Here is a 238,551-nt window from a genome sequence, read left to right as displayed (position 1 = left end):
AAATAACAATTATTATTATTATTATTATTATTATTATTATTATTATTATTATTATTATTAATGCTTAGAAGAGGCATCCCCTTCTGAGAGCAAGCTCATGTTGGATCCCTCCCGTTATTGGACTCGAACCCCTATCAGCTATGGAGCTGAATTCCAGCAAGATTTGGCAACCATATATGTTCCTCTCCCCTGTTCCAAGAGGCGGCAAGGAAGAGATGAGAGGATGCATCTGTTTTTAAGAGGCATTCCACTCTTCTCCAATTTGGGATGGGGGGGGAACCTGTATCCCTCCAGATACAGTGGATGCTCTGCTTGCGAACGTGATCTGGGCGGGATGCACGTTCGCAACCCGCAGTATTTGCAACCCGCAGCGGCGCGTCTGCGCATGCGTGGTTTGCCATTTGGCACGCCTACACATGCACAAAGCGTGATTTAGCACTTCTGCGCATGTGCGATTGCTGATACCTGGAAATAACCCGTTCCAGTACTTCCGTGTTTCGGCTGTCCACCACCCGAAAAAACACAACATGAAGTGTCTGTAACCCGAGGTATGACTATACTGGATTCCTCTATTTCAGGCATGTCCAAAGTCCGGCCCAGGGGCCAAATCTGGCCCACTGGTCAGTTTAATCCAGCCCCACCGGCAATTTCTTTCCTGGGCATGGAACTTCCACTGGGCGGTTATGTCTCTCCCTCTGTACTGCCTGTGATCTGAGCCAAAAGGTATATGAAAAGTATTCTGTGACTAATCCTTAAAAAAGGTCCGGAACTCTGGGGGGAATTCAATACTCCATCCCTAGAAAAAGGTTGGCCCTCATGCATGTTCATTTCATCAAATCTGGCCCTCTTTGAAAAAAGATTGGACACCGCTGCTCTATTTGGAAGAGGCATCTCTGTCCTGGTGGCAGGAAATGCCTCTTCTGAATAGAGCAGTATTGGGAAAATCTGTGCCCCTTCAGGTGCCCTTAAGTTCCACCTCCCAGCAGCCCCAGAAGGCAGAATTTCCCAATGGTCAGGGATCCTCAGGGGATCGTCGCTGCGTGGAAGAAAAAGAAGAGTATCCTACATGTCTGAAACTTTTATTTAACAGATGTATTATAAACAGATTTAAGCCAAAAGGGTGGGGAGAAAAGAGAAGAGTTCTTTTAAGGGGAAAAAATAGAGAAAATTGGCTGGAGAATAAAAGGTGGGGAGCTGAATTTAAGACTGCAGACACGATGAATGGAGAGGAATCAGGATCTGCACCACCTCTGAAAACTGCTTTGTGACAGAGGAGGAATGGATGGTTCAATCTGTCTTTTTTTTTTCAGGCACTGATGTATGGGGTGTGGATGTGTGAGCCAACCCCACTGCTTATGGGGTGAGATCTCAAGGTTTTTTTTGGGGGGGGGGTCTTCCATCTACCAAAGCAGCAGAGTCTAGCACAAAGGCCTCATTGTCCATCACAAGCTGGTTTAGCAAACACTGCAACTTCTCCTTGCCGTTGCGGGGCGCCTCCCCCTGCCCCGTTATTTGGGGGGGGGGGAGGTGTGAACACCCAAAAAAAGAGAGAAGAAAATGGGGGGTGGGAGAGGCTTTCTTGAGGTCAGAGGTCAGAGGGATCTCCTGGGCTGGGCAGACAAGTCCTTGGCCGTGGCCCAAGATCCCTCTGCAGGTGGCAGGGCCTCGGTATTACGTGTCTGGGAAGTGGGACCAAGGGGTAGTTTGTGAGACGCAAACAAGCGGGTCTCGAACTGCTCAAGAGTCGCCTGGGCCCGCTTGTTTGAGGGCACAGGGGGCGTTTTGGAGATCTGCTTCCCACGGCGGAGGGGTCTCAGTCGTGCCGCCTGGCAGGCTTCTGCAGGGGGAAGAGCGGGCGCTGCACCCGCAAGGGCTTCCGGCCTCTCTGCTCGTGGGAGTGGGCCTTGTGGTCCCTCTCTTTCCCGCGGTCGCGCCCGTCCTTGGGGCGCCCCTTCCCTTCCTCATGCTTGTGAGCCTTGGCCTCGAGTTTGGGTTGCCGACTCCTCCTCTCCTCACGCTGCTCTTTCCGCTTCCCTTCCCGCCGAGGCCGCTTGCTGCGAACAGGCTCCTCCTCCTCTTCCTCCTCTTCCTCTAGGTCCTTGCGACCTTTCTGGGACTTCTCCTTGGAGACCCTCTCTCTCCGGGTAGCTTTCTCCGGCCTTTTCTTCTGCTTGACTTTAGCTCCTCCCCCTCCCTCCTCTGGCTCCTCCTCCTCTTCTTCTAGCTCCTCCTCCTCCTCTGGCTCCTCCTCTTCTTCAGTGGGCTCCTCCTCTTCGACTTCGAGGCTTTCCTCTTCTTCTTCTTCCTCCTCCTCGATGTCAGGCGGTTCGTCCATGTCCGACCAGTTCAGCCACCTCTCATAAAACCAGAGTTCTTCCTGGAATGGGAAGAAAACACACAAACACACACAGCGGGTGTCACCAAAAACAGCCTCCGGACGTTGTGGGCCCACAACTCCCATCACTGCTGGGCGTCCAGCAATATTTGGAGGGAGACAAGTCTAAGAAAAAGCTATTATTCTGCCTCGAATACTGCTTTAGCAGCTTGAGGCCACAAAGTAGTCTATACATTTGTTAAATAAATGCATTTGTTAAATAAAGAAATGCATGAATGCCTTGTGGTGTCTTTGGCAGAGGAAAGGGCTCAGGATTGAACCCTACACAAATCTTGAGGGGAGTCCCTAAGGCAGTTGGGTGACGCCTTGTGTGTCTCCTTCTGGCAACTCCTGCAAGCCAAGCTGGTGCCAAAGGTCTTCCACTGTGTTCCTTTGGACCCCATCAGTGAGGCTGAGGGGGGGGGGGTCTTGTCGTCTGAGCAGCCCAGGAACCCCAGACACACTGCCCAGGATTGTGCCCCAGGGAGGGCTCTTCAGTGCTGCTGTCACAGCAGTTTGACCACCCCCTGATGCCAGCAGTTGTTGTTATTATTATTATTATTATTATTATTATTATTATTATTATTACCCCACTCATCTGGCTGGGTTTCCCCAGCCACTCTGGGCAGCTCCCAACAGAATTAAAAGCACAATAAAACATCAGAACAACAGCAGCAACAACAAAATAAACTTAAATCTGGAGGGCATCAGCTTTTCCCACCCCCCGCTCCAGGATGAAGCGTTCTCCCTAGATGGGTGCTGGCCGAGGGCCAATTGCAGTGGGTGGGGCCCCAATTCAGCATCCTCCACCGTGGATGGGCACAACTTGCTTTGCTGGAATTGGGCATACAGTGGTGCCTCGCAAGACGAAATTAATTCGTTCCGCGAGTTGCTTTGTCTTGCGATTTTTTCGTCTTGCGGAGCGCGGATTCCCCGGGTATTAACGGTTTTACGAAAAAGGAAGCAAACCCGCAAGACGTTTTCGTCTTGCGAAGCAAGCCCATAGGGAAATTCGTCTTGCGAAGCACCTCGAAAAACAGAAAACCCTTTCGTCTAGCGAGTTTTTCGTCTTGCGAGGCATTCGTCTTGCGGGGCACCACTGTATTTTCCTGCTTTCCATCCACCCGTTCGTCATCTCAACTCACCGCTTCCCCAACGCTGCCGTCTTGAGATGTCCAAGCGCTCAGCTCGGCCTCGAGGATTTCCCCGCCATAGTCAACAATGTCTGTGGGAAAGGAGAGGCGACCTTCGATGTGCTCCAATACCAAAAAGTAGATGCACTTTTTTTGGCGGATGTTGCAAATCTAGGAATCGGCCGCATCCTCCATCTCTGAGAACCTAGTCCGAGCTGCTTCATAGCTGAAGCAACATCTCCCTTTTAGCCACAGAAACCAGTCTTCCTGAATTAGGGGGAAATGGGGATTGATCCTAGTTGGTGCACTTTGGGACTGGTTGGAGGGAAGGCAGGGAGCCTGACAGCAGGTGGCGCCAGAGACAACAGCAGGCAGAACTCACTGATTCTGGTTGGCACTGATTCTGGTGGAGCTGGATGAGAGTTTGAGAGCTGCCACCTATGTGCCCATGGGAAGCTACTCAGAGAAGGGTGTCGATCAGGCCTGCTTGGATCAGGGCCAGGCTGAGAGGCAGGAAGGAGTGGAGCTTGCAGATCCTACTCTGAGTTGCTTCCTTGCTGAAGCAACATCTCCCACTGAGCTCCATGCTTCAGCCTTCCTGGACCCAGAGCCAGTGTTAGAAACACAGATATAACCTAGGTGCCAAATGGCTCCTTGAACCAGGGTTACAGTCGCCAAATTGGAATGTCTACTTTGGGGGCAAAGTCTTATTTTTCAAATGATGGACTAACTGTGATTGGTTCTCAGTTCAGAGGACAACTTTGAGCTCAGTTAAGAGCTTTGAGAACTTAAAAAAGAAAAGTCACTTTACCTAGTTCACATATCTATTGGCCTATTCTGACCCCTTTTTCTTAATGGAGACACAGACCATTCATAACGCAGGAATATTCTTCCCAACTCTGAGCAGGGCAGTGGGGGAAGCCAAGACAAGTGACAACAATTCACTATAACGATGTTCACTGCTACTGCTCAGGTGGCACTGAAAAAGCATTTTGGTTCCAGAAATTCGTTCTGATTGTGCGGATAAAATATAATGGATAAAATTCTACAGGATGGGACCTTAGTGTGTGAAAACAGGATCCCCAGATGGTGGAGACGTCAGGCACCATCCTGGCACCCAGGTCGCAAGTGGCCGATATCCAGGTGCAAAAAGCGCCTGGTGCCTGGCTAATTTCGAACACTGCCTGGAGGAATCCTCTGGAGAAGAGGAGCCTTCTGTTCTTGACTGGCCAACAAGGCAGACACCTGGAACAAGTTCTACTCAGAGTAGCACCCCCTCCTCACTCCCAAAATAGATCTGAGACAGTGATTCCCAAACCACTTCCTTGCCTCAAAAAAAATTAATCCCCAGAGCCTGCTACCTTATACAGTGGACGTTCAGGTTGCGTATGTGATCCGTGCGGGATGCATGTTTGCAACCCGCGTCTGCACATGCGCGGGTTGCGATTCGACGCTTCTGTGCATGTGCAACCGCCGAAACCCGGAAGTAACCCGTTCCAGTACTTCTGGGTTTCAGCGGTCCGTAACCCAAAAAAACGCAACCTGAAGCGGCTGTAACCCAAGATATGACTGTAAAAGTGTTATTCAGAATGGATTTGTGTCCAGATTTTCACTTTCTGAAATATGGCAACACTATCCAGTGCCCCTTTGATGCCCCCTCGCTTCTTAGCTCCCCCCTAGGTAATCCCAACGTCTCCCACCCAGGGGGCAGTAGCACCCGCTCTGGGAACCACTGATCTGAGGTAGAATAGAATCTTAGAGTTGGAAGGGACCCCCGAGGGTCATCCAGTCCAACCCCCTGCAGTCCAGGAATATGCAGCTGTCCCTTGCAGGGATCAAACCTGCAACCTTGACATTACCAGCACCACACTCTAATCATACTCTGAATATGACTAACAAGGCAGAATTTGTGCAGCGCTTATTTTTTTTGAACCATGAAGACTAGAAACTTGTGGTTTGGCTGCAACTTGGATAGGACCCCAAGCCCTTTTACTCCTGCGTCCCACTCAATAAATGTGGGGTTTTCCTAATTGCAAAAGGGGGTCCCTGAACAGAAGGAGCCCACTACCCAAGGGGACAGCTCAGCTGGTTGGAGCGTGGTGCCAATAACGCCAAGGCTGCAGGTTCGATCCCTGCCTGGGGCAGCTGCCTATTCCTGCCTAGAATAATTCAAGGGTCAGCAAACTTTTTCAGCAGGGGGCCGGTCCACTGTCCCTCAGACCTTGTGGGGGGCCGGACTACATTTTTTTTGGGGGGGGATGAACAAATTCCTATGCCCCACAAATAACCCAGAGATGCATTTTGAATAAAAGCACACATTCTAATGTAAAAACACGCTGATTCCTGGACCATCCGCAGGCCAGATTTAGAAGGCGATTGGGCCAGATCCGGCCCCCGGGCCTTAGTTTGCCCACCCATGGACTAAACGATCTTCACAGTGCCTTCCAACTCTACAATTCTATGATTCTCTGTTCCAGTAAGCAGCTGGTCATATCCTGAAACCGCTCTTCTCCCTTACCTTGAACCACCTGGCAGCTGACGCTGAGGAGGGCGAGGCAGGAGGCGACGACGAGGCATTTGTTCAGGGTCAGGCCCTCCCAAGGGAGCGTGTCCTTTGTTGGCCCTGCAGTGTGGGCCTCTGCTTTCCTCTTAGCCGGGACGGTCTTTGTGGCTTCCAGGAGAGAACAGAGAGAGGGAGAGAGTTGGGCACACTTGACCAGCCTGCTGGGACCCAAAGGCCGTTTCTGGTGGGTCCATCATGGGGGGGACACATTCTGAGGGTCACATGGTGGCGGTGGGAGGGGCCAGAGGCCTCCAAAGTGTGTGGGAGAGGGTCACTAGGATGTTCAGAAGAGCAATGCTGGACCAGGTGAAAGGTATCCTGTCATCTTGGTGGTCACTCGGACTCCTCCGGGGGAATCCACAGGAGAGCAAGAGCACCAGGGCTGGACGGTATCTGGTTTTCAACACCGCGATACATCACCAGCTAAACATCGCAATACGCCAATATATCACAATGTCTGGAATAAGGGTGGAACTGTGTAGAGGCAAACAGGAGGGCTGGGCAATATCTGGCATCACCAGCTAAACATTGTGAAATATAATATCACGATGTCTGAAATGAAGAAGGAACTGTGTAGAGACATTGGCCGCCTTCACGGTTTCTCCTACATCATGATTTTTGCATCACACACACGACATGATTCGTGATATATTGCCAGGTCACAAATTATGCAACCAATATCATGACCCAGAAACTCCAGCGGGTGCAGAATGCCGCGGCGAGGCTCCTTATGGGGTCCTCGCCGTGGGATCACATTCACCCAGTGCTATACCAGCTGCACTGGCTCCCAGGGGAGTACAGGATCAGGTTCAAGGTGCTGGTTTTGACCTTTAAAGTCCTCCCCTTTCCCCCCTATTATGTTTTTACTGTGATTTTATTTTATTGTTAACCGCCCTGAGCCCGGCTCTGGCCGGGGAGGGAGGGGTATAAATAAAAATTATTATTATTATTATTATTATTATTATTATTATTATTATTATTATTGTCAGGGGCTCAGGAGCAGAAGCACAGGGAAGAGGGGAGATAGAGAGCGAAGGGGAAGAATCTGAGGGCAGCGTAGGAGAAGATGACAGTGGCCCGAGAGATTCCATGAGCCTCTCCAGCGAATCGGAAGATTCACAGAAGGGGGCGCCGGTGGCCAGGGCAAGGGGGGTTCCAAGGGGGACACTCCAGAAGCAAGGGGCCAGCGGGGACTCCCAGAGCAGCAGTTGGAGATCAGGACCAGCTTCCCCACCTGAGCATAGTGGGGGGGAAGAGTCCCAGGTATCGGGGGTAGCGTCTCCCCCAGCAGGGAGAGAAGAGGAGTCAGGGCTGACCACGCCTCCATCGGAGAGTCAGGCAACGGAGGGGAGGTCAGGTCCGGCTAGCATCCCGGAAGAGGGAAGCAGTGACAGAAGCAGTGTAACGGTCAGGAGGAAGGTCACTGGGTTGGCGCGAGAGCCAAGTTCAAAAGTACAGGTGCGCGGGGCAGCAGAGAACGAGGATTGGGAGCTGGGTCCTAAAGCCCGCCGGAGACAGGGGGAGGAGTCAGGGGACTCAGCGTCAGAAGAGTCCAGAAAGGGGAATGCCCCAGCGGACAGGAGGACCCAGAGGAGAAGAGAGCAGAGGAAGAGGTGGAGCAGGGCGAGAATCTTAAACTGGTGTCAGGGGGGAGGAGATTCAGACGGAACTTCGGCGGTCTAGGGTTTAAGACGTAGAGCTGCGCGCTACGGCTTTGGAATGGAAACTGAACTTCAATAAAGACTTTTGTATATAACCACGACCTGGCGTTGGTCCTCTGTGAGCTGGGACCTTGGGCAGCTCTGACAATTATTATTATTATTATTATTATTATTATTATTATTATTATTATTATTATTTGAAACCAATTTCGGACAATCTATTGCCCAGCCTTAACACACATCATGATTTGTGATATTTTGCCAGGCCAAAAAATTATGAAACCAATATCATGCTATGGACTTTGAACCAGTTTTGGATGATATATTGATATATTACCCAGCCCTAATGAGCACAAGTGCCGCCTTGTTTGTGTTCCCTGTTGCTCATCTCCCTTGTTCCCCATCCCTCTTAGTTGTTCCCCGCCCTCCAAACCAAGAAAGCTGTCTGGACAGGCACACACACATGCTACAAGGAGGAAATGACCTTGAGGACTAGCCTCTTCCTGTAGTTTTAAGGGAAAGGCCACAACGCAGAACAGCTGCTCTGTATGCAGTATGTCCTGGGTTCAATCCTCAGTGTCTCCCAGTAAGGCTGGGAATGCCCCCTGTCTGATATCCTGGAGAGAGGTTTCCTAGTTTAAATCGGCTCAGAACCATGAAGGAAAGGACCATAAACTCATGCAGAAAGTCCCAAAATCTCCAGGTTGGGCTCAGAAAGATTCCATTATCTGAAACCAGGGAGAGCTGCTGCCAGTCGGTGTAGGAATAATGGTCCGACTCGGTCTAAGGAAGCTGCTAAAGTGAAGGTTGGAAACCCACCTTCCTGCCCCCTGGCCTTGATCCAAATCCAGCCCCCAAGTCCTTGCAATTTCTGCCTTTACAAGTAGGAAGCAATGCTGTCGTCACGCGTGCATCCGGCCCCAGGGAAACCGCATACCTGCTGGAGCTGCAGGCCGCACTTTCTCTGCCGGCTTCTCTGCCCGCGCCGCCTTCTCAACTCGGGGTGCCTTTTCCACTCGGGGAACCTTCTCAGCCACCTTGTCCATCCCGGAGGTTTTTTCTGCTCGGGGCGTCCTCTCGACCACCCTTTCAGCCCGCAGGACTTTTTCCGCCACTTGCTCGGCTCTGGGCTGTTTTGCGGGGACCTTCCTGGGAGCCAGGGGCTCCTCCGCTTCCAGCGATGGCTCGGGAAGCGTGGAGGAAGCTGCTTCTCCGATGCTGTCCACGAACTCATCGAGGTCTTGCTCGACCACGTGAAGCCTGTCTACATCTTTCCTCTCTATACCCTGAAGTGGGAGGAATTCCAGTGGCTTATTTCATCTGAACACTGAAGACGTCCTCTAAGCAGTTTTCTAAAATAATACATACTATGGGCTCATAAATCATAGAATTGTAGAGTTGGAAGGGACCCCAAAGGTCATCCAGCCCAACCCCCTGCAAGGCAGGAATCTCAGCTAAACCATCCAGGACAGATGGTCACCCAGCTTCTGTTTAAAAACCTCCAAGGAAAGATAGTCTACCACCTCTTTTTCACTGCCAAACAGCTCTTACCATGAGAAATTTTTGTTTAGTCGGAATCTCCTTTCTTGTAACTTGAAGCCATGGGTTCGAGTCCTACCCTCCGGAGCAGGAGAAAACAAGCTTCCTCCATCTCCCATGTTACAGCCCTTGAGATATTGGAAGATGGCTATCCTATCTCCTCTCTGTCTCCTCTTTTTCAGGCTGAACACACCCAGCTCCTTCAATCGCTCCTCACAAGGCTTGCTTTCATTAATCATCTTGGTCTCACTCTTCTGCACACCTTTTGGCTTTGTCAACATCTTTTTAAAATTGTGGTGCCCAGAATTGGACACAGTAGTAAGCTGATTTCTTCCCCAGAAATCCATGTGAATGACTCTTCATTATTTTCAATATTTGCATCCCATGTTAGACAACGGGGGGGGGGGGGGACACAGGAGCCCCCCATTCCTCATCTAAGTAAAGGTAAAGGGACCCCTGACCATTAGGTCCAGTCGCGGACGACTCTGGGGTTGCGGCGCTCATCTTGCTTTATTGGCCGAGGGAGCCGGCGTTCAGCTTCCGGGTCATGTGGCCAGCAGGACTAAGCCGCTTCTGGCGAACCAGAGCAGCGCACGGAAACGCCGTTTACCTTCCCGCTGGAGCAGTACCCTATTGATCTACTTGCACTCTGATGTGCTTTCGAACTGCTAGGTTGGCAGGAGCAGGGACCGAGCAACGGGAGCTCACCCCGTCGTGGGGATTCGAACCGCTGACCTTCTGATCGGCAAGTCCTAGGCTCCATGGTTTAACCCACAGCGCCACCCGCGTCCCATCCATTCCTGATCTAGGAAGTAGCATTTCTCTGCTGCATGGAGGAAATGGAACAATGCCTCTATTCCGAAGAGGCCTTCTCTAAAGAGAGGGGAATGCATCTTCTTCTTCCATCAGGGATGGGGAAACCTGTCTCCCTCCAGGTGTTGCTGTTTTCTGACTCCCACATGGTTCTCCCCCCCCCATTTTATCCTCACAACGCCCCTGCAAGGTAGGTTAAGGTGAGTGGCCCAAGGCCCACAAGCAAATGGATGAGCATGGGGGTGGTGGGATTCAAATCCTGGTCTCCCCATCTCTAAACCAACCACTGCATCTCAACACAGGGATAACAATTTCTGGCACGATACCTCGTGCTGCTAAAAGTCAGAGAGAGATTTCCAGGCGGGACTTGGAGAAGAGATCAAGAGCAATCTCCTTTCAATTTCAAGGATGCTGTCGTGAAGGTTCACGGCTCTGTAGAACAAATTGCACAATAGCAGCCTTTGTGTGCGTGTGTCCGTTTGATTGGAATTTCAGGGTCCTTGGCTGCTGTTTTCAGCCTGCCTCAGATAAGATGTTCGGCATTGTGGGTTGTGCAACTTGGGGAGCGGGAATTTGGTTGTCTTAACACACACACACACGGGAGAATGCTCTTCTGTTTGATTCTTGCTTTTGTTTTGTTTTTCCCCAGTAATTTTTATTAATTTTTTCCAAATATCTTAAACACAGTACAGCCTAACAATATTATTCTCCTTTCAACCTATATCTTATCCAAACTAACTTCCCTCCTACCTTCCTCTGGCTTCTCTACATTGCTCTTACTTAAGTGTGATTACTCTATATACATTCTATAAATGTCTCTAATTCCTTAATAATTTTTTGTATTATACATTCCTTATTACATTACAGCATTACACTGATGGGAAGTTTTGCTTCTGCACATGACTCTGGCAAACCGCTCGAAGCTGAAGCGTTCCTTCCTCACCCACCCTAGAATGTTTAGTTCACATTGAGTTCATGAAACATTGTACCCTGACCTGTTCTCAATGCATGGTTAACCACATCTACGGAATGCGATAGTTATGTTCTTTTAAGTCTTGCTATATCAATCACTAGTAATAGTTTAATAAGGAGGTTTTCATACCTGTCCAATTCTGTGTTCCCTTTCCCAACCTTTAATCTATTGATGATTAATGCCTATATACAACCCTTGCATTGTATTCGTGGTAACCAATCAGCAACAAGCACATATGTGGCAATGCTGTAATATTCAATAAAAGGGACTCCCCGAGACATGCTCGAGAGATGCCTCCCATATGACACTCGTCATTCGTCTGTCGTTTATTTCAACCCAACATCTTGTGGTCTAGCCAAATGTTTGCAATAAACGTTATGAGTTTTATTTCAGTCCTGTGAGTGTATTTATTTATGTACAGTTTTCTCTAAGCATACCATAAATTTGGACCATTCTTTCTGGAAATTCTCCATCGTCCTGCTGTCGGATTCTTGCAGTTAGCCTTGCTATTTCTGCATACTCTTGGTTCTTGCTTTTGGGCTTCCCAGGATGCTAGACTAGAGGGATCAGAGGCCTGAACCAGCAGGCTTCTGTGTGCGTTATACAGGGTTGACTAATGACATCACAGACTCATTGAGTGGGAAGGGACCCTGAGGATCATCTAGCCCAACCCCTTGCAATGCAGCAATCTTTTGCCTCATATGGGACTTGAACCCACCACCCTAAGATTAAGAGTTTCATGCTCTTATCAGCTGAGCTACCGAGAGTTTGGGGAAAGGGCTATAGCTAATTGGGAATGCACATCATTTGCATTCAGAGCTGGCACAAGACAGCTTTCTTGGTTTTGAAATAAAAAAATTAAGGTCATATATATATATATATATATATATATATATATATATATATAAAATAAATGTTCATAAATGTACCAAGCAAACACGCACATAAACATGTCTGAAGCAGCACAGGAAAACAGCCCTGAAAGCAATTTCTCTGCAAGGTCAAGGAAAATGGAAAAGCCTCCCCATTGTCTTTTCCTTCACAAATCCTGTCTTAAGGGTATGTCTGGGTATGAATAGAGTGAGCCTGTGACCTGGCTCAGGAACTAAGTGTCATTACAAAAGACTGGCCAGGCTCTCCAGGGTATCCAATCAAGCGAGCATTAACAGGTAACCTGCCAGACAGGAGGTAAACAACGCACTCAGATTTCTGTTGTAGACCACCCTTTCTGTGATGTAGGTATGATGTGTCAGGGGGTGGTCTTGGACTCCAGGGCAGGGAATTTAAAATGTCTATATAAGGGCAGACCCACATTGGTTCAGGATCCTCCTCCTCCTCTTGCGTGTGAGGAGAGCACCCTGTTGCAACAGATCAATAAAGATCAGGCTTACTAGCTGCTTTGCTTCTCAGTATTCTCTGACTGGCCTCTGTTATTTCCTCCGGCCGATGGAGAACCTGCAAAGGACTCTAGAAGGGCTCTTGTGGCCCCCATAAGGGAATAAGGGCAGATTTTCATTTATTACAGTTTCCTACTTCAAGCCAGTTCCTTGAGGACTAGAATCTTGCTCTATCCCAGGAACAGCTGCAAGGAGGGAGGAGGGAGGACAAGGTTCAAAAATCAGCTCAGCCACAAACCAGCTGCCTGAGCTGATTTTACAGGACAGCTTGTCCTTAGGCAGAGACTGGTGAGCTCACACAGGAATGATGTTGGGACAGGCTGCCAAGCGTCAGTCTCTCCTCTCGAGGGACAGGACAGATTCTGTTTTCTCGTAATTATCATCATTATTTCATCTATTAATTGCTTCCTACGAAGTTGGTGCTGGGAATCTCTTTGAGGGGGTTCGTCGGGAGCAATTGATAAATGAAACGATGATGGTAACAAGAAAAAGAATCCCCTCCGTCCCCTGCAAGGAGAGATCATGCTTTAAAAAAATAAACAAATTAACACCAAATTAATGCAAATTTAATGCAGATTTAAAAGTTGACTTCCCGCCCCACTGCCTGATGTTTCACTGTTGCTGCTCAATATTACAAACATTTCCAAATTACGTTTTAAAAAAACCTGAAGGATTCACTTCCACCTGGAGCTAGATTGGAGTTAGACTTGATGGCAGGATTTAAATAAACATCCACATTTTCAGCATCAGAAAATGTTTAGAAGATAGTGAAATAGGATGGTGTATTTAATTTAATTTTTATGTTTTTAGGTTTGATGTTACGTTATTAACAACTTTTTCTGTTGAGAGATAGCAAAGTGGGTGAAAAGATAAACAAACCAGAAGCGCAAGTTGGGGGAAGCCCCGGAGGGGAGGGAGGAATATATAGTAAATGTTAAGAAGTTGAGATGTATGTAATAAATGAAAAATAAAAATTAAAAACAAAAACAAAAACTACAGTTCCCGTGATCCTTTGGGGGAATAATAATAATAATATTTTATTTATATCCCGCCCTCCCCAGCCAAAGCCGGGCTCAGAGCGGCTAACAACATTAAAATGATACAACATTCTAAAATAATAATAAAATTTTATTTAAGTTGCAACTGTTAAATGCTGCTTTCAATGTGAGGTGTGGATGTGGGCCGAGAGAGGACCCAGGAAGCAAGGGTCTTAAAGCATTGCCACACGCAATCGTACTTACGTTTGGGGTGCTGTTGATCTCTTCTTTACTTACTGGTATTGCGGCATCTGTTAAAGAAACACACCCCAATTAGCATTGCTTTAATGGTGGGACCAGCGCTGAGATGATGGGGGAGACGATGATCATGGCCAGGTGAGGAGAGACTGACTGGCTTTCTTCTTTCCTCCTCCTCTCTCCTTCCTTTTGTGTCATGTCCATGAGATTAAGAGCTTGGGGGCTGGCTTATCTTTTAATACCTGTATACAACAACGCTCCTGAACATCAGGTGCAGGAGGGGAGAGGCTCTCGTGCCCAGATGTTGCTTGTGGGTTTCCCACAATGGGCCCCTGAGAGAACAGGATGGTGGACAAAGATGGGCCTTTGGCCGGACCCAGCAGCCTCGTCTTCTGTTCTCATTGTGCTATGTACTGAGTTGAATAGGATCCAGAATGCAGCAGTCTGATTGGTCCTAGAACAATAGGATCCAGAATGCAGCAGTCTGACTGGTCCTAGAACAATAGGTCCCAGAATGCAGCAGTCTGATTGGTCCACAGGAGCCACCCAATCCAACTCCAGGTGGAAGTGAATCCACAACCTGATTGGCCTACAGGAGAATCCCAGAATTAGCCAATCACGTGGGGCCCATTGTGTAAATAATGTATATAAAGCAGACATTCTGGGGGAACTTCCATTCCTCCTCACCACCATGAGCTGAACAAAGAGCATGAAATCCACTCTCCACTCCGAGTATATTTCACTGGCGACGAAGGTGGGATTCGAACACACGCTCGCATAGTATATTTCACATGTTCTTCTGAAAGGGCGTAAGTTGCTTAGGTTCCCTGAGCCATGCTCATATCCCTGCACTGCAGGGTCCCTTCCAACTCTACAATTCTATAATTAAAATACCTTCTTTTATCTCTTCCTTCAATGGCTTCTGGACCGGAGGCTCTTTCCGAGAATCTGGAGACTCCTCGCTCCGCTCCAGGATCTCGCAGGGACCTGTCGCCATGTCGTCGCTGAGGAACCCTTGCTAAACGCAACAAGAGGAACGAGGCAGAGATCTGTCGTCAGCATCCCGACCAGGTTAAGTCACGAAACAAGGGACTGGAGCCGTGCAAATCCCAGTTGGACTGCAACTTTTGCTCACGCTGTCTCTGAACAACTCTCAGTACCATTAAACTACAAGATTCATTGGGGCAGAGAGTTGAAATACGGCTCTTTAAAGTGCTCCAAGGCTGCTTTCAATGCATAGTGCAAAGGGGGCCTTTATTGATCCACTCAAGCAGGGGTCAGCAAACTTTTTCAGCAGGGGGCCGGTCCACTGTCCCTCGGACCTTTTGATGGGCCAGACTATATTTGGGGGGGGGGGATGAATGAATTTCTATGCCCCACAAATAACCCAGAGGTGCATTTTAAATAAAAACACACATTCTATTCATGTAAAAAAAAATGCTGATTCCTGGACCGTCCGTGGGCCGGATTGAGAAGGTGATTGGGCCAGATCCGGCCCCCGGGCCTTAGTTTGCCTACCCATGATCCACTGTTTGTGTGTCTGGAGGCAGTTGGAGGATGGATGGTGGCTAATGGACTGAGGTTACTGTTTTGGGGGGACAGGGGGTGGACAGGTGTGGGGGACCCCCTGGTCCTGAAAGTGGTAACTGTGCCCCCGGAAGGACCAGGTGCGCAGCCTGGGGGTCATTTTGGACTCACAGCTGTCCATGGAGGCGCAGGTCAATTCTGCGTCCAGGGCGGCTGTCTACCAGCTTCATCCGAGACCCTATCTGCCCGCGGACTGTCTCGCCAGAGTGGTGCATGCTCTGGTTATCTCCCGCTTGGACTACTGCAATGCGCTCTACATGGGGCTACCTTTGAAAGTGTCTCGGAAACCACAACTAATCCAGAACGCAGCAGCCAGACTGGTGACTGGGAGCGGCCGCTGGGATCATATAACACCGGTTCTAATGGTCCCTATTTTCATCTGAGAAATGTTGGAGGGTACGGGGTTATGCGACCCCCGAGCCAAGGAGATAAGTAACTGCACAACCTTTAGGAGATGTCTGAAGGCAGCCCTGGATAGAAAAGGGTTTTCTAAAAATGTTTAATGTTTTATTATAATGTTTTTGTATATGCTGGAAGCCACCCAGAGTGGCTGGGGCAAATAATAAAATTATTATTATTAAGGCTCCTGTCCCAAAAGTGGAAAATTGGTTCTAAGTCTAGGAGATTCCTTTTTTTAAAATACCGAGTCCTGTTGGAGAGGTGGGGCAGCTGAAGGTGGGCGGGGGGTGGGGGTGGTGAAAGTAATATCCCAGGGCCTTAAACGGCAGTCTAGTTTCCACCCCACCTCTCCTGGAAGATGCCATAGCCTTCATTCACACTCGGATATGTCAAACCAGAGCCTTGGCTGTGCAGTCATCGTCAAAAACCCCATGGCAGCCTTCTAAGAATAGGGATCTGAAACCCAGCACGCTGGACACCGTCCAACCTGCAAAACGAGCAGCCCCATTTCCCCGTCCCGTTCACAGCCCAAGCAGGTGTTTGGAGACGCAAGAGGAGCCTCGCCACTCTCCTCCCTAGGTGCAGTGGGAAAGAGTGTGTCGGATTAGGCACCTGGGAGACCCGGGTTCGAATTCTGCCCCTGTCTCAGGCACAAGCTCCCTGGGTGTGCCTGCTTGCTCCTTTTTTAATAAACTGATTTACTAACAACAACAACAACAACAACGCGCAAAAAAAGACAAGCAATCAAAAGATTTTAAACCTTAAAGCGCCACAGCCCGGAAAGACAAAAGTACAAACATACAGCTCAGCTCCAAAGGGAGAATAAAGGATCAACTCATACAAATATAGAATCATAGAATTGTAGGGTTGGAAGGATCATTCAGTCCACCCCACCCCACCCCACCCCCCGCAATGCAATGCAATGCAGAAATGTGCGGCTGTCTCATCAGCACCACGCTCTAGCCCACTGAGCTGCCCTTTACAAATAATAAAGATTCATTAAAAAGATCAAAGCAATCTCCAGCTGCAGGCTTCATCGTTATTGAGAATAAAGGTTCTAATAAATATCTTAAGTAAGCCAGATGTTTGCATATACTGGTGGCATAAAATCGTGGCACATCCAGTGGTACCTCGGGTTAAAAACTTAATTCGTTCCGGAGGTCCGTTCTTAACCTGAAACTGTTCTTAACCTGAGGTACCACTTTAGCTAATGGGCTCTCCCGCTGCCGCCGCCACGCGATTTCTGTTCTCATCCTGAAGCAAAGTTCTTAACCCAAGGTACCATTTCTGGGTTAGCGGAGTCTGTAACCTGAAGTGTCTGTAACCCGAGGTACCACTGTATTACAAAAAAATACTTTGCTTTTACGAGATGTTTTTGGAGAAGGGCAATTCCCCAACAACCCAGCAACCCATTCCAACAATCCAAATGATTGATTATCAATTATTATGATTACTGATGGCATTTATATGCCCCCTTTTTCTCCAAGAATTTCCAGGTGTTGCACCTGGTTGTTCCCTTCACAACAGGGTAGGTTAGTCTGGGAGGCAGTGACTCAAACTCAGGCCTCCCATGTCCTAGTCTGTTGTCCCTCTCATCTTAGCCTACTCCACAGAGTGGTTGTGTGAGGACTATATGGAATTGGCTGAGATGACTGGCAGAATCCGGGACCAGGGAGAAGAGTCAGTGGAAGAAGATTGGAAAAAAATTAAAGTATATCTTCAAAAATATTGTAAAATTAAGGACTGTTAGAAAGATGTTGGAAAAAGAAAATGAGATGGTTTTGGTTGAAATGACATAAAGGACTAAGTAAAGATGAGTTGATGAAATTGACGAAAGAGAGGACGATAAACTGTAATATATTATATTAAATTACTCAAATGAAAATAAGGTTGGAAGCATTTGCTGAAATAACGATTTGATTTAGAATACAAAACTGGGAGGTGAGAGGAGGTCAAGGAAATAAGTAAAGGAAGAAAGTTATGTAAAGGTTTAATCAGTTCTTCTTATTTTTTAAGTGGATGTATTTTTTTTTCTTTTTTAGTGTTGTTATTTCTTTTTGTATTTTGTATTTTGTATTTTGTATTTTGTATTTTGTATTTTTCTTTTCTTCTTTTTGTTATTCTTAAATTCTGAATAAATATTATAAAAAAAACAACAGAGTGGTTGTGTGAGAATGAAACACGGAGGGGGTGAAGATTCTGCATGGTGCTTTGAGCAGCCTGGCAAAAGGGCAATACAGGGGTACCTCGGGTTACATACGCTTCAGGTTACAAACTCTGCTAACCCAGAAATAGTACCTCAGGTTAAGCACTTTGCTTCAGGATGAGAACAGAAATCGTGCTCCGGCGGCGGTGCGGCAGCAGCGGGAGGCCCCATTAGCTAAAGTGGTGCTTCAGGTTAAGAACAGTTTCAGGTTAAGAACGGACCTCCAGAACGAAGTAAGTACCATATTTTTCGCTCTATAAGATGCACCAGACCACAAGACGCACCTAGTTTTTGGAGGAGGAAAACAAAACAAAAAATATTCTGAATCTCAGAAGCCAGAACAGCAAGAGGGATTGCTGTGCAGCGAAAGCAGCGATCCCTCTTGCTGTTCTGGCTTCTGGGATAGCTGCGCAGCCTGCATTCGCTCCATAAGACGCACACACATTTCCCCTTCCTTTTTAGGAGGGAAAAAGGGAGTCTTATAGAGCAAAAAATACGGTACTTAACCTGAGGTACCACTGTAAAGAAATTAAGAAAACCGGAGGTGGGGAGGTTTTCAGCTTGTGGGACAGACATAATTTCTGAGCTGCCTTCTGCTGAGTCTCATGGAACAGGGAGAAAACTTGCTTTCTCCTGTTCTGGAAGGTGAGACTTGAATCTTTGGCTTAAAGTTAGAAGAAATGAGATTCCGACTCTATGATTATATGACTCTGTAAGTCAGAGCGCTCTTCCAGTCTAGCTCAGCATCACCTACAGGGGCTCTCTGAGATTTCAAGGTGGGCACCCGTCCCCAGCTCTGCCGGGCGGTGCCGGGGACTGAACCTGCCGCCTTCTGCATGCCAAGCAGGTGTCCAACGACTGCGTTATGGCCTTTCCTCTTAAAAAACAAAAGAACGGCGCAAGACTCCAGTCCTCAATCAAACCACATTCTTACGCTACTTATTTAAACTGAATATTCATTTAATTGGATCTGTGCCAGATGTGAACAAAACACCTATGGTTGTTTAACAGAAGACGTTCCCTGTATACGCTCAATCTTGGATTTTGGCAGACTTTCAGCCGCAGGTGATTCCACAGCTGAGGAGCAGGCAGTGAGAATCTCACTGTGCTCCTGACTGGGGAGGCCCAATATGGCCCATGGAACAGCACAAGACATCAAACATTAAAAACTTCCTTATTTATGTGTACAACGACAGCAGTAAGAATATTGTACAGTATGCCCAAAGATGGGAAGAAGAGGAGGTTCCAACAAAGGGAGACTGGCTTTTGAAAATGATGGCGTTTGCAGAGCTGGCAAGATTAACAGCAAAGTTTAGAGACCAAAATGAGGACGGGAGAGCTGTTACTGAGTATTTAAAGAACTACAGTACCATGTGGAGATGGAAACGCAAGCAGGATTTGAAATATGAGCATCTGAATTAATTATTGGTTAGCATAAAGCAATTTATCCTATTTTTGTAGGAGAAATGTCCTTTTGCTAGACTATGTAAAGCACATTTCTACACACACCCACACCCACACACCCACCCACCCACACACACCAATAATCCTGTTAACTGTAGCTTACTCCTCACAGAGGTGCTTAGGTTCCCAGCAAACTTACCGTTTTCCCCCATGTATAAGACTAGGTTTTTTTAACCAAAGAAATCTGTTTAAAATTGGGGCTCGTCTTATACACAGGTAGTGCTGAGGGGGTGTTTTCCTAATTTGGAGTACCCAAAAATAGGGGGCGTCTTATACATGGGGGCGTCTTATACACAGAAAAATACGGTAACTAATCAGAGTTCTCAAGATTCTTTGGTCTGTGTGTGAGTGTGCACACACACACATGTGCTTTAAATGTTCTTGGCGTCTGCGCAAGCTAAAAACTCCCCCCAAATCCTTACGTTTTTAACCTATTTGCTATTATTACATGGTTTTTTAGGATCAAGCTTTTGAATGTTGTAAAACACCTTGACTCCCTTTGGATCTTCCCAATGTCGATGGTTACTGGGCCAGGAACACATCGAGGTTAGTCTGCTTCAGAAAATGGAAATAATAACAGAGTGCAATCTATAGTTATAGATACCTTGCCAGCTTCATGCCTGCATTTGAGTTCTCAGATGGGGAACAGCCTTCGCCGCAGCTCCCAGGGAGCTGGTGTGGGGCTTTTGCGTCGACGGCTGCTGACTCAACATCAAAGCGTCACCCAAAAATAGTTTCCTTCCCCATCCCGGGCGACCCGTGGAAGGCGGCCCAGCTGGAATCTAGCCAGCGAAAGGGGAAAATGAATCTTTGGGAGATCCAGGCAGGCTGGCCGAAAGTTCGTGGGATTGTTGCAAGCAGACACGCAGACAGATGTGGTTCAGAAACCAGAAGCTGAGAGTGCCAAGACGCAGACAGACAGACAGACGGCATGCAGTTCATACCCAGGTCCTTTAAATCCGGCCGTCTGGCCTTCAGATTGTCGCCTGGATCAATCCTGCCCTCTCTCACTCTCTCTCTCTGTGTGTCTCTCTGCACAGCTGAAATATACAGCGACAGGTGTCCTTCCCTTCCGAGGAAAATTCCAGCCAATGACGGGGACTTTGCTGCAGTTTCGTTTTTCGAAAGGCAAGGGGCTTTGCCCTGGTGGGTGGGGAAGACATGTCCTCCAACATTTCTCCAATGAAAATCAGGATGTCAAGAAGAAGAAGAAGAAGAAGAAGAAGAAGAAGAAGAAGAAGAAGAAGAAGAAGAAGAAGAAGAAGAAGAAGTAGAAGTTGTCAATCTGGGCGCCCTCCAACACAAACATTAAACATTAAAAATCTTCCTTCTACAGGGCTGCCTTCAGATGTCTTCTAAAGGTTGTATAGTTACTTACCACATTAGGCTTGAAGGCCACATAACTCCCTACCCTCCAACATTTCTCCAATGAAAATAGGTATGTCCTAAGGAAAAGCAAGGAGGGACGTGGGTGGCGCTGTGGGTTAAACCACAGAGCCTAGGACTTGCCGATCAGAAGGTCGCAGTTTGAATCCCCGCAATGACGGGGTGAGCTCCCATTGCTTGGTCCCTGCTCCTGCCCACCTAGCAGTTCGAAAGCACGTCAAAGTGCAAGTAGATAAATAGGTACCGCTATGGAAGGAAGGTAAACGGCGTTTCCGTGTGCTGCTCTGGTTCGCCAGAAGCGGCTTAGTCATGCTGGACACATGACCCGGAAGCTGTACGCCGGCTCCCTTGGCCAGTAAAGCCAGATGAGCGCCGCAACCCCAGAGTCGTCCGCGACTGGACCGAATGGTCAGGGGTCCCTTTACCTTTCAGGAAAAGCGGGACATTCCAGGATCAAACCAGAAACCAAGATGGCTTCTATCAGGGCTGTCTTAAGCATATGTGGTGCCGTGGTGCAAAGATCCACCTCCCCGGTTGCCCAGTCCCAGGCACGCAGGATGTCTTGCTGGCTCAGCGTCTCGCTGGCTCAGTCGCCCCCAAACTCTTGGTGCAGAGCTGCCCACAGCAGAAGAGCCCGCTGCTGCGCTTTTTCCTGGACTTAACTCTCAGGCCTATGGGTAAGACAGCCCTGGCTTCTATAAATCTGGGACTATCCCTGGAAAATAGGGACACTTGGAGGGTCTGGGAAAAGTGACAGGGGGTGGCAAAGGACAAAGGTGCAGGAGGGAGAGGTTTCTTTCATATTGGAGCCGTTCATTCAACGTCTTGGCTTCTCGTTTTTGCTGTCTCGAATCCCCCATTTCTGTGGTGGTTTAAGAGCTGGTCCAGTGCAGTGGTTAGAGTTTTGAGCTGGGAGTGGATTCGAATCCCCCCGCAGGCCCAGGAAGCCTGGGTTTGTCCTTTAGGGGTGGTCACTGTCTCTCTCAGCCGCACCCACCTCACAGGGGTGTTGCATAGCTGTCAACGTTTCCCTTTTTTTTTAAGGGAAATTCCCTTATTCTGAATAGGATTCCTCACAAGAAAAGGGAAAAGTTGACAGCTATGGGGTGTTGTTGTGGGGGGTTAAAGGAGAACCACGTACGACACCTGGAGCTCCTTGGAGAGGAAAATGTGGGATATGAATGCAATAAAATAAAATTATATATTGAGTTGTCACCCTCTATATTCCACTCAGAGCAGACCTGTTCAAATTAACGGACCTACATTACTTCCCTACTTCCCAAAGGCAACAAGCTGATCATAGGGTTAAGATACCAACTCTAATTTTTTTACCCGCCTACCCCTTTGTTCCACCACCCACTGGGTCATGCAACATCTTCCTTGATGGAGAGTTCTGCAGAATTTGAAACCGGTACCCCAAAGCAATGAATACATTAGAAATACATATTCTGCTGTTTCTGAACCAAGGTTCTCCAATCATGTCAAAGTTCCTGTTCGGATTGGAACAGAGGGAAATTTTAAAAAGCAGATCAAGTGAAAAAACAACTCTGTCCTTCTGCAGATACCTGCACTGCAGGGGGTTGGACTAGATGACCCTTATGGTCCCTTTGGACTCAACAATTTCGCAGTTCATTGATTCCAATTAAATAGGCAGACAGCACCCTCTACTGTTGGCATCGGATGCTCTCATGTTCTGAGTAAATCACGCTGTTCTGCTCTGTCAATTGAACAGAATTTGTCATGCACAATGGAAGTGGAGGGAAATTATCCGGATAGATCTGCTTATTTTGCATACGCCTACCCAATTTGCACACTGCAATTTACCAGAATTGGAGTCTCCCTCCACCACATCAGAAGCTTAGCAATCATTAATATTCAGGACAGACAACAGACTAAATAGGAAGGACCTCTTTGCACAGCACAGTTAATCTAACGTCTACTTTTTTTTGGTGAGCTGCTTATAGTTTCTATTTCTGACCCAACGGCATGCCACTCAGATGCTGGGGACCGAATCTGGGACTGCAAATGGAAGGAGTGTGAAACAAGATTTGGAATATTCTATGGGCCCTACCTTTAACTATGGAAGTCTGGCAGACTCGCTAAGAAGGAATATGACTATCGTTGGGTTGGAGCTCCCCCAAGATCTGTTCTTTAACACCAAAGACTATCAAAAAGATGGGCAGAGGGGACATGAAAGAGAGTTAAGAGCCTCAGACTTAAGATCTCCGGGTTGATGGACTTTTGGAGAACAGTTGGCATGGGCCGAGACCGGGGAGGGGAGATGGTGAAAGAAAAATTGGGAATTTAAAGTGTATATATTGTGATATTAAAAAAAATAAAATTCTTTTTTTTTTAATGAGAGATGGGAAAATCGTGGAATGGAATTTTTTGTGACCCTAGGGGAAACGTCTTAAGAGAATAAGTTCAGATATATAAGTTCTAAGGAGAAATAAGATTAAATAAAGTAAAAGTGGATGGCTAATTGGCAAATGAGAGAATGGAAAATTACAGTATATTAAGATAAGTTATAAGGATAAAAACAAAGATGAAGGATTTGCTGAAATATCTATTTGAATTAGAATACAAAGAGGGGAGGTGTGAGGAGGTCAAGGAGATAAGTTAAGAAAGGGAGTTATATTAAGGTTTAACTTGTTCTTTTGTCTTTTTGATGGTATCTTTTTTTTTCTTTTTTGCTGTCTTTGCTTTTTTATTTTTTATTTTTCTCTTGGATATGTTTTGTTTTTGTATATTGTGTTCCTTTTTGTAATCTTTTAAAACTTGAATAAATATTATTTGAAAAAAAAAAAAAAGAATCTGGGACTGCAAGCACCGCCTTCCCATTTCCAGGGAAAGGGTGCATGCCAAGCGTTGTAAAAAAAAATCTGCCCTTTCCCCCTTATGGGGTATCCAAGTGCCCATATAGAGTCCTTAAGTGGGTTCCCTATCGGTAGGAGAAAAATAACAGAGGCCAACCAGAGAATATTGAGAAGCAAAGCAGCTATTAAGCCTGATCTTTATGAAGTGTTGCAACAGAGTCCCCCACTCACCCCATGCAGGAGAGAGGAGGAACCCAGAGCATTGGTGTGCAAGCTCTTATATAGACTTTTGAAACTGCCCACCCTGTAGCCCAAGACCACCCCCCTGAACCATCATACATACATCACAGAAGAAGGCGGTCTACAGCAGAAATCCTGCCTGCCAGGATACCTGATAATGGCCACTGATTGATCTACCTGGGCAGCCTGGCCATTCTTTTGTGATGGTTAATACTTTAGTTCCTGAATCCAAGTCACGGCTCACCCTATTTATACACAAATATGCCCTTAAGACAAGATTTGTAAACCTGATCGTTATTAAACTGTTGCAACAGGGTCCTCACTCACCACACGCAGGAGGGAGGAGGAACGCAGAACAATGGTGTGCCAAGCCCTTATATAGACTCCCCCCCCACACACACACTGTAGCTCAAGACCACGCCCAATACATCATACATACATCACAGATGGGGTGGTCTACAGCAGAAATCCTGTCTGGCAGGAAACCTGTTAATGGTCACTGATTGCATTACCTGGGCTCATCCTAAAGGTAAAGGACCCCTGACAGTTACGTCCAGTCGCAGATGACTCTGGGGTTGCGGCGCTCATCTCGCTTTACTGGCCGAGGGAGCCGGCGTACAGCTTCTGGGTCATGTGGCCAGCATGGCTAAGCCACTTCTGGCGAACCACAGCAGCGCACGGAAACGCCGTTTACCTTCCCACCAGAGTGGTACCTATTTATCTACTTGCGCTGGTGTGCTTTCGAACTGCTAGGTGGGCAGGAGCAGGGACCGAGCAATGGGACCTCACCCCGTCACAGGGATTCAAACCACCAACCTTCCGATCAGCAAGGCCAAGAGGCTCAGTGGTTTAGACCACAGTGCCACCTGTGTCCCTATTCATACCCTAATTCATACCCAAATGTGCCCTTAAGGCGGGATTTGTGAGCACAGAGACAATGAGGAGGCTTTTCCTATTTCCATCCAAACTGCAGAGGAATATTTGAGGTCACTGAAAGGGTCAAAATGGCTTTAGGACTCTTTTCCTGTACTGTTTCAGACATGTGGTTTACATATCTATGTATGTGTTTGCCTTGTAAATTGATGAACATTTAATTTATATACAGTCATACCTCGGGATAAATATGCTTCAGAATAAGTATTTTTGGGTTGCGCTCTGCGGTGACCCAGAAGTAACAGAGCATGTTACTTCCGGGTTTCGCCTCTTGCGCATGTGCAGACGGTCAAAATGACATCATGTGCATGCGCAGAAGCAGCGAGATACGACCCGTGCACACACAGTCGCGTCTTATGTTCTATTCAGGATGCGAACGGGGCTCCGGAACAGATCCCGTTCACATCCCGAGGTACCACTGTATTTGAGACCTTAAATGCGTGAGAACAAACCACCCTTTCAAGGAGAGTGGGAGGGTTTGAGACCACTATTGAAACTGTCATGCGAGGCTGTCTCTTTTTCACAGAGCATACAGAGCACGTCTGGAAGATCCGTCCCTGATATTCTCTGTGTTCTGAAAATGTGCTTGTGGGTGCCATCTAGTTACATAATTACAGACCTCCAAGTGTCTCTATTTTCCAGGGACAGTTCTGGATTTACAGATGCCGTCCCGGTTTCTGATTTGATCCCAGAATGTCTCACTTTTCCTTAGGATGTCCCTATTTTCATCAGAGAAATGTTGGAGGGTACAGTGGTACCTTGGTTCTCAAACTTAATCCTTTCTGGAAGTTCGTTCCAAAACCAAAGCGTTTGGAAACCAAGGCGTGCTTTCCTATAGAAAGTAATGCAAAGAGGATTAATCCGTTCCAGACTTTTAAAAACAATCCCTAAAACAGCAATTTACCATGATTTTTATTATGAATAAAAAAAAATCTTACCTGAACTGATGATAGTCACTGATGGGGAAGAAAAGAAGAAGAGTTTGGATTTGATATCCCGCTTTATCACTACCCGAAGGAGTCTCAAAGCGGCTAACATTTTCCTTTCCCTTCCTCCCCCACAACAAACACTCTGTGAGGTGAGTGAGGCTGAGAGACTTCAGAGGAGTGTGACTGGCCCAAGGTCACCCAGCAGCTGCATGTGGAGGAGTGGAGATGCGAACCCGGTTCCCCAGATTACGAGACTACCGCTGTTAACCACCACACCACACCGGGGGGCTTTTATCCATTTCCACAGTCACACAATCAGTCAATCAGTAGCTGAACTGGGTTCCACACAGTCGCAAAAACAAATTAACTGAAGAAGCGCCAAACTTAACCCATTCTGGAAGGCCGTTTGACTTCTGAAATGTTCAAAAACCAAGGCGCAGCTTCTGATTGGTGCAGGTGCCCTGGAAACAATAGCCGACAGCCACATCGGACGTGCGGCTTCCGAAAAAGTTTTGAAAACCGGAATACTTACTTCTGGGTTTTCGGCGTTTGAGAACCAAGGCGTTTGAGAACCAGGGTACCACTGTATTGGATATTCCTATTTTCAGTGGAGAAATGTTGGAGGGTAGGGAGTTATGCAACCCGAGCCAAGGAAATAAGTAACTCTACAAGCCTTAGAAGACATATGAAGGCAGCCGTGTATAAGTAAGTTTTTATATTTTCGATGCTTTATTATGTTTTTATGTGTGTTGGAACCCACCTGTCAGACTTTGGAGACACGGCTTTGGTCGTGCATCAGCAGAACAAAGCAATTAGAGTCCCTTAGCAGTTTAAGAGCATTTAATGATCACAGCAAAAGAACACAGCAGCCATTCTTGGAGCACAGGTGCTCCCAATTAAGTTTTCTTCCTCCTTCCCCCCCCCCCCCGAGTCATCGTCATTTCCCCTTCTTGCAACCTGATCTTGCAACCACTGAGCCTTCTGCATAGCAACTTAATCAGCTTTCCATGAGTTTGGAGAGATAGGCTGGACACTATCAAGCGAAGGGGGGTCAGTTATCTCTCTCTCTCTTCCTGTTCTGCTTATCCTAGCTCAGGGGTTCCCAAACTAAGGTCCGCGGGCCGGATAAGGCCCGAGGGATTCATTTATCCGGCCCGCAGCGACCCCCACTGCCCGCTGCCACTGCCCGCTCTTTCCACGCTGTGCTGCGTGACTGCCCCCTTCCAGGTTGGAGGAGCACCGGAAATAGCTTGTGTGCATGCGCGTTATTTGAGCATGTTCTTTCCGGTGCACATCCGGGTTGTAGGAGGCCCGTGCACATGCACACAAGCTATTTCTGGTGTTCCTCTGACCCGGAAGTGCGCCGGAAATAGCATGTGTGCACGTGTATGGGCATGCGCTTCCCCGCCCTCCGTGCGATCGGTGCTGGAGACACTGACCCGAGGCGCGGTAAGTTTGCTGACCCCTGCCCTACCTGTTCCCCACTCAGCTCTGCCCAGCTGTTGTTTTCCGAACTATGTCCCTCTGCAAACCAGTTCTCTAAATCTATGCTGCTCCATTGTTCCTGGGCAGCTTCAAGATCCTGGTCAAGAGCAGGGAGATTTCCACCATTCCTCATCAGAGCTCTAATCCTGTCTGGTCTCTGACACCACCCAACCCAGTCTGATGGTGGGGTATTGTTGTTGTTGTTGTTGTTGTTATTGAGCCAGTGTGGTGTAGTGGTTAAGAACGGTAGTCTCGTAATCTGGGGAACCGGGTTCGCGTCTCCGCTCCTCCACCTGCAGCTGCTGGGTGACCTTGGGCCAATCACACTTCTCTGAAGTCTCTCAGCCCCACTCACCTCACAGAGTGTTTGTTGTGGGGGAGGAAGGGAAAGGAGAATGTTAGCCACTTTGGGACTCCTTAAAGGGAGTGAAAGGTGGGATATCAAATCCAAACTCTTCTTCTTCTTCTTCTATTGACAGGGTTTTTTTCAGCTTGAACTTGCCGGAACTCAGTTCCTGCACTTCTCAGGTGGGGGCCATTGCCATCATAAGAGAACAAGGGAGGTGAACATGGTTAGTTCCGGCACCTTTTCTAGAAAAATAGCACTGGTTATGGAATAGGATGTCCCCATTTGCATCCGAGAAATGCTGGAGGGTATGTAATTCTACCTGCCTCTCCCTCTCGGAAGACCTATGCATTCTGTGTGCTGCAGCAGCAGCAGCGGCAACAACTGAGAAATCACATGATGCTTTCATCAGCAGTGCATGATGGGAGCTGTAGGCATGAGCATGGGAAACTGAGGACCTTAGCCACAATACTCCCAGCATGCACCAGGGCATTTGGAAGACGCAGCTGCTTTTCATTTCACCCTTTTCTGGCCTTCCCATCTGGATCACAGCAATAAGGGGAACAGCTCCCAGAAAAGGAGCCTGGTGGTCCTCTAACAATTTTATTTTGTACATTTCTTTGGAACTGTCAATTTCAGGCTAGGTTCTGATAAATTTTACGCCCAGTTTTTAGAAGTTTGATTTCATTGGTATTTTTGCTATGTATTTTTTATATTGTATACTGTAAAAAACTCAGTGTGGGTTTTTTTTACCAATTAAGTGGGACTTGTATTTACATTGTGATTAATAAACAAGGAAACAACTGAGTTAACTTTAACCATCTGCAAGATGAACTTTGCAAGATTTTCATTGCTCTGCTATGGTTAAGGGATCATGCATAGACAAGGTCACATCCTGTTGAGGCCAGGAGAACTCCCTTCTGCTCCCAAGTTTCCCCACCCTGCTGCTCCCTGTCAACAAAGAAGCCTTGATTTCGCCCTCCTGATTTAGCAGCCACCCAGGTGGCTGGTTCAGGTTTCCCCTGCCTGCTTTGCAATATGTTAAGCCACCATTTCCAATTGAAACCGGAGAGATTAGCTTTCTTTTCCTGCGCACCTGATTACCTAGGTGGGCACCTGTCAGTCACTGTGCTTCCCTAGGCGAGGGATGCATTGAAACTCTCCACCAGCAAAACTTGCCAGCCGCAGGTCACCCGGGTGACGCCTCTTGCCTGTGTGTGGTTCCCAGTCTTGAAACTTTAAAGGTTCAAAAGAAAAATAAAACGGTCCAGAGGAAAGTTTGCTCGTTCTTTTTTTTTTTTAAACAGATGTTTTGAAGGGCCAAAGTGTGCCTCCAAGTTGAGAGGTGAAATGGAAAACCGCTGTCAACCGAGGCAACCCCCCCCCCCCACAAAGAAAACCCAGGTAGCCAGTAGAAATGTTGAAATGAACTCCACCCTACAGGGCCTAAAAAATGAATAAATATGTAAACAGCAGGCTGCAGTTTTGTTATTTATTGACCAGATCAATTGGCTTGTTTAGATAGTTTTAGAAGGCTGGATTTATCAGTTTGCAAAAAGTGCAGGATCTCACCTCTCCCTGGAGAGAGCAAATGGCTCTGTAGGGATACAGGCCATTATTTATTTCTTTTTTTTATATAAATTCTTTATTAAGAATTTTGTTAATACAATAAAGAAAAGAAAGACAGAATAAACAAAGAACAAACAAAGAATAAAACAAACATAAAGTTATACATCTTGTAATAACCATCTTTTCTTCATTTTTTTCCTTTTGACTTCCTCACGTCTCTCGCTCCTACTTTCCAAGTTAATAAAACTTTAGCCAGCAACTTATCACCTTATTTTCATTCTTATTGTACAGAATTCCAATATTTTATCCATAACTTTGAATATTTTTGTCAAAGTCCTGAATACCTAGTTTTAACATGATATTCATTTAAAATTTATCTTTCTCATGAAATTCACTCATTCTCATAATCTTTTCAGCTAACTTTATGGTGCCCTATTGTTTTCAAATCTCTCATCCTTCTTAACACTCATATAATTTACAGTGTTTTTGAAGATAGTCCTTAAATTTCTTCCAATCCTCCTCCACTACTTCTTCTCCCAGGTCTCGGATTCTGCCGGTCATTTCTGCTAACTCCATGTAGTCCATCAGTTGCACCTGCCATTCTTCCAGCGTGGGCAAATCTTGAGTTTTCCAATGTTTGGCGACAAGTATCCTTGCTGCTGTTGTTGCATACATAAATAATGTTTGGTCCTTCTTTAACACCCTCTGGCCAACAATGCCCGAAAGGAAGGCCTCTGGTTTCTTAGGAAAGGTATACTTAAATACCTTTTTCAGCTCATTATATATCATTTCCCAGAAGGCCTTAACCCTAGGGCAAGTCCACCAGAGGTGAAAGAATGTTCCTTCAGTTTCCTTACATTTCCAACACTTGTTATCTGGCAGGTGATATATTTTAGCTAGCTTGACTGGGGTCATGTACCACCTATATATCATTTTCATAATATTTTCTTTCAAGGCATTGCATGCCGTAAACTTCATACCGGTAGTCCATAACTTTTCCCAGTCAGCAAACATAATATTATACCCAATGTCCTGTGCCCATTTTATCATAGCTGATTTAACCGTTTCATCCTGTGTATTCCACCTCAGCAGCAAGTTATACATTCTTGAGAGTAATTTAGTCTTAGGTTCTAGCAATTCTGTTTCCAATTTCGATTTTTCCACTTGGAATCCTAACTTTTTATCCAATTTAAAAGCCTCTTTAATCTGAGCGTAATGTAACCAATCTCACACTTTAAGTTTCTCCATACTCTGCAATCTCCAATTGTCTCCATCTCTTTCTAATATTTCCCAATATTTCGGCCATTTGACCTCCATATTGGGTCTTTTCACAGCCTTAGCTTCCATAGGTGATAACCACCTTGGGGTCTTGTTTTCTAATAAGTCTTTATATTTTATCCAGACATTAAACACTGCTTTCCTTACAATATGGTTCTTGAAATTCTTGTGAATCTTAACCTTGTCATACCACAGATACGCATGCCATCCAAAAGCATTGTTAAATCCTTCCAAATCTAAAACATCAGTGTTTTCAAGAAGCAGCCAATCTTTCAACCAGCAAAAAGCTGCTGATTCATAATACAACCTTAAGTCTGGCAGGGCAAACCTCCCTCTTTCTTTAGCATCAGTTAATATTTTAAACTTAATTCTGGGCTTTTTGCCCTGCCAGACAAATTTAGAGATATCTCTTTGCCACCTCCCGAAAACTCCATTTTGTCCACAATCTGTAAAGTCTGAAAAAGAAACAACATCCTTGGCAATACGTTCATTTTTATAGCAGCAATTTGGCCCAACAAGGAAAGTTTCAGTCTTGACCAACTTTCTAAATCCCTCTTAATTTCTGACCAGCACTTTTCATAATTGTCCTTAAATAAATTCAGATTCTTTGCTGTTATGTTCACCCCTAGATATTTTACTTTTTTAACCACGTTTAACTCTGTCTCTTTCTGAAACCTTTCTGACTCTGAAGCTGTCAAATTTTTTTCCAATACCTGAGTTTTTTGTTTATTTAGTTTAAATCCCGCCACCCGACCAAACTCTTGAATCAGTTGTAAAGCCCTTTTCGTACTAGATTCTGGCTCCTGTAGGGTCAAAACTAGGTCATCTGCAAAAGCCTTAAGTTTGTACTGCTTCGCTCCGACCTGAATTCCTTCCACCAACCGGTCCCCTCTAATCATATTTAGAAGCACTTCCAGGACCGAAATAAATAACAGAGGGGAAATAAGGCAACCTTGTCGTGTTCCTTTTTCAATTTTAAACTCTTCTGTCACCACATTGTTAACTATCAATTTAGCCTTTTGTTCTGAATAGATTGCATCTATCCCATTTTCAAATCCCCGTCCCACTCCCATCCCTTCCAGGTTTTTCTTCATAAACGTCCAAGAAATGTTGTCAAAGGCCTTCTCCGCATCTATAAATATTAACACTGCTCTTGTATTAATATTTGTTTGCAAAAGTTCCAAGATATCAATAATGTTCCTTGTGTTAGCAAACAAATGTCTTCCTGGGAGAAAGCCTGCCTGATCTTTATGGATCACTTCGCTTAAAACCTTTTTAAATCTGTTTGCTAAAATGTCTGCAAAGATTTTGTAATCCACATTTAGAAGGGAAATGGGGCGGTAGTTCTTAAGTTGTGTCTTTTCCAATTCAGATTTAGGTATCAATGTGATAAAGGCTTCTTTCCACATTTTCGGTGCTTTTTCCCCCTCCATAATCTCATTGCAAACCTCCATTAGTGGATGTATCAAGTAGTCTTTCAATATCTTATAATATTTGGAGGTAAGCCCATCAGGCCCTGGAGATTTGCCCAATTGCATGTTCTGAATGGCAACTTCAATCTCTTGTCGAGTTATTTTACAATTCAGGATTGATCTGTTTTCTTGAGACAACATTGGTAATCCATTCTTTATCAGAAATTGTTCTATCTCAACCTCATTTTGCGGCCCTTGAGTATATAGTTGTTTGAAGTATCTCTGGAAGCACTTCCTAATCTCCACAGGGTTCTGAATATTTCTTCCTTCAATCTCTAGATTAGTGATCATGTTTAATTTTTGTCTCTTTTTCAACTGCCATGCTAGCAGTTTTCCACATTTATTTGCCGAGTCGAATGATCTTTGTTTCATTAACTTGACTTTCCACTCCACTTCCTGGTTTATCAATTTGGAGTATTGTGCTTGGTGAAATTTAATTTCTTTCAAAATCTCCTTTGATTTTGGTTTCAATCTTAACTTCTTCTCACATTCTTTAATTTTCTCCACAATCTTATCTTTTTTCTCATTTTGTGCTCTTTTCTTTGCAGCGTTCTGTGGTATCAGAAACCCCCTCATAACCGCCTTACTTGCATCCCAGATGATTCTTTTTTCCACCGTGGTGTTCAAATTTATCTCAAAATAGTCCTTCAAAACTTTTTGGGCCTTTTTAATGATTTCCTGGTCTCTAAACAAATTGTCATTCATCTTCCATCTAAAGGAACCGGTTGGGATTAGTCTCATGTCCATCTTTACAGCGTTATGGTCGGAGCAGGTCTTTGGGCAGATTTCCACCTTTCTCGTCTTAGGTGCCAGACCTCTAGTTATCCATATTTGGTCGATTCTTGTCCATGTCAGTTGGGCTTCAGAAAAGAATGTTCCCTCTCTTCCCAGGGGATTCTTTGTCCTCCAAATGTCAATCAAGTCCATATTATCAGTCAGTTCAAAAAAGGTTTTAGGTAGTCTGCCATCTTTTGTCACATTTTGGCTTTGAGACTTGTCCATGTTGGTTGATGCCACCCCGTTCATATCTCCCATCATAATGATGTTGTCATAGTCCAGATAGTCCAGCATTATCTCATGCAGCTTCTTATAAAATTCCGATTTCCCCTCATTTGGTGCGTAGATTCCTAGTATCAAAAACTTTTCTCCCTGATTTTGTATCTCAATTGCCAAAATTCTTCCTTGCTCATCTTTAAATAGAAATTTTGGTGATAGGCTCTCCTTTGCATATATGACCACTCCTCTTTTCTTAACTCGGTCCGAAGAAATAAATTCTTGTCCTAATCTTTTATTTATTAACACTTTCCTATGGAGCCTAGTCACATGTGTTTCTTGCAAACAAATAATGTCCAATTGTTCTTTTTTCAATATATGAAATATTCTTCTCCTCTTTTCCGGGGAATTGCAGCCATTAATGTTCCAACTCAGAAGTTGCAGAGACATCCTGGACAAATCTGTTATTCCTCTAATGGTGGTATCTTTTTCTCCGGGTCTTCAGGTCCCGAAGGTGCGGGTGCAGGTGATGGCCCAGACCCTAAAGGTCTTTCAATCCCTTTCTGAAGATCCTCTCCGTAGGCACTCAAAAATTTTTCTTTATCCTCGGCTGTTTTAATTTTAACCTTCTTCCCTCTAAATGTAAAAGATAGTCCTTGGGGAAATTCCCACCTGAAAACAATTGAGTTGCTCCTCAGCAGTTTTGCTAACTCAGTGTAGGTGGATCTAAGGTCCAAAAGTTGTTTTGGGATATCTTTATAAATTTCTACTCTTTTGTCCGAAATATCCAGTGATTTTCCGTAATGTAGGTCTAGTATTTTGTCTCTTTCCTCCTTAGAACTCAAAGTGATCAAACAATCTCTGGGCCTGTCTTTCCTTGTTGATTTTCCAAGTCTAAAAGCAGTCACAATTTTAAAGTCCTTTTCTTCCTCCAAAGGCCAAAACTTGGAAAATTCTTTTGTCAGGAACTCAATTAAATTCCCTTGTTCAAGTTCTGGTATAAACCTCAATCTCAGATTATTTTCCCGACTCCGCAATTCTATCATAGACAAATACGCCTGCTGTTCACTAACCTGTTTATGCAATGGTTTTACCTCTTGTTGTAATTCTTCAACTTTTTGGCTGGCTTCCTCAGCCAATTTGCGGTTTTCTGCAGTGGCCTCAAATAACTTTCCAATCGATTGTGCATTCAGAGCAACTTGTTCAGTTAATTTATTAACACTGGCTGTGTTTTGGTCAATCTTAGCTGTTTGTTCATCCGCCTTTTTATCCAAAACTTCCAATTTTTCAAAAAAATTCTCGAATACTGAACCAGATCCTCCTGCAGCCATATCTTCCAACAATGGTTGCTCAACTTCTTCTTCCTCTGCCAGCAAAACAGTAGGAACAGATGATCTACGCGGCTGTGAAGTTAAAGTCAGTGTTGTTTGTTTAGCTTTTGCTTTAGCCGCTCTTGTTTTCCCAGTGCCACTCATTCCAGTATTGTCTACTAGTCAAGGTCAAGCTAAATTGTTCCCATGGGAATCCAGCAGCCCAGAGAGTAAACAGTCCAATAGGAGGAAAGGAAAGAGAAAGTAAAATCACATACAAATGTACATCCAAAATCCTCTAGAGGGAGTTCGAATATGTCTTGAGGGAAAAAGCCGAATTGTTAGAGTCCAATTAATTTCCAAAGAGCCTTCAATTTTTCTTGTAGTAAGCAGAGTTGGTTTAAAAAGTACTACAATGTCTCTAGCAAAGTGCCAGAATTGATGTTTCAATGTAGCAGTTCCACAAACACTCAGATTGTAACAAGCCCAGGTAACAAAGTGTCAAAGTCTGCAATCTGACAGTTCTGTTAATTCAGGCAGTCCAATTATCTGGGCTACTCAGTAGGATTGTAATTCCAAAAGGAGAAGTAAAACACAGTCCATATGAAAAGTAATTCACTTAAAAGAAGTTAAATCCCAATTTTGTATAAAGGCAGTTTCAACGGATGCACAGAATAGTATTTTTTAACGCCTCTTCAAAGGCTCCAAACATCAAAGTCTTTTGCTTTAAATCTTAAGCAGAAGCGGAAGACGGACTTCCTGTTTGCATCTCCCGCTTTTAGCCGAATTTATAGCAGTTTAGTTTCCAATTCTTACTATCTTTTCTTACTCACGGGTTGTTCTTTTCCGAATCAGATGTTTCCAGGAAAAAAGGTCAGCGCTCACCGGCAGCGGCTTCACTCCACAGGAATAGCGATCGACTCACAGCGCCGCGATACCCCCTCCACGTTCAGAGACCCTTTACAGGGTCCCTTCTTCGTTTTGGGGGACGCTTCTGGCGCCCGCCGAGTCCCACGACCACAGGCTCTTGCTGCCTGTGGGTTTTCGGTGCGGGTCTCCGCTTCGCCATAGCGGACGACCCGTTTCCGCGGAGCTTCCTCCTCACAACGCAAGGAGGACCGCCATTGCCGTTCACGCCGCCTCCGGAAGTGAGGCCATTATTTATTTCTTATCAATTTATTTCTTTTTTCTTTTATATACTTTACTGGAAGATGAAAATAATGTGTATGTAATTGTAAGTGCACACGGTAAAAAAAGATTTGAAAAAGGGGGGTAAGAAAAGAAAAATAACATCCAAATACAATACCAAAAGAAAACCCAACCAGAAATAGAACGTATAAACATTACAAGATTGTTATCGTTCAATCTATTATTTATATATATATTTCTTCTTTACTAAAGACAAAAAGCAATGTGTGTATATAATTGTAAGTGTACAGGTAAAATATGATGTGAAAAAGGGGGAAAGGAAAAGGAGGGGGGGAAAGAACACCATATACAATATAATTGAAACTTCAAAACAAAACAAAAGCCACCAAATCAAAATTATTCTAAAACCAGATAACAACTCCTAAAAGAAATTAGCAGCAGCAGCATCACCAGCACCCAGGACAATGATCAGTCACACATTTGTTTTCATTGTGTTAAAACCAGAAATGGGGCAAAAATCTCAAGTCCCCCCCACAGCCTCAAACTAAGGCCAGGACAATTGACAATGACACAGGCACCATACATACACAACAGCAAAGAGGTTCAGAAAAGCAGTCCATAAAATTGCAGCAATAAGCGGATACCATGTACTGTATGGTTTCCTCTGACTATCCAATACAGAATCAAATAATCTCCAAAATTATTTTGCTGACCAGAGGGACCCGCGGGGAGTGGCACCCCGACGAGCTGGGCAGAGGCGTAAATCCACACCCCAGGATTTTTCCTTATCAATTGTTTAATATAGAAATTTCAGTTTGGGTAACAAACGCCTTTTAAAAAACAAAGAAAGTGCTGCATCCTTTGAAGACAGTGCCTGGAATGAGAGGCCTGTTAGGCCAGGTGTGATTTCCTTGCACATCAGTGGGAATGTGCCCAGTTTAGGGTGCCACACTTTAAAGGAGGATAGGGACAAACTGGAACAAGTGGGGAACAGTCTAGCCTGGCTGGGGTAAAAGATGCGCTGCTTGCAGGCCGAAGTCCTCCCCCCATGCCACCAACCCCCCCCCCCATCTACAAGGTTAACACAAGGCTGCCAAGGTGCCCAGTTGGTGGTGACCCAAGACGGCCACCGACATGACTCTGGCATGTCCCGTTTCATTATATATATATATTGATTTTTAACATATAAATTGTAAAATGTACCAGAAAACCTATCACTTCTACAATCTTTTTAGACTTCCATCAGCACCTCTGATGATCCACTGTTTTAACCACTTCTTATGCATTTCTTAACTTTATATTGCCTTTACATCTCTTAACAAATCATCCTTCCCCTTCTCCATTTTTGCAATACTTCCAATAATACTCCTCACAAAACTTCTTGCAAACCTACATACGTTGTCTGATGGCATGTCCCGTTTCAAGGAGGAGCTGGGAGGCCTGTTTCTGAACCAAATTGTTTATATTCCAACCTCGCTTTTCCTAAAAGCAATCAGAAGGTCCCCCCCCCTCCCAAGGTCCCCCAAGAAGGTCCCTCCAGAAGGTCCCCCAAGCCCCCCCAAGCAGGGCTTGGGAGTTCCAGTGAGTTGTGGCTACAAAAATCCCCAAGGGTCACTCCTTACAAGTCTGCAGCTGTTTGACAGCGGCAGGGGTGGAGCCCAGGTGGGGCGGACCAGAAGCAGCGCCTGAAAGGGCCTCAGTCCTTCCAGGAGCAAGTTGCTCGCTTGGAGCAATCCGTGGCGCTGCAGTCTCTGCCCTGCTTTTCCTTGAGGGCTCCTCCTCTGGCCAAGACACGTCTCAAGGAGCTGTCAGGTGAGCACAGGCCATTCACGGGGCAGGAAAGAACGTGAGGCATGAAATGAGCTTTGATGCACAGGAGAGTTCTTCTGGCCCGACTTGCTCTAGCTGGAGACTCGAGTTCCCCTGCTCTAGTTCCCCTGTCACTAGCTCTCCAGGTGCCTCCAGGACAAAGAGAGTTCGGATTCAGGGAGGTGCCCAGCAGGGCTCATAGAAGTGGCTTGGAAGGGCAGGAGGTAAACAAAAATACAGTCTAGTGGTGATGCAATTGAATGAGTGGTTTTTTTTAAAAAAAGATATTTCTCTTAGGTTGCTTTTCATAGAATCCTAGAGTTGGAAGAGACCACAAGGGCCATCGAGTCCAACCCCCTGCCAAGCAGGAAACACCATCAGAGCACTCCTGACATATGGTTGTCAAGCCTCTGCTTAAAGACCTCCAAAGAAGGAGACTCCACCACACTCCTTGGCAGCAAATTCCACTGTCAAACAGCTCTTACTGTCAGGAAGTTCTTCCTAATGTTTAGGTGGAATCTTCTTTCTTGTAGTTTGGATCCATTGCTCCGTGTCCGCTTCTCTGGAGCAGCAGAAAACAACCTTTCTCCCTCCTCTATGTGACATCCTTTTATATATTTGAACATGGCTATCATATCACCCCTTTTGGTTCAGTATTTATTTTGTAAGTTGTCTGTTTGTATGTTTCCAGGTGGACAGGAAGATTACCCCTCCCGCAGATGGGCAGGGACCCCACGGCAGCCCTCTGGCACCAGTGGCCAACACAAGCGGGAACTGTCTCCAGAAGAGGGACCACCAAGGGGGCTCGGAGCAGGAACAGGCCAGGCACAAGGGGGTCGTACCAGGGACTGGGCTTTACGCTACCAAATGCCAGGTTTAAACAAGGATGCTTTTAAATTTCTCCTGGAAACTAATAGCGAGGGAGATGGAGTGAGGGTGGTTCACAAACAGGAAGCCGCCACCAAAGAGGCCCTGTCTAGGGGCACCACCAACTGGGCACCCTGGCAGCCTTATATTAACCTTGGGGGTGAGTTGGGCGGAGGACTTCTGTCTGCAAGCGGGGCATCTTTTCCCCCGGCCAGGCTAAACATGTCCACTCCCTTCCAACCTAGACTGTTCCCCACCCGCTCCAGTTTGTCCCTATCCTCCTTTAAAGTGTGGCACCCTAAACTGGGCACATTCCCACTGCAGTTCAGGGAAATCACACCTGGCCTAACAGGCCTCTCATTCCAGGCACCGTCTTCGAAGCATGCAGCTCCTCCTCTGTTTTTTAAAAGGCATTTGTTACCAACAGACAGCTATGGCCCCCGTCCCATCCGCGGCTCCCAAGCTGCTGAAAAGAAGGGGCAATGGGCAAGGTGGCGCAGCTCACCCCCTCTGTATTTTAATGTTTGAAATGATTTCGTTTCATTCATATATATATATATATATATATATATATATATATATATCTTAATTAAAAAATTATATATAGAGAAAGAAAGTTGGAAAAAGAGTCCACAGTGGAGGACATCTGCTCAGAGTTGCACCTCAGTAAAGGCCCCATCTTTGAAGGATGCTGCCCCTCCTCTGTTTTTTAAAGGGCTGTATTGTATTGGCCGGCTACCCTCCCCCTTCTTTCAGCGGCTTGAGAGCCACGGTTGGGAGGGGTGCCATTGTCCTGAACCCGCAATGGCCCTTGTGGTGGCCTCCTGAGTGAAGTGGGAGGGCGCTCTCCATTCCGGAAGGCAAGGCCAATTTTTGTAGGGTCACAAATATAATCCACACTTTTAACTTTTCCCGGGCAGAATTTGGGGGGAAAGTGTAGCTTATATTCGGGCCAATAGGGTAATTTCTAAGTTAAACCCATGTGTGACTGATCGTGCGTCACAACTTCTTTCTGCAGGTTCCTGGGTGGTGCTGCTGCTGCTGCTTATATCTCCTTTTTTGATATACAGACCAACCAGTTCCTCCTGGAAGCACGACATGCCGGGGACACATTCGCTGTGGGTGGACGCGACTGCGGTGCTGGCCGATCCACCGTCTCAGCCACCTGGCCAGAGGCCTGCTCCCCACTTGCGCCCCACTGCTGGCTGGATTGCACCGATGCCAATGGGGCGGTGCTTTCCTGAAGACCTTCCGGACCTAGGAGACGAGGGAACAGAAACTGAGGTGTGAGGGGTTGTGTGAGGCTCTGATGGGGTACTGGGAGTCTCCTTGACTGAGGCGCGGCTCCGAGCAGATGACTCTCGCTGGGGACTCCTGGAGTACTGTGTCCAGTTCTGGGCACCACAGTTCAAGAAGGACACTGACAAACTGGAACGTGTCCAGAGGAGGGCAACCAAAATGGTCAAAGGCCTGGAAACGATGCCTTACGAGGAACGGCTAAGGGAGCTGGGCATGTTTAGCCTGGAGAAGAGGAGGTTAAGGGGTGATATGATAGCCATGTTCAAATATATAAAAGGATGTCACATAGAGGAGGGAGAAAGGTTGTTTTCTGCTGCTCCAGAGAAGCGGACATGGAGCAATGGATCCAAACTACAAGAAAGAAGATTCCACCTAAACATTAGGAAGAACTTCCTGACAGTAAGAGCTGTTCAACAGTGGAATTTGCTGCCAAGGAGTGTGGTGGAGTCTCCTTCTTTGGAGGTCTTTAAGCAGAGGCTTGACAACCATATGTCAGGAGTGCTCTGATGGTGTTTCCTGCTTGGCAGGGGGTTGGACTCGATGGCCCTTGTGGTCTCTTCCAGCTCTATGATTCTATGATTCTGTGATTCTATGGCTCTTTATTCCGCTTTCCATCTCTAGCCCGATCTGCGAGAAAAGCAAACAAGTCACACCCAGATTCTGGGAAACTGCCATGATCATTACTAATTAATTAATAAATTGGAGGGACCAGCTGGGGGATGCCAAAGAGAAGAAAGATCAGAGCCCAGGGAGTGGGGGTGGGACAACAGTCAGTGGTCAGAGGGAGAAGACTGGGAAGAGGAGGTGTCTTAAGCTGGAGAGGTAACAGGGCTTAGTGAACTGGGAGAGTCTGTTGCAGAGAGAAGTCCACAATCAGAGGCAGAAGCTGCAGCAGGAGAGTGGGATGAGAGAGGCCAAGAGGCAGAGATGAGTCAGGCTGGGGAAGACTCGCGATTGTCTCCCCCTCATGCTACAACAAGCTTGCCTCCCTCCTGTCTCCCAGAATAAGGAGAAGCGTGAAAAGGGCAGAGCAGAGGTTGACTGCACACAGGTGCAGTCTCCGATTGCTTGAGAAAAAGCCCTGGGGGAGCAGTGGACTTTCAGCCTCGGCAGCTGATTTTCACGGAGTAAGACGGAGGAATAAGCTGCTCCAGGCCTGACACTCCCCAGGTCTGTGGAGATCGTGTTTTTGCTAATAAACTGCTGCAACACAGATGTACATACGTAGGTGCCTTTTTCTAGGTCAACACCTGTTGTCCACCTAGACCAGCTATGCCTACTCTGATTGGACGTGGCTCTCCAGGGTCTGAAGTTAAGAGAGTCCTTTCCTGATCCCTTTAACTAGAGACACTGGGGAATCAAACGTGGGACCTCCTGCCCTTCAAAGCCATTGTGCTACGAGCCCTGCTGGGCACCTCCCAGAATCTGAACTCAAACCTCACCCTACCTGCTTCGCATCTCCAGCAGCCTCCATGCTTTAAGAACAAACACTGACAGCTCCTGCCTCCTCCTCTGGGCTGGGCAGAGAGTGCTGGTCCTGCTCATCTGACCATCGAAGATGTTTCTTCTTTTTTTTGCATTTCCATGCTTCGATTGGCGAGGGAGGGCTGCTGTGGGGTCCCTGGCCCGCAGGAGTGGTACTCCTCCTTGTTCACCTGGAAACACTTGCAAACAGATAACTTACAAGATTAATACTGAATTGTATCGCCAAGAGCCAGTACTTTTGTTTACCTCCTGCCCTTCCAAGCCATTACCATTGCCTCCTTGATATTGCAGCACACATTGAGGGCTCCTGCCTCCTCCTCCGGGCTGGGGAGAAGAGGACTGGCTTTGCAGCTGCGGCTGCAGCTCCACTGCTGTGGCCTGCTCGTGCTCCTTCTCTGAGCCCCCTCCGTGCTTCCTCTTCTGGGGACACCTCCTGCTCCCGTTGGCCGCTGGCAGAGGCGACAGAGGGCCGTCGTGGGTTCCCTGCCCCTCTGCGAGAGGGATACTCTTCCTGCCCAGCCTGAGGCCCCCACCCTCTTTGTCCTGGAGGCACCCGGAGGGCTGTGGTTGTACTTGTGCAAATAAAACCATGTACCCTGAAGACACCACAGTTTCCGCTGACCTTCAGTCCAAAGAAACTGAACCTACGTAAGCACCTGGAACCCTGGGAAATTAGGGCATGCACAACCACATCTCTGCATTTATTTGTGGATGGGTGGAAACCATAATTGTGAAGCAAGAAATGAAATCATTCTCCTTTTTTTAATCTAATAAGTAACAACCTTGTATTAGTTCTCAGTCTTCCTTAATGCGGAGTGATGGGTTGTGTTTCTATTTAAATTTCTGTCCTTATTCCTAAACGCATTGGGAGCTTGGATCCTGCTTGGGGGTTCCCCCTTTGGGCATCTGGCTGGACAGAGTGAGAACAGGATTCCGGACTAGGGGCGACATTGGCATGGGTGTCCATTTTTTTTCCTTCTTGAAATATAGCAACCCTAGTTAAGGGGCCACCGCCTCCGACTTATGAGTGTCTTCCGCCCCTTTTAAGGCCACCCAAGCCTGCCCACTCACCACTTCTGGTGGCAGGCAGTTCCTAGGACTGAATCCCTATGCGCTTCTGGCGTTATTCACTCTTGGCTGCAGGTGTTCTTCTGTGTTGCCTCCAGGTGGAAGTCACAGCCCCTCCACAGCATCCCTGGCCGAATTATTGTGGGGTGGCCCTTGTCTGCTAATATCTTCCGGGGTGATGCCAGGCTGCTCCTGGAAGGACCCCTCTTCCTTATCCTGAAGCTGTGGGACAAAAACAAAACAAAAATAGCAACTTGAAGAAGTCTGAAGGACAGAGCAGGCCAAGATGTCCTCAGAGGATCTCTATTTCCTAAATAACTCATAAGAAAGATCTGCCTAGTCCAGCCTCATTTTTCTCACATTATATAACCAGATATTTCAACCGGAGATTGGCCACCAGAGATTTGCCACATACCCCTTTGAGGTGTCCAGAGTCCCCCAAGGTGTCGCTCTCGTAGGCTTCGTAGTCTAAGCTCAGGGGGCTGTCCAGGCTGGCGTCTCTCTGGGGGGGCGAGGGGATTCTTCCCATTTGGGGTCCTCCTGCACACAACCTCAGAGTCACCAATTTCGGGGAACTACGGAGGAAGAGGGAGAAGCCCCGTCAGCAGTACTGGGAAGGGGGAAGAGACTTCCCAGAATCTCCTGCAACCTGGCCTGACCCTGCAAGGCTGTCCTTCGTCTTCCCTGCCTGGGCTTCCCTCCTCCTCTGTCGGCCACATACAGTACCTCCTTGAGATCTCTGAAGTCCCCCAAGGTGTCGCTCTCGTAGGCTTCATAGTCTAAGCTCAGGGGGCTGTCCCGGCTGGCGTCTCTCTGCGGGGGGTGAGGGGATTCTTTCCATTTGGGGTCCTCCTGCACACAACCTCAGAGTTGCCAATATCCATTTTGGGGAACTGCGGAGGAAGAGGGAAAAGCTCTGAGCAGCGCTAGGAAGAGGGGAGGGAACTTCTGCCTGCAAGCGGGGCATCTTTAGATGCCCCGGTCAGGTTAACATGTCCTCTCCCTTCCGACCCTTCCTCATCAGACTGTTCCCCACCCATTCCAGTTTGTCCCTATCCTTCTTTAAAGTGTAGGACCCTCAACTGGGCACATTCCCACTGATGTGCAAGGAAATCACACCTGGCCTAACAGGCCTCTCATTCCAGGCACCGTCTTCGAAGCATGCAGCTCCTCCTGTTTTTTAAACGGCATTTGTTACCCAAATTGTAATTTCTATATCAGACACGTCCAACCCACCAATCCTGATTGATCAGTCGATCAGGGGGTTGATCATGGTCGATCGCGGGCCCAAGGCAGCCCGAGCACAGCACGCTCCTCAATAGGCAGAAAGACAATGACTCCAAAGCCGGGCACGAAAGAGCTCCGCACCCCAGCTGGTTTGAAGAGAGAGAGAGAGAGAGAGAGAGAGAGAGAGAGAGATATGTGCTGGGGGGGGTGGAGAAAGAGGATGGAGGTGAGAAGGAGCTGGGTCTCTGAAGAGGGAAGGTAGGATCAAGACCAGCAACAGCATCGCCTCTGCAGGGGTGGAGGGAGGGGGAGAAGGCAGGATTGGCATTGCCCACCCACCCTGCACCCATCCCTGCCTCCTTGAGGGAAGCAGCCAACGCCCACCTGCCCACCCTACTCTCATCATGCATTGTCTCCCCCTCATGCTGCAACAAGCTTCCCTCCCTCCTGTCTCCCGGAACAAGGAGAGGCATGAAAAGCAAAGAACAGAGGTTGACTGCACGCAGGTGCGGTCTCCAATTGCTTGAGAAAAAGCCCGGGGGGGGGGGGCAGTGGACTTTCAGCCTCAGCAGCTGATTTTCACGGAGTAAGACGGAGGAATAAAGCTGCTCTGCTCATTAGGCCTGACACTCCACAGGTCTGTGGAGATCGTGTTTTTGCTAATAAAGAGTTAACTCTGTCTTTGAACTGTGTGATTACTGACCGGCACTCTGCTGCAACACAGATGTACATACGTAGGTGCCTTGTTCTCGGTCAGCACCTGTTGTCCATCTAGACCAGCTATGCCTACTCTGATTGGCCGTGGCTCTCCAGGGTCTGAAGTTAAGAGAGCCCTTTCCTGATCCCTTTAACTAGAGACACTGGGGAATCAAACGTGGGACCTCCTGCCCTTCAAAGCCATTGTGCTACGAGCCCTGCTGGGCACCTCCCAGAATCTGAACTCAAACCTCACCCTACCTGCTTCACATCTCCAGCAGCCTCCATGCTGTAAGAACAAACACTGACAGCTCCTGCCTCCTCCTCTGGGCTGGGCAGAGAGTGCTGGTCCTGCTCATCTGACCATCGAAGATGTTTCTTCTTTTTTTTGCACTTCCATGCTTCGATTGGCGAGGGAGGGCTGCTGTGGGGTCCCTGGCCCGCAGGAGTGGTACTCCTCCTTGTTCACCTGGAAACACTTGCAAACAGATAACTTACAAGATTAATACTGAACCAAAAGCAACCTAAGAGAAATATCTTTTTTTTTTAATGACTGGATAAGCCACTCATTCAAGTGTATCACCACTTGACCGTATTTGTGTTTACCTCCTGCCCTTCCAAGCCACTACAATGGCCCTACAAGCCCTGCTGGGCACCTCTCAGAATCCGAACTCAAACCTCACCCTACCTGCTTCGCATCTCCAGCAGCCTCCATGCTGTCAGAACAAATATTGACAGCTCCCGCCTCCTCCTCTGGGCTGGGCAGAGAGCGCTGGTCCTTATCAGTAACAACCTTGTATTAGTTCTCAGTCCTCCTTAATGTGGAGTGATGGGTTGTGTTTCTATTTAAATTTCAGTCCTCATTCGTAAATCTATTGGGAGCTTGGGTCCTGCTTGGGAGTTTCCCCTTTGGGTATTTGGCTGGCCACAGTGAAAACAGTCAAGCCAGAGGCTCCTCCCAGCTCTGCCTTGCCCCGCCCAGTGGGCTGGACCATTCACAACTAAACCCTGCCCTGCCTCTACCCGCATTCCACCCCCCCTTCACGACCTATTGTCTTCTCCCCGCCTCCTTTCACAATGGCTCACCTGGATTGGCACAGGTGGCCAACACTCTCACGAGTGCCAGAGCTCGCCCCTCCCCTCCCCCTTACCTCGTCCTGATTGGCTGAGACAAGGGCCAGCCCGGGGGGGGGGGGGGAGGCAAGGCAACAGAAGCAGCTGGAGGAAATTCACCCCCCCCCAAAAAAAAACTTAATTAACCAAGATAAAAAAAACACTGGTTTTGAACCGAAAACTTCAAAACTGAAATGAAAGTGAAGTGTAGCAGCAAAATAAAAAAATTATATCGAAAATGTAAAACCTATTACTTGAATGGGAACTGAAAGATGAAGTAATAAAAGAAACAACAATAAAGTGGTCACAAGATCTGGGCAAGACAAAACATTTAGATAGGTGGGGAAAATTATGGAGTTTTGACATAAATTTTACGGCTTGTTATTTGATAATATATATATATATATAATGAAAATGTGTTATCACCAGAAAATGTGTTTACCCCAGTAAAATTGGCAAAGATCTATAAAAAAACATTCAAACCTCTGTTGGAGATGTAATGCTGAGGTGGGGACAATGTACCATATGTGGTGGGGGTGTAAGGTGATTAAACAGTTTTGGACTATGATACATGAAGAGCTGAAAAGAGTATTTAAGAGCACAATTATCAAAAAGCCAGAAGCATATCTGTTAGGCTTAATAACCAACGATATCCCCAAAGACAAATGAAATATATTCCTCTATATCAGGGGTGTCCCAACTCACAGAGTGAAGGGCAAAAATGTTGAGCTTTTTTTAGGGGTGCCAAAGTTGTGGAGCTTCTTTGGGGGGAGCCAGTGCTCTACCACAGACGTCTAGTGATCTACCGATAGATCACAATCTACCTGTTGGACGTGCCTGCTCTATATGACTGCAGCGGCTAGATTACTAGTGGCAAAAAACTGGAAAACGGGGGGAAAGCCAGAATTATTAGAATGGAGAATTAAGATCTGTGAATTTATAGAGATGGCAAAATTAACGGCATCAATCAGGGGTGCTCCAAGCAAAAAAATAACAGAGAGTGGGAGTGTGTAGAGATATATAGGGAAAAAATTGGATATGGAAATTAATTTTAATATATACGTAAAAGGAAAGACTCGCAAGGGCACAAGATGATATTATAAAGGATATGATTATTAAGTATAAATGACTCCTAACACAACAAGAAATAATAATACAAATGCCAATACACACACGGGTGAGGGGAAGTTGGGGGGGGGGAGCATAGCTGTCAACTTACAGATTTGAAAATAAGGGACCAGCAGCCTTGAAAATAAGGGATCAGCAGCGAAAATAAGGGATCAACAATTACTTTGATAAAATACATATTTTGTTGCATGCAAATGGCTTTAGATACCTATTAGGTCCATAAATTACCATATAGCATATATTCAACACAAAAAAACCAGCAACAATTTGTTGTTGACAAAGGACAGCTGGACATAGAAAGGGCCCCATTACCTTCAGTAGCTTATTTAAGGGACATCATCAATAAGGGACAGCAGCGGGACATGGCGCTGGGATAAGGGACTGTCCCGCCAAATAAGGGACGCTTGACAGCTATGGGGGGGGGAGGGAAGCAGAGGGTGGTATTTGGAAAATCATTAAGAATGTGATATAAATGTAAACTGGCTGACAACGATTGTGCTTGTAATTTGAAATATTTTGAATGATTGTGGTTGTAAGTTTCTTTAAATAAATAAATAAATATTTTTTAAAAAAACTTAATTATACATTAACTCTGCTTGAAGGGGAGGGGGGAGGTTTAGTTCTGCTCCCTCCCACCTGGCTTGAAAAGAGGGGAGTGGCTTTGAAAATACTTAACCTTTCAAAGACTCGGGGAAATTTCAGTTCTGGGTTTTGGGGTGTGTGGAAGGTGGCTTTGATTTCCTGGTCAGAGTTTGAGGCTGGGTAGTAGAGAACAACTCTGAGGCTCCTCTAAAGGACAAAAAATGGGAGGAGGTTTGTTTCTTTAGGGGTGGGAAGAGTTGTTGTTTTTTTTAAAAAAGTGTTTTGGCTTCCTTTCTCCTTGGCATTCCTCCCACCGACTCCAATTTTATTTATTTAAAATAATCATAAGTCAGTTTGGGGATAAAAAAAGAGATACCTCTTCCAACCATCAATGTATGCAAAGTTAATTTTTTAAAGAAATAGTCTCTCCCTTGATGCCCTGTCTTTTCCTGCTTAAAAATGCAGTGCTTTTTTCTTAAAAAAATGTTTAGGGGTACACTCATTTTGACTCAAGAAAATAACTATTTTATAGTTCAAATCGGGGGGGGGGGGGGAATACAGTAAATGGACAAAAATATGAAAATTCACAAAATGTTTAGGGGTATGCGTACCCCAGCATCCACCCAGAAAGAAAGCACTGAAAAAATGTATGTATTATATATATATATTCACTGTCTCAGTTGCCAACAAAACAACTCTATATTAGATATATTGAGTGCCAACAAAACAGCTCTATACTGTACAGTAGTACCTCGGGTTACATACGCTTCAGGTTACATACGCTTCAGGTTACAGACTCCGCTAACTCAGAAATATTACCTCGGGTTAAGAACTTTGCTTCAGGATGAGAACAGAAATTGTGCTCCGGCGGCGCGGCAGCAGCAGGAGGCCCCATTAGCTAAAGTGGTGCTTCAGGTTAAGAACAGTTTCAGGTTAAGTACAGACCTCCGGAACGAATTAAGTACTTAACCTGAGGTACCACTTTATTAGATATAGAGAGATTGAGAGGTATCTCTGGCACAGCTGGAATGTACAAAGGTTAAGAGCCTCAGACATTGCTCTGCCAGTGTCCTTTGGGTTGAAAAAACTGCTCCCTGATGGGAAAAGAATCACAGAAACGTATAATCAGAAGGGACCATGGGGCCATCTAGCCCAACCCCTGCAATGCAGGAATCTGGTTGGAGGAATGCATCGTACTGGGAGAGACTGGCCAATGGCCTGATTTGGAATAAGGCAGATTCACCTGTTGGAATCCTTGGTTTCCTTAGGCAAGATATTGGTGGGAATTCGCACCTGTGGTCCTCCAGGTGTTGCATGACTCCAACTCCATGCAGCCAGGACTGGTCAGGGGCAGTTGGGAGTTGAAAGGTTATAAGAATTGTAAGGTCTCAAATATAAAATAGGTAAAGGTAAAGGGACCCCTGACCATTAGGTCCAGTCGTGACCGACTCTGGGGTTGCGGCATTCATCTCGCTTTACTGGCCAAGGGAGCTGGCGTACAGCTTCCGGGTCATGTGGCCAGCATGACTAAGCCACTTCTGGCGAACCAGAGCAGCGCATGGAAATGCCGTTTACCTTCCCACCAGAGCGGTACCTCTGCTAGGTTGGCAGGAGCAGGGACCGAACAACGGGAGCTCACCCCGTCGCGGGGATTAGAACCACTGACCTTCTGATCGGCGAGTCTTAGGCCCTGTGGTTTAATCCACAGTGCCACCCACATCCCCAAATATAAAATACATGTTCATGAATGCACGAGGCAAACACATACATAAGTATATAAACCACGTATTTGAAATAGTACATGAGCAGTCCAGAAGTCATTTTGATTCTCCCAGTGACCTCAAATATTGCTCTGCAGTAAGGGAGGAAAATGGGGAAAGTTTTCCCATTGTCTTTTTACTTACAAATCCTGTTTTAAGGGCGTATTTGTGTATGAATAGGGTGAACCTAGGGACGCAGGTGGCGCTGTGGGTAAAACCTCAGCGCCTAGGACTTGCCGATCGAAAGGTCGGCGGTTCGAATCCCTGCAGCGGGGTGCGCTCCCGTTGCTCGGTCCCAGCGCCTGCCAACCTAGCAGTTCGAAAGCACCCCCGGGTGCAAGTAGATAAATAGGGACCGCTTACTGGCAGGAAGGTAAACGGCGTTTCCGTGTGCTGCGCTGACTCGCCAGATGCAGCTTTGTCACGCTGGCCACGTGACCCGGAAGTGTCTCCGGACCTCCGCCCTCCCCAGCCGAAGCAGGGCTCAGAGCGGCTAACAACAGTAAAATAATACAGCATTCTAAAATCAATTCATTATAAAATCAGTTCAAATCAAATTAATGGCAACTATTAGGCTACTTGGACTGCCAGGGCGAAACAGGTGCAAAACGCTGGCACCCTGTCTACAACTTCATTAACATCCACCTACAACTTCACTAGCATCTCTCGGTATTGTGAACAACATCCAGCTTACCTTTTAGGTTGGTATCTTCATGAACCTACCTAAAAAGATAAAGAAAACAAAAGACTGAGCTAAGCACTTGAAAAATCCATTGAAATCAGGCATTATAAGTTCATCTTAGGTTGGGTAGTTCGTAAGTCTCTGTGGCTTTTTGTATTTTTCTCAGAAGATTGATAAAGAATGCATAATCATTTTGGTAATTATTGTGAGTTAACTGTTTGCTGGCAGGGAAAAACCCACACACACTCAGTGACTCAACCTGCTCAGTAAACAAACTTTTCCGTCACATGTCCCACGCCTGAAAATCATTGTGTGGGCGAGGTTAGAATCATAGAATCATAGAGTTGGAAGAGACCACAAGGGCCATCGAGTCCAACCCCCTGCCAAGCAGGAAACACCATCAGAGCACTCCTGACATATGGTTGTCAAGCCTCTGCTTAAAGACCTCCAAAGAAGGAGACTCCACCACACTCCTTGGCAGCAAATTCCACTGTCAAACAGCTCTTACTGTCAGGAAGTTCTTCCTAATGTTTAGGTGGAATCTTCTTTCTTGTAGTTTGGATCCATTGCTCCGTGTCCGCTTCTCTGGAGCAGCAGAAAACAACCTTTCTCCCTCCTCTATGTGACACCCTTTTATATATTTGAACATGGCTATCATATCACCCCTTAACCTCCTCTTCTCCAGGCTAAACATGCCCAGCTCCCTTAGCTGTTCCTCATAAGGCATCGTTTCCAGGCCTTTGACCATTTTGGTTGCCCTCCTCTGAACACGTTCCAGTTTGTCAGTGTCCTTCTTGAACTGTGGTGCCCAGAACTGGACACAGTACTCCAGGTGAGGTCTGACCAGAGCAGAATACAGTGGCACTATTACTTCCCTTGATCTAGATGCTATACTCCTATGGATGCAGCCCAGAATTGCATTGGCTTTTTTAGCTGCCGCATCACACTGTTGGCTCATGTCAAGTTTGTGGTCAACCAAGACTCCTAGATCCTTTTCACATGTACTGCTCTCAAGCCAGGTGTCACCCATCTTTTATTTGTGCCTCTCATTTTTTTTGCCCAAGTGCAATACTTTACATTTCTCCCTGTTAAAATTCATCTTGTTTGTTTTGGCCCAGTTCTCTAATGTGTTACATACCAGCCTCGATGCAGCAATGGGCAGGAATGGTAAACAAGTATTTTGGGGTTCCTGTTTCAATACGCAAATATATGTGCATCGCACACACAATACCTTATATACCGTATTCTTCAGTCTATGATGCCCCCATGTATAAGACGCCCCCTATTTTTGTGGCAACAACCATTCACCAGTCCACCCTTGGCACTATCCGTGTATAAGACGCCCCCTAATTTTTGAAATTATTTTTTAGGGGAAAAATCTAGTCTTATATAGTGGTACCTCGGGTTACATATGCTTCAGGTTACAGAATCCGCTAACCCATAAATAGTACCTCGGGTTAAGAACTTTGCTTCAGGATGAGAACAGAAATAGTGCTCCGGCGGCATGGCAGCAGCAGGAGGCCCCATTAGCTAAAGCGGTGCTTCAGGTTAAGAACAGTTTCAGGTTAAGAACGGACCTCCAGAACGAATTAAATTCTTAACCCGAGGTACCACTGTACACAGAAAAATATGGTACTTTATAATACTATTAAGCTATAAACACTATAAAGTTCCAAATGTAACTATATAGCATAACACTTAACTCTACATTCTTTTACATCTATAGATAGGCATTGCACTTGAAAAATACAGGATCCAAATACATTTTAACCACTTTTAACTAATTTTAACTAATTGCATTTCAAACAATTACAGCTCGTGGGCTTCCCATTGGGGGCATCTGGTTGGAACCAAGGTTGCAGGTTTGATTCCCACATGGGGCAACTTGCAGGTTGGAATAGATGACCCTCAGAGTCCCTCCTAACACTAAAATTCTGTTTCTTGATGGGCTGTTGGCTGGATCCAGCAGACTGTGTTTATGCTGCGCAATATGCCCACCCACAGAAAAACCACACCAGTCTGGAGCTAGATTTCTCCCCACTCTTTGCAAAGATGCATTGCTTTCCCCTGTGTATATAGATTGAGCCTGACCGTGCCAGCACCGCCAGATGGGAGTTGGAGCCCAAACATCTGGATGGCACCAGGTTGACAAAGGATGGTCCGTGATGGACTATATGGAACTGGCGGAAATGACTGGCAGAATCCGAGACCGAGGAGAAGAGTTGGTGGAAGAAGATTGGAAGAAATTTAAAGTTTATTTACAGAAATATTGTAAAATTAAGGAATGTTAGAAGGATGTTGGAATGAAGTTATGTGGTTTTAGCAGAAATGATATAAAGGATTAAGTAAAAATGGATAGTTAATTGGTGAAAGAAGAGAGTATAAAATTACAGTATGTTAAGATAAATTATTAGGATAAAAACAAAGATGGAAAGGATTTGCTGAAATATCTAATTGAACTAGAATACAAAAAAGGGAGGTGTGAGGAGGTCAAGGAAACAAGCAAATGAAAAATAAGCTATGGGAAGGTTTGATTTGTTTTTTTCTTTTTCTTTTTTCTTTTTTTCTTAATTGTTTGTATTTTTCTGGGGTTTTTTTATTTTTTGCTTGTCTGTATTCATGGTGATGTATTGTCTTGTTTTTTCTTGCTTAATTTAGTGTTTTCTTTTTGTAATTTTTAAAACTGGAATAAATATTATTAAAAAAAAAAAAAAAGACAAAGGATGGTCCGCACCCAAACCTGGGTTTCCAGCTGTTTTTGGACTACAACCCCCATCCCTAGTGGTTAGGGATGATGGGAATTGTAGTCCAAAACAAAAAAAAAGTCCTCTCCTCCATGAATTCATCCAAATCTCCTTTAAAGTCATCGACGTTGGTGGCAGCCACTGCCTCCTATAGGAGGGAGTTCCAGAGTTTAGCTATGCGCTATGCGCCTTTTGATGCTAACTTCCTTACCGGTCACGATCATTCATAACATCTCAACGTCCGCTCGTTTTGCATCACAGGGATTAGCTGTACTCAGGCCGACAGAATGATGCTTCCGTGTTTTGAGGGCAGATCTCTCCCTCGCCCTGTTCTCTTTTTTTCTTCCAGGAAGGGACGCCCTGTAGAATTAGCTGATCCCACTTAATCTCTCTGTTATAGTGGAGCTGATCCACATTATGAAAGACTGAGTGCGCCACACTGGCCTGTTATTGCAACCCACAGTGTCTCCGGGAAATGCGTTGTCCAAGCAAGCAGATGCCTGCGTTGTATGCGCTTTGTCAGGAATGCACCGGGGCTCACATTCCGCGTGCCTAAACACTTCTCTTCCAAATGCGCACGTTAGGCAGTTCATGTACAGAAAGCACTGATACTGGTTTTTAATTATTCCATTTCTCCATCAAGTAGCTGAGCAATAGGCCGGTTCGTTCGGTTCCATGTACGATTATTTAATATATATTTTATTTTAAATTTTTCAAACCCTTAGTACATATTTAATACCATTCTTTCTAATACATATGAACTTACCCTCCATCCCATGGTTTCCTTATTTCTCCTTATTTTGCTGATTATCATACCTAACAGCCCTCTTCAACTTAGCTTAATATCTAAATTATTTTTCACTGCTGTTCACAGTTTGAATCCTACTGGCAAATTTATCTATTATATTTCTGCAAATATTCTATGAAAGGCTTTCCCTCCTCCCTTAACACTGACTCCTCCTGGTCTCTAATTTTTGTTGCCAGACTTGCCAACTCCACATATAACTCAGCCATAGAGCATCTCTTCTGCAGGCATGGAATCCTGAGTTCAATCCCTTGAGCTGCCCTGCGAAGAGGAGCTGCTGCCAGCCAGTGTAGGAAATACTGAATGAGATGCACCAATAATCTGACTCAGCATTAAGCAGCTGAATAAACTGGCCAAGATGTACAAGACTGTATCAAGTAAATTTTGGAAATGCTGAAGGGTCATTTTTTCATATGCGGCGGACTTGTAAAAAAGTGGCAGGCCTTTGGGAAATGATAAATGAATTGAAAAAGGTGTTTGAAATAGTCACCCCCCCAAAAAAGCCTGAAGCATTTCTTTTTGGGAATAATAGGGGAAGAGGTCCCAAAATTTTGTTAAATTGTGTATGTTTCTACTGTAGCCAGAAATGGAAAGAAATATTTCTGACAAAAGAGGAGTGGACGTTAAAACGATTGTACTGTATCGAGATGGTGAAATTGATGGCAAAAATAAGAGACCTAAAAGACAAAATGTTTGTGGAAGAGTAGAGAGCCTTTTTGGACTATCTGCGAAAATATTATACTCAAATGAAATCGCAGGCATGGCTGGAAATATGAGAAAAAGGAATGAGAATGATAAAGGAATATAATGTACGATATGAGCTGCACCAATGATCTGACCCAATATTAAGCAGCTAAATTGTGTTTAAGAGGTCCTTATTCCCCTCAGTGAGCTATAGGTTTCCTGAGAAGAGGGACTGATAGTTAAATCTTCTGGGAACTGTGGCTCTGTGCAATAAGAGAGTCGCCTGGCAACTCTCAGCAATCCTTGTTGTTGTTTACCGTATTTTTCGCCCTATAGGACACACTTTTTCCCCTCCGAAAATGAAGGGGAAATGTGTGTGCGTCCTATGGGGCAAATGCAGGCTTTCGCTGAAGCCTGGAGAGTGAGAGGGGTCGATGCGCACCGACCCCTCTCGTTCTCCAGGCTTCAGGAAGCTCTCCGCAAGCCTTGGGAGCTCAGCAGGAGTTCCCGTCGGGCTCCCAAGGCTTGCGGATAGCAGCCTGCATCCTGAAGCCTGGGGCGCGCTGCAGGATGCAGATATCGGGCAGCCCCACAAGCTCGGGGGACAGCAGGGAGGCGGAGCGCCGCCATCCCGCTGTTCCCCGTCCTGGTTTGGAGGCTGCCAGCCCCACAAGCTCGGGGGACAGCGGAGAGGCGGAGCGCCACCATCCCGCTGTTCCCCGACCTGGTTTGGAGGCTGCCAGCCCCACAAGCTTGGGGGACATATATCCGCAAGCCTGGGGAGACCGGCGTGCCTCAGTCTTCTCCGATAAAGAAAACAATGCCCGACCTGAAGAATTTGGAGCAAATGATTCAGCAGAGGAAACACAGCCCAGAATAACTAAGGAGATAGTACAAGAATACTTGGCTAGTTTAGATGTATTCAAGTCTCCAGGGCCAGATGAACTGCATCCAAGAGTATTAAAAGAACTGGCAGATGTGATCTCAGAACCACTGGCAGTCATCTTTGAGAATTCCTGGAGAACAGGCGAAGTCCCGGCAGACTGGAGGAGGGCAAATGTTGTCCCTATTTTCAAAAAGGGGAGAAGAGAGGACCCTAATAATTACCGCCCAGTCACATAGAGGAGGGAAGATTCTGGAGCAGATCATTAAGCAAACAGTCTGTGAGCACCTAGAAAGGAATGCTGTGATCACCAATAGTCAGCATGGATTTCTGAAAAATAAGTCATGTCAGACTAACCTGATTTCGTTTTTTGACAGAATTACAAGCCTGGTAGATGAAGGGAACGCAGTGGATGTAGCCTACCTTGATTTCAGCAAGGCATTTGACAAGGTGCCCCATGATATTCTTGTAAAGAAGCTGGTAAAATGCGGTCTTGACTATGCTACCACTCAGTGGATTTGTAACTGGCTGACTGACCGAACCCAAAGGGTGCTCATCAATGGTTCCTCTTCATCCTGGAGAAGAGTGACTAGTGGGGTGCCACAGGGTTCTGTCTTGGGCCCGGTCTTATTCAACATCTTTATCAACGACTTGGATGATGGACTCAAGGGCATCCTGATCAAATTTGCAGATGACACCAAAGTGGGAGGGGTGGCTAACACCCCAGAGGACAGGATCACACTTCAAAACGACCTTGACAGATTAGAGAACTGGGCCAAAACAAACAAGATGAATTTTAACAGGGAGAAATGTAAAGTATTGCACTTGGGCAAAAAAAAATGAGAGGCACAAATACAAGATGGGTGACTCCTGGCTTGAGAGCAGTACATGTGAAAAGGATCTAGGAGTCTTGGTTGACCACAAACTTGACATGAGCCAACAGTGTGATGCGGCAGCTAAACAAGCCAATGCAATTCTGGGCTGCATCAATAGGAGTATAGCATCTAGATCAAGGGAAGTAATAGTGCCACTGTATTCTGCTCTGGTCAGACCTCACCTGGAGTACTGTGTCCAGTTCTGGGCACCACAGTTCAAGGAGGACACTGACAAACTGGAACGTGTCCAGAGGAGGGCAACCAAAATGGTCAAAGGCCTGGAAACGATGCCTTATGAGGAACGGCTAAGGGAGCTGGGCATGTTTAGCCTGGAGAAGAGGAGGTTAAGGGGTGATATGATAGCCATGTTCAAATATATAAAAGGATGTCACATAGAGGAGGGAGAAAGGTTGTTTTCTGCTGCTTCAGAGAAGCGGACACGGAGCAATGGATCCAAACTACAAGAAAGAAGATTCCACCTAAACATTAGGAAGAACTTCCTGACAGTAAGAGCTGTTGGACAGTGGAATTTGCTGCCAAGGAGTGTGGTGGAGTCTCCTTCTTTGGAGGTTTTTAAGCAGAGGCTTGACAACCATATGTCAGGAGTGCTCTGATGGTGTTTCCTGCTTGGCGGGGGGTTGGACTCGATGGCCCTTGTGGTCTCTTCCAACTCTATGATTCTATGATTCTATGGCTTCCCGCCGGGCTCCCTAGGCTTGCGGATAGCAACCTGTTCTGGGGGCTGGGGTCGGGGGAAGCTCCGGCATCCCCCGCCCCAACCCCGCGCCTGGGGGAAAAATATCCCCCCCTTTATTCCCCCCCCCAAAAAACCTAGGTGCGTCCTATGGGCCGGTGCGCCCTATGGGGCGAAAAATACGATAGTTGAGTTGTGTCTGACTCTGGACCAGAGCACGCCAGGCCCTCCTGTTTTCCACTGCCTCCTGCAGTTTGGCCAAACTCATGCTGGTAGCTTCGAGAACACTGTCCCACCATCTCGTCCTCTGTCGTCCCCTTCTCCTTGTACCCTCAATCTTTCCCAACATCAGGGAGTCTTCTCTTCTCATGAGGTGGCCAAAGTACTTGAGCCTCAGCTTCAGGATCTGTCCTTCCAGTGAGCACTCAGGGATGATTTCCTTCACAATGGAGAGGTTTGAACTTCTTGCAGTCCATGGGACTCTCACGAGTCTCCTCCAGCACCAGAATTCAAAAGCATCCATTCTTTGGCGATCAGCCTTCTTTATGGTCCAGCTCTCACTTCCATACATCACTACTGGGAAAACCATAGCTTTAACTATACGGACCTTTGTTGGCAAGGTGATGTCTCTACTTCTCAAGATGCTGTCTAGGCCTGTCATTGCCCTTCTCCCAAGAAGCAGGCGTCTTTTAATTTCGTGGCTGCTGTCACCATCTGCAGTGATCATGGAGCCCAAGGAAGTAAAATCTCTCACTGTCTCCATTTCTTCCCCTTCCATTTGCCAGGAGGTGATAGGACCAGTGGCCATGATCTTCGTTTTTTTTTTTTTATGTTGAGCAATCCTTAGCAAACTACATTTCCCAGGATCCTTTGCCGGAGGGAGGAGGCCATGACTGTTTAAAGTGGTGTGATAATGCTTTTAAATGTGTAGTGCAGACGGGGCCAAAGATTAAAATATGTCGACGTCTGGATGGCCTTGCCTAACCAAAAGCGATTCAAGCAGGCGCCAGAAAAAGCTCAGCCAAGGCGCCTGCCTGGTGTCAAGAGGCAGGGAGTTCCAAAGCCTAGGTGCCTCCACACTGAAATATTTATTTCCTATGACTGATGTGCACAATGATGGCAGAATACAGAATAAAGAAAAAAACAACCCCACACCACTATGGAGGCACCCTTTATTTAATTCAGTGTTGGCTGTTCTTTTTTTTCCCTTCCCTTTTTTTTTTTGTATGTTATGATTTTATGATTTTGCAATGTTTAAATGTCTTCATCGTACACCAACCTGAGTGTTTCCTGCCCCCGCAATATTTAGTTTGATGGTTGATAAATATATATTTTTAGAACTAAATAAATGTACAGTTAAGGGTGAAGGGATTTTTAAATCTGAAAAAGGTTTGGGGGTGTTGTGTGTGTGCTATATGGGTTTCTCAATGTAACCACAGGGAATTGAATAATAATAATAATAATAATAAAATTCTATACATGGTCGAGGTAACTGGGGCTGCATCCAGTGAAGTCTTCCAAAGAGGAAACCCATTGAAATGAATGGAGCTTACTTTTGACTAAACATGTTTAGGATTTTGCTGTTAAGTTGTATACAACCATCATCATCATCATCATCATTATTATTATCTGGCCTTCAGGGCAGTTCACATAATAAAATACAAGTTAAAACACAAGTGAATAATTAAACCAAAACAATGAAACAATAACTCCCCCCTTCCCGCAGATACATTTAAAAGGCTGTAGGATATTAATCAGCAAATATAATATAATATAATATAATCTGTTACAGAAAATGTGATAAAAGGGGGATAAAACGAAGGATTTTCTGTTCGTGCCTTGAGGAGCTATTCTATGAGGTAAAGAGAAAAGGGGGGGGATCCACATTTTAAGAAATTATCTGTGGAAAATTATTCTTCATGAGAAATATTTGTTTTATGGAAATTCTGTGGATTTAATGGGTCTCTCAGCGTTCATGTGTGATTATTTCAAAAGTATGCATTTTATGTATTTCAGCTGAGGCAATTTATGAGCGTCTGAGGAGAATATTTTCTAGGAAGGAGTTTATGGATATTTAATATTTATTTATATTTGTTTTACCTAATGAATATAACTTTATATTATTCAAAACGAGGCATTTATTTATGAGGGAATAGTAATAAGAGCCCCATCGCGCTTCCACATCTGCGCATGCGCACCTTACCTCGGCTCACCGAGACGCTGCCCCCTCCATCTCTCTCTCATTTTCAACTAACTTCAAGAATGCCACCTTCTCAGCCAATCGAATCGCCAAGATCATCTCCCTTGGCCAATTAGAGAAGTCCGCTTCAGCATGGCTCCGCCTTCCCTCTTTTATGTGCGTTTGTGTGAAAGTATTCTGCGAGCTGCCAATCATCTTAACCCGCCTCCTTCCTTTTCTGCGCCGCGGCCCCTCAGCCAATCAGGAAAGCCCTTCACGGTGAGTGGGGGAGGGGAAAGAAAATATTGTTTAGCTCAGAGAGGAAAAACGGTAAAGATGAAAAAAGAGGTGGAACAGGGAGGGGGGAGCGGGGGAGGAAAAGTGGGCGTGGCCTTGCCCTTATTTGCTGAGGAGTGGGCGGGGCAACCCGCGTTATGCTAGAAGGTAGACGCGGCCTTTGCTCCCATAGGCGTAAAACGCGCGAGGTGGGCGTGGCCGTAAGGCTCCCGGGCTCCGCCCACCACTACATAAAGGCGGCTGTCGAAACGTTCCGGTCCGCCATTTTGTGCAGCCGAAGGGAGAAGAAGGAAGGGAAGCAGCTGCCGCGAGGGGGAGCCGAGAAGGAGGAGGAGGAGGAGGAGGAGGCGGCGGGGGGAAAGACCCGACCGGGGGTTCGGCGACCAGGGGGCGGCCCGGATGGTGAAATCCTCCCTGCAGCGGATCCTCAACAGTCACTGCTTCGCCCGCGAGAAGGAAGGAAATAAAAAGACCCACGTCCCCGCCGACATGCCCGCCCTGCCCGCCAGCGCCGCTTTGAGGAGGTGAGGAGGCGGAGGAAAAGGGAAAGGAACCGGGAGGGGAACCCCAACCCCCCCCTCCCACCCAGCAGGCGCCTCGCTTCGCCTGACGGGCCGCGGCCTAGTCGCGCAGGCCACGCCCTATAAGCCACGCCCCTCGGCACGAAGGGCCCGAGAAGGGCGGGGCTTGCTTTGGCCACGCCCCTCCCTTTTTCTCCCTGTCCCTCTTGTCCCCCACTAGCACCTCATACGTATGTGTGAATGTACACGTTTGTGTGTCTAGGGAGAGGATAGAGAACGCCCTCCCACCAGATGTCAAAGAGAACAACAACTACCAGACTTTTAGAAGACATCTGAAGGCAGCCCTGTTCAGGGAAGCTTTTAATGTTTGATGTATCACAGTATTTTAATATTCTTTTGGAAGCCGCCCAGAGTGGCTGGGGAGGCCCAGCCAGATGGGCGGGGTATAAATAATAAATTATTATTATTATTATTAAGTAGGACATGTAGGGGAACTAGAGATGAAACTATACTTTGAAAAAGGGAGGGGGCTCTAGAGCTTTAAAAAAAAATAAGAAAGGGGGGAAGATATTCAAGTATTTTTGAACAAGGGAGGGGCTGTAAATGTAAAAGTATTTCAAAAAGGAAGGAAAACCCGTGTTTTCCCCTCCTTTTTTCTTCGCGCCCCCTCCCCAGCATTTTTAAAGAAATATTTTTTTGGGGGGGGGCTTTATCTGGCGTAGGGATGGAGGGGAGGGGAACTACAGAGAAAAATTTGTTTAACGAGGGGATGATACTAAAGGTTTAAAACGCAGAGAGGGCTAGAGATTTTTTTTAAATGGGAGGGGAATTAGAGATGACCAAGCCATTTTGAATAGAGAACAAGAGATGTTTTTAAAAGCGATGTGATTTAGTAAGGGAGCAAGAGTTTTAAAAACTAGGAGCAAGCTAAAGATATATAAAATGCCCTGAACATAATTTAGCTGTAAGGCAGCATTTGTGTTTGTTTAGGGACATATTTAGGTTTCAGCTTCTGCCTGGTTAGGTTCTGTGCATACAGATAGAGCGTGTGGGTGATCTTTTCCCTAACACCTCTCAAAGTTCTCTATTCAGTAGGGCCTTGCGGTTTGCCTATGTGCCTCATAGCTAAATTATGTTCAGAGTTAGGGTGGAGGGAGAAAAGTGCTAGGTATAAGTCCGGGGTTCTTGGAAAAAAAAATAATTGTGCATGGTGGTGAAGTGTCTTTTCGGTGCCTTACACCAGTGTTTCCCAACCTTGGGCCTCCAGCTGTTTTTGGACTACAACTCCCATCATCCCTAGCTAGCAAGACCAGTGGTCAGGGATGATGGGAATTGTAGTTCAAAAACAGCTGGAGGCCCAAGGTTGGGAAACACTGCCTTACACTGCCAACTATACCTCATTGACAACCACTACTCAGATACTGAGTGTGGGGAGAGAGGAGAATTGAGTGTCACCTTTGTTCATTACAGAACTCTAAATTCTGTATCCATAGGGACGAAGGGCAGAGTGAGGCCCACTTCTGTTAATTAAGAAACAAAACAAAATGTTGCTCTTTCACACACAACCCAACACACACTTATAGCACCAACGTTTAGGAAGAAAGGGGCCAATTTTAAAGGGGGAAGGGGAAGAGTGTGAGCCTCATCCTTGTTCTTTTGGGAAGTTCAAGTTTGTCCTTCCACTTTCTGCTGCCCGTACACCTACTTGGCAGCCAACACTTAGAGAAAAGTTCCTACCTGTATGTTTGCAGGGAATGAGACTTTATTTGATCACGCGGGACAAAATAAAATTTTATCAAACACGTGCCTTTGTGTAAAATGACAATTGGCCACCAGGCACTGAACACTCCACAAAGGAGGAGGTACTATTTTAAATACCGTATTTTTCGTCCTATAGGACGCACCTCGGTTTTTTTTGGGGGGGGAATGAATTAAAAAAAATTATTTCCCCCCCCCCCAGCCGCGGCTGCCGCCCCAAGCCTTGCGCACACCTGCCCGAAGCACAGGGCACCCTCTGGAGGGCTCCGCATGCTTCGGGCTGCAGGCTGTCGCCCCAAGCCCCGCGCGCCCGGCGGGACCTCCCACCAGGCGCGCAAGGCTTGCGGACACTCGCCCGAAGCACGGGGAGCCCTCCGGAGGGCTCTCCGTGCTTCGGGCGACAGGCTGCCGCCCCAAGCCTCGCGCGCTCGGCGGGACCTCCCACCGGGCACACAAGGCTTGCGGACACTCGCCGGGGCTGCAGGCTGCTGCCCGCAAGCCTTGTGAGCCCGCGGGAACTCCCACCGGGCTTGCAAGGCTTGTGGATAGCTTCCTGAAGCCTGGAGAGCGAGATGGGTCGGTGCGCACCGATGCCTCTCGCTCTCCAGGCTTCAGCGAAAGCCTGCATTCGCCCCATAGGACACACACACATTTCCCCTTCATTTTCGGAGGGGAAAAAGTGCGTCCTATGGGGCGAAAAATACAGTATGTATGTGCTGGGGGTGAGGATGAGGGAAAATAAGGTGCACTTTTATATTCTATAGTGAGAAACTCTTCCCTCTCGTCCTTCATTTGGTACTCACCCCCCAGAGAAGAAGTCTCTTCCTAAATAGTATGAAGGGACAGATGAAGCAAAACCCATATCTGATCATTGTGGGGAAGGATATGGGGTCTTCCCTCTCCACTCTGCCTGCCCCAGAGTGAGGCAGAAGCATCTGCTCCCTAGGAAAGAATGAGGTTCTGCTCTCATTTGTTGCAGACGAGGTCATTGGTTACATGAGAGACCTTCCCTTGATCCAGACAAAAAACAAATCCTCTTTTTATCATTAGGGGAAAGGCTTCATCCCTCCCTTGAGACGCAAGACATATTTGGACACCTTACTCAGTATAAGTTTCAGGCAAATGAGTGTCATCATAAAGGAGAAATGGGCACCAACATCCATTCTTCCCTATCAAAACCTTGGGAGCCTTTTGTGAAAAACAGTTAATGTGCAGGGATACATAAAAGTGGAGCACCTGCCTAATCCTTGTGGAGAGATATTTACGACCCCTTTGTCAATCACAGGGAAAGCAGCGGTTTTACCTTTATTTAGGGAAATCTACATTAATGAAACACACAGAATTGCAGAGTTGGAAGGGACCCCTGAGGGTCATCCAATCCAACCCCCTGCAGTGCAGGAATCTTCTGCCTAATGTGGGGCTCAAACCCACCACCCTGAGATTAAAGAATCTTGTGCTGTAGCAACTTGAGCTTTCACACATATACCCATCTGATTTTTCTTTTTTGTAGAATATCCTATGTATTCATACAGCAAAGGCAAATCTTCAGCAGTGCAAATTTTCTCACTGATGCGCATTGTTAAAATAACCACATTTAAACAATTCTTCCAAGTGGATATGTATAACACTAGGCTCCCAAGTAGAGGGAAGCCCCATTCGATACATAGAGAGTGTGTGTAAAAAGAAAACAGTGTCTTTACTACATAATCTAAATCAGATTTCACCAACCTTAGGTAAAGGTAAAGGTACCCCTGCCCGTACGGGCCAGTCTTGACAGACTCTGGGGTTGCGCACCCATCTCGCTTAAGAGGCCGGGGGCCAGCGCTGTCTGGAGACTCTTCCGGGTCACGTGGCCAGCGTGACACCGCTGCTCTGGCGAGCCAGAGCCGCAAACGGAAACGCCGTTTACCTTCCCGCTGGTAAGCGGTCCCTATTTATCTACTTGCACCCGGAGGTGCTTTCGAACTGCTAGGTTGGCAGGCGCTGGGACCGAGCAGCGGGAGCGCACCCCGCCGCAGGGATTCGAACCGCTGACCTTTCGATCGGCAAGTCCTAGGCGCTGAGGCTTTAACCCACAGCGCCACCTGCGTCCTTTCACCAACCTAGTACCCTCCAAATCTTTTGGGCTGCAATGACCAGTGGCAGTCCTGGCTGGCGCTTATGGGAGATGGAAGTTCAAAACCTGTGGAGGGCACCAGGTTTAGTAAAAACCACCTCTAGATTTCCCATGTCACTGAATTCAGAAATGGGACCACCTTTTAGAAAAGGGGTGGGGGCTTTAAACAATATTTGAGGTGGGGACAAATTCACAAGGCAAGCACTTAATTCACTCTTGCCAGCAGTAGGGCTTAATAATGCCTTTTCCTCCACTTTTGATCATGTTAGAAGAAGCACCTCAAACTGAGCATTATTGAGATGTAACTGTCTGCCTCTGGGAGAGTGGGGAGTTTCCTAGCTGTTGTCCTCTGGGTGTGGCTTGCCCTGAACTTCCTTTCTTAGTGCCATTGGAGCTGACATGGGGCCCTGGCCCAACTGCACCTTCCCAGAACAGGCAGAGGACCCACTTCCCCTTCCCCCAAACCCCTCGCCTTGTTTGCTAAAATCTGCAGGTGCACACTTTATTGGCGTTACCTAGGAAGGGATGTTCCTTCAAGAATGAGAAATGGGGGTGGAAGTGTCGGGTGCAAGAGAATGCTGGAGACATCTTGGGTGGCACTTGCATCCCTTTAACCCTCTAATAGCCCTTCCTCACTTGCCTTGCCATTCTTCATGAGCTCAGAAAATACGGTTGTAGCACCTGCCAGAACCATTGCAAAGAAGCTTCTCTGTAGTCACCCATGCCTCAGCTCCCTTTTCTCAAACTCATTGCAAAAGTAGCAGCTGATCCAAGAATGGTTTTTTTTAAAAAAGAAAATAAATCTGTTTCTCTGAGAAAGACATCTTGTTTTGACCAAGCCAGGGGTGGGAAATTGGATCTCTGACCCGCTGTAAGCAAGGTCCGGGCTTTTTCTTACATGTAATACTTTACACTGTGGCCTGTTCCCCACATAATTACCGTATTTTTCGCTCTATAACACGCACCTGACCATAACATGCACATCATTTTTAGAGGAGGAAAACAAGGGAAAAAACATTCTGAATGAAACAGTGGATGTATCATTTTTGGGCTTCATGCTGTGGCCACAGACATGTGATCTGATGGTGAATTTGGGGTGACCCAATGCAAAAATCCTGAGAATTCCTGTGGATCCATGCTTTGTAACCACGTTTTTGCACCATTGCAGCCCCAGGCAACAGTGGGTGCGTGATTTTTTTGGTGCAGGCTGTAGCCATGGACATGCTATGTGATCTGATGGTGAATTTGGGGTGACCCAGTGCAAAGATCCTGAGAATCCCTTTGGATCCATGCTTTGTAACCACATTTTTGCACCATTGCAGCCCCAGGCAACAGTGGGTGCGTGATTTTTTTGGTGCAGGCTGTAGCCATGCAAAGATCCTGAGGATCCATGTGGATCTATGCTTTGTAACCACATTTTAAGTGGGGAGCGAAGGAAAAACAAATAAGGGACATGAGAGGGGTGTGCAGAGAAGCAGCTGGCTAAGAATGCAGGAGAGGGATTTAACGGGAGGGAGGAAAGAAAGGCAAAAGTTTCCCCCCACCCAAGCCAGCCATCTCTCTCTCTCTCTCTCTCTCTCTCTCTCTCTCTCTCTCCCTCTCCCTCTCCCTCTCCCTCCCTCCCCCCCTCTCTCTCTCTCCCTCCCCCTCCCCCCCTCACTTCCCCCCTCTCTCTCCCTCTCCCCCAGCAGCACCCGAGCACAGAGAGGAATTCCCCTCTGCTTGCCTGGAGGGGAGGGGCTTTCCCTGCTCTTTGTTCCGTTTCAGCAAACACAGCAACGAAACAGAGGAGGGTGAGCAGTAAGACCCTGAGGCAGAATGCAGGAAAGCAGCCACTTCCTCTTTTCAGTTTTCCCTTCTCCGTGATTTGATTTTTGCCTGATTTTTCGGCTCCAGGGACCACACATTCACTCTATAACACGCACAGACATTTCCCCTTCCTTTTTAGGAGAAAAAATCTGCGTGTTATAGAGGGAAAAATACGGTAAGAGGTGCAGGCCATATTCCTTTCCCTCTCAGGGATTTTGATCTCTGAAGCATAGTGTACAAGGCATATACAGTAGTACCTCTGGTTACGTATCCTTCAGGATACACATATGGCAAACCTGGAAGTATTTTTCTGGGTTTCACCGCATGCGCAGAAGTGCTCTGCCGTGCCATGCGCATGCACAGAACAGGCGTCTCTGGTTGCGAAAACCTCTGGATCCAACTAGAGCTCCAGAATGGATCTTGCCCGCAACCGGAGGTACCACTGTAACTGAATGCTGTGGCAATGGTTGCCTTCAAGTTCTTCCTGACACTGTTTAGACTAACCTGCCCCCAGCATGGTGTCTTCCTCGTCCTTAATCATTGGACAGGCTGGGTTAAGTATGCAGTAGCACTTGGTAGTGTAAACTCGGATCATCCCCAGCTTGGGATGTTGGTGGGGTGAGCAGCCTGGGTCAGCTCTTCTCCCAGAGATTGAGTTTGTCCCTTGATGTGCTCTAGGTGTTGATCAGCAAGGTTTGGATAGAGCAGGGTCGTCATAGAAGGGACGCCTTGGGTCATTTAGTCCGCCCCACTGCAGTACGGGAACGAATTCCCTCCTGTCGACTATCCTTCGGGGGTGGGGCCTGAATCAGACCACTATTTCTCAGAACAGCCCTGGTGGCACACTCAATATGAGTGGGGTACCTAGGCGTTGTGAGAAAATCAGTACCAGCCCTGTGTTCCCTGTGGTGCTGTTGAAATGACCTCGGAACACAATGCAGGGGGGTTTGAGTTAAAGGCAAATGCTTTTGCAGGTAGTTGATGCTGGAACTGGGTTGAATCCAGTCCTGAATAGTCTCCCTTCTTGCTTTGAATCCTCTCGGTTCAACAGTGGGTGTTGAATTTACAAAGCAAGAGTGCATAATTTGGGTCCGCAGACAGGTGAGGCACAGCCAACCTATGTTTCAAGTGATTCTCCTATTCAAGAGCACCCAAGACATCCATGCTTGCTCAGATCCAGGCCCGCAGGAGCCTGCCTTAGTTAGGTGATCCATGGGGAACTGGCGATTGGTCCCCCACCAGTGGATTGCAGTCTTGGTTACACTGAATAGAAACAGTTGTCTTTAGATAAGCAGCTTGGGCTTCCTGCGTAACAGGGCCGCTTCCTTGGCGGACTGCAAGGATAGAGGGGTGTTGAACCCTGGGCGTAATGGCTGCTTAAGGAGAGAGCTGAGTTCATGATGGAAAACATAAAGGGTGGTAGATCGTGAACACTAGAATGGACCTTTTTTCTGTGGTGACTCCCCGTTTCTGGAATGCTCTCCCCAGAGAAGTTCTCTTGGCGCAATCCTTTATCTTTAGGCACCAGGTAAAAACTGTCCTCTGTAACCAGGCCTTTAACTATCTGTGGCCTTTTAGAAGTGGGTGGGGTGTTTTTAATGTATTGCAGAGTTGGAAGGGATCCCCAAGGGTCATCTAGCCCAACCCCCGGCAATGCAGGAATCTCAGCTAAAGCACTCATGACAGATGGGCATCCAACCTCTGCTTAAAAACCTCTAAGGAAGGAGATTTGATTTTAATGTACCTATGTGGCGTTTATTCTTTGTCCGTTTGGTTGTATGCCGTTTTGGGTTGCCCTGAACAAGATAAAGCAACTGCCAAATTTAATAAAAAATAAATAAAACAAGCCCTGTGGTTTCCTGCCTGGAACCATTCTCCCACTCATCCAAACTGAAACAGCACAGAGCATTGTAAGACGATGGAGTTAGTAACTGGATGTTGGGCCTATGGCATCAAACCAGAAATTACAATAGCAAATGTACATGGAAAAGGCGCCCTTAATGAGTAGATACTGCCTGTCAGAAGACCTTAAAAGAAGTCACAAACCATTGTAACCCGGAGCAGCATTTTTCTGCGCCTCAGATGACTCAGTCATCCCCCCCCCCTCCACATTTGAGCAACCTTGAGCCCAGCTTGTGTGGCTGAAGGGGGAATAAAATAAATCGGATTGTTGTGCAATCCTTTGAGCAAAGCACTGCATATCGCGTTAAGGGATTAGTGGGGCGGTTGTTTCTTTTTTGGCTGTTCAAAATGGTGGATGACAGGGCTTCCTCTCCCCCCCCCCCTTGTTTATACTGTTTTGCAAATGGCTGCTGGCAGGATGGTTGTGAGAATTTCCCCGAGGGGAACCTTGATCTGCTTCATCTGCTGAGGTGACGCATCCAGTGAGAGCCTGCAGGGTAAAGGATGGTGCAGAGGGAGGGGCTAAGTGGGACAGCGATTATCATCACCCGCTGTTGATGTTAAAAAGGAGACGGAGCCCATTCAATTCAGCTGGCTTGCTGTTGACATAGCACTGTACGTGAATGTTGCGCGGCTAGCTTTCTTCAGCTGTGCGGGACATTTAAATGGCAGCTTAGAAATTCAGAAATAGTGGTTGGTATTTTGCAGCTGCAAGTTCCGTTCTTAACATGTGGATGCATGCCCCTTTATTTTTCTGTTTTTAAATGGCAGTTCTCCAATTTAGCTTGCTGGCTTGCTGCTCCCAGTATTAAATTCCCAGTAGAAAGAAGCAAAACATATTATGGATTATTGAAGTTATATGTATTTTATTGCAACCAGTAAAGGGGAAAGGAAAGGGCTTCCAGTTCTGTAGAATGTGAGTGCGGCAAGAGGCTAATAGGGAATGAACATGTTTGTGGGCTGATGGGGCAATAGAGTGCTAGTTAAACAACTAGAATGGGAGCCTTTTAGTCCTCTCCCCAGCCCCCGCCTGCTAACTCCCGTTAACTCTGAAAACTTAAGCAACTCCCCAGAGAATAGCAGATAACAAAACAGCAGGCTTGAATATCAGTGGAGTGCATCCAGATTGTTTTGTGTGTGAGCATTCAACAGACACAAGTGTGACATTTGCGTAATTCTTGCGGAGTTGGAAGCAATTTGTGGGGGGGGGGGTGTTAATTTTTGGGAGGCTTGTTCAAACTTGGAGCTTGTCCATAAGAAATTCTGATGTCCTCCCTAGGTGTGCAACCCTGACCACTTTCCCCCTCTCTTTTTCTCAGTTCCAGAGTGTCCTTCAGTTGCTGTAGTAACCTGGGTCCGGGGCCTCGGTGGTGCTCCTGATGCCCCTCACCCACCCCTGAAGATCCCAGGTGGGCGAGGGAATTGTCAGAGGGATCACAATCTTTCAGCTAACTTATTTTATTCCGTAAGTATGCCTGTACTCTGCACGTGGGGTTAATCTCTGAATATTTTAAGGGTTTTAGAGATTAGGCTGAGATGTGTCCTTTAACTTCAGCGGGTTTACTCTGAGTGGGACTCACAGTAGATTCAGCCTAACGCTTTCCCCACAGCCATAAGCAGATTAAAAAAAACAAACACCTTTCTGTTTCCTTTAGGATAATCGGCTGAATGTAACAGAAGAGATAACATCCAATAACAGGACGAGAATCCTGAATGTCCAGTCCAGGCTTACGGATGCCAAACACATCAGCTGGAAAGCTGTGTTGAACAATAACAACTTGTACATCGAAATTCCCAATGGCGCTCTGCCTGAAGGGAGCAAGGACAGGTAAAGGGCGGAAGGAGTTCAGGTGTGCCTCGGTTGTTGTCATGGTTGGAGTGGGGTGAGGGAGGCTGCCAGCAAATTTATAGCTCTGGTCAAGTCTCGTTCTTGAATCTGTGGCTTTTACAGAACTGCCCTCGGGGTCTATCCTTGATACACCTCTTGGTGTTGTGTTGTGTTGTGTTGTGTTGTGTTGTGCGGTGTGCTTTACACACTGATTAGGCAGGTTCACAGCGGATGAGTGGTCTATCTGCTGACAATTGGCTGCTATGGCTAAGTGGACCCTCTGTGTTTGCAGACTCTGTGCTGCTGCAGGCAAGAGTTTTATGTTTTTCAGACTGTGCTGATGGGCTTCCCAGAGGCATCTAATTGGCCACTGGGGATCAGATGGTGCTGGTGGCGCAACAGGGATAGGCTGAGGCTGTTCAAATACTAGGTGCCCCCCCTTCCCTTTACAGGAGAATGGAGGAATTTCTCCTCGTTAAATGGGTCCTGGGGAAACTGTGCTATTCTACTTTTGTACCTATTAAGTATGTGCATGTTTCCGGCTTTTCCACAGAGGTGGTGTGGGGCTTCAAAAAAGAGAGGCCTGTGTTTAACGGGAAAGGAATGCAGTCCAGGTTCTTCTAAGTTCCCACATGTGCATCTTAATTCCTAAAACCAGTTCTTGACAGTAGCATTGCGGGGCAGAGGCCATCCTGGGCAATTTCCGTTCAGCCCCAGGAGATTATTAAGCTATAAATGGCAGCTGCTGGCTCCTTAAGGAGCTTCTGCTGCTTTTCCTCTGCCCAAATCAAAACCACAGTTGCATAAAATACTTCTTGAGCAGGGAAGTGGAAAACAGAGTTTTCACTTGCTTCCTGTTCTTTCCCCCCACCTCCAGTTTTGCAGTTCTTCTTGAGTTTGCTGAAGAACAGCTTCAAGTGGACCATGTCTTCATTTGCTTCCACAAGAATAGAGATGACAGAGGTAAGAGTTGGTGGCTGGGTGTGCGTGCGAGGAACCCGTGTCACCTCCCCGGTGGCATGGGTGGGAGATGGGGGGCAAATGGGGTGTTTGATTTCGTCTGGGGAACTCACCCTACATCTCTTCTCTCCCCGGCAGCCTCGCTGCTCCGTACTTTCAGCTTCTTGGGCTTTGAGATTGTGAGACCCGGGCATGCCCTTGTCCCCAAGAGACCCGATGCTTGCTTCATGGCGTACACCTTCGAACGAGACTCTTCCGAAGAAGACTAGATTGCAGTGTTTGCCTTGTTAGAGCTTTTCTCTCTCTTGTTTTCTCTTTGTCAAAGATGAATCTGTAGAAATTTTGTCAACATCTTTAAATGACGCGTAGCGCACAAGCGCCGGAAAAAAAGAAAGAAAGAAAGAACGATGACTTGTTCCTTTGTACGAATTATTTGTGACAGGCTGCTCTGGTGGTGGTGGTGTGGGGGAAAAGATGTTGAAAATTTCCACCTTTTTGTCATCTGTTTTTTTCCTCTCTCCTGGATTTGTCCGCATGTTGTGATTGTGCAAAGAAAAAAAATAAATGCTCACTCCAAATTAGCAGTATATTTCTTGGAAGTTTAATATTGTGTGTTTGTGATACTGAAGTATTTGCTTTTAATTCTAAATAAAAGTTTATATTTTACTTTATTGCTAGTTTTAATGTTTAATAACAGTTGGTATGTTCGGCTAGGAAGGGGTTTTTTAGCCTGGACTTGGAGAGCAGTAGTGAGGCATGTTGGGTTCTCGGATCCTCTCATTCCTAGCTATTGTGGTGGAGGCAGATGGCAGTTGTAGATCAGCAACATCGAGAAAAGCGGTGGGTGTTCCCTAGCTTTGCTGACGAGAACATGACATTGGTCCTACTGTGAAGGTTCAGTTTCTTCAGGGAATAGTTTTTCACTCAAATCAGGGTCCTTTCAAGCAACACAGTTGCATATTCCACAACATCACCTGGCCTTATTGGGGGTCGTCCTCTCAGTAACGTAATTTGGTGCCGATTCTGAGGCTTGCCATGGGTTGTGGCTCATTTGTGTTATTGTCAGTATTGCTTCGAGAGAGATGGGATTCTAGGGTGCTGAGTGAGCGCCTCAAGATTACTTTCCTGTGTCCTGCAGGCAGGGACTTGGCTGTTTCCTTTTTTACAGGTGCCTAGTAGGGCTGGGCGGTAGCTGGTTTTCAACATCACCAGCTAAACATCGCGATAATGTATCACACCGATTGAGAAGGATGGAGCTATGTAGTCACTAGCTGGCTTCATGGGTTTCCCCACATTCTGATTTTTGCATAGCACACACAGACACCATGATTTGCAGTATATTGCCAGGTCAAAAATTATGAAACCAATAGCGTGATAGGAACTTATACCATCCAAAGCAGGTTTTATCAAGATACCGCCCAGCCCTAGTGCCTGGTAACCTCAAATTGGGACTGGTGTTTGAGTTGTTGCAGCAGTCCAGAGAAGCAGCTGTAGGGAATGTGCATGTCTCTGCATTCTCATTTCTCTACCATGTCTCCTCACCTCGGTTGAGCTGGTTGCTATGAGAAGTCCCAACCCCTGGCTTCTCAACTCCGTTCCTTTAATCCTAGGTAGCGGCTGGTTTTATACCCTGTAATGCAGCCCCTTGCCAGAGTCTTTGTTAAAAAACCCCCATCCTGTGTTCCCATCTCAAGACAGTCTACTTTTGCCAGTTACACTGCAGCAAACCATGGATCCACCTAGCTGAGCATTGTCTACACAGACAAATTGGACGCCAAGGCAAAATGCTTGCCACTGTGGTCTTTACCTAAGGGTCACGTACGTACACTGCTCACAAGATAAGCATTGAAGCGACTTTGTAGCATAAGTAAGTAAACAGAATTGTAGAGTTGGGACACTGCAGTTGTCCCATAAGATGATCAAACCTGCAAGCTTGGCATTATCGGCACCACAACTAAACTTAGGATAGGTCCACCCCAACCTGCTGGAAACCTTAAGGCAGGTGCAAAAAAATAACAGGTGGAGAAACTTTTTCAACCTTAGAGCTACCTTTTAGGGAATTGCTGACAGTGGTGAGTGGGGCCAAAAATTAAAAGGTTATCTGACCAGCAGGATAACTCTATTCTGTACCGCAGGGGTCAGCAAACTTTTTCAGCAGGGAGCTGGTCCACTGTCCCTCAGGCCTTGTAGGGGGGCCGGACTATATTTTTTTTTGGGGGGGGGGATTAATTCCTATGCCCCACAAATAACCCAAGAGATGCATTTTAAATAAAAAGCACACGATCTACTCATATAAAAACACCAGGCAGGCCCCACAAATAACCCAGAGATGCATTTTGAATAAAAGAGCACATTCTACTCGTGTAAAAAAACTGATTCCTGGACCGTTTGAAGGCGATTGGGCCGGATTCGGCCCCCGGGCCTTAGTTTGCCTACCCATGCTAGTCTACTGAGCCTACCCAGACCAGCAAGAGGTGTTGCTGCAGTTCATTGTCACATTCTGTCAAAGCTAAAAGCACTCAAGGAAAGTGAGGCGGGGCTGGGGAGAGTGTCCAGGGCCAGAGAGGAAGGTCTGCAGGACGCCAGTTGTCCCCAACGCCTGAGGTGCCCTATCTCTGAGCCAGAAGGAAAGGGGGCAATGTTTTGAACACATCTTGCCCAAGCCGAAAATTAAAGGGATGTAGATGTTTTTAGAGTTTAGATGGCCATCTGTCATGGATGCTTTAGTTGAGATTCCTGCATTGCAGGGGTTGGACTAGATGACCCTTGGGGGTCCCTTCCAGCTCTACAATTCTATGCTAAAGCTCATAGAATCATAGAATAGAATCATAGAATCACAGAGTTGGAAGAGACCACAAGGGCCATCGAGTCCAACCCCCTGCCAAGCAGGAAACACCATCAGAGCACTCCTGACATATGGTTGTCAAGCCTCTGCTTCAAGACCTCCAAAGAAGGAGACTCCACCGCACTCCTTGGCAGAAAATTCCACTGTTGAACAGCTCTTACTGTCAGGAAGTTCTTCCTAATGTTTAGGTGGAATCTTCTTTCTTGTAGTTTGGAACCATTGCTCCGTGTCTGCTTCTCTGGAGCAGCAGAAAACAACCTTTCTCCCTCCTCTATGTGACATCCTTTTATATATTTGAACATGGCTATCATATCACCCCTTAACCTCCTCTTCTCCAGGCTAAACATGCCCAGCTCCCTTAGCCCTTCCTCATAAGGCATCGTTTCCAGGCCTTTGACCATTTTCGTTGCCCTCCTCTGGACATGTTCCAGTTTGTCCGTGTCCTTCTTGAACTGTGGTGCCCAGAACTGGACACAGTACTCCAGGTGAGGTCTGACCAGAGCAGAATACAGTGGCACTATTACTTCCCTTGATCTAGATGCTATACTCCTATTGATGCAGCCCAGAATTGCATTGGCTTTTTTAGCTGCCGCGTCACACTGTTGGCTCATGTCAAGTTTGTGGTCAACCAAGACTCCTAGATCCTTTTCACATGTACTGCTCTCAAGCCAGGTGTCACCCATCTTGTATTTGTGCCTCTCATTTTTTTTGCCCAATCTGATGGAGCAAAATGCTGGCTCCAACCCCAATGAATCATAATCATAGAAATAAAGGCCAATGCAAACCTGAACCTCTAGGTTAGAATGACACTGGTCGAACGATTCCACGCTTCTAAGTCCCATTTGTTCTGTTGAATTCATTCAACTAAATAGTTCCAATTAGATTTTAAATAAATTGTGATGGATGTTTACCGTTTTGAATCTTGATTGCCTCGTGATCTTCTTGGGCGGGCTTTGCAAACCGCTATTCTGAACCATGAGCATAGCCAGATTTAGGTTAGGGGGCTGCAGGCCCCCCACCCATCCCCCTCCTCTGCCTGGCTCTGTTTAGCAGATTTGGAATGAAATGTCTCAACAACTGTTGTTTTAAATTACTTCCTTTTAAATTACTTGCATTTGAACTCAGCAAGGATTTCAGTTCCCAATATTCTCATTATTTCTACTTTTAGTTAAGTATTACTTGATGTGGGGGGCAGCTGCTCCCTTGGCTATGCCCATGTCCCCTCCTTTGAATGAGCGTGCTTGCACCCTAAACAGACACTACGAGGAAGACAATGTGCATTTCGAAACGGCTTTTTTAATTCCTTCCTGGGCCTCCCTGCCTCCCCCCCCCCGCCGCCGCCCTCAGAAGCATCGCAACATTGTGCAGAGAACACATCAAGGCGGTCATTGTGCAATGCTCCGCCAGCATGCCTCGATAACTCATATCCCTTTAAAAAAAAACCTACTTGCCATACCCTTTTAGATAGCACCAGAACAGCAAGGAATATCAACACAATGAGTGCTGGGGTGCAAAGGTTGCCTTTGCTGAAAAATAACCCCACATGCCAAAGCGTTTGCAGTTTTGGAAACAGCGGCAAGGAGGCAGTTTCTGACTCCATGTGCTTTGCAACGCATGTGGCAGGGGTTCCTTGCGCATGACGCAAGCTCTCTGTTTCAAGAGCTGGTTTCGTATGATCTGGCCTGTTTACTGCCCTGCTTGGGCGCTGGGCCACAGGATGGAGCGTTGCTCAGATCTTCTGAACATAATTCCCGGGGAAGAGGCCTTCTCTCCCATGAAGCCGGCCTTTCCACCATCCGGAGGGGTCTGCGAAAACATAATAATAATATATGACAAGGTGTTTGTGTTGCTTGTTAACCCCACGTGCCGCCCTCCACCCCTGCTTTGTTGAAACAGCTGCTGTATAAAAACCATCTCTTGAAATCTAGCCTTTTTTTGCTCTCCTCCACTGCCCTAGCTACGTGCATATGCTCCAACATTTCTCTGATGAAAACAGGATCATTCTACAGTCCCTCCAAGGGTCCCTACTTTCCAGGGACAGTCCTGGATTTTCAGAGGCTGTCCTGGTTTCTGATTTGATCCCAGAATGTTCAGCTTTTCCTTAAAAAGGTACCCCTGCCCGTACGGGCCAGTCTTGCCAGACTCTAGGGTTGCGCGTTCATCTTGCTCAAGAGGCCGGGAGCCGGCGCTGTCCGAAGACACTTCCGGGTCACGTGGCCAGCGTGACGAAGCTGCATCTGGCGAGCCAGCACCAGCGCCGCACACGGAAACACCATTTACCTTCCCCCTAGAAAGCGGTCCCTATTTATCTACTTGCACTTAGGGCTGCTTTCGAACTGCTAGGTGGGCAGGAGCTGGGACCGAATGACGGGAGCTCACCTCGCCGTGGGGATTCGAACCGCCGACCTTGCAATCATCAAGTCCTAGGCTCTGTGGTTTAACCCACAGCGCCACCCGTGTCCCCAGCTTTTCCTTAGGTCGTCCCTATTTCCATCGGAGAAATATACAACCTTTAGAAGACATCTGAAGGCAGCCCTGGATACGGAAGTTTGTTAATGTTTAATGTTTTATTAAGGGACACGGGTGGCGCTGAGGGTTAAACCACAGAGCCTAGAACTTGCCAATCAGAAGGTCGGCGGTTTGAATCCCCATGGCGGTGTGAGCTCCTGTTCCTCGGTCCCTGCTCCTGCCAACCCAGCAGTTCGAAAGCACGTCAAGTGCAAGTAGATAAATAGGTACCGCTCTGGCGGAAAGGTAAACAGCATTTCCGTGCGCTGCTCTGGTTCACCAGAAGTGGCTTTTTCATGCTGGCCACACCCCGGAAGCTGTATGCCGGCTCCCTCGGCCAGTAAAGCGAGATGAGTGCCGCAACCCCAGAGTCGGCCACGACTGGACCTAATGGTCAGCGGTCCCTTTACCTTTACCTTAATGTTTTATTATGTTTTTATATGGCTGGAAGCTGCCCAGAGTGGCTGGGACAACCCAGTAAGATGGACAGGGAATAATAATAATAATAATAATAATAATAATAATAATAATAATGCAGGAATAGGATGTCCCTACTTTCATCAGAGAAACATTGGAGGGTACGAAAGTGGCAGAGAGAGCGGAAAGGGTGTCTGGTGGGGAGACGGCTTCAGAAGAAGGGGGCAGCCCTGCACACTTTTGCCACTGCCCACCTGCCCTATGGCTGACCTCAGACCCACCTGTACCTCCCCCAAGAGAAATGTGCATTTCTGCCGTGCAAAACCACAGCTTCCTCACTCCTTGTTTGCGTGAGTCACAGACCGCATTGCAGACCTACCTTCCATCAATATATCTATCACGTCGCCCGCGTTGAAGCTGATCTCATCCACATCCTGCCCAACGTATTGGTACAGAGCGCGGCATCGTGGCCCGGAAGCCTTCGGCTGCGGCTTGGGCCTCCCCACGGCCGGAGGGGGTTTCTGGCTGATGCTCCGCTTCCTCTGTGTCCTGTTAAAAAGAGGCGGAAGTGAGTCGGCAGGCGGTGCTTGCAGCTCTGGGTTCGAATTCTGCAGGGCACCAGAGATGTTTCCACCTACTGGGCTGATCCCATCTGCAGGATGACACAGGGGAACAGAATATGGCATTGGGCACAGAATCCTGCTTTTCCGACGGGTGCCCAATTGAATGAAATATTGGGGGGCCCAGGTAAGCCCTGCCCCACATAAATGATCACATGATGCGGCACACTGCAAACAATTTGGATAGCAATGCCCATCAGCTTTTTTGGGACCCTCAAATATTTGGCAGGGCAGGAGCGGATATAAAAGGAGGAACAACAAGAAATTTAAAGAATGTTTAGCTAAATATTGTAATATAAGATAAATAGAAAATCCTTGGAAGTAACAAATAGGCTTAGGGGTTGAATAAGGATATGGGGTAGTAAATATTAAGGATTAGAATATTAATAAAGGAGAAGAGGTTAGTAAATGAAAGGAGTTAATATTATTAGAAATATGAACTTGGAGAACTGTTATAAAGGTGATATAATGAAATTCAGTTAGAGGGGAATCGAGGAAGTCAGTTATCAATGTTAAGAGAATTAGGTATTTGAAGAAATAATTTTTCTCTGTGTTTAATTTTATTGTATTGTAGTGTGTTTTTTGTTGTTGTGTGTTTTGTTATGTATGTCATTTTGTAATAAATGTGGAAAATCAATTAAAAAAAATTGGGGGAAAAAATAAAAGGTGGAACAACAGATGAAAAGACAGATCCAGATAATCACACAAGCAAGATGAAAAGAAAAACATAATATAGAAATAATAATAATTTTATTGTTTTTACCCAGCCCATCTGGGTCTATACAAGTAATGATTTAAGGTGGAGAGGCAAGGGCCAGAGGAACCTCATTTGATTTCTTTCTGTTTTTCTTTTTAAGGAAATAAGTAATTATACAAGCAGGGATTGATAAATAGACAGCTGAGGGAGAAGGGGAAAGGGAGGGGGAAAATAAATTTTGAAATCTGGAACTGAAGATTAAATATAAGGAACAGAATGTGAATTGGAAATAAATGGCTGATATAAAGCAGTAATTTGAGGAAAGATGAAACACGTGGACGACGAAGAGTGGAAAGTCAATGGAAAAACTGTTAAATTTGATGTAATTGGGTATCGATTTGTTAAAACTAATAAAAATTATTTGGCAAAATAAAAACAAAAATGTGGAGGGGCCAAGGGACCTCAGACCCTAGGAGTTGATTCTTATGGTTCCCAATAAGTTCAGTTTAATATTCAAACCAACCCCATGCCCATGACTCTAGCCCTTATGGTTTTGTTATCAAAATCTATCTTTTGCTTCTTGATCGTAAGTAAAACCTCCAAGCGGTTTGCAAATAATAATAATAATAATAATAATAATAATAATAATAATATTAGGGACACAGGTGGCGCTGTGGGTTAAACCACAGAGCCTAGGACTTGCCGATCAGAAGGTCGGCAGTTCGAATCCCCACGACGGGGTGAGCTCCCGTTGCTCTGTTCCACCTCCTGCCAGCCTAGCAGTTCGAAAGCATGTCAAAGTGCAAGTAGATAAATAGGTACCGCTCCAGCGGGAAGGTAAATGGCGTTTCCATGCGCTGCTCTGGTTCGCCAGAAGTGGCTTAGTCATGCTGGCCACATGACCCAGATGCTGCATGCCGGCTCCCTCAGCCAATAAAGCGAGATGAGCACCGCAACCCCAGAGTTGTCCGCGACTGGACCTAATGGTCAGGGGTCCCTTTACCTTTTAATAATAATATTGCCAGCAAAGGGGGAGGGAAACAGCTTTCCTCACATAGGGCACCCTGGGGCAGGTGATAGGTTTCAAAATCAACACATACCCTGCCATTCCCTGGTCTGGAACGTTGAGGAACTCCATGTTGTGGTCCGAGGGCGTCCTCGCCTTTGCCCGCCGCGTCATTCCTTGTCTGGGGAGAGCGCTGGCCGGGGGCACTTGTCCAGGCCTCTTGGGGGCGCTGTAGGTCTGTTCCTGGGACCTGGTGCTGCGTGCAAATTGCGGCGCTCCGTTCCTGCATGTACCTTGAGGGGGCGCCCCTAAACAGGAGGCGTTACAGAAGCCTTAGCAAATAAACTGCAGAGTCTCGTGCTAGTTTTGCTCAGCTGCGTACAACCTGAGCCGTTCGTTGCCTAGTCGCCTGGAGCAAACTGTCAGCTCACCACAGGCGAGTTACATTGTGATGAATGCTCCAATTATTAGTAATGCCCCTATTATTATTGTTATTAAAATTTGTGTGCTACCCTATACCTGCAGGTCTCAGGGCAGTTACAACATAAAATCACAATTTTCGTGACCCCATGGACCAGAGCACGCCAGGCACTCCTGTCTTCCACTGCCTCCCGCAGTCAAAAAATCACAATATAAAAGTACAAATTACATAATAAAAACAAGCCACATTTTTTTACCCACCCTTCACAAACAGGCCCCAGGGTGGGTCACAGCGATTTAAACTTCAGTATTAAAAACAGCTTAAAGAAAACATGTCGAGCGAATCTGAGCTTTCATCCAGGCCAATAAAAATTAGAGGGCAGGTTTCTAGACCTCATGGAGGAAGAATGCAGCTTGAAATTCCCAGCTAGTCTATGTGAGACAAGGTAACCCCGCAAAATGGGTTAGCAAAATGGTACTTTATCCTCTACCCTTAGATCAGAAATGGGCAATTCCGTGGTTTTCTGGATGTTCCAGGACTCCACTTTGCAGAACCCCCTGGACCATTGACCATGCTGGCTGCTGGGAGCTGGACTCCCATGTTGAATGTGCATTTTTCTCCCTTCCGCCAAGAAGCATCATTGGCCAGGCTTACCTCTGGGGGCTGACGGGGCGGCTCGCGATGGCGTTACCTGCTTGTGGCGACCTCTGCTTTGAAGGGCCCCTTTCCGGGTTGGCTCTGGAGGAAGAGAGGAAGAGATTTCACATTCACCTTGGCCTGGAATTGGGATAAAATTCTGCAAAGGGGTGCGAGTCATGCGGATCGTACCCAGCCCTACCTCTCTTTTAAATCGGAACCAGTGAAGGAAGTGAAGGTCCTGTGTGAGCGCCTGGAGGATGGATGGTGGTCAACGGATTGACGTTGAATCCCAACAAGACAGAAGTGCTGTTTTGGGGGGACAAGGGGCGGGCAGGTGTGGGGGACTTCCTGGTCCTGAATGGGGTAATTGTGTCCCTAAAGGACCAGGTGCGCAGCCTGGGAGTCATTTTGGACTCACAGCTGTCCATAGAGGCACAGGTCAATTCTGCCTCCAGGGCAGCTGTCTACCAGTTCCATCTGGTGTGCTGGATGAGACCCTCCTTGCTTGTTCCCTGTCTCACCAGAGTGGTCCATGATCTGGTTATCTCCTGCTGGGACTACTGCAATGCATTCTCCATGGGGCTACCTTTGTAGGTGATTCAGAAAGTGAAACTAATCCAGAATGTGGCTGCCAGACTGGGAGAAGCTGATGGGACCATATAAGACCAGTCCTGAAAGATCTACACTGCCTCCCAGTACATTTCTGGGCACAATTCAGAGTGTTGGTGCTGACTTCTAAAGTCCTAAACAGCCTTGGCCCTCTATCCCTGAAGGAGCGTCTCCACCCCCATCGTTCAGCCCGGACACTGAGGTCCAGCGCCGAGGGCCTTCTGGTGGTTCCCTCACTGCAGGAAGCGAAGTTACAGGAAACGACAACCAACCCAGAACGCTGGTGACTGGGAGTGACCGCCGAGAACATATAACACTGGTCCTGAAAGACCTGCTCTCAGTACGTTTCTGAGCACCATTCGAAGTGTTGGTGCTGGACTTTGAAGCCCTAAACGGAACTGGCCATGAAGGAGCGTCTCCAATCCCATCGTCCATCTCCAAGGGCCTTCTGGTGGTTCCCTCCCTGCAAGAAGCGAGGCTACAGGGAACCAGTCAGAGGGCCTTCTCGGTGGTGGCGCCCTCCCTGTGAAACACAGATGCCAAGGAGATAAACAGCTATCTGACTTTCAGAAGACACCTGAAGGCAGCTCTGTATAAGGAAATCCCACACTGAGCCCCAGCTTACTGGAGTTCTTGGGGAGGCCGCTCCCGATGGATATGGTCAGAGTCTTGCCGCTTGCTTTGAGGGCTGCCACGTCGCCCTGTCCACTCACGAACGACACCGTCCGGGTGCCCCCTCCTCCCCACCCTTCTTTCTTCACACGGAACTGTAGTCTGAGGGACAGAGAGAAGGAGAGGGGGCGGAAACGATTAGATCCACAAAAACCTTATTTGTTCATTGCTTCTCTCACATCCAAAGTGACTTGCAGTTTGGACCTATTAAGAACATCCAATAAAAATATTAAAAACAGCTAAACAGATAACTCAGGACGTGCCGACCCCACCCCACCAAAAGGAGGCCGCAATTGCAGACCCTCCCAGTGACCGTTTTCCCCGGACAGTCCCGGATTTACAGAAGCCATCCTGGTTTCTGACTTGACCCAGGAATGTCCCACTATTCCTTAAAGGTAAAGGTAAAGGGACCCCTGACCATTAGGTCCAGCCGTGACCAACTCTGGGGCTGCGGCGCTCATCTCACTTTATTGGCCGAGGGAGCCGGCTTCCGGGTCATGTGGCCAGCATGACTAAGCCGCTTCTGGCGAACCAGAGCAGCGCATGGAAACGCCGTTTACCTTCCCACCAGAGTGGTACCTATTTATCTACTTGCACCTTGATGTGCTTTCGAACTGCTAGGTTGGCAGGAGCAGGGACTGAGCAACGGGAGCTCATCCCGTCGCAGGGATTCGAACCACTGACCTTCTGATCGGCAAGCCCTAGGCTCTGTGGTTTAACCCACAGTGCCACCCGTGTCCCTCACAGCCCCTCACTATTCCTTAGGATCTCCCTATTTTCGTCAAAGAAGTGTTGGAGGGTAAGGAGTTATGTGGCCCCCAAGCCAAGGAGATAAGTCACTAGACAACCTTTAGAAAAAAAGAACCCTCTCCCTTTTCATGGAATCATAGAGTTGGAAGGGACCCTGTGGGTCATCTAGCCCAACTCCAAAAGTCTCTTGGCCTCATGGATGTGGTCCAAAGGGAAGCAGAGCAAGATGTTTGGCACCAGCTTAGCGGCACGAGTTGTGCAAGGCGTCACCCAACCATCTTAAGGACTCTGCTCTGGATTTGTGTTGGCCCCAGATTCCCTCTGCAGCATCTCCAAGCAGTGCTCGGGGAAACTCCCTGTCTGAGACTCCCCGCACTACAGGGGGTTGGGCTAGATGACCCTCAGGGTCCCTCCCAACTCTTCAATTCTCTGATTCTGAGAACTGGGAGAGCTGCTGCCAGCCAGTGCCAGTAACACACCATGGACTGATGCGGTGGTAAGGCAGGTTTGGTTCTTGGTTTATCTCCCTCTCTAAGATTCTTATTAGATTTTCATAACTTTAACCCAGGTGTAGGCAAACTAAGGCCCAAGGACCAGATCCGGCCCAATCGCCTTCTGAATCCGGCCTGCGGACAGTCCGGGAATCAGCGTGTTTTTACATGAGTAGAATGTGTCCTTTTATTTAAAATGCATCTCTGGGTTATTTGTGGGGCATAGGAATTCGTTCATTCCCCCCCCAAAAAAAGATATAGTCCGGTCCCCCACTGAGGGACAGTGGACTGGCCCACAGCTGAAAAAGGTTGCTGACCCTTGCTTTAACCAATTGAATTCGGACTTCAAATTTGTCACACATTTCTCTTATAGCAAAACTACAGGGAACCAGGCAGAGGGCCTTCTCGGTGGTGGCGCCTGCCCTGTGGAACGCCCTCCCACCAGATGTCAAAGAGATAAACAACTACCTGACATTTAGAAGACATCTGAAGGCAGCCCTGCTCAGGGAAGTTTTTAATGTGTGAGGTTTTAATGTATTTTTAATCTTTGTTGGAAGCCGCCCAGAGTGGCTGGGGAAACCCAGCCAAATGGGCGGGTAACAAATAAATAATAATAATAACAATAATAATAATAATAATAATAATAATAATAATAATAAGACTTCCCATGTTCCCTCCCGTGCTGTTTTTATAAATATTCCTTTAATATGCTGCATAATATCATAAAGGTAAAGGGACCCCTGACCATTTGATCCAGTCGCAGACGACTCTGAAGTTGTGGCGCTCATCTCGCTTTATTGGCTGAGGGAGCCGGCGTAAAGCTTCCGGGTCATGTGGCCAGCAGGACTAAGCCGCTTCTGGCGAGCCAGAGCAGCACACGGAAACGCCGTTTACCTTCCTGCTAGAGCGGTACCTATTTATCTACTTGCACTTTGATGTGCTTTCAAACTGCTAGGTTGGCAGGAGCAGGGACCGAGCAACGGGAGCTCACCCCGTCGCAGGTATTCGAACCGCCGATCTTCTGATCAGCAAGTCCTAGGCTCTGTGGTTTAACCCACAGCACCACCCACGTCCCGCATAATATCATACTTTTCACCTAATGCATATTGTGGAAAACGCTACTGCTGTTTTAGAGGGGTTCTGAGTTGGGCTGAGGAGGGAAACTGGGTCCATTTTCCTGCAACACTTTGGGAAAGCGGCAGTTTGTGTGCTTGTGTGTGTCGCTGGCCGTCCCGCTTACGTGTCGTTGAAGTTCAGGAGGAGTTTGCTGCGGGTCGCCTCTTCGTAGCGCTTGCAGAGGAGGCTGATGAGCTCCGTCTTGAAGATGGATTCCAAGAACGTGTCGGCCTCGGCTTCGTGGAGGACAAAGAAATCGTCTTGCCTCGTGCTGTGGTCGCCCCACCCCGGAGAAACAAAACAAAACAGGAAACAGCCAGAGAAAAGAAGGCGTTAGTCCTCTTGGGAGAGGGAGGAAGCGGGTGAGACGAGAGGGAGAGTGGCGGGGAGTCCCTCTGACCCTGAGATGGCCAAGTGCGGAGCAGAGGACCATTCCATTTCAATTCTCTGAATCGGAGGATTGTGGGTTTGAGCCCCACATTGGGCAAAAGATTACTGCGTTTCCGGGGGTTGTGCTAGATGACTCTTGGGGGTCCTTCCGAGTTCTACAACTCAGCTTCCTGTTTAAATCAACCCTTTGTTCAAAACAATGAGGACTAGATTCTTGCTTCAGTTTTCAGGGAAGATGCTTAGAGGTGGCTTAGAGGGAAAGTAACTCATCATGCGAAAGGCTGGGCTGGATGAATCCCTAGCCGGAATTAAGATCGCCGGAAGAAATATCAACAACCTCAGATATGCAGATGACACAACCTTGATGGCAGAAAGTGAGGAGGAATTAAAGAACCTTTTATTGAGGGTGAAAGAGGAGAGCGCAAAATATGGTCTGAAGCTCAACATCAAAAAAACTAAGATCATGGCCACTGGTCCCATCACCTCCTGGCAAATAGAAGGGGAAGAAATGGAGGCAGTGAGAGATTTTACTTTCTTGGGCTCCATGATCACTGCAGATGGTGATAGCAGCCACGAAATTAAAAGGCGCCTGTTTCTTGGGAGAAAAGCAATGACAAACCTGGGCAGCATCTTAAAAAGCAGAGACATCACCTTGCCAACAAAGGTCCGTATAGTTAAAGCCATGGTTTTCCCAGTCGTGATGTATGGAAGTGAGAGCTGGACCATAAAGAAGGCTGATCACCGAAGAATGGATGCTTTTGAATTCTGGTGCTGGAGGAGACTCTCGAGAGTCCCATGGACTGCAAGAAGATCAAACCTCTCCATTCTGAAGGAAATCAGCCCTGAGTGCTCACTGGAAGGACAGATCGTGAAGCTGAGGCTCCAAGACTTTGGCCACCTCATGAGAAGAGAAGACTCCCTGGAAAAGACCCTGATGTTGGGAAAGATGGAGGGCCCAAGGAGAAGGGGACAACAGAAGACGAGATGGTGGGACAGTGTTCTCAAAGCTACCAGCATGAGTTTGACCAAACTGCGGGAGGCAGTGGAAGACAGGAGTGCCTGGCGTGCTCTGGTCCAGGGGGTCATGAAGAGGCGGACATGACTAAACGACTAAACAACAACGAAGAGGGGAAGTGGCCCAAACAAACAATGTGGCATCTCACCTGAGGGACACTCTGTTGACAGCCTGGACCTCCACTTTCTTCTTCAGGACCTCTCGGATCTGACCTTTCTCAGGACCCTTTTTCACCTTCTCCCGGCCGATCATGTAGAGGTATTTGGGAGTCAGGATGAAGTCCCTCTTGATGGGCTGATGATGAGGAGGAGAAGTTGGTTGCCACGACCTCTCAAAGGGAGCATGTGTCCCCTGCCCTTGCCCACCTTCCCCCTAAACTCAAAAACCAATATGTACTGGGCAAAAATTTCAGCTATGAACAAGGAAGTCCAGAGTTCGAATCTCACGTGAAACTGACTGAGTGGCTCTTAAGCATCCCATTCTCCCTCGGTCTTCCCCATCTGTGAAATAGGGATTAAACGCTCCGATCTGCCTTGCACAGAACATCGGCAAGGTAAAACAGAGGTGACGTTTGTGAACATTTCAGTGCCAATGGAAAGGCAGGACTCTGGATAAAGGAGTTGGAAGGGGAAACCTCCACCTTACCTTAAAGCGCCTGTCGTATTTGGTGACGGAGTCGGCAAAATCGACCCGTTCCCTCCTGGCCAAGAACTGGCGCAGCTCAGGCTTTTCTTCCATGCCCAAATAGTCCCCCACGAAGTTCCGGTTGATGCTGTTGCGCCGCCTCTCTTTGAAGTTGTACAGGATGTGAGATGCTTCGGGGTTGGGAGAAAAAGAAGAGGCCGGTTTGAAAAGCGGCCAGGCAGACCTAGCCTTGGTCAAAATGAAAAAGGCAAGGAGCTAGACCTTAAGACTGCATACCCTTGTGCGTGTTTCTGACCAGTTTTAAAACCACATGGACAAAATTTGAAATGCACGGCGTTAGTCCTTAAGGCTGCATACTGAGCTTGTGCTTCTGGCCAGCTTTAAAAGCACACAGGCAAAATTGAAAAGCCGAGGTGCTAGTCCTGAAGACTGCACACTCTGCTCATCTTTCTGACCAGTTCTACAAACACACAGGCAAAGTTAAAACCGCAAGGGGCTAGTCTCTTAAGCTTACATAATGTGCTCGTCTTTCTGACCAGATGATGATGATGATGATGATTAATGGCCTCAGCCCTGTATACCTGAAGGAGCATCTCCACCCCCATCGTTCTGCCAGGAGACTGAGGTCCAGCACAGAGGGCTTTCTGGTGGTTCCCTCCCTGCGAGAAGTGAGGTTACAGAGAGCCAGGCAGAGGGCCTTCTCGGTGGTGGCACCCGCCCTGTGGAACGCCCTCCCAGCATTTGTCAAGGAAATAAGCAACAAACCTACTTTTAAAAGACATCTGAAGGCCTGTTTAGGGAAGTTTTTAATGTTTAATGCTGTATTGTGTTTTAAATATTCAATTGGGAGCTGCCCAGATGGGCAGGGTATAAATAATAATAATAATAATATTATTATTATTATTATTATTATTATTATTTCCTCCCTCCAACCACCTGGATGAAATGTAATTAGATTGTAAAGTCCTTGGGGCAGAGACCTTGTCCTCTTAAATGATGCTAAGCTGGAGGGGCGTTGATAGCTCAACAATCGCAACAACGGTTAAAATGGCTGTAAACTGCTTTAAAGGCCTTCTTCAGGGTGGTGGAAAAGGGAGATAAATGACCTTCTCTCTCTCTCTCTCTCTCTCTCATCATCATCATCACCACCCTGCTTCTCTCTCCACCCTCCCTGAAACATTGGGGTGTCTGTGCACACCCCTTACCTTCCTCCCGCATCTGCTCGTATTTCCGGATCGCGATGTGGCGCCGCCAAGCTTTCTGGATTACCCGGGCGTATCCGTCAAACTTCCGTTCCCGCATCTCCTCTAGCAGAAAGAGCTGAGTGGCGATGAAGGTGGGAGGGAGAGCGAAACAGAACTAAAGGATTGTGTCAGAAGGCAATCTATCCAAAACTAACCGAGGGTGGGGAGGAACCCATTCCCTCTTCCCTTTGAACTTCCCCCCTGCTCCACCCAAATCCAAGATGTCTTCCACTTAGCGGTGGCTGATGCCCAGATTTATTTCTGTTGGTAATGCGAGTCTTGGGCATTGGCATGGCTCCAGCAAAATATGCTAGGATGCTCTCAGGGACGAGTTGGATGCAGATAAGTGGTGGGAGGAACCAGCCGGGGGACCCCCAAGGGAGGGAGGCTCAGAGCCTGGGGAGAGGGGTGGGTGGGAAGACAATGAGGGAGAAGACTTGGATGGGGAGGTGTCAGAAGTGGAAGATGTAACAGGGCTTAGTGAGCAGGGAGACTCAGTGGAAGAGAGCAGTCCAGAATTGGAGGCAGAAGCTGGAGCAGGAGTTGAGGGAGGACAAGAGGCAGAGATGGTGAAGAGCCTCCTGCTGCGAGAAGCTCCCCTCCCTGCTGTCTCCCAGAACCAGGAGAGGCATGAAAAGGGCGGAGGAGAGGCTGGCTTCACACAGACAGAGTCTCTGATTGCTCAAAAATAGCCCCAGAGAAGAGGGGATTTAGCTTCATCTGGTATGCAGGCTGAGACCCTCCCTGCCCACAGACTGTCTCACCAGAGTGGTCCATGCTCTGGTTATCCCCCGCTTGGACCTCTGCAATGTGCTCTGTGCGGGGCTACCTTTGAAGGTGACTCAGAAACTGAAACTAATCCAGAATGCGGCTGCCAGACTGGGGACTGGGAGCAGCTGATGGGACCATATAACACCAGTCCTGAAAGATCGACACTGCCTCCCAGTACATTTCTGGGCACAATTCAGAGTGTTGGTGCTAAAGTCCTAAACAGCCTTGGCCCTTTATATATGAAGGAGCGTCTCCAACCCCATCGTTCAGCCCGGACACCGAGGTCCAGCTCTGAGAGCCTTCTGGCGGTTCCCTCACTGTAAGAAGTGAGGCTACAGGGAACCAGGCAGAGGGGCTTCTTGGTGGTGGCACCTGCCCTGTGGAACACCCTCCCACCACATGTCAAGGAAATAAACAACTATCTGTCTTTTAGAAGACATCTGAAGGCAGCCCTGTATTGGGAAGTTTTTAAAGTTGGATGTATTACTGTGTTTTAATTTATTGGAAGCTGCCCAGAGTGGCTGGGGAACCCAGTCAGATGCGTGGCATATAAATATTATTATTATTATTATTAGAAAGTTGGGAAGCAGCTTCACTTGCCTGAGCTGCCTCTTCCTCCTCTTCCTCCAGACTCCAGCCCCCAGCCAGGATGGCCACAGACTGGAGCAGAGTGGGCACAGGGGGAGTGTAGCCTAGTGGATTCAGGCGAAACGGGGGAGTAGCAAAAAAAAGCAAGGCTGTCCGGATCGTGCAACCTGGCTTACACAACAGCCAAACCCGAACCCAAGTCCCAGATCCTCCGACACCAGAGCGTTCTGCTTACCGACTCGGGGTTCTTGACGAAAACCTTGGAGCGGCCCATCTGGTACTGATCCGCGTCCATGTTGACGGACCGCAGCAAGTGCTGGACCCCCTGGCGCTCATCTCCCTGCCACCTGGGCCACGTCTCTGGGGTCAGGATGGCGTACCTGCCGGAGGGGGCAAACACACTTTGCTCAGGGCGCCGCAAAGGCACCTGGAGATTTTGGGGAATGCCAGCAGGAATGGGAAAGTACGGGGGCGTGGTTGGTGGGAAGGCCTGGGAGGGACCTGGTTTTTAACATAAGGTTACCAGATTTTTTTCAATGAATCCAGGGACTAAATAAATAAATACTACATGTTTGGGACGTTGATGCTGCAGCAATGGCGGTGGCAGAGGGGCGACTGCTGCCTTGACCTCAAAAACCACGTTTCCCCTTCCTCCGAGGCTTCTATCTCTTTCTTCCATGAGCCTGGACAGCCCAAGTTGTTGGTTCTTTGGTGGCGGTGGAGAAGCAATGCGCGGTGGGTCAGGCATGGAAGGCGGAGAAGGAGGGTTGAGAGCAGCGGTGGTGAGGCTAGGCCAGCACGATGCCTCCCTTCCCATTGGAGCAGCCCCAATCCCATTCCTACTTGCGTGCAAGCAGGAGGGGGCGGGGATCCCTCAGCTGAGAAGGGAGGCTTCCCTTTGCCTACCTGAGAGATCCCTGAACCCTCCTGCTTGTGCAAGTAGGAGTTGGGAAGCTGCTCCAATAGGCAGCGTGAAGCCTCCCTTCACAGCTTACTTGCTGGGGTCAGGGAAGGCGGAGGCAGCCCAGAAGCTGCGTCTTAGAGCCCCTGCACCACCATCATAGAATCATAGAGTTGGAAGAGACCACAAGGGCCATCGAGTCCAACCCCCTGCCAAGCAGGAAACACCATCAGAGCACTCCTGACATATGGTTGTCAAGCCTCTGCTTAAAGACCTCCAAAGAAGGAGACTCCACCACACTCCTTGGCAGCAAATTCCACTGTCAAACAGCTCTTACTGTCAGGAAGTTCTTCCTAATGTTTAGGTGGAATCTTCTTTCTTGTAGTTTGGAGCCATTGCTCCGTGTCCGCTTCTCTGGAGCAGCAGAAAACAACCTTTCTCCCTCCTCTATGTGACATCCTTTTATATATTTGAACATGGCTATCATATCACCCCTTAACCTCCTCTTCTCCAGGCTAAACATGCCCAGCTCCCTTAGCTGTTCCTCATAAGGCATCGTTTCCAGGCCGTTGACCATTTTGGTTGCCCTCCTCTGGACCCGTTCCAGTTTGTCAGTGTCCTTCTTGAACTGTGGTGCCCAGAACTGGACACAGTACTCCAGGTGAAGTCTGACCAGAGCAGAATACAGTGGCACTATTACTTCCCTTGATCTAGATGCTATACTCCTATTGATGCAGCCCAGAATTGCATTGGCTTTTTTAGCTGCCGTGTCACATCAGATGGGGACTTCTGGGCAGCTCCTGAAGCCAGCCAGAGCCAACTGCTCCGGGCTGCTGAGACTGCCGCGGCTGCGTTTCCCGGGGACATTAGATGAAATCCGGGGACATTCCGGGGATGCAATTTGTCCAGGGACTTAGTCGCAAATCTGGGGACTGTCCCCGGGAAACGGGGACATCTGATAACCCTATTTAACACCAGCTAAACATCGCAATATACTGATATATCACCATGTCTGAAATAAGGGTGGAGCCAGGTAGAGGCTTCACGGTTTTCCCCCGCATCGTAAATTTTGCACAGCACACAAACACATGGTGATTTACAATATATACCAAAAATTCTGAAACCAATACTGTCTTATAATATGGACTTGAAACTGGTTTTTGGTTATATATCGCTCAGCCCTAGCGGTGGGTAGTCTAGAGGGCTCTGAAACCTGCTGCCTTCTCCTCCCCCCATAATATTCTGCTAAAACTGTGCTTTTGGGGTGCCCTGCGTATCACCTTGCTAGCGAAACGCAGCCGCCTGCCATCTTAATTTGCCCAGAGGTGTGTATATGTGCCTAGATCACCATATGCAAATGATAAGCAGATTTGTGTTCTGGGCGTGTACCCTGAGGCATTGCTAGGAGCATTTAAAAACAAAATCAGGCTCTAACCTGGGGGGGGCAGTGGGGGCTTTTTTTCCAGCCTGGGAGAGCAGAACCAAAGGCAAAGAGGGTGATTGTAATATGAGATGGGGGCTGTTATGTATTGAATTTCTCCCCCTGGCCACCAGGGGTATTGTGTACAGTGGTACCTCTGGTTGCGAACGGGATCCGTTCTGGAGCCTCGTTTGCAATATGAGCAGAACGCAACCCGCATCTGCGCAGGTCGCAATTTGACGCTTCTGCGCATGACGTCATTTTGAGCGTCTGTGCATGCGCGAGCGACAAAACCCGGAAGTAACCCGTTCCGTTACTTCCGGGTCGCCATGGGACGTATCCTGAAAGAACGTAACCTGAACCGAACATAACAAGAGGTATGACTGTATATAGTTTTCACTCAGGTCCACATCAGTTAATTTAGGCAGGAAATCATGGGTTGTTGTTATTCCAATGTTGACAGCCGGCTGCCTATAAAAGCAGGTCGGCTGAGCTATTCAGTTCAGTTCAGTTCAGTTCCAGCTTACTTATAAAGAAATACTTGGAGAAATCTCTGTGACGTCTGCTATGTCCACCCACTACAGTGCTGCCTCGCAAGACGAAATTAATCCGTTCCGTGAGGCTCTTCGTATAGCGGTTTTTTCGTCTTGCGAAGCAAGCCCACTGACAGCTTAGCGGATTAGCGCTATTAGCGGTTTAGCGGCTTTTAGCGGATCAGCTGTTAAGCGGCTTATCAGCGGATCAGCTGATAAGCGTCTTAGGGCTTAGGAAAAGGGGGGGAAAAGGGGAAAAAACCCGCAGGAACTCGCAAGACATTTTCGTCTTGTGAAGCAAGCCCATAGGGAAATTCGTTTTGCGAAGCGCCTCCAAAACGGAAAACCCTTTCGTCTAGCGGGTTTTCCGTCTTGCGAGGCGTTCGTCTTGCGGGGCACCACTGTACTTAATAGGGGTGTAGTGGGGGTCTGCAGAACCCACCTTCTGTTATAAAGGTGAAAAATCATGGAAGCCCAGCCCGGCAGCCCCTCCCCACTTCCGACCCCCAGGAAGTAATAATAAAATAATAATAATAATAATTGATTATTTATACCCCGCCCATCTGGCTGAGTTTTCCCCGCCACTCTGGTCTCTGCCTACCTCTGCAGGAATTTGTGGAAGAGCCTGCGATAGGCGAAGCCCGCTCGGCGGACTCGAATGTTCTCCTTCAGCCCCAGATACTCCACCTGGTGTTTCACCCTGAAAGAGAGGAAGAGCTGCCTTGCTTCTTCGTTTTCAAGAGAGTGTTGTAAATGTCTTAGAAGAGGCATTCCATTCTCCCTCCTGTAGGACAGACTGCCTCTTCTAAGGTGCAGCTTGCCATCTTGTGTGCCTTTTTGTCTGACCCAGAAGCTAACGCCTTTTAAGATATATGAATTTATGAAATTCTTTCTTTGCCTCTCTGACATTGTAGGAGATATAAATAGACAGGATTGTAAGTTGTTTTTATATGTGATGACGGCAGCAGGAATATTATTGGCACAAAAATGGAAACAAGAAGAACTACCGACGAAAGAAGAATGGAGGATGAAATTAATGGACTATGCAGAACTGGATAAATTAACAGGAAGGATTCCTAAACCTGCGGGACCAGACATTCATAGAAGACTGGAGCAAATAGATGAACTATTTGAAAAGTTATTGTAATGAACAGATTACGCTAGTAGGACAATGAGGAGAATTATTAGTTAATGATAATTAAGTGTAATAGAGAAATTAAGAAATGCAGAATAAGTGATAAAAACGGAAAATCATCAGAGGAGTTGACGGAAGTCAAAAATAATGTATAAGATAAGAAATTACCGGTACGTTATATGAATGTTGGAAATGATATGTTATATATATATATGAATGAATGAGAATGAGAAGGGAATGCCTCTCTTAAGGGAATCTCTGCTCCCCTCTTGTCATCCTCTTCTAAAACACATCCTCCCACCGAAGAGAGAATGGTTTTTCTAAGACAGGGTTTTGCAGTCCACATTCTCCCTCTCTCAAGCAGCATAGAATGCCTCTTCTGAGATGAGATATTCAATAGTAGTAGTAGTAGTAGTAGTAGTAATAATAATAATAATAATAATAATAATAATTCATTATTTGTACCCCGCCCATCTGGCTGGGTTTCCCCAGCCACTCTGGGCGGCTTCCAACAAAGATTAAAAATACATTAAAATGTCACACATTAAAAGCTTCCCTGAGCAGGACTGTCTTCAGATGTCTTCTAAATGTCAAGTAGTTGTTTATCTCTTTGACATCTGATGCAAGAGTGTTCCACAGGGCGGGAGCCACCACCGAGAAGGCCCTCTGCAGCGATGCCTCTGAACACCAGTTGCTGGAAACCGCAGGAGGGGAAAGCCCCTCTTGTGTTCAAATTCTGCTTGGGGGTTTCCCACAGTTGGCCACTGTGAGAAGAGGATGCTGGAATGGATGGGCCATTGGCCTGATCCAGGCAGGACTCTCCTCATGTTCTCAGTTCTCAGTTGTCCGATCTGGGTCTCCCACCCTCCTTTCTTACCTGCTCTCCTCCCAGTCTCTTGGTCTCTTGGTCTCGTTGGGTTTGATGCAGCGGATGTAGTGGGGGGTGCACTTCATCAAGGTGTTCACAAGATCATTGGCCTGCCTCTTTTAGGGAAATAATAATAATAATTATTATAATAATAATTATATTATTTATACCCAGCCTGTCTGGCAGGGTTGCCCCAGCCACACATATGAAAACATAATGAAACATCAAACATTCACCATAACAATTTGATCCAATACAAATAAAGTCACAATAACTTTAAAATAAACAGGTAAAGGTAAAGACCCCTGACTGTTAAGTCCAGTCGTGGCCGACTCTGGGGTTGCGGTGCTCATCTCGCTTTATTGGCCGAGGGAGCCGGCGCACAGCTTCTGGGTCATGTGGCCAGCATGACTAAGCTGCTTCTGGCGAACCAGAGCAGCGCACAGAAACGCCGTTTACCTTCCCGTCAGAGTGGTACCTATTTATCTACTTGCACTTTGATGTGCTTTCGAACTGCTAGGTGGGCAGGAGCAGGGACCGAGCAACGGGAGCTCACCCCCCGTCGTGGGGATTCGAACTGACAACCTTCTGATCAGCAAGCCCTAGGCTCTGTGGTTTAGACCACAGCACCACCCGTGTCCCTTAAAATAAACAACTTATATCAAATAAAGCTATATTCAGCAATCAATTAGAATGCAATAATAAACAATAAAATTAAATCAGCAGATTATAATTAAACAGTCCACACTTATCAATTACAAGAAAGAATAGTTAAACTATAATAAGTAAAAATAATCGCAAGTCACAATGTACTCTTCCCAGCTGCTTTTGCTGTTCTCAAAGTCTGAGAAAGGTTCCCAGGACTTGATCAAGATTTCCCAAACTTGGGCCGCTAGCTGTTGTTGGACTACAATTCCCATCATCCCTGACCACTGGTCCTGCTAGCTAGGGATGATGGCACTTGTAGTCCAACAACAACTGGGGACCCAAGTCTGGGAAATCCTGGGCTGGACGGTGGAGCAAGGCAGGTGGGAAAAGCCATTGCCTGATGGACAGCAGAAGACACAGGTTTTTTGGTGTTACCCAGCCCAGGGTGCAAATGACAGGAATGAGCCAATCACAGGAGCCAATTAGGAAAAGCAGGATCTGCACAGCAGCACCAGGCCTAATGAGCACAGCAACTCTTCTTCAGTGGGTCTTGATGGTCCCTGCCTCCCCACAACCATCTAAGACCCCTTCTGTCCGGACTTCCCCCAAGCAATCGGAGACTATGCCTCCATGCAGCCAACCTCTCCTCTGCCCCTTTCATGCCTCTCCTGGTTCTGGGAGACCAGAGGGAGGGGAATTTGCTGCAGCAGGAGGGGGAGAAATCCATGACTCTTCACCAGATGGACTTCCTCTCTGCCTCTTGGTCTCCCTCCTCTCCTGCTTCTGCCTCCTATTCTGGACTTCATAATACATGGATAGTTTTATCCCACACGAATGCTTCCTAGCTTCAGCTATGAAACGGATCAGGCCAAACGAAGACTCACCTTAATTTTGGATCCTGCTGTGGTGGGTCTCCCTTTCTTATCCGCATCGAGTTTTTCTGGGAAGAGTCCCCGGATGAACCCGCTGGGAGGCGAAAGGTTTGGGGGCCTGGTTATGCCAAGCCAATAAACCCCACCCACGTTCCCCGAAAGAGAGAACTGAGGTAGCAGATAAGGCAGTCAGACCAAGGGAGTTGGTTGTTGTTGTTGTTGTTGTTATTATTATTATTATTATTATTATTATTATTATTATCATCATCATCATCATCAATCAGTGCCATGCACTTTCCCAAGCACACTCATGAGGTCTAGAAACTGCATGCTCTATTTTTAAGGCAGAAGTTGGGTGAGGGTGTGAGAGTACACACATAGCCCCAAAGCCAATCCACCCTCGCCTGCTTTTTCTCTGCCCCCTTTCAGTGACCAAACAGAAGGATCAGGCAATAAGACTAATAATAGTTGTTGTTGTTGTTGTTAGTATTCCACCCATCTGACTGGGCTACCCCAGCAACTCTGGGTGGCTCCCAACATATATGAAACATAATAATAGCATAATAACATAATAAAACATTAAACCTTAAAAAGCTTCCCTATGCAGGGCTGCTTTCAGATGTCATCTCTAAAGGTTGAATAGATGGGCAGAAGAGCCTCCTCTTCCAGGAAAGGTCTACCTTCCTCAAACCGCGGTGACTTTGATGCCACCAGGGCAAAACAGTCCCCTGTTGTCAACAAGACTCAGGACAGCTGGTTAATTCTGAATTTTTTTTGTCCATCCCACTTCCCCTCCACCCTGCTTGTCCTTGACCCTGGGAATAGCCAGTGTGGTGTAGTGGTTAGAGCAGTGGTTCGCAAAGTGGGTGGTACTGCCCCCAGGTGGTTGTGGTGGGATTAACTATTCAATCAATCAATCAATCAGTCAATCAATCAATCAATCAATCAATCAATCAATAATTAATAATACCCTGCCACCCTGGGGAGCTTCCAACAGAACACTAAAATACAATAACCTATTAAACATTAAAAGCTTCCCTAAAGAGGGCTGCCTTCAGATGTCTTCTAAAAGTCTGGTAGTTGTTCTTCTCTTTGACATCTGATGGGAGGGCGTTCCACAGGGCGGGCGCCACCACCGAGAAGGCCCTCTGCCTGATTCCCTGTAGCTTCCCATCTCCCAGTGAGGGAACCACCAGAAGGCCCTCGGAGCTGGACCTCAGTGTCCGGTCAGAACGATGGGGGTGGAGACACTCCTTCAGGTATACTGGACCGAGGCTGTTTAGGGCTTTCAAGGTCAGCACCAACACTTTGAATTGTGCTCGGAAACGTACTGGGAGCCAATGTAGGTCTTTCAGGACCGGTGTTATGTGGCCTCAGCGGCCGCTCCCAATCACCAATGTAGCTGCCACATTCTGGATTAGTTGTAGTTTCCGGGTCACCTTCAAAGGTAGCCCCACGTAGAGTGCATTGCAGTAGTCCAAGCAGGAGATAACTAGAGCATGCACCACTCTGGCCAGACAGTCTGCAGGCAGGTAGGGTCTCAGCCTGCGTACCAGATGGAGGTGATAAACAGCTGCCCTGGACTCACTCACATCTGAGGAGAGAATGCCTCTTCTGAACAGATAATTTCTATGTAGTTCAGGACTGAGTGCCTCTTCTAAACAGACGTGTCTCTCCATGCCTTGCATACTGCAGGGACTGAATCTTATTCTGTCAAGGATAGGGGAACCAGCAGCCACTCCAGAAGCCACTGAATTTCACCTCCCAGAAGTGTTGCTGGTTTCCCATCCTGGATCTAGCAAATTCCCAGAGCCTGTTTCTAACTGCCAGATGTTTCCGGGGAAACTCACGACCGCAGGGATTCCGGCAACTCACAATTCGCTGCTTTGCATCAACTCGATCAAGTCTGTGAAGAGCACGTCCCGGTTGCGTTCGCAGAAGCCGCTCACGTCGTAGGAGACCTGGAAACGAGCGCCATGGAATCTTAGGACAGTGGAGTTGGAAGAGGGGTCCCCCAAGGGTCATCCAGACTAACCCCCTGCAGTGCAGGAGTCACAAACAGAGAATACCCAGCAGTTGCCGCATGTGCAGAAATGAAATGAAGGGGGGAAGAATCCACAAGACTTTTATTTAAAAATGGGCTTTAAAAGCAAAATAATATGAGGATAGCAAATTAGCTAATTGGGAACCACTGATGTAGGTAAGAATAGCGCCCCACAGAGCTCCAGAGACCTTGCCAGCGTAATGGTGGATGATGAATCCCATATTGGACCCATTGAAATGTTCGTGGTTCCCCACAGCTGACTGCAGCTTCTGAAGGAGTGTCTGGTCAGCTCCGTCGCCCTTGGCGTACACAGTGGCGCAGACGTCGTCCAAGACGCTCATGATGCCAGGAGGATTCTGGGAGTTGAAAGAAAAGAGTGGAGGGGGGCTAATTATGTCCTGATTCAGCCTTGCTGGCATTCAGCCTGTTCTCTATGTTAGAATTCCTGCTCCCTGGTAGTAGTCATGGGATTGTTGTCTATCACATGACGGTGTATGTTTTGACTCCACAGAGTGGGAAGTGACGGAGACAGGATGTTTGTGTTACTGTGTTCCGTGAAGTGGGACTATTGTCCTTTGTTTTTTCTCTCTTTGCTGTCTGATGCTATAGAGAGAGAGGGAGCCATGTTGCCATGCTCCATGTGTGTTTATATGTCAATAAAGTAGATTAGCCAAAATGCTGAGTTGCTGAGGCCTGTCATGCATGATGCACAAACTCTGCGGATCCCTAAGTGTGCCGGTGTCAGTTGGCATCGGTCACTGTGATGTTCGGGCTGAAGAAAGCTTTTGAAGCTCCCGAACGATCGACCAGGAGGGAGAGAATGTGCCTGTTTCTGCCAGGGTCCTACTCAAGTGTAGGCTGAACTCCTGACACTCTATGCACACATTTTGGGTCGCACCCAATTAAATTCTATGCGGAGTAGGCGTGTTAAAATGAATGGAATTTAGGCACGCATGTCCTTAAGTCTGAACGGGCTTCCTCTGAGTACAGCTATGTACACACCACCCATCGCAAGCCCATGAATGGCAAAGAACCACGGGAAATGTCGTTGGTTCAGGGTGCTGGGAATCATAGCTCTCTGAGGGGTGAACTATAGTTCCCAGGGTTATTTTTTCGGAGGAAGTCATGTGATTTAAATGTACAGGGTATAGCAGTCTATGCTCAACCATTCCTTTACACCTTTTGTTTTGTAAAAGGGGACTGGGGGCGGGGGGGAAGGTTCTCTTACCAGCTTGTTTTCGATGAGGTCACACACCACTTTGTTGTTGAAATATTCGATTGGGGTCCATTTGATCCCTTCCTGCACATACTCTTCCTAAGGCAAAGAGAACGAGCTGGAAATGCGAGGTTTTTTATTTTCAAAGAAACCACAACATATCAAGAATTGAGGAGTTAACTCTTGATGTCACCCTGATTGATGTGTGGGGAGGCTGTCTGTCAAGTGACTTAGATGGGCACACTTGCTGATTTTGTTTTTAGAAAACCCCCTCTTTTCACCTTGAAAGGGGGTGGGGGAGGAAAGCCTTTCCAAACTCCAGGTTTTTTTCTTGCCATATAATACAGTTGTAAGGCTGTCATCACTCTGCAGTTGGTGGCTACAGTAGCTCCAGCATTACAGCAGAATATTGGGCAGGCAAGCCAGCAGGGTATGTTTGTTCATTACATTTAGACTCTGCATTTCTATATTAAAATACATTCAAGGTGGCATGCATAGATATTAGCAACAAACTGGTTAAAGGCGTCTAAATGTTTAATGACTTGTCTATTGCAGGTGGGAAGAGCCAGAAGAAAATACAAGGGAAGAATATTGGGGGCCATATAAAGTGGTCTGGAGCTTTGAATTCGCCCTCCTGAGCTCTGGCGTAGACCTCACCTGCTCTGCTTTCAGGGTCAGCTCGATGAAGATCTGCTGCAGCTTTTCATTCACAAAGTTGATACAGAACTGCTCAAAGCCATTTCTCTGATGGGAGGAGAGAGATTAAAAGGCATTGCTTCTGTTGCCCTGACCTATGATCCATGCAACGGTCACCTCCAGACTTGATTATTATAACTCACTCTACGTGGGGCTGCCCTTGAGACTGACCCAGAAACTCCAGCAGGTGCAGAATGCCGCGGCGAGACTCCTTACGGGGTCCTCGCCGTGGGATCACATTCACCCGGTGCTATACCAGCTGTACTGGCTCCCAGTGGAGTACAGGATCAGATTTAAGATGCTGGTTTTAACCTTTATATCCCTCTACGGCCTAGGACCCTCGTACCTACTGGACCGCCTCTCCTGGTATGTCCCTCGGAGGACCTTACAGTCTTCAAACAAAAACATCTGGGAGGTCCCAGGCCACAGGGAGGTTAGGCTGGCCTCAACCAGAGCCAGGGCTTTCTCGGCTGTGGCCCCGATCTGGTGGAACACTCTTTCACAAGAGACTAGGGCCCTGCGGGACTTGACATCTTTCCGCAGGGCCTGCAAGACGGAGCCGTTCCACCAGGCCTTTGGCTGAGACACAGCCTGACCCCCTCCTTTGGTAATCCTCACAGAACTCTAGCCCAATGGTTGCCATTAATTCGATTTGAATTGATTTTAGAATGAATTGAATTTAGAATGCTGTGTTACTTTTATTGTTGTTAGCCGCTCTGAGCCCTGCTTTGGCTGCAGAGGGCGGGATATAAATATTATTATTATTATTATTATTATTATTATTATTAATATCACAGGGAACAGAGACATGCCCAGTTCAGGTTGCAAACTGTGGCGATCGGTGTATTGTGGTTTCTGGAGACAGCAAGAGAATTAAACCCCCGCACCTATCTTCTAAACCTGGGGTGGTTTTTCAAAGTGAGATCCGTGTTCCCCTTGGGTGAAGATTCCAGGGGCCACATGGCAGCGGTGGGGGGGCCAGAGGTCAAAGTGGGCGGGGCAGTGCATGCAAATGTCTCTCCTGCACCCCCACACAGAAACACCCTTCATCCCAGCAAGCGAGAGGCATTATCAGAGCTCAAGGACCTATTTTCAGCCAGGTGAAAAGTCTCAAGGAGGTGTGGAGCAGGGCCTTGAGAGGGGCTGCTCTGAACAAAGACACCTACCTGGAATATTTCAAACCCATAAATGTCCAGAACGCCAACGCTGTATTCCTCGTGCGGCTTCTGAATGGCTCTGTTGATGGACTTGAGGCAAAGGAGAGAGGATTGGTTACCATCCAAACATGGCGGAAGGATGACAAGAAGATTGCACAAATGCAGAGCGGACAACCGAGGAACCGGCAGCAAAGCAAGCTGCCATCTTGCCCAAACCCGCTAATCCTAAAGGCAAAGGGCTGCTTCCAACGAAGTTCCACTCAGAGTAAACCCACTGGACTTAATAGAACTGGAAGTGATGAATGGCCCACTCTCACACTTCCATATTTGCTTTCCAAGGTACCATAGAGTCGGAAGAGAGAAGACTAGTCTCACCCTTCCATATTTGATTATGGCGGCTAATGGATGGAGGTTGAATCCTGACAAGACAGAAGTGCTGTGCTTGGGGGACAGGGGGCCGGCAGGTGTGGGGGACTCCCTGGTTCTGAATGGGGTCACTGTGCCCCTGAAGGATCAGGTGTGCAGCCTGGGAGTCATTTTGGACTCACAGCTGTCCATGGAGGCGCAGGTCAATTCTGTGTCCAGGGCAGCTGTCTACCAACTCCACCTGGTACGCAGGCTGAGACCCTCCCTGCCCACGGACTGGATCGCCAGAGTGGTGCATGCTCTTGTTATGTCCCGCTTGGACTACAGCAATGCGCTCTACCTGGGGCTACCTTTAAAGGTGACACGGAAACTGCAATTAATCCAGAATGCGACAGCTAGACTGGTGACTGGGAGCAGCCGACGAGACCACATAACACCAGTCTTGAAAGACCTATACTGGCTCCCAGTACGTTTCCAGGCACAATTCAAAGTGTTGGTGCTGACTTTAAAAGTCCTAAACAGCCTTGGCCCAGTATATCTGAAGGAGCGTCTCCTCCCCCATCGTTCTGCCCGGACACTGAGGTCCAGTGCTGAGGGTCTTCTGGCAGTTCCCTCATTGCGAGAAGCCAAGTTACAGGGAACCAGGCAGGGGGCCTTCTCGGTGGTGGCACCCGCCCTGTGGAACGCCCTCCCACCAGATGTCAAAGAGAAGAACAACTACCTGACATTTAGAAGACATCTGAAGGCAGCCCTGTTCAGGGAAGTTTTTAATGTATGACATTTTAATGTATTTTTCATCTTTGTTGGAAGCTGCCCAGAGTGGCTGGGGAAACTCAGACAGATGGGCGGCGTACAAATAATAAATAATAATAATAATAATAATAATAATAATAATAATAATAATAATTGAAAGAACCATCGAGTTGGTAGCTATGAAGGGGCTGCCATCTTGTCCCAATACTTTTGGGATCCAAAGAACCACAGAGTTGGAAGCGATAGACAAGACTCCCTGTTGCCCCAGTGGCCCCAGCCTCCCCTAACACCCTGGACCAGGATGAGGCCAGTCCTCACCTCCACAAGGAAGTCAAAGACTCGGGAGTACAGCCCCTTGGCCAGGGCGTCGCGGGTGTAGGAAGCTTGCTCGACATTGAGGGTCACGTTGATTGACTCCTTCCGGTTCCCCCACTTGCTGTCCATTTTCCGGCTGGTCAGCTTGTCGTTGAGCCGGTTCTTGTCGATCCCCAGGAGGTAGGCAGGAAAGGCCAGCACTGGGGTTGGGAGGGAGAGGCAGCTGAGCATCTCTAGAGGGGCCTGTGGAACTCACGGCCACTGTATAACCCTGAACTTCAGGGCTATGGAATGATCTTCACAACAACCTTGTAGGGTAGTTCGGTTCACACACCCTTGCTGGACCACAAAGATTGCCTGACGAACTTGGGGTCGATTGCCATCTTCCCTCAGCCTAACCCATGGGTAGGCAAACTAAGGGCTGTGGGCCAGATCAGGCCCAATTGCCTTCTGGATCTGGCCCACAGATGGTCCAGGAATCGCCGCATGGATCGCCAGTGCGCACATTCCTTCCCTCTCCCTCTGTCTCCCTCCCATGGCAGTGCTGGTGGCGCCTCCTCCATCCCTCCCACCTCCTGGCTTCTCCCTGCCCTGCCTAGAGGAGGAAGGGGGCTGGGCTTTGATGGTGCCAGCAGCAGCAGCAGCAGCGCTTGAGCGGCCGCCATTTTAAGCAGCCCCTGCCATTCGCAAGACACAGGTAAGCAGCCAGCGGGGGTCGTGGGACACTCCCAGATTGACAGAAGCCATCCCGGTTTCTTAATTAAAATTCCAGTTATGTCTTAAGGATGCCTCATATCTATGATTAGGGGGGGGGGAATGAAGGTTTTATGGTCTTTTTGGGGGGGGCGGTCATACTGATGTATATTTTGCTCTAGGACATGGGTAGGCAAACTAAGGCCCGGGGGCTGGATCCAGTCCAATCGCCTTCTCAATCCACAGATGGTCCTGGAATCAGCGTGTTTTTACATTAATAGAATGCGTCCTTTGATTTAAAATGCATCTCTGGGGTATTTGTGGGGCATAGGAATTTGTTCATTATTTTTTTCCTGAATATATTCCTGCCCCCCACAAGGTCTGAGGGACAGTGGACTGGCCCACGGCTGAAAAAGTTTGCTGACCCCTGCTGTCCTAATCTTTTTCTATCTATCTACTTAAAACATTTATCTCCTATACCTCTTGAAGGACACTTTGCATGAGAAAAACACATCCTACTCCCTAGGGCAAGTTTCTTACACACACACACACACACACACACACACTCCCTACTCTCCAACTGTGAAGCAGGGCTGGTGAGGGGCGTGGTTTAGATAATTTTGCACCGCTTCATTTGGAGCAATATTTCATTGGGTCGTAGAATTGTAGCATTGGAGGGGACCCCAAGGGCCATCTAGTCCAGCCCCCCTGCAATGCAGGTTGGCAAGCAACTCACAATCTGGGCTCTCCACCTGGGCGTAGTTGCCCTGCTCCTGGAATCCGATGTTGCCGAGGTGAAGGATGCCAGCTGTGATTTGTAGGATGAGCTGTTTGTCTTGGCCAGAGATCCCGATGACGTCCATGGCGTTCTTGGGTAGCGTGGGGGGAATCCCAGGAAAAAGAGAGAGAGAGAGAGAGAGAGAGAGAGAGAGAGGAAGTAAGTCCATGTTATAGCTGACTGTGAATAACAGCCAGTGGTGAAAAAGGTAAAGGGACCCCTGACCATTAGGTCCAGTCATGGCTGACTCTGGGATTGTGGCGCTCATCTCGCTTTATTGGCCGAGGGAGCCGGCCTGCAGCTTCCGGGTCATGTGGCCAGCAGGACTAAGCCGCTTCTGGCGAACCAGAGCAGCGCACGGAAACGCCGTTTACCTTCCCGCCGGAGCAGTACCTATTTATCTACTTGCACCGATGTGCTTTCGAACTGCTAGGTTGGCAGGAGCAGGGACCGAGCAACGGGAGCTCACCCCGTTGCGGGGATTCGAACCACCAACCTTCTGATTGGCAAGTCCTAGACCCACAGCGCCACCTGCGTCCCCAACAGCCAGTGGTTGCTGGTGCCCACTGGAGCTAATTGAGAGGCAGGGATCGCATATAAGGGTGCTACAGATTTGGGAGGGGGGGCCCCTAAACTGTGGTAACTAATAAATGGCAGGGTTTTGATGATTCGAGATGCAAAGGGAAAAATATGACCACACCATTGTCTCGTGGAATTCGCTCCGGTCGTCTGTTCCGTCCACTTTGTACGTTTCTGACTGGGACAGGTAGTAGTAGTAATCTGGGCTCATGATCCCCAAATTGTGCTTCTGGTCTGGGGAGGCTCCCTCGATGAGCTGAAAAACGAGAAAAAATATGCAACACAAACACAGATGGCAGGACTACCAAAGATTTCTGCTGTGAGAGAATGTATGGAAGAGGCAATATTCTTTGTGCATGGTATAATGCTCAAGGTTTGGAAGTTGCACTTTTAACAGATCTTGGGCATGGAAAAGTGCTTGACCATGCCTACTTCTGGCCAGGCAGTCGGTGCATAGTGGTGCATGTTGTGAGCTCATCCCTGTGCCTCTTTGCACAAGCACTTTTATTTAATTTCTCAGTAGTTACAGGTAGGTAGCCGTGTTGGTCTGCTGTAGTCGAAACAAAATTTAAAAATTCCTTCCAGTAGCACCTTAGAGACCAACTAAGTTTGTTATTGGTATGAGCTTTCGTGTGGTATCTGAAGAAGTGTGCATGCACATGAAAGCTCATACCAATAACAAACTTAGTTGGTCTCTAAGGTGCTACTGGAAGGAATTTTTAAAATCTAATTTCTTACTTTACAATAAAATTGCAAGGCCGTCACCACGCTGTACTTCACCTAACCACCAGTAGGTGGCCACAGCCACTCCAGCATGGTTGCAGAACAGCAGGCAGGCGAGCAAGCAAGCAAGCAACAATACATTAGATATGCTTCGTAGGCAGATGGACATATAGACACTTAACTGACCCAGCCCTGCTTCATCAGCTCCTACCTGGTAATAGATATGGAAGTTCCTCTCACTTTCGTTCTGGCTCACCACACGGGATTTTTCCAGCAGGAAGTTGGAGATCTTCCCTCCATCGGGCTCCCCTCCACGACTGAACTGGATCTCAAAGTACTTCCCCTGGCAGGGCGAGACGGAGACCCAGGCTCGTACTGAATGTTCGCCCTACTCAGAGTAGCCCCACTGAAACCAATGGGCATGAGTCACCAAGACCCATTTGTTTCAAGTGCTCTCTGAGTAGAACTTAGCAGGAGGCACAGCACCGGAGGCAGGTCATTTTGCAAATCCAGTTTTTCAGTGTAGGAATCTCAACTAAAAAACCCCCCAGCATGTATTTTGGCTGCGTTTGGTCCCCTGCCTTGAGGTCCCCCATCCTGCCCTATTGTCAGCAGCAGCAACCAAAGCTGGAGGCTCCAAGTCTTCGCTCCCCAAACAACGACCCTGCAGAGACTTACGAATCGACTGGAGTTGTTGTTCCGGACAGTCTTGGCATTGCCAAATGCTTCCAGCAGCGGGTTGGACTGGAGAATGATATCTTTAACGTGCTGGAAGGAAGAGAAACCAACATCAGTGGAACTGAGCAAGAGAGAGCAAGGCAAAATGGAACTGAGATGCCCTAAACCCTCACAGCATTTCTGAATCTAGTTTTCCCCTCCTTTTGCAGAGTAAATAACTCTGAATTCAACCCAGGATCCTGACCTGGGGAACCCCCAACCCGACCTGTACCAATTCAGGGGCAAGGCGAATGTTCAGTTCAGGTTTTATTATTTATTTGTGTTTCATTAGCCTTGCTGGCTGGTGAGCAGAGGGCTCGATCCTGCAGGGCACTGTATCCCCAGCAGCTTCCCTGCAGGGAGCTGGCCAGTGAAGAAAGACCTGGCAGCCCCTCTGACCCATCTAACAGCCCCAGGTTGCTCCGGAGGCGGCCCGACTTGAGCAGGGGCGATCTAAGGCTGCTTTGAACCTGTCTCAACCCACAGCCAGATCCTAAATCAGCCCGAATCATCCAGCCAGATGTGGAGCCCAGACCTAGCCCATGGGACAGGAAGCAAGACTTCAGAACTGACTTGGGATAGGGTCAAAGGGCGAAATGACCTACCTGCACCTTTTCGCCACCTCCGGAAACTTTGGAAATGTACCCCATGATGTATTTGGCGGCCACTGTCTTCCCTGCACCACTCTCGCCGCTGAAACACACACGTCAAAATGTCAGGAGCTGCCTTGTATACAGAGTCAGACCAACATGGCCTACCTAGTTCAGCCTTGTTGACTGCCGTCTGTCTCGAGAGACAGTGTACTTTGGGGGGTGAAGTCAAACTGCTGCGTGAGCGGCTCAGAAATGACCTCCTTGGGGCCCAAGCCTGGTCAGTGCGTCTGGACGTCCTGGGCTGCCCAGAGGGCAAGACCCACCTTTCAGCCTTGCTGGCGTCCAAAGGAAGAAGAAGAAGAGTTTGGATTTGATATCCCACCTTTCACTCCCTTTAAGGAGTCTCAAAGTGGCTAACATTCTCCTTTCCCTTCCTCCCCCACAACAAACACTCTGTGAGGTGAGTGGGGCTGAAAGACTTCAAAGAAGTGTGACTGGCCCAAGGTCACCCAGCAGCTGCAGGTGGAGGAGCGGAGACGCGAACCCGGTTCTCCAGATTACGAGACTACCGCTCTTCACCACTACACCACACTGGAAAGCAGAACAAGACCTTTGGCACCATCTAGGCTGCAGGAGTTGCTGGAAGGAGGCATGCAAGGCACCATCCAACCGCCAGGGCCGTCTTACCCATAGAGGCTAGTGGCGCGGGGCGCCAGGGCACCAAGTTCTGGAGGGTGCCAGGGAAGAGGCGGAGGCTGGAGGTGGCACCTCCTGGCATCAGCTCGCCGCCCTTGCCCACCTCTGCCATGCCGCACTGAAGCAGCGCCGCGCCCGGAGCCTCTGCCTGCCATGGCCACCGCGGCACAAAGCGGTCAGCTGAGCTGGGAGATGCTGCCTCCAGCCTCTGCCTTTTCCCTGCCAGAGGAGCTGCCCCCCAGCTGCTGCCCACATCCTCCAGCCCCACTGGCAGCCCCAACCTCCCTAAAAAATTCTGGGAAACATAGGGAGCTTTGCACCACAGCGCCAGATATGCTTAACAAGGCCCTGCCTGCCTTCACTCTGGATTTGAGTAGGGTTTACTCCTGAGCCCTTTCGTCTCCCAAATATATCCCGTACGACAGCAGAGATTTGAGATCCCTGCTTTCCTTCTCCTAGATAGGAGACAAGCCCCACCAGTCCCTCACTTCTGAAATAAAAAAATTAAGGTCTTTTATATATGATAAATGTTCATAAATGTACCAAGCAAACACGTACATAAATATATAAACCACATGTCTGAAGCAGCACAGGAAAACAGCCCTGGAACCAATATTGACTCCCCAACTGACCAAATGTTTTCTCTGCAACGTCAAATGGAAAAGCCTCCCCATTGTCTTTTCCTTCACAATTCCTGTCTTAAGGGTATGTCTGTGTATGAATAGGGTTAGCCTATGACCTGGCTCAGAAAATAAGTATTTGTCATTACAAAAGACTGGCCAGGCTCCCCAGGGTATCCAATCAAATGACCATTAACAGGTAACCTGCCAGACAGGAGGTAAACAAAGCACTCAGATTTCTGTTGTAGACCGCCTTTTCTGTGATGTAGGTATGATGTATATGGGGGTGGTCTTGGACTTCAGGGCGGGCAATTTAAAATGTCTATATAAGGGCAGACACACCTTTGTTCGGGGTCCTCCTCCTTTCCTGTGTGTGAAGGGGGCACCCTCTTGCAACAGTTCAATAAAGATCAGGCTTACTAGCTGCTTTGCTTCTCAATATTCTCTGGTTGGCCTCTGTTATTTTCTCTGACCAATGGAGAACCTGCAAAGGACTCTAGAAGGGCTCTTGTGTCCCCCATAAGGGAATAAGGGCAGATTTCCGTTTATTACACTTCCCTCTACAGCACGGGCAGAAACCGCCTTCTTGACCATGGGGTCCAGTCTTGGTCTCGTCCATTTTGTCCGCCAGAGTCTGTCTTTACCTGGAGGGGAAGCCCCTAACTTGCTGAGGGTTTGAGACCCACTGGCTCCCCTCAAAGCCCAGGGTTTGGGAAAGCACCAAAGTTAAGGGGACCCCAGGATGCCCTCTTTGGTTATTATGGGAAGCATCCCTTTGCCCCATGAAACTTGGCTTGCAATGCAAACCTTCTGCTAGAACGCCGCAGACTTCAATGGGGAAGTTGCTCAACATTTTGCAACAAATCTGTTGCAATGATCTCATCAGGGGAAAAACAAACAAAACCCCCAAGCCCTAAATTTATACAGTATATATATTTTCCTTTTCCTTTTCCTTTAACAACAGGCCTCTTCCTAAGTCACTGCAGCCGTGGTAAAAAAACAAAACCCCACGCCTGCCCCAGGAGTTCTGCTTGAAGGGCAACAGCAGAACTTCTGCTAGAGGAAGAAGTGTGTATGTTTGTATGTTAGTGTCTGTGTAACCTTCATGCTGAGTTTTGAGTTGCTCAATCATCCCAGATGGCCCACAGATGTTTCATCAGGGGGGAGCTGAATGGTCTCCTGATTGCTGGGTTTCTCTTTCTTGCCATTGGAATGAGACACCCATTTGAATTCAGAGAAGGTTGATAGACTGGGCAGAACTATGCCACTGAGATGACCATTTTTTATATTTATTAAAAAGAGGCTCAGGGAAGTCAGGAGTCCTCCTTCTATCTGCCAGAGCTGGGATGAGGAAACTGTGGCCCTCCAGATATCACTCCCAGGTGGCTCATAATCAAAGATGTTGGGTGTTGGGTGTTCTGACCTATAAAGCCTTAAACGGCTCAGGGCTGCAATATCTCAAGGAACTGCCTCTCTCCATATGAACTGACTCAAACCCTGAGATCATCTTCTGAGGCCCTCCTTCATGGGCCTCCTCCTCGAGAGGTCTGGAGGGTGGCAACACGAGAACGGGGCCTTTCCTGTGGTGGCTCCTCAATTGTGGAAAACTCTCCTCAGGTTCGCCTGACGCCTTCATTATACACAGATGTTCCCTGAGCTAAGAAGAAGCAAAATCTACGGCGTGCAAGAGATGGGAGAACGCATCTATTCAGGAACAGGGAATGCCTCTTTTCAGAACAGAATAATGAAGGCGCCAGGTGAGCCTCCCTTGGGAGAAAATTCCATAAACGGGGAGCCACCACAGAAAAGGTCCTGTTCTTGTGTTGCCACCCTCTGGACCTCACATGGAGGAAGCACACGAGAAAGGGCCTCAGAGGATGATCTCAGGGTCTGGGTCGGTTTATATGGGGAGAGGCAGTCCTGGAGCGATTGCAATCCTCAGCTGTTTAAGGCTTTAGAGCAGGGGTCAGCAAACCTTTTCAGTAGGGGGCCAGTCCACTGTCCCTCAGACCTTGTTTGGGGCTGGATTATATTTTTTTTTTGGGGGGGAATGAATGAATTCCTATGCCCCACAAATAACCCAGAGATGCATTTTGAATAAAAGCACACATTCCACTCATGTAAAAACACGCTGATTCCTGGACCGTCCGCGGGTCAGACTGAGAAGGCGATTGGGCCGCATCCAGCCCCCGGGCCTTAGGTTGCCGACCCATGCTTTACAGGTCAAAAACAGCACTTTGGGTTGGGCCCAGAAACTAATTGGCAGTTGGACCAGAATATGCTCAACCTGTTTTGCCCCCTGTTTTGCAATCTGGACCCCAAATCCTGTGCTAGCTGGAGTTTCCTAACCGTCTTCAGTGGCACCCCAAGGTTAGATTAGATCGCGGATAAAAACATGAGTTTTTTCTCCCACTACCACATCCCCTGAAGCAAACCACGGAAGCCCTGATGCATCCAGGTTTCACCCTCGTGACAACCCCAAAGCTGGGAGAGGCCGTGACGCGTGGGCAAGGGACTGAGTGGGGATTAAACCCCACGGTCTCTCTAGCTTGCCAGGACATCAGGCTTCCCAGCTGCCAAGCACCCGGATCATGATTCAATATATAACAGTGGACGCTCGGGTTGCGAACATGATCCGTGTGGGAAGAACGTTTGCAACCAGCAACGCCACGTATGCACACACGCGGGTAGCGATTCGGTGCTTCTGCACATGCGCAAAGCGCAATTTAGCACTTCTGCGCATGCACAAGCGCCGAAACCTGGAAGTAACCCGTTCCGGAACAGTCATACCTCATGTTACGTCCGCTTCATGTTATGTTCTTTCAGGTTACATCCCGGGTTTTGCCGCTCGCGCATGCGCAGAAGTGAAAAATGACATAACGCGCATGCGCAGAAGCGGCAAATCACGACCCATGCGTGTGCAGATGCGCTGCTGTGGCTTGCGTTCTTTTCATGTTGTGAACGGGCCTCTGGAACGGATCCCATTTGCAACCAGAGGTACCACTGCACTTCCGGGTTTGGCGTGATGCGCAACCCGAAATCGCGCAACCCAACCCCGAGGTATGACTGTATTTCAAAAGAGCTTAACACAACTTTTTCCAATTAACAATCAATTCACTGTGGACTTCCCCTCTGCCCTCCTCCACGCTTTCCCTAATTTTTCAAATAATGTTACAGTCCTTCTGTGCCTTCTCTTCTCCACAATATTTTCAAATATAGACCTTACTGTTCTTACTCTAAGGCTATTTGCGCATTTTACAGTATTTTTTTAAATGATGGCGTATGCTGAAATGGCAAAGCTAACCGGAAGACTTAGAGATAAGGACAACAGAGACTTTAAAAAAGACTGGGAACCACTTGTGTTGTATTTACAGAAGCATTGTAAAAAAGTGGACTCACTACCACAGTTTGAGCTGACACTTACAACTAACAAAGCAAACATAGAGATCAAGATGTAATAACAGGGAAATAATAAAGTGTAAGAGGCAAATTGAAAACAATCATGGTGTAAAAATGATAAGAATATAACAATATTCAACTTAAAGAATGCAATATTAAGGTATAATATTGCAGGACTTGACGTCTTTCCGCAGGGCCTGCAAGACGGAGCTGTTTCGCCTGGCCTTTGGTTTGGACGCAGTCTGACCCTTATGTTTCCCTCCCCTTACGGTCTTGATCTATGGGCTACTTTTAAAATGAGGCTGCATTTTAAATTGCATTTTAACCTGTATTTTAAATTGGATTTTTTTTCTTTTCCTATTATGTTTTTACTGTAATTTTAGTGGTTTTAGCCGCCCTGAGCCTGGCTCTGGCTGGGGAGGGCGGGGTATAAATAAAATTTATTATTATTACTATTAATAATAAAAGAAGCAGGAGGAGTTAATGTGTAAAGAACCAGAAGAGGTAGTTGAGGGAAGTTGGGTGTGTCTGTTAGGAATTGTATTTCTTCTTCTTCTTGACATAATGTTATTGTGATGAATATAAAATTGTAAAACTTAATATTATTTTTTTAAAGCATATTTAAAAAAAAATAGCCGACCAACCTTTTCCAATGCTCCTTCAATCCTGCCTCCTAATTTCAATAGTTGGACTTGCCAATTTGGCAGGTTTGGTCAATTTCAGCTGCAAATCCTCTCTAGTATGGATAGTGATTCCATTCTGTTTTATCCTCCGTCTCCTTACCTGATGATGACGCACTGGTTTTCCCCGTCGATGAGCATGTTTCGGTACATGTTGTCGGTCAAGGCGTAGATGTGGGGCGGGTTTTCGTACTGCGCCTAGGACAGAACACCAGAGAGGCGTGAATTCGGGGCTCCAGCTGTTGCCGGACCAGGTGTCAGAGGGCAGGGAGGGGCTCGGCCACCTTAAGAAATTGGGGTGCCCACTGGCGCCCCCCCCAACCCCTTCTCCCAGCCCCACAACTCCAGTGCCTTACTGCTCCTTGGTAGAGTTCCACTTCCCGGTCTGTGAAATAGGGCATTTGCTTAAAGGGGTTGACAGAGATGAGGACAGGTCCAATATAGGTCTGAGAGCCGTCTGTTAAGGAATAATCAATATATTTTGTCTCTCTCTATAGGTAACCTATACAGAAATATTAACAACCTCAGATATGCAGATGACACAACCTTGATGGCAGAAAGTGAGGAGGAATTAAAGAACCTTTTAATGAGGGTGAAAAAGGAGAACGCAAAATATGGTCTGAAGCTCAACATCAAAAAAACGAAGATCATGGCCACTGGTCCCATCACCTCCTGGCAAACATAAGGGGAAGAAATGGAGGCAGTGAGAGATTTTACTTTCTTAGGCTCCATGATCACTGCAGATGGTGACAGCAGCCACGAAATTAAAAGACGCCTGCTTCTTGGGAGAAAAGCAATGACAAACCTGGACAGCATCTTAAAAAGCAGAGACATCACCTTGCCAACAAAGGTCCGTATAGTTGAAGCTCTGGTTTTCCCAGTCGTGATGTATGGAAGTGAGAGCTGGACCATAAAGAAGGCTGATTGCCAAAGAATGGATGCTTTTGAATTCTGGTGCTGGAGGAGACTCTTGAGAGTCCCATGGACTGCAAGAAGATCAAACCGATCCATTCTGAAGGAAACCAGCCCTGAGTGCTCACTGGAAGGACAGATCCTGAAGCTGAGGCTCCAAGACTTTGGCCACCTCATGAGAAGAGAAGACTCCCTGGAGAAGACCCTGATGTTGGGAAAGATGGAGGGCACAAGGAGAAGGGGACGACAGAGGACGAGATGGTGGGACAGTGTTCTCGAAGCTACCAGCATGAGTTTGACCAAACTGCGGGAGGCAGTGGAAGACAGGAGTGCCTGGTGTGCTCTGGTCCAGGGGGTCACGGAGAGGCGGACCTGACTAAACGACTAAACAACAACAAAGGTAACCTTGGCTGAAATGCACCTCCTCACCGCAGCTTCAGAAACCAGCATTCAAGCATGGACCGCAAACCTGGGGAAGATGTGGCTTTCTTGTTTTCTCCAGCTAGGGAGGGTAGGACTCGAACCTGTGGCTTCAGGTTACAAGTGTAATAAACAAAAATCTGCCCTTTTTCCCTTATGGGGTATCCAAGAGCCCAAATAGAGTCCTTACATAGGTTCCCTATTGGTAGGAGAAAATAACAGAGGCCAGCCAGAGAATATTGAGAAGCAAAGCAGCAAGTAAGCCTGATCTTTATTGAACTGTTGCAACAGGGTGCTCCCCTCACATGCAGGAAAGGAGGAGGACCCAGAACAAAGGTGTGTCCGCCCTTATATAGACATTTTAAATTGCCCACCCTGAAGTCCAAGACCACCCCCATATACATCATACCTACATCACAGAAAAGGCGGTCTACAGCAGAAATCTGAGTGCGTTATTTACCTCCTGTCTGGCAGGTTACCTGTTAGTGCTCACTTGATTGGATACCCTGGGGAGCCTGGCCAGTCTTTTGTAATGACAAATACTTAGTTCCTGAGCCAGGTCGCAGGTTCACCCTATTCATACACAGACATACCCTTAAGACAGGATTTGTGAAGGAGGAGACAATGGGGAGGCTTTTCCATTTTCCTTTGACCTTGCAGAGAAATATTTGAGGTCAATTTGGGAGGGACAAAATGGTTTCAGGACTTTTTCTGTGGGGTTTCAGACATGTGGTTTATATATGCAGTTATATGAGACTTTAAATTTTTTAATTCACAAGAAAAGAGATTCCGACTCAAAATCAGGAAGAACATTCTGACAGTAAGAGCGGTTTGGCCATGGTATGGAAGGGGACAGAGTCTCCTTCTTGGGACGTTTATAAGCAGAGGTTTGGTGGCCCTCTGTCCGGTATGCTTTATCTGTGATTCACGCATAGCAGGGGGTTGGTCTAGATGACCATTGGGGTCCCTTCCAACTTTACGATTGTATGATTCTACGAAATCAGAAGCCGGGGGCGGCTTAAATCCGGGACCATTCCTGGAAAATCAGGACACTTGGGTTGATCCTTGCTGAATTCTGCAAGAAGCTCAGCTGCCAGGTTGGTTGTAAGTAGTATAGCAAGCAGGTGAGGGCCGGGTGATGGCTGACCGAGGCGAGGGGGGCAGTGCCCCATGGGCCCAAAGGCTCCATGGCATGTACGACTGGCCCAAGGTGCAGCTGCGCCTGCAAACTCGGTCGTCCTGCAAGCTAGAACCAGCCGTCTGTTCTCTCTGGCGCCACCTACTGTTGGGCTCCCGGGCTCCCACCCTCCCAGCAACCGCCACCACCAATTGCACTTGCAGCATCAAGAGGCAGTGTCTGTGGTTCTGCCCTGTGTGGTCCAGGAGCATCTGAGGCGGACCCAGGTTCGGATCCAGCCCTCAGGGGGCGAACCTGACCTTTTAGCATCACCCTGGGCACCTGATTATGTGGGTTGTGACGATTCTGGCTGACTCAGGCCACAGTAAGGAAGTCCTTTTCACAACAGCTGCTGTGGGCGGCGCTATTTTTAAGCAGGAAGATGAAAGCGAGGACAACTTTTCAGTTTCGGTGTGTGTGCATTTATCCCACATAGCTAAAGAGTCCCATGACTTTGACTAAGCCCATCTCCATCTCTCTTGCATGCTAATTCTTAGAACTTCTGTGGACCTTCAGATTACAGTGGTACCTCGGGTTAAGAACTTAATTCGTTCTGGAGGTCCGTACTTAACCTGAAGCTGTTCTTAACCTGAAGCACCACTTTAGCTAATGGGGCCCCCTGCTGCCGCCAGAGCACGATTTCTGTTCTCATCCTGAGGTAAAGTTCTTAACCCGAGGTAGTATTTCTGGGTTAGCGGAGTCTGTAACCTGAAGCGTCTGTAACCTGAAGCATCTGTAACCCGAGGTACCACTGTATTATTATTATTATTATTATACTATTTACAGTGGTACCTTGGGTTAAGTACTTAATTTGTTCTGGAGGTACGTTCTTAACCTGAAGCTGAATCTGAAGCCCCACTTATCTAATGGGGCCTCCCACTGCCGCCACACAATTTCTGTTCTCATCCTGAAGTAAAGTTCTTAACCCGATGTATTATTTCTGGGTTAGTGGAGTCTGTAACCTAAAGCGTCTGTAACCTGAAGCGTCTGTAACCTGAGGTACCACTGTAATAGTAGTAATTGTAGTAGTAATAATTGTGTAGCACCTGTACCCACAAGTCTCAGGGTGGTTCACAATATTAAATCACAATTAAAAAAACCCATAAAGCGCATAATCAAAATTAAAATAAAAGCAACCCAGATGTTGCCTGACCACAGCTTCTTTGTACGCCCTCGCACAAGGACAGACAACAACTTGGGTAGGCTTAAAAGAGGATTGAGAAGGAACAGGCTTTCGATGGCTATTAGCCACAGTTGGAGAAAGTGATGCTTGTAAATGGAAACCCCAGGACGGGAGAGAGTTCCCCTTTGTGGTCGGATCCTGCTTCCAGGCTTCCCATAGGCATCTGGTTGGTTGCTGTGAGAACAGGCCCTGGACTAGACGCATCACTGGCCTCATCCAACAGGCTCTCCTTATGCGCTTTGTTGTTGTTGTTTAGTTGTTCAGTTGTGTCCACCTCTTCATGTCCCCCTGGACCAGAGCGCGCCAGGCCCTCCTGTCTTCCACTGCCTCCCGCAGTTTGGTCAAACTCATGCTGGTAGCTTCGAGAACACTGTCCCACCATCTCGTCCTCCGTCGTCCCCTTCTCCTTGTGCCCTCCATCTTTCCCAACATCAGGGTCTTTTCCAGGGAGTCTTCTCTTCTCATGAGGTGGCCAAAGTCTTGGAGCCTCAGCTTCAGGATCTGTCCTTCCAGTGAGCACTCAGGGCTGATTTCCTTAGGGATGGAGAGGTTTGATCTTCTTGCAGTCCATGGGACTCTCAAGACTCTCCTTCCAGCACCATAATTCAAAAGCATCCATTCTTCGGCGATCAGCCTTCTTGATGGTCCAGCTCTCACTTCCATACATCACTACTGGGAAAACCATAGCTTGAACTATACGGACCTTTGTTGGCAAGGTGATGTCTCTGCTTTTTAAGATGCTGTCTAGGTGCTGTCTAGGTTTGTCATTGCCCTTTCTGCGGTTATGGATTCCCAAACCCCATAATCATCCATTGGCCATACTGCCTGTTTATTCTTGTTCAACATCACCTGGCATTCTGAGACAGGCTGAAAGAGGAGAGCTGAGAGGAGACAGAAGAGCCGCCTTCCAATATCTCAAGAGCTGCCCCACGGAAATAGGGAACGCCTTGCTTTCTCCTGCTCTGGAGGGTAGGACTCGAACCCATGGCCTCAAGTGACAATAAAGGGGATTCCGACTCAACATCAGTAAGGGCTATTTGACCGTGGGATGGAAGGTGGGGGCCTCCCTTGGAGGCTTTTAGACAGAGGTTGGAGGGCGATCTGCCAAGAGTTCTTGAGCTGAGATTCCTACATTTCAGGGGGTTGGACTGGATGACCCCTGGGGTTCCCTTTCAACTCTACCATTCTATGATTCTTTGATTCTATGACTGCCCCTGAACAGAAAGGCCCAATTTATCCTCCTTAGCTAATAGCTGCCAGTAGATCTCATCTCCATGGGTTCATTCTAACCAAGCCTTTCTCAACCTGTGGGTCCCCAGATACTGTTGAACTACAACTCCCATCACCCCTAGCTAGCAAGGCCAGAGCTCAGGGATGATGGAAGTTGTAGTCCAACAACATCTGGGGACCCACAGGTTGAGAACCGCTGTTGGCAAACTAAGGCCCGGGGCCTGGATCCGGCCCAATCGCCTGCTCAATCTGGCCCATGGACGGTCCAGGAATCAGTGTGTTTTTACATGAGTAGAATGTTTAATTTAAAATGCATCTCTGGGTTATTTGTGGGGCCTGCTTGGTGTTTTTACATGAGTAAAATGTGTGCTTTTATTTAAAAGGCACCTTTGGGTTATTTGTGGGGCATAGGAATTCGTTCATTCCCCCCAAAAAATATAGTCCAACCCCCACAAGGTCTGAGGGACAGTGGACCCTGCTGAAAAAGTTTGCTGACCCCTGATCTAAACCATTTTGCTTATTAAACAGAGCTGCTGGATCAGATCACGAAGACCCACCAGGGGCAGGGGCGGGGGGCATCTCCCCCTCCAGATGTTGCCAGACTTCAGCCTACATCATCCCTAACAACTGTCATGCTGCCTCGAGTTGGAATCCAACAACATCTGGTGGTTTTTTTTTTACAGGTTTTCCCCTCCCTGACCCCCAAAATGGGACGGAAATCTAGGGACGCATCTTCCCATTTCTTGCAGAATTTAGGGAAGACTGCTTCTCAGAGCAGCACCAGGGGATTTTGCAGAACTGTGGAGTTGGAAGGAACCCCCGAGGGTCATCTAGTCTAACCCCCCCGTCCCCCGCAATGCAGGAACTCGCACTGGGAAAAGAGTCCCTCGATGGGAGCATCAGAACATTTGGGAAATGGGCAGAGAAATGGGCTTGTCGAGCGAAGAGGAGGCTTTCAGCGCTCTGCCGGGACTGCCAAATTTGGAGAGGATGACGGGAGAGGAAGAGCAGGGGAGGAACGTACTTGGCCACAAACCACAGGGACATCTGAACGGAAGTGACACAGGGGGACAGCAGCACAGGCAAGAGCAAAACTATAAATTTAAGAAGGATGTCGACAAGCTAAGCTGGAAGGTGTGCAGAGGAGGGCGTCCAAAATGATCAGGGGTCTGGAAACCAGACCTGATGAGGGATGGTTGAAGGAGCTGGAAAAGAGGAGATATGAGAGCCATCTTCAAATATCTGAAGGGCTGCCACATGGAAGAGGGAGCAAGCTTGCTTTCTCCCGCTCTGGACAGCAGGACTCGAACCCATGACTTCCGGTGATTGTGATTGTGACTAAACATCACGTAGAACTTTCTGACTGTAAGAGCTGTTCGACCGTGGGATGGAAAGGGGCGGACTCTCCTTCCCTGGAGGTTCTGAAGCAGAGGTCGGGTGGCCTTGCGTCACGGATGCTTCAGCTGCATTGCAGGGGCTGGACTGGATGGCCTTTGGGGGTCCCTCGCAACCCAACAATTCTATGATTCTAATCCACTGCCCGAAATGAAAACTTGGCTCAGTCAGATGCCCCGACTCTGATCACGGCGGGCGCATGTGGCACCAAACGGCTAGAAGGGAACGCAAGAAAGAACGAAGGAAAGGACGCAAAGGATACAAAAATATAGTCATCCATGAACCGCTTCTTGAGATTTTCGACGATGGCGTCTTCGTTGATCTTGCTGAGGAGGACCATGTCGTCCACCCCGCTCTGCTTGACATTGTGGCTTTGCCAATGGAACCGCTCTTTGCTGCCCTGGAAAGATTTGAGAGAGAAGAAAGCAGAGTCAGACCGGCAGAAGTGGATTTGGAGTTTGGATGGATGGATCTGTCCATTTACACTTTCATTCAGCCTCTGATTCCAGCCCCCCACCCCAGTTTCAACTATTTTGTTATTTATTACCATGGAATCATAGAATCGTGGAATTGGAAGGAGACCCCTGAAGGTCATCCATCCCAACCCCCCGCAATGCAAGAATCACCGCTGAAGCATGCAGGACAGACAGTAATGCCACCCAACCTCTGCTTAGAAACCTCTAACCCTTAAAAAAACCCTTCACTGGAATATCACAGGGCGGTCCGCAACACAAAAACGCAAAACGAGAACATAAAATACATAATAAGCAAAAACAAAACAAAAGCAAAGCAACAACTCCCCTTCCACGATCACAGACCCCTCCCCAAAATACCCTCAGGTGAAAATAAGGACATTTCTCACTCTCATCAAGTGACCCTTCTTGAACCCCCATTTTTGGCACACAACGCCCCCCCCCCCCGGCAGAGCATTTCCACTCCTTCACCAATGGGACACGGCACACACAAACCCTGAGAAAACTCCTTAACCCCTATTTTATTTTTTCATAGCAAGTTTTTATTAAATTCTCAAAAGTTTAACATATACACTTCAATACGTAATAAGTTTGTCTTTTTCCAACTTCCCAGCCCTTTTCTCTCCCTCTGCTGCACAATACCGTCCAATTCTTATGCCATCAGCTTCAATACAGTGCTACCTCTGATTACGTACTTGATTCATTCCGGAGGTCCATTCTTAACCTGAAACTGTTCTTAACCTGAAGCACCACTTTAGCTAATGGGGCCTCCCGCTGCCACTGTGCTGCCGCTGCACGATTTCTGTTCTCATCCTGAAGCAAAGTTCTTAACCCGAGGTACTATTTCTGGGTTAGTGGAGTCTGTAACCTGAAGCGTATGTAACCTGAAGTGTCTGTAACCCAAGGTACCACTGTACTGTAATTCCTAATTCCTTCTGTTGCTCATATTTCAAATCCCGCTTGCGAGTTCTATTCTATTCTATTCTATTCTATTCTATTCTATTCTATTCTATTCTATTCTATTATTTGGTATAAACACACATCGATAAATAGATTTTATAAAGGCGCAAAATCAGACGTGGATGCGTAAAGCATTTCTTAGAGTAAAGGAAAGCAAGGCCCCCTATTCTCCGCTCCCCCTTTCTTCCAGCCCAGCTTGGCCTTGCCTGCACTTCAGGGCTAGCGCGTCACAGGGGCATGGCCTTGGTGGTGGCAGCCCCTCCTCTACCTGGCCAGTTCTGCAGCTGCCCAAGGAGACTGACAGCAGCAGGGGCCGTGGTGAGGCCACGGGATGCTCCCTCGCAGCTGCCATAGGGCCATTCTGGGATACAGCACAAGATATGATGGGCTGTCCCGTGAATCTGCTGGATGAAATAGTGGAAGAACATTGCCTCCGGAGAGTGAGGAAAATTCTCAGGGATGACTCAAACCCTGGCCGTCACTTTCTTGATCTCCTGCCCTCAGGCAGAAGATACAGAAGCAGGATTATTCACACCAACAGGGTAAAGAACGGCTTCTATCCAGTGGGCTTTTAGGCTGCTGAATGAAAAGAGAACAACAGGGCAACTGACTTTTGGGTTTGGTGGGTGTGTGTCAGTAAATGAGGGGAATTAAGACTAAGAGAGCTGAGTGGGGGGTGCTCATGTAATCTCACTGTATACAAGTTGTACAAGTGACAATAAAGTATTTCAATTTCAATAAATCAGAAGTCGGAGTGGCTTTTGTAATTCCAGGACTGTCTGCTGGGGCAACCCAGTCAGATGGGTAGGTACTGTATTATTATTATTATTATTATTATTATTATTATTATTGAACAGGATGTCTCTATTTTCATCGGAAAAAGGTTGGAAGGTATGTACAGTCCCTGGGACATCAGGACGCTTGGAGGGTATGCAAACACAGCGGAAAGGCCCTAGATAGTTTTATCAGCCAAAGGCCTGGTTATAGAGAAATGTTTTTGCCTGGCGCCAAAATATACAGTGGACGCTTGGGTTGCGAATGTGATCTGTGCGGAATGCACGTTTGCAACCCGCAGCATTGGCAACCCGCATCTGCGCATGTGCGGGTTGTGATTTGCGCTTCTGCGCATGCGCGATTGCCAAAACCCAGAAGTAACCCATTCCGGTACTTCCAGGTTTCGGCAGTCTGCAACCCAAAAAAACACAACCTGAAGCAGACGCAACATGACGTATGACTGTATGTCATGGGGGAGAGCATTCCAGCAACGCGGAGCCACCGCAGAAAAGGCCCTGTTCTCGTGTTCTCATCCTCCAGACCTCATGGGGAGGAGGCACACAAAGAAGGGCCTCAGAGGATGATCTCAGGGTCCGGGGCGGTTTATTTGGGGAGAGGCGGTCCTGGAGGTACTGCGGTGTTCCGTGCAGTGGGCTCGTTCCTCAACACACATCTCTTGATCCTCCATTCCGTCAAGCAAAAATCACAGTCGGAGTTGAAGGGCACATTCTGCACGGGGGAAAACGCTTTCCAGGAGGGCGTGCAGAGCCAATGAGGGCCATGGCTTGGGACAAGGCTTGCGGGGAGTTATGAGGGCCAGGCAGAGAGGTCCCAGGGGCCGCATTTATTGTCTTCTCCACCCCCCACTGTAGTCACAGACAGAAGTATTTCCGAAGGGGAAGTTTTAACTGCTCTTACATGCTGCTGATTGCTTAAGAGGTGGTTTAGATGTAGTGGGGCAATTTTGGAGATCTTGGCCTATCGAGTCGTTCTGGTGCTTTTAAGATCGAGGGCTGAGATCCGACAAAGTCAGGCTCAGAACAGACCCACTGGCTTCAATGGAACAAGGCAGGCCTGCAGATTTCAACAATCTATTAATAAATTAACAAACAAACATTGCTCCCCTTGCCTATTTAAGTATGTATTGTTGCTGAGCTGAAAATAAGATGGAGAACTTCCAGGGACAGGATGGGACCAGAGAATTCGGGACTATTTTCGATCAAGAGGGAGACAGGAAGAATTCACCTCTACCTCCTCCAGGATTCCCAAAACACAACTACCCTCTAAAATCTGTGCGTCTCTGAGTTTTAGGACCTGGTTCTCCAGCCTCTCCCTTCTGCAAATGTGTTCAGCAATATGCATTGTTTTTTTGGGGGGTGGGGGTCAGTTTGGATGATGTCCCAGGTCCCTTCCAGTTCTTGAGATCCTATAACTGTTGGGGGTGGGTGCACAAATTTCTGTTTAGACCGCCTTTCTGTGATGTAGGTATGATGTATCTGGGGGGTGGTCTTAGGTTACACCCCTTCTGTGATGTATGTATGATGTTTCTGGGGGTGGTCTTGATCTACAGGGTAGCAATTTCAAAAGTCTTTATAAGGCCTTGCACACCATTTTTCGGGGTTCCTCCTCTCTCCTGCGGGTGAGGGGAGCACCCTGTTGCAACAGATCAATAAAGATCAGGCTTACTAGCTGCTTTGCTTCTCAATATTCTCTCCTACCAATAGGGAACCTATGTAAGGACTCTATATGGGCCCTTGGATACCCTATAAGGGAAAAGGGCAATTTTTGTTTACAACACACGAGAGCAAGCTCTTTGGCTTTTATTCCTCTGCAGGACTTTTCTGATTTCCATATATGCCTTGGGGGGGGGTGAGGGGACGGAATGCACATAGGCCAATTTGCTGATGTTTAGGGATTTTTATAGAAAAAAGAATTTGCAAATGGGCGAGGAAATGCGGTGGGGTTGAGATGAAGAAAAAACAGGAAGCCGAGAGAAAGCAAATTGGGAGGGATTTCTGGAGATCCTGAGATCTGGCTGCTAAACTCAAAGGCCTCTCCTGCCTTCACTGAAACCCTCGTCTGACCCCAAGGAATTTATTTAGGACGTAGTGATTCTTGATTTATCGTGGATTGCTAACTTGCTGATCACCCTCACTTGCAGATATTGGAAATGTTAGAATATTATACATTCAAGGAACTGATGAGCGGCTAGCCAATGGTTCAGGATAATAAACAACAACAAAACATTGCAATAAGGTTAATTGCAAGGAATGTGAATTAGAAATAACTGGGGAAACAATGCAGCAACAAGAGGAAACGATGGACCCATCGAGAACGGAACCAATTTTTGGAAAAACTGTATGGAAATTGCTTTCATTTGTGGTTGATTTTCAATTTGGCAAAAAAAGAAGAAGAAGGGGGGGGGGGCAGAGCAGAAACCATAGTCTGCCCCTTTCTTGGTGTGGTCACTGTTTGCAAAAGCATCTGCCATCCACATCCTCCAGATCTTATGCAGAACACAAGAAGGTCTCTTCCTCTGAGGTTTGGCTTCTGCGGCTGGAAAGCTTCGGTTTAAAGGAAAGGGGAACTGAGGTAGCTGTGTTGTGAGTGTGTTTGTGTGTGTTGTGAAACCTGTCTCTGCGTTTCCCAGGACATGGTTTCGAAAAGGCGGCCAGAGAGAGGGGGCCCCACAATCAGCCCCAAAGCAGTGAGTTCCCCCCCCCAAAATGGCATGTCCTGCGGATCGCTAGGTCAGCGGAGGGTGTCTCCCGCTGCAACTCTGTATGAGTCTCCGTTCCAGGCCTGGCCTCCTTTGAATCAGCAAGCGCCCCACCCCGGGCAAGACCGCCGCCACCCATGGGTTTCCTGTGTCACATGCGAGCTTCAGAGGCAGCAAGGAGGCACACTTCCTGTGGTTGAAGTTAGAGGAGCGATCAAGGGCCTAGTCCTCAGCGAGGTGGCAAACTCGACTCTGGGGAGTGCCGCTTCAGAGTGTTGCAGGAATTTATGTACAGTGGTGCCTCGCAAGACAAAAAGAATATGTTCCGCGATTCTCTTCGTCTAGCGGTTTTTTTGTCTTGCGAAGCAAGCCCATTGACGGCTTAGCGGATTAGCGCTATTAGCGGCTTTTAGCGGCTTATTGGCTTAGTGGATAAGCAGATAAGCGGCTTAGCGGCTTAGAAAAAGGGGGGGGGGGAGGAAAAAAACCCCACAGGAACTCGCAAGACATTTTCGTCTTGCGAAGCAAGCCCATAGGAAATTCGTTTTGCGAAGCACCTCCAAAATGGAAAACCCTTTCGTCTAGCGGGTTTTCCGTCTTGCAAGGCATTCGTCTTGTGGGGCACCACTGTATAAATCGGGGGCGGGGGGGTGTTGCTCCTCCAGCAGATATCATGCACATGCAGCCCACTACCAAAACCAGCACAATCGCTTTTGTGACTTTTGTGACTTGTCCCCACAAAACACTTCATCACAGTTTCTTCCTATCTATTCAAAGGGCCTTTGCTGCACAATACCAAATGTAAGAATTCACTGATCAATGTATCTCTGTACTGGCACACTGGGAAAACTTCAGAAATTCATATAGACATGTGAGCTCAGCTCCTCAGCAGCCCCTCTGCCTGAGTGATAATTCCTGGCATCCTGATACCTGAGTGCCAGACAGGTAGCCATTCCAGAAAGAACAAACCCAGATGAAGACAAAGGGTGTGATGAACTTGGCTGGGAAACAGGGAAATGTAAATATCTTCTTTTGTTCCACTTGATGGGTGTTTGGTGGAGGGCAAGGGGAACCATGGGGCAGGGTCCAGGATGCTCAGATTACTGCCACCAGACCTCCCCTTTCATGATGTAACCATGATGTATTAGTGATGTAGTTTTTTGGGGGTGTAACATGGGGATGAGCAGCTAATAAAAGTTTGGGTTCTCTTTTGTTGGGGGCTTCCATCTTGTTCCACCTTGTCGCAGGTGGGACTCCTGTCACGACAGTCTTCAATAAAGACCAAGCCGACTGGCTGCTGTTTTGCTCTGGTATTCCTGGCTGGTGTCCTTATTTTTTGTCCAAGGGAACCCTCAGATTTCTCCATTAACAAGAGGAAGAACCTCCAAGTGTCTCTATTTTCCAGGGACAGTCGTGCACTTACAGAAGCCGTTCCAATTTCTGATCTGATCCTGGAATGTCCTGCTTTTGCTTAGGACGTCCCAGTACACATCGAAAATATCTGGCAGTGCAATCTTGAGCCTGTGACGGAGGGAGGTGGATAAAACGAAAGTTGGCATCCAAACCACTGAGCCAGCTCTCTCACAGAGCCAACAGTGTGACGCAGCAGCTAAAAAAGCCAATGCAATTCTGGGCTGCCTCAATAGGAGTATAGCATCTAGATCAAGGGAAGTAATAGTGCCACTGTATTCTGCTCTGGTCAGACCTCACCTGGAGTAGTACTGTGTCCAGTTCTGGGCACCACAGTTCAAGGAGGACACTGACAAACTGGAACGTGTCCAGAGGAGGGCAACCAAAATGGTCAAAGGCCTGGAAACGATGCCTTATGAGGAACGGCTAAGGGAGCTGGGCATGTTTAGCCTGGAGAAGAGGAGGTTAAGGGGTGATATGATAGCCATGTTCAAATAGATAAAAGGATGTCACATAGAGGAGGGAGAAAGGTTGTTTTCTGCTGCTCCAGAGAAGCGGACACGGAGCAAAGGCTCCAAACTACAAGAAAGAAGATTCCACCTAAACATTAGGAAGAACTTCCTGACAGTAAGAGCTGTTTGACAGTGGAATTTGCTGCCGAGGAGTGTGGTGGAGTCTCCTTCTTTGGAGGTCTTTAAGTCAGGAGTGCTCTGATGGTGTTTCCTGCTTGGCAGGGGGTTGGACTCGATGGCCCTTGGGGTCTCTTCCAACTCTGTGATTCTATGATTCTATGAGTTGGACGGGACCCCAAGGGTCATCTAGCTCAACCCCCAGGGATCTTTTTCCCCCAATGTCGAACCCACAACCCTGAGAGTCTCACGCTCTACTAACTGAGCAGTAGGTAGCTCATATCAGCTGCATTGATTTATCTATTTGTGTTTAGTTTTAAATGTATTAATGATTATTCTGGGCAACTTACAAACATTGCCTTCTGGGGTGGGCGGGGCCAGAGGGAAAAGTGGGCAGAGCAAACAGAAACATTACAAGAATGTTTTAGCTGGTGTCAAAAAAAGGGACAGGCGTCTGTTGTCAATAGGCGGGGAGTTCCAAAGACCGATTTCTTACAAATGAGGAATGGGTATTATGTGGCAGCTGTTGACAGGCCCAGTTCTGCAGATAGAAGAGGTCAAGGGTATGTGGTATGGCAATCCCACAGGTTAGGGGTGGCTTAGTTGTAGGGATGGACATGATAAATATTCCTTTCTCTGAGTTTCTTATCTGCCCAGATTTAAGTTCTCCACCTTTCTGCATCAATGTGGATCCTCGTGAAAATACCTGTGCAAATTCACCAGACCTTTAGTGCCAATTTCTCCAAATATGCACGTTTTCTGTAAGCCGTTTCCCCCATGTTATTTCCACTATTATAGACATCTGTGTGCACACCTGTAATTATACAGATTTTGGGAGTTGGGTCACTGCATTGCAAAATTCAGAAATGTGCAAATTTCGAAAGATCGCTGTAAATTTCGCTCTTGCAATGTGTAGGTCTGCATTAAGCGAACCAAATTCCTCCTCTTCCTCTTTCCTCCTTTGGGTGCCGTGCTCTTTTCAAGTCCTCATTTAAAAATGCACACATTTAAAAATACGAGCGCGAGAAGAGAAGCTGGATCGGGGCCCCAAAAGGAAGCCCATAAGCAAAAGCGAGTTACACAGTTTCCTAAAGTAACCTTTCCAAATGATGTTTTCCCCCACCTACCCTCCCACATTGATGGGTCTCTACCCTCCTCTTCTGACCTCTCCATTCTGTTTTCACACCTCCCACGACTGTCACTTTTCTTCCAGCCTCTCATACTTTCCACACCCCATGCTGTTAAGGTATTATGGGATTGTTTTGGTGTTTCTGGCCTTCCACACACCCCTTAAGATCTTTTGCCTATCTGCAAACCTCAGGGGTTACTCACAGTTTACTGATATTCCTGTCTTAGAATCACGAAATCGCAAAGTTGGGACCTCCAAAGGTCATCCAGTCCAACCCCCTGCAATCCTGCCCACAGACCTCCCTGGGTGGGCTCGAACCCCCAACCTCCTGGTTCACAGCCAGACGCACTGACCCATTTGAGATTTTTTCTCCCTGTGAGCGTAAAGAAGAGGCAAATTGGCTCTCTCTCCCTCTCTCTGATCAATCCATGCACACAGAAAGCTAGCACGCAAGGAGAAAGTTGGCACGCTAGTGGAGTGCAGGAGAAGCAGTCCATCGCTACCGTCTTGTGTGCTGCAACCCTGGCACGGGAACCGCCGTTCGCCGCAGAATGCACAAAGAATGCAAAATTAATAAAAAATAAAATTCTCCCCTCCTGCTGAACCCCATTATGGTTTTGGCAGATCTTTGGACAGTTAAGTATTAAATCTGACCCTCTCTCTGCAGATCTCAGTTTCTGCCGTCCTCGGGTGCGAGGTGGTTCTTCCTGTTACGCTTTCAGGTTGGACTAAATGTCAGGAACTTCCTAAATATAGGAAGACACAAGATCTACCCACTCTGGAAGAATGGCAGATGAAGATGATCGACTATATGGGACTGGCAGAAATGACCGGCAGAATCCGAGACCAGGGAAAAGAGGCGGCGGAAGAAGATTGGAAGAAGTTTAAAGATTATTTGCAGAAATATTGTAAAATTAAGGAATGCTAATATGATATTGGATAGAAATTAAGCGGTTTCCAGCTGTAATGCATAAGAGATATGGAAAATAATGTTTTGAAATAACTAAAAGAAATAGTGGCGAGAATTTGCTAAACAAACAAATTGAATTGGAATATAAGAAAGGAGGTATGAGGAGGTCTGGAAAATAAGTCAAAAGAAAAAAAGTAAATGGAAACTTCATGTGTTTTTAATTTGCTTTTATTTTTGTATTTTTGTTTTTTCTATTCTTTTTGTATTACAATGTATTATTTTTGAAAACTTTAATAAATATCTTATTAAAAAAAAAAAAAGGAACTTCCTAAATATCAGGAAGAACTTTCTGAGAGTCAGAGCAGTGGACAGTGGACAGTGGAACTCTCCCTCCCATTCCCAAACAGAATTTGGATGGCCAGGGATTCTTTATCTGCGTTTCCTGCCATGCAGGATGACCCTTGGGGTTCCCTTCCAACTCTACACTTCTATAAGCTGGAGCTTTCAAGCAAGTCAATGCTGGTTTAATTGTTATGTTGGCATTAGAACCTTAAACAATGCATTGCTTGACATATAAACTGGTTTTTTTATGACAGAATGCAAACGTAAAAAAAATGGAAGTGTGAAAATTCCCGAAGGCTGTCAAAGACACTACTTCTCAATTTTTGCAATGTATGGATCATTTTGTAAGCAGGAAAATGAAACCGTCATAAGCACAGGAATAGCACCTCATCTAACCTATGGGAATGGGGGTGTTATTCCGCTGCTTTCCTTTTTCTTATGTATTTTGTGTTTTTATATTGTGATTTTATGTTGCAACAGCCCTGAGACCTGCGGGCATAGGGACGTATAATAATAATAATAATAATAGCATATAAAATTTTATTTCTTAATTGAATTGTTAATTATTATTATTTTTTGGTGGATAGCTGTTCAGTGGAAAAAGCAGGACGGAAAGACTTCGAGTCACAACCTAAATACATACAAAGAGATGTTTCACTTCCTGTTGTTTTGAAGCTGCAAAGCTCAGCCCCCTGCGTGCTTACTCAGAAGTAAACGCTGCTTTGTCCACTGTGGCTTACTCCCAGATAGATATGCAGAGCAGCACTGAGCGGCAAACTTTCTTCCAACCCGAGGGCCGCATCTCCTCCTGCGAAACTTTCTGGGGGCCAGCAGTCAGAGGTGGGCGGGGCAAGAAGCAAAGTGGGCGGAGCACCAGAGGTAAACCCCGCCACCTCGCCATAGCCAAGTTTCCACACACCCCTCTCTGTCTATCCTCCATGCAGGCAAGTGAAAGACAGGATTGGGGTACGAAGACACATTCCCAGCCGTGGGAAAATGCTCAGGGGAGGGAGCACGACCTGGAGAGAGAGGGTACATTTCCGAGGGCCAGACAAAGATGTGTGGAGGGCCATTCCCAGACACAAGGGGTTTAAATTGAAGCTAAATTGAAACAGGTGCTACTTATGTAGGTTTGAAAAAAGCAAAGCAAAATGTGAAAACAGAAAACGGCTGTTGAAGGATTGACAGCAGTCACTTCCCCCCAACATTTCTTGGGTGAAAATAGGAACTCCCTATTCCGTAACCACAGAGCCTAGGGCTTGCCGATCAGAAGGTCGGTGGTTCGAATCCCCGCAATGATGGGGTGAGCTCCCATTGCTCGGTCCCTGCTCCTGCCAACCTGGCAGTCCGAAAGCACGTCAAAGTGCAAGTAGATAAATAGGTACCGCTCCGGCGGGAAGGTAAACGGCGTTTCCGTGCACTGCTCTGGTTTGTCAGAAGCGGCTTAGTCCTGCTGGCCACATGACCCGGAAGCTGTACACCGGCTCCCTCAGCCAGTAAAGCGAGATGAGCGCCGCAACCCCAGAGTCGTCCGTGACTGGACCTAATGGTCAGGGGTCCCTTTACCCTTTACCTTATTCTATAACAACAACAAGGCATCTGCGGCATTGCTCTGTCGGAGAGGAGCATCACAGAATCACAGATTTGGAAAGGACCACGAGTGTCATCTCGTTCAACCCCCTGCAAAGCAGGAACCTTTTTGCCTAACGTGGAACTCGAACCCGCAACCCTAAGATGCATGCTCTCCAACATTTCTCTCATGAAAATAGAGACTCTGGGCGGCTTTCAACATATGTAAAAACATCATAAAAACATGAAACGTTAAAAAACTGCCTTCAGGTGTCTTCTAACGGTTGCATAGCTACTTATCTCCTGGGCTTGGGGATGGCACAACTCCAGACCCTCTAACATTTCTCTGATGAAAACAGGGACGTCCTAAGGAAAAGCGGGACATTCCGGCATCAAATCAAAAACTGGGACAGCTTCTGTAAATCCCTGGAAAATAGGGGCACTTGGAGGGTGAATGGCTGGATAGCTGACAACGCCAAGGTCGCAGGTTCAATCCCCGTATGGGACAGCTGCATTGCAAGGGGGTTGGGCTGGATGGTCCTCAGTGTCCCTTCCAACTCTACGGTTCTATGGTCTGACTTCATTTCCTGGTGATGCTAACCTTCCACAGCAATTAACGCCACCCAAAGTGGCCTGGGGGGTGGGGAAGGGGCTGAGATTCCTCTCGGATGCCTGTGACAAGAACTACAACCCCCATTTCCCAGCCTGGAAAGAGAGAGCGGTTGTTAAACCCCGCAGGCTCCAGGAAGTTCTCAAGCAGGACGCAAAGGCAGAAAACAACCCCTTGTTCCTAGTCACCAAAATCTAGTACTCCAAGGTAGACTGCCCTTGCACGGGGAGGCTCCAAGTTGCTGTCAAGGTGGATCTCTGTTAAGGAGAGCTCTGCTGGGTCAGAGCAAAGGCCTGCCAAGTCCAGTGGCCGATCAGACTCATGGGATCAGATAATCGTAGGACTGTAGATTCGGAAGGGACCTCCAAGGATCATCCAACCCAACCCTGTGCAGTGCAGAAATCTCAGCCAAAGAGATTCTCTCCCTCAAGCCCACAAGCAGGGTGTGAAATGAATGGGTTTGGGTTCTTTGAGGTAGACTTCCTTAGATCATGGAGGTTCCATTGCACCAATAGCTATCGAGAGATCAGCTTTCCTTCCCCAAATCTCTGCAGTCTAGTGGACATTACCACATCTCCTGGCAGGGAATCCTGTCAGAGGAACAGGATTTTCCCCCAGCCTGTGGACCGGCATGTAGGTCCCTCGTGGGCACTTTGGGGTCATGAGGCAGGGCTGGTGACCATCCCGGCTTGTGGGGAGAGTCGTGAGGACTTCATTCAATCTCCAGATTATCCACTCACTGCCTGCTTTCGTAGTGGGTGCGGTACACAATGCAGAATTTACACAACTGGTCTGAGATTCTGGCCTGCTAAGTTTGTTCATTCTGAATCGATTGTTCTGAATCTCCTGATGGGTAGGGATGCCCCAGGGTCTGAGGATCACAGGAGAGGGAGAACAAAACGTCATTTCAAGCCACTTTTTCCCTACTAATTTTAAACTCTGTGTTCTAGTTTCAGTGTGGCTATGCCCCAGAAATACATCTGAACATTGTTAAGCATGTAAGGACAAAAGAAGCAATTATAATTTAACAGTTTTCATGTTACTCTATTTTATCAAAGCAACTAGAAAAAAAATTATGATGGGAGGATCTCACACAGGTGAAGGGAAGCAGTGGAGAGGAGGGTAGGGTTAGGTTGAATTTGGGAGAAAAAAATTATATATGGATATAATAGATTCTTGTAGAATAGTAATATATTGTAACCAGAATAGAAGTTTAAAAGGGGAAGTAAATGTACTTTTTGTATTTTCATTATTGTAATAGTTATTATTATTTCTTATGGGTAGAAGGCAATGTTAATTTAGGCTTCTTTGTTTTGCTGTCTGTATAATTTTTTTTAAGCCAATAATAATAATAAAAAGAAATACATCTGAACCTGGACCCAAATATGTGCCATCTTGGAGCTGAATGTGGGATTTACTCTGTCTTTAATTAGCACAACAGAACGTCAGGATAAAGGCAGGTCTCGGTGGGAGTTAGAAGGGCCCTCAAGGATCATCTAGTCCATCCCCCTGCAACGCAGGAATATGCAGCTGTACCATAACAACACACAGTGAAAACAGCATCAAACAGAATCTGCCCCTTCAGTAGCATGAAACAGGGCTTCTACCTCGGATCGTTCAAAGGGTTGGTTTTGTATTCACCGTTAGCCAGAGTAGACCCTCTGAAGTGAGTGGACATGACATGACTGACTCTGAATGTGTCTACTCTGAGTAAAAACCCAGCGGGATGCAACTGAAGGATGCCAGTCAGAGTGGCAGGGGAGTGAAAAAGAGCAGAAACCACATCATGGACCTCACAAGGACTAGTCACTTGAGCTGCCCAGGCACCTTCTGGTGCCGAAACACATACAACTGAGGTCCCAGCCCAGCACTTCTGCAAGTTGCTTTTGGGACGAAGGCTGCAAGCAAGGCCTGCTGCGTTAGGCGTCTCCTCTGGACAGGGAAGCTTAATTTTGCCTTTTTTTATTTTTAGCAAACCAGCTGAAGAACACCACCCACCCTGGAATGAATCAGGAGGACCGAAATACACATGTGTCTGAATTGCACATCCTTGCACAAAAAAACAGAAGCAACGCACCAGACACAGAAATGGCAAAATTCCTTTTTGCCTGGGCAAGTACAACTTAATCCATCACCTCTGAATACACACACACACACACACACAAACAAACACATATAACAGTGCTGCCTTATTTTATCTGAAATAAGTCCCCATCGACTGAGTTTTTGAGTAAGCATGCTGAGGACTAGAACTTTTATTTCCCTCCCCAAATTCTCATGCCAAGTGGATGCCAAGCGGCAACTTTCCTTCAAGTAACCCTAGCAGTTTAAGCAACAAGTGGCATACAATTTGTCAGGGAATTTGGGGTGTGTGGGGGACTTACCCCAGCCGAACCCCCCTCTCCTCTGACGCCGGACACCTCTGGAACTCGGTCCATTTTGAGCAGTGCAAGCTGGGTGGCAAACCGGTTCCCGAAACAGGATTCCACAGCTAAGCTTGCCACCCTGAAGCCCAGACTTACCATGATCTCTGCTCTGACCACTCCCCAGGTTGGTGCTGAGACCCCCGCGATGGGTCACTGAGGTTCTCTGTGGGTCATAGATGCATTCCTGGCGCAGGGCAAGGAGCAAGTGGGGAGAGATCTTGCAGCGGTGAGCTTCAGAGCTGTGCAGACAGCAAGAGAGAAGTGGAAGCTCACCAGAGTCACAGCAAGTTCCTCTATCCGGCCCTCACCCCCCTCCCCGCCTTAATCTCCCCCTTACTTCCTCCTTCAGAGTTGTGCAGAGTTGTGCAGGTGACAGGCCTCTGAGGAGTCAGTGCAAAACTGCACTTTTATTTCAGGATGACACTCTCGAACCCAGAACCGGAATAAAATTGTAGAATTGGGACCCAAGGGCCATCTAGTCCAACTCCCTGCAGTGCAGGAATCTCGGCTGAGTTAATAGTTAATTGATCTCTTTCCTCCAATTTTCCTGTTCTGGAGGGGGATTTAATTTTTAAATAAAACCACACATACAGACACAGGCCTGGAAATGAGGCCAGATGAGGAACGATTGAGGGAACATAGAATCATAGAATAGAATCATAGAATATTCATAGAGTTGGAAGAGACCACAAGGGCCATCGAGTCCAACCCCCTGCCAAGCAGGAAACACCATCAGAGCACTCCTGACATATGGTTGTCAAGCCTCTGCTTCAAGACCTCCAAAGAAGGAGACTCCACCACACTCCTTGGCAGCAAATTCCACTGTCCAACAGCTCTTACTGCCAGGAAGTTCTTCCTAATGTTTAGGTGGAATCTTCTTTCTTGTAGTTTGGAGCCATTGCTCCGTGTCCGCTTCTCTGGAGCAGCAGAAAACAACCTTTCTCCCTCCTCTATGTGACATCCTTTTATATATTTGAACATGGCTATCATATCACCCCTTAACCTCCTCTTCTCCAGGCTAAACATGCCCAGCTCCCTTAGCCGTTCCTCATAAGGCATCGTTTCCAGGCCTTTGACCATTTTGGTTGCCCTCCTCTGGACACGTTCCAGTTTGTCAGTGTCCTTCTTGATCTGTGGTGCCCAGAACTGGACACAGTACTCCAGGTGAGGTCTGACCAGAGCAGAATACAGTGGCACTATTACTTCCCTTAATCTAGATGCTATACTCCTATTGATGCAGCCCAGAATTGCATTGGCTTTTTTAGCTGCCGCGTCACACTGTTGGCTCATGTCAAGTTTGTGGTCAACCAAGACTCCTAGATCCTTTTCACATGTACTGCTCTCAAGCCAGGTGTCACCCATCTTGTATTTGTGCCTCTCATTTTTTTTGCCCAAGTGCAATACTTTACATTTCTCCCTGTTAAAATTCATCTTGTTTGTTTTGGCCCAGTTCTCTAATCTGTCAAGGTCGTTTTGAAGTGTGATCCTGTCCTCTGGGTTTGAGTTTGACCCAACTGCGGGAGGCAGTGGAAGAAGACAGGAGTGCCTGGTGTGCTCTGGTCCAGGGGGTCACGAAGAGACGGACACGACTAAACAACAACAGCCTGGAAAATAGGAGACTGAGAGGAAACACGATAGCCATCTCCAGTCCTAGGAGTATTCAAGGGTGCTGTTCCTGCAGGAAGAACTGTGAGGGGAGGGTCTCTCATCAGGCAAGACCTCCTTCCACCTGCCTTGCTCCACCCTCTAGTCCCTGCTTTGCAATGTGTATTGTATTATTTTATGTACTTTGGCTTGCTGTTGTCTTATTGATTATAGCTTAGATATTATTTATTGTAGCTGTTGAGTGGACGTCTGTTTAACTTTTATATGTTGGTATTGTTATTTTATACTATTCTAATGATTGCTGAAGGGATGCGGGTGGCGCTGTGGGTTAAACCACAGAGCCTAGGACTTGCCGACCAGAAGGTTGGCAGTTCGAATCCCCGCGACGGGATGAGCTCCCGTTGCTCGGTCCCTGCTCCTGCCCACCTAGCAGTTCGAAAGCACCTCAAAGTGCAAGTAGATAAATAGGTACCGCTCCGGTGGGAAGGTAAACGGTGTTTCCATGTGCTGCTCTGGTTTGCCAGAAGTGGCTTAGTCATGCTGGCCACATGACCTGGAAGCCGTACGCCGGCTCCCTCGGCCAATAAAGCGAGATGAGCACCGCAACCCAAGTCAGTCACAACTGGACCTAATGGTCAGGGGTCCCTTTACCTTTACTAATGATTGCTGAATGTTACTTTTTTGGTGTAGGTTGCCTATTTTAAAATTGTTTTATTATCACACTTTTGTATTGCATTAGATTGTTATAAGATGTACATTTTTTGTTTCTTCAGCTGGTAAACCGCCTTGAGTATTGTAAGATAGAAAGACGGTATACAAATTAAAAATGATGATGATCTTCAAATATCTCAAGGGCTGTCACACGGAAGAGGGAGCCAGCTTGTTTTCTCCTGCTCTGGAGGGTAGGACTCAAACCCATGGCTTCACGTTACAAGAAAGGAGATTCCGACTAAACACCAGGAAGAGCTTTTTGACAGCAAGAGCCATTTGACAGTGGAAGGGTCTCCCTCGGGAGGTGGTGGATTCTCTTCCTTGGAGGTTGTAAAGCAGAGGTTGGGTGGCCATCTTTCATGGATGCTTGAGCTGAAATTCCTGCTAGATGGCCCTCGGGGTCCCTCCCAACTCCACAGTTGTATGACTCTATGATTCTGTGAAAAAGCTCTTTCCCGTGTGATGGAGTGAGATGGTGGCTCCAACCGCAATGAATCAAAATCATAAAAATAAGGGCCAATGAAAACCTGAACCTCTAGGTTAGAATGACTTTTGTCAAACCAGGTTCTGAAAGTTAATTAGTGCCCCCGCACCAAATTACCAGTTCAGAATGTGGCTCATTTCCTTTTTTAAAATAAGCATTAAAAATTGCTAATGTGACAGTGCAATGGCATGGTTTGAACAACAGCGAATTGAGACGATGTACAGATAATTACATGAAAATAAGGGCCAGAATGACTTTGTTTGGGAACAGTTACCAGCACAGAAAACAAGCAAACCACCTAAACAACTAACAGCGATGTGATGGAAAGTTGGGGTCTTCAAGCCCAGTAAATTATATAAGTTTGCAATGAAGAATATTTTTTGTTTGCGTGTGCCTAAAACTTCTGTCCTCTTAAAAAGTTGATGGCAAAATAAGAGTGGACGAAGGGTTAAGGATGCAATCTGCTCCAGTAAAATTTTGCATTTAAAAACACCCCCCCCAATTAGAAATCAGTCTCTTGTTGCACCAGAGTTGGTGGCTCTCACTGGGTGTGTGGATGTGACACGGAATGTACTGCTACCAGTGGGATTCCTGCCGTCCAGGCTCTGTGAGGAAAAGGAAAGTTGTTAGTTTGGCTGGGAATGAAACTTTACAGGGCTGCTGACTGAGGAATGGGAAGAGGTCCCAGGAAGTCAAAGGGACAAAGGGACCAAGGAGCCCAGAGGCCAGGGTGAGAGAAAGACAGGGTTGCCAGCTGACACGAGGTACCAATTACTAGGTTTAAAATCCAGGGTTGTACCCAACTCAGCACAGAACAAACCTCAACTTCACCATGCCCATTAATGCCAATGGGTCTATTTCAGGTGGAACTAAAATAGGATAAAACCGTATGTTTTTACATCTCCCCAACACCAGACATAGATGCCAATTCATAATAACTCAGAACCAGGGGTGGTAGGTAGTTTTTTTATTGTAAAAATCATGCTGTAATTTCTCTCTCTCTCTTTCTCTCTCTCTCTCTCTCTCTCGCTCACTCTCATCGTGGAAACAGGATTTTAAACAACTTCTATAATAACAATATTATTAATACAATATATCTGTATATATTTATATATGAAATGGTGAAATCTGACCCTGCCCACCAGAGGGCGCTCTGAGCAGATTAAGAAAACTAGCACCCAACTATCAGCTAGGAAGGTTCCTTTGGCGAAATGACGGATCTTCGTCAGCTTGTGTCCGGGACCCAAAGGAGAGCAAGTGACCAACATTTTGCTGGCGGCAAAAATCCAGAACTGTTGCTGGGTATCACTGAAGCTGAAATTTGAACTGGATTCAGTTAAAATTTTGAGGGAATGGGAAACAGTTTATGAGTAATACATTGCCCCACCTGGATGAGTGAAATCCCACAGGTCCCATAGACTTACCAGCGGGCTGTGGGGTACTTTGTGGGGTGAGGGCAATCTCTAACCAGATGGGAGAGGGAGAGGGTTGTGAGATCCACAAAAGGGGCAAAGGTGAACCAACCAGCCTCCCAGTGGCATAGCAAGGGTTGCCAGTGCCCAGGGCAACCTGTGGAACATTAGCACTCCCCGAGTCCCTTCCGCCAGTCCCATATTGAACAAAGTCAACAAAAGACTCTGCCATGTTGACCTCTGTCTCTTTGATGTGCACATCTTGAATCACTTGAGACAAGCGCGGGGACAGCGGGACAGGGAATTGGTCAGGAGAGGGTATCTTCTGAAAGCTTGTGCAGAGGGCACCCTAGCAACCAGTCACCACCCAAATCCATAGCTGTCAACTTTTTCCTTTTTTAAAGGGAAATTCTCTTATTCTGAATAGGATTCCTCGCAAGAAAAGGGAAAAGTTGACAGCTATGCCAAATCCGCCCATGCAAACATTGGGAGATTTTCTGTGTAAGCTGTTACTACTATTATTATTTTTTTGAAATTGTGCACACCTAAGAATTTTGTGCCACTGCAACTCCCCCACCCCACTGTCTGATTTTGAATTTCTAATTTTGATTGCTCTGGAATTTGGCATGCTGCTCTACACCTTCTTAAAAAGATAATTCTGGAATTGAAACGTACGCAGCTTTACTGTAGTTTCGAGTCTCCCAGGACAGGAAGGGACCTCCATCAGGTTTGTGAGAAACCAAGAGAGGTGAAGGAGTTCCCCCCTCAAAGCACCAATTTATCGTTCACGTCCGCAAATTCAAAGGGAAGACCATGGAAGCACATAATCCCCAAATTCAGTGGGACATAAACAGTTCCAAAAAATATCCTAGGATCTTCCCTCACTCGCAGGCTCTGATTTGGGCCGCAAACCCCTGGGCTCTGAAAACAAGAGGTCTGTGTCCAAATTCCTGGATCTTCCTCCTTTGCGGCTTTGGAGAACCCCAGACCTGGAGATGAACAGGTAAGATCCTGTCACCTGCTTGTTTCTCTTAAGCGAGCCCCCGAGGCCTTGCTGTATTCTTTTCTTGGCCATTCACCTGCAGCTCGGGATCCCTGCCCCACTCCCAGACCCAGACTCCTGTGCTATGCCTTCTCTGTGGGGCTCGCAACAGCCAACCCACTGAGTAGGGGAGAATTCTGGGACTGGAAAAATGGGGGGGGCACTAGTGACTCGGGTGGGCTACTCCCACACCGTCGAGTGGGCAGGGCAACGGCGGCACCCAGCTGTGATACTAAAATAAATAATAATGTCAGAGTTTCAAGTAATGCACTCCACAGCGCCTTGCCCAGGTCCTCTGCCCGAGGCACAGCAGCCCCCCGCACCGCGCTCTGCTGCGCCCCCCACGGAGATTCTTGCCTGCTCGTTGGCAGCCCTGGGGGAAGGGATGGGTGGTGGGGCAGGGGAAGGGCACAGCCATCCCTTGACCCGAGCCTTCCCGATTTCCTTGAGGCGCCGAAAGCGCGCCCCCCCCCCCAGCCACCGCTGCCCGTTTAACGCCCCTGGCAGGTTTTGCAGCACATCTGTCGGAAGTAAGGCCGGCTACAGAACTTGAACTTTAGCACCAAAGGGCAGTAGGCGACCTTGTTCACATCTTTGCATTCTGGAGAGGAAGAAAACGGAGGGGGGGGGGAGAGAATGTGTGATGTTAGTGGGTCAAGAGTAAGAGGGGACATGAAGACGTTTACGAAATCATGTGCAGTGTGGAGAAAGTGAAGTTTTGCTCCCTCTCTTGTCACTCTAGAACTTGTGGACATCAGATGAAGCCGAATGCAGGAAGATTCAGGGCAGATGAAAGAAAGGAACTCACTGCCTGGTAGGCCAGGGGTTTGGGATGGCTGGGCTAGGTATTTGTTGACTAAAGAGCCCAGCCCCTTCCCAGGCCCTAAGGGTTCTAGCTGTGGGGATGTCTCCTCTGGGCTCTCCTGATCCTTTGAGGAGCCTGGCAGCTAAGGACAGTCTCTTTGGGGTTCAAGAGACGGGTGACAAGGCATCTGCATAAAGTGGACCACGGAGCAGGTCCATCTCCTCCTTGTCGCTGCCATCATCAGAGGACTCTGCTCCCAAGCGTTCCTCGTCTAGGACTAAGGCAGTTTATTTAGGTGAGACCCAGGCTAACCCCTCCCTGCCCAGCTGGCCTTCTGTGGTTTACACGTTCCGGCCCAACAACGTGTGTAAGTCCCAACAACTGGCCCCAAAACAGCCCAAGGTCCTGCGTTAGGTCACAATAGCTTTGTCTCATCGGGAACAAAGTTTTTTGCCACCCCGGCCCCCGGGTGCTTGATACAAATGTTGGAGCAGCACGCAGGTACCTTCGGGGTTCTCTGTGGGTCCCGAGTCACACTTGCTCTCGCACTGCTGTGCCACCGCAGGCTTGAGGGCTTCTACGCACTCCCCGGAGGGCTGCCCCGTGTGGGTCATGCACTGGACCGAACGGCGTTGCTGGCCAAAACTGCACTGCCCAGAGCACTTTGGGGAAGAAGAAGGAAGATGCAGGAGGGTTAGGATGGGCTAAACGGTATGAAGTAAGATCGTAGTCCTCATGATTTAAATAGAAACACAAGAAGCACATAGAGGGACAGACGGATAGAAAATTTTGGACTTGCAAAACTCTGATTGTACTCTTATTTCCCCCTAAATGAAATAAATATAAAATAAATAAATACTACATAACATTTAGGAATTGCCTGAGAACATTCCTGTTTACCTGCTGGATTACCTATTGAGTCCCCAAGCCTTCACCCTTGGTTTGTCCCAACCAATATGGCTCCCCAGTGCTTTCTCCATTGGTTTGACCCACTCAGTATGGCTCCCCATCCCCTTCGCCATTGGTCTGACCCAACCAAGATGGTGGAGCAGCTCTATTGACCTCCATTGACTCTTTGCCTCTGGTTGAGGCTCCCCGCAGTGGCTTGGCCTAGTGGAACAGTCCTTGCCAGCTCTCGTAAGTGAAAGAGAGCAGCAGTTCCATACCTCTCCCCACTCGCCGGTGACCCACCGCGGGGGTGGACAACGCCGAAGGCTGCACCTTATACTGGTTGGGGGCTTGGCGTCCTCGGGACACTGGGAGGTGGGCAAGGTGGAGGTGTGGTCGCCGCTCTTGCAGAGGACGATTCGGTGGCGGAAGCCGGGCCCGCAGTTTGGGGTGCACTGTAGAGAGAGGATGCTGTTATGGACTGGGGCAGAGAGAGAGAGAGAGAGAGAGAGAGAGAGAGAGAGAAAGGATAGCTGAGCTGAGCTGAACTGAGCAGCTCGTCTGGCACATGACCCAAATGTTTGGTTGTGACAGGGGGGAGTGTGTTAAGAATTTTAAAGTCTTAGATATATAACAAATGTTCATAAATGTACCAACCAAGCATGTACATTGATCAGCACAGGAAGACTGACCTGAAACCATTTTTGATTCCCAAACTGACCAAATGTTTTCTCTGCGAGGTCAAAGGAAAATGGAAAAGCCTCCCCATCATCTTTTCATTCACAAATCCTGTCTTAGGGGCATGTCTTGTTGGTTTCTGCTCTCTTCACTGTGCAGCGAAGTGCTTGTCACGAGACAGGTGTTTACATTCCACAGTCTGTGCTGTTGGGTTTTTCCCACGGGAAAGGAGACTGGTTGTGACGTACACTGGTTTCCTGTTTTTCACTGTGTTCTCTCCGTGCTTTAGAGGAGAGAGGATGCTTTCTCTGCTCCGGCAGAGGCAAGATGTTTTTCTGTAATCTACCAGCTTTGAAGTGTAAATAAAGTAATATAGAGTATGTGGCACGCACTCCTCATCATTCCGCTGTGCTTGGGACACTGCAAATTCAACATTCTCTGGTTATCGGGCCCAGAAAAACGCAGTCAAAGTGACAGATGGACTTCAAAATGCCGGCAAAGAATGCAAAGGAATGCAGAGGGATGGATCGGACGATATCTCTGCGCGTCAGGATGATTTATGAGAGGTATGTGCTCATGCTCCGGGCAGCCTGCCAGCTTCTAATTAGTGGCTTTATGGCTGGACTTTGAACTTTTAGAAAGCCGTTTTGCCGGGCACAGGCAAAGGCTCAAAGGAACAAGCTCCTATGCTGGGGGAAACCGAAAGTACCTTTTAAAAGTGCTTTTGGAATGAAGCAGCTGCAGCTGTACACAGACGCAGCTTGTATAAAGCAGCTTGATTTGAAGCAGAAGACGCAGCTTATTTAATGCTGCAGAAGGCTAATGCCAGAGTCATGATGGCTAGCTGCAGAAGGCTGGCTGATGCAAGTGGGGAATCTGATGCCAATCAGCCACATGCTCAGCTCAGAGTAGCCTGTGATACTGCCGTGATTCAGAATGAAGCAGACCGCCGGGGTGATAGCTGCATGGGTAAGGGGGAGTCTTCACAGACGTCATCCCAGAGTGCAGTGGAACCACCAGATGGCGCCAAAGCTTTGAAGGCAGTGAAATGCTACTCGTGTGGACGTCTAGGCCATATGAAGAGGGAATGCAAATATCCCAGGGCCAAGACAGAGCAGCGCAGCGAAAGCTCATCGCGTGGAAAAGGCCGAGGCAAAGGCAAAGGTCCGGTGTCCAGGACAACGCAGCACAAGGCAATGGTCTCATGCTTCGCTCCAAAGGTTGCAAAGGTCCAGAAGACGTATAGATCTTTCTTCGTTGTTGATTCGGCTGCAACGCACCACATGTGCAACGATAAGCGACTGTTTGTGTCTTTTACACCGCAGGAAGGTGCGATTCACCAGGCGGATGACCACACAATCCCCAGTAAAGGCTACGGAACTGTTGTTCTTCACAGTTTGGACTTATCGATACAGGATGTGCTTTATGTACCGGATGCCAAACATAATCTGCTCAGCGTTGGACAGCTGAATGAGCAGAAAATTGACGTTTCCTTTAAGAACAAAAGGTGCATCATCACAAAGAGAAATGATTATGTATTGCATGCTGAATATGTTGATCGTTTGTATGTTTTGTATTATGATGATGTTGAGCAGGATGACACTTGTTGCATTGCAGGTTCTAACAAAAGTTTGCATGCAGGATGTATTGATGATTTTCACCGAAAATTTGGTCATTTGAATTTTGAGGCAGTATCTAAAATGCCTGCCTTGGTTGAAGGTATGACTATTAAACCCTGCAGGTACCACATGAAGTGCAAGGCATGCACAGCAAACAAGGTGAAAATGGCTGTGAAAGGTAAGGTGTCTAGTAGGCAAGCTACAGAACCATACCAGGTTGTTCATGCTGATTTGGTTGGACCACTAGCACCCTCTTTGGGTGGAAATAGGTACTTCATGGTTCTCATTGATGCATTTTCCAGGTATATTTATGTGTACAATCTCAAGCAGAAATCAGAGGCTTTTCCAAGGTTCAAGGAATTCTGTGCTTGGTTGGAAAATGTGCATGGTAAGAAGATAAAAATTCTTTTCACTGATCGTGGGGGGGAATTCACTTCTCAGCAGTTTGAAGCTTTTCTGACTGAGAAAGGAATTCAACACGATTTGTCTAGTCCTCGCTCGCCATGGCAGAATGGACTGTGCGAGAGGGCAAATCAAACATTGCTTCAAGGGTTAAAAACCTTGCTGCATGATGCCAATCTTCCAGAGAGTTATTGGGCCGAATCTCTCTCGTGTTTTGTTTACAGTTATAATCGCAGGTTATCTTCAGCGATTGGTTGTACCCCCTATGAGAAGATGTTTGGCAAGAAGCCATACATCAAACACATGAAAATTTTTGGTTCTGACATGTGGGTTCACTCACCACAAAGCTCCAAGTTAGACAAGCGTGGATTGCATGGTATCTTTCTAGGTTATCAGAAAGGGTCTTACAGAATAATGATGACTGACTCCAAGACAATTAAGCTCACAAGAAGTGTTGAGTACAATGCCAAGTGGGGGGAGAATGTGGGAATTTTCCAATGTTATCCTGATGACAGTGATGAGACTGAGGATAGTCAAAAGCAGCCACAGCAACCCACACCCACTGATGAAGGTTCTGATTCTGAGTCTGAAACTGAATCGGGTGATTCAGAGGATTTCAAGAGTGCGAAAGCCTCTATGCGACCCTCTGAAAGCTCTGATCAAGAATTGGAAGAACCATTGTTCACAATAGGTCACTTTTCTCCCAAAAAGGAAGAGGAGAGTGTTGAAGACTTAAGGCTAATTCGTAGATCACAAAGAGCAACAAAAGGCAGACCTCCAAAGAGATTTGCTGATGAGTTTGCCAAGATAGCAGTAACAGCTGTTAAAAGCTCCAAGAAGGTATTTGAACCTTCAAGTTTCCAAGAAATCCAGGATTTGGATTCAAAGGAAGCTGAGCCATGGTTAAATGCCATGAAGGCTGAGCTTGATTCCTTAGAAAGGAACAAAACATGGGACCTTGTTCCAGTAGTTCCAGGAATGAAACTGCTTGGAAGCAAATGGGTCTTCAAAGCGAAGACTGATCAAAATGGCAAGGTAGTCAGACACAAAGCCAGATTGGTAGCCAGAGGTTTTGCACAGGTACCAGGTGAAGACTATCACGAGACCTACTCACCCACAGTGAGGTATGAGAGCATTAGGCTTATGCTCAAGCTAGCTGCAGAGGAGAATCTACACATTAGTCACCATGATGTGAATACAGCTTTTCTGTACGGATCTCTAGATGAATCACTTTATATGCTTCCACCTGATGGCGTACAGGTAAAACAGGGATTTGTTTGTGCTCTGAAGAAGTCCCTTTATGGTCTCAAACAAAGTGCTTGGTGTTGGGACACAAAACTCACTGAAGTATTGTTTTCGCTAGGTTTTAAGCAAGGGAAAGCTGATCCATGTGTATTTGTCAAAGAGGAGGGGCAAAAGAAACTGTATTGTTTGTTTTATGTTGATGATCTTTTATTCTTTTGGAAAGATGTCACAATGTACAATAACGCCCTAGCTCAACTGAAAGAGCACTTTGACATGAAAGATCTTGGTGAGGTAAACAACTACCTATCTCTGGAAATAGAGAGAGATCAAGATGGTAACATTCTAGTACACCAGTCACGGAAAATTGCTGATGTGTTAAGCAAACTAAACCTGATGGATGCTAAACCTGTAGACACACCGATGACAACAGGTTATCAGGTAGATGACACTGAAGAAGCATTTTCTGACACTACACTGTACAGAAGTGTGCTAGGCAAGCTAAACTTCATTGCCAGATGTTCAAGACCAGACATGCTGTTAGCTGTAATTTGCTAAGCAGACAAGTCAACAATCCTACTGTTAAGGATTGGAAAGCTCTGAAACGTATAGCGCGCTATTTGAAAGGCACTATGCATTACAGACTGAGATTTAACAATCAGAAGTCTGGTGGTCTTGAGATATTTGCAGATGCAAGTTTGGGAAGTGACACTACAGACAGGAAAAGTACGTCTGGAGTTTGCTATAAGTACAATCAGGGTCTATTTGATTGGTCATGCAAGAAGCAAACAACAGTTAGCTTAAGTACTTGTGAAGCTGAACTGAATGCACTGTCTTATTCACTCAAAGATTGTGAATGGTTGTTACAATTGTGCAAAGACATGAAAATTCCTGTCAAATGTCCAATCCAGGTTTACCAGGACAACAAAGCATGTTTGGCTTTGCTGAATTCTGAAGGTTGTAAGCAAAGCACGAAGCACTTGCAATTGAAGGTGCAACATGTTAGGGAACGTATTCAGAAGGGACTCGTAACGGTGTCCTATATGCCAGGTAATGAGATTCCTGCTGATGTATTGTCCAAGATTGTATCAAGGGATCAACACTGTACCTATGTGCAGAAGTTGGGTTTGTACTGATATTGTACGAACACGCTGCCCAGTGATGTTCACAGAAAGGGGGAGGATGTTGGTTTCTGCTCTCTTCACTGTGCAGCGAAGTGCTTGTCACGAGACAGGTGTTTACATTCCACAGTCTGTGCTGTTGGGTTTTTCCCACGGGAAAGGAGACTGGATGTGATGTACACTGGTTTCCTGTTTTTCACTGTTCTCACCGTGTTCTCTCCGTGCTTTAGAGGAGAGAGGATGCTTTCTCTGCTCCGGCAGAGGCAAGATGTTTTTCTGTAATCTACCAGCTTTGAAGTGTAAATAAAGTAATATAGAGTATGTGGCACGCACTCCTCATCATTCCGCTGTGCTTGGGACACTGCAAATTCAACATTCCTGTCTGTGTTTGAATGGGGTGAGCCTGTGACCTGACTCAGGAACTAAGTATTTGTCATTACAAAAGACTGGCCAAGCTCCCCAGGGTATCCAATCAAGTGAGCATTAACAGGTAACCTGTCAGATGTGATAAACAACGCACTCAGATTTCTACTGTAGACCGCCTTTTCTGTGATGTAGGTATGATGTATCGGGGTGGTGGTCTTGGGTTACACCCCTTCTGTGATGTATGTATCATGTATGGAGGGGTGGTCTGGAGCTCCATGGCAGGGAATTTAAAATTTCTATATAAGGGTAGGCACACCTTTGTTCTGGATTCCTCCTCCTTTCCTGTGTGTGAAGGGGGCACCCTGTTGCAACAGATCAATAAAGATCAGGCTTACTAGCTGCTTTGCTTCTCAATACTCTCTGGTTGGTCTCTGTTATTTTCTCCTACCAGTAGGGAACCTACGTAAGGACACTATATGGGCTCTTGGATACCCCACAAGGGGGAAGGGCAGATTTTTGTTTATAACAGTAGCTACTTGTTTAATCGGTGCGTGTGCTTATGTGCCATGCTCAGTACATATTAGACATTTAAAAAGACACAGAGGCTCTTACCTCAGACCAGTCGAGGGCGGCCCATTCTGGGGGGCAGGTCTGGTTGCCGCAGGGCTCCAGCACGCGGGGGCGTGGAGAGTTGCAGGCAGTGTCGTCCAGGATCTTCTCCTCCGTGGTGGAGATTTTGCGCCGGCAGGTCACGCTCCGGGTGCGAACGCCCTGGTTGCAGCTGCGGCTGCACTCGGACCAGTTCCCGATCACCCAGCTGACAGAGGCGAGAGGCAGAAAGGATAAGCTTGCTTCCCCTGTGTGCTGGGAAGGGTGTGGGGAGAAAGGGCAGCTACAGGCCCTGGCGGTGCAAACGTCCAGAGGAGGGAAATTTGGGGGTTTAAATGAGAGAAGTAAATTCACTCAGGGGCATGTCACAAAGTCTCCAGAGCTTCCAAGGGGAAATGCTGTAAAGTTTTAGAGAAAAGGCGAGGAAGAGGTGACATGACGGGGTTTTTAATGTTACGTGTGGCATGAAGAAAGTTTTTCTCCTGACACTAGGACTTGTGGACATCCAGTGAAGCTGAACATTGGAAGATCCAGGGTGAGGACTTCCGGGTTAGCGCCTCCGGTAATGACAGAATTCCTCTGATCAGGAGGAATTTGCTTCGTAGGAATCCGGGTCTGGCCACCACGGCGAAGGCGGAGACCCACTAGAAATCACAGGCGGGTGAAGCCTGTGAACGTGGGATTCGGCGGGCACCTTTTGCGCCTCCCCTACTTGCGGGGAAACCCGGTTTCAGGGATCCGGAGTAACGTGGGGTGAGCGGCGCGGTGCTTCGAATTGACTGCTTCTTCCACGGAGTGAAGCCGCATAGCTGTTGCCAGAGAGCGCTGACTTTTTCCTGTGGACAATTTGATCTTAAAGCAACTACCCGTGAGTAGAGCGGAGAATTGGATTTTTAAACGTCTTAATTTGGTGCCGAAACGGGGAGGTCTAGAACAGGAAGTCCACCTTCCCCTTTTGTAAATAGATTGAAGCAATGAGGATGCAAGCTGAAGTCTCGGAAAGCCTATTGTAAAGGACTAAATTTCCATCAGTAAAAAATACTAAACCCCCCTTGGTGGCAGGAGAAGAGGGGGGGAAGTCTTGGACTGTGTATACCTGCAGGAGAGAGCGAACAGAGTTAATATACCATCACTCCGATCCTGGAAACGGGCTGCCAACAGGACTGACCGTGATTAGAACGTTCACTGACAGTTAGTTAAATAAGAGGAATACATTGTTTCCATGGTCTCCGCCTGCGTTTTAAAAGGAGTAAAAGTAACAGAAAATTGAAACTAACTTTATTGTTTGAATTGAGTTTAAAAGGACTAGTACAAATAGAAACTGTTTCCCTCTAGAGGAACTGTTTCCCTCTAGAGGAAGCTTTTGAAACTGTCACAAGAGTTGAGCTGGGGGAATTTCCAGCTGCAAGATAAAAACCTGTGAGATTCTGGGGACCTTGAATCGGTTAAGAATGTTGACAGAAGAGTCCTTAGTGGTTGTATTAGGTAAGATAAGTGACTCACTGGAACAGCTTCACAAAAAGGTGGATGTGGTAACTACCAAAATTGACAATTTGGGACAAAAAGTGAACACCACTATAGAAACTATTCAGAAACTGACACAGGAATCTACTTTGACATGGCAAACTGCGGAGAAGGCTAGGGAGAAAGTTATTGCCATTGAACCTAAAGTAACACAATTGGAGAGAGAGAGAGTCCCAGCCTTACAGATGCAATTTGATGACCATAAGTTGATGCCTGCTATGATTGAATTTAAAGAAAATCAGATTTTGAGGATCAGAGCCCTACCTGAACTGGAGAAGGAAAGTTTGATAGATTTCCTTACACAGGAATTTGATGACTTTTGGGACTGGGACTTGGGTCAAGAAGAGATTAAAACTGTGAGGACTCTCGGACTTGGAAGAGGAGGGAAAAAAGAGAAGAACAAAATAAGAGACTGTTGGAACTACCAGAGGAACTTAGAAGAACAACAGTCAAGAGTGGAAATTTTGAAAGACGTCCTGAAATACCTTTCGGATCTTAAATTTAACTACGGAGATTTGGTTGCCCTGTTGAGAAGGAATAAAATCATCTTTAGGTGGGAGTTTCCCCGAGATCTACTCTTTAGTCTCAAAGGAAGGAAAATGAAAATAAGATCAGTGGAAGATAAAGTAAAGTTCATGTATAAATATGAAGAAGACTCGCAGAAGGGACTTGGAAAAGAGTTAAAAGCATCGGACAGAAGATCACCAGGTTGGTGGACTATATGGAATTGGCGGAATGGACTGGCAGAATCCGGGACCAGGGAGAAGAGTCGGTGGAAGAAGATTGGAAAAAGTTTTAAGACTATTTATAAAAATATTGTAAAATTAATGAGTGTTAGAAAAATGTTGGAAAGGAGCTATATGGCTTTAGTAGAAATGTTACAAGGAATTAAGTACAAATAGATTATTAGAGTATTAAAGGGAAAATAAAGTTAAAATATGTTAAGACAATTATATATTAAAGGGAAAAATAAGGTTAGAATATGTTAAGATAAATTACAGGACAGAAAACAGAGGAAGATGGAAAGGAATTGCTGAAACAGTTAATTAAAGTGGAATACAAAAAAGGGAGGTGTGAGGAGGTGGTTGAAACAAGTAAATGAAAGTTAAGATACTGAACTTATTAGATGTGTTTTAAATTGTGTTTGTTTGGTTTTGTTAATTTAATGTTTGGGGGTTGGTGTTGTGTGGTGTTTTTGTTTTTGTATTGTATTGTTTTGTTTTGTTTAATTCTTTGTCATTCTTTTGCAGTTTTTAAAATGTTAATAAATATATATATATATTTTTTTAAAAGGAACATCATCCAGGGTGGATAAAAGAAAGTCCTTTTTCACACTGCGCATGGTTAAACCCTCTCATCACAGGGATGACTGCCAGCTTTAAAAGAGCCCATTTTTAAAAGACCAATTCATGGAGGGGAGGGCTGTTGATGGCTAGGGCTGGTCAATATATTGATATATCACCCCAAACCAGTTTGAAGTCCGAATGATGATATCAGTTTCATAGTTTTTGACCTGGCAATATATCGTGAATCATGATGTGTGTGTGTGTGTGTTTGTGCGTGTCAGAGAGAACAACAACTACCAGACTTTTAGAAGACATCTGAAGGCAGCCCTGTTTAGGGAAGCTTTTAATGTTTGATGTATTATAGTATTTTAATATTTTTTTGGAAGCCGCCCAGAGTGGCTGGGGAAGCCCAGCCAGATGGGTGGGGTATAAATAAATAATAATAATAATAATAATAATAATAATAATAATAATAATAATAATAATGCAAAAATCACAATGTGGGAAAAACCATGCAGCCAGCCAATGCCTCTACTCCTTTGCTCCATCCTTTGCGGTAAATTGTGATGTTTATTTATCTGGTGATATATTGTGATGTTGAAAACGAGATACAGTCATACCTCAGGTTAAGGACGCTTCAGGTTGCGTTTTTTCAGGTTACAGATCGCCAAAACCCAGAAGTACCGGAACGGGTTACTTCCGGGTTTCGGCGGTTGCGCATGCGCAGAAGCACTAAACCATCCTTTGTGCATGCGCAGAAGCACCGAATTGCAACCCTCGTGTGCGCAGATGCAGGTTGTGAACGCTACGGGTTGCAAATGTGCATCTTGCATGGTTCACTTTCGCAACCCGAGCGTCCACTGTATTGCCCAGCCCTAGCTATTAGTCACAATGGCTGTGCTCTGCCTTCACAGCTGGAGACAGTAATGTTTCTGGACACCGTTGGCTCTTGTGCTTGGATCCTGCATTCACACAGGCAACATGCTTAGCCACTGTGAGAACATGATCCTGGACTACGTAGGCTGATCCAGCAGGCTCTTATGAGCTTCTGTTACCGAATCTGTATTTAAATTAGAATCAGAGCTTGGTGGATAAACCACTAACTGGATTTCTATCAGTGGCTGCATGGATGGTTATAGCTGCATTCTGGAAGGATTCGGTTCAAAAACAGGATGGCGTATAATTCCTTACAGGGTGGGGGAGGGGACTGGCTCACAAGATTGGCAAGAGGAATGAAGCACCCAGAACACCTTTCTGGGAAAACGGTGGAGCTTTCACAACATTCAAAAATCACCCAAGAAACCAAAAACCAAAGGTTTATGCTGACTTGCGGATCACTTAAGATGCATTCTGCTCTAAGTTGTGGCGTACGTAGGGCAATACAGGTTTTCACAATGTATTTCGGGGGAGAAGATAAATAAATATTTCAAAAAGAAAGGGAAAGGGATGCATAGGTATGTAAAAACTAAGAGACCCTCAAATGTTTTCTTGGAGGAGGGGAGAGTTGGTATTTTCCCTGCCTCAATTGGATTGTTGTTGTTATTTAAATTTTTATACTGTCTTGTACCTGCAGGTCTCAGGGAAGTTACAAATTAAGATTACAATATAAAAACACAGAACACATAAAAAAACGCAAACCAAAAACCCCAATAACCCCCCCAACACATTTTAAAAGGCCATCGGAAGTCAATCAGTCATGCCTGGGAGAAGAGGAACATTTTTGCCTGGCACCTAAAGGTGTCTAATGAATGCGCCAGGTGGGCATCCCTGGGGAGAGCGTTTCCACAAATGGGGAGCCACTGCAGAAAAGGCCCTGTTCTCGTGTTGCCACCCTCTGGACTTCTTGCGGAGGAGGCACGTGAAGAAGAGCCTCAGATGATGAATCCAGAGTCTGGGATGGTTTATATGGCGAGAGGCAGTCCTAGAGGTATTGTGACCCTGAGCTGTTTTAGAGGTCAAAACCAGCACTTTGGATTGGGCCTGGAAACCAATTGGCAGCCAGTGGAGTTGGACCAGACTATGCCCCGATGAGCAACCTGGATGCTGAATTCTGCACTAGCTGAAGTTTCTGAACCATCTTCAGATACAGCCCTACGTATAACGCATTGCAGTAATCTAACCTCGAGGTTACCAGAGCATAAACAGTAGTTAGGCTTTGTTTGCCTGTTGGATAAAAGAGTCTGGGCACTGGGCCTCTTTTGGGGTGCCCCTCTCCCTAGGATGCATAGCCCCCCACCCCGAAAGCATCTAACTTACGCCGGCGGGCAGGGCTCAGTGTTGCACAATCTCTGTCTCTCGGGCAGCTTAGTGTCGGGGCTGCAGAGGTGGTTGAAGACGGTGGAGCTGTCGGCTTGGTTGCGGCAGACGACGGGCTGGACCTGGCTGCCTGTAAGGAGGGCGCTGAGTGAGGATGCTGAGGTCTGAGCAGCGAGAAACAGCAGCACCTTCTCACTCCCTCCCCACACCCTAGGTGCCAACTCTCTGGGGCCCTGGGTGCTTGAGCATCCACAAAATTCCCCTAGGGAATTTCAATGCCAGGGCCATGCACGCTGCATGGCACCCACGGTCCCAGGCACCCACGATCACGGGGCCAAGTTGCCACTCCTTCCCCTGCCCCTGGTTCCATAACACCCCCTAGTTTTTCTTTTTTCTTCCCCCCCCCCCGTAAAAATGATATTTATTACTTTTAAGGCTTACAAAAAAAAGAAAGAAAGAAGAAATAAAAGAAACAATACAATATAGACAATACAAAACACAACCTTAACATCTAAACACCATAAACTATACAAAACAAAACAAAAACAATTTAACACACATCATACCTTTACCATAATCTATCTTTCATTCCCTTGTTTCCTTGACCTCCTCTCACCTCCCTCCTTGTATAATAATAATAATAATAATAATAAATTTTATTTATATCCCGCCCTCCCCAGCCGAAGCCGGGCTCAGGGCGGCTAACAACACTAAAACAGTACAACATTATAAAAACATTATAAAAATTAATTAAAATCAAAATTCCACTTCTATACGTTATCTCAGCAAATCCTTTATCTTAAAATATTTTTAATCTTATTCCCCATTAAATCTAATATACCTATTTACACTTAACCTCTTAAAACATTTCCACTAAGGCCAAAAAAAAAAAAAAAAAAATCCATTCCAAGATTTTTCTATCCCTCATTAAATTTTACAAAATTTCCCTATATAGACTTTAAATTTTCCAATCTTCTTCACCGTCTCCTCTTCCTGGTCTCGGCCTCTGCCAGTCCTTTCTGTCAATTCCATATAGTCCATCAACACCCCCTAGGTTTTCAATGGTAGGAACTGCCTGCCCTCAAAGCCCCATAAAATGTGTGTTTTCAAAAAGATGTGTGGACAGAAGTAAGGGTTCATCTAGCTCAGAGCTGGCTACACTGACTTGGAGATTGAAACCTGGAAGCTTTCCCTTATAAAGCAACTGCTCCACCACTGAGCTACTGAAGTAATTTTCAAGTCCCCAGTTCTCTAGGGGTTCAGGTGGGGTTTGCTCCCAGCCGCACCTGAGATGTTGTTGGGGATTCGAACCCAGGACCTACTGCGTGCAAAGCAGATGCTCTGCAGTTGAGCGATGGCCTTTCTCCTACAAATAAAGCAAGATTCTAGTCCTCACAGTTCTGTATGGCTTAAATTGGAACATGGGGGTCTGCCTTGGAGCAAGTCTTCCCAAAGGTCTGCCGAACTTAGCAGAGTCTCTACACCACTGTCAACACAAAAATGGCAGGGTCTCTCTAGGGGTTCAGGCAGGGGCCCTACCTGGGTTCGAACTGGGCAGTGCTGGATTACCAAACAGGCAGAGTAGGCACCAACCTATGGGCCCCACACTTTTTAGGGGCCCCACAATAACAGATCAATATAAGATTGATGTGATATTGAAATAAAATTGATTTATTGAAATCGTTGGTTGGTAAAATCAACAACATATTAGGAGATAATTTGCACAGGGCCCCCTGATATTTCGACTACCCAGTGGCCTCCACAGGGTTTAATCCAGTACTGGAACTGGGGACCTCCTGCATGCATACTGCTGCCGCACCTCTGAGCTGGGCCCTTCCAATAAAGAGTCTTACCTCCGCCACAGAGGGCTGAGCATTTTGTCCACGAGACATACTGCCACAAGTACTGGGCGACGGAACCACGGACAATGGGTGCATTGAACTTGTAGCGGATTCTCTGCAGTTCTTCCCTGACGAGCACCTAGGGGTGGAAAGGAGAGGGAATAGGGAGGCACAGCCATGGTTGGTGGTGGAGAACCCCACACTTTCCCAAAAGGACCTCAGAAGCAGAATTCTCTACTGGAAAATAAAAAAGCCACCCCCACTCCCTGTAGCTGTTCTGTTGCATGACTTGCGGGACGTTATTGCAATCAATCCAACAATTCATGTTTTGCCAGATGGGCACACGAAGGGGCAAAGGTTCACAGAGGTTTCCTACAAAAGTTGCTAGAAGGAACTCTTCCTGAGATCACTTCCTTTGTCTGTCTCGGCAGGAAGCTGTAGTACTAAATCCTTCCTTCCTGTCTCAGCATCTCTCTCTTACTTCGTCATGCCTCCAAACTGGCCACACATGCATGCCTAGTTCAGGCACCATTTTTGAACACTTTTGTAACTTAGATAGTGATTATATGTCTGCCTTCATTTTGCTACTGTACTTCCTTCTTCAAGACCGAGCTTATGTAAGTAAATACTACTTTTACTTCTTCACAAAGCAATGTCATCATCATTATTACAGTGGTGCCCCACAAGACAAACGCCTCGCAAGACGGAAAACACGCTAGACGAAAGGGTTTTCCATTTTGGAGGTGCTTCGCAAAACGAATCTCCTATGGGCTTGCTTCGCAAGACGAAAATGTCTTGTGAGTTCCTGCGGGTTTTTTTCCTTTCCCCCCCTTTTTCTAAGCCGCTAAGCCGCTTATCAGCTGATCCACTAAGCCGCTTATCAGCTGATCCGCTAAGCCGCTAATCAGCTGATCCGCTAGTCCGCTTATCAGCTGATCCGCAGATCCGCTAAGCCACTAATAGCGCTAATCCGCTAAGCTGTCAAAGGGCTCGCTTCGCAAGATGAAGAGACTCGCGGAACGGATTCTTTTCGTCTTGCGAGGCACCACTGTATATCATTGTATTGAAAAGTTGGAAGGGATCTTGAGGGTCATCTAGTCCAACCCCCTGCAATGCAAGAATCTTTTGCGCAGCACAGGATTCAAACCCACAAGCCCAAGATTAAGAGTCGAATGCTCTACCAAATGAGCTATCGCAGGTCCTTGGGATTGTTATTTTTAAGGGGGAGAAAAGGGGTACTGCCGGGGGAAATCCAGTCTGCTTTAAAGCAGCCCAGATTATTGTTTCTAGAAGATTAAATCAACCTGGTTTTAGCTTCCAAATTTAAAGCTACAGAGTATGGTAGTTGCTGATCTCATGCACGTGAGCAAGGAAGAATAATAACTAAATAATATATCCTCTCCTAAGGCTTAAACCCATTTCTACATTATATGACCCTCGGTCCAGCAAGGATCACATGCCATCCCAATTACATGGCCAATCAGCTTTAGCTGTGTGCTGAGGTCAAACAAGGGCAAATGGAGACTGTTAGTGAGCATGGCCATAGCTGTCAACTTTTCCTTTTTCTTGCAAGGAATCCTATTCAGAATAAGGGAATTTCCCTTAAAAAAAGGGAAACGTTGACAGCTATGGGCATGGCGTCCTTTACTGGTCGCAGGGAGAATCTTGGCTTATCAGGGATCACCCTAAAGCAGCAGTTCCCAAACTTTTTCGTGCCCCACCACAAAAAGCACTCTTCAGTAGAGCAGTGATACCTGCTTTACAAATACTGATAGTCTTAGATACCGCATTTAGTAACCCCTGTTCAGTCAACGAACCATGACGATGAGGGTGACGTTGGTGGGGCCCAGGGATTCCAGGGACTCCAGCTCGTCTTGAGCGCGTCTGTAGTGGAAGGTGGTCCCGGCGATGTCAAAGCGCCGGGGTGGGTCAATGGAGAGCTTTCCGTTGACAAAGTATTCGTCGTTCTCCCCTCTCAGAGCTGGAAAGAGAATCCGGGGTGTGTGGGGTGTGACCAAGTCAGGGGTGGGCTGAAGCACTTGCATCCCCCCCCAAAGGATTCAGGGATATTTTTCATAAAAATCATAATTGTATTATTTGTTCCCCACCCATCTGACCAGATTGCTCCAGCCACTCTGGGCGGCTTGCAACAAAATATTAAAAGCACAATAAAAGATCAGCCATTAAAAATTTCCCTATATGGGGCTGCCTTCAAATATCTTCTAAACATCAGATAATTGTTTATTTGCTTGACATCTGACCACCGAGAAGCCCCTCTGCCTTGTTCCCTGCAACCTCACTTCTCGCAGGGAGGGAACTGCCAGAAGGACCTCAGAGGTGGACCTCAGTGAACGATGGGGGTGGAGATGCTCCTTCAGGTATACAGGGCTGAGGCCATTTAGGGCTTTAAAGGTCACAACCAACACTTTGAATTGCACTGGGAGCCACTGTAGGTCTTTCGGGACTGGTGTTATATGGTCCAGCCAATGGCTCCCAGTCACCAGTCCGGCAGCCGCGTTCTAGATTAGTTGTGGTTTCCGAGTCACTTTTGAAGGTAGCCCCATGGACAGCACATGGCAGTAGTCCAAGTGGGAGATAACCCACATGCAAAACCAGAGTTTGGAGGTGACCTCAAGGACAACCCGCCTGGGATCTTCCCTGCTTAGCTAAGGTTTCTCACCAAGGTAGTTCAAGGAAAGGTTGAGCTCCCGAATGTCGATATGCACCGATCCTTTGGGGATCCATATCACCTCTTCATAGCCTGTGCGGCAGATGGAGATAATAAACCAAGGTAAGTTCTAAGGGGGTCCTCAATGCTCAAAAAGCTAAGAGAGAAAATTTGGTGCAGGGAATTGCAAAGCACATGAAGAATTGTGTTGATGCTGTCTTCTACTGAGTCAGTGCTGGGATGGGAACATGGGAGACCAGGCTTCAAATTAACGTTTTTTAAGGGCACTGGGCAATAGGCATTGCAGGCATTGGGCCTATGCACAGCTGGGAACCTCCCCAATCAAGTTCCACCTGTGCAATTTATTTTTGAAAGCACCTGCCTTGGAATAGAAAAAAACATTTGCCTACAACATGTCAGAACCGTCTTGGCCACTCTCTGTGCTGTACATTTGTCCACCCATTGGGTCACCAGGCGACCCTCACCTCCGTCCGGCAGCGAGTGGTTGAAAAGTCCTTCAATGGTCTCGCAGGAGCTCCCGTCCCCTCCGCAGACCCGGCACTTGTCCTCCTTGGTGTCCGAGCCCAGGATGCGGTCGCAGCCCACGTGCTTGTAGGAAACAAAAGGAGAGGTTTGACGGAGGAAGTTCTTGGAAGAGTTAGGGATGGCCACTCAGGTTGGGCGATACCAGGTTTTCAACATTGCAATGTATCACCAGCTAAACATTGTGATATACCGAAATATCACTAATCTGAAATAAGGATGGAGGCATTGGCTGGCTTCATGGATTTTCCCCGCATCAGTATTTTTGCATAGCACATACACGCATCATGATTCGCGATATATCGCCAAGGTCAAAAATTAAGAAACTGATATCATGGTATGATGTTCAAACCGGTTTTGGATGATATATCGATATATCGCCCAGCCCTAATGAGACCAACCTGGGTAGCCTTAAAAGAAAATAGGCCTTTCTAAAGAGGAATTGGTTTGGCCAATGGCCCGTTTGGTCCAGCATCCTCTTATCACAGTGGCCAGCCAGATTCCTCCAGGATGCCCACAGGCAGGAGATAAAGGAGCAAGCGCTGTGCCTCTCACTGTGATTCATAAAAAAACTAAGAACCTGCACCTGGGACTCATCTAGCCCACCCTCCTGTCCTCACAGTGTCCAGTCAAATGCCCCCCTAAAAATCCCAAGCGGGATGCGAGAGTACGGAATAGCCTTCTCTTGCTCTCCACCACTCTTTTTTTTTTAAAAAAAATATTTTATTAAGGATTTTCTTGTTTTACAGAGGTAAGTGTAATGCCTCATATTTTTTTTTTTCCATGTAACATTTTTACAAATCTGTTTCATTTGTTGAGGCATTAGGGGGAAGAAGAAAAAAAAGGAAAAAAGAAAGGGGGGTGGAGGGAGGGGAGATGGATGGGGGTGGGGTCGGGTGGCGGTGTTTCTATTATGCTTAATGTATGTGCTCTCCACTATTCTAAGGTAGACTGTCTCTGCCTATGAAGGCTCTATTTGTGAATTGGCAGAAACTAAGTGGCCAACCAGATGCCCAGGATGGGAAGCCTGCAAGCAGAAGCTGACCATTATAGCAAACCTCCCTCCTGTGGCACCCAGCAACTGGGATTCAGAGGTAGACTGCCCCAATCCGGGAGGTGATACGCAACTATCATGCTGAGCAGCCACTGATTGCCTTATAGTCCCTGAATTTGTCTAATCCCCTCAGCTAGCCTGATCCAGCAGGCTCTTCTTATGTCCTTAAATCATGTGTCCCCCTCTAAATGGAAACCCCCCAATGCATAAATCTTTCCTTATAGATAAAGTGGACCAACTTCCCCCTCCCGACGGGCCCAGAAGCTGCCCATTAAACCTCAGTCAGTCGGAGGCCTACGGGCAGCGAGGAGGAGTGGTTACAGCGCTGGAAAATCACCTTGCACTCTCCATTGACACAGATGTCGTTGGAGTCCTGGCGGCAGGGTGTTCCATCCACCACGGCTGCCGCCCTCTCTGTGTAGAAGTTGAAACCTTCCGCCAGGCAGTTGAGCGAACAGGACTTAACGCCTCCTGCGGAGAGATGGCAATTTCAAACCACTAGATCAGAGAGGCTGGATTGGGAATGGGTGAAAATTGCCCCACGCCCTCCCCCCAGGGAGTGTGTGTGTGGAAATGGCCTTACCGCCTCGGTATGTCTTCCAGGTGTAATACTTTCCTCGGAAGGGGATATTATCAAACTCGGCACACTGCAGTTCTCTGAAGTCTTGCGAGCCCGGTAGGCAGTCCTGGGGTGGGGGCACAGAAAGATTGCCAGATTTATTATCGGCTCTCTGAGGGGCTGAGGGGTGTGATTTACAACGGGGGGGGGGGCTGCTTTTTTTAATGCCTGGAAGCAGAGATGGCGCATTCTGGACCCCACAGCTGAAAGACTTTGCTGGGAGGTGCAAGGCAGAAACTCCATGAATGAGCTATAAGGTTGGGAGCTGTTGTCACTTCTCACATCTGTTTATCATTATTAATATTTATTAAATTTGTATACCTCCCTTCACCCGAAGATCAGAGGCAGCTCATGACATAAACATTCAAAACAAGAACCCAAAATACAGTTATTGATTGTGTGTGGGGGGGGGGACACTCCTAAACCCTAGAAATTGACAAATGGTAAGGTAAAGGTAAAGGGACTCCTGACCATTAGGCCCAGTCGTGGCCGACTCTGGGGTTACGCCGCTCATCTCGCCTTATTGGCCAAGGGAGCCGGCGTACAGCTTCCGGGTCATGTGGCCAGCATGACTAAGCCGCTTCTGGCAGACCAGAGCAGCGCACAGAAACGTCGCTTTCCTTCCCGCCGAAGGTATTTATCTACTTGCACTTTGACGTGCTTTTAAACTGCTAGGTTGGCAGGAGACAAATGGTAGGATTTTGATTAATTGGGATGTGGATGAAAGTACAATCTGCAGAGCTGTGCCAGACAGGGAATCCCTGGGCTGGCTTCTGCAAACCAGCCTGGCTGGCCTAGCAAACAGCAAATCTGTCAACAGTGGCGCTGGCTTGGGCCCTAGATTATGGGTGCCCAGTGGCGAGCAGGTCAGGACAAAGAGCAAATCTGTTAACATGACAAAAGGTGTTGATGTGCCATCAGAGAGGAATTCTGTGGCCTGGGGAAGCAGACGGTGCCAAGGTGATGGGTGTGTGTGTTTGAGGTGACAGGAAAAGAGTCTTTTCAGCAAGGTGTGCTGGGAAGAAGAAAGGGAGAGAAGAAAGGCTGGGATCCATCTTGGGCAGGCTGGCTGAAGGCTGGCTGGGAGAGATGCCTTGGACACCAGGGCTGCACAAGCCCCTCTTGAAATGACTATGCTGTAAGATCTGGACTCCCTCCAGGCAGATTGAAGGTGTAAACAGGGGAATAAACCACATTTCTTAAAGCTATGGCAGTCTCCACCGTGTTGCAATTCTCCAAGAGACCACAGACCCTGGGTGAACGCCCAGAACCCCTTGCTGCCTCTCAGCAGAGAGTGCGGGGTAGCGCTCAACTTTCGTAACAATCCATTCCTTTGCCCCCACCATCCTCCCATCCCAGAATCCCTTGCTACTCACGTCTGTGTTACAAGACCGGTAACGCTTCCGTTCCCCGAGACAGTATTTCCCACCAATCGTCGGCCTTTGGAAGAGAGAAAAGGAGGTAGACGTGGAAAATGGCATCCCAGGGAGTATGGGGGATGTCTCGGGTGTTCATGCAAGTGTCCACTTACCGTGGGCTGTCACAGTGGCGGATGGATGAGGAGACGCCTCCCCCACAAGTCCGGCTGCACTCTCCCCATGGCGACCATGTCCCCCAGGCTCCGTCCACACCCTCTGGCCGTGTGCCGAAAGGAACACATTCCCGTTTGTAGCACCACTGGCGGTGGATACAGAGGATGGAGGGAAGAAGAGAGACCCACTGGTCAGCAACAACACCCCCCACCTCGCTGGCGTTCATGCGTCTGACCTCAGCAGGACTGCGTGATTAGGGATAAACTGGCCGTCTGGAAGGGATCCCAAAGGCCATCTAGTCCAACCCTCTTTCAAGGCAGGAATCGCTGCTGCGGGTTAAGGTACAGCAAGGGTGGCCCTGCCTCTTACCCCCCTCTCGATGGTGTTAGTCTGGCAGATGGTTCCCTCGGCCGCTGGGATGCTGTTGGTGATGCATCGGTTGCTCTTGCTAAGGCACCAGAGCTCGTTGCAAACTTCCTGGAGGAGGAGGAGAAGAAGGACCAGTGGGTGGGTGGGGGCGCGGGCGGAGCTGGGAGGAGGGGTGCACGGCCGCAGAGGTTGGTGGTGCTACGTGACATCTTGGACTAAGGAAGGAGGTGGCAACTGATGACTGGAGACTGAAGGAAGGATTAAAGAAACACAACAGATCTCTGTGGAGACTAGGTCTGGGAGACACCTGGTGATACATCACCAGCTAAAAATCACAATATATCACAAGGTCTGAAATAAGGAGCTATGTAAAGGCATTGGCTGGTTTCATGGTTTCCCCTGCATCATGATTTTTGCATAGCACACGTACACAGGCTGGGAGCCTCAATGTCTCTCCTCTGGAGGCTTCAACCAGGGCAAAAAACTTGACACCCCCACCCCCTGCAGCTACGACTCTGCATTAAAGTAAATGGATTGTAGCAAACTGCACCAAACTCAGTAGACCCATTAACACCAATGGATCTGTCAAATGATGCTTTTACTCAGTGGAGTCATTTAAGTCAGTGGGTTGCCTCGAATTATATCATGCTGTGAGGAGCCCCTTGGGGTATAGGAAGGGCTACAAAGGAAGAAGGTTGTGATTCCATTTCCCCACTCCACCCCCTCACCATTCCCCATCCATTAATAAGCAAAAATACTGCTTTTGAAAATCATCAAAGTGGAGAGAAAAAATTGGTGGAATTCTCATGGGTGGAGTGCAGGGGTTAATATACAGTCATACCTTGGAAGTCAGAATCCGTTCCAGAAGTTTGTTCGACTTCCAAACGTTTGAAAACCAAATCCTGGCTTCTGATTGGCTGCAGGAATCTCCTGCAGCCAATCAGAAGCCGCGGAAGCCACATTGGACGTTCGGGTTCCAAAAGAACATTCGCAAACCGGAACACTCACTTTCGGGTTTGGGGTGTTCAGGAGCCAAAATGTCCAAGTTCCAGGGCATTTGGGATCCAAGGTACGACTGTATTCCTTTTGAGGTGGTCAAGGGGTGATGATGATGACGGTGATGATGATGGAAGCATCCTTCCATTCATTCTGCAGAGAGCTCTGCAGTCTTCCCAGGTGCCCACAGTGCAATCAAATCACAGTTCAGCCACAGAATCATAGAATGGTAGAGTTGGGAAGGGACCCCAATGGTCATTTAATTCAACTCCCTGCAATGAAGGAACCACATGTAAAGTATCCCTACAAAACTGTATTGGTAGTGCTTCCCACGAAGCAGCTTTTTCCGGTGCTATACCAGCTGCACTGGCTCCCGGTGGAGTACAGGATCAGGTTTAAGGTGCTGGTTTTAACCTTCAAAGCCCTATAGGACCCTCGGATCTATGGGACCGCCTCTCCTGGTATGTCCCACAGAGGAACTTATGGTCTGCAAATAAAAACATCCTGAAGGTCCCAGGCCACAGAGAGGTTCGGCTGGCCTCAACTAGAGCCAGGGCTTTTTCGGCTGTGGCTCCAAGCTGGTGGAACTCTCTGTCACAAGAGACAAGGGCCCTGCAGGACTTGACATCTTTCCGCAGGGTCTGCAAGACAGAGCTGTTCCACCAGGCCTTTGGTCAGGGCGCAGCCTGACTCCCTCCTTTGGCAATCTTTACAAAACTTTAGTTTATGGTTGCCATCAATTTTGATTTTAATTAATTTTTATAATGTTTTTATAATGTTGCACTGTTTTAGTGTTGTTAGCCGCCCTGAGCCCGGCTTCGGCTGGGGAGGGCGGGATATAAATAAAATTTATTATTATTATTATTATTCCACATCAGGAAGTGTGGTCACCCAGGAAGGCTGTGGGGCACAGAGGACATATTGCCTGGGGAAAATGGTTCATTGGGAACGAAACATACACCTGCCTAAAAATGTCCAGAAGTCTCTCCAGAAACTCCCAACTGCCCTGTGAACCGGGCAGAAAAGGTGGAAGCCTCTTTTGCAGAAGGAGAGTGGTTTTTAAAAACAACAACCCGAAGGGCAGATTACTGCAAGAGTGGACCTTGGCTGACGCTGGTGCTGCAGCTGAGGGCTGTGGCTGGTTTAAAGGCTGGCCAGTGGGCGCAAAATGCCTTGCCCATCCCTCCACCCCTCCACGTTGGGAATCAAGAGTAAAAGCAGGAAGGCTCTCTACCCCATATTTACACTGGCGAGATTTGACTCCGTACTGAAAGCGGCACTGCTCATCTGCATCGTAAGCCTGTCCTGGGGCCACTGTCGGGTAGACGAAATCCTGCTTGGGTGGAGCATTGTTCAGGCAGAGGCCCATCCCAGAGCTGGAGCAGCAGAGAGAAACAAAGGAGAAAGACATCAAGGGTTGATAGTGCTGAGTGCGAGAAGAGTTTTATTTATAAAGAGCTGCAATTCCACATCAACGTAGAATTTTTTTTGAAAATTATGCAAGCACAGACTAAGTAACTGGCTTCATTCTTCAGCTGGTAGAGCATGAAGCTCTTAATCTCAGGGTCATGGGTTCAAGTCCCATGTTGGACAAGAAGATTCCTGCACTGCAGTGGGTTGGACTAGATGACCCTTGTGGTCCCTTCCACCTCCATGATTCTGGGATTCCATCAGACACCTAAAGTAGAATTTGGAGTGGTAGCATTAAACCACCACATATTTTAATCTATAGTTTTAAAGATTGAAGCAATGGAACAAAACACACTGGATAGCCATTTCTCAGTAGAAGAGTCATATTAATCCCTTTGAACATGATCCGACTCAGCTGTTTCCTTGATTTTGTCTTGGAGTGAATCTCCTCAGCATCATCCAGATTCAAGTTCAAATCCAATAACACAGCCTTCTATCCTTGTGTTCACCTGTTCATACAGTCCTACCTGAATTCTGAACCTGTTTTGTAGGTATCTGAAGATGAGGCTGATGGGCTGCGCCATTGCTTTCTGCATCTTCTGGTCTTGCCCACCATGGCCGACACCTGGGCTTGGAATGAACCCCCCACAAGACAATCCTACTTCTAAGGGATGGGGGGCCCTTCTAAGAAGACGCGTGGAATCATAGAATTGTAGAGTTGGACTGAGGATCATCTAGTCCAGCCCCCTTCAATGAAGGAATCTTTTGCCTGACATGGGGCTCGAACCCATGAACCTGAGATTAAGAGTCTCATGCTCCACCAGCTGATCGTTGGAAAGAAATGGCCACCAGCCTAGATGGCGTTAAAAAAGGATTGGACTATATGGAACTTGCCGAACTGACTGGGAGACTCTGGGACCAGAGAGAAGAGACGGTGGAAGAAGATTGGAAGAAGTTTAAAAAATATTTGAAAAAATATGTCACTATTTAAATCTTAGAAAAGCTTTGGAAGTGGATATAGGCTGTAGGGTTAGAAGTAGAAAATAGCGTATTTTAAAACAGTATTATTTGTAAGGGATAATATGTGAAGATTTTAATGGTAAAAGTAAGTGAGATAAAAAATGGTTAAAAAGTATGATATATGTAAACTGCTAAAGATGAGGTAAAATGAAAATCAGATAGGGGGAAGCTCACTAAACAATGTTTAGAAAAAATAAGGATAAGACAAGAATTTGTTTGTTTTTCTATTTGTGTTGGTTATTAGTGATATAAAATGAATAAAAAAATTGGGGGGGGGGAAAGAATTGGACAAAATCATGCAAGGAAGGGCTATCCATGGCTACTGCCCACAATGGTTGTGCTCTCCTTCGACAGTTGGAGGAAGCAATGCTTCTGAATACCAGTTGCTGGAAACCGCAGGAGAGAAGATTGTTATTTTGCTCAAATCCTGCTTGCGGGTTCCCCACAGGCATCTGGTTGATCACTGGGTGAACAGAATACTGGACCAGATGGATGGACTATATGGAATTAGCGGAAATGACTGGCAGAATCCGAGATCTGGGAGAAGAGTTGGTGGAAGAAGACTGGAAGAAATTTAAAGACTATCTGCAGAAACATTATAAAATTAATGAATGCTAAAATGATGTTGGATTGGAAATAAGTGGTATTAGCAACAAAGTTAAAAAGAGTATGCAATAAGTGAATTGATAATGGGTGAAAATATAGAGTTGTAATATGTTAAGATATAGAGTTAAGATAAATAGAGTTAAGATAAATAAAAGAGGGTAAGGATTTGCTGATCTGATTATGTAAATGGGAATACAAAAAGGGAAGGTGTGAGGAGGTCAGGAAAATAAGGATATGAGCTTTAAAGTTAGCAAAAGAATAATGGATTTTTTCTTTTTTTCTTTTTCTTTTTATCTATTCTTTGTGTTTTTTGTATTTTTCTGTTTTGTGTTTTTTCTTCTTTGTTGTATCTTGCTAAAAACTTTAATAAATATCTATTTAAAAAAAAAAAAGAATACTGGACCAGATGGGCCACTGGACTCATCCAGCAGGACTCTTCATATTCTTATGCACAACAATACTAAGTATGGAAAGCAGGACCCCAAATAATAAATACAGTGGTACCTCAGGTTACATACGCTTCAGGTTACATACGCTTCAGGTTACAGACTCCACTAACCCAGAAATAGTGCTTCAAGTTAAGAACTTTGCTTCAGGATGAGAACAGAAATCGTGCTCCGGCGGCGCGGCAGCAGCAGGAGGCCCCATTAGCTAATGTAGTGCTTCAGGTTAAGAACAGTTTCAGACCTTCGGAACGAATTAAGTACTTAACCCGAGGTACCACTGTAAACCCAGAAGACCCTCAGCATGCAAATGGAGCCCATTGTATCATTTTTGTGTCCACCACTTAAAGGCCAGTTATGGAAAACTTTTGGAACAAAGAGACAGGGGAAATGGAAGTAATGAGGTGGTGTGTGCAATGCTTTGGAGACGCACAGCGGAAAACAGGCAGCCCCTTACTCGAGAAAGCTGGTTATATAGTCCCTACTGCACGTGGACCACACAAAAGGGTTGGTTTTCATGGTGATGTGAGCCGCCATCAGCTTGGCTGTCTCCTGCCCCCGGGAACCACAGCTGTTTCCGACACCGTCGTGGTTCATGCCAAACCTGGAAGGAGAAGCGTGAAGCCAGAGAAAGAAGGAGCCAGTGTGGTGTAGTGGTTAAGAGCGGTAGTCTTGTAATCTGGTGAACCGGGTTCGCTTCCCTGCTCCTCCACATGCAGCTGCTGGGTGACCTTGGGCCAGTCACACTTCTCTGAAGTCTCTCAGCCCCACTCACCTCACAGAGTGTTTGTTATGGGGGAGGAAGGGAAAGGAGAATGTTAGCCGCTTTTTGAGACTCCTTTGGGTAGTGATAAGGTGGGATATCAAATCCAAACAGGCCAAACAGGATTATTTGCTGCCTGCTTGGGAGTAAACAGAGCGGCAAGTAGGGGAGTCTATTTTGGAATTAACTGGCCGGCAAGTGGAGAGTCTATTCTGGAATTAACTGGCCGGCAAGTGGAGGGTCTATTCTGGAATAAACTGGCTGGCAAGTGGGGGAGTCTATCCTGGAATAAATCAATCAGCAAGAAGGGGAGTGTATCCCTGAGAAAACTGACCAACAAGTAGGAGAGCCTATCCTGGCCATTCAGATGTCTTTGACATCTTTGGTACCCCTGCACCTAACCCCTCCCACAAGCCTGCGGTTCACAACACTACAACATAGCAGAAGTGGCCCTAAGCATTAAGCAAAACATTAACCAGACACAAGACCAAACAATTTCCACATCAACCCCACAACCAGATCTGAACTCTGCTCACGTGTGGCCGATCTCGTGGGCGATAGTGAAAGCTGTCGCCAGGCCGAGGTCTTCGTTGATGGAGCAACTCCGTTCCCGCTCACACATCCCACCCACGGGCGCCAGTCCTGGGAGAAGCAGAGCATTGTCACAGGGAGACGTTATGTCAAAGCAGATTCAGCCATGAGATCCAAAATCCTGATCTGCACATGGCTCTGGAAAGGTAGTTTGTAGCAAAGTCCACCCTCTTCCCAAATGGAATCTGTCCTAGGTTGCGTCACAAACTGATATTGAAATGATGCCTCCCACTCTGCTCTAAGGGGGGGAGGGAATGGTAGAAACTGAGCGTTGCATTCAGTGAGAAAGGCTTCCTACCTACCTAGAGTGCCGCACGGTTTGTTTTTGTAGATGCAGATATCGTATCTAAAAAGCAGGTGCAAGAAGAAGGGAGATACAATTAAGGCAGATTCCACCCTGCCAACTGAGCACAGCAAATAAACGAGGGGCAGGTGGGGCTCGTCCTCCTGGGAAGGGAGCCCACCCAGGAGAAGGAAAACTCTGACCCTAAACCTCCGCAGTCTTGTGGCCGGGACATCTTCGGGAGAGGAAAAGGCTCAGGAGTAGACCCTCTACAAAAACGGAGCGGAGTCCCTAAAACGGTTGGATGGTGCCTTGTATGCCTGTTTCTTGCAACTCCTGCAGCGAAGCTGGTGCCAAACGTCTTGTTCTGCTTTCCTTTGGGCCACACCAGTGAGGCCATAATGGGGGTTTTGTCATCTGGGCAGCCCAGGACCTTCTACACACTGCCCAGGCTTGCGACCCGGGGAGGCCACTTGGGTGCTGTTAGTGCAGCAGTTTGACTTCACCCTCGGAGGCACACTCCATTGTCTCTCATGACAGACAGATGCCAACAACAACAACAACAGCTATCATGGAAATTTCAGTTCTGGTGTTTTATAGCTCTTGTTTTGGAAAAAAGCGATGTTTGCTGCTCTTATTCTTAAAAATGGAATAAAAATTATTTAATTATGTTAAACAAACAAACACGAAGACAGAGAAACCTCTGGGTTGCGAGAGAATCTCAGCTTGCAAGGGGTTCAAACATGGACATAGGCATGGGTGTGCAGGGGGGGGCAGCTGCCCCCCCATCAAGTAAATAAATAGAAATACCTGACTACCTGACCAATTGCTTTGCAGGAAACTTGCTTCTGCCCCCCATAATGCCTGCTACCCCTAAAATAATTCCAGTGTGGCCCACAAGACCATCTCCCCCTAACCCCGCCCACCTGTCCATCAGCTGACAGCCCTAGGTGACATCAATTGATGGGCAGCATTCAATCCTGCTAAGTCTGCTTGGCCAATGCATTCCCTGGTGCTGGGAGGATTGAACTCTCAACAGTGGGCGAGTGGAGGGTTTGATGGCTGGGGGCAGCCAGTAGCACGCCCCCCCCCCCGCACAATCAGGATAAAACAAGATGTTTTGACTTTGGAGCCAACTGCTCTTTTACCACCAACATGGTTCCGGTATACCTGGTGATCAAAACTGCGGTGTCGTGATTGGCAATGCCGTTGTCCGGGATGGCGTTCCCGTTCCCATTGCGATTCACAATGGATTTCTGCCACTTGCAGAAGCTGTCGAGAGACTTTCCGGCATGGTGGTTGATCTCCAGGGTGGGCTGGAGGAAGAGGGAGAATCGAAAAGGTTTCAGAGAGTGTAAACGTATCAAATTCTCCCACTCTTTGAGACCTCCTGGACAGTATCGTTGGGGCAGGTGAGGAAGGACTTTTTCTGTGGCTGCACCAAGACCAGGGAGACAAAGCCCTGTGACAAATGGGGTTTCGGGAACTTACCCAGCATCTATTTCCTTTGGAGAGTTGAGACACGGCAGAGACTGTTGCAGCTTTAAGAAATATGGTTTACTCGCTTGTTTACACCTTCAGTCTGTGTGGCAGGAGTCCAGATCTTACAGCATGGTCATTTCAAAAGGGGCTTGTCCCCCACAGCAGTGCTGTCATGGAGTCCAAGATATCTCCCCCAGCCAGCCTGCCTGCAGCCTGCCTGCCCAATATGAATCCCAGCCTTTCTTCTCCCCCTTTCTTCTTCCCAGCACATCTTGCTAAAAAAACACCCCACTTTTCCTGTCGCCTCAAGCACATACTGCATCACCTTCGCAACACCTATCTCCCCAAGCCAAAGGATTCCTCTGTCCACACCTTTTGTTATGTTAACAGATTTGCTCTTGCTAGGCTGGCCAGCCAGGCTGGTTTGCAGAAGCCAGCTCAGCGATTCCCTACCTGGCACAGCTCCATACCCCAATTAATCAAAATCCTACCATCTATTAATTTCTAGGGTTTAGGGAGGGGTCTCCCCCCAAAAAACCTATAGCACATCTCTTATCACCTCCCCTGCAAATATGCTCCTCTTCCCCCACTTTTTTGCCAAGGACAGGACCCAGCAAGCAAGCAAGCAACCACCGCCATTTTCTGTTCCCACGTTTTGCCACCATCATTGTCTGGGGAAGCTTCTCAGTGATACCAGCCCCGGTCCCTCTTTCTTTCTCTTGGGGCACCCCCTCACCTGGTCCTCTGTCAGTAGGATGAGCCGGGTCACCAGTATGTTGACAATATTGCCCAGACTTGAGTCTTGGAAAAGTTTAGCAACCTGACCTCCAGGAAACAAGGAAAGACCAGTGTTAAAAAACAAGACGGTTGGGGGAGGCTGAACGATGATGGGCTTTTGTATCTTTCTCAATGGGACAGAGGAAGCTGCCTTAAACCAAGACAGACCATCGGTCAGTGTAGCTCAGTAAGGTCAGCACTGACTGGCAGCAGCTCTCCAGGGTTTCTATCTATCTGGAGATGCCAGGGATTAAACCTTTCGCACGCAATGCAGATACTCTAAAGGTAAAGGTACCCCTGCCCGTACGGGCCAGTCTTGACAGACTCTGGGGTTGTGCGCCCATCTCACTTAAGAGGCCAGGGGCCAGCGCTGTCCGGAGACACTTCCGGGTCACGTGGCCAGCGTGACATCGCTGCTCTGGCCAGAGCCAGAGCCAGAGCCGCACACGGAAACGCCGTTTACCTTCCCGCTGGTAAGTGGTCCCTATTTATCTACTTGCACCCGGAGGTGCTTTCGAACTGCTAGGTTGGCAGGCGCTGGGACCGAGCAGCGGGAGCGCACCCCGCCGCAGGGATTCGAACCGCCGACCTTTCGATCAGCAAGTCCTAGGCGCTGAGGCTTTAACCCACAGCGCCACCTGCGTCCCAGATACTCTACAGTGAGCTAAAATATTTCTTTAAAATAAAGCAAGGTCCTAGTGCTCAATATTTATTAATACATTTGCATTTGTTTCGATTTGTTTTTGTACATGAAGTTGCAAACCGTACAAGTGTCCCTATTTTCCAGCATCATGGGTCCTGGTTTCTAAGTATCTCAGAATGTCCTGCTTTTCCTTAAAGGTAAAGGTACCCCTGCCCGTACGGGCCAGTCTTGACAGACTCTGGGGTTGTGCGCCCATCTCACTTAAGAGGCCAGGGGCCAGCGCTGTCCGGAGACACTTCCGGGTCACGTGGCCAGCGTGACATCGCTGCTCTGGCCAGAGCCAGAGCCAGAGCCGCACACGGAAACGCCGTTTACCTTCCCGCTGGTAAGCGGTCCCTATTTATCTACTTGCACCCGGAGGTGCTTTCGAACTGCTAGGTTGGCAGGCGCTGGGACCAAGCAGCGGGAGCGCACCCCGCCGCAGGGATTCGAACCGCCGACCTTTCGATCAGCAAGTCCTAGGCGCTGAGGCTTTAACCCACAGCACCACCTGCGTCCCTTGCTTTTCCTTAGGACATCCCTATTTTAATCGGAGAAATGTTGGAAGGTATGCAATTGCTTTTTACAACTGTAATTGGTTTAATTGAAAGCATGCCCTGTTTTGTGTACAGTTTATATATATACATATAACTATGTTATATATGTGTATATATGTGTGCATATATGTAGATATGTATATGTGTGTGTGTGTAGTGTGTGTGTGCATAACTTAAAGATGCTTCATAGGAAGCAATTAAATTAATGAAATATATTACACACAAATATACACTTGGGGCTGCTTTCCCTACTTCTGTTGCTCACCAACCCCAGCTACTCCCACCAACCTCATGCTAACCCCAGCACCCCTCTTGTCAACCCTCTTTACATCTCACCCAAACCCCACCCTCTCACAACTCCTTCAAGCCCCACATCCCTGCTTTATTCAAACCTCTGCTTTCATTTATAGCCACCATTTTGCTCTCCTCCCTCGCCCTGAATTCATGCAAATCCAGGATTGGGTTGAGGCAATTTGTAGCTGCGTGACGACAGCCTTACGTTTCTATGTATATAGGAAGATACATTTCCCAAATGAAAACAAATAGCTAAACAAAAGCAGACCTTTGGCAAACTGGAGTCAGCCTCCAATAATCGGAGTTAATCATGATCCAAACTGGAGTTAGTTGATGCGTGTAAATGGACTTCAGGAAGCACTAAGGTTTGCCTGGACTGCCCTGCACATCCCACCGCTGGCCCAAAGTTCCCGAAATGGGAACCAGTGGCTGGGTGCTTGGTTATAACACTTACAATATTCATGATGGCCAGGATGTACTGCTCGATGTCCCGCCGGCCATGGTACCCCACCATCATTTTGTCGGCCACCACGAGGGTCTCCACGTAGCGCTCCGTGCTGACCGACCTCTTCAGCGGAAGCTGCCCCCGTTGGGTGAAGTTGCTCAGCGTCTTGGCTGGGGAGGGTTTCAAGGCCCGCAGCCACCACGGGCGGCCCTTCCATGGCTTCTCATCTGAAGGGGAAAGGCCTGGTCAATCCCTGAGGCTTAGTAGGCCAGGTCAACCCTCGGGCCAGCTAATCTTTAAGATGGACTACTAGGCCCTATCAAACTCTAAGGCCTACTAGGCCTGGCCAGTCCATGGCTTGGCCAACTCCCCCCCCCCCAAGGCCTGGTCAGTCTCTAAATCGTACTAGGCTTGGCCAATACCTGAGGCCTTCTAGGCCCAGAAAATCCCAGAGACCTACTAGGCCCAGCCAATCTCCAAGGCCCAGTAGGCTTGGAAAATCCCTGAGGCCTACTAGGCTCAGTCATTTCCTGAGGCCTGCTAGGCTCCAGTCAATCCTCAAGGCCTTCTAAGCCTGGAAAATTCCTGAGGCCTACTAGGCCCAGTCAGTCCTCAAGGCCAACTAGGCCTGGAAAATCCCTGAAGCCTACTGGGCCCAGCCAATCCTTGGCCAATTCCTGAGGCCTTCTAGGCCCAGCCAATCTCCAAGGCCTAGTAGGCCTGGAAAATCCCTGAGGCCTACTAGGCTCCCCCAATCCTCAGGACCTACTAGGTGGGAAGGTAAATTGCGTTTCCGTACACTCTGGTTTCCGTCATGGTGTCCCATTGCGCCAGAAGCAGTTAAGTCCTGCTGGCCACATGACCTGGAAAGCTGTCTGCGGACAAATGCCAGCCTGAAGCGAGATGAGGGCCGCAACCCAGAGTCGCCTTTGATGGGACTTAACCGTCCAGGGGTCCTTTACCTTTCCTTTACTAAGCCTGAAAAATCCCTGAGGCCTACTAGGCCCAGCCAGTCCTCAAGGCCTCCTAAGCCTGGACAGTCGCCCATTGTAAGGGTCATGTTATGTACTAAGTTGAATAGGATCCAAAAGGCAGCAGTCTGGTTGGTCCTAGAACAATAGGATCCAGAATGCAGCAGTCTGGTTGGTCCTAGAACAATAGGACCCAGAATGCAGCGGTCTGGTTGGTCCTAGAACAATAGGATCCAGAATGCAGCAGTCTGATTGGTCCTAGAACAATAGGACCCAGAATGCAGCGGTCTGATTGGTCCTAGAACAATAGGATCCAGAATGCAGCAGTCTGATTGGTTCTAGAACAATAGGATCCAGAATGCAGCAGTCTGATTGGTCCTAGAACAATAGGACCCAGAATGCAGCGGTCTGATTGGTCCTAGAACAATAGGATCCAGAATGCAGCAGTCTGATTGGTCCTAGAACAATAGGATCCAGAATGCAGCAGTCTGGTTGGTCCTAGAACAATAGGATCCAGAATGCAGCAGTCTGATTGGTCCTAGAACAATAGGATCCAGAATGCAGCAGTCTGATTGGTCCTAGAACAATAGGATCCGGAATGCAGCAGTCTGATTGGTCCTAGAACAATAGGATCCAGAATGCAGCAATCTGATTGGTCCACAGGAGCCACCCAATCCAGCTCCAAGTGGAAGTGAATCCACAACCTCATTGTCCTACAGGAGAATCCCGGAAATCAGCCAATCACGTGGGGCCCATTGTGTAAATAATGTATATAAAGCAGACATTCTGGGGGAACTTCCATTCCTCCTCACCACTATGAGCTGAACAAAGAGCATGAAATCCACTCTCAACTCCGAATATATTTCAGGCCACTTCCAGATTTCAGGAACAGTATCGGGAACTAAACAGGCCCAGATCAGGAGGCAGAGCAGCATTTGAAAGAGCCTGGAATGCAGAGCGCCAGTTGCTTGTTTTGGGAATTGTTATCTCTCCAAGAAACAAATTGGAAGCAGATTTGCTCCTGCCCAGAGAAGGCAGGGAATGACCAGAGTGCTTGAAGAGGGCAGCAGAAGGCCGCTTGGCGGTATTAAATGCAAAATGGCTTTGACAGTGTCCTCTTCTTTACTCCTTCCGGTATCTGGGAATCCGATCCTTTGGATTCCAAGTTAGCAGGAGGCGTGTGTCTCCCCCACAAAGGCAAACCGGAATCCAAAACCATATCCTTGAACCAAGCGTCTGTTGGGTCAAAATGCATTCCTCACTGAGCCTCCCAGATGGCTTTCAAAATTACTACCGCCAAGCAGATTTCTGGCCTATTTCGGCTCAAGGGCCACATTCCTATCTGTGCAACCACTCAGGGGCCACATGCCAGCCGCGGCCAGGACCAGAGGTAAAAGCGTGCAGAAAGTGGCAGACTGTCCCTTGGAGATTTATAAGCAGAGGTTGGGGGGCCATCTGCCAGGGGATCTTTAGCTGCGATTCCTGCACTGCAGGGGGTTGGACTGGATGACCCTCGGGGGTCCCTTCCAATTCTACAAATGGGTGCTTTCCAAAGAATACGTTGATCATAGAATCATAGAATCATAGAATCACAGAGTTGGAAGAGACCAGAAGGGCCATCGAGTCCAACCCCCTGCCAAGCAGGAAACACCATCAGAGCACTCCTGACATATGGTTGTCCAGCCTCTGCTTAAAGACCTCCAAAGAAGGAGACTCCACCACACTCCTTGGCAGCAAAGTCCACTGTCGAACAGCTCTTACTGTCAGGAAGTTCTTCCTAATGTTTAGGTGGAATCTTCTTTCTTGTAGTTTGGATCCATTGCTCCGTGTCCGCTTCTCTGGAGCAGCAGAAAACAACCTTTCTCCCTCCTCTATGTGACATCCTTTTATATATTTGAACATGGCTATCATATCACCCCTTAACCTCCTCTTCTCCAGGCTAAACATGCCCAGCTCCCTTAGCCGTTCCTCATAAGGCATCGTTTCCAGGCCTTTGACCATTTTGGATGATGGTTGTTCAGTTGTTATAAATCATATTTCACAGTTGAAATCAACTTACATCAATCAGTCAAGACTCTTAGCTTGACGCTATTCTCTTTTTTTTGTGGCTGGATGCTCGGTGGAAAAAAGCAAGACAGGAATACTTTAAATAAACACCCAAATACTTACATAAGGGTGTTTCACTTCCTGTTGCTTTGAAGCTGCAAAGCCCAACTCAATGCATGTTTACTCAGAAATAAACCCCGCTATGTTCAGTTGGGGCTTACTCCCAGATAAATATGCAGAGCAGAGTGGGGGAACGTTGCACCGTCTGGGGGCCACATTTCATCCTTGGAAACCTTCCAGGGGCCAGGTGGGTCGAAAGGCAAAAGCAGCAAGTTTCTACACTCGGAAACACCCATTCTCTTTACCCTCCATCCCAGCAAGAGAGGCAAGTAAGGACTGCATCCCAGCCATTTGAACTCCGTAGCTCAGCTGGTAGAGCAGAAGATTCTCAGGGTGGTGGGTCTGAGCCCCATGTTGGTGTTGGTTTCTGCTCTCTTCACTGTGCAGCGAAGTGCTTGTCACGAGACAGGTGTTTACATTCCACAGTCTGTGCTGTTGGGTTTTCCCACGGGAAAGGAGACTGGATGTGACGTACACTGGTTTCCTGTTTTTCACTGTTCTCTCACTGTTCTCTCCGTGCTTTAGAGGAGAGAGGATGCTTTCTCTGCTCCGGCAGAGGCAAGATGTTTTTCTGTAATCTACCAGCTTTGAAGTGTAAATAAAGTAATATAGAGTATGTGGCACGTACTCCTCATCATTCCGCTGGGCTTGGGACACTGCAAATTCAACATTTTTGGTTATGGGCCCAGAAGAAAACGCAGTCGTCTTGAGAATGGAATTTAGAATTCGAATCAGAATGCCGGCAAAAGGATCAGAATGCAGAGGGACGGATCGGACGATATCTCTGCGCGTCAAGATGATTGATGAGGTATGTGCTCATGCTCCGGGCAGCCTGCCAGCTTCTAATTAATGGCTTTATGGCTGGACTCTGAACTTTTATGGCCATTTTGCTGGGCACAGGCAAAGGCTCAAAGGAACAAGCTCCTATGCTGGGGGAAACCGAAAGTACCTTTTAAAAGTGCCTTTGGAATGAGGTTTGAGGCAGCTGCAGTTAAGCAGAGTGGCACAGGCTCACAGGCAGAGGCTGTTTTGAACTTGCTTTTGGAATGAAGCAGCACAGACGCAGCTTGTATAAAGCGGCTTGATTTAAAGCAGCAGAGATGACGCAGAAGGCTAATGCCAGAGTCATGATGGCTAGCTGCAGAAGGCTGGCTGATGTTTGTGGCACTCAGATTGCTGATCCAATTGCTCAGCTCACAGTAGCCTGTGATACTGCCATGATTCAGAATGAAGCAGACCGCCAGGGTGATAGCTGCATGGGTAAGGGGGAGTCTTCACAGACGTCATCCCAGAGTGCAGTGGAACCACCAGATGGCGCCAAAGCTTTGAAGGCAGTGAAATGCTACTCGTGTGGACGTCTAGGCCATATGAAGAGGGAATGCAAATATCCCAGGGCCAAGACAGAGCAGCGCAGCGAAAGCTCATCGCGTGGAAAAGGCCGAGGCAAAGGCAAAGGTCCGGTGTCCAGGACAACGCAGCACAAGGCAATGGTCTCACGCTTCACTCCAGAGGTTGCAAAGGTCCAGAAGACATCTAGATCTTTCTTCGTTGTTGATTCAGCTGCAACGCACCACATGTGCAACGATAAGCGACTGTTCGTGTCTTTTACACCGCAGGAAGGTGCAATTCACCAGGCGGATGACCACACAATCCCCAGTAAAGGCTACGGAACTGTTGTTCTTCACAGTTTGGACTTATCGATAAAAGATGTGCTTTACGTACCAGATGCCAAACATAATCTGCTCAGCGTTGGACAGCTGAATGAGCGGAAAAATGACGTTTCCTTTAAGAACAAAAAGTGCATCATCACAAAGAAAAATGATTATGTATTGCATGCTGAATATGTTGATCGTTTGTATGTTTTGTATTTTGATGATGATGTGCAGGATGAAACTTGTTGCAATGCAGGTTCTAACAAAAGTTTGCATGCAGGATGTATTCACGATTTTGATCGAAAATTTGGTCATTTGAATTTTGAGGCAGTATCTAAAATGCCTGTCTTGGTTGAAGGTATGACTATTAAACCCTGCAGGTACCACATGAAGTGCAAGGCATGCGCAGCAAACAAGGTGAAAATGGTTGCGAAAGGTAAGGTGTTTAGTAGGCAAGCTACAGAACCATACCAGGTTGTTCATGCTGATTTGGTTGGACCACTAGCGCCCTCTTTGGGTGGAAATAGGTACTTCATGGTTCTCATTGATGCATTTTCCAGGTATATTTATGAGTACAATCTCAAGCAGAAATCAGAGGCTTTTCCAAGGTTCAAAGAATTCTGTGCTTGGTTGGAAAATGTGCATGGTAAGAAGATAAAAATTCTTTTCACTGATCGCGGGGGGGAATTCACTTCTCAGCAGTTTGAAGCTTTTCTGACTGAGAAAGGAATTCAACACGATTTGTCTAGTCCTCGCTCGCCATGGCAGAATGGACTTTGCGAGAGGGCAAATCAAACATTGCTTCAAGGGTTAAAAACCTTGCTGCATGATGCCAATCTTCCAGAGAGTTATTGGGCCGAATCTCTCTCGTGTTTTGTTTACAGTTATAATCGCAGGTTATCTTCAGCGATTGGTTGTACCCACCATGAGAAGATGTTCGGCAAAAAGCCATACATCAAACACATGAAAATTTTTGGTTCTGACATGTGGGTTCACTCACCACAAAACTCCAAGTTAGACAAGCGTGGTTTGCATGGTATCTTTCTAGGTTATCAGAAAGGTTCTTACAGAATAATGATGACTGACTCTAAGACAATTAAGCTCACAAGAAGTGTTGAGTACAATGCCAAGTGGGGGGAGAATGTGGGAATTTTCCAATGTTATCCTGATGACAGTGATGAGACTGAGGATAGTCAAAAGCAGCCACAGCAACCCACACCCACTGATGAAGGTTCTGATTCTGAGTCTGAAACTGAATTGGGTGATTCAGAGGATTTCAAGAGTGCGAAAGCCTCTATGCGACCTTCTGAAAGCTCTGATCAAGAATTGGAAGAACCATTGTTCACAATAGGTCACTTTTCTCCCAAAAAGGAAGAGGAGAGTGTTGAAGACTTAAGGCTAATTCGTAGATCACAAAGAGCAACAAAAGGCAGACCTCCAAAGAGATTTGCTGATGAGTTTGCCAAGATAGCAGTAACAGCTGTTAAAAGCTCCAAGAAGGTATTTGAACCTTCAAGTTTCCAAGAAATCCAGGATTTGGATACAAAGGAAGCTGAGCCATGGTTAAATGTCATGAAAGCTGAGCTTGATTCCTTAGAAAGGAACAAAACATGGGACCTTGTTCCAGTAGTTCCAGGAATGAAACTGCTTGGAAGCAAATGGGTCTTCAAAGTGAAGACTGATCAAAATGGCAAGATAGTCAGACACAAAGCCAGATTGGTAGCCAGAGGTTTTGCACAGGTACCAGGTGAAGACTATCACGAGACCTACTCACCCACAGTGAGGTATGAGAGCATTAGGCTTATGCTCAAGCTAGCTGCAGAGGAGAATCTACACATTAGTCACCATGATGTGAATACAGCTTTTCTGTACGGATCTCTAGATGAATCACTTTATATGCTTCCACCTGATGGCGTACAGGTAAAACAGGGATTTGTTTGTGCTCTGAAAAAGTCCCTTTATGGTCTGAAACAAAGTGCACGGTGTTGGCACACAAAACTCACTGAGGTATTGTTTTCTCTAGGTTTTCAGCAAGGGAAAGCTGATCCATGTGTATTTGTCAAAGAAGAGGGGCAAAAGAAGCTGTATTGCTTGTTTTATGTTGATGATCTTTTATTCTTTTGGGAAGATGTCACAATGTACAATAACGCCCTAGCTCAACTGAAAGAGCACTTTGACATGAAAGATCTTGGTGAGGTAAACAACTACCTATCTCTGGAAATAGAGAGAGATCAAGATGGTAACATTCTAGTACACCAGTCACGGAAAATTGCTGATGTGTTAAGCAAACTAAACCTGATGGATGCTAACCCTGTAGACACACCGATGACAACAGGTTATCAGGTAGATGACACTGAAGAAGCATTTTCTGACACTACACTATACAGAAGTGTGCTAGGCAAGCTAAACTTCATTGCCAGATGTTCAAGACCAGACATTGCTGTTAGCTGTAATTTGCTAAGCAGACAAGTCAACAATCCTACTGTTAAGGATTGGAAAGCTCTGAAACGTATAGCGCGCTATTTGAAAGGCACTATGCATTACAGACTGAGATTTAACAATCAGAAGTCTGGTGGTCTTGAGATATTTGCAGATGCAAGTTTTGGAAGTGACACTACCGACAGGAAAAGCACGTCTGGAGTTTGCTACATGTACAATCAGGGTCTATTTGATTGGTCATGCAAGAAGCAAACAACAGTTAGCTTAAGTACTTGTGAAGCTGAACTGAATGCACTGTCTTATTCACTTAAAGATTGTGAATGGTTGTTACAATTGTGCAAAGACATGAAAATTCCTGTCAAATGTCCAATCCAGGTTTACCAGGACAACAAAGCATGTTTGGCTTTGCTGAATTCTGAAGGTTGTAAGCAAAGCACGAAGCACTTGCAACTGAAGTTGCAACATGCTAGGGAACGTATTCAGAAGGGACTCGTAACGGTGTCCTATATGCCAGGTAATGAAATTCCTGCTGATGTATTGTCCAAGATTGTATCAAGGGATCAACACTGTACCTATGTGCAGAAGTTGGGTTTGTACTGATATTGTACGAACACGCTGCCCAGTGATGTTCACAGAAAGGGGGAGGATGTTGGTTTCTGCTCTCTTCACTGTGCAGCGAAGTGCTTGTCACGAGACAGGTGTTTACATTCCACAGTCTGTGCTGTTGGGTTTTCCCACGGGAAAGGAGACTGGATGTGACGTATACTGGTTTCCTGTTTTTCACTGCTCTCTCACTGTTCTCTCCATGCTTTTGAGGAGAGAGGATACTTTCTCTGCTCCGGCAGAGGCAAGATGTTTTTCTGTAATCTACCAGCTTTGAAGTGTAAATAAAGTAATATAGAGTATGTGGCACGTACTCCTCATCATTCCGCTGTGCTTGGGACACTGCAAATTCAACAGTTGGGTGGAAGGTCCCTGCATTGCAAGGGGTTGGACTAGATGACCCTCGTGCCCCTTCCAATGTCTGTAGTGTTTATCCACCCGGATTTGGCCCACGGCATACCTAGCACCCCACAGGCGGCGTCCATGTGGGGGTGCTGGAGAGACGATCTCTTGTAGACCACATGGGGACTCCCTTCGCTCTCGTGCCCCCCACTGATATTGGTGCTGGGGCTCAGGGGCTCAATGAAGTACTCCTCGCCGTCTGCGATGATCACACCATGCTGGAACGAGAAGAGGAATGTGCAATGCGTTTATACGTGGGTCTGCCTCTGAAGATGGTCCAAAAACTTCAGCGGCCAGATCACTCAACACAACAAGGCGGTTCGAGCACAGAACACAAATCCTGGCACAACCGCACTGGCCGCCGATTAGTTTCCAGGCCCAATTCAAAGTGCTGGTGCCAACCTTACAAAATCTGGCATGGCTCAGGACCTCAGGACCTTAAGGATAGCCTCTCCTTGTATGAACCAACCCGGACCCCACGCTTGTCACCCGAGGCCCTTCTCTATGTCCCCCATGCCAGTGGCAGCAAGAGAACAAGGTCTTTTCTGTGATGGCTCCCCTATTATGGGATGCTCTCCCAAGAGAGGCTCGCCTGGCAGCATCACTACATGTGCCAGGCAAAAATATTCCTCTTTGCCCAGGCCGATGGCTATTAAATAATCTATGGCCTGTGAACGTGTGGCAGAGAAGACTGTTATGACGACTGCTTTCTTATTAGACTGTCTGTCAGTTTGCTTTTTATTATGTTTGTATCACTGATGTTCTGAAATGTGTTTTTAATGTTGTACACTGCCCTGGGACCTTCTGATAAAGGGTGGTATATAAATTGGAATTAATAATAATAATAATAATAATAATAATAATAATAATGGCTACTAGCCATTAATGGCTGTGGTTTGCAGGCACCAAATGTTTTTGAATACCAGTTGCTGGAAAACACAGGAAGGGAAAGAGCTTGTGTCCGGGTCCTGCTTGCCCACAGGAAACCTGCACTGCATGTTGTTGGACTAGAGGATCTCTGGGGGTCGCCTTCCAACTCCACAATTCTATGATTCCATGATCTGGATGGCCACTGCGAGAGCAGGATCCTGGGCTACGTGGGCCGCTGTCCTGACCCAGCAGGCTGTTCTTATGTTTTACACCCCAGTGACCCTGCCCGCAAGCCATGAGGCGACCCCCTCTGCTCCTTCCCGGCTGCTCTCTCTCCGGCTGACGCTCGAGTTTTCGGCCGGACTCCTTGCCAGCCTAGCCTCACACTACCCCGCTTGTCCTCGGAAGCGTGGCTTGCAGCCAAGAGCAACAAAGCTTTCGTCCGGAAAGGAAATCCAAAGCAAGGCCATCAACGCCGCCCCTTTCTAGGGCTGGGAAACCAGAAACTTTTCATTACACGCACACAGAAGTGATTCAACTCTGGTTCTTTGTGGAGGGGGCTTGGAGGGAGAGAGAAAAAGTTGGGGGACCCACAAACCAACCGATAACCGTGCTAGCAGATTTCCCAAATGCTTTGAAAGAGAGAGCAGGGGAAACTCTTATTTTTTTAAGAGTTAAAATCGCCTTGGGAGGAGGGCTTCCCTTCCCATCTTATCCAGCGCTGCTGCTCGACAATATTCCTTTTCATTCCGCTGCAGAGACGGGAGAGAAATTCGGCCTACGTTAGGAGTCGCATCAGAAAGGTTGCAGTGCCTGGGGCTTTTGAGTTTAGGGAACTCGTGGGCATGCAATGAAGCTGAACGTTGGAAGATTCAGGACAAGATAAAAGGGAATCCTTCTTTACGCAGTGCAGAGTTAAACGATGGAACTCCTTGCCCCAGGAGGCTGTGATGGTCACCAACTTGGATGGCGTTAAAAGAGAATTAGACAGATTCATGGAGGAGAGGGCTATCAGTGGCTAGAACGGGATGCTGTGCTAGATGGGCCGTTGGCCTGATTCAATGGGCTCTTCCCGGGTTCTTAAAATAGTGTCCGGTGGCATTTAAACATTGACAAAAACCTGCACCTAGATCTCAGGAACAATCTAGCCAAATTTGGTTGGTATCACTGCAGTTTTGAAAGTTTTAGTCCACCATCTTGATTCAGAATGGCACCTGGCAGTATGAAATACAGTCATACCTCGGGTTACGGACGCTTCAGGTCGTATTTTTTCAGGTTATGGATCCGCTGAAACCTGGAAGTACCAGAAAGGGTTACTTCCGAGTTTGCAGGGCCACGCATTTGCAGAAGCACTAAATCGCACTTTGCGCATGTGCAGAAGCGCCGAATCGCAACCCACACATGCGCAGACGTGCCGCTGCAGGTTGCGAACGCTGCGGGTTGCGAACGTGTATCCTGCACGGATCACGTTTGCAACCCGAGCGTCCACTGTATAGATGAAAACCTGCACCTTGATCCCAGGTACGGTCTTGCAGACCTCCAAGTGTCCTAATTTCCCAGGGACAGTTGCAGATTTACAGAAGCTGTCCCGGTTTCTGATTTGATCCCGGAATGTCCCGCTTTCCCTTTGGACGTCCCCATTTTCGTCAGAGAAATGTGGGAGGGTAGGGAGTTATGCAACCCCTGAGCCATTGAGATACAGTAGATCAGTGTTTCCCAACCGTGTGCCTCCAGCTGTTTTTGAACTACAATTCCCATCATCCCTTGCCACTGGTCTTGCTAGTCAGGGATGATGGGAATTGTAGTCCAAAAACAGCTGGAGGCACAAGGTTGGGAAACACTGCAGTAGATAGACAACCTTTAGAACAGTGTTTCCCAACCTTGTGCCTCCAGCTGTTTTTGGACTACAATTCCCATCATCCCTTGCCACTGGTCTTGCTAGTCAGGGATGATGGGAGTTGTAATTCAAAAACAGCTGGAGGCACAAGGTTGGGAAACACTGCAGTAGATAGACAACCTTTAGAAGATACAGTGGTGCCCCGCAAGACGAACGCCTCGCAAGACGGAAAACCCGCTAGACGAAAGGGTTTTCCGTTTTGGAGGCGCTTCGCAAAACGAATTTCCCTATGGGCTTGCTTCGCAAGACGAAAATGTCTTGCGAGTTCCTGCGGGGTTTTTCCCCTTTTTCCCCCCTTTTCCTAAGCCCTAAGCCGCTTATCAGCTGATCCGCTGATAAGCCGCTTATCAGCTGATCCGCTAAAAACCGCTAAACCGCTAATAGCGCTAATCCGCTAAGCTGTCAATGGGCTTGCTTCGCAAGACGAAAAAACCGCTATACGAAGAGCCTCACGGAACGGATTAATTTCGTCTTGCGAGGCACCACTGTATCTGAAGGCAGCCCTGCATAGGGAAGTTGTTGTTGTTCTTGTTGTTGTTGAATAGGATGTCCCTATTTCCCCTGGAGAAATGTTGGAGGCTGTGATCTTGCAAAATTTGGCAGCGAGGTCTTAAGAGGTGTCTGAAGGCATCGTGAACAGGCAAACTACTTTCCAAAATCAGTGGGGAGAGTTTCTGCCGTGCTCAGGTCCTGTTTGTGGGCTGGCAGCAGGATGCTGGACTGGATTTTAGCATGACCCAGCAGCCAGGATCATCTTAATTTCTTACTCCAGAATCCGTTCTGGGATCTTGCATGGTTAGGAAATTGTCTGGGGGTGCGTGTTGGGGGCGTTTACTGAGTTACCGCCATGTCCTCGGGCCGGGAGCCAAAGAGACAGTGACAACAGGAGGAGACATTGCAAAATTTTCCTCCTTGAATTGTAAAGAGGGAAAGAATGAGTCTCGGATTGAGAAACCAAGGAGGATCTTTCAAAGTGAAGAGTGGAAGGAGTCGCCCACGGAAGGTCTGCAGAACCTTTTTCCCGAAGTGCAAATCTTTTCCACTCGGAAGGAATAGTTAGTGTAAATCTCTCTCTGGGAATGATAATAATAATGATTTTAGTTTTTATATGCCACCCATCTGACTGGGTTTACCCAACCACGGTAGGCGGCTCCCAACAAAATGTGAAAAACACAATAAAACATCAACCATTAAAAGCTTCCCAATACAGAGCTGCCTTCAGATGTCTTCTAAAAGTTGTGTATGCGTTTTTTCCCTTCTCTTTGACATCTGACAGGAGGGTGTTCCTCAGGGTGGGTGCCACTGCTGAGAAGGCCCTCTGCCTGCTTCCCTGTGACTTCACTAGAATCTTACATTGTTTTTAGGGAGCAGTGAGGACTAGTTGCCCTGCTGTTGTTGGGGTTTTTTAGGGGAGGGTCCCAGGCCTAGCACAGACGGGGCTGAGCCGATGGGGCAGCTTACCAGCCCGTTGCAGTTGCTGATGGCCACTTTGGAGTTCAGGTACTCGTCTTGCAGATGGCCAGAGTAGTGGCAGTCCTCGTGGAACTCGTGCTTCCGGTCGACCCCGTCGTGGCGCCAGTACTCCACCCGGAATCGCTCTGCCAGCAGGTTCGTGTGCAACGTCAGGTTGAGGAGGAACTGTGCCCGGTGGGCTGAGACCCTGTAGAAGACCTGCTGCTCCCGGGGGGGCTCGTGGGAGGGGGCCCCCGTCCCGCGACGGGCCCGCCGCTTTCGCGGGCTCTTCACGTCAAACGTCAGGAAGTCCCCATTCTGGTCCACCTGCATGGGGAAGGCGATCTCATAGTGGTCGAGGCTTGACAGGAACTCCTCTGGAGGGGGGGGGGAAGGAAATGCAGGGAGACAAAAGAAATGCACGTGGGTGAATCGGGACCTGGGTTCAGTGCCCTGGTGATTCACAGGGTTTTGCTCGGCGTGGCAATCCATGTTCATTCCGCAAGAGAGAGATGGGGTGCCCCTGGGGCATTCTAGATGCTGTTGGGGTCGAGTTCCCACATCCCTTCTGACTGATGGTCACACTGGCTGCTGGGAGCTGGGAGTCCAGCTGCTCCAACAGCACTAAGTGGGCCACAGTTTTTGCCACCCCCGGTCTCGGACACCCCTTCTAAATAGAGGTGTTCCTCCAACTATATCTGGATGGATAAGGCCTAGTGAGCAAAGCAAATCATCTCTGGCAGGTCTTGCCCCCATGAAGCAGCTGCTGCACTCCCATCCAATCCAGGATTTTCCCCAAGCAATTGGAGACTGTGTCTGCACAAAGGCAACCTTTCCTCTGCCCTCTTCATGCCTCTCCTGGTTCTGGGGACAAGAAGGGAAGGGAGCTTGTCACAGCAAGAGGGGGAGAGACCCGTGATGCTTCACCATCTCTGCCTCTTGGCCTCCCTCCTCTGCTGCTGCAGCCTTTGATTCTGGACTGCTCTCTGGCACAGACTCTCCCTGCTCACTAAACCCTGTTACCCCTTCAGCTTCCAACACCTCCTCCTCCCAGTCCTCCCTTTTCTTCTTCTGCCCACGAATCACTGTCCCACCCACCCTCCCCAGGCTCTGAGACGTCTTCCCTTGAGGGTCACCCAGCTGGTTCCTCGCACTGTTCCTCTCTGTTCATCTAGTATGTGACATCCCAGAAGAGGCAGTCTCCCATCTCCCCCACCCAATTTGGCCTCTGTCCTTGCCACTGAAAGGCTGCCCAGAAGTAAATGCAGCCCCCAGGTCAAGAAAGCTTCCTTTCCCCTGCCTTGAGGTCTAGTACGTAAGTCGTTATATTACGGTCAATGACTAGTATCAGAACATAGAACACCAACTGCAAAATTAAAAAACGCAGAACAAAGTAAAATAATGTAAAATCACATATACATAAAAATATTTTTTTTGGGGGGGGGACCGTTCCGACCTAGGAATGTTTGTTGGTCAATGTGTTATAATCCTGGGTGGTAATAATAATAATAATACCTCACAAATCTGGCTGGCTTCCAGAAAATATAGAAAATAATAAAATGTCAAACATTCTAAAGTTCCCTATACAGGGCTGCCTTCAGGTGTCTTCTAAAAGTTGTGTAGTTCTTCGTCTCCTTGACATTTGCTAGGAATTGCGTTCCAGAGGGAGGGCGCCACCACTGAGAAGGCCCTCTGCCCGGTTCCCTGCAACCTCACTTCTCACAACGAGGGAACCACCAGAAGGCCCTCGGCGCTGGACCTCAGTGTCTGGGCTGGATGATGGGGGTGGAGACACTCCTTCAGGTCTACAGGGCCGAGGCTGTTTATGGCTTTAAAGGTCAGCACCAAAACTTTGAATTATGCTCGGAAATGTACTAATGATTGCATGTCGTATTTTAATTGCTGCTGCCCTAAATTTGGCCACCTTGTGTGTCACACCAGGATTGTTATCTAGGAGCGACAGAGTGGCAAGAAACTGTTCAGTATACAATCATACCTCGGGTTACAGGTTGCGTTTTTTGGGGTTGCGGGCCGCCAAAACCCAGAAGTACCGGAACGAGTTACTTCCAGGTTTTGGCAGTGGCGCATGCTCAGAAGCGCTAAATCACGCTTTGCGCATGCGCAGAAGCGCCGAATCACAACTTGCGTGTGCGCAGGTGCAGGTTGCGAATGTTTCAGGTGGCACGGATCATGTTCACAACCCAAGCATCCACTGTATTTCAGTATATTTATGGAGTATTGGCAGAATAAGGTCAGAGTGTAACTCTCTATAAAACTAGCACTGAGGATTAGCAGCTTGGGGCTCAACTTGTGCCCCCTTGCCCCCCCCCCCCCCGCCCCCCCCACCGTACCTTGCGACTGGAAGGCGTAGCCTGGGAGGTTGCCCACGGACACGGCCGAGACGAGGGTCCAGGTCAGAAGTGTCCAGGCCGTCGCCATAGTGGGCTAGGATGCTCGCTGCGATGGGGGCTGCGTTGGACCAGGCCGAGGGGGTCTGCCCCAACATTGCTTTCGCTGAGCCGCCACGCTTGCCTAGACAGGGGTCCCCCGTTCCTGGGTGGCCATCCTCGGCCGCTGGGTGCTCTGCAGGAGGCGGCAAGGGCGGGGCGGGCGTCACGGCACGGAGGGGCTGGTCCTCGGCGCTCAGCATGTGCCAGGAGTCTGCGGCATTGCTCTGTCGGAGAGGAGCATCACAGGGGAGTTGGAAGGGACCATTTATTATTTGTACCCCACCCATCTGGCTGGGTTTCCCCAGCCACTCTGGGCAGCTTCCAACAAAGATTAAAAATAAATTAAAATGTCACACGTTAAAAACTTCCCTGAACAGGGCTGCCTTCAGATGTCTTCTAAATGTCAGGTACAGTGGTAACTCGGGTTACAGATGCTTCAGGTTACAGACGCTTCACGTTACAGACTCCGCTAACCCAGAAATAGTACCTCGGGTTAAGAACTTTGCTTCAGGATGAGAACAGAAATCGCGTGGGGGCAGCGGGAGGCCCTATTAGCTAAAGTGGTGCTTCAGGTTAAGAACAGCTTCAGGTTAAGAACGGACCTCCGGAATGAATTAAGTTCTTAACCCGAGGTGCCACTGTACTTGTTTATCTCTTTGACATCTGGCGGGAGGACGTTCCATAGAGTGGGTGCCACCACCAAGAAGGCCCTCTGCCTGGTTCCCTGTAACTTGGCTTCTCGCTGTGATGGAACCGCCAGAAGGCCCTCGGAGCTGGACCTCAGCGTCTGGGCAGAACGATGGAGGTGGAGACGCTCCTTCAGGTATACTGGGCCTTTGAGGCCGTTTAGGGCTTTAAAGGTCAGCACCAACAGTTTGAATTGTGCTTGGAAATGTACTGGGAGCTAATGTAGGTCTTTCAAGTCCAGTGTTATGTGGTCTCAGTGGCTGCCCCCAGTCATCAGTCTAGCTGCTGCATTCTGGATTAATTGCAGTTTCCGGGTCACCCAAGGTAGCCCCACGGAGAGCGCATTGCAGTAGTCCAAGCAGGAGATAACCAGAGCACGTCCTATTCAATAACAACAGCAGCAGCAATTGTTGTTTTATTGTTTATATCCCTCCCATCTTGCTAGGTTTCCCCAGACACTCTGGGTGGCTTCTAACATATGTGAAAACATAATAAAACATTGAACACCAAAAACTTCCCTAACCAGGGCTGCCTTCAGATGTCTTCTAAAGGTTGTCTAGTTACTGCGGGAGTCACATGAAGCATCTCTGCCTCTGCCATGGAGGCAGAGCTGTTGTGGCTCATAGAAGAGATTTTGTGGCTCAAGAAAGAGAAAGATAGTGGGGGAGAAAGAAAGGAGGACAGAAACTGCGAGGTGCTTGGGCACAAAAACAGTGGGGAGAAAGGCAGGGGAGAAGGACACAGAGAGGATTAGTTTACATCTTAATTCTCCCCCCCCAAAAAAAAAATCCAGATTGTTGTTGAAGGGAAGGAGAGAGCGAGAGCGTCTGTTCCCAATTTTGCCACTGGGTCTGCAGACAGCTCGGCTGCGCTGGCTTTGGATCCAGCTGCAGAGGAGAGTAATGGGAAGCAGATGGGCTGGAGGGGTACCTCTCCGCCTGCGAAGAAGCGAGGAAGGATTTTTGCAAGGAAGGCAACAGGACCCGTGGACCTTGAGCTCTTGTTTTGCAGACCGGGAGCTCAGAAATGTGGTTCTTTCATCATTGGGCGATTGCTGACACAAGTCTGACCCAGGGTAGGCCCATCCGAGTAGACGGCTTTAAATTCAGTGGGTCTACTCTGAGTAGGACTCGGCTGGGGGATTTAGGGATAGCAGGCTCTCGTCTGTTTCAGGGTCTCTCTGTACCCCCATCTTAAAAACTGGCTCTCTGCAACTGGGAGACAGTAGTGGCATAATGGTTAGAGTGTTGTCCTAGAACCTGGGGGTTTGTGACCCGGGTTCAAATCCCCCCCACTTGGCCACAAAGCTCACCAAATGCCCTTTGGGGGGCCAGTCTCCCTCTCTCTGACTATCCTCCATCAGGGCCAGGGCCTTCTCAGTGATGGCTCCGACCTGGTGGAATGCTCTGTCCCATGAGACCAGGGCCCTGCAGGATTTAACTTCCTTCTGCATGGCTTGTAAGACAGAGCTATTCCACTTGGCCTTTAATTTGAATTCAGCCTGATCTTTTATTTCCCTTCCCTTCCCTTCCCTCCCACTCCCCCTTTTATGAATATTCCCCGCTCTGAGACCCCACAGCTAATTCTCCCCTGGCCTCCTCACTGGTCCAAGTAGGACCAATTCAGCCAGCTAGCCCTGGGGACTATCTTAATGCTTATTTCCCCTAAACTGATTTTTGAATTTTACTGTTATTCATGTTTTTATACTGTATTTTATGCTGCTTTTATAATTGTTTTAAATTTGTTGTTAGCCCAGTTTTGAACCGGGAAGAGCAGGGTATAAATAAACATTTATTATTATTATTATTATTATTATTATTATTATTTATTATCCTACCTCGCAGGGTTGATGTTGTGGGGTTAAGTGGGTAGGGGAAGTACTGTGTATGCCATCCCAAGCTCCGCAGAGAAAAGGTGGGATCTAAACGCAATAAAGATATACTTTTCAAGAGCAACAACCACAAAAGTCTCAAGGAAATTGATCAGAGAGGTAAAGGCATGAGAGTGAAATAAAACCATAGCATCGCAGAAATGTAGAGTTGGAAGGGGACCCCCAAAGGTCATCCAGTCCAACCCCCTGCAATGCAACTGAAGCATCCATGACAGATGACTGCCCAACTTCTGCTCAAAAACTTCCAAACAAGGAGAGTCCACAACCTCTGTTCCACTGTCACGCAGCTCTTACTGCCAGAAAGTCCCCCCCCCCTGATGTTTAGTCGGAATCTCCTTTCTTGTAACTTGAAGCTGTGGGTTCGAGTCCTACCCTCCACAGCATGAGAAAACAAGCTGGCTCCATCTTCCATGTGACAGCCCTTGAGATATTTGAAGATGCCATTGTATCTCCTCTCACTCTCCTCTTTTCCAGGCTAAACACCCCCAGCTCCTTTGACCGTTCCTCATCAGGCTTGGTTTCCAGAATGTAGCAAAATCTACATACTGCTTGATTGTGGTAAAACCTCTGAGCACATACATAATTTTATTTGTATGCTGCCTCTAAGTAGGACAACTCTATGATCTGAAGACGTGTGAGGAGTCAAGGGTGTCCCACAAGCATGTGAAGAGTGCAAGGACAGACCAATCTATCCATTTCGGTTCCTCTCAGCTCCTCGTTCTTCCATTCTTAAAGTTCAAATTCTGCATGCTGACACATTTTTGTTTTTTGAAAGTCCTCATGAAAGTTCACTCGCGCTTTCCTGCAGATTTCTGCAGGCTTGACTAAATAGACCAATTTTGGTTTTGCAAAGCAGTTTCTTCCAAAGGAGCACCTTATTTTCTCTTCCATCACCCAAGACAGCCATTTTTGCACGTTACCTGGCCAGAGAACCATTTTACAGAATTGGGAAAAGTGCACATTTCAACGAACAGCTCCTTTTGTTTTGTTTGTGTGCCATTTCAGAAAATGCAGTTCGCCTCAGTGCAAACTGAATAGATTTCCCCCCTCTCCCCATTACTAGATATAATAATAATAATAATTTTATTATTTATACCCCGCCCATCTGGCTGGGCTTCCCCAGCCACTCTGGGCGGCTTCCAAAAAAATATTAAAATACTGTAATACATCAAACATTAAAAGCTTCCCTAAACAGGGCTGCCTTCAGATGTCTTCTAAAAGTCTGGTAGTTGTTCTTCTCTTTGACATCTGGTGGGAGGGCGTTCCACAGGGCGGGTGCCACCACCGAGAAGGCCCTCTGCCTGGTTCCCTGTAACTTCGCTTATCGCAGGGAGGGAACCACCAGAAGGTCCTCAGCGCTGGATCTCAGTGTCCAGGCTGAACGATGGAGGTGGAGACGCTCCTTCAGGGATACTGGGATGAGGCCGTTTAGGGCTTTCAAGGTCAGCACCAAGACTTTGAATTGTGCTCAGAAACGTACTGGGAGCCTATGCAGATCTCTCAGGACCGGCGTTATGTGGTCTCGGCGGCCGCTCCCAGTCACCAGTCTAGCTGCCGCATTCTGGATTAGTTGGAGTTTCTGGGTCACCTTCAAAGGAAGCCCCACATAAAGCGCATTGCAGTAGTCCAAGCGGGATACAAGATATCCCTTTCAGAGAAGGTCGCTACCTGATCAGAAATTCAACTGCCATGTCCCTGAGTGCCTTTGTGCTAAAAAGGGCACCACGGGGTGAACTGCATACCCGTCAGGCAGCTATTAAGGGCTCAGAATATAAAAAGAGGCCATGGCCCTTAGCTTTGAAACATCTGAAATGAAGGTAAAAAGAGAATGCTCACCTCCAGCCTCCTCCTAACCCCAGCTCTCATTTTTAATTATTACTAAGCCCAATTATTTACACTCTCAACCCACCAGACGTCACTGAGCAAATGGCTTGGCTTTTCAACTCAGCTAAAGTTTGCTCGGATGATTAAAACAACAGGTTGCAAGGGATTAATTGAATTGAGCCTGCGGTGCATTGGAGTGTGGGTTAAAAAAAAAAAAAAAAAAAATTGGACGGAAGGGAATGCTTTTAAGGATCCAATCAGAGCATATGACCCAGAGCTCCGAGCCAGATACCCAGCTTGAAGAAGAAGAAAAAACCTCACTGCTGTTGACTTATTCTTCGTGGGCACCCGAAGAGCAGCCGAGACGACAGAGCACGTTTAAGCTTGTTGGGAAGGTAGACGTGTAATCCTGCGATACCCAATTAGCAGATGCAGGTAATTAAAAGGTTGTCAGAAAGTTGGGAGGAAAACACACACAGGGGTGCCAACTTAAATACAATATGGGGGGGGGGGAGCAGGTAAGCCCCACCCTCCATAATTGATCACATGATGCTGTGTACTCACGCCATTTGAATGGCAATGCCCATCAATACCTCCATTGCTGCCACTCCCCATATGAACCGACCCAGACCCTGGGGCCCTTTTTCATGTGCTTCTTCCTTGAGAACAGGGCCTTCTCTGCAGTGGCTCCGTTTGTGGAACGCTCTCCCCAGGGAGGCTTGCCTGGCGCCTTCATTATACACCTTTTGGCGCCAGGCCTTTGGCTGGCTGACATCCAATGCCCTTTTAAAATGTGTTTTTTGGGGGGTGGGGTGATTGGGTTGTTCTTGTTTGTGTTTTTATTATGTATTTTATACTGTGGTTTTATGTTGTAACCACCCTGAAACCTGCTAGTATAGGGCGCTACACAAATTGAATTAGTGATAATAATAATTGGGGGGGGGGGCTGGCTCTTGTACACAAACCCCACACCCAAAGCCACCATATCAAGGGAGACTGATGTTGGAACACTGGCCAGGCCCAACTAGATGATCAGGGGCGGGCATACATTTTGGGGGCTGACTGGGGGAGGGGAAGTAGACTTTATTTCACCCAGGTCAAAGACCCAGTTTGACACCCCCTACATACACACACACACAGGCTGGGGTCTCCATGGCGCCCCTCTGGAGGCCCAAAACCTGGCAGCCCCCCCACTTCATAGCTATGGTTATGGGACACTGTTATAGGGTTCCCTTTGCAACCAGCAACTTGGGCAGTCCCTGTCCCTGGCACTGCCCTACAACAGATCACCACATTTAAAAATAAAATAAAACAACTACTACATCTCAGATTTTGATTAACATGTCAAAGCCGCTGGTGGGAATAAATATTTCCTATGCCTTATAGTTTCCAAGAAGCGCGGGGTACCAGTTAGGGAAATGCTATGCTGTATAAATGCATGAATTCAGCCGCTTTTAGGACCCCTGGGTGATGAGGGACCCCGAAAGTCATGCTTCCTTCCTTTCGCCACTGCAGATGGTCGAGATCAGCCCTGGAGATTTTTGCATACGTGTAGAATTTTGGGAACGCGAGGCGAACATACTTGGCATCCTGCAGCAATGTTTTCCCACCCACCCAGAAGGCAGCAAGCCCTTCCCATTCCCCGGAACACAGGCAGGGAGAGACAGAAAGCCCCAAGCAAGACATCTTTTCGGGTGGGGGCCTGGGGGAGACCGCGTCCCCGGCCTCATCCCCCAAACCAGCCGTTTTTGCGCACGGTTTCTGCAACTCCGTCCCTGGAGCGCTTCATCACCCCCCACCCCTCCAGCTTTGCAAAACCAGAAAGTTCCCAAAGGAAAAAAGAAATTAAATAAATTCCCCTTCGCATACCTTTCTCTAATTTTGTTTTTTTTTAATTTTTCTTCTCCCCGCCCCGGGTTTCTTGCCGGAAATTTCGGTTGGTCCGACGAGAGAGGTTATCCAAGCGCAGGGCGCAAAGTTTTTCCCCCAAGCAACAGCTGGAAAGAGAAGAAGGAGAGAGAGAGGGAGAGAGAGAGAGAGAGAGGAGAGAAGCGGCAGAGGGGGGAATTCAGGGGAAACGCTCCTCCTGCAAAAAGTCTTGAGCTAACGGATTCGTTGCAAGAAGGAGAAGAAAAAACAGAAAGAGGGAGAGAAAGAGAGAGAGACTTCTTTTCAGGAAGCAAATGGAGATTGTAGGAAGCAGAACGGGCTGTTTAGCAAAAGAGAAGGGTGTTTTTTTTTTGCCAAGCTAATTAAAAAATAAAAGCCACCAGAGTGCTTCCCCTCCACCTTCACCCAAGGAAAAAAGAGAGGAGAGAGCAAGAGAGAGAGACCTCCTTCTCTGGTGACGCCATTGAAAGGCAGGTCTCTTTCTGTTACAGATGTAAGGCACCGCTGGGTTGCTAAGCCTCAGCGGGAAAGGGAGGGGGAGACAGATGCAAACCCTCCAGCATTTCACCGGTGAAAATCATCACCATCAAACCTTTTTATTATTATTATTAATATTTATTAAAGATTTTCAAATATAACAGAAAAAGAAAAACATCCAAATTTAAAACCTTATTTTCATTGGCTTCTTTCCAGGACTTCCCCTCCCCTCCCCCTCTTGTATTCCAATTCTTTCAAATAGATTCAACAAATTCTTACCCCAAATTTTAAAATTATTATCATTGGCCCAATTTAAAAAAAGATATTTTCCCATCCCCTAAAATCGACCTGTTCCCTTCCACGAGTTCCCGTCTTTAATATGCAATACAGATTAAGATAAACAGAAAGATAAAAAAAAAAAGAATAAAATGTAATTTAACACCCTTTGGATTCCAAGTTTCCCTCCCCCCTTTCCCGGTTGCGTTCCCAATGTCCATCAATGTCTACTGCCATCCTGGAGCTCCCACATCTAAACCACAGTCCTTCACCAGTCCGCTTTGCCGTCTTTTTATTAGTCTTTGCCATCTTTTGGTCATCTTTGGTTTCACATGTCCAATCTTGGAAGGAGTCTATCTTCCAACTTTGTCCACTTCTTGTTATTCTTATTGTTCTTGTTGTTCTCTCTCCTCCTCTTTTTTTTTTTCCCCCTGCTCTCCTGCACAAATGTTCTAATTCCAAAAAGCTTCTAATTCCTCTGCAGAGGCTTTGTTATTCAGGAACAAAACATTACGTCAAGTCCCTTCCATTCTTCAATAGATAAATCTATTGTCTCCTTTAGTGTGTAGACCTCTGTAGACAAAATAGTGTTCCATTTCTGCAGTTTCCCAGGCGATAAAAAGTCCTATTCAAATTTGATGCCAGCAATACTTGTAGTGTCCCACAGCTCCTCTAGAGGGATTATAGTAACTCAGTTTCCTTCCCGATCACACCCAACAGTCAAAGTAACTTATTATTCCTTGTTTTAAACAATTTATATCCAATTTGTAACAAATGTGACCAGCAAAGTCCTCGTAACAAGGTTCTCTTTTTGTTCTTCCGCTTTGACAGCTCCTTTGACAGCTGTCAAAACCTCTATTTCTCCTCTCCCGGCACTCTTTCAGATCGCTCCCGGGGTTTCCGGGGGGGGGGGGTTGCATTTTAATTCACATTCCACTTTTCTCCTCCAGCCCAGTCTTATAATTTTCCATCGCGAAGTTAATAACTTTATCAAAAAAAGGTTACACTCGATCTTAGTTGTCAAATCCTTTGCTTTAGCTCCTCTACAACAGGGGGGAGGCTGACTTCCTTTTTGCACCTCCCCCGCTCGCTCCGAATTTAAATAGAATTTTTCCCCTTTTTTAATCCAAGTTCCAATTACTCACGGGTTATTCTTTTAAAGACCAAATTTTCAATGGAAGAAGTCAGCGCTCTCCGTCGAATGGCATGCGGCTTCGCTCGGCAGGGGAAGTGGAGGACTCACAGCACCCCCCCTGTCACCCGCTCCGCAGCCTTTAAAAAGGCTCCTTCGCGGGTCGGGGGGGCGCAAACGGTGCCCGCCGAGTCACCATGCCCATGGGTTTCAGCGCCCATGGTTTTTGAGGGTCCCCGCGTCGCCGGCGCGGTAGAACCCAGCCCCTGCCGAGCAGGCTTCCTCCGGAGCTCGGAGGGAGCCCGCCATTCGGCGATGGCGCCAACCCGGAAGTCCCATCACCATCAAACCTTTTATTGCCATCGCATACAAACATCCATAACATATCAGTACCAGGGCCTTGCAGAGCCAGGCAGAGGACGGGGCCAGGTAGATAATGTGCCCCTCTTTTTTTAACCCTGGGGATAACTGAAGTCTTATAAATAAGTGTGTATATAAATAATTTTCACAAAAGTAATGCTGACAAATAATCTTATTTCAAGGCTTGAACCGTATCTGCATATAAAGACAAAATGGAAAATATAGATATACAATAGTGCTTTTAAAAAATACTTAGGGAATGTCTGCTGACCGAGGCCCCCTTTGGAATCAGAGGCCCGGGCCAAGTGGCCCATATGGCCCCACCCCACCCTGGTCTGGGCCTGATCACTACAGAGTTACCACTTCCCCCGTGGCACAAAACATTTACCAAAAACAGGAGAGGCAGAGCAGACTATTGCCACAACTGGTGGAAATAGTAATGTCTTATTCAATAATAATAATAATAATAATAATAATAATAATAATAATAATAGCCCACCCATCTGACTGGGTTACTCCAGCCACTCTGGGTGGCTTCCAACATATATAAAAACATAATGTAACATTAAACACTGAAAAACTTCCCTATCCAGGGCTGCCTTCGGATGTCCTCAAAATGTTGTATAATGACTTATCTTCTTGGCTCAGGGGTTGCATAACTGCAGATCCGCCAACATTTCTCCGATGAAAATAGGGACGTCCTAAGGAATAGTGGAAACGGGATGCGGGTGGCGCTGTGGGTTAAACCCCAGAGCCTAGGACTTGCCGATCAGAAGGTCGGTGGTTCGAATCCCCGCGATGGGGTGAGCTCCTGTTGCTCGGTCCCTGCTCCTGCCAACCTAGCAGTTCGAAAGCATGTCAAAGTGCAAGTAGATAAATAGGTACCACTCTGGCGGGAAGGTAAACGGCGTTTCCGTGCGCTGCTCTGATTCGCCATAAGCAGCTTAGTCATGCTGGCCACATGACCTGGAAGCTGTACGCCGGCTCCCTCGGCCAATAAAGCGAGATGAGCGCCGCAACCCCAGAGCCGTCCGTGACTGGACCTAACAGTCAGGGGTCCCTTTACCTTTAAGAAATAGTGGGACATTCCAGGATCAAATCAGAAAATGGGACAGCTTCTGTAAATCTGGGACTGTCATTGGAAAATGGGGATACTGGGTGGGTCTGCTGATGGGAGGAGAACAGCACATCTAAGGTCAAGGGGGTGGGGGATGTAATATTTAGAGCAGGGGTCCCCAAACTAAGGTCCACGGGTCGGATAAGGCCTGAGGGACTCGTTTATCCAGCCCGCCACCCGCTGCCGCCACCCACTCTTACCAGCGCTGCGCTGCGCAGCTCCCCACTTCTGGGTCGGAGGAGCACCGGAAATACCTGTATTTTTCACTCTATAAGACGCACCAGACCACAAGACGCACCTAGTTTTTGGAGGAGGAAAACAAGAAAAAAAATATTTTGAATCTCAGAAGCCAGAACAGCAAGAGGGATCACTGCGCACTCTCCTGCCCCGGCCCTGCTCCCACGGTGGAGTCTACTTCTTCCCGAATCTGAGCGATTTTGTCTGCCATTCTTCTTTCGTCACGCCTTTGACTGGACTTAACCGTCCAGGGGTCCTTCACCTTACCTTGACATTTACCTTTACCTTTTACCTTACCCCAGCCTGTATTTGAAGCTGTTCTTTCCCTCTTGTTAGTTGTCTCACTTACCCAATTCTGGGTAGGGAAACAGGGTGAGTTTTTTTGATCCATTCAGCCCTTATTGGCATAATACTTCTTAAAATGTAACTTCAAAATGCAGAGCATCTCAGTTTGATCTCTTCCACAGAAGCCTGCAATGGGTGATGCAACTGTGATGGGCCTTGTCAGGCAAAGGAATCCTACTTTGCGGGAGCCATAGAAGTGGGCCTACGGAACTCCCTGCCACAAGGCAATCTGTGCTGGCTTGAGTGGTTTTTAAATAGGGCCCCTGGTGCGTTTGCTCTGCCTCCACAGGACCTTTTCCCTATGTTCCTAACTCAAACCAGATCTTTATTCAGGATCATGAGGACTACATCCTTAGTTTACATTTAGAGGGAAATGTCACGGGGAATGGATTGGGGAGTGTGCTTCCCATTTTTGAAAAACAGCGCTTCAGTGTGCAAGAGTGTACATTTCTCATAATGCCACAGGGTGACATCACTTATTAAAAGCTGACTCCCCTTGTAAAATGGTTCAGAGGCACAGGGTGGGAATGCATTTAAATAACATTAATGATAATAAATAGATATATTTATAAGGGGCCCTTTATGGGATGGGACGTGTGTTAGTGTTCACTTTCAAAGTGCCCTCTGGTGGCCAAAGAAGGAAAACCTTTCCTTTTTTCATATATATTTTATTGTTATTGCTTTTTAAAAGTATTTTTAAAAAATATTTTAAAGGAAAAAACCCACAGTGATTTGCAACACATGAAAACATCAAATACAACATTCCAGAATAAAGCAAATCCAAGCTTCCAGATCCTTCTCTAAGTGACGTTTTGCTTTCCCCTTATTTATTAGTAAAGGTAAAGGGACCCCTGACCATTAGGTTCAGTCGTGACCGACTCTGGGGTTGCGGCGCTCATCTCGCTTTATTGGCCGAGGAAGCCAGCGTACAGCTTCTGAGTCATGTGGAAAGCATGACTAAGCCGCTTCTGGAGAACCAGAGCAGCGCACGGAAACGTCGTTTACCTTCCTGCCGGAGCGATACCTATATCTATTTGCACTTTGACGTGCTTTTGAATTGCTAGGTGGGCAGGAGCAGGGACCGAGCAACGGGAGCTCACCCCGTCGCGGGGATTCGAACCGCTGACCTTCTGGTCAGCAAGTCCTAGGCTCTGTGGTTTAACCCACAGCGCCACCCGCGTCCCTTCCTTATTTATTAGACTGGCTTAATTTATAGACTCTAGAAATTTCACATATACATTCCAACACACAATAGATTTTTCTTTCATTTTGTCGACTTCCCGCCACATTTTCCAGGGTTGGTTTTTTTATTTATTTCTCCCCCTATCTTTTATTTATTTCTCCCCCTATCTTCTCTCTCTCATATCATAGAAATAATGAAATAATCTCCATAGTTCAAATCCAGCTTCCGAAAACATCATACTAAAATAAGAAACACGCCCATCTTTCTGGAGGTTTCCTCACCCCTGAAAGCGTTTAAAGACCTGCTCTCACTCAGATAAATTGCCCCTCCCTCACTGAACAACCCTTTACCCAAAGGTTTCTTTCCTTTCCTCTTCAAATTCTAGCCCAGAGTATTCTCACCTTTGTGAGGGGATAACTAGTAAGTTGGAGACAGGTTTCCTTTAAACAAACAATAAATATTTCTTTAAGGCAAGATAGTATATAACACTCATGGATTAAATTTGGGTAACTTCAAGAATACAGTGCAATTTCTCTTTAATTCGACCTCAGTTGTTTTTGCGTTATAGGTTTGATTCCTTTATACCAGGGGCCAGCAAACTTTATTTTTTTGGGGGGGATGTTAAGTTGTGGGTGAACATATCAGACGACACAGCGATTCTTCAATCAGCTCTTGTTTATTCAGAGGCCAGAACAGAACTGAACTGAAGGGCTCAGTCAGCCTGCTTATATAGAGCTCCAGTACAACGTAACTGTAACAACTTTCTGTAACTATCCAATCATTGAACATCACTTTCTATCCCTTATTTGCATATGTGGACCTGAACTATCTACAGTATCCCCCTGCTGGCCCAGGGTGAGAACTTTAGTACATAACGGGGGAAATGAACTATTTCCTATGCCCCACAAATAACCCAGAGATGCATTTTGAATAAAAGGACACATTCTACGCATGTCAAAACACGCTGATTCCCAGGCCATCCGTGGGCCGGATTTAGAAGGCGACTGGGCCGGATCTGGCCCCCGGGCATTAGTTTGCCTACCCATGCTTTATACAGTGATACTTTCTTTCAGTTATCCACCCCCTTTAACAATCCTGCTCCTGAGGTACTTTAAGTAATAGACCCAAGGGCTCTCCATCCCCTCCCTTCACTGGGTCTGGGCGATTCTTCTTTTCCTTGGGAGCCTCTCTCTCCTCCAGACTAGAATTGAGTCCCAAAGAGGCTGTTCCTTTCAGCTCCCACTTCTCCTGGCTCAACCTCTGCCTGCCTCCCAGTGAAATTTCCGGTCTATTCCTCCTACAGGACACCACACTCTGTCCTTCGCAATACGCTCAGAATGGAAGTTGTTTTTACCCAGAACCAACTCTTTCTCCCATTCGCTCTTTATTCCTCAACCTGACTCCTATCCTACCTCCCTAGGTAAAGGTAAAGGGACCCCTGACCATTAGGCCCAGTCGTGGCCGACTCTGGGGTTGTGGTGTTCATCTCGCTTTACTGGTTGAGGGAGCCGGCGTACAGCTTCCAGGTCATGTGGCCAGCAGGACTAAGCTGCTTCTGGCGAACCAGAGCAGCGCACGGAAACGCCGTTTACCTTCCCGCTGGAGTGGTACCTATTTATCTACTTGCACTTTTGATGTGCTTTCAAACTGCTAGGTTGGCAGGAGCAGGCACCGAGCAACGGGAGCTCACCCCGTCACGGGGATGCGAACCGCCAACCTTCTGATCGGCAAGCCCAAGAGGCTCTGTGGTTTAACCCACAGCGCCACCCGCGTCCCCTACCTATCTCCTAACCCAGCCTTTCTCAACCTGTGGGTCCCTAGATGTTGCTGAACTACAACTCCCATCATGCCTAGCTAGCAAGGCCAGAGCTCAGGGATGATGGGAGTTGTAGTCCAACAACATCTGGGGACCCACAGCTTGAGAACCGCTCCAACCTCAGTTCCAACCCTCCGAAACCAACCCTCTCAACTCCCACAACCACTGTCTCTCCCCAGATCCTCTCCTTTTAAACTCTCCCTCCTGGAACCACGGCCAATCAGAGGCTGCCGTCCATTAACCATTTGCTGGTGGGGAAATAAAGGGGAAAAAGAAACACCTTTTGGTCCAAACGGTCCAGCAAAACCAACTTTTTCATCACACTTGCCTCTTTCTGGCTGTGGCTAATCACACTGCTCCTTGTTATCCAATCACCCAGAGACCCAGGGTGAGAGGCTCCGCCCACCTTGGTGGGCATCCAATATTTCGGCTCCCACAATGCCCTGGGTTGTTGATTCTGGTGCCACAGAGATGCCCTTTCTCTGACCAAACCCAGTTTAATGTGCCGACCTCCCAGTTCTTAGGCTACACTATTCCTTTGAAAAATCAGATTTGAAATAAGAGTGCCTCTAGGCATGCTCAGAGTGACATTAACTCGCACTTCTAAAGCCCAGTCTTTTCTTCTGGGGGAGGCGTCGCAGTCTTCATGTAGTTATATTGGCTTTAAATTACTGCCCCTTGGTTAGAAAACTATTATTATTATTATTATTATTATTATTATTATTAACTCACCCTTTTTCATTAATTGAAAACAAACCCTTTCCCCCAGACATGAAAATGAACGCAAATTAGGTAAACATATGTCAAAAGTGCTCGATTGATTCAGATGAGGATGTTGAGTTCTTGTCCCTTGTTGCACTGGTCTTCTGGTAAGGACACGGTTTTAGAGTATCAGCTCAATCCATAAACTATGAGACACAGAATCTCAGGGCTGTGGTTTCGAGGCCCATTTTGGGCATTAAGCTTCCTTCATTGTAGGGAGTTGGATTAAATCAGCCTTGGGGTCCCTTCCAGCCCTATAATTCTTTGATATGCCAATATGCCAAAACTCAATTGGACATTTTCATTTGTATCCAAATCATTATTTCTCCTTCCTGCGCTACTGGCAATCCATCAAAATCTTTGACCTGAGGCTTCCAATTTTCCTTTGGAATTCCCACATGCCATGATTCCAACCACTAGGTCGTGTTGCTCCCCCCGACCCCAGGCAAGATGCCTTACCTACCAGGCAGGGAATCAAGACCTGCAGGTTTTCCCATAAGAGAGGGGAAAGAGGGAGGAGAGTTATGGCTCTACCGGTCTAATTTCTGCCTGCGGCACAATACTCAGACAGCACAGGAGCTCTCCCTGAGAAAGGAAGTGGCGAATGTGAGTTTTTCAGGCCTAACTTGTGCTCTTTACACCTTCTCAAAACCAAAAGCCTTTCTTCAAAAGCACTTTTTCAACCTTCCTGCTTACGTAGTACGGAAATTGGGTCAAAACTTCAAAGACACCCCCACCTCACCCTGTCGACGTCTGCAGAGCAAACTCAGCCACTTCACTGCCAGAGACCAGACCTCTCTCTCTCTCTCTCTCTCTCGTTCCCTTTACACCCCTAAAAACTATCATTTCGCTTTGGGATGGACATCTGACTCCATTAATTTCCCCTTAAAAAGAGAGAAACAAACAGAAAAGTTAACGGAAGTGTCCATTGTCTTCCCTGCCCTCTGGATCAGGTAAGGATCTTGAGATATTTGATGCACAGATAACCATTTTTCTCCCCATTTGGTGCTGAACTGGCGCTGCTCCACATTGGTAAGAAATTGATACTTCTTTGTGTTGGCATCTGCCCTCTGGAACTCCCTGCCTATTGACATCAACAGAAGTCTAGTGTCCAGATCAAGGGAAGTAAGGGTACCACTCTCTTCTGCCTTGGTCAGGCCACAACTGGAATACCGTGTTCAGTTCTGGGCTAGATGACTCTTGAGGTCCCTTCCAACTCTACAATTATATGCTCAGGGAACAGCTTCTTCACTGTACTCTTTCCTGTGCCTGTTAAATACATTTTCGTTGCCATTTAGACAAGCCTTTCCAGACATGTGGAATCGTAGAGTTGGAAAGAATCACAAGGGAAATGTTGACATATGTTTTAATCGGTTTTCATTTTATCACAGGTTTTATCTTTGGAAAGTTTTAAAGAATTGTTTCCCCCGATGCTTTTAATGGCCTTAATTCTATTGAGAAACACCACTTTGAGATTGTTGTTCTATAGTCAAGTGGTATAGACATTTTATGGAAAAAGCAAACAGGAAAAAAAAGTTGGGGGTTCAAGGTGGGGTTTTAGGGATCGAACCTCAAGGGGGTCCTTGGTTGTTAAAGGTTGGTTAGGGTGGGCTGGCGCTGGGTTTAGATAGACCGGTGGTGTGATTTCGTGTAAGACAGCTTCCTATTTAAATCAGCCACTTATCCAAAACCACAGGACTAGAAACTTCTTCACAGGCAGAAGGTCCTGGGTTCAGTCCCCTGTCTGAAAGTCTGGAGACCCACCTTCAATCACTGCAAATAGTCCTGAGCTTGATTGATCCATAGTCTGACTTGGTATATATTGTTGTTGTTTAGTCGTTTAGTCGTGTCCGCCTCTTTGTGACCCCCTGGACCAGAGCATGCCAGGCACTCCTGTCTTCCACTGCCTCCCGTAGTTTGGTCAAACTCATGCTGGTAGCTTGGAGAACACTATCCAATCATCTCGTCCTCCGTCGTCCCCTTCTCCTTGTGCCCTCCATCTTTCCCAACATCAGGGTCTTTTCCAGGGAGTCTTCTCTTCTCCTGAGGTGGCCAAAGTCTTGGAGCCTCAGCTTCAGGATCTGTCCTTCTAGTGAGCACTCAGGGCTGATTTCCTTCAGAATGGAGAGGTTGGATCTTCTTGCAGTCCATGGGACTCTTGAGAGTCTCCTCCAGCACCATAATTCAAAAGCATCAATTCTTCGGCGATCAGCCTTCCTTATGGTCCAGCTCTCACTTCCATACATCACTACTGGGAAAATATACTACTCGGTATATATAGCCAGAGTTTTTGTTAGGGGGGCAGACCTTTTGTTGAGTGGGGGCAAAACCTCAGTTTGCTATGTATTTTTATTGATTTTTATTGATTGGGGGAGCAGCTGCCCCTCCTTGCCCCCCTTGGCTACACCTATGTGTATGTCCCTATCTAAATCAGAATCATGAGGACCAGAAACTAACTTTAGATTTACAGGGGAGGCCACAGCTCAGTTGCAGGGGAATCTGCTGAAATGCAGCTGCCTACATTCCCAGTCAACCCTGTCAAATGCTTTCTCCAGAACCTCCAGGACTTAGCAAACTCAGTTTTACTTTCAGGGCAAGGCTGGAGCTCCATGGCTACTTTGCCTGCAGAAGGTCCCATGTTCAAGCTGCCAACCAGTGTAAACAATACTGAGCTCGATGGACCAGGGGTCTGACACAGTGCAATGGAGTTTCTTTTTAGAAAATAAAACCAAATGTCCAAAAATTCCACATAAAATTCCAGTGCAAATTTTAAAAGATTTCTTTCATATTGTTGACTTCACATCCCATTTTCTGTTATGTTTTTCTTATTCTCCCCCTTTCCTGCATTCTGTCTTCCCTCTGTTTTAACATAGCCATAACACAATGATATTTAATTATTTCTGTTGTTCATAGTTCGAAACCTGCTTGGAGCAAAATCATTGCAGGCTGTTTTATTTAGCTCCTTTGATTTCAGTAAGTTCCTCTGTGTTTAACTTAGCCAGACACTACTCACAGTCCTATTCAGAGTAGTCCCCGTTGGACTCGCTTTGGCCCATCAATTTCCAATGGGTCTTCTCCGAGCTAAATTTTTTCAGTGTTTGCAGAGGAAGCAGAGTCTTGCGATTGACATCTATACTGTGACTTGGGGTTGATTTCGGTTTCTCTCAAGTTTTCCATCCTTCCAGTTTTCAGTTTGTCATGTTTCCACATCCGTTTGCAAACTTTAATAAAATAATTTTAAAAGCCCTGATGGAAGTTCATCAGCACTTTTGGCTCCCATTGACGGGTTTCTGTGTGGAGTTTCCCTAATATGATGCATCCCCACATGTTATTTTTGCAAATTTGTGCACTATTGGCAACACACATTTCCACCGAGTGTCTGCACATTTTGAGCTGTGCTTCATTTGCGGGGGCTGCATCATTCGAGTTTGAAGGCTTGTGAAATGAAATAATGAAGTTCCTAACCAGCTTCCCGCTGGCTGGCAGACATGAATGCCACATTGGTGGTGAACGCCGGGCCAATGTGATTTAGGGACAAGTATTGACTGAATTATGGTGCTGGAGGAGACTCTTGAGAGTCCCATGGACTGCAAGAAGATCAAACGCATCCATTCTGAAGGAAATCAGCCCTGATTGCTCACTGAAAGGACAGATCGTGAAGCTGAGGCTCCAAGACTTTGGCCACCTCATGAGAAGAGAAGACTCCCTGGAAAAGACCCTGATGTTGGGAAAGATGGAGGGCACAAGGAGAAGGGGGCGACAGAGGACGAGATGGTGGGACAGTGTTCTTGAAGCGACCAGCATGAGTCTGACCAAACTGCGGGAGGCAGTGGAAGACAGAAGTGCCTGGCGTGCTCTGGTCCAGGGAGTGATGAAGAGTCGGACACAACTAAACGGCTAAACAACAACAACAACAAATTGACTGCTTGGTCTTGCGTGCTCAATAGAGTTATAACTTTCTGACTCCCCCCCCCAATACCTGATTTCCTGTGTCATAAAGGGATGAACTTTTGCTTAGAAACACTGAAAAAGGGACTAATTGTGAAAAAAGGTCACCCCGAAAGTTGGAGTCACCATATATGTACTTTGAAAATGGCTTCAAGAACTTGTCACAAAAATTCTTACAAAAAAGCATTGCAGGTGTTGGAGAATCACTGGAATCAGGAGCCATCCGTACACCGGACACCAAGAAATGATCTGTGCGCAGAACACGCGATACAAGTGATGTGGAAATGTTATGATGTTTGCAGCAGAAACAAAATCCAGCTGCAACCTTGATTTATTCTAGGTGATAAGAAGTGATGTACAATGTACAAAACATTGTACAAGTATTAGAAAATTTGCAAGCTCTGTTTTCCCCATATTATAATACATGCTATGCATATTACATAATATGTTAAAAAGGTAAAGGGACCCCTGACCATTAGGTCCAGTCGCGGGCGACTCTGGGGTTGTGGTGCTCATCTCGCTTTATTGGCCGAGGGAGCCGGCGTACAGCTTCCGGGTCATGTGGGCAGCATGACTAAGCCGCTTCTGGCGAACCAGAGCAGCACACGGAAACGCCGTTTACCTTCCCGCCGAAGCGGTACCTATTTATCTACTTGCACTTTGACGTGTTTTCGAACTGTTAGGTGGGCAGGAGCAGGGACTGAGCAACGGGAGCTCACCCCGTTGTGGGGATTTGAACCGCCGACCTTCTGATCAGCAAGTCCTAGGCTCAGTGGTTTAGACCACAGCACCACCCACGTCCCTACATAATATGATATACAGCTACAAATACAAAATTGGATGTATTGATTTTAGGGTGACCTTTTTTTTTCAAAATATTTGGAAATGACAGCTCATTCCTTTGTTTTTGGGCAAAAATTCATAAGGCTGTAAAAAAGTTATAACCCTAATGCTCAACCTGTTTAGAAATGGGTTTTTTTTGTTTTGTCCCCCCCCACCCCGGTAGAAGAGAAAAGGCTCAGGACAGGTAGAGTGGGTGGGATCCAAGCATGCGCACAGTCCCAAAGCAAGACTGTTGGCAAACTTTTCCAACAAACTATTTGGGGGTGGGGGAATTTACCCATTCAACCTATAAAAATAAATTGCCTTTGTTTCTCCCTCTGCCTGAAAAAAGGTTGAGCAATTGTACGTTTCCGAGCACAATTCAAAGTGTTGGTGTTAACCTTTTTGGTCTTGGTGGAAGCCGCTCAGAGTGGCTGGGGAAACCCAGCCAGATGGGTGGCGTACAAATAATAAATAATAATAATAATAATAATAATAATAATAATAATTACTGAAAGCCCTAAACGGCCTCGGTCCAGTATACCTGAAGGAGCGTCTCCACCCCCATTGTTCAGCCCAGACATTCAGCTCCAAGGGCCTTCTGGCGGTTCCCTCACTGTGAGAAGCCACGTTACAGGGAACCAGGCAGAGGGCCTTCTCGGTGGTGGTGCCCGCCCTGTGAAACGCCCTCCCACCAGATGTCAAAGAGAACAACAACTACCAGACTTTTAGAAGACATCTGAAGGCAGCCCTGTGTTGGGAAGCTTTTAATGTTTAATAGACTATTGTATTTTAATATTCTGTTGGAAGCCGCCCAGAGTGGCTGGGAAAACCCAGCCAGATGGGTGGGGTATAAATAAATTATTATTATTATTATTATTATTATTATTATTATTATTATTAAGGACGCAAACATGTGCACAGTGAGCTTTGCTCCGAAAGCAACATCCAAACATTCTCTTGTTTTCCCGAGCCATCTTTTCCAGCAAACTTTCTTATTGTATTTTATATTCTTTTTTGCCAAATAAAAAGTACAAAATGCACAGAGTAAGATAAGATACACAATAATAGGAAAAAGCAATAAATAGTACCCATGTAGAAAACAAAACAGAAAAAACATTGTGTACATTACAAAAAAAAGGTGGAAAATTGTCATATTTAACAATGACCTTAATCTAATGTGGGTATTTATAAATCTGTCCATGGCATGTGGACATCTTTTCCAGCAAACTTTGCAGGGAAGGAAACCTGTAAAAAAAGAAAAAAGACCAAATCAATTTCTCTCCAGAAAAAGGCAGCAGAAAACTTGGGAAATGTTGAGCAGGTGTGACCCAAACATCCACAAAGTGTCTTTTGCCCCCAGAACAACATTCGGGTAAACTTAAGCATTATTTTCCAGGAAACACCAACTTTCTTAATGGTAAAAATTAGTAATAATCTGGCCTGCTTTCAAAAGTGCAAACATATATTCGCAGAGGACCAGGCCACATTTAGCCAACACTTCCTCGAGGCCAAACACATCAGCTGCCTGCTGAGCAGGCAACTGCAGTTTGCTTGCCTCTTCACACCCACCAGCCACAGCGATGTGCAGAAATTTCCAACCACAAACACTCAGTTGCAGGGAGGCTGGATGGCTGTTGTGATGACACGCCTTTTAAAGATAATGTATGCTAATCAGAGACAAACACAGAAGGTTTGGTTTTTTTTACTGGTTTTCCTACCTTCCTCGGTTTCTCCCACTTAGGACCCTCGTACCTACGGGACCGCCTCTCCTGGTATGCCCCGCGGAGGACCTTAAGGTCCACAAATGACAACACTTTTGAGGTCGCAAGTCGCTAGATTGGTCTCAACTAGGGCCAGGGCCTTTTCAGTACTGGCCCCAAATTGGTGGAACGCTCTGTCCCAAGAGACTAGGGCCCTGCGGGACTTGACATCTTTTCGCAGGGCCTACAAGACAGAGCTGTTCTGCCTGGCCTGTGGTTTGGATTCAGTCTGACCCTTATGTTTCCCTTCCCTTACGGTTTTGATTTATGGGCTACTTTTAAAATGAGTCTGCATTTTAAATTGCATTTTAACCTGTATTTTAAATTGGGGTGTGTGTGTTTGTCCCCCCCCCATTAAGTTTCCATTGTAATTTTACTGGTGCAAGCTGCCCTGAGCCCGGCTTTGGCCAGGGAGGGAGGAATAATAATAATAATAATAATAATAATAATAATAATAATAATAATAAGCTCCCCAAAAGGTAAAGTAGTATTAGTAGTAGTAATTTTATTACTTCAGCCCTGCCCATCTAACTGGGTTGTCCACTGTGCTCGGAAACATACTGGGAGCCAGCATAGATCCTTTAGGATGGGTGTTATACAGTCCTGGCGGCCGCTGCCAGTCACCAGTCTGGCTGCTGCCTTCTGGATTAGCTGCAGTTTCCGGGTCACCTTCCAAGGTAACCCCGTGAAGAGAGCATGGCAGTAGTCCAAGCAGGAGATAACCAGAGCATGGACCACTCTGGTGAGACAGTTTGTGGGCAGGGAGGGTCTCAGATGGAGCTGTAGATAGCTGCCTTGGACACAGAATTGACCTGCACCTCCATGGACAGCGGTGAGTCCAAAATGACCCCCAGGCTGCACACCTGGTCCTTCAGGGGCACAGTGACCCTGCACAGGACCAGGATTCCCCCACACCACCTGCCTCATGTGCCCCCAGAAACAGAAATTCTGTCTTGTCAGGTTTCAACCTCAACCCGTTGTCCATAATAATAATAAAAATAATAATAATAATTTATTGTACCCCGCCCATCTGGCTGGGTTTCCCCAGCCACTCTGGGCGGCTTCCAACAAAGATTAGAAATACATTAAAATGTCACACATTAAAAACTTCCCTGAACAGGGCTGCCTTCAGATGTCTTCTAAATGTCAGGTAGTGATTTATCTCTTTGACATCTGGTGGGAGGGCGTTCCACAGGGTGGGCGCCACCACCGAGAAGGCCCTCTGCCTGGTTCCCTGTAGCTTTGCTTCTTGCAATGAGGGAACCGCCAGAAGGCCCTCGGAGCTGGACCTCAGCGTCTGGGCAGAACGATGGGGGTGGAGACGCTCCTTCAGGTATACTGGGCCAAGGCTGTAAACCACTGCAAATCCTGTGTGCCATTGTAATGGATTGTTTGAAGTCATTTCTGCAACAGGGAAATAAAATTTTAGCCTCCCCATTCCCCACCCTGACTTGTCCCGTATTTTGCCCGACCAAAGGGGGTGACGAGGGTCATCTAGTCCAACCCTCTGCAATGCGGGAATCTTTTGCCCATTGTGGGGGTCGAAGCCACAGCCCCGCCAACTGCTGTGTCCCGGAAGGCTTGAGAGCAGCCTGGTGTCAGAGGCTTCATTTCGTAGCTACATTTGCACAGCAAGCCCCTGGCACAAAAACACAGAGCGACCATCTGCCTGCTCTTAAGTCACGCCTCTTGACGGCTGAGCTTCCTGCCGCAACTTCCTTCCTCCCGAATGACATACGAGCGCCTTCTGATTCTTCAAGAGTCTCCCAGTATCAGAAGAGGAGTGTGAACACATGGATGCCATAAATTGCAAAATCTATCAAGCATGTAGAAGAGAGACTCCCCAGAGGGAACCTTTCCCAGTGTTTGGGACCTTTTAGCTTAGAGAAAAGGCGAAGAAGAAGAGACATGATGCTAGGAATGTATGAAATTAGTCATAACATGGAGAAAAAAAGCAGAGACATCACCTTGCCGACAAAGGTCCGTATAGTTCAAGCTATGGTTTTCCCAGTCGTGATGTATGGAAGTGAGAGCTGGACCATAAAGAAGGCTGATCGCCAAAGAATTGATGCTTTTGAATTGTGGTGCTGGAGGAGACTCTTGAGAGTCCCATAGACTGCAAGAAGATCAAACATATTCATTCTGAAGGAAATCAGCCCTGAGTGCTCACTGGAAAGACAGATCCTGAAGCTGAGGCTCCAATACTTTGGCCACCTCATGAGAAGAGAAGACCCCCTGGAAAAGACCCTGATGTTGGGAAAGATGGAGGGCGCAAGGAGAAGGGGACGACGGAGGACGAGATGGTGGGACAGTGTTCTCGAAGCTACCAGCATGAGTTTGACCCAACTGCGGGAGGCAGTGGAAGACAGGAGTGCCTGGCGTGCTCTGGTCCAGGGGGTCACGAAGAGGCGGACACGACTAAACAACAACAACAACAATGGAGAAAGCGGATAGGGAAAAGTTGTCCTCCCTCTCTCCCCACGCTAGAACTGAAGTTTGGAAGATTCAGGACAGACCGAAGAAAGGACCTTTTTGTGCAGTTAGACTTCCCAAGAAGATAAAACAATAAAATTACCCAGTCACCATTCCGGCAGCTGCATTTTGGATTAGTTGTAGTTTCCAAGGTGTTATGTATTCAGTGGTCTGTGTTTGCCTGAGCTTGAGTCTGGACTAAGGATTGTAAGCTGTTGTGTTCTGATTCAATGCATGATGTCCAATCACATAGCATTTCGGGATTTGGACCTCTGCCATTGGCCCTTGAACTCTGAGTCGTGATTTGCAGCTTGGAAGTTTAGACAGCCAATCACGTTGGAGGTGGGAGTGGCCCAGGCTTTCAGGAATGTATATAAGCAGTTGCTTTGCCCGTTTCCCAGTTATGTAGTTCAATAAAGGTTCTTGCTGTTATCGCTGTGTCTTGCCTCGTGGGAACCCACCTACACTTCAAAAGTCACCTTCAAAGGTAGCTCCACTGAGAGCTCATGACAGTAGTCCAAGCTGGAGATAACCAGAGCATGGACCACTCTGGCGAGACAGGGCGCAGGCAAGGAGGATCTCAGATGGAGCTGGTAGGTAGCCGCCCTGGACGCAGAATTGGCCTGCGCCTCCATGGACAGATGTGAGTCCAAAATGACCCTAATACAGTGGTGCCCCGCAAGACGAACGCCTCGCAAGACGGAAAACCCGCTAGACGGTTTTCCGTTTTGGAGGCGCTTCACAAAACAAAACAAATTCCCCTATGGGCTTCCTTCGCAAGACGAAAGCCCATAGGGAAATCTCCGGGACAGTGGGGAAGCGCAGCGCGTCTTCCCCACTGTCCTCGGACCTCCTCCGAAGGCTGGCGGTGGGGCGGAGAGACCTCCTCCCGCCGCCAGCCTTGGGATGGCTGTCCTGAAGACTTGCGGTGGGAGGAGGGTTTTCCTTCCCACCGCCAACTTTCAGAATGCTGTTCTGAATGTTGGCGTGGGGAGGAAAAACCCTCCTCCCACCGCAAGCCCCGGGAACAGAGGAGAAGCGCTGCGCGCCTTCCCCTCTGTTCCCGTACCTGTCCTGAAGGCTTGCGGTGGGGAGAAAAGCCCTTCTCCGCACCGCCAGCCTGGCAAGCGGTCTCCATAGGAACGCATTAATTGATTTTCAGTGCATTCCTATGGGAAACCGTGCTTCGCAAGACGAAAAACTCGCAAGAAGAAAAAACTTGCGGAACGAATTAATTTCGTCTTGCGAGGCACCACTGTAATAATAACAAATGCTAGAATAAGCTAGGATTCTTTATGCACAAAAATGGAAGGAAGAAGAAGTCCCCACCAAAGAAGACATAAAATGATTCACTACGTGGAATTGGCAAAGCCAAAAGCAAAAATGGAAGCCTTTTTCAGAATACAGTGGTACCTCGGTTTAATAATTTAATTCGTTCTGCAGGTCCATTCTTAGCCTGAAACTGTTCTTAACCTGAAGCACCACTTTAGCTAATGGAGCCTCCCACTTCCACTGCGCGATTTCTGTTCTCATCCTGAAGCAAAGTTCTTAACCTGAAGCACTATTTCTGGATTAGTGGAGTATGTAACCTGAAGCGTATGTAACCTGAAGCGTATGTAACCCGAGGTACCACTGTATTTAAATAAATGTTATATTATGATGAATTCACAAGCAGGATTTGAATTACAGTGGTACCTTGGGCTACATACGCTTCAGGTTACAGACTCCGCTAACCCAGAAATAGTACCTCGGGTTAAGAACTTTACCTGAAGATGAGAACAGAAATCGCGCGGCGGCAGCGGGAGACCCCATTAGCTAAAGTGGTGCTTCAGGTTAAGATCAGTTTCAGGTTAAGAACGGACCTCCGGAACGAATTAAGTTCTTAACCCGAGATACCACTGTACGGGCGACAGAAGGAATTAGAGAATATTGTATGACTGTAAAGTTATAAGAGAGAGAAGACAGGGTGCAGCAAAAGGGAGAAATGAAAAACATCATGGAAAATGGGGTGTGAAGTTGCCAAAGCAAAAGAAAAATCTACAATGCATTGGAATGGGTATGTGAATTTTTGAGAAATTTAATTTAAATTTTTTTAAAGGATATTGGTTTTTTCTTTTTTTCTTTTAAAGATGGCTCTAGTCCTCATGAATTCTATTTAGGCACCTGCCTCAGTGCGGTCTACACTGACTTGGCAGACTTGGGTCTCCAGGAGGGGAAGTCAAAAAACCCAAGAAAAATGTTTTGGAGGGCATAGAGTTTGTGGCTGCCACTTCTATTGCAAGTGTCATAGAATCATAGAGTTGGAAGAGACCACAAGGGCCATGGAGTCCAACCCCCTGCCAAGCAGGAAACACCATCAGAGCACTCCTGACATATGGTTGTCAAGCCTCTGCTTAAAGACCTCCAAAGAAGGAGACTCCACCACACTCCTAGGCAGCAAATTCCACTGTCAAACAGCTCTTACTGTCAGGAAGTTCTTCCTAATGTTTAGGTGGAATCTTCTTTCTTGTAGTTTGGAGCCATTGCTCCGTGTCCGCTTCTCTGGAGCAGCAGAAAACAACCTTTCTCCCTCCTCTATGTGACATCCTTTTATATATTTGAACATGGCTATCATATCACCCTATCATGCCAGGGACGCAGGTGGCGCTGTGGGTTAAAGCCTCAGCGCCTAGGGCTTGCCGATCGAAAGGTCGGCGGTTCGAATCCCTGCGGCGGGGTGCGCTCCCGCTGCTCGGTCCCAGCGCCTGCCAACCTAGCAGTTCGAAAGCACCTCCGGGTGCAAGTAGATAAATAGGGACCGCTTACCAGCGGGAAGGTAAACAGTGTTTCCGTGTGCGGCTCTGGCTCGCCAGAGCAGCGATGTCACGCTGGCCACGTGACCCGGAAGTGTCTCCGGACAGCGCTGGCCCTTGGCCTCTTGAGTGAGATGGGCGCACAACCCCAGAGTCTGTCAAGACTGGCCCGTACGGGCAGGGGTACCTTTACCTTTACCTTATCATATCACCCCTTAACCTCCTCTTCTCCAGGCTAAACATGCCCAGCTCCCTTAGCCATTCCTCATAAGGCATCGTTTCCAGGCCTTGGACCATTTTGGTTGCCCTCCTCTGGACACATTCCAGTTTGTCAGTGTCCTTCTTGAACTGTGGTGCCCAGAACTGGACACAGTACTTGATGTCAATGGAAGACGTAACCCATGTACTCCTTGAATGCCCTTTTTATAACGATCTTAGAAACAATTGCGTCCGCCCATCGTGAAGATCGCAGAAGGCAAGCTCATCTCTTGCAAAGACCTTTTTTCCCTGTTTGACGTAGAGAAGCCTATCTCTTTTATAACATCCACATTTCTCACTAAGGCCCTACAAATTTGTGTAATGAAAAGGGGGTATGGGAAATGATTTATCCTCTAAAGCTCAGGGAGCAAAAATGTAAACCACGGTTAGCAGCAGAATTCTTCTTCTTATTATTTTTTACGTGTGAAGTGGCTGTTTGGTAGAACACAATAAACCGAACTAAGCTGCACTGAACTGCGTGTGTAATTTTATTGTTGTTGAAATTTAATAAAATTTTCATTAAATTAAATTTAATAAATTTGATTATATATTTAAGGAATATATAAGATTATATTGTAAAAACAATACCATCTTAGCAGAACTTGAATGATACTTGTGAACAAAAATGAATGAAGCGAATACTTTAGTGGATTGTATGAAAAAGGATGTAAAGTAAAGCTGCGCGACAAAACCATGACAACTGAAACAGTATAATGAGAACGATTGGAAGAAATTTTCATTTGATAGACATGATTTTGTATAAATTTTTGGTCCCCCTCTTTTCTTCTTTTCTTTTTTGCCTTTTTAAATTTTTTCTTACTTTTATGTCTTGATGTTTTCTTCTTTTTGTATTGAACTTTTCTATACTTACCTTCGTTGTAAGTTTGTATTTTAAACCAATAAAGATTTACCATAAAAAAAGAAATTTAATAAAACACAATACAGTGGTACCTCTGGATGTGAACGGGATCCGTTCCGGAGCCCCGTTTGCATCCTGAAGCGAAGAAAACCCACGTCTGCGCGGGTCGCGATTCGCCGCTTCCGTGCATGCGTGTGACGTCATTTTGAGCATCTGCACATGCGCAAGTGGTGAAACCCGGAAGTAACACGCTCCGTTACTTCCGGGTCGCCGCTGAGTGTAACCTGAAAACGCTTAACATGAAGCACATTTAACCCGAGGTATGACTGTACGCAATAGTAATAAAATATATATATCCTTTATTAGGCATAGCAAATCACACATTATCAGACACCGTATAACAAATTGTGCAAAATACATAACAAGGTTTGTACCAGTCAGATCTTTAACTCCAGAGAAAATTTGCATAAATAATACAACACAACACCACTGCATCACCGATCAATTAAGAACCACTAAATCTCTTTATAACGGCCCAGTCTTTCTACATGGACAGCACTCAAAAATTCAGCCACTATTAAAGTAATTTAATCACTCCTGTCCGAGAGCAGGTCCTGAACCGTTGGTGGCATAGAATTGAGCCTGTTGAGTTGTAAGGCCTCTAATAATTGCCTTCTGGCATAAATGCCAAAATCACAAGAAAAGAAAATATGCTCCAAAGTATCAGGTTCCTGGGACACGGGTGGCGCTGTGGGTTAAACCACATAGCCTAGGACTTGCCAATCAGAAGGTCGGCAGTTCAAATCCCCATGATGGGGAGAGCTCCCATTGTTCGGTCCCTGCTCCTGCCCACCTAGCAGTTTGAAAGCACGTCAAAGTGCAAGTAGATAAATAGGTACCAGTCCGACGGGAAGGTAAACGGCGTTTGGTTCACCAGAAGTGGCTTAGTCATGCTGGCCACATGACACGGAAGCTGTACGCTGGCTCCCTCAGCCAATAAAGCGAGATGAGCGCCGCAACCCCAGGTCACGACTGGACCTAATGGTCAGGGGTCCCTTTACCTTTATCAGATTCCTGTTTACTACATTTGCAGAGACGCGCTGATTCTGGGAGAGCTAAATATCTTCCTCTTAAATAGAAATAATAATGCCTGCCTGCTCCTGTTTCCCAGGTGTTCCCCTGAGCATCCTATGACCACTGCTTGGGCAGCCCCAGGACCTGTCGCGCGATGCCCAACCCGGCTGCCCACCTGCCCTTTTACTATGGCAGCATCTCCCGCTCGGACGCCGAAGAGCATCTCAAGCTGGGCGGGATGATGGACGGCCTCTTCCTGCTCCGCCAGTGCCTTCGCAGCCTGGGGGGCTATGTGCTGTCGGTCACCCACAACCTCCGGTTCCACCACTACCCCATCGAGCGGTTGATGAACGGCACCTTTGCCATCGCGGGCGGCAAGGCGCACTGCGGCCCCGAGGAGCTCTGCGAGTTCTACTCCAAGGACGCTGACGGGCTCTGCTGCCCGCTGAAGAGGCCATGCAACCGTCCCGGCGGCCTCGAACCCCAGCCGGGCATTTTCGACTCCATCCGAGAGAATATGGTGCGGGAATATATCCGGCAGACGTGGCAGCTGGAGGTACGGGCAGGATCGGGGCCCTTCCTGTGGTTGGGGGGCAGCAGGGGGGAAACATTGCGGCCAGTGGAATATGTAGCAGCACCCAAGATTAAGAGCAAAATGTCAAAAGTTGATTTTTATTCATTTTCAAATTCATAACACATCCAAATCGAATTAAAAGTGATTTAAAACACACACCCCTCAAAAAAACACCAACTGATTTCCCACTTTCTCAGGTATATTCCAATTAATCCCCTTTTAGATGCTGCTTATTTTACAGATTTATTTCTGCTTCACATCCAAAATTCGCGTCCCTCAGCTGTCCCTTTACAGACTCCTGCATACAGATTAGACACAATTACATCAAATAAAAACAAGTGAGCGGTTATAGTAATTTAAACATTTCGTTTTTCTTTCCAACTTGCGTGTAGGTTCATTCTCTTATCCCTGATAGTTGTCAGCCACTGCCTGTTTGCGCAAACCCTTTTCCTTTCCATAGGCAAACCAGATTATCTCCTTTCAACGTTCAGTCTTCATTATTGAGTTAAAGGTAAAGGTAAAGGGACCCCTGACCGTTAAATCCAGTCGCAGACGACTCTGGGGTTGCGGCGCTCATCTTGCTTTATTGGCCGAGGGAGCCGGTGTACAGCTTCCATGTGGCCAGCATGACTAAGCCGCTTCTGGTGAACCAGAGCAGCGCATGGAAATGCTGTTTACCTTCCCGCCGGAGCGGTACCTATTTATCTACTTGCACTTTGATGTGCTTTCAAACTGCTAGGTGGGCAGGAGCAGGGACCGAGCAACGGGAGCTCACCCTGTTGCGGGGATTCGAACCGCCGACCTTCTGATCGGCAAGTCCTAGGCTCTGTGGACCACAGCGCCACCCGCGTCCCATGAGTTACAGCCTCTCGAATCCGTTATTTGCATTCCATTTGGAGATAAAGCTTTTACAACGCCCTTCGTTTCCTATTGGAGGGTATCACAAAGCAGGACTGGGAGATATCTGGTTTCCAACGTCATGATATATCACCAGCTACACATCGCGATATACTGATATATCATGATGTCTGAAATAAGGATGGAGCTGTGTAGAGGCGTTAGCTGGCTTCACAGTTTTCCCCGCATCAATATTTTTGCATGGCCCAAGTATACACACACACACACACACACCATGATTAGCAGCATATTGCCAGGTCAAAAATTATGAAACTCTACAATTCTATGCCACTAGATATTCATTTACATTTCCAGCACCCCCTTTCCTTTGAGTACCCCCCCAGGTAATCCCACTGCCCTCCAGGAGACCATACCAGAAGTTTAGAACAATGTAGAATTACAAAAAGCAGTTCCTTCCATCTCCAACATCCAGGCATTGAGTGCTGCTCTTATGTAGGAACCAACTGGGGTTAAATGGGAGGCTGATCATTTCCCCCACCAGGCACAGCTTGTCTCAGAAGTTTAAATAATGCCCAGAAAGGCAATAGAGTCTCTGTTCTCTCCTCTTCCTTCTCTGTAGGGGGACACCCTCGAACAGGCCATCATCAGCCAGGCCCCCCAGGTGGAGAAGCTTCTGGCCACCACCGCCCACGAGAAGATGCCCTGGTACCACGGCCCCATCACTCGAGCGCAAGCGGAAAGCAGACTCTACTCAGGCTCACAGCCTGATGGGAAATTCTTGTAAGCACGTTATCAGGGCAAAGCTTCTTGTCTGTTGTCTTCTTCTTCTTCTTCTTCTTCTTCTTCTTCTTCTTCTTCTTCTTCTTTCAAATCATTTTTATTGATTTTCCAAATTTTAACAAATCAAAACACATTCAATACAATCTTCCCCCAAAATGGCTTCCTGCACTCTGCGTCCATAATTTCCTTCCGTTGCTGCATTGTTTTTCCAACCTGCCTGTCGTCTTTCTGTGTTGCTGCCATTATGCAGTTGGGGCCCCCACCTGCCTCGCTTTGCAGATCTGGGGCATCTATCAACCAGGGCGAAGGAGTTGGAATAGCCGAGTCCAGGAACCTCCGTCCTAATGTCCCACAAGAGGCGTGAGGAGCCCTCAGTCTCCTCATTTGGCCATTTGAGCCAAGCCCACCTCCCTTTAAGGATGCCACTTACATTCCGACCCAGCGTTGCCACTGTTGGCTCTGCTGCAGTTCAATTTCTGCCCAGTACTAACAGACCCTCCAAGTGTCCCTATTTTCCAAGGACAGACCCAGATTTACAAAAGCTGTCCTAGTTTCTGATTTGATCCCAGAATTTCCCACTTTTCCTTAAAGGTAAAGGTAAAGGGACCCCTGACCATTAGGTCCAGTCGTGGCCGACTCTGGGGTTGCGGCACTCATCTTGCTTTATTGGCCGAGGGAGCCGGCGTACAGCTTCCAGGTCATGTGGCCAGCATGACTAAGCCACTTCTGGAGAACCAGAGCAGCGCACGGAAACGCCATTTACCTTCCCGCCGGAGTGGTACCTATTTATCTACTTGCACTTTGACGTGCTTTCAAACTGCTAAGTGGGCAGGAGCTGGGACCGAGCAACGGGAGCTCACCCCGTCACGGGGATTCGAACCGCCGACCTTCTGATCGGCAAGCCTAAGAGGTTCAGTGGTTTAGACCACAGCGCCACCTGCATCCCCCGCTTTTCCTTAGGACATCCCTATTTTCATTGCAGAAATGTTGGAGGGTATGGTTAGTTATAAGACCCGCAAGCCAAGGAGATAAGTAACTAGACAACTGCTAGAATACATCTGAAGGCAGCCCTGGATAGAGAAGCTTTTTCATGTTCAATGTTTTATTATGTTTTTATATATGTTGGAAGCTACCCAGAGTTTGCTTTGCTTTCAGAACTGCCTATGGCTCTTGTTAATTGCTACGTGTAACTAATGGAGCCAATTGGGTTGGACTAAATGACCCTTAAGGGACGCGGGTGGCGCTGTGGGTTAAACCACAGAGCCTAGGGCTTGCCGATCAGAAGGTTGGCGTTTCGGATCCTCACCACGGGGTGAGCTCCCGTTGCTCGGTCCCTGCTCCTGCCAACCTAGCAGTTTGGAAGCACGTCAAAGTGCAAATAGATAAATAGGTACCGCTCTGGCGGGAAGGTAAACGGCGTTTCCGTGTGCTGCTCTGGTTTGCCAGAAGCGGCTTAGTTATGCTGGCCACATGACCTGGAAAAACTGTCTGTGGACAAACGCTGGCTCCCTTGGCCAGTAAAGCGAGATGAGCGCCACAACCCCAGAGTCGTCCACGACTGGAATTAACTGTCAGGTGTCCCTTTACCTTTAAATGAGCCTTGGATTCCCTCCCAACTCTACAATTCTATGATTTTGTTTGTTGCCAGGTAGCCACAGGGTTTAAATTAAACCTGGTTTGCCTCAAAAGGCAAACTTCCCTGGTTCATACTTTCTGAAACCATATGCAGAATGGAAAGGAGCCATCCCTCGCAATCAGCACTTCTCTGAATTTTGCAATGGCGTCCCACAACCTGGCCATAAAAAGACACATTCATGCAAATATCATACAAAATTGCATTATCTCAGGGGACCTTGCTTTGGAAAGGGAAGCTGAGATTGGAAGAATGAGAAACAGAAAATGGACGCATTCGCCAGCCCCTTGGATAAAAATCAGGTGCCCCTTAGTAGGAACAGAGCTGATTCTGACAACTTCCATGCCATTTCCCTCCAGGCTGAGAGAGAAAAAGGAGAAGGGCTCTTACGCTCTGTCCCTTGTCTACGGAAAGACCGTTTATCACTACCGGATCGGACAGGACAAAGCAGGAAAATATTCGGTGGAAGACGGAACCAAGTTTGATACGCTGTGGCAGGTGGGTTGTGTGAGTGCGTGGGGCTGGAGACCCTCCTCCTTCTGGGATTGCCTGCATTGCAATGAAGAGAAGAGAATCTTCAAATTGTAGAGTTGGAAGGGACCCTGAGGGTCATCTAGTCCAACCCCCTACAATAGGGTTGTTGTTTATTTAGGCAAGATGGCACTGCCACCCAAGAAGGTGTCAGCAAACATGGGCAAACCGCAAGGTTTGCAGGGGTACAACTTTTTTGGGGGGGTAGACACCTAAAGGGAGGGGGAGCCCCCAAAGCAGACCCATTAGCCAATGGCCATAGCGACAGTAAAACATTACAGTATATGCAGAAAAGGAAATTTGATATAAGAGCACAATTTAAAGTCCTGAATCAGTAGTCAGTTAGTGGCCCTTATTCTGATGGCCCCTGCTATGAACCTAGCCACCTTTGCTGTTATCTGCTCATTTTGATCTGATAGAAGAAAGGACATTGTGGCAGTGGTTGAGCGCCCTGGGATGGTTAGTACAAGTGGAGTGATGATCTCGTTCCTCAGGTCTTTGTAGAGAGTACAAGACAGGAGGACGTGTGCCACTGTTTCGGTGCTACCGTCTCCACGGGGGCAAAGACGTTTCTCAGGCGGGATCTTTTGGAATCGACCCTTGAGTACCGCAGACGGCAAAACACCCAGTCTTGCAAGTGTAAAAGCACGTCTGTGTTTTGGGATAATAAGTCTGTGCAGATATGGGGCCAGAGAATCAAAATGGAGAGGTGGAAACTGAACATACCAAGGGCAGAATTTCCTTATAGTGGCCAGGTTGTTCCGATGCTCAACATCTTTTAGACGTTGACCAGTTAGACTGTTTGCTTTAGTGGGGCCCACAGTGAGTAGGTGTTGTGGGGATAAGCCACAAGAGGGAAGTTTTTGATAGATGGTTTTAAGCCAGGCATTTGGACTGAGTATGTGTGGCAGCCGTCGAGGGAGACAAACAGAAAACCAGATGGGCAGCGGAACCCAGTGGAGTGTCATGGAAGTGGACCATTAATTGCAGCTTCCACTCATCAGCATGACTAATAGCCGTGTAGAGACTGGGGGGGGGGGGACAGCAACAAGACTGAATAGAGCTAGTGGAAGTTTTCTTGATGGCTCTGCGGATTGGTGGGGTTTTAGAGGCACGTCAGTGACATGGCAGGGGTATCAGCCAAGCATCAATCACCATGCGGCCCTCCAGAGGACTCTGTGTGGACCTTGGAAACCTCCCCAGGACATACCCCTCCCCGGCTTTGCTTTGCCACTTCCATCTAGTATTATATTTTATTGAAATAATTTCGATTGTATATAAATACAGAGGGGGGAAAGTGAGGGGTGTGTATATTCCTAGCTAGGAGTGAATGGAGGACAGTGGGGTGTTGTGTGTTAATTTCCTAAAATTATATTCTGCTCGGTTGTGCAAATAAAACCTCAAAGCAGTCTGAGCGTGGGAGGAAATTATCCTGCTGTACTCAGGTATAGCCTGTGGCTCTGTGGCCCTGCCCACTTTTCCCAATGCTGGCAGGTGGCCCCTAGGAGGCTGCCAAGAAAGGAATCTGGCCCTTGCATTCATGAAATCTGCTGTCGTTGTGGAGGAACCCTTCCCCTGGACCATCCCTAGCTGAGCTTATGATTTCGCCTCCTATATTTCGTCTTGCGATCTCCAAGGAGATATTGGGATTCAAGCAAAAGGAGAATGTGGAATAGGCAAAGTTGAGCCCTTTAAAAATATATAAAAAATAAAATATTCTCTCTCTTTTTCTGGGCTTCTCCTCCCTTCCCAATTGCAGCTCGTGGAATATCTCAAACTGAAACCGGATGGCCTGATCTATTATTTGAGGGAAAGCACACCGAATCCCGATATGCCACCAGGTGAGACCCCAATATTTGCCACATGGGAAATATTAGAACTACTTTCAGGTGCAATTCAAGAGTTGCTGGGTTTTTGTGTTTTGTTTTTTTACATTTAGTGGACTTTGTTAAATAGGGCCTAGTTTCTTTAAAAAACCTATATGAATTTTTCATTTATTTATTTTTCAAGTTTTGATTTTATTGGGTAAATTCAAAAAGTGACATATCATAGAATTTACATTGAATATTGAAAAGACCAGAGGTCACAAAAAAACAATACAAAAGCAGTAATAATTTTCCATTTTGATAAAATATTGATCATCTTCTGTTCTGTTATTCTACATCTGTATGCAGATGTACATGACATCCCGCCTGCACCCAATGTATATACCTTTTTAGAACAATGATGGTACTAAAATAAATTTCATATTTCAATAAAGTTCTTCATATACCTAAAGTCTTTTTTTAAAAAACTAAACCTTACGTCTTGTTTTATTTCCCACATAATATTATATTATTTACACAGAAATCATTCAAACGCTACCATAGCCACCACACCGTGATTGTAATTCTGTAAATATTTTTTAAACATGTCCCATTTTGGAGTATAGCATTGATTGAAATTGCCTCTCCTTCTGTTCGTCAATTGTGCCATCTCAGCATATTCTAGGATTTTATTTAACCACTCTGATTTAGATGGTACCTTATCCCCCTTCCAATTCATTGCAATCAGGGTCCTTGAGGCCGCAGCGGCATACAGAAATATTTCCTTTAGGCTTTTTGATATTTCTTTGTCTAGAATGCCAAGAAGGAAGGCCTCCGGTTTCTTTGGAAAGGATACTTTCAAACTTTTTTTCCCCCAGTTCGTCATATATGATATTCCAGAATTCTTTAATTTTTTTACAGAGCCACCACATGTGTTTTGAGTTTTTCAAATTTTACAAGCATCAATTAAAAAGCAAAGGAAAACAATACCCATATCCAATTCTTACTTGTAACCAGGGCTGTCTAGAGTTGTTCCCCCCCCAATAATATTTATTATTTTTTCAGTAAATAAACATAGTAAAAAAGGAAAAGATTAACAATAATAAAAATATACAAAAAATAAAAGAAAAAGAAAGAAAAAGAAAAGAAAAAGAAGAAAAAGTGCATACAACTTATTACCACTTAATTAATTAAAATTAAGTACCATCCATCTTCATAAACATAGTATATTACTTCCTCAAATCTCTTCCTTCTGAATTTCTTAGTAATTATATGTAGCAGTTTCCAATATCTGTTTCAAAAGACCATATCACAGTCCTAATCATTTTACATAACTTTTCTTATCGTACATTTTCTTATTTATAAATTTAATTCTATTTTTATCCTAGGCCTAATTGTTTCTTTCAAGTGATTACATATCTTTAATATTACAATATTTATTCAAGTAGTCTTTAAATTTCTTCCAGTCTTCTTGATGTTCCTCTTCTTTCTGGTTGTGGATTCTCCCGGTGAGATCAGCCAGCTCCATAAATTCCATCATCTTCAATCTGGTTTCTCTTCAGATCGTATAAATCTTTCGCCTTTTACTTTCCCAGAGTTTTCGACCTTTTTTAGGGCTGGAGGAGGCGGGCGGCGGCTGGAGGGCGGCTCCTCCAGCGGGGAAGAGATGGAGGCTGGACGCGGCACCTCCTGGCTCAGCTGGCCACTTCGTGCCACGGTGGCCACAGCAGGTAGCACACCGAGCAAGCGGGCCTGCGCCGAGTGAGCGAGGGTGCATGCGCTCCTCCCGCTGAGCGTCGGCTCGGTTTTTTCCCTTTTAGCCTTCTGGCGCCCTGCACAATTTGGCGCTTGCAGGAGCAGTGAATGCACCCTCGCTCACTCAGCGCACTTGTTCGGTGTTCCCCAGACTCTCGCCTGGCGCCCTCCAGAACTTGGCGCCCTGGCACCCTGCGCCACTAGCCTCTATGGGTAAGACAGGCCTGCTTGTAACTAGCCTTTATTGGCATAAGTTAAAACAGTAAAATCCTACAAAGTCATCCAAATACACTGATAATCCAAACACATACAATATATAAAAGACTAGATAATTCAATTTTTTTACTAAATCCTTATTTCCCATTTTTGACTACAAGTTTTACTACTGAGTTTAGTTTCCCCCCAATAGTTTTTCCGATAGATACTCTCCCCATTCTTTATTGAAAGTTACTTCTCCCTGGTTTCTAATTCTTCCCGTACGTTTTGCCATTTCGGCATAGTCCATTAATTTTATCTGCCACTCTTTCTTGGTTGGGACTGTATCTTCTTTCCACCTAGTTCCTTCCAAGCAAGGTTCATGAGGTCTGGAAGCTTGGCTTTGTTTGTTTGTTTGTGCATGGGAGAGCTAGAAGGACCATCGCTCAGGCTTGTCATTTGCAGATGTCACCTAAGCAAACTCTTTCCTCCTGTTTCCAGAAACCGCGACGCCTGCCCCACCGTCTCACTCGCCTGCGTTTGTAAGTATCTTCTTTTTTGCTTCCTCTCAAATTGTCACAGTCAGGTACCGCCTTTCAGGGTCGGTTTAAGGACCGGGGAACACACATGTCCTGGGTGAGAGATCAGCTGTGGCTTCCATCAGCGGCCAGGGAAATCCCATTGAACCGATCTCTGCACGGAAGCGAATCCTGCGTCTGCAAGGGGTGGAGTAGATGGCCCCATGGGTCCCTTCCAACTCTGCAATTCTATGATTCTATTTTTTTTTAATAAGCATTTTCAAAAACCACACAAAAACAAAAATTAAAGAAAAAATAACAGAAATACAAAAATCCAAAACTTAAAAAACGATTAAAAAAAACACATAAAATTTCAATTACTTATTTTCATTTAACTTGTTTCTCAGACCTCCTCACACCTCCCCTTCCTGTATTCCAATTTAAATTATTAATTCAACAAATCCTTATATCCAAATTTGAACCTCAATACTTATACATCATTGCTCATTCTTAAACATTTTTCCTAAAGTCGACCAAAATTCTATGATTCTATGTTTCCTTGCCAGGCTCAACGGAGACTCGTATCACAAAACTCTGATGGTTACACCCCTGACCCCATTGGTGAGTAAAGGGCAAGGGAACAAACCAGCAAAGGTGAACTGTTGTATTTTTATAGATAGATAGATAATTTATTACTGTCTTAGACCAGCTTATAAAACACACTTGGGGGTACAATCCCAGAAGGAAAACAAACATTTAAAACAATGTACAACAGTAAATTCAAAATTTATAAATGCGATAAGCGTATAGGCAATTAAAACTTTAAGATAAGCTACCGCAGAGAGATGACCCAGAGTCACCCATGGAACCGAGTTTGGGAATTTTCTTAACGAACTAGTTTGGGTCAGGGGATGGTCTGCGCCTACAGATCTGTACACAGAATCTGGCGACCGTCCGGGAGGGGAGGAAGGGAAGTCAATGTTCAATTTAATTTAATGCTTTGCTTTGTTTATGTGACTATGAAAATTATAAAATTCATTTTTTTAAAAAAAAATTCTTGGGGATCGGTGCAGGCCGTGGGAAAAAGGGCCGGATCCTGCCCATGGACACGTCCTGCTACGAAAGCCCTTACAGCGACCCTGAGGAGCTGAAGGAGAAGAAGCTATTCTTGAAAAGGAACAACCTGATTGTTGAGGACATGGAGCTTGGAGCAGGCAATTTCGGCTCCGTCCGGAAAGGCGTTTACAAAATGAAGAAGTAAGTTTGCCTCATGGTGAGCGAGAGCAATGATCCGGCCACCTCAGTGTGGCCTGCACGGACTGGCAGCAGCTCTCCAGAGAGTCAGGCAGGGATCGTCCCAACTGCACCTGGAGATGCTGGGGACTGATTTTATATGCAGAACTGGGGCTCAAAGTAAGATTCCAGTCCTCATGGGGCTAACAACCGCCCACCCCCATTGTAAAATGGATGATGCCATATAATGGATTGAGGTTGAATCTCAACAAGACAGAAGTACTGTTTTGGGGGGACAGGGGGCAGGTGGGTGTGGGGGACTCCCTGGTCCTGAATCAGGCAACTGTACCCCAAAGGATCAGGTGTGCAGCCTGGGGGTCATTTTGGACTCACAGCTGTCCATGGAGGCACAGGTCAGTTCTGTGTCCAGGGCAGCTGTCTACCAGCTCCATCTGAGACACTCCCTGCTTGCTCCCTGTCTCACCAGAGTGGTCCATGATTTGGTTATCTCCCGCTTGGACTACTGCAATGTGCTCTATGTGCGGCTACCTTTGAAGGTGACTCAGAAACAACAACTAATCCAGAACATTGGTGACTGGGAGCAGCAGCCGAGACCACATAACACCAGTCTTGAAAGACCTACATTGGCTCCCAGTACATTTCTGAGCACAATTCAAAGTGTTGGTGCTGACCTTGAAAGCCCTAAATGGCCTCAGCCCAGTATACCTGAAGGAGCGTCTTCACCTCCATTGTTCTGCCCGGACACTGAGGTCCAGTGCTGAGGGCATTCTGGCGGTTCCCTCGCTGCGAGAAGCCAAGTTACAGGGAACCAGGCAGAGGGCCTTCTCGGTAATGGCGCCCTCCCTGTGGAATGTCCTTCCATCAGATGAGGAGATAAAAAAACCTATGGAAGACATCTGAAGGCAGCCCTGTATCGGGAAAACAACCCAGTCAGATAGGTGGTGAAGGTGGTGGCTATTTCCAGTGTTTGGGGAATGCCTCTTCTTAGAGCAGGAATAATAATAATAATAATAATAATAATAATAATAATAGAAGAATATTTGTATGAGATTGTATGGGGAAAATACGGAATAACAGATACAATTTTGCTTAAAGTGTATATAGGAAGTGCAGTGTAAGCGATGGAAGTCAATCAATGAAATTTTATTATTGAGATATTTGTAGAATAAATTTGGAAGAAATTCTTCCAATTTTTCTTCTTCCAAATTTTCTTCTTATTTTTTTCTTTTTTTCCTTTTTCCTTTTTTGCTCTTTTTTATATATCTGTGCTTATCTGAAAGATATATGTACATATCTGCAGTATTTTGCTTGTATTTTGTAATAATTATGTTAAATAAAATTTATTTTTTAAAATAATAATAATAATAATAATAATAATAATAATAATAATAATAATTCCTCCACATATTGTTCCCCACACTGGGGAAAGCCTCTTCTTAGAGCAGGAAAGCATTGCTACTGCTGCTATTACTATTACTATTATTATTGTTGGTGGTGCTGACCTTGAAAGCCCTAATCGGCCTCGGTCCAGTATATCTGAAGGAGCGTCTCCACCCCCATCGTTTTACCCGGACACTGAGGTCCAGCGCCGTGGGCCTTCTGGCGGTTCCCTCGCTGCGAGAAGCCAAGTTACAGGGAACCAGGCAGAGGGCCTTATTGGTGGTGGCACCCGCTCTGTGGAACGCCCTCCCACCAGATGTCAAAGAGAACAACAACTACCATACTTTTAGAAGACATCTGAAGGCAGCCCTGTTCAGGGAAGCTTTTAATGTTTAACAGACGACTGAATTTTAATACTTTGTTGGAAGCCGCCCAGAGTACCTGGGGAAACCCAGCCAGATGGGCGGGGTATAAATAATAAATTATTATTATTATTATAATTTTTACGATTATTATTCCAGTTTTGGTGGAATGCCTCTTTCAAATAGTCTTCCAATGAGTCCTTTAAGAGCCCAGCCTCCTTTCCCTACTTCTTCTGAAAGGCCAATGCTCACTGCCACCCATCGCCATAACCTCTGCTCCCCTCCTCCCTAGGAAGCACATCGACGTGGCCATCAAGATCCTGAAAAGCGGGAACGAGAAAGCTGAGAGGGACGACATGATGAAGGAGGCGCAGCTCATGCACCAGCTGGACAACCCTCACATCGTCCGCATGATCGGCGTCTGCGAAGCAGAGGCACTCATGCTGGTGATGGAGATGGCCTCCGGAGGGTCCCTCAACAGATTCCTCTCCTCTAAGAAGTGAGTCGATCCCACCGCAGATTGGATCTGCAGGTCCCGGGCGGAACTGCAAATCCAGTTCTTTATTTCCAAGGTTTATGGACAACTCTTCTTCTCCAAAGAAGGTCAGAAAGCGGGTGGCAGATCGATTAAGCAGTTCAGCCGTTGAATAAAAGGGGCTACCAATAAGCCTAATGCGACTTCCTTTAGAATTGTAGGGTTGGAAGGGACCCTGAGGGTCATCCAGTCCAACCCGGAATAAAAAATGTCTATGTCAAGTTCAGCAAGGGAGGGGCCTGTCTCATCTGAGCCGGGAGGGAGTTTTACGATATTGAGATCACACTATGGAATGCTTGGCTCCTGAGAGATATGAGCCACAGGTCTGAGCCACGGGATACCACTAACCATAGAAGCATAGAAATGTAGAGCTGGGAGGGACACCTTCTGCAGTGCAGAACTCACAGCTCAGGAATCCCTGACAGGTGCCCCCCCCCCAGCCCGTTTAGAAACCTCCAACGAAGGAGAGTTCACCACCTTCTGGATGTTAGCATTCCTGCTCCCTGGTTGCAGTCATGGGATTGTTGTCTATCTATCACATGATGGTGTATGTTTTCATTCCACAGAGTGGGAAGTGACGGAGACAGGATCTTTGATGCTAGAGGGAAGAGGGAGCCTTGTTGCAGTGCTCAGTGTGTGTTTATATGTAAATACACATAGATTAGCCAAATGCTGAGCTATTGAGTTCTGTTACGCGAACTGCACAAACACTGCGGATCCCTGAGTGTGCCGATGTCTGTTGGCATCGGTTGCTGTGATGTTCGGGCTGAAGAAAGCTTTTGAAGCTCCCAAACAATCGACCAGGAGGGAGAGAACATGCCAGTCGGGCATGTGTCTCTACCAGGGTCCTACTCAAGAGTAGGACGAGCTCCTGACACTGAGGTCATAGAATTGTCGAGCTGGAAGGGACCCTGAGGGGTTGGACTAGATGACCCTCGGGGTCCCTCCCAAATCTGATTCTACCAAACAAAATACAAGACCTCCCTGGAAGTCCTCAGGCTAAGAAACTTTCTCCATTTTGGACTTTTTGAGTGACGAAAGAGGAAGGCTGGGCCTGGGAGGGAAATGTAACAAAATACCATTTAGCAGAATAGTATGAAAACTGTAATTTAAATTACAGCCAGAAATTTTCATGGAGTGTTTATTTTAAAAAATAATATAATAACGATAGTACTAACAATTGACAGAGAGGGTTGTGGAGGTACTTTTCTTCTATCTCAATCTCTTTTGTGTTCCACCCTTTCCCTCCCTCTTGCTTTTTCTCTTTTCTTATTCTCTTGATATGTTGATTTTTATCATTCTTTCATACATGAGTTTGGATTTTATTGTTTAATATCTTGAACACGCACAAGTTTCCTCTTCCCTGTTCTAAAGCAACTGGGTTCTCCAGATCAGGAACCCTCATTAAGTCAGTGCCTTAACCGTGGAAGAACTTTCTCCCCCTCCCCTAGAGATGAAGTCCCCGTGAATAATGTGGTCGAGTTGATGCACCAGGTGGCCATTGGCATGAAATATTTGGAAGAGAAGAACTTTGTCCACCGGGACCTGGCTGCCCGGAATGTTCTGCTGGTCAACCAACACTACGCCAAGATCAGTGATTTCGGGCTGTCCAAAGCTCTGGCCGCTGATGACAGTTACTATCTGGTGAGAAATGAAAAACAGGTTAGGGATCCATTGAAGGTCAGAAAGTGATCTGCTGGGATGCAAGAATGGTTAAGATTATGGCTGGGCGATATCTGGTTTTCAACACTGAGATATATCACCAGCTAAACATTGTCATACATGCATATATCACAATGTCTGAAATAAGGAAGGAGCTGGTTTTCAAATTTGTGATATATCACAAGCTAAATACCACAATATACCGATATATCTCAATGTCTGAAAAAAGGATGGAGCTATGTAGAGGCATTGGCTGGCTTCACTTGTTTCCCCCACATTGTGATTTTTGCAGAGCACATAAACACACATCATGATTTGCAATATATCACCAGATCAAGAATTATGGAACCAATATCATGATATGGACCTGAAACCGGCTTTGGACGATATATCACCCAGCCCTCACACACATCATAATTTGCGATATATTTATTGCTAGGTCAAAAACTATGAAACCGGTATCACAATATGGACTTCAAACTGGTTTTGGACGATATATTGATATATCGCCCAGCCCTAGCTGAGATATCTAAGGGATGGGGGCAGAAACTCCTCAACCAGATCTTGGGAAAACAAGAAGGCATTTGATTATATCGAGATGACTCCAACTACAGCATGGTTAGAGTGTAAGCAATAAGTTGTTGTTGTTGTTGATGATGATGATGGTGGTGGTGGTGGTGTTATGAACTAGGACCTGGGAGAACAGGGTTCAAACCCTCAGTCAGGCTCACCCAGTGACTTTGGGGTGAGCCACAGTCTCTTAGCGTTCCTGAGAAGAATAAAAATGGGCCAAAGGAGAGTCATGCATGCCACCTTGAGTTCCTGGGAAGAAATCTGGGTTAGAAATGGAATAAAAACAGGTCTTGCCCATTGAGATGAAATTCTAATGACTTACCTCTGGATATGAGTTATTGGGAATCACAACTGGGGGGAGTTGCTGCCGTTGCATCCAGAGGTCAGGGCATATTGTGGGATGCCATGAGGATAGGAGGGTGGACTGGATGGGCCCCCTTTGGCTAGATCCAGCAGCTAGGCTCCTCTGAGTTTCTTACAACTGCTAAATAGAGCTTCCATGGGCAGAGGCAGTCTACCTTAGAATGACGGGGAACAAAGGAGGGAGGAAGCCTTTGGTTGGCCCCTGTGAGGACAGCATGCTGGGCTATGGTGGGGCCTGTCTCTGCTTGGGGAGAGCGAGTCGTCCACCCAAGTCTTCTCCTTCTGCACCACGCACATAACCTGGCGATTCTTCACTGCCCCTCTTCTGTGCCTTTCGATGCAGGCCAAGACAACAGGGAAGTGGCCATTGAAGTGGTACGCCCCAGAGTGCATCCTCTTCCGAAAGTTCTCCAGCAAGAGTGACGTCTGGAGTTATGGCGTCACGATGTGGGAGGCGTTTAGCTACGGACAGAAACCCTACAAGGTGAGCACCCCTAAGCTGAGTAGCTCGGGAGCCCCACACCCTGCAACATTCCACCAGGCTCACCATATAGAAAACTGCTGGCACATTCGCAAACGAAGCAGAATCTGCTTTGGTTTCTAATTGGACAGGGGACTGCATTCTTCTGCACCGCAGGGGGTTGGACTAGATGACCCTCGGGGGTCCCTTCCAAGTCTACAGCTCTATGATTCCATAAGAATCCATCTATCTGTCCATCAGAATCTATCTAAGGTAAAGGTAAAGGGACCCCTGACCATTAGGTCCAGTTGCGGACAACTCTGGGGTTGAGGTGCTCATCTCGCTTTCTTGGCCAAGGGAGCCGGCGTACAGCTTTCGGGTCATGTGGCCAGCAGGACTAAGCCGCTTCTGGCGAACCAGAGCAGCGCACAGAAACGCCGTTTACCTTCCCGCCAGAGTGGTACCTATTGATCTACTTGCACTTTGACGTGCTTTTGAACTGCTAGGTTGGCAGGAGCAGGGAATGAGCAATGGGAGCTCACCCCGTCATTGCGGGGATTCGAACTGCTGACCTTCTGATCAGCAAGTCCTAGGCTCTGTGGTTTAGACCACAGCACCACCTGCGTGCCAATAATCTATCTACCTATATGTTTATTCTTATTTAATAAAAATTATATATATATATATTATTATATTTATTATTTACCATGCAGTTGTTGTTGTTGTTGTTAGAGCATGAGACTCTTAATCATATGCATTGCAGGGGGTTGGACTAGATGCCTAGCTGTCAACGTTTTCCCTTTTTTAAGGGAAATTCCCTTATTCCGAGTAGGATTCCTCGCAAGAAAAGGGGAAAGTTGACAGCTATGACTAGATGACCCAACTCTATGATTCTATCATTCTCTGCTCTTAAGACAAACCAGTCAATTTCTCTACCACCATTCCACTAGAAAATGAAAGGACCGGAGGTGATAACCTTCCTGGAGGAAGGGAAGAGGATGGATTGCCCCCCAAAATGCCCCCCGGAGATGTACAAGCTGATGCAGCAGTGCTGGACTTTCAAGTAAGACCCTCCTGCAGTTCTCTAAATAAGCCGAGCCCTCTCAAAAACCATACAGGGATGGCAGGCCAATATCTGGGATTTTTTTAGTAAAAAAAAAAATATTCAAAAGTTACAGTACAACTTTCCCCACTGCCATAACATCCCAGAATGATCACTCTGTGAGCCAAGGAATACCCACACCAGATATCTGAGACGGGGAATGCTTCTTTGTGCAGAATGGAGTTAAGCTGCGGAACTCCCTGCTGCAGGCTTGGGAGAGGCCAGTGCAAGTACCAGCCCCCAGGACGCCAGCGCCTTTCTCGTTGACAGATATGAAGGTTATATGCAGATCTCCCACTTAAGTTTCTTAATTTTCTCTCCTTCGTTTCCCAGGTGGGAAGACCGGCCAGACTTCTCCACGGTGGAGACGCTCATCCGCACCTATTACTACAGCATCGCCGCCCGGACGGAGGAAAGGCAAGAGGAGAAAGTGAAAACTACACCTGATTGAGCTCCGGACACCCACCCAAATCCCTCTGGAGCCAAGACATCTTTCCGCCTTTGGGAAGGGATGCTTTGCAAGCTGCGCTGTTTCTCTGCGGCTGCAAATCCAGAGTTGGTGGAGACCAAGCTCAGTCGGCCCTCGCCCAGGCCCACAACTGCCTGCCTTCTTGTGTGCAACCAGCCCTCCCGCCTGTCCGCTCCCTCCCTCATCCTTGGTCTTGCACAGCTTCTCTGCCTCTCGTTGACTCTGGTGCCACCTACTGGCGGTCCTCCTCTTGTACACCGCACACTGTTGATCCAGATTCAGTAGTGGCTCCAGGTTTCCCTCTCCCTTCCCTCTCCCTCAGCGAATATGAACGTGAGAGCCTGCTGGATCAAGCCCATCCAGTCCAGCATCCTATTTTCACAGTGGCCACCATGCAAGCAGGATCCGTGCGCAAGACCCATCCTTCAGTTTCCTGCAACTGTTGTTCAGAAGTATCGCTGCCTCTGATTTCGGAGGCAGAGCCCAGAGATTGTGGCTAGTAGCCTTCATAGAATCAGAGAATACAATTCATTGGAAGGGACCCCCAAAGGCCATCAAGTTCAAGAGTTATCTGTTATACATAATGTACTTTTTATTGAATTTCCTACTTTTTCCAAATGGACTTCAAATTAAATAGTTGCATTGTTTCATGTATTGATTCCCCCCTGAATTGTTTCTGTTCATACCCTTTTCTACTGAACTATAAATCAAACTCAAATGTCTAATACAATTACTTTATCGCTTTTCTTTCGCTGCTCCAATCTTGAATCCCGCCTGCGATTTCTTTCATTCTTTTAAATATACATTAGACACTTAGGTTGCGAACGTGATCCGTGCGGGAAGCACGTTCGCAACTCGCAGCGTTCGCAAACCGCAGCGCCATGTCTGCGCACACGCGGGTTGTGATTCGGCGCTTCTGCACATGCGCAAAGCGCGATTTAGTGCTTCTGCGCATGCGCAAGCGCTGAAACCCAGAGGTTACCCTTTCTGGTACTTCCAGTTTTGGCATAGTGTGCAACCCGAAAAAATGGCTGTAACCCGAGGTATGACTGTACTCCAAAACAGAGAGGCCTCCATTCTTCTATAAAAAGTTCACCATTTTGACCTCTTAATATTCCTGCCATCTTTGCCTACTCACAGAACCGTAGGGTCGGAAGGGATCTCAAGGATCGTCTAGTTCAACCCCTGCAAAGCAGGAATCTTTTTGCCTAGCATGGGACTCGAACCCCCAACCGTGAGACCCTCAAGCTCTACCGACTGAGCTATACCAGTCCATTGAGTAATCTCTTCACTTCGAAACCCTGCAAAGGAAAACCCTCTAAAGGAAATATAAAGGAGGAAGAAAGCATTAAGATTATTTGTGTGCATAGTTAAGGATCTCCCTCACATTAATAACTCACCTCTTGGATATTTAATTTTTCATTTGTATCTTCTAAGATGTTTAATCAAGGAGTTTTTTAAAGGGCTGAGGTCACTCGGCCATTTTTTTCTCCCTGCGGGGTTTGTGAAGGCCAGCCAGCCCTCACCTCTGATCAAAGCAAGAGGCAAGCGCAACACTTCTGATAGGACGGGCAGCCGTCTTCTGTGACCAGCCCTGGAGAGATAGAGATCTGATGTATTTTAGTTACAGGTGAATGTTTTAGGTTCTGACTGTAAAGTTATGTTCTTGTTTGTTTAATACAGAGGTGGGGGTGGCAGCGATTGTGGCAGTGCTCATTTATGGTTTCGTAAGAACCCTTGAGGGACGCGGGTGGCACTGTGGGTAAAACTGTGGGTAAAACTGTTGATCCAAATTTCCAGGTTTCCCTCTCCCTTCCCCCTCCCTCAGCGAATATGAATGTGAGAGCTTGCTGGATCAAGCCCATCCAGTCCAGCATCCTATTTTCACAGTGGCCACCATGCAAGCAGGATCCGTGGCCTAGGACTTGCCGATCGCATGGTCGGCGGTTCTAATCCCCGCGGCAGAGTGAGCTCCCGCCGTTCGGTCCCAGCTCCTGCCCACCTGCCCTCCTGCCCACCTAGCACTTCGAAAGCACCCTTAAGTGCAGTAGATAAATAGGTACCGCTTTATAGTGGGAAGGTAAACGGCATTCCGTGAGCTGCGCTGGCTCGCCAGAGCAGCTTCGTCACGCTGGCCACGTGACCCGGAAGTGTCTCCGGACAGCGCTGGCCCCCGGCCTCTTGAGTGAGATGGGCGCACAACCCTAGAGTCGGACATGACTGGCCCATACGGGCAGGGGTACCTTTACCTTTTAAGAACCCTCGAACATTATAAATCACAGAATGTGCATATTCAAAAAGGTCTTTTAAAAAGGCAAATCTGAATAAGTTGCCAGTCTAGGGATGGGGGGGAAAGATTGATTCAGTTCACACCCAAAGAGAAATCTGTCGAATTTGCAGTTTTGGAAGCAATCTGAGACCCAGAACACGCAAATCTTTCAAAATTCACAGGTATCTAAATTTTGCGGCATGGCTTGCTGACACACCACCGTTGACAGAAATGGCATATTAGGGGAATATGTGCGCAGAAATTAATACATTGTGGAAAATAACACCCGCAAATGCATTATAAATGGCTCAGGACCGCGAATAATCCAGAATGCTGCAGCCAGACTGGTGACTGGGAGCAGCTGTTGGGGCCATATAACAACAGTCCTAAAGGAACTACATTGACTCTCAGTACATTTCCGAGCACAATTCAAAGTCCTAAACAGCCTTGGCCCAGTAGACCCGAAGGAGCGTCTCCACCCCTATCGCTCAGCCCAGACACTGAGGTCCAACTCCGAGCGCCCTCTGGCGGTTCCCTCTTTGCGAAATGTGAAGCTACAGGGAACCAGGCAGAGGGCCTTCTCGGTGGTGGCGCCCTCCCTGTGGAACGCCCTCCCGTCAGATGTCAAGGAGATTAAAAAAAAAAACCCTATAGAACTTTTAAAAGACATCTGAAGGCAGCCCTGTATCGGGAAGTTTTTAATGTTTGACATTTTTTTATTTTTTTTATTTTGCTGGAAGCCTGCCAGATGGGCAGGGTATAAATAATAAAAATATTATTTACCACATAATTGTAGAATTGGAAAGAACTCCAGTGGTCATCTAGCCCACTCATCTAGGAATCTCAGCTAAAACATCCATGACAGATGGCCATCTCAGGTTCTATTGCATTTTTAATATTTTGTTGGGAGCTGCCCAGAGTGGCTGCGGCAACCCAGTCAGATGGGTGGCACATAAATATAAATATAATAACAACAGCATTAATAATAACAATAGCCCAATCATCTTATCTAGGACTTGTTCACACTTCCAGATGTTGCGTGCCTAGGAAGCATGGCTCCAAGCAGTTTGCCCCTCTTTCCCCCTAGGAACGTCCCTTTTAGTGCTAAACCAGAGAAAACCCGATGGACACTTGATCTGATTCACCAGCAAACAGACAGTGGGGACTTCGATGTCCACCTTACGTCCTGTTTCTCTTTCTTCCATTTCAAAAACCAGTGCAACTTTGTGGAATTTGTGCGTATTAAGTCCCCTCCCACCCCACTCCTTTTCCATTTCATTCTGAAACTACTCCCCTGTCTTCCCCAGAAATTACTTTTCCGTTCCAGAAAGCCCGCAGAAACTCCTGTGACGTAAAAGTTTCGAATTCAGCCATTGCTAAATAGGACATCCATTAATGAATGAATTAATGAATGAAAGGAATCTTCATGTCCTTGTTATAGGAATTCTAAGGTTTTATATACAAAAAATAAAAGTTCATAAACATACAAGGCAAACACATACATAAGTATATAAACCACGTGTCTGAAATAGTACAGGAGAACAATCCCGAAGCCATTTGGACTCTCCCAAATTGACCGCAAATATTTCTCTGCAAGGAGGAAGGAATTGGGAAAAGCTTTCCAATTGGCCTGTAGGGGCTTACACCTCCCTTCAAATACAGTCTGGCAAGTATTTGTTAAGCTGAGCACACTATCAATATGTGTAAGAGATTCAGGAAGTATTTACCATCTCCAAGGAATCACCAGGCTACCCAGAAAAGGCAATTGATAAGGCATGATCAGGTATCCTGGCAGACAGGAGAGAAGCAACACACTCAAATTTCTGCTGCAAACCACCTCCTTCTGTGATGTTTCGGGGGGTGGTCTTGAGCTACAGGGTGGGCAATTTCAAAAGTCTATATAAGGGCTTGCGCACCATTGTTCGGGGTTCCCCCTCCCTCCTGCGTGTGGGGTCTGAGGACCGTGTTGCAACAGATTAATAAAGACCAGACTTACTAGTTGCTTTGCTTCTCAATATTCTCTGGTTGGCCTCCGTTATTTTTCTCCTTCCGATAGAGAACTAAGGACTCTATACTGGCTCTTGGGTGCCCCATAAGGGAAAGGGGGCAGTTCCCCCCCCCCTTATAGCACCCTCCAATATTTCTCCAATGAAAATAGGGATGCCCTATTCCATGTGGTCCAGGGCGCAGGAGCAAAAGTTGGGTTGAAAAGTTTGCAACCTGCGAGGCTGCCTCGCTCATCTGATCATTAGCGCTCTCTCTTTTTCACACACAACTTCCCCAGTGACTCATTTCCCACCCTCTGATCTTAGAAATAAACCTGCTGCCCTGTGGATCAGCCACTTTGACCCGGTCTGTCCCCCCCCTTTCCATCTGGGGAGTCGGGTTCAAAAGGGAAATGAGATCTCCACCTGCGCCCCTTTTTTACCGCCTCCCTTCCCTCCCTCCCTCCCTCCCTCCCTCTCCTTCACATAGCTGTGAGATGCTCACCCGTTTTTCTTAGACTGGAGACAGACAGACAGAGTTGAGACCTTTAGACATCCCCAACCCACTGGGGGGTTCATCTTAGAAAGATCGCGGGAACCCTGTTCTCATCTTCCAAATGTTGGCAGGTAAGTTGGACTTCCTCCTCATGAGGATGAGCTAGAAATCAAAGTCAGTTCGCCCTCAGCGGTGGACCTATCAACATTTTCCTGTATAACTTTTAATTAATTTTCCCCAAAACATTTTTACCATAACCTTCAAATCAAATGCAGTTTCATAATTGACTTCCTCCCCTCTACAATTACTCAAACCTTTTCTACTGCATTATATCTTTATCTCTTACAAAAGAAGTTTCTCTATTACAATTATTTTTCTTCCGCTGCTTTCATCTCGAATCCTGCCCGCGATTTCATTTGACTGTAAATTTTTTTAAAAAAATAGTCCATGAGAGGCTTCTATTCTTCTGCGAAAAGTTCATCATTTTGATCTCTTAATTTCGTGGTCAGCTGTGCCATTTCTGATAGTCCATTGCTTTCAAAAGCCGCTATATTTTTTATTATTATTATTATTATTATTATTATTATTATTATTATTATTATTATTATTATTTACCTTCTCTTCTTTCCATTCCTCCACATACAATATTCTAGCTGCTGTCATCATATATATAAATAATTTGGTCGTTTTCTTTACCTATTGACATTTTCCAATGAACGAACTGAAACTCGGCCATCTTCCAAAATTCGCACGGCACAAATGTCGAAGGATGGCATATGATTCACAGGATTGTACAGTTGGATGGGGACTCCCAAAGGTCATCTAGTCCAACCCCCCATTATATACATTGCTTTGGTTATGCACTTTCATTTATATTAAATCTGCAAACAGAGAGATAGATGCATCAAGTCACAGCTGAAATTAGCCCTACTCAGGGTAGGCCTATCAAACTATTTTATTTTTTATGATCATTGCATGCCAAAGGATGGTTCTTTCTCTCTATATATATTCCTTTGGTTCTATACAGAAATATTTATATTCAATCTGTAAATTAACGCAAATAACTCCCTTGCTAACAGCTACCCGCTTAGTCACAGCTCAAGGCTGGGAGGAGGCTTCTATGTAATCTATTACAAATCGGTTTTTAAAAGCTATACTTAGAGGACTTTGCAGCTGACTGATGGGTTTGGGGCAGCCAATTTAATGACAAATGCCACCCAAATACAATTTTGCCTTGTGCTGGTTTTTATTATATGAGATTATATATATATAATTCTTTTTCCATATAGAAAGTTACATTTGCTATTCAACAGGTTTTTTTAATATAAATTTTTATTAGTTTTTTTTAACATACCATTTTCAACAACAATTAAACATACTTTTACATCCTATTCAGTTTTTTTTTACTTCCACCAGTCCTGTCTGAAAATTTTCCAATCTAATCTCTTAGTATGCATTTCTTATTTTCCCTATTAAATTTCAAACTCATAACCAATATCCCTATCTTTTTCTATGCTATTCAACAGTCCGGGAATCAGCGTGTTTTTACATGAGTAGAATGTGCCCTTTTATTTAAATTGCATCTCTGGGTTATTTGTGGGGCATAGGAATTTGTTCATTATTTTTTACCAAAATATAGTCCGGCCCCCCACAAGGTTTGAGGGACAGTGGACCGGCCCCCTGCTGAAAAAGTTTGCTGACCCCTGGCCTTAGCTGAATACAGTGGTACCTTGGGTTAAGAACTTAATTCGTTCTGGAGGTCCGTTCTTAACCTGAAACTGTTCTTAACCTGAAGCACCACTTTAGCTAATGGGGCCTCCTACTGCTGCTGCGCCGCCGGAGCACGATTTCTGTTCTCATCCTGAAGCAAAGTTCTTAACCAGAGGTAATATTTCTGGGTTAGTGGAGTCTGTAATCTGAAGTGTCTGTAACCTGAAGCATCTGTAACCCAAGGTACCACTGTACAGCCCAGTCTAATTCATCTTAACACTTCATTATCTCAGCAGTGAAAAGGTGTCCAAACTAAACTCTTGCTTCCTATTGCTAGCAGAAGGGAACTGGGTCTTTTCAAATTGTTCTGCGTCATATAAACCCCTCTTCTGCTCTCTGTTTTCCGTATAAACGAATACCGTATTTTTCGCTCTATAACACGCACCAGACCATAAGACCGCACCTAGATTTTGGAGGAGGAAAACAAGAAGAAAAAAATACTGAATCTCAGAAGCCAGAACAAGAGGGATCACTGTGCAGCGAAAGCAGCGATCCCTCTTGCTGTTCTGGCTTCTGGGATAGCTGCGCAGCCTGCATTCGCTCCATAAGACGCACACACATTTCCCCTTACTTTTTAGGAGGGGAAAAGTGAGTCTTATAGAGCAAAAAATACGGTATTTATTTATTGCATTTATATCCACCTTTCTCCTCAAGAAGCTCAAGGTGGTTCTCCCCTCTCGTCATTTAACCCCCACAACAACCCTGAGAGGCAGGTCAGGCTGAGAGGCGCCCCCTCTCCCCCAAGGTCCCCCAGGGAGTGTCAGAACTGAGTGGGGATTCGAACTCTGCCCTTCCAGGTGCCCTTGGGGTCCCCTGCTACTCTACAGTTCTACGATTCTATTACCTGCCTTTCACCCTAAGGTCCCGAGGCAGGAGAAAACACACAATGAACGCAATATCTGACCTTCCAGGTGCCCCTATTTTCCAGGGACACTCCCAGATTGACAGAAGCCGTCCCGGTTCCTGATTTTTACTGTAATTAAAATTCCAGTTATGTCTTAAGGATGCCTCATATCTATGATTAAAGGGGGGAGGGAATGAAGGTTTTATGGTCTTTGGGGGGGGGTGTCATACTGATGTATATTTTGCTCTAGGACTTCGGTAGACAACCTAAGGCCCGGGGGCAGTTTTGACCTTGTGTGTTATTTTCACTAACAAGTTAATTTAAAAACAGACTCCCCCTGCCTGAACATATGCATTTCTGGAAATGCAAGTAAGTGCAAATTTCTGATAAAATTCAGATTGGTGCAAATTTCAAAAGGCAGCCCTCTTTTGCTTCTTGTATTGCTTCAGAAAGTACGAATTTGATAGTATTTGTGGGGCATAGGAATTCGTTCATCTCCCCAAAAATATAGTTCGGCCCCCTACAAGGTCTGAGGGACAGTGGACTGGCCCCATGCTGAAAAAGTTTGCTGACCCCTGCTCTAGCAGGCTTAGTTTTGTCAGAATCGAGTCTACACTTCCGGAGTTTACTTTTGGTAAACGGGCTACTGTAGCTGGGAGAGGACTGTGAAAATTTGTGTCCTTGCTTTTTAAGACTTCCCAGGCACTATCTGAAACCAAAGTGGCGCATGGATTGCCAGATGTGGATTCTTTCTAGTTCTCTGATGCATGACGTTACCCCATTTTTTTCTGAATTAAAAATCCCCTTTTGTTTAGAGAAAGGGTGAGTTGTTGGGGGGAAGGGGAGAGATACAACTGAGATCTGTAAAATTATGCACGATAAGGAGACGGCCGATTCCTCCCCACTCCATCTCTCAGAATTTGAAAAGCTGAGGGTCAGAAAGGAAGCACAAAATTGGGAGATTTGGGACAAGTGAAAGAAAATAATTCTTTTTCCCTTTCTGAACTGTTTCCAGCTCTGCAAGATCATTTTTGTGACCAGAACTGCGCACAGTATTTCTTTCTTTTTAAAAAAATAATAATTGTTATTTGGTTTTACAAAATCAATCACACAATTAGCATTCTTGAAATGTTCGAATCTTAGGACTTTCCTCCTCCCCTCCATGGATTCTTAAAATACCTATATCAACTGCATATTATAATTCATCCAAATTTCAGTTCTCCGTTGTTTCCAAAGCCTTTGTAACATTGCAGGTGTTATTTAAAGGCTGTCAGGGAGTTCAAGTGTTCACAGTGTTTTTGCAAGTACAATCTATATTTATCCCAATCTCTGCTGAAGTTTCGGTCCTCCAGATTTCTAAGTTTCCCGGTCAATCTTGCCATCTCTGCGTAATCTAGTAGTTTCATCTGCCAGTCTGCCTTTGTAGGCATCTTGTCATCTTTCCATCTCTGGGCAAACATCATACTTGCAGCCGTTTTGCACACAATATTTCAACTGTGGTCTCAGCCTGGGTTATTATGCCAGCAGTTTTATTTGCTAATGATCCCTAATGTGCAATTTAGTGGGCAACAACCTAACTAATCTGCAGATATTTAACCCGCCATCGTGGGTTGCAAGTTAGCTGAATGTTTCGCTGCCATGCACTCTCTCTGTGTGTCCTTGTTCTTTGATAAAGTGGAATTTATCGACCTGTTAGATCTTCCAAGCACCAGCCTCATTTCATAACCCCCAACGATTTCCTCTTCTCCCACGCCAGTTACCGGAACTTAGGTATCAGTAAGAGATTGACAAAACAATCTGTGGTTTGCTCTGGCAATAGTGAGATTGACGTTTCCATGGAGAAAGGTCAATTAGTTCGTGGCGATAAGGCACCTCTTCTAGGTAACTGCCATTCGCCTTTCGTGGGTTTTGTTCCAGGCATCGTTCCTTCCCAGCAGCTGACGTGTTTGGGGGAACAGGGCAAATCGGCCCCCAAGTCCCGCCCAGATTTCTCCCCCAGGTGACCACAAATGATGTACATAGAAAGATGTACATAGCCATGTTCAAATATATAAAAGGATGTCACATAGAGGAGGGAGAAAGGTTGTTTTCTGCTGCTCCAGAGAAGCGGACACGGAGCAATGGTTCCAAACTACAAGAAAGAAGATTCCACCTAAACATTAGGAAGAACTTCCTGACAGTAAGAGCTGTTCAACAGTGGAATTTGCTGCCCAGGAGTGTGGTGGAGTCTCCTTCTTTGGAGGTCTTTAAGCAGAGGCTTGACAACCATATGTCAGGAGTGCTCTGATGGTGTTTCCTGCTTGGCAGGGGGTTGGACTCGATGGCCCTGGTGGTCTCTTCCAACTCTACGATTCTATGATTCTATGACCGTTCCTCATAGGGCTTGGTTTCCAGACCCTTGGTCATATTGGTTGTCCTCGTCTGCACATGTTCCAGCTTATCAACATCCTTCTTAAATTGTGATGCCTAGAACTGAACACAGTTAGGCTTGCCATATTTCAAAAAGCAACATTCCTGACACCCTCAAAGTTGTTGAGCTTAGCAGATGAGGCACGCTTAGCAGGGCTTTATGAATAACCGCCCCCCCCCCCGGTGGAGGAGACCCACCGGCCTTCTTGCCACAGGACTGTGACACCGGAGGGTGGTGGCCACCCTCCCAACTCTGACAGAAAGTGGTCTGAGCAAGGCAGAATAGAGTGGTACTATTACTTCCCTTATGAGGGATGCAGGTGGCACTGTGGGTTAAACCACAGAGCCTTGGGCTTGCCGATTAGAAGGTCGGCAGTTTGAATCCCTGCAATGACGGGGTGAGCTCCCGTTGCTCAGTCCCTGCTCCTGCCAACCTAGCAGTTCGAAAGCACATCAAAGTGCAAGTAGATAAATAGGTACCACTTCGGCGGGAAGGTAAATGGCGTTTCCGTGTGCTGCTCTGGTTCGCCAGAAGCGGCTTAGTCCTGCTGGCCACATGACCCGGAAGCTGTACGCCGGCTCCCTCAGCCAGTAAAGCGAGATGAGCGCTGCAACCCCAGAGTCGGCCACGACTGGATCTAATGGTCAGGGGTCCCTTTACCTTTTTATTACTTCCGTTGATCAGAACAGTCAACTGCTATTGGTGCAGCCTAGAATAGCATTAGCCTTTTATGCTGCTGAATCACCCTGTGGACTCATGTTCAGTTTGTGGTCCACTAAGATCCCAAGACCACAGGTACCTTTTCACAGGTACTACTAGTAAGCCAGCTGTCCCCCATCCTATATCTCTGCACCTGGTTCTTCCTGCTTAAGTGCAGAACTTAACATCTCAGGGAAAGAGAAAGTGTGTGAAAGAAGGAATGAGCATATATTTTATTTCTCTCTCGATCTAGTCCACATTATCATCCAGATGTAGCACAAATGGCTTAAATTTTCTGTTTTACATTGTCAGCCTTTCCACGTGACACATTTCACATCACAAGACTTTTGTGCTGCTGGATCCAAAGCATGTTCTCTCAAAAATGAGTCTGGGGGATGCTATAGCTGAAACACCTGCATTGCAGGGGGCTAGACTGGATGACCCCTGGATGTCCCTTCCAACTCTACAATTCTTTGATTCTATTATTCTTTCTGTCCATGAATCGCCCAGCATTCAGCTTGGCTAGATGTTTTTAATTAATTTTTTTATTAAGGTTTTAAAGATTACAGAAAGAAAAAAGAAAATAATAACAATCAATGAAAAAAAGAAAAAACAATACATATATTTAAAAAAAACATCATCAAAAACCATAAAAACAAGTCAAACCTGTACATCACTTGCTTACATTCACTTATTTCCTTGACCTCCTCACACCTCCCATTTTTGTATTCTAATTCAATTTGTTATTTCAGCAAATCCTTCCAACCTTATTCTTATCTTAATAATTTGTCTTAATATACCATAATTTTACATTCTCTCTTTCACCAACTCATTTTTACTTAATCCTTTATGTCATTTCTACTAAAACCACATAATTTTCTTTTCCCAACATCTTTCTAACAATCCTTAATTTTGCAATATTTTTTAAGATAAACTCTGAATTTTTTCCAATCTTCTTCCACCAACAGCTTGGCTAGTTGTTCGCAGGTTTCAGAAGTTGTGAATTCGACAGATTCAATAATATATATATATATATTTAAAAATAATTTTATTATTTGTACCCCGCCCATCTGACCGGGTCGCCCCGGCCACCAAATTGGAGTCACGAAGCAGAGTGTGCAGCATGAGATTCTGGTTGTAAGGTGTGAAACAGTTTGGCTTGTGTGGCTGTCAAAACAAAGGACGTACCTGTTGTCAAGTCAGTCTGTTAATAATAGCAGAGGTTTGTGGCTTGCAGCCGTGCGCTTGCTGCTTGCGCCAGAGGAAGCCTTGTCACGGCACAGCAGTGGCATCCGTCTTTCGCAGCCCACCGGAAACCAGAGGTGTTCCTCACACCATCCTCGCTCCTGATCACAATGTGGTCAGGGCCGGAAAACCAGACTTCTAGGCTTGGAGACGGAAACCTGGGATCCCAGGCCAAGACACACGCTGTCCAGAACTGCAGGTCGAGAGCCTGAACTCACAAGGCCAGGAGAGTGTGGTGCAGTGGTTAGAGTGATGGAGTAGGAGGGGCAGACCCATATGACTGTGAAGCTCAGTGGCAGACCCTGTTTCCCAGGGACACTTCTGGATTTACAGAAGCCGCCCCAGTTCTTTGATCCCGGAATGTCCAGTTTTTCCTTGTTGTTGTTTAGTCGTTTAGTCATGTCCAACTCTTCGTGACCCCCTGGACCAGAGCATGCCAGGCACTCCTGTCTTCCACTGCCTCCCACAGTTTGGTCAAACTCATGCTGGTAGCTTCAAGAACACTGTCCCACCATCTCGTCCTCTGTCGTCCCCTTCTCCTTGCGCCCTCCATCTTTCCCAGCATCAGGGTCTTTTCCAGGGAGTCTTCTCTTCTCATGAGGTGGCCAAAGTCTTGGAGCCTCAGCTTCACAATCTGTCCTTCCAGTGAGCACTCAGGGCTGATTTCCTTGAGAATGGAGAGGTTTGATCTTCTTGCAGTCCATGGGACTCTCAAGAGTCTCCTTCAGCACCATAATTCAAAAGCATCAATTCTTCGGCGACCAGCCATCCCTATTTTCATTGGAGAAATATTGGAGGGTGTGGAGCTATGTGATCCCCAAGCCAAGGAGATAAATGATGATATAACCTTTAGCAGACACCTAAAGGGGGGAATATGGGATGCAGGTGGCATTGTGGTCTAAACCACTGAGCCGAGGGCTTGCCAATCAAGAAGGTCGGCAGTTCGAATCCCCACAACAGCGTGAGCTCTCGTTGCT

General features: G+C 47.1%; 6 protein-coding genes and 2 long non-coding RNA genes across 17 annotated transcripts; 3 read left to right on the top strand and 5 right to left on the bottom strand.

Moving 5' to 3' along the window:
• Window positions 1-1,063: 1,063 nt before the first annotated feature.
• On the bottom strand, window positions 1,064-20,508 carry JSRP1 (junctional sarcoplasmic reticulum protein 1). 2 transcript variants are annotated; one of them, XM_079960790.1, is made up of 7 exons: window positions 20,289-20,508; window positions 14,583-14,706; window positions 13,695-13,741; window positions 8,669-9,017; window positions 6,026-6,178; window positions 3,520-3,599; window positions 1,064-2,377 (listed from the first exon to the last, which is right to left on the bottom strand). In XM_079960790.1, the coding sequence occupies exons 2-7, from the start codon at window positions 14,683-14,685 to the stop codon at window positions 1,814-1,816; spliced, it is 1,296 nt and encodes a 431-aa protein (XP_079816916.1). In that variant the 5' UTR covers window positions 14,686-14,706; window positions 20,289-20,508; the 3' UTR covers window positions 1,064-1,813. The 2 variants fall into 2 exon arrangements, with proteins under 2 accessions (XP_079816916.1, XP_079816915.1); XM_079960789.1 differs by lacking the exon at window positions 20,289-20,508 and adding an exon at window positions 19,949-20,115.
• Window positions 20,509-28,872: 8,364 nt separating this feature from the next.
• LOC307207368 lies at window positions 28,873-35,574 on the top strand. The gene is made up of 2 exons (XR_013834660.1): window positions 28,873-29,090; window positions 35,255-35,574. It is a non-coding gene; the product is annotated as an uncharacterized lncRNA (long non-coding RNA).
• A 1,242-nt stretch (window positions 35,575-36,816) lies between these two features.
• On the bottom strand, window positions 36,817-38,471 carry LOC307207340. Its single transcript, XR_013834655.1, has 2 exons — window positions 37,700-38,471; window positions 36,817-37,360 (listed from the first exon to the last, which is right to left on the bottom strand). It is a non-coding gene; the product is annotated as an uncharacterized lncRNA (long non-coding RNA).
• Window positions 38,472-39,820: 1,349 nt separating this feature from the next.
• Window positions 39,821-58,250, bottom strand: LOC307207226 (uncharacterized protein). Of its 6 annotated transcripts, XM_079961034.1 has the most exons (5): window positions 44,390-44,873; window positions 43,015-43,151; window positions 42,642-42,671; window positions 42,194-42,329; window positions 40,434-42,000 (listed from the first exon to the last, which is right to left on the bottom strand). In XM_079961034.1, exons 1-5 carry the CDS (start codon window positions 44,414-44,416, stop codon window positions 41,884-41,886), a joined length of 447 nt encoding a protein of 148 aa, XP_079817160.1. In that variant the 5' UTR covers window positions 44,417-44,873; the 3' UTR covers window positions 40,434-41,883. The 6 variants fall into 6 exon arrangements, 1 of the variants encoding a protein (XP_079817160.1); XR_013834581.1 differs by lacking the exons at window positions 43,015-43,151; window positions 44,390-44,873 and adding exons at window positions 43,963-44,170; window positions 57,907-58,250 and having other exon boundaries at window positions 42,194-42,671; XR_013834584.1 differs by lacking the exon at window positions 43,015-43,151 and having other exon boundaries at window positions 43,963-44,873.
• A 143-nt stretch (window positions 58,251-58,393) lies between these two features.
• Window positions 58,394-69,692, top strand: OAZ1 (ornithine decarboxylase antizyme 1). The gene is given in 6 exon segments (XM_079960985.1): window positions 58,394-58,651; window positions 67,553-67,610; window positions 67,612-67,698; window positions 67,889-68,061; window positions 68,939-69,024; window positions 69,160-69,692. Coding segments are annotated over 6 exon segments (660 nt in total). The 5' UTR covers window positions 58,394-58,526; the 3' UTR covers window positions 69,291-69,692.
• A 3,363-nt stretch (window positions 69,693-73,055) lies between these two features.
• On the bottom strand, window positions 73,056-129,432 carry MYO1F (myosin IF). Its single transcript, XM_079960476.1, has 28 exons — window positions 129,232-129,432; window positions 115,447-115,584; window positions 109,224-109,313; window positions 108,971-109,065; window positions 103,485-103,572; window positions 102,841-102,930; window positions 102,374-102,505; window positions 101,561-101,695; window positions 100,819-100,951; window positions 99,393-99,589; window positions 97,965-98,045; window positions 96,760-96,846; window positions 96,115-96,201; window positions 95,075-95,242; window positions 94,718-94,803; window positions 92,855-92,936; window positions 91,332-91,438; window positions 89,921-90,019; window positions 86,701-86,845; window positions 85,068-85,182; window positions 83,863-84,032; window positions 83,366-83,511; window positions 81,937-82,083; window positions 79,409-79,557; window positions 78,190-78,273; window positions 77,209-77,422; window positions 75,171-75,340; window positions 73,056-73,672 (listed from the first exon to the last, which is right to left on the bottom strand). Exons 1-28 carry the CDS (start codon window positions 129,232-129,234, stop codon window positions 73,596-73,598), a joined length of 3,315 nt encoding a protein of 1,104 aa, XP_079816602.1. The 5' UTR covers window positions 129,235-129,432; the 3' UTR covers window positions 73,056-73,595.
• Window positions 129,433-132,685: 3,253 nt separating this feature from the next.
• Window positions 132,686-187,673, bottom strand: ADAMTS10 (ADAM metallopeptidase with thrombospondin type 1 motif 10). 4 transcript variants are annotated; one of them, XM_079960472.1, is made up of 25 exons: window positions 187,334-187,673; window positions 180,964-181,286; window positions 178,622-178,989; window positions 174,452-174,611; window positions 166,170-166,387; window positions 164,142-164,225; window positions 163,094-163,239; window positions 161,943-161,986; window positions 161,586-161,691; window positions 160,744-160,890; window positions 158,042-158,183; window positions 155,812-155,919; window positions 155,442-155,587; window positions 155,287-155,350; window positions 153,875-153,977; window positions 153,629-153,762; window positions 152,180-152,303; window positions 151,707-151,787; window positions 150,844-151,007; window positions 149,039-149,165; window positions 147,186-147,315; window positions 142,123-142,327; window positions 136,361-136,537; window positions 135,700-135,856; window positions 132,687-134,990 (listed from the first exon to the last, which is right to left on the bottom strand). In XM_079960472.1, the coding sequence occupies exons 2-25, from the start codon at window positions 181,049-181,051 to the stop codon at window positions 134,881-134,883; spliced, it is 3,333 nt and encodes a 1,110-aa protein (XP_079816598.1). In that variant the 5' UTR covers window positions 181,052-181,286; window positions 187,334-187,673; the 3' UTR covers window positions 132,687-134,880. The 4 variants fall into 4 exon arrangements, with proteins under 4 accessions (XP_079816599.1, XP_079816598.1, XP_079816600.1 ...); XM_079960473.1 differs by lacking the exon at window positions 160,744-160,890 and having other exon boundaries at window positions 132,686-134,990; XM_079960474.1 differs by lacking the exons at window positions 178,622-178,989; window positions 180,964-181,286; window positions 187,334-187,673 and having other exon boundaries at window positions 132,690-134,990; window positions 164,142-164,230; window positions 174,452-174,579.
• An 8,151-nt stretch (window positions 187,674-195,824) lies between these two features.
• On the top strand, window positions 195,825-226,547 carry ZAP70 (zeta chain of T cell receptor associated protein kinase 70). Its single transcript, XM_079960663.1, has 13 exons — window positions 195,825-196,012; window positions 209,145-209,603; window positions 211,099-211,259; window positions 213,252-213,390; window positions 215,183-215,264; window positions 217,680-217,720; window positions 218,263-218,317; window positions 218,770-218,953; window positions 220,985-221,191; window positions 222,679-222,871; window positions 224,169-224,309; window positions 225,236-225,348; window positions 225,721-226,547. The coding sequence occupies exons 2-13, from the start codon at window positions 209,202-209,204 to the stop codon at window positions 225,836-225,838; spliced, it is 1,836 nt and encodes a 611-aa protein (XP_079816789.1). The 5' UTR covers window positions 195,825-196,012; window positions 209,145-209,201; the 3' UTR covers window positions 225,839-226,547.
• The last annotated feature ends 12,004 nt before the right edge of the window (window positions 226,548-238,551 follow it).

The sequence above is a fragment of the Podarcis cretensis genome (assembly GCF_951804945.1).
Source record: "Podarcis cretensis genome assembly, chromosome: 18".
NCBI classification, from domain to species: Eukaryota; Metazoa; Chordata; class Lepidosauria; order Squamata; family Lacertidae; genus Podarcis; species Podarcis cretensis.
Note: the sequence above shows the minus strand (reverse complement) of the source record. Positions and strands in the feature narration are given on the sequence as shown.

Coding starts and splice junctions, on each gene's coding strand:
- ZAP70 (XM_079960663.1), top strand. CDS start 209,202: ATGCCCAACCCGGCTGCCCACCTGCCCTTTTACTATGGCAGCATCTCC. Junction 224,310..225,235: donor ACGGACAGAAACCCTACAAG/GTGAGCACCCCT, acceptor CCATTCCACTAG/AAAATGAAAGGACCGGAGGT. Junction 225,349..225,720: donor CAGCAGTGCTGGACTTTCAA/GTAAGACCCTCC, acceptor TTCGTTTCCCAG/GTGGGAAGACCGGCCAGACT.
- ADAMTS10 (XM_079960472.1), bottom strand. CDS start 181,051: ATGGCGACGGCCTGGACACTTCTGACCTGGACCCTCGTCTCGGCCGTG. Junction 164,226..166,169: donor TCCTGGCCATCATGAATATT/GTAAGTGTTATA, acceptor CCTGGAGGTCAG/GTTGCTAAACTTTTCCAAGA. Junction 153,763..153,874: donor CTGGAAGACATACCGAGGCG/GTAAGGCCATTT, acceptor ATCTCTCCGCAG/GAGGCGTTAAGTCCTGTTCG.
- MYO1F (XM_079960476.1), bottom strand. Junction 79,558..81,936: donor CTCCTGAACTTCAACGACAC/GTAAGCGGGACG, acceptor TCTGTCCCTCAG/ACTACAGTTCCGTGTGAAGA. Junction 78,274..79,408: donor CGGCCTCCCCAAGAACTCCA/GTAAGCTGGGGC, acceptor CTCTTCCTCCAG/AGCCAACCCGGAAAGGGGCC.
- JSRP1 (XM_079960790.1), bottom strand. CDS start 14,685: ATGGCGACAGGTCCCTGCGAGATCCTGGAGCGGAGCGAGGAGTCTCCA. Junction 13,742..14,582: donor GAAGGAAGAGATAAAAGAAG/GTATTTTAATTA, acceptor TTTCTTTAACAG/ATGCCGCAATACCAGTAAGT. Junction 6,179..8,668: donor GCGGCCTGCAGCTCCAGCAG/GTATGCGGTTTC, acceptor CTCTCCTGGAAG/CCACAAAGACCGTCCCGGCT.
- LOC307207226 (XM_079961034.1), bottom strand. CDS start 44,416: ATGGAGGCTGCTGGAGATGCGAAGCAG. Junction 42,672..43,014: donor CGACTGATCAATCAGGATTG/GTGGGTTGGACG, acceptor CTTCCTCCGCAG/TTCCCCAAAATGGATATTGG. Junction 42,330..42,641: donor TGGATATTGGCAACTCTGAG/GTTGTGTGCAGG, acceptor GGTGACTCTGAG/GTTGTGTGCAGGAGGACCCC.